We start from the raw sequence: 288,358 nt of genomic DNA, 5'->3' as shown, positions 1-288,358 counted from the left end.
ACTATTCATGTCGAAATTATAATAAAGAGATCTTAATTGTCATTTTGCTGGATGCCCCTCTTAAGATGCTGGAAGTTGATTAAAAACTGTTGATAAGCCCCTCCAAGAAATGTTTATGTGGCACATGCAGTTCATCAGTTAGACTTAGATGATGTTAACATTTCAATATTTACTTTTTTGTGTGTGGCCAGTAATTTGAATAACATAGTTAAGTGGTTGTCAAGCCTTAGCAAACCCCTATTTTGATTAAAATTGTTCTGCAGCCCCCCTAGGTTTACCATCACTGGAACATGTTACATGACAATGAAACTCTCATCCAGCTACATTTTAAATGGAAGTTTAAGAAAAATGGTTTTAATTACCTTTTACATGGTCTACAAGGTCAGATCTCAGGGGTAGTTATATGGCCTCAGTTTATTAAAAGGCTCTGACCCCAGTTCTAGTCAGTCTTATCCTTTGGATGGGTCTTTGCCTTGGAGATAGCAATAAACTTCCATGTTAATTTCTAGGTAAGAGGTTAGCTGAACAGGTGAGAAGGGGATTGGAAAAACTTTCAGAGCTGCTCTCAGAAATAAAAAGACAGCATTGTGCTAAGCTTTATCTTTCAGTATTCATTTGAAAAGCACCATTGGCTGTTACTGTCTATGGATACAGAATGGAGTCTGTGGTGACAGCCTTTGCATTTAGGGATGCCAGATTCCAGGTAGGGTCTGGAGATCTCCTGGAATTACAAATTATTTCCAGAATACAGAGATCAGTTCCCCTGGAGAACACTGATGCTGTGGAAAGTGAACCCTATGGCATTTCACCTCACTGAGGTCCCTTCCAACCGCACCCTCCACAGGCTGTGTCCCCAAATCAACAGGAATTTCCCAACCTGGAGTTGGCATCCCTTTTTGCTTTGGGTTATAGAGTGGAAACTAGTTCAGTTTCATATGAGATGTAATTATGACAACTGCATTAGGACGGACCACCTTTGTGTCATTAAACTAGGGCTGAACTCTTTCTTCCCAGCAACCAATCAACATGTTTTCTGGCAAGTGTTAGAAACTAAATGGCTCTGAGATCTTCCTCCCTGAAAGAAGGAGAAACAGATTTGGCTACATTTCCATGAATTGAAGTGTTCTTGCCCGTTCCTAGATTAGAGAGCTCCAGATATATGAAGTCAGAGTCATGTACATCTCTAAACTTTGATGTAACAGGCGTGTTCCTAATACCAGAATAGTTAAATATGTTTTCCCAGTGTAGAAGTGTAAATAAATTGCATACTTAAACTTTTCCACTGAAATTGAGCATTTAAGAAGCACAATCAATTCTGTCGAAGGCTTTCACGGTCAGAGTTCATTGGTTCTTGTAGGTTATCCGGGCTGTGTAACCGTGGTCTTGGAATTTTTTTTCCTGACGTTTCGCCAGCAACTGTGGCAGGCATCTTCAGAGGATTAACACTGAAGGACAGTGTCTCTGTCACTGTCCTTCAGTGTTAATCCTCTGAAGATGCCTGCCACAGTTGCTGGCGAAACGTCAGGAAAGAAAATTCCAAGACCACGGTTACACAGCCCGGATAACCTACAAGAACCAACAATCAATTCTGTTGCATCATTTGTACCTAACCCAACTCTCCTTGGGCAGATGCTAGAGATACCAATGAAAGCTTGATATATCTGTGAATTGATTCCTTATAAATTGATTTTTTTCTTGGGAATAAATAATTGGCCATTACAAGGCTTGTTGCATTATTAGCCTTATTAGATAAAAGAATCCATTTCAAAGTTGTATTAGTGGGAGCTGAGAGCAGACTGGATCTGGAATCTGTACCTTAATTATATATATATTTGCAAATATATATGTGATTTTATTTTGCCTTATACAACAGCTAGTAAAACAATAAACTCCCTATCTTGGGCTTTAGGACCAAAACCAGTTCTGTTCTCTGTTCAGCATGTTGAGAAGGATTTTCCAATAAGCTGATGCTGCACAAGGCAAATTGCTATTCCACAAAAATAGCACTTTCTGGGAAAGCTAGGGTATTTTTTTGCATATTCACTTTGTTTGGCAGTTCAGTATGGTCAGCCTAGTGTTCATATTAGTTCTAAAAGATTGATATTACTGTTTCTTTAATCCTATAACTTTGTGTGTATCATATTGCAGTGTATGTTCATAATGAAATGTTGCCACTTGGTTGAAAGAAAAACACAAACCTCATTTGTACTCTGTTTCTCTACTTCATTTCTAATAGCCACATACTGATTGCTAGCCTGTTACGTAATCTTCATGTAAAATATTTCCAAAGGTTATGTTGATAAATGTTGACTATGTTGCCAAGTTCCATCAGTGCAGTCTTTTCAGTGTGTCCAAGGTACCTAGAAACATCTGATTAGACTGTTGAACATTTCTTAGGGTTGGACCGATAGCTAAACAAAAAATACCAAAAGCCGTTAAATGCACCAAATTTCAACATGTGCCTTGTTTACAGTATATAAATATAGATGCGGTTAGTAAGTGTTGGCTGTGAAATTTCACTTTGTTTGAACAGCATTTTGTAGAAAAAAATTCATGTTTGTGGTTACTTTGGTTACATTCTAGATTAAGTTAGTGTTCTGCCCATACTTCATAACTAAATGTATTCAGCTTGTTGTAGCAAGCATTTGTCATATGATACTTCTGGTGAGCATTAAGCTTTTCTGGAATAAATGCAAAAAAGTAGTTTGACTTGCTGATTACATTTATGAGAAACTGTAGAGTATTCAGTTACAGATGATCGTTCCATTCATAGAGAAACTGAGATACGGTGGGGCTGGGGGGCAACAGTACTTTAGATACAATTTCCATATTCCAAAGCGATGAAATTATATTGCATGTAATTAAATGTATCTTTTTTCCTTCTTTTCAGAGGGTCCTTATGGAATATTTGCTGGCAGAGATGCCTCAAGGGGTCTAGCAACTTTCCGTCTAGATAAAGATGCACTCAGAGACGAATATGACGACCTATCTGATCTAAATGCTGTACAGATGGAGAGTGTGAGAGAGTGGGAAATGCAGTTTAAAGGTAATATTTTAATTGGCAGATTCACTGGGAATCCTAAAGGTATTTGGCAGTGGCTGTTGAGAAATTTATTTAAGTGGTTATGTCTTTACTGCATGTTAGTGACTTTTGTTTTAAAAAGTTTCAAGTTATGTAAACAGTAGCTTAATGCCCGCAAGTATGATAAGGAAAGGTGAGCAAAAGAGTACGTTTACCAGCCTTCCATGACTTGACATGACAAGCCCTGCTCCCTTCTAGTGGCAAACTGACACAACCATGAAGATGTAGAGGCAAGTTGGTTATAGGCCGAATTCTACAATCACCTCTTCTGGTCAGGTCTACTGTTACTGGAGAGGTAGAGCCTGTACCAGAATTCCCAAGCTTGCTTGGTGAGCTCCTGAGCTGCTCACAGACCTTTCAGAGGCTATGCATGCATAGCTTGACTCACGAGGGTGAGAGAGAACTACAGACACAATCCTCTTTAAACTCAGGAAGAAGTTACTTCAGTCTGAGCCAGCAGTGGATGAAATAGCCTTCTTCATCTCCTGAAGCCTTGCTGTAAGTGTGCACACAAGCCATTGTGCCTGTACCACTTTGAATATTCTAAATTTTATCTGGTTGAGGACGTTACTCCACAGTGTACTATTCCAATTGAATTAACAATTGAGTTGTGTATGTGTGTGTGGGGTGTTCCTGGCAAAGCTACTTTGTGGCTTAAAGTATCACCACACCTCTCAAATCTTCTTTGTCCCTTGTAGTGCTTGTTCTGTTAGCTCTAAGTGGTTGAGCATACTAATATGCAGTTACTGGGGCTGAGCAGCTGGACAGATCAAAAAATTATTCTATTCACTTAATAGGTCTGGAAAGCAGACTGGCATTTATGATATTGTGAGGAAAACACAGCTCATCCCAGTTAATCACTAATAATGCCAGGAGTTTATAGTGCATGGTGTGGCATTTGTACCAGGTACCACTTAGCCATTAAGTTCATGAGATGCACATGGGCCAGTTACTATCATCTAGTTCAGGGTAGTCAAACTCAATTGTTATGAGGGCCAGATATGACATGTTACTTGGTTGGGCTAGGCCATGCCTTGCCAGCCCAGATTGAGAGTGGGGTGGGGTGGCTGGCTCACAGGCCAGATAAGAGCTCTCAAGGGGCCTGATCCAGCCCTTGGGCCTTATGTTTGACACCTGTGATCTAGTTTGTACATGTGCTGAGAGCTAGGATGAAATTGTGGAAAACACTCCCTTCCTTAGTTTATGGAAGAAAAACACCCCATTGTAATCACTCCCTATTGAGGAAAGATTCCTTCTAGAGAAAAAAAAGTGGGATGTTACTCCAGTATTTAAAAGCAGCTGGTAATTTCCATATTAGAGGTTCATAACATGGAACTGATTTATTTATTAATTTATTAAAACCTCTTTTCCAGAAAAGTATGACTATGTTGGTAGACTCCTAAAACCAGGAGAGGAACCATCAGAATATACAGATGAAGAAGATACCAAGGATCACACTAAACTGGATTAAGCTTTGTAAATCACCAAAGTCATGGGCCTTCAGAACTGCAATCTTATTTCCCATCACAGAATGCCCCGTCTCCACAGTTCTTCTGCTGCACAAAACAACTCAACAGGTTTTGTACAAGAACATCATCACCCTCTCTCAATGAAGATTTGATTAGGCATTCTTTGTGCTGCCCAACTTTTTTTGTTGCAGTTTAACTAATGTCTGGAAAGGCTTCGTTAATGAAGAGGGGCCAGGGATTTAAAAAGGAAACTCTGTTCCTTTTAGCCTGTTGAAGCCTTAGAACAGTTCATTATTTACAAACGTCAGTGTTTCATGTCATTTCTACTCCTTCGGCGCTAGAACGGAAAGCCTCAAGGAATACTAGTAAATTTGGCATCTGAAACATTACAAAAAATGGGAATATTCAAACTAGTCTGTGGGGTGTTGGTTTCCATGCCTGAGAACTATTTAAGACCTCTACAGATTATGGGGTTTCAATATATTCCCCTGAAGGATAGAGAAAAGCTTAACTTCTCTGCAGAAGCTATCATTTGAAACCTGCCTTCTATGCTTTTCCTTTCCCCTCAATCAAATCGGAATAATTGTGCCTTATTTCACTTAAGACTTGAATTGTTTTAAGGGAAAGCCCCAGATGTGACATAAGTCACTAAAAGCAGCATTGAGGGCTGAATGGAAAACATTGTCATTCTGTATATAAAATGTAAAGGAATACTCAGTGTTACTGCCATATATATATATATCTATATATATGTTAATATAATTAGCATTGTAATAGCCAAATGCATTTCCCCATTTGCTTTTTAAATAAGCCCACCCTTTTCTTTCCCCAGGGAGCTCCTTAAATTTGGAGCCTAGACCTATATCTTAGAAGTGAGAAGTGTGCATGGGTTTTGGGTATGTCTATGGATGCTTGAGTGCAAGAATTGGAAAGGATGGTTCCTGCAGATATTGTAAATATGAATACCATTTTAATAAAGCATGTAAAATACCAAATGTGCTGTCAGACTTTATGTAAAAGCTGTTAAGCTCTCGTAGGGGTAGCCAGGTCAGGTCTCTTACATGTATGGAGTAAAAGGAAGACGTCTTGAATATAAAATATTTTTGCACTGTTATTAAATAAAGCTTTATCCATTTTTTTTCCTTCAGTGACCACATTTAATCCTTATTTGTAATGTATCTGAATAAGTTTGAATTTTGAGAGCAAAAGCAACTGCAAATAGGGAATGAGGCAAAAGGGTTAAGCGTATAACAGTAGAACACATCTTCAAATGCTTTGGTGTCAATTTTCACTGAAGACTATCATTGTTTTCTTAGCTGTTTAGTGATTATGACAAGTACACAGTCTAACTCTCAAATGCTCCTCCCATAAACTAGTTGTCAGAACAGCGGTATAGCATCAATAGTGAAAGCTATTCACTAAGGTAGTGTCCTAAGCATGAATAAAACCTAAACAGCAGAGATCTTTAACCTATTAAAGGTAATATTTAAATGACCAAACACATCTGGCCCGTGCTCAGGTTGACTTGTGACTAGAGACTGCTTGTATGGTGTGTGTAGAAAGATTTTCTGTATCTGTTTCCCCCACCGTTAATGTGTGCATACTTGTCCTTTATAGTAATTTGAAAGTATCCACTTCCCATTCATGAGCCAGTTAGAATTTTTCTCCAAAAATTCATAATTAAAATTATGCAGTCTGTTTTGAGAAATGAACAACTTGTGTTCTGACTTTTGAAATAAAGTGTTATGTAGATATTAAATTTGTGCTGCATGTGTCATGTTAACTTCTGAGGGAAAATCAGCATGGTTTCTGCAAAAGGAAGTTTCACCTCACCAAACCCTTTTGCAGTTCTTTGAGAAAGTGAACAAGCATGTAGACAGTGGTGACTCAGCAGACATATACTTGGACTTTCAAAAGGATTTTGGCATGGTCCCTCTCTAAAGACTCCTGAGTAAACTTAGCAGTAATAGGATAAAAGAATGTGTTCTTTTATGCATTAACAATTTGTTAAATGACAGGAAGCAGAGTAGGAATACGTGGATAGTTCTCCCAATGGAGGGAAGTGAGCAGTGGGGCTCCATTAGGCTCAGTATTGGGGCCTGTACTGTTTAATTTGCTTATAAATGGTCTGGAACTAGGATGAGTAGCACAGTGGTCATGTTTGCAGATGACAAAATTATTCAGGATGGTGAAAACCAAGGATGACTGCTAAGAGCCTCAGGATCTCCACAAATTGGATGAGTGGGCAACAATGTGGCAAATGAAGTTCAATGTTGGTAAGTGTAAGGTGATGCACACTGGAATAAAAAAAAATCCCAGTTTCAAGTTTAGGCTGATGGGTTCAGAACTTGCTGAGACAGAGTGGAAAATATCTTGGGGCTGTAGTAGTTAGCTAGCTCAATGAAAGTGTCAACCCCGTGTGCTGCAAAGGGCAAACTGAGTTGGGGATTATTAGGAAAGGGATTGAAAATAAAATGGCTGATATTATGACGCCCATGTATAATCTCTGTGGTGCAGCCTCATTTGGAATACTGTGTACAATTCTGGTTACCATATCTTAAAAAGGACATCGGAGAGCTGAAAAAAAGAACAGAAGAGGGCAACAGAAGATTTGGGGGGAATTGGAGCATATTCCCTATGAGGAAAGGCTGATGAGTCTGGAACTCAGTTTAGAAAAGAAACTACTAAAGGGAGGACATGATAGAGGTTTATAAAATTATGCATATGTGCAGAGTTGACAAAACTTTCTCACTCCCAAAATACCAGAACTTGAGGGCATCCAATGAAGCTGATGGGCAGTAGATTCAGGATAAACAAATAGCGAGTGATTAAAATGTGGAATTCGCTGCCAGAGGATGTAGTGATGGCCACAGGCATAGACAGCTTTAAAAGTGGATTAGACAGATTCCTGAAGAATCAATTGGTCTATCAATGGCTACTAGCTGTGGGGACTACAGGGAACCTTCACATTCAGAGGCAATAAACCTTTAAATACCAGTACCAAGAGGCAACATCAGGGGAAAGCCTTGGCCGCTATGCTCTGTTGTTGACCCTCCAGAGGAACTGGTTGGCCACAGTGTGAGACAGGAATGTGGACTAGATGGCCCACTGGTCTGATCCAGTAAGGCTCTTCCTATGTTCTTAAGTAGAGTTTCAGTTCCACAGCTCCTATTAGAGCTATTAAAAGTTTATAGAGTGGGCACATTCCCATTTTAAGATATGTAATCAGTTTGGGGGGATTTAAAGTTCTTCTCTAGTGGTGTATTTTGTGGGGATTTGGTCTGTTTTTGAAGCTACTTCCTACTTTTTTATGGCATTAAAAGGAGGGAGGATAAAACTTGTGAACTAAAAAAGCCAAAGATGCTTCTAAGAACTTTTGAGAGCAACTTCATACAAAAAAACTATTTAATACTAGATACCAGTGATGCCAGAAAGGCAAGAAGAGCAGTTTTTGTCTCTCAACCAGCCTGGCTGTAAAGTTTCCCAGGGTGGGAAAGAGCTGCAGGAAAGCATAGTTAGAGTTGGGAGGGGAAGAAAGGAAAGGCAGGAGGAATGGGATGCCCCCTCCTTACAAGTTGCTTGTAGGTCCTCACTTGTTATAAACCTGGTCACCCTGTGTACAGCACATGCAAAACAGCATCTCTAGAAATGAGCTCATCAGCAGGGAAAATGGAAAGGACCCAGTTAGCCTGTTCACTTAATCTTGCCCTATTTCATAACTTTCATCTTAAAGAGCCATTTAGGGTTATCAGTGGTTGCAAACATGGAAAAGGAAAGAACAAGGGCAGACTAACATTACGTGTGGGAATTTGCACTGTGTACAAAAGTTACATACAAACTTGTCATAGGAAGAGCCTTGCTGGTCCATACTAGTGGTTCATCCAGTTTCATGGAGCAGCTAACAAGTGGGGCAGAGAAGTCGTCAAGGCATTTCCCTGCTGCTGGCTTCTAGCACTGCTATTCAGAAGTTTGCAGCATCTGTACATCCCTTTACACATGATGGCTGGTGGCAGTTGATGGGCCTATCCTCCATGAATCTGAATTCCTTTTTAAAGTTGTCTATGCTCATGGTCATCCCGAAATCCACTGGCAGTGAAACCCACAATTTAATCACTTGAGTAAAGTGGTTTCTTTTCCCCCCATCCTGAATCTATTGCCCTGTCCATCAGATTCATTAGATGCCTCTAAATCCTACTATTATGGGAAAGGGAGAAAAAAGGAAAAGTTTATTACAGGATAGTATGCTCATGGTGTGTGGGAGTAGCTTTTTTGCTAGTCTATAGTCCAGTACTGAACACATACAGCCTAGAGACAGAAGCACTCAGGGGGAAAAGTGTAGATAGTTTGACTTGGTCAAACTCAATCGTATGCGTGCTTTGAACGAGATATCCTTTTGGTGTGGCCGGAGAAACCATTGCAAAGGCCTCGAATGGAATCTGGCCCACCGCACAGCAGGAATGATGGAAACCATAAGCCCTTGAAGTTTCGCCAGGGTCATAAGATGAGGTGACACTGAAAGAAAAATGGACTTGGCCATGGATGAGATCTTGGACACTTTGTCTTCTGGAAGCCGGAGGGTATATGAGACTGTATTGATGTACACCCCGAGGTGGAGTAGATGTTGGGCAGAAAGAAGGTGGCTCTTCTCCCTGTTTATCAGGAAACCATGAGTCTCCAGTAACTCCAGGACCATCTTTGTGTGACTGCAACAGAGATCTCTTGTTGGCGCGCATATCAAGCTGTCATCCAGATAGGGGTGCAATCTTATTCCTTCCCTTCTTGCCAGGGCTATCAAGGTCACCAGGACCTTGGTGAAGACCCGGGGGGCTGAAGATAACCCGAAGGGAAGAGCCCGGAACTGGAAGTGGAACCGGAAGCGCAGGAATCTCCGATGGGGCTGGTGTATCAGGATGTGAAGGTAGGCTTCCTTTAAATCTATGGATGTCAGAAAGTCCCATGGCCGCAGAGCCTCGGAGACGGAGCGAAGGGTCTCCATCCTGAACTGCCGCTTGTGGATGTACCTGTTGAGGAGCTTTAAGTTGAGAATTGCCCTCCAATTGCCATTTTTCTTGGGCCCTGTAAAGAGAAAGGAGTAAACTCCTGATGATAGTTCCACTGGACTGACCGGTTCGATGGCCTGTATGTCGATCAAGTGTTGAATGGCTTCTGTTGTCCTGAGTAGTTTTTTTTTGTAAGAGCTGGGCACATCACGAGCCGATCTGGAGGGATGGTGAGAAGTTCCAATTGATAACCTTGAGAGATGACTTGATAAACCCAGGCATCTGGGTGGGAGGCTTTCCATTGTAGATGGAACTGACATAGCCTGCCCCCCACAGGCTGAAGTATAGCGTCACTGTTTTGAAGATCTGAAGGACTTGTCTCCCTTGTCACCCTGGGCGTTGGGGAACCGAGGGGGCTTGGAGTAGCGACCCCCCCTTCGAAAGGAGCCTTTGTATGAGCTCCATTGATTTCTCCTGTGGTCTGGTCTAAAACGTGACAGGGTGTGGAAGGAACGAAAGGAACCCTGCTGGGAAAAACCTTTTTGGTCCTTGCAAGAGGTTTTGGGCAAGGCCTTCTTCTTGTCTTTAGTTTCCACTAAAATTTCATCAAGTTTGTCCCCAAACAGCTTCTTACCCTGGAAGGGATACCCCATTAGGACCATTTTTGACCTGTGCTCCACCTGCCAGGGGCGGACCCGCAGAGCCCTCCTAGCTGCCGCTGTAGTTGACATGGCTTTAGCAGCGAAAACCATAGTGTCCAAGGTGGAGTCAGCCAAAAAGGACACAGCCTTGTGGATTCTGGATACCCCTTCTAGGGCGTTTTTGTTATCCTCTGGAATAAGCTGACCCAATTTTCTTGTCCACACAATTGCCGCCCTGGATACGAGCGCAGAGGTAATGGAAGCTTGTATGGCCCATGCAGCGGCATCATGGGATTTTTTGCATGCCAAATTGGCCTTGCGATCTAGGGGATCCTTGATAAGACCCAAACCCTCCTCTGTGACTAAGTCTGAGGGATGTAATGCTGAAACACCTGAATCCACTAGGGGGACCTTGAGGATTTCAGCTGAAGTGCTAGAGATATTATAAAGTTTCTTTATCGCTGCAGGGGCTTGGCGAGAAGCTAAGTGCTTTTCCCATTCTGCCTTTATAAGTGATAAAAAATAATCAGGGACGGGTACCACCCGAGGGGGGATGTTATGCATGTGGAAAAACTCTTTGTAGCCTATTTGCTTCCCCTGAGGTTGAGTGTCAGAAGCTTCATTTAAATCAAGTGCAGCTAAGGTTTTATTCAAGAAAGGCCGATAGTCCTCAGAGTTGAAGACCCAAAGCTGCTTTTCCTCTGTGCCCCTCTCCTCTCCGTCGGAGAACTCTCCTTCTTCCCTTTCGTCTTCTGAAGAAGCTGGGGAAAAGGTGATTGTGGCTGTGGCCATTTTAGAGGGGGGTGCCTTAAGGGCTGCCTTAGTAAGCCACTCGTTTCCCTCTTGCCTTTGGATCCTATGGGGCGGTTGGGAACTAGTCCCTTCCCCTGGATCGCTTAGGGAAGGCTCCAACTGTATCATGGGGGTAAGGAGCCGGGTGGGGGGCAAGCTGCACCATCCTAATGCCTTCTACAAAGGCGTCTTTAATGAGGGTGGAGAGTTCGGCTTTCAGGGAGATTAGTCCCGCCGCTTCTAAGGAGGACAGAGAAGTGCGTTACCCTCCAAAGAGGGAGTCTGCGCCTTACCGGCAAGTTGCGGTCTCCGTGTTTGTTGGCGGAGGCTGGGAAGCCACAGAAGTTACTGCCGGCTCCGATTCCCCGTCTGGGAAAGAGAAAGGAATGGGCACGGCTGTGGCAACAGAGCGGGGAGCGGCAGGCACGGCTTTTTTGGCGCCTTTTGAGGGAGCCGCGTCGACTATTTTTCTCTTAGAGGAACCGTCTCCCTTCTTCTTGCCCTTCCCCTTAGAACCACAGAGGTGGCTGCCAGGGGGCTTGTCTTGGACCTACGATGCTGGGACAAGCAGGCTCGGGCCTAAGTCTTCCTGAGCTATATAGGCATCGGGTCGACTAGTCGCCATTTTGTTTTGGCGGGAAAAATCGACTAAAAGAGCCAAAGACAGTACAGAACAGTGAAGACGAAGAAAGAGACTAGCAGGAAGACAGGGAAAAGAATTTAGTTAAGGTAAGGTATATTAAAAGGTAAAGGGACAGAACAAAGAAGTTCTTTGTATAAAGGAATGCAGAGAGCTGCAAAACTAACTGCTCTCCCGTCGTGAGGCAGGAAAGAACTGGAAAAGGAGGGGGCGTTTCCCCCCAGGAGACAGGAAGTTAGTTTGTTCCTGCCTCCCAGAGCAAGGGGAAACGGAAACACCCATCTTGCAGATGACCTCCTCCTCCAGAGCGAGAATGATTAAGCTTGTGTTATGCAGCAGACTAATGAAAGGAAGAACCCAAATAGGAGATGCAAGTAAACTGCAACTCAAATGGCACCTAGGCACATAACTTTCACCTTCACCTCTGCTCACAAACCACTAAACCATTATTTGCTTAGGAATTTCAAATTATAGAAAGCACTTAATTCTGAAAGTTAATGATAATGGTTTCGGATCATATAAACTTTTCCACTGGCAAAAGAGGACAAGGAGACACCTTTTGATCACACAGAAGGTTGTGCTGGGGCTTAAGGATCCTAGGTGGATGAAAAGCCACAGGGGACAGGGCTGCAATGAGAAGACTTGGTTGAGATCACAGCTCCTTCCTCTTGTAGCACCAATGTTGGCAGGATTCATCCCCACGTTTACTCTGGATAAACTTGACAGCACAATTTCTTTGAAATATAGAATTGAAGTTGTCTTCACACAATATTTGAACAAAGTGTGTGAATAGCCTTGCCTATTCCTGTATTCCTACACGGAACAAGAATAGGTTCAGCAAGCCTCTAGCAGTAACCATTTGCTATGCGAAGTGATTATATACTAAAGGCAGGATAATTTTCTTTCACCAACTTTTTTGACAAGCATTTTGCTTTGGAAATATATCAAATCCAACAGCTGCCACAAGAGGGGGTGAGATCAGAAATCTCTAAAACATGGATCCCTAACATGGTGCCTTACCAACACCTTTCCTGATGCCTTTCAAGTGTTTTTAGAAAATTAGTGGGGCCAGGTGGGGCTCTTGCGCATCAGGGATTCTGATTGGCTGCAGATTAAAATAATTTTGTTTTGGTGGCAGCTGTAATACACTGTTGGTTTTATTCTCTCATCTTTCCCACTGTATATTTTTAATTACCCCTCTTCTTCCACTACAGTACCAAACGCCAGACATTCAGATTTACTACAATAAAATTACCACACACTAAGAAAATTTATTTTAAAAACCATACACTTTTTTTGCTTTTTTATAAAATCAAAGAGTTTGAAGACACCTCCAGGGTCATCTAGTCCAGCTCCCTGCACAATGAAAGGAAATTCACAACTACCTCCCCCCCACACCACACCCCCAGTAACCTTCGCTTCACGTCCAGAAGATGGCAAAAAAAAAAAAAAAAAAAAAAAACCTCCAAGATCCCTGGCCAAACTGGCCAGGAGGAAAATTGCTTCCTGATCCTAAAGTGATGATCGGCATTTCCCTGGGTATGTACAAAAGGGCCATGAGAGCCAAGCACTGACACAACCCTTCCTGCCCTCCCTCTCACGATCTGCCTAAGTTCACAGAATCAGCATTGCTGTCAGATGGCCATCTAGCCTCTGCTTAAAAATCTCCAAAGATTTTTTTAGTAATGCCTATTGGGTCACAGTCCCCTTCCTGTATTAGGACTTCAAGATCCTTCTGCTTGTTTCCCATACTCTGAGCATTAGTGTAGACATCGGAATCCATGGTTTATGTGCCCTGAGGTTTAAATTTCTGTACTTACCTGCGAGTTAATGTTTCCTTGCATATGTGCCACTCGCCATAAATCTTTAGTGTTCTTATCTCCAGTTACTGGCATCATACTAGGCTTTGAATTTTTGTCTCGCTCCCCCATAGGATTTAGCTTAAAGCCCTCCTTATCAGGTTTGCAAGTCTCTCACCAAACACATTTTTCCTACCCTCATGAGGTGCAAAAAACAAAACAAAAACCCAACAGAAGAGCTTCATCTCAAAAGTGTAAGCCGTGGTCCAAAAAACCAAACCTTTCCTGATGACACCATCTACATAGCCAGTAATTTATTTGCAGAATTCTTCTTTACCTTCCTAAGCCACGGCCTTCGATAGGAAGAACTGTGAAAACACAACCTGTGCTCCCAGGACCTTCACCTTTTTACCCAGAGCCGCATAGTCTCTTTTAATACGTTCTGGGTTGTGCCAGGCAATATCATTTGTTCCCACATGGATGAGCAAGAAAGGATAATTTGTAAGCTTGATGAGTCTTTCTACTCTTTCTGTCACATCCTGGATGTGTGCACTTGGTAGACAGCATACCTCTTGAGATGACAAATCTGGTCGGCACACTTTAGCCTCTACCCCTCTCAGTAGGGAATCCCTAATTACCAGCACATGCCTCCTCCTATACTGGGAAAGCTCAAGTCCTCTCATCCACAGGGGCCTGAGAAATTTCCTTCAAGCTTCAGGGAGGCTGGTGGAGTAGCCCTCGTTCAAGTGGTCCAGAAACAATATCTATAGGGAGATCCTGGAACGGATTGTTTAGCAACAGAGGGTCAGAATGTCTCCTAGTTTTCCTGCTTCTATGGGTTACATTCTTCCATGCGCTCTCCTCCTGTGTTGGAAGCTCCTCCATTTGCTGAGATATCTTTCCCTCCTCCTCCAGTTGCCCTCTCATGAGTGTTTCATGTGTTCTGTCCATGAACTCTTCACCTTCTCTTATCAAATGGAACATGGACAAGCATGCCTCAAGTCCCTGTATCTTCTCCAGTAGGGCTATCAACTTAAACTTGCTGCAAGTGTAATTGCTCTTATCCTCAGGTAAGAATACGAACATGCCACAGACTTTGCATGTCACTGCCTCAGGTCCCTCACCAGCCACACTGAAATCCATTGCAGAAGTGGTTTGGTTTTTCTTGCACTTCCCTGATAATTCCCCTGACAAACTGCCTCACAAGACTCCCTGCTTGCAAAGCAAAAAAACTTAACACATATAGGAGGTACAAACTTCTCAGCTTCTTACAAGGCCCCCAGGCTAAGAGCCACAGGCCAAGAGCCCTTGAGCTCGTGGGAGGAGCCTTACATAGTTCAAGGTTCACTAAATAGAAAGTGTGGTCAGGAGTCAGCCCCAAGCAAAACACACCCTTCCCCAATCGGCCGCAATCATCACTTCAGCAGCTCTCTTTCCTGCTCCTTCTCAGAGCCCAGCTGACTGAGGAGCCTTATGCAGTTCAAGGCTCACCCAGCAGAGAACAGGGCCAGCAGTCAGCCTCAGGCAAAACAGACCCTCCCCAATGAGCTGCAATCACCTTCCGCAATCAGCACCCCAGCAGCTCTCTTTCCTGCTCCTTCTCAGAGCCCAGAGCAAATATACCACAAATTATACATACTAAAGACTAAATATGCACACATTTCATTCAAAGAAATGAAAGTAAATATATTTCTTTTATATACAGTTTAAATCCAAATTTACAATTGCATCATTTTCATGGAGGAGGTGACACAGATTGAACACAGGTTTGAGATATACAATTTTAGAACATTGAAAAGATGCTATATAAAATGTGTGTCATCAATTCCTAGTTTCTTTTCAAAATAGAGCAGTTCTAAAAGGTTAGTTTGAGTGTAGAAATTACTGGGAAATCCAGATACTCAAATGCAAATATTCATAATTGTTCTATTCAGTTCTACAATGCACCATGACATAAAATGTAATGGACTGCTACTCTTTCTGCCATAGAAATCCATTTAAATTAATGTTGGATCATTCAGTATCTCTTCCAGTAATAAGGTATACAGTGTTAGGCTTCTAGAAATTTACCTGAAGGCTGCCAAGTTTCACTGGTTTGCTGTATATAGTAAAAATACACCTATTCTTACTACTCCAACTTTAAGGAGGCCTTCCCTTTCCCTTATTCTAATCATTTTAAAATCACAATAACTGAAACTATTAAGAAATTACAGATGATACATCCAGTTATCTTCCACCTCCTAACATAAGAAATTACTTTTTGAAAGAATCATTTACATTTAAGGAAAGTGATGTCTTGACCAATTTAAAATCAGTTGGTCTGGTACAGCAGAGCATAATATTTAACTTTATTTAAATTCACTCTGACACTGAATTTTTTTGGGGGGAAATGCTATTTTTTTAAATTTCTCTTGAAATTTTGTCAAATATTACAATATAATTAGATGCTCAAAAATAATCTTTCTTGCAGCATGAGTTACTTGTATAGAGAAATTAAATTGAAAGCACAAGTACTTCTACTAACCAGAGGGTGATTCGAGAGTCATCTACCATTTTATTTGCCTGCTTAAACTGTAGCTTATTAAATATATGACAATGCAGTTATACCCCTTTCCCGCTAATCTATTTTGCTCAAGTACGAATGAGAACCAGCATAAAAGAAAACATCTTAAAAACCAAATAGATTAATGCCTAATGCAAAACTCCCCACTGAACCCCAAATTACAAAGATGCTGAATTAAAAGAACTAGACAGCAAAATAACTGAATGGAATTCAGCACCCAAGAGATGTGCACAATCCTATACATCGTGGAGTGTGCATGTTACAAAAAAGATGTAGCTGTATATGAATTTACCAAATTAAATCCTCTCTTTCTGCATTTAAAAAAATATGTCCTCTCTTTTTGGCTTCCATTAGTAGAAATAACAGTGGAAACTTTGAATAAAAAGAAAAGGTTTACGTTGCACAAGTACCCCCATAACTTCTTGACGAAGTATGAGCTGAAATGTAAGGCATCCCAAAATATTTTTGCATATGGAATGGAGTTCCTGTAAACAGCAGGTCAGGGATAACACCACCAAGACCAAAAGATATTTCTCCAGGATCTCTCAGGTGATCCCAGAACCCAATACAACTGATCAGGGGGAAGTACTGGGAACTTAATCTTGTGAGAAAGCAAATGCAAACCTTCGTTTTCCTATACATTTGTTTTTAATCAAGCTTTAAAATAGCTCTCCCTGAAGATCCGTGAGCTAAAATACTGGCGTTAGGAGTTGATCTGAAGGTTCAAGCTTAATGAAAGTCTATTGCTCAGTTAGGTCACTCCTTGATTTTGTGGCAGTATTGTTCTGGGATATGCTGTTACTCAACTCCTGTACAGTATTTGCAGTGGGAAAGTTTATTGGGACTTGAACCTGAGAGGCAGCTGTGGAATTACCAACAAGGGTTTTGGACGAATTGGACTGATGTCGATGATGATCACTCTCCTCACCAGTTAAATGCCTTTTCCTCCCAGATTCCTCACCAATAGGAGGCTGAAAGAACAAACAGCAAATAGTAATGCACTTAGCTGTCTAATAAGCAGCATTCCTAAGTAGTCATGAATCTGGAATCATAAAGCAGCAATGACACACCCACGCGTACAGGAATCAATTCCACCCCACCAGAAGAGTTTTGTGCAGCAATATGGTCTGTTCAAATGCCACTAATAATTTTTTTTAAAAAAAGGTTCAAACACAAACACGGAGGGGGTGATAAATTTTCCATTCTCATTTTAAGCCTCTCCTGATTCTGAACAATAAGGATTATTTGAAATGATGGATGTGTTTATATACTGCCACACATACCACTAGGCTTGTAAAGCAGGTATCAAACATCATACGTCGACATCATCATGTGTTTTGATGTTAGTTTTTGTCCAGCTTAGCTCTAGCAGCCAGTACCTGGCTGATATTTACACAAATTTTATGAACACTTCTTTTGCATACATGAGGAACCACCACGGAGTAGTGCTGTCCACTCCTTTTTTCATTGTACCATTAACATTATTATGCATACTGAATGGGTTGCCCAATCATTAGATAGAACATTTCCAAGTTCTTGGTGAAGCCAGATTGATTAACCAGCTAGTTACATGAGGCTGCTGCATGTCTAAACATGCCAAATTTGAAACAGCATAGAAAACTACAAGCCATGGCCTGGGATTTACCACATTAATGGTATAGTATAAATTTTGAGTTAAATTGGTAAATTATCACCTTGCTTGTAAACTATATGACAAAGCCAGCCTTCACTGCTGAATAAAGCTGACTATCCTTCTTTGTACAGGCACTTAACAGAAAATCTAACAGTTACTCCAATCATAACAGCCTTTTGACTAGTTTGCATTAATTTTGACTTTGTGTAGGTAGTTTAAATTACTCAGCTAACCCAGTATACTATTTGATCAGAAGATCTTTACCACTTACATCAACTCTGAAGTCTTCCAATCTTTTAAAATTGCAGAGGTATTCCTGAAGTTTCACATCAATAGGTGGAGTCTTAGACTGTGAATACTTTAGATAAGCCCAAAATTTTTCAAGTCCATATAGCTGACCTAGTAATAAAAATAACATATTGAGATACCTAAAAAATTAAGTATGAAAGCAAATAATATAATGAAAGATAATTATCAACAAGGTATTACCAGATTCATAGTCTCTTTTTGTTTCTTCTTGGAAATCTCTGAATATCTCTTGCCTGAATTTTTTCTCCAACCCATAGCTATAAAACCGGAACAAACATTCGAGACCATACCTGTTGAATGAATAACATTACAGAAATGTACACAACAACTTTAATCCACAATCGATTGCAGTGTTACAATGCTGTACGAACAAAGGTCAGTGATGAGACATGGGGGAATTTATTCAGGCACCTCAATTTTCACATAACCTAATTTCTTTGGCCAATACTATATTTGGCCAATGCTGTATTTCTATAAACCAACGCTCCTTGGTGAGAATGTCACAGTGCAACAGATCATGTTACAAAAGGCCACTCAAGATATAATGGCTAGGGTTTTAAGCATGAGAAAAACAAGATTTGTGAATGGGATAAATGACTGTGCTTTACAATAGTTGATCATAAACATAAGAGCCCTGCTGATCAGATCAATATTGGATTATTCTCCCTCTAAAAGAAAAGGTGTGTATGGGTCCTCCTTGATTCTTTCCTGTTTATGGACAGCCAAGTGGCAAAAAGGGTCAGGAATTCCTTATTTCGGCTTAGGCTGGTTCCTAGCTGCACTGTTCCTGAAAAAAAGTTGACTGGGCCATTGTTATACATGTCTGATGTCTTAATTCAACTATAACATACACTACATGACACTGTCCTTGAATACAGTTTAGAAAATTCAGCAAGTTCAAAATGTGACTACTAGGGTTCTAACTGGAACTTACTGTAATGCTTTTCCAACCACACTAATCAACCTACATAAGGCCCAAAATAGATGAATGGATCCTCCCTGCAGGAACATGCTTTATCTTTTATGACTGTGGGCATCTGTGAGAGGTCCTTTTCAGCACCTGCCTCCAAGATTATGGGACTCTCTCCCAGAAGGCAAGAACTGCACCCTTCAGGCCTCCCAGAGTTGACAAGAAGATACTGTTATTCTGTGAGGCCTTTGAAGTATGTGTTTTGTTTTGCTGCTCTCCATCTTTAATTGATGAGTGTTAGTACGGCTCTTATTGATACATTTTGCTTCTGTTTTTATTGTTTTATTGTTTTTAATGTGCGTTATAGGGGACTTTCTTAAAGTTGGGATGTAAACTGCCTTCGGTACTCCTAGTGCAGTGATGGCGAACCTTTTAGAGACCGAGTGCCCAAACTGCAACCAAAAACCCACTTATTTATTGCTGAGTGCCAATGCGGCAATTTAACCTGAATACCACCCCCAGAGGGGGCCCAGAGGGAGAGGCTAGGGTTGCCAAGTTCCTCTTCGCCATGAGTGGGAGGTTTTTGGGGTGGCGCCTGAGGAGGGCAGGGTTTGGGGAAGGACTTCAGTGCCATAGAGTCCAATTGCCAAAGTGGCAATTTTTTCCAGGGGAACTGATCTCTATTGGTTGGAGATCACCTGTAATAGCAGATCTCCAGCTAGTACCTGGAGATTGGCAACTAGTTCCTTAGTGTTTTCTCTCTACATATCAAGACAAATGGAAAGGTGTTTGGAGGATAGCGTGTGGGCACTTCAAAGGTGGAATAGGACTGCACGCCCCTCCGCCCGCACAGACCCAGAGGGTGCCGGAGAAGCCGCTGGAGGGAAAGAAGGAAGGAAGGAAGGAGGGAAGGGAGGGGGAAAGGGAAGGAAGGGAGGGAGAGAAAGAAAGAAAAAGAGAGAGAAAGGGAGAAAGAAATGGAGCAAGGGAGAGAAAGAAAAGGACAGAGGGAGACAGAAAAAGAAAGAGGCCATTTATGCATGGGAGGTTTTGCCTTGGATTTGCCACTCGGTGGGGCGCGGCGGCAGGCTTGTGAGAGGCGAGCAGGGTGGGGCAGAGGGCGCCTCCTTCGCACCCACCGACCAGCCATGCCCCTCCGCCCGCACAGGCCCAGAGGGCGCTGGAGAAGCCGCCAGCCATGCCGAGTGTGGGCGCTCGGCTTCTGTTCCCTGCTCTCCCACCCGCCTGGCTGGCCGCGCACGCTCCAGCGGCAGCAATGGCGGCAGCTTCTGTGGGAGAGTCCGGGGGCCACCGCCAATGATGTCGGAGGTTCCCCACCCCTGGGCTACAGCCTCCCCCATCCGGGGTGGGGCAGAGCCCAGCGGCTTGGAGGAACCGTGAGTGCCGGCAGAAAGGGCTACGCGTGCCGGAAGTGGCACCCGTGCCGTAGGTTCGCCAACACGGTCCTAGTGGGTAGAAAAGATGTTATATAAAGCAAAACTAAGCCATGAATCTGTTGCACGAATTTTAACAAAGGAAAAAACAAGAACAAAATGGATTGACCATAAGACAAATGAAAACAGTTTAAGGAGCATGTTACTAATACATCAGAATCAGCAAACTAGCCAAGGAGTCAGTTAAGCTATTGTGCAATGTTGGTAACGAAAAGATCTGTGAAGCATCGTTAAGGAGGCAACATAAATTGAATTATTCTTTCTTGCAGCAGTGTTAATTGAGGAAGATACTGGACAGATACTCAGGCCCTAAATCCCCTTTGGGGGGAAGAACGCCTGCAGAATTAAACCAATAAAAGGAATAAGAGATAGTTCTGGAGCCTATTCAAAATTAGCAAGTCGTCAGATGCAGACAACATATACCCAAGAAGTTCTTAAAGGAATTGTGTGTAAAGGTTTATAGGTTGTCATAAAATATGTAGTTTGTCACTAAATCTGGGCATCAATTTTTTAAAAATTATCCAAAGGAAAATACAGGAAGTTACAGGTATGTTATGCCCTGCTTCCTCAATCTTTTTAGAATTCTTTGAACGTTTGACCAGTAAGCACCTAAGTTTTCGGCAATCCCCTAATATATTTGCCATTGGATCCTGACGGAAGGGATGACAGGCAAGATCTGCTACTGTGAGTAACAACAGCAAAAAAGTCCTTGCCGTAGCTGATCTTTCATGCCATCCTTTCCCTCAGCTGTGAGGGCAGACAAGCAATGCCAGCGGTTGGAAGACCTGTACAGACAAAACCCATGCAACAAAGAGTGCTTCAAGTGAGGCCAGATTACGATATGCTGAGGCCCTAAACCTGGGGTCCCCGATGTGGTGCCCGTGTATACCATGGCACCCACCAACACTTTTACTGATGCCTGCCAAGTGTTTTGAGGAAGTGGGTGGGGCGAAGTAGAACTTGTGCCAAGCAAGTCTTCTGATTGGCTGTACAGACTAATTTAAATGTTGCTTTGGCAGCAGCTGCCACCACAGCACAAGAATCTGCACTGTGTTACTGAAGTTAAGCAGTGGCGATGATTTTGTGGCTGGCTCCACCTCCTGTGGCAGCCATTATGTTGCTGCACCCAACATCCTCGCGTCATGAAAGGACACCAAAATGGTAACGGAGGTTAGTGCAGGGTAATGCACACTGGAGCAAATATGTCCCGCTTCAAATATACACAGAAAGGATCTCAAAAAACAAGAACTACCCAGGAAAGATTTGAGATTAGGGAGGATAGCTCAGTAAAACCATCTACTCAATGAAGCAGCAAACACATAGCCTTCAGTGAAAGGCTATGTGTTTGAGCAATTTCAATTCAGAAAAAGAAATGGGAGGCTCTGTGCAGGCTTAAGGGAATACGAAAACCTTAAAAAAAGAACAACCATGGCTTGAATGAATACTGCCTTGAATGAATGGCTTGAATACTACTCTCCTTTCCCTGCATGCTGCCAGCTGCTTTTTTCTGGTCACCCCCAGTTTCTGCAGGTCATTTTGAGTTACTAAGGCAACCTAAAACATTATCTGAATGCTATGTCAGCGCATGCATTACAGAGAATATTTTGCATCCCCAAATTAGTTGTCCTCAAGAAAGTTAAGACTTCCCTTCAAAGCTGGGGATTCCCTATGTTTCCACAACCCTATATTGCAATCATGACTGGCTTGATTGTGAGGATTTCACTACATGTATGAGGGACAGCCCCCTCGCCATTAGACAGAGTCATGATGGAGATGGCAGTGGCGGATTTCGAGTTAGTTCCAGCTCAGTTTACTGTTCCAGATCCTCTGCAAGTGTTAGCCACCTCCACACACTGGTGGTTACTGGTCAAGGCCATCTACTCAGGCCTATTAATTAGTTCACACAGCTGTGTGTCTGGTATGGGAGGGGGAATTCACTCTCACCCTAGAAAGCTCCATGGATACTGCCCAGTGATTGGTTGAGGAGCTCAGGAGGTTATGACCAGCGTTTTTCTATATCACAACATCCAAAACGGCTCAATATAAGATGTATTATTTGATGGGTTTTAATTTGTCCAAGGTAATGTCACCAAACTTTGAAAGATTATACCTACATGTACTTTTGAGAATGAAATAACTCGATTCTCCAAAAAAACTGTTACTCAATAAGGAAAACAGTGTTCAACTGATCTCCATGTGTTCAGTATCCTCAAATTAGATATTTGATCATCTGAGCTCCATACTCAACAGTTAACAGTGCTATTATTTGCCTGGGTATACCATTGTTCTCTAAGCATCACACAGTGCAATAACCACCACTTACAGATACACAAGTTGGCACTGTTTTTGTACATCTTACTTTACAGATCTAATAATATATTTAATATTACCTGTAGTGTTCTTTTGCATCATCGAGAGCAAGTTGTCTGAATTCCTCATACATTTTTTTATTAAAATGGTCTCTAAGGAAAAAAGACCAGAAGCGAAAAAGTGTGTTCATTTCTTGAGACTGACCAATTCCCAACCGTTTCCTTTCTGGAGAAGGAAAAGTACAAGACAACTTGTTAAGAAATATAATTCTACTAACTGCTGAACATAGTTTCAATATTAAACTATACTATAAAAGAACAAATAGCACACACCTTAGACACCTTAGACAACTACTTCCAAAAAAATTTGGAATTATAAATTTAAATATACTTTAAAACTTGCTTTTGTTGCTGCTAGGACTGCATTAACAAATTTCAAAAATTGTCACTACACTTTACACTCAACTAACTAGCTTAAAAAAAACTAATCCTAATCATGTAACAACTTCAAATGGTAGGAATTTTTCTACTGCTCAGAGGTTGATTATTTTGCTACCTAAAGACTCTAGGTAACTGAGAACAAAAATTCTGTTTACATTCACTTAAGTGAAAAAAACAAAACAGAAAAGCATCGGAATACTTATATATTTGTTGCAATGCTACAACTGTTAAAAACACACATAATGAACAGAGATATAATTCCTGGAACTAAGGTCTAAAAGCTATGTAGGTATAAACAATTTAATCTTTTAAGAACACACAAACAGTAAATAAGGTAATGGAAAAATACAGCTTAGTATTTTGCACTTATTTCCAGCAACAAAAAAATACGATGTCTGTACCATTTAGGCATCTACGGCGATACTTGTGGTATACTTGCTGTGTAAATCCATTTTCCTTTAGAAGTTCATGAGAAGGGTGCTGAAATGTCGGAAGTGAATGAGGGGTGCAGCTGTAGCTTCCAGACAGTGGTGCCCCTTCAGAAGGTGATGCATTTGAACTGCTGTAGGAAATTTTAAAAAAAACCAAGTCTGTCAGATTTCTTCAGGACTTTCGTGATAACAGGAAGCTGGTCATTCTTATTTAGCACAATACGTTAAACAATCTTCAGTTCCCAACACTGCCACCACCAAGAGGTAATTCAAACATTCAGAATGAGCTTATGATACTCCTCCCTCGGGACTCCACCATGTCAAAATGCAGGAGAACTACATATTTAAATGCTTCGCAGCATCAAAAATAGCACAACATAGAAAAAAGATACTTTACAACAGGAAGGTTAAGCACAAATCCTTTTCACTGGCATGTTACCTTTCTGCTTGAAGGGAGTTTTAGCCAAGGAGACATTAGAACATGAAGACTACCACCTGCATTCCGGACTGGTATATGCCTAGGAGTGTATCACATACTTGTTCCTGAAAATTTGAACGTGCTTCCATCAAGTGTAACTACACAGAAAGCATAATCCACTTAAGCATGTGGCAGTGTAGAAAACAAAACAGCCAGTATCATAACACCCTTGTGTTATTTTCATTTTATTTATTTTCATAACACTCTTGTGTTATGATCTATAATGCACCAATATTTGGAATACTGCATACAGTTCTTGTTGCCCCTTCTCAGAAAGGATACTGTAGAGCTGAAAAAGGAGCAGAAAGAAGCAACCAAGATTTATCAAGGGTTGGAACACCTTCCAAACCAGGAATAGCTAAAGAGTTCAGGACTTTCCAGTTTTTTTAAAAAGGTAAACATGACAAATGTTTATAAAATTATGTATGGTGTGAAAAAAGGTGATACAGAGAGGTTACTCCTCTCCCATATTCTAGACCTCAAGAGATATCCAGTGAAGTTGATGAGGAGATTCATGCCACATAAAAGGAAGTATTTCTTCACACAAAACATCATTAATTTTTGGAATTTATTGCCACAAGATGTGGTAATGGCCACTAGCTTATATGGCTTTAAAAAGGGGAGCAGACAAATTCATGGAAGATGGAAATCCCCACTCTAAACTGAACAGATAGCTCATGAGCATCCGGTAGCTTGCAGGCTTCTACAGAGTAACTTGTGTAGCCCCTAGAAGACCCAGAGAGTGAGACAAGATAGGCTCTAAGATTTTTTTAAAAATATTTTATTTCATAGGATTTTTTCTATGCTGCTTAGATGATATAGTTTCATTTCTAATCCATGGTCTGCCTCTATGCCAGAACAAAATTTAGTAATATGCTGAGGTGGCTTGTGTGTGTGTGAGGGGGGGAATCACTCAGGAAATAGGCACAGTCTCTCCAAATACTAAAAGCAAATACTAAAAGATACAATAGGCGGAGGGGCTTTGGCCTCTGTGCCCTGATAGTAGGGCTTGGCATAGACTTCTGAAAGGTCATTGTGGGAAGCAGGATACTAAACCATTGGTCAGACCCAGTAAGGCAGTTCTTATGTTACTTCCTGCTACAAAAACAATCAACTGAGGTTAAGTATTCAAACATCCTGTGATTCGAAAAGTATCAATACTAGAGGCAAAACAGATGCAGGTCAAAATGTGAGGTATTCTAATGATACAGATCAGTTCTATCTGTGTCCATAGTTTTCATGTTGTTCTAGTTTTTCTCTTAGGGGCACTCTGATAAATATATCTTGTACTCTGAAAGGGATTCCCATTCCACCTAGATATATGGAATCCATTCCATAAGAAGCCTGTAAGCTTTCCAAGAATACGTACTGGACAGATAGTCAATATCCAAACACAATATGTACTTAACTTCTAAGGCAACATCATTCATAACTCAAGCAATGAATATATTACAAAGGATGGCCACATAATAAAATCAAAATAGATGTAATCTTTTCATGGCCATTACTCATTCATGTTTCAGGAAAAATCACAATGTATAATTTCAGATCATTTTTGTAAGTTAACACTGAAAATGTGTATTTTGTATACAGAAATCTACTCCCAAATAAAAAATACACAGCCAGTGAAGCAGATTTTCTAGGATAATTTAATCAGAAAAATTTCCCATTCATGTTTAAATAAATAATTTAAATAACGTTACCAAAAAAAGGTAAATGTACCATGTTCAAGCCTGGACCATGTAAAAAGATAGGGTTTGTCCTCACTTGATATCCCACATTTAACCCATCTATCATTATTGTTTTGCAACAGCCCTGATAACTGTTGATACAGCTATATTTAAATATTCAGTGCACAAAGTCTTCCACGGAAAAATATAACACTGGAAAATCTTCTGCTCCACATCACTGACAGCAGCCCTTTTTTTCCTCTTATTTTCTTCCCATTTTATTTATTTCACTCTTGAAAGAAAACTTTATACAAATAGTAACTTTCTCACTGATTTTATGAACACAAAAGTTAGAATTAGCTAGCATATGATGAACTTCTACTACCTTATAGAAGATGTTCTTGGCCTGTGATCCTTGGAATCCATTACCCAGCCAACATGACTTTCTAGTGGAGGGTTTGTACTGTGACGTGTTTTTCTTTTCCTTCGTGTCTATGATAAATAAAATATAACATCGTGTTGTACTGATGTGACTGGAGTCACTTTTCTGAAGAATCACAAGCTAATTAAAGTCAAGTGTTATGAAGTTTCATATGGTATATCACTTGCATTATGAGGTCATAGAGCATCACTACCCAACTGCCTCGCTTTCACAAGGTCATCAGGATGTCTTACAATTTCCTTGTGGATTTAATAGTGTTGACCAAATCTATAAATGTAATTTCTATACTAGAAAAATTTCCGATCCACAAGACCTTCGGAGATTATGCCCTCTGGCAATAAGAAGCAGTGTCATAGTTTTAGGACTGAGAAGTAAATGGCTTTTTGTTACCTTCACATCAATGGATCTTGATTCTTTAACCACAGGATAGAATCTAGGTGTTTTATTAGGATCTTGTAGTCTTGGCGTACGAGGAGTTCTTGGTGTTCTGGAAGAATGGACTCTAGGAGATTCAGGGACAGCTGTTGGCAGTGAGCGAGCCATTGTTGTTGGAGGTACGTCTTGAATACCGAACAATTTACAAGCGAGCTCAGTTAAATCTAAACCAAAAGAACATGAGACTGAACAATAAATATGAAGTACCTGGCTTTCTTAAGGCAGAGACAGATATAGGATATATAGGATTTATACATAGGATTCACAGTTTTATATGAAATGGATCATGTTACTAGCTTGTATATAAAGGCCTCTAACTGGCTGCAATCAGTGAAGTATGTATGCTTGTTCCCAAATATGAATTTCCAGATAGGACAATTTATTTAAATCAGTTATTCATATTAGTGATTTAAACCATAATTTAATCCAATGATTCAATCATATTGATTCTCATTTACCCAGTGATAAAAAGCTCAATTCTGCAACCTTTATGTAAATTATGTAAATTAAGGCAAATTGTTTACTGCTTTATATATGGCATAGTTTGCATTTGTTTACTATATTGAATACTTTATTTTGACATGGGATAGTTTTACTCTGGATATATACCTTGTTGAGATCTTGGAGGACCTGGAGGTATTTCTTGATTTGGATCAGTTATATGTTCGGGGGTAAGATTGTCAAACTCTTCTTTACTGATAAGATTTAACTTCTTAAAGATTTCAATTTCCTGCTGAAATGGAAAACAAATGTTTACCTGTACCAATCTATATAAACAACAAAATGGTAAAAATACTAAATTATTTCAGGAAGAAGAAACTGAAATAATAAAAGTTCGCTTTAATAGCTGGCAAATGGAGAGCAATAAAATTGTTCCTGGCTCATGAAGACGGTAAAATATTTTGACCAGCCTTTCCAGGGTCACATCATGCCTAAAACAGAAGAACACCTTTCACAAAGACTCTGCATAAACATATTGACAAGACTGAGTAACAGCGCTGCCACTTTTTCCTTTTGAAGTAAATGCCATATTTTCCTCCTTTCCTGGGAGAAAAACCAAATTATGCCTAGATTTCTTCCCTAAAAAGCCAATAATAATGGATAGCAATATCACACACTAAATCCAAGTAGCCATACCATATTCCTTTTAAAGGCAATCGACGAACATACTTTCATGTCAAGATTCTGGGCTGTGAATAATATTAATCCTTTCAAATTGGATACATGGCTATACTTGCCCCTTGCTTTCAGGCTTTTATTCCCCCTTTGTCAATAATGGCCCCCTTTCCTTTACTTTCTCAAAAGCATGTAGTACTTTTCACCCATTTACAGCCAAGTCTCAAAACGTGAACAAAACAGGTAAAGTGCTATGCCAACGTAACCATCACAAAGCTGCAGTGAAAATGATTAACACTAAAATACCAAATATCCAGTTTTCTATAATGGAATATTATTTTTGTTGAATTGAAGGAAGAAACACCTGTCATTTATGGATTTTACCCTTAATTTACCAATCTTGATAACCAGAAACTGAAACAAAACACATTCTTCATGAATAAAAACCCAAAGTTCTAAGGCATAACACATTTCTTATAACATGTACAGCAATTGTCGTACCTATTTATTTTCATCTATTAAAGCAGTTCCTTATTAACAAAAACTGGGCCAAGAAACAGATTCATTAAAATAATATGTCAAACAGTTCAAGCATGATTACCTTTGTAGCAAGAGAATCATTCTCACTCTGCTCCGTCCACAAATCCTGTTCATAGTAGTATAAGCCATCATTAATGACTTTGGCAAGTTCGTTTGTAATTTTTGCCCGAGATACATGGTTACCGGTGCGATCTCCTCCAGGATGCTTTCTCATATACGGTGGTGTCTGTGTCACAATCAAAATCTTATTTAGGTCCTGATCATCAATTTCATAATCTGAATCGCTATCTGACCATTCCGTGAAGGTATTTTTGCGGCCTTCTATTTGTGTCATCTCTTCATCAAACAAAAAGTCAAGCTCTTCCTGTTCTTGTTCTTCTGGTGGCAATGGTGGCTGCTGACTTGACATTTCCTCAAGTATAGGCACAGGTTCCTAAAAAAAGACAAAAGTGTGACACTTTCAATTAATAAAAGCCACAAGCTAGTTACTCGATAAGGAAATAAGGATCCAGCTGCAAAGCAAATTAAAACAAAAAAACTGGAACGGTGAAAGGCATACCTTGGGGGAGGGACAAGAGGAGAGGACAAAACCACCAAGGACGGGGAAAGGAAAGATAAATTGAAGCCACCCATATGATTGCATGTGAAGTGAGGAGGACTCTCTCATTGTATTCCTATCATGCATCATTAAGGGAAAAGGACAAGGGGAAGCCACAAGCATTTTATGTGCAGCCTCTTGCAAGCCCCTCTCTCATTTTTCCTTCTCACCAGCCCTACTCCATTTGTCTCAAGATTCACACCAGGGCCAGCAATAGGCAGCCAACCTTTCTGTGTGGAAAATCAATAAAGATTAAGTGGTAACAGGTAAGGCTGCCAACTCTGCCTCTGGTGGAACAGGTAATAGGTAAGGCTGCCCTCACTCTGGTGGAACATGCAGGGTCTTTCCCAGCTCCATCTCTGATGCCCCACCAGCTTTTTTTTTGCCCTTTGTTGCTATCTACTGCTTCCAAATTGCCAGGATAACAACAAACTCACCAGGGGCTGGTAAGTAAGTGGATTTGTAGAATGCTGCATCTGTGGCTTGCAACTCTACTCTTCTAGCAATGGTAGTGCAACAATTCCAGCAGCAGTAGTTTATCTGAGCAAAGCACAGCACACAATGCTTGGGAGTGGATACTAAACCCTTCTGCAAATTCCCTGCAACACTACTCAACATGGAAACCAGTTTTCAGAGGTTGCCTTAACAACCCAAAATGACAGTTGAGATCTTGTGAGGTCTTCTTGCAAGATCTCATCAGAATGGAACCTTTTTTGTTGTTGTTTGTTTTTTTTGTTTTGCTGTTAATTTTTTTTGGGGGGAGTGATTTCCTACCTGCCCCTTTCATGTTTTATTTAATTTCAGCTTTTTCTGCAAATCTGGAGTTCCCTAGGTTTTCAGAAATTTATATTCTAATTATGGATGGCCCTGTTGCAGATTTTTCATAAAGGTCACACCTGGCTATTAGATATAAGGATGTATGAATACACTTTCAAATAAACTAGATTCCTGAAAAGGTGCTAGAAAAAATCACTAAAATCAAATCTACCATTAAATTTTAGTAAGATACATCAGTTACAGTTAAGATAGCAAGAAGAACAGGTTTATCAATGGTTCAACACATCTCTAGTTTACTGCCTGTATCTCAAACACATTTTCAAGACTTCAGAGGAACAATTTTGCTAAGTGACAAGTAGCTAACCTTCCAAGATTAGCTTTCATGCCAGAAAAGTCAATATATAGTGACTTTATTTCATCATCACGTTATTATAGAATTCATCTTACTCCCTTCCAGCCTTCCCAGAACTGACCTAATAATTAAGTACTTTCTGTGTTGTGTCTTTAAAAACATTACTTAAGTCATTCTACAGTACCTTTGGCTTAGTTGGGGATGGACGATGCCTTTTTTTTACTTCTATCCAAGGTTCAGAGTCCAGATCTGGCAAACTAGTAGATAATCCTTTACACATTGTTTGAAGATTACTTGTTTCTGTACTTTTCTTAGTACTTAGGCTTCCCATTCTTGGAGAGCTTGGGGCAGATTCTAAAAACAGACATTATTTCTTTATTTTGAACAGATCAGTTGCACTGTACTGTTGTCTAACTTGGATCTTTTCTTTCACAGAAGTCAAAATTCTATTTTTAATTTGAACTAAACCAGACACTGATAGGAAATAAAGACAAACAAAACCCCAGAATACTTCAAAGCCAATATATATATTTTTAAAGGGAAAATACAAACTGTCTAATCATTGACATGCCAAAGAACAGCATAAATGGGAAACAGAAGTTGGATCTACTGGGAAGTTACTTTCTGTTTAGTTGGTAGGACACCAAGCATAAATGGGTTGGATTTTATGGATATTCTGTTCACAGAAGAGAGAAGCAATCTCACCAAATTCCACTCCTCATTATACCGTACCCCAATATGGTATTTGACTTCAAAGGTCAAATTCCCCTGCCATTCTTTCAATACTTAGAGATCAGAAGCTTCATTCAATCTAAACTAAACCAGGTGAATATTTTTTGCTCTCTAAATAGATCTGAGTGTATAGTAAATCAAACTGAGCTGCACATGATTGGTAGCAACAATCTATGGTCTACTTGCAGACTTGGAGAGTAGGAGTAAAATATACAAAAACAGGTGGCAAAAAGATCTACAGATAACTATTGAAGAAGATTTTTGGCTGAATCTGCATAAGGATATTTTGCAGGTATCAGTTAATACAGGTATGAGAGAAAATATTATAAAAATCATGTATAGATGGTATAGATGTCTGACAGAGTTGCAAAAATATCAGCAGGCGCTTCTACAACATGTTGGTGTTGCAACAAAAGCACTGGCACTCTCTTTCATGTCTGGTGCCATTGTCCACTAGCACACAGATTCTGGACCAACATATTCAAAGAGATTCACAATATCCTCAATTGTCAGTTTGTTTGTGAACCTAAGGTAGCTCTCATAAGCATTGTGCCTGAAGAGATCTCCCAGGGAAAAAAGCATGCACTTAAAAACCTATTGGTTGCAACCAGGCAACTGTTAGCGCAGGTTTGGAAACAGCCAAGCCGGCAGGGTGTAGATGAATGGGCTTGCAAAATATGGCATGTGGTATAGATGGATAAGATAGTAGTATATAAGAAGATCCATGAAGGGGAAAATAAAGTCCAGGAAATGTTTGTGGAAACATGGTTTCCATTTACTGTGTATTGGAATAGAAATAAGCTAAAAGAGCAGGTAAAAGAAAATATTGTAAGATATATCTGAACAAAAGACTATTAGGAAAATAAATTGGACAGCAGTTGGCGCAAATTTATGAGTATATTATTAGGAGCAATAAATGCAACAGATTGTAATAGTATGAGTTCTTGTTTCTCTTTTCTGTGTTTTAAAAACTGAACTGGATGTATGATCATTGATGGATTTAATGTGCTCTCTGTGTTTTTCACTGGTGTATGGGAAAAAAAGCAGAATAATATTTTTAAAGGGACTCAAACCTCAGCAACATTTTACCAGGGAAGGAGGGTCACAGGAACAGATTACTTGGACCTAAGGACCAAAGTGGTCATGACAGAGTCCTCGAGACCACAGTGAAGACAGTGCCATCATTTTAAAGGCATTTAAAAATGCTGCAAGGGCCCAATCATGATTGGATCTGCAGTGCAGTGCTCTTGCCTCCCCCTGCACCTTTTCAAGTACTGAAAAAGATGCAGGGGGAATTTTGGCGCTTGATAAGGCATGGGGGGGGGACAAAAGCCCCTCAACCTGCTGCACTGTGGATCTGACCAGGATCAAAACCTCATGGCATTTTTACATTACTTTAAAATGGAGGTGGCCACAAGTTTGGTTCTATGGCAGCCTCTGCCTCAGAGCATGCTTCCTGTTCTGCTAGAGCTTCTATATGGCAAGGACTCATTGAAAACCTTGGATCTTGAGCAGGCAAAAGTGATGGTGGAACAGGAAGCATCTAGCACATGCAGAACTCAAGAACTCAAGTGCAAGATCCAAGCTGATCTACTTCTGCCAAAAGAACATCTGTAAGATCCACACCAAGGTAAGGGAGCCTATTTCTTTGACTCAGAAGGAGGAATTTAGTAAATGTATACCCTTGACCAGACAGGAGTGTCCCCAATTCTCCAGTTCTTGGAAATTACAGTAATTAACTAAACTGTGCGGTAATGTGTGACTTTTCAACTGGCAGACTCAACTTGAAAAACAGAAAGAAGAAAAAACATGACAGAGAGGAAAATTGAGAAAAAAGCAGCAAAAAACCCAACAAGAAATCCCGGACTTAACATTATAAGGAACCACACAAACGCACTGCCCTTACCCACCACCCATGTGCTTTGCCTGAATTCTGTTCAGATGGGTCTGCCAGCTAGATTATTACCTAAACCAGTGGTTCCCAACCTTTTTTTGACCAGGGACCACTAGGACTTTTTTGTTCGGTGCAGGGACCCCAAGGTTCAAAATAAAAATTCCGACAATTTGAAAATAAACTTTAATCATAACTGTTAGTTAAACATTAAACTTAGAATAATATTTGAATATATATATTTTATAATAGAGAACTTTTAATTGAAAATATTAATTTATTATGGGTTTATAACTTTGTTTCGCAGACCTTAATTTAGTTCTCGCGGACCCCTGGAGGTCCACGGACCCCTGGTTGGGAACCAGTGACCTAAACAGACGCAAACTTTACATCAAATTAAATGACCCTTTTTAGTATAGTGTTTGGATAGCAAAAGAGGAGGGTTAAGGATCACAGTACCTGCACTGCCAACCTACTAACAGCAGAGACTCAGTGAATCTGAGCCCCCTACTTACATGAAACAAATAGAAACATTCATTTGGAACACTTTTGTCCTTTTAACACCAGTCTTTCAGGCCCTGAAATAACTGCTTTGCATCTCCTCACCAGTCAGGGATATACATTTACTTGGTCTTTCCGGCTGCAAGATGAGTTAACGGTTAACGTTTTCTTTTTCTACTTGCTGCCCTTCCAATACAAGAGACAATGGTTTTACACGACACTGTAATTCACTGTCTTCGCCACTATCATAATTCTGAAAAAAGGTTTCAGAATTAGACTAGCCCAATGTTCTGTGACGACACCATGCTACTAAGCTTTTTGTCGGAAGCCTGGTTGATAGGGATGAGACAGTGGCTGCTAGAAAGCTGCAAGGTGAGAGGTTTTCTTCCAATCTGAAGAGCTGAGTGTGTTTCCAAGGCTACTGCTGTCTCTTTGGCGAGGGAAAGGATAAGAATTATGTATTTCAGACATCTCTCCTAGTTCCTGTACTTTCAAAGTGTAGGCTGGGATGGAGCAGCATTTGTTGGGGAGAGGAGAGTAACACCTCCTGTAAATAAAGGCAGTTCTGCATATGGATGTATGTGTGTTCTCAGCCAGAGGTAGTGCAAGCAAGTATTTAACATCACAGGTTGGCAGAAAAAGAAAATCTTACCAGTGAGTGAACCAAAAGTATTGCCTGGTATGAATTCTGGACAGTTAATAAGCTGGGAAAAGTCCGTTTGAGGAAGGCTCCTTGGAGAAGGCCCTGGAATAGGCCACTTTTCTGGTTCTATCCTTTTCCTCATTTTCTGATCTACTATTTCAATTTCAATACTGTCTTTTAAGGCCTAAAAGACACAAACACGTGCACATTAGTAAACAAACATACAAACACAACATAAAATGGGATATTAACAAATCTCAGAGTGTGATCTTGTTACTGCTTTCCCAGGACAGTTTAACATATTAGAAAAACTGTAAGCAGAAAGCAGGGATAACACACAAGATGACTGAAAGCTTTTCATTTCACAACATTCCTGGGAGTCAAAAATACTTTTCCACAGTATCAAGGTACTCATTTGGTAGAAACAGCAGAGGCTTCCTTGCTCCCTAGCCCTACAAATGTCTACAGTTTTTTAGAAACAATGTCTAGAGTTCTTTACAATGTCTAGAATGTTTTACAAATGTCACACAGTTCTTTAGAAACAGTCCCTGCCCTGAACTATAACAATTAGTCACATTTTAAAGTTGGTTTTTGTATTTTATACTTGCTATGTGGAATGATCAAACACTTGTGCAATTCATTAAATCTGTACACAATGGGATTAGATATAGCTTTTCAACATGTTTACATTAAGAATAAATAACAAAATACATATATGTGTAATTGTCACACATGATATAAATGAAAAAGATGATACAAAAAGACGATGATAGAGGGCGGCTCAGGTTTCTTTTACCTAATCTCTTCTAACTCTGGGGAAACAGGAAAAGGCTTTGCCTATATTCTCCATAAGGTGGGAAATACTGCTGGGGGTATAAAAAGAGCCACTGGTAGGACATGCTGTATTTATTTTTCCCTCTCCTCCACAACAAAGGCAGCTTGTTTGCTTTGAAGAGTGGAGGCTGAGACTTCCACCATCCGAGATGTTAAATAATGAGAAAACCACACACAACGTACATGGGGCAGGCTGAGATGAGAGAAGGGTTGCAACTACGCCTCTCTCCTCATCTGAAAGTGAAATTTCTGTGAATATCCCTATTTCTTTAACTTTCTTGCACAAATATCCTCAATAAGTTTAAAAAACAATTGTTGTAGATGCTAGTAATTTGACTTACCTCTAAGATCAGATTAACATTTGTAGTGAGAGCCTGTACGCGGTGGAAGCTTGCAATCAAAGAAATCGGCAAGAATCCTTGCTGATCCATCTTCCTCCTCAAGAAGAAGTCTCTTTCCAAATTTTCTACACTAAAATAATATTCGCTGAAGAAAGGAAATGTTTAAGTTATCTTACTGTTTCTGGGCTAGCTTAACCCAAAGAAAGCTACTTTTGTTGTAGAACTTGTACAGATTTACTTTGGTAGGGTTTTTTTTTTTTTTTACAATTTCCATTGGTTTAGGATAGTGGGTGCCCTGACTTGGATATCCCAGGCTAGCCACATCAGATCTCAGAAGCTAAGCAGGGTCAGCCCCGGTCAGTATTTGGATGGGAGACCACCGACACACACACAGATCTACTTACATTTGGCGCTTAATGTATTCTTTAAGTAGTGTTTCATCCACAGAATACATCTGCACTCCTGTTCCATCGTCATAGTAATACATCATACTAGTGTTAAGATCTGGCTGAAACGGCTGATCTGTCCTTTTACCATATTGTTCTCGGTGACCATATAAGAGTTCATGATTCACTTCAGAAATGGATGGGAAGAAAAAAATTGAAGAAATATAGAGTAAGGGATTTTAAAAAACAAGCCTGTCTTCAATCTTTAGAATCCTTTGAGTTACATTCTTAAACTTTCAAAAAAATGTGTCAAAGCTCCTCACATAAAATTATAATCACAGAATAGATGTTATGGCACAAAACAGTGTGCAAGCTTTCAGGTTTCTGGAGAACTCTAGTAGGCTGAATGTTCAAAAATAAATGCTTTGTTATGTTAAATGTTCCCTTCAAGTTTTAATTTAGTTCTTTCAGAAAGAAAGGGTCACTGTGCTAAATTTTCTGCTACCAAGGAGTTATGTTTAATGGGATAGAATCCCATCACCTCATTTAGCTGAATATGCTGACCCAGAATCATAAAGAGAACCCCTACCTCTCCACTACATTGACATAATTGTCATGGACAAGTGGTGGTGTGTTTTAAAAACAAAATGCTTGGGCTCACAGTAATGATGAAATTATCTCAATTTCTAAATAAGTTGTCCACTTCCCTGGAACATGCGGGAAGTACCACAGACAGGTTTCCTGGAGAAGAGGCATAAAATTTCTCCAAATAAATAAATAAATGGGTAACAGTGTTCAGAAGAGCCACAGGTGGCTCCTGAGCCACTGAATATCACTGTTTTAAGGAGTAATTTTTCTGGGGAAAAAGGCACGAGATGGAATGTGTCATGTGTTTTAAGAGCCACTCCCTTCTGTTTTGGAAAAGATAAGGCTTGTGCCTTGGGAAGAATGAGGAGAACTGCCAGGGAGGAGACAGAAACTGTTGAGGGCAAGCGTCCCAAATGCTTGTACACACTACTGAACATTTTAGAGTAGACAAGGATACTGGCAAAACTTGACCAGTTTCACACTGAATACTGGGATGGCGGAACGTGCACACATACCAGAAATTATATAAATCTATGATGTGAGCACACTCACAGCTCTGCCCACATTTGGTTGATGCATCTTAAATAGGTCAACAAAGAACTAGAGAAGGTACAGAAGAGGGCAACTACAATTATCAGGGAGTTGAAGCATTATGCTACAGAGAAACGCTTTGCTCAGGACAGACCAAATGTCTTTTCGCACTAGAAAAATGACTTACAGAATTCATTCTTTCAACATGGCACATAAACCACTTTGTTGTGCTGTGGACAGTGAGAGAAGTGAAGCAGAAATGCACAGCTGAATGCATAGGTGACGACCACTGGTTAAAATGGCTATATAAGATAATTAGATAAATTCAGGAAAGACAGTCATTGATAGGCCAGATTAGTCATGATAGTTAAAATGGACCAATGCCACAAGCAAAATATACAAGAGTACCAGATTCTAGAGATAAATACCAAGAGATCATCACCTATTGACTTCTGGTGACAAATAACAAGAGATTAATCTATTATGCCTTGTTGGTGGGCTTCACAGGGGTGCACGGATGGGTACTTTTAGAAACAGTAATGAACAAAATGAATTTTTAGTTTGATCCAGCAAGACATTCTTAAATTGCATGACATTCAGTATCTATTCTCAATTTAAACCCAGCTCTATTGGTTAAAGCAATGCTTCACAAACCTTTTGAAGTGGTACACACTTCTAAACTTATTCTCCCTTACTGCAATATCAGATGCTTCCCGTGTTGCAGCACTGGGAGGTAATGGGTGTAAGCAGCACCCATAGCCTCCTACACTGCCAGTAGCTAGAAGCCAGCTGAACCCCTGAAAATGAATGGGGCCATGAAGTGAAGGGCAGTAAGGAGAGAATGCTCTGCCTTCTGTTCTCCTCTCTTCTGCCTGAAGTCAGGGGGCCCAGGGCCTTCCACATGGACTCAAGAGATAGAATCCCACAACCCACCAACTAGAGAGTTTCAACCCACATTTGGGTCACAACACACAGTAACCCAAGTGTTGAATACCATTCAGTAACTATTGTCATACTTCGAGGGTTTCCTCTTCCACGTCCTCTTCCTCTGCCCCTTCCTCTCCCTCTTCCTCTGTAAAATCCTCGAAAACTGCCACTTTCACTTCTCACACTAGAGACTTCATCGTGATCATCTCGTTTTTCCCTGTCCCTTCGCCAGCCTTTTCAAACAAGAAAATAAGCATAGGTTTGAGTAGTCACACAACAGATTTTAACAACATGCAGGTAACAATGATGAGTAAAAGATAATCAGTGTAATTTTAACATACTAGTTCTTGTCTCATTGCGTCTGTTGTTGTGAGGAACAAGCTTGTTGGTTTGCAGCTGAGATCTTGAATTGGTCTGAGATGCTGGTCTGTCTTGGCTAGCTGGTCTATCTTGACTATCTGGTTTCATACCATCTAACTGAAGCGGCACCCATTTGTGCTTGTTACCTTCAAGTGTAAAACAGAGAACTATAATGCTGTTGAGAATATCCACTAACCACATAGAATATACAGCAACTTACTTCTTAAAGATCACTCACCATTAAACACAACAGCTAACATTACAGAAGTGCATTTCTACCCATGAAAAGAACTCCATCTCTTTCAAGAAGTTTCATTCCACCCTCTACAAAATGCAAATCCCAGTCAGACTCTAGGAGAATAACTCTGAACAGGCAATTAGAAACAAAAAGTTACTTTTACCTCTAATTCATTAGCATGAATATTTATGAAGACTTGAATTATCACATCAAGCCCAAATCAGTATTTACTACAAGGCCCTAATGAACAAAACATGTGAATCATTTCCAGTTTAAAATCATTTTACAGCTGCAATGAATAGATCATCTCCTGGTTTAAAAATACCGTATATACTCATGTATAAGCCGACCCGCGTATAAGCCGAGGTGCCTAATTTTACCCCAAAAATGGGGAAAAATTAGGCACCAGTGTATAAGCCGAGGGTCGGCTTACACAATGCCCCTGCCCCAGGTCGCCCTCCCGCCCGCCCTCCCGGGCCCTCCATACCCACCCCGACCCCAGTGCCACCCCCTCCCGGGCCCTCCACACCCACCCTGACCCCAGCGCCACCCTAGGGGGGAGGGAGAAGAGCCCCTGAACCCCTTACTCACCGGGAGGACGAGGCCCGCTGATCAGCTGGAGGCGGCGGCAGGGAAGGCACGCAGGACGGAGGCGGCAGCGGGGCCCTGCCTGAGCGCAGGCAGGCCCTGCAGGCCTCTCCCAGGGGCAGCGAAGACGCGGCGGGGGGGGGCTGCGGGGGGGGGGCTGCGGGGGGGGCTGCGGGGCCTGCCTGCACTCAGGCAGGCCCTGCAGGCCTCTCCCAGGGGCAGAGAAGGCGCGAGGGGGGGGGCGGCGGCGGGGGGCAGCGGGGCCTGCCTGCACTCAGGCAGGCCCTGCAGGCCTCTCCCAGGGGCAGAGAAGGCGCGGAGGGGGCGGCGGGGGGGGGGGGGCGGCGGGGCCTGCCTGCACTCAGGCAGGCCCTGCAGGCCTCTCCCAGGGGCAGAGAAGGCGCGGGGGGGGGGGGGGCGGCGGCGGGGGGCGGCGGGGCCTGCCTGCACTCAGGCAGGCCCTGCAGGCCTCTCCCAGGGGCAGAGAAGGCGCGGGGGGGCGGCGGGGGGGACGGCGGGGCCTGCCTGCACTCAGGCAGGCCCTGCAGGCCTCTCCCAGGGGCAGAGAAGGAGCGGGGGGGGGGGCGGCGGCGGGGGGCGGCGGGGCCTGCCTGCACTCAGGCAGGCCCTGCAGGCCTCTCCCAGGGGCAGAGAAGGCGCGGGGGGGGGCGGCGGGGGGGGGGGGGGCGGCGGGGCCTGCCTGCACTCAGGCAGGCCCTGCAGGCCTCTCCCAGGCCGCAGAGAAGGCGTGCGGGATGGCGGCGGCAGCGGCGGTAAGTTCCCCCTCCCTCTATCCCTCCTCCCTCCTCCCCCCGCCTACCGTATTGACCCACGTATAAGCCGAGTTGGCTTTTTTCAGCCCTTTTTTTGGGCTGAAAAACTCGGCTTATACGCGAGTATATACGGTACATGAAAAGTTCCAGTTACACATGAACTTCTCCTATTCTGCAAATCCAAAATACTTCTCCATTTCACCTGAAGAAAGCCAAAAGTGCAGGTGCAGTGCTATATACCTTAAAAGCCAGGAATGGGGGGAGGGCACAAAATACCCCCCATGTTTGCTTGAATGAAGCACATAGCTTAGTGATACATGTAGGCAGGAATAGTAATGGTGGGCAGCAGGTAGCACTGACAAATCACAGAAAGACCTTAAGCTGTTGTTTGGTAGTCTGTGGTTCTTGCTCAGTTTCCTTATTAGAGCCTAGAAAGCTGGAACTGTGGGTCACCTCTGTTATTTATGCTAATATATGGTACATCAGAATCTGGCTGTTGGCAAGCAAATGGTCATTATCAGAGATAATGCTCCTGTGGTCCAAAAATCAGCTGTATTATGCATCATGCTGAAGGACCTTTGAGACATGGAATCCAACAATCCAGTGACAACACCTTCACCTTTTGTTGTATGCAGACTGAGTGACTGTGTAACAGCATACATACATGTTTGTGAATGAGACACTTTCTGGACTAAAGGATAAAACCCTTTTGATTTGAAATACTGTTGTTTATATTTTAACAGCAGAATGCCGAATTTCTTCCCATGTTTTTAAATATTTTATCAACTGAAAGTGGTACCTAAAATAACTTATGCAAAGAGAAACCTAATAAGTACTACAGGTATGCGTACGGATAAGTACCACAGATATATTTTGAATTGAAGTTTGATACACATTTCTTCATACATGTTAGTTTTGCTTATTGAAATTATAAAATTGAAGCAGATTTACTAAATTATAGAATATTTATCAGGAGAGCTTTTTCTGCATGAAAAATAGAACAATCACAAAAGTGTTTGAAACACATACAGAACACATAGCTCCATAACTCCTATACTCAAGAAAAGCACTGGAAACATTAATGCACTCATCCAGACCAACCTTTTTTCCTCTGGTTATTAGTTTGAGCTTCATCTTCGCTAATATTTTCTCCAGGATTATCTGCATTTATTTCCAGGTTTTTCTTGATTTTGTTGTTATTTTCCCTTTCATTCTTCTCTTCCTTCTCCTTCTTGATCGGTGTTTTTTTATTCTGATGATTTATACTTTTACACTGTAATAGAACAGTAAAAATTATGGCATTGGACCAGCGTGTTCAAATACTAGCATTATTTTTTTTACAACCAAGTTTTACAAAAACGAGCTCCTTGATAAACCAAAAAGCTAATTTCCTACCACAGTTACCCCCTTTCAACATTATTACATCTGAAGAACTGTCTTGTACCCTAGGTCAAGAGAAAAAAGTATGCTGTGTTGTTCTACAGAACACTTGCAAATGGCAGGTACTCAAAACCACAGGATGTCAGCCACCATGCATCTTAAGAAAACTACCTTACAAAAGATTACAAATTTAAATTAAGATGATGACTTTCTACTAAGGATGTGAAAAGCAATTCTGACCAAAAGTGTGCTTCTACAAGATGTTCTGCAGTTGGCAGGCCTGATACACTGATCTGTACGTTGAGGGGAACAACAATTGGCCTGAAGAATTTGTCAAGCAAACAAAATATTTCAAGTACTCACACATACATTGTACCATGCTCTACTCCAGAAGGGAAAGCAAGAAACCAAGAGATAAACAGGGTGAAGCAGGAAAATATATTTATATAGTTGAACTGCTCCAGCAAAAAATCTTATTCCCAAAGCAGAGGTTCAAGCAGCAAATAATCCAAGAGGTAAATCCAGAAGAGAAAGCAGCAAAGAAGTATGTGTCATGTGCCACATCAGGTGCACAGCTGCTGGTCTGAAGCCAGGCAAGCCACAAAGCAGAACTGAGCATGGCAGAGCACTGCACTAAGGGCACCTACCAAGGAGCAGTACGCAAGCACAAATTGAGGGATTCTTGCTCCAATCTCACTTGCGAGGAGTGACTTGGTGGCAGAGACATGTGTACCAAGTGATGGTTACTGTGTGTACTGAGGGAAGGAATAGGGGGTTGGCTGTGCCTGAAGTATTTCTCTGCAAGCCTCTACATTGCCTTTGCTGACCCCAAAGAATTGCCTCAGACGCCTGAACCAGAATCAAAGCTGCCATTACCCTATTTTCCTGAAAGGAAGATGATCCTGAATATAAGACCATCCTTCTAAAAAGAGATTATAAGCAAAAGTTTTTCTTTTCCTGTACATAACTGTGACCTATATGCAAACTGAAGACATACCACATATTTTCTTGCTGGCACATGTGTAAAAAACCTAGCCTTCCTTTCAGGTAAATAAGGTAGTAACTACATTTTCAAAGTAAACAGAGCCATATGAGCCAGTTATTTCTTCTCTATTATCATTTATCCTGTACTTTGCTAAGGTCATTATATATTCTGACCTTTAGACAATAAGAAGCTGCCATCTATTCAATAATAATTTATAATTACAATTTAAGCTTCAAGAAAGCAAGTTTGGCTTCATTACAAAGCAGCCTTCCCAATACTTCTGAGTTCACATTTCCTCCACTACTCCTCCTATCGGCTGCTTTTAGTTGTCAGTTCCCCTGCCACCATGACAGACGTAAACCCGTTCCTTTCCCCAGCCCTTTGAACGTGGCAGACATCATTGCAATCCAACTGTGCTACTCTTTTTAGAAGGGGAAGCGACACTGTGATGGTACTGCAGAGGAAAGAGGAAATCAGACGGGTAAGCAGAACATTGGAAAGAACAATGTTCAATTTCTTACTGCCTATTTGTTCAGGACAAGTGACACATCTGCCCCAGGAAAATGACAAATTGTTCCTCTATTGCAAATAATTTATTCTCAAAGTATGCTTACTTCAGAGTTTGCGATTTCACTTGGTGTTGGCCAGTTTGTTGCATCACTGAAATCATTAGCCTGCAATGACAATAAAAGTTTATTATCCAGGATCAGTTTCTGCGAGCAAGCAGAAAAGTATCCAGTTTTGACCCCAGGATTATTAGACTTTTTAAGATAGTTATACAAAAAATTTCTTCCCAATAGAACCTCAAACAACATTGTTATTCCCATCTCCATTTTATTTTAACAACCACCCAGTGAGGTAGATTAGGAGAGAGAGAGAGTCACTTTCCCAGTTCACTCAGCAAGCTTCCATGGGCAGAGTGGGGATCTGAACCTGTTTCTCCCAAGTCCTGGTCTAATACTCTAAGCACTACACTACGCTGGCTCTTGTGGCAGTGGTATTGCAGTTTAAAAAACTAGTTTTCACAAATCCTACAAAACAGCAAGGCAACCAAAACAAGTGTAGTAAGGTGGTCAACAATTCTTAATCCTGTAATTAATTCTATAAATAGGCTTTGTCTTTATCCGGCTATTCTGCATATTCCTTGCAAAAGAGTACAACCAATACATGGTTAAAAAGCTACTTAAAAACACTTCACAGAACTAAAAAAGTTAACTGTACAGATTGAATAAAAAATTAATTAACTACAATTTACATTTCATACGATATCACTATGCAACTATAGGGTATGTAATCAAATTGGTAAATAAGGTAACCAAAAGTCAAATTAATACGTTTTGCACCCAATAAAGTACCTTGGTAGATTTCTGTGTCTTTGGTTTTCCTGCTTTTATGACTTTAGCAGAACTCTGCAACTCTAAAAGGAATAATAAAAAATATTGAATCTCAAAACAGGAATAGTGCACAATATAATTCCACAATAAATTTGTTCGTCTGTAATGTGCCACAAGACTCTTTGTTGTTTTGACTATAACAAACTAACACAGTTACTCCTCTGGAATTGGTCAGAAAACGGAAATTTTTAAGTACCCTATGTTAATTTTATGTTCCAAGAGCTACAACTGAAACCTCTGTTGGTGGGGGGGAACAGAATCAAATGTGGTTTAAATGTAACATTCAAACAAATTCAGAGCTTTATGTGGTAAGTAACTGTATTGGAATATTACAAAAATTTCAGGACAGTATAGAATATACTTCCCTGATATAGTATAAATTTAAAAAAAACAGAATGTGCTCAAAACTGCTGGTTCACTAATTTTAACACACCTGAAGAACTGTGCATGAAATGCCATGGTTGTCTACTCTGTTATTTCAACAGAATTTAATTATCTCCCATGGAGGTCACTGGGGAACCTTAGTTTCACTGTCACACTCGGTAGCATCACTTACTAGTTGTTATCAGACTGGTAACGTACAATACCCCTTCCACAATGTGAGATGAGGCATATGAATTAAGAATTTTAGCTTTTGTTTTGATATGATCTGCAATCGAATCAAATCAGCTACATCCGCAACTTGATTTTCAGTTGGCTTAATACATGTATGTGTGGTTCTATTCCCCCTCCCTCTGTATATAAAACAGTAAAAGATATGTACTGTCAAAATTCCTGGGAATAATGACAACTTACAGAATACAGAACCTTTATTGGCATTTACAGTAACAAAACAAACAGGTAAACCAGCTAGATATGGATCTAAAAAAAGGAATGAATACACAGTTCATCAGTAAATTTTATAATAAACAATTAAATGAGGGTTCCCCTCCTTCTTTCTCCCTCCTTTAGGACCTTGGCCAGGAACTCGGCTACTTGAGTGGTAACTTCGAAGCTTTTGTAATGACAACCTTCTTAACTGTGAAGCTTTCCTATGGAAATGGCAATGGTACATATTCATTGTAAATTTCATGTAATAATGAAACTTTATAAATAGAATTTTCCCCAACTTTTCTCTGTTCATATGCACCAGCAGCAAGTCATTCCCACGCATAGTGCAGATGACTTTTTAAAAATTCAGCTTTCCCAGCAGTAATCTAAAGTTCCCCTTGAAGTGATTATTACACAATATACTCCCTAGGGGTGTGCATTTGGATAGACCAGAGCAGAAAATATACTAGAAAAACACTTTATTGGTATTTTGGGGGTATATCTGGTATTTCAAATTTAAACGGGATTTTTTAGGGAAACAAATAAAAAATGGTCCCGAAAAATCCTGGAACTATTTGGGATTTACCAGCCTCCAGGGTACTGTTTTTCCCCTTCTTCTTTTTTTTGCTTTTGTATTGGGGGGGGGGCGTTCTATAGGCTTGCCAGGCTGCTTGTTTCAGTTTAAAGCGTTTCTCCATTTCAAGAGGATTTTTTTTCCTTTGGCAGAGTTGCTTTGTGTCCCTTTTGCGGTTTTTAGAGCATTACTCAGTACTTGGATTTGTTCTGCTGTGGATTCCCCTTAGTTCTGTTGATCTTGCTTTGTCAGTGTCACTGGGTTCTGCTGGGCATTGTGTACACTGCCATTTGTTCCATTGGGCTTGCAAAAGTGCCCCCACCCTCAGTTTCTTCTGCAGATATTCTCTGGTTTGACATTTGTCCTTTGGACTTGCATTGCCACATTTGCCTTGGGTTCTGCTGGGCTTCTCTGTTACACATTGATTTTGTTGGGCTTGCAAAAATGCCCCCCTGCTTGATTTTGTTCTATGGGATTCTATGGTTTGAGATTGGTTCTGTTGGGCTTGCCACACTGGCTTGTGGTTCTGCTGGGATTCCTGGGTTCTGCTTTAGTTCTGTTGGGCTTGTCTTGGTTTTTGGCATGGGAGGCATTGACCAGTGGATGCATTCCCACTTTTATTTGTTTGCACAAGATCCTGTGCAACCAATTTCCGGACTCTATAAAATATAGGGAGGAAAGTGCAAGTTGCAAGATCTTGCACAAGCAGAACCATGCTACATCCATTTATGTTTCCACTTGTGTATCACTGGATCCAAGCCAGAGAATATGCATGCAATATCTAAATACCTAGCCACTCACTTTAAAAACAGTGCACTTCATTACACTGTGTTCCAACCAAAACATATCCTAGAGCTAATAAATGAAGTGTAACAACACACATTCCTGACCTGGGTGGCCCCTGTGGCACTTCTAAATTGAGCTGCCCATGGGAACTCCCTTCTGCTTTATGGCTACAAGTCCCTTGTCAGATAGAAGCCCTATCTGACATCCCTGTGGCAATCAAAGGTACAATGTAATGTGTAGTTTGGGCCTCATTCAGTCGTTCATGGCTAAACTGGGATTTGAACCTGGGTAACCCTGGCCTAATTTCCCCCCCACAATAGGTCTCATTAGTTTAATTATGATAATTGGGAGTAATACTATTCCCAACAGAAGGTGCATTCAGGCATCATGGATAAGCCTCAGGGTTTTTTTTAGATGTGAATGAACCTGATTAATAATCAGTGATACAGGTAACTAATTTCATACTTTAAATTTAATGGTCTTATCTCCGCCCCTTTAGGTAGTAATGCACACTTCTTACTGGAGATGCGGGGCAGAATTTTTTCCAGGGCTTTATTTTTCTATGGGACAATTGCTATTTCTGGTTTCATAAAATTAGTAAGACCGATGTCATCGCCAAAATAGTACTAGTTAAGTTTGGCAGTTTCAAAGTGTTGATATTTTCCAGGTGATTGTCCCTAGGAATAGTGTGTGAGAGTACACACAAGCAAATTTTATATATGTTTTGTTTAACAATACCAACAGCACTATGTGAGCATATGAAGATGCTTCATACCAAGTTAGAGCACTAGTCCATCTAGCTCCAGACATGTCTCTCAACAACTGTTACCTGAAGTACTTTAACTGGAGATGCAGGGATTGAACATGGCATGCAAAAATATGTGCTACATCATTGAGCCAAGTCCCCTCTTTTTCTTGATAGGAATTCAACAGGACACTATAGTCTCCCTCAAATATTTTAGATCACCATATTTTGATCATGCAGATGATACACAAATATCACACACACAAATATTAAGGGGTATCACATTGTTTATTGCTCTCCCACTTGCTCCCACCCACTCACCACCCAGCCCACTTTCAGTACTGCAACCTCCAACTGCATGGCTCACACAGTGACAGGGTGGCGGCAGCCGCAGTGCCACCAATGCTTGCTTGGCTCCCATGGTGGCAGCTCTCCCCTCTGTACCGTCTCCTCATCCCCTGCATGCCTAGCTCAAGTGCGGACAAGCAGCTGCTCTTCCCTTCTCACTTTTCCTCCTACCAGCTGCAACAGCACCTTCTGGTCACTTTTTATAGGGATGCTAAGGAACCCTCCAAATGGCCGATAAGCTCCCACAACGCCCCCATAAGTTTTTTTTTTTTTGCCTTTTTTGGAATTTTGCATAAATTTCAAGGCTCATAGAGATTTCTACAAACATCCTCCCAGTCTGTACATGCCTTCCAGCATGTGGTTTTACTGAGCCACACACCAAGGTCCAGGTTCAGCATTAGATAAATGATAGTATCATAAACTTTACTGCTATGCCATAGTACATTTGTCAGCCTGTAAGGTGCCATAAGAATTGTATATTTGTCTGCAATCAACTAACAGAAGAAGAAGAGTTGGCTTTTATATGCCGACTTTCTCTACCACTTAAGGGAGACAAAAACTGGCTTACAATCACCTTCCCCTCCCCACAACAGACACCCTGTGAGGTAGGTGGGGCTGAGAGAGCTCTAACAGAGCAGTAACTTGCCCAAGGTCACCCAGCTGGCTTTGTGTGTAAGAGTGGGGAAACAAAGCCAGTTCACCAGATTAGCCTCCGCCGCTCATGTGGAGGAGTGGGGAATCAAACCCAGTTCTCCAGATCAGAGTTCATCGCTCTTAACCACTACATCTACCCCTCTGGAACTGGTCACACTTGTGAATGTTGAATAGAGTTTATCTGGATTGCTGTGTGCTTTCAACACAGGGGGAGACACATTTATTTCAGCATGGTCAATCAGATCCTTTAGTTGGAAGTAACAGTGATTTGGTTTCTACTTAAATTATTTCCCCAAAACCATGCTTAGCATTAGTTTCACTCCAGTCCTTTCCAGCTTTACTTGGAAGTTTCACTACACATGGGCAAACATAGTTAGGATCACATTATGAGAGCATAAAAAGGTAAAGTATATGCACAAAATATGTTTGAAATGCAACAGGAGCCACATGAACCCTAGAGAATTATACACAATCCCAAATACATTTTCAAGGTTTTGGTTTCCTAAAATAAAGGAGAATTGGGAGAGCTTGCCATTGCATCTAAATTATTTAGCACTTTTCTGAATCCAAACTCCAAATTATTTTATGTAACTATTTATATGAAGCTTCCCAAAATGAATAGTTCTCCGTCATAGTCTGCACTTTTCAGACTACACAATTATATGACAATTAAATTCCAATATTGTCATACAAAAGAATTCAACAGTTATTACTGCAGATGAGCTTTCACTATGGAGAAAGAATAAAATCCACCCATAATTTAGGAAAATCTCCCTCTGACTCAAGTCAGACAATTAGTTATTTTACAGCCATGTGCTTTTCAAACAACGCCTAAAGGCTAGCCTGAAGGTGATTTATGCAATTCTGTCTGTGAAACCAAGTCTGGTCCTGGATGGGAATTGTTTGAGAAACTAACACACACCATGCTGAACATTTTGGGTGAGAGTATTTGCCTGGACATAGTTATACTTGTTTTAGTAACATCCAGATTGGACTGTAGGCAGCTTCTGAAGAATCCCCAGAAACTACAATTGGGAAAGGATGTAGTGATGAACATCCCTACAAGGACTCTCCATGGACAGTATACAACTACAGCATTATATCAAGTTCACCAGTTTCCAGGAGAATTCAAATGCCCAATTCAAAGCCTTAAATGGCTTGGGAACATGGTATCAAAACACCTCTACACATATGAACCTATCCAGGGTTTGTGATGATCACTCATGGCACACAGGGCCGTAGCTGAGTGGTAGAGCATCTGATTGGCATGCAGAAAGTCCCAGGTTCAATCCCCTGCATCTCCCGTTAAAGGGACTAGGCGGATAAGGTAATATGAAAGACCTCTGCCTGAGACCCTGAAGAGCTGCTGCAGGTCAGAGTAGACAATACTGACTTCGATGGACCAAGGGTCTGATTCAGTATAAGGCAGCTTCATGTGTTCACAGGACAAGGTTTTTCAGTCACTGCACCCAGGCTGTGAAATTCTCTATTCCAGAAGGCTTGCCTGGCCCACTTGCTTTTCACCTTCAGATACTGCATTAGAACAGATTTCAGAGGCCATTTGGAGGTAGGTAAGGCTGTGAATTTGCTGTTCACATGCTGGTTATTTTTACTGAATACTGTTATTTGTCCGAATTTGTTATTTTTTTCTGCTGCTTTTAGTTGTTTTAGACATTCTGATTTTAGGTGGGGGTTACATATTATAAATATTACATATTGTGTGCCATTTATAATTTTTTTCTAATTTGGTACAGAAGAAAAATAGGGCTACACCAAGCCATGTGTCAGCAAACCAAAAAAGGAAAAAAAAGATACAAGGTGACCAGTGACATCTTTATTGTTGTGTATAGCCCCTACACATTTCACGATTGAAGTTTCATCAGGGGGATCTATAAAAACATAATTTTACAATAAATATAACTAGTAGAAGAACCACATGACAATAAAGCTGTCACCAGTCACTTTCCATGTTTTTCCCCCTAATTTGTTAGTCATGTTGGGCTGGCAGGGGTGCTCTCTCTAGATATAAAGCAGAAAGACTGGAATATAAATACTTCAATAAATAAATCAATAGTTACCTCAATTTATTTATTTATTGAAGTATTTATATTCCTGTCTTTACTCAGAAAGGAAACATGCAAAAACCACACATGAATATCCTACATTTCTCCTTGGGACCAAGTAATTCTGGTGGTTCCTTTTTGACATAATTGCTTTAATATTTAAAATCTCCTAAAACTAGAGTATGTGATGCACATGACTTCAGAGAACAAATCCTGCCCAAGGTTTATGACCTAATACAACAAGACTCAAAAGGAACAGAGAATGCTCTTTTAAAAAAATGCAAGAAATGAGGCATGAGACATTTGAAGACTGTTCCACAGATGGAGATATTTTTCTCAAAACATGAGAAATTAAAATATTTGCTGTTTGGTATATGTTTCAAAAGTACTTAAGCAATGCTGCCTTCTGCCTGGAAACAGTTAGAAAACAGCTAGGAAACAGTTCACTATATGTAGAAATTGTATTTGGAATTTTATTTTAAAGGCAATTCTATGAACATTTTACCTGGGAATAAATCCCACTTAACAAATTAATATATACATCTTCCTTTGATGTTATTATCTGAACCTATTTCAATATAGGCTTAGAACTGAAATGGACTCCCTGATGATCTTTTCTGGAAAGACAAGGAGAATGCAAACCTATTGATTGTCCTGGATTGCTTCATAGATTTTGATACAATTATCCATGATATCCTTCTGGACTGATTCGCTCAAGTGCATACTAGGGGCAACAGGCTCAGAACTACCAGCACATTGGGGAACACCAACGCCAATTCATTTGGGGAACAGCTGCTTAACTGCATAGTACTGTACTACAGAATCACACAGGGTTCTATCCCATCCCTGATTGTTAACATCTATATGAAATCAGTATGATTCTTAACGTCTATAGGAAATCAGTAGGACAAATTATCCAGCCATAGCAGATGAGCTATTACAGGTACATCTGATTCTATTTCTTCTCTTATACAACTTCAGGTAAGACAGTCAACGTTCTACACAGGTGCCAGGAGGTGGTAATGGGCGGAATGAGGGCCAAATACAGCAGCATGACTGCTGATTGGGGCAAATTGCAGAAATAAAATCTCAATTTTAAGAGATTCACTGGATACTGATTCCTTTCTTGGTCCACAACCAAAAGTTGGTTATAACCTTTAAAGTCCAGAGTGGTCTAGGCCAATGTCTGAAATAATTTTTAAACTAAAAAAAATTCAGCAAGCTTCCAAGCTAAACAAGCATAGGACTGGATCAGGGTAGCTAAAAATTATATATTTTAAACTTTAGCTGTACCAAGTTTCATTTAAAAATAACCTGTTTTTGCAAATAAAATCTGAACAATGCAAACATATCTTCAAACAAAAGATACTCCTATTATAACTTATAAAGAACTGTTTTCTCTGTAAATTTAAAAAAAACTGAGGTGGAGGCTATCTATGTTGATCATAATAAAGCACAATTGATACTGGGGCCAGGGCAAATTACCACTGGTGTTGGCCCCTGATCCACATAATATCCATACTCCTGCTCTAGTTGATGACTGCTACCCACCTCCCAATTCTTACTGAGATTATTTACTTTTGTAGGGGTGAAAATGTATGACAAATAAGAAGGGGGCAAACTAAAGCAGCAAGGAACACAGAGAAGAAGCATCCTCTAGTGTTAACTGTAACTAGTACCGCACTACAAAAATTTAACATGACCCCAAGTGCAGTTTGGTAAGAGAGATCCTATATGGGTTAACGAATATGATGTCAAAAAATGAACACTGTATGATAAAAAAGCAAAATATTAAATGAAGCAATAGTGTACCCTCTTGAGGGTGTGTGTTATGTGTTGTCAAACTGCTTCTGACTTATGGTGACCCTGTGAATTAATGACCTGCAAAACATCCTATCATTAAAAGACTCTGCTCAGCTTTAAATGAATACATTTATGGCCAGAGCAACAAATCGGTATGCACTTTCATTTAGGACAAGTGTAGTCTTGTCTTACTGTTTATTTTTGTTAACGACTAGCAGTTCTATCCTAAACACAGTTAGGCCCTCTAAAGTCCTCTGAAGTCAGAAGAGTGCAGTTCTGCTTTGGGTGGCACTATAACAAGGCTAGCAAAACAAATTACCATCATGGAACACATTTTATTCAGTATTTGAATAATGATGGAAATGTTCAATTTAAATAATGATTTAAATCAGCCTTTTTTGTGAAGATTTAAATCATCTTGATTTAACCCACTGAACTGGGCAATACAGCATTTATTAGTTCCAATTTTCAGTTACTAACTATAGCAAATTTACAGATAGGCAGACCAAATTATTTATTTAACAGAAATGTCTTATTTATCTTTATTGTGTGCTAATTTTTCTTTAATTAGTTCTGGTCCTCATTTTAAATGCAAAAGCTTTTCTAATTTTGTCAATCAGATCAAATCCTAGAGATTAATGCAATGCGTCATTATTTGTAAGAGCATCTTATGACTACTGTTGTAGAACATGTACATCACATACCATGGTCTCTCCTTCTATATAATGGAATACATTTGATCCACATACTACAGTGCTTATTAAAGTTAATTAGAAGACACAGACTTAAAATAAAAACATGGATAATGGAGTAATTATTATAATGGTCACTTTTATAGTCTAAACTTTGTAAAAGCAACACTTATCAGATAAAAAAAGGGATCACCAGAGTCATCTAGTCCAACCCCCTGCACAACACAGGAAATTCACAACTACCTCCCCCGCCCCCAGTGACCTCTACTCCATGTCCAGAAGATGGCCAAGATGCCTGGAAACTGTATATGGTGTATACGTGTATGCCTGGAAACTGTATGGTGTACACAGAGCATAAATACAATATAGTATGAAGGTGCCTTGTCAGAATGCTGTTTTTATTTTCTAATTTGGTAGAAAGGTGCAATTTAATGATAATGATCCATAGCTGGTGGGCAGCAGTGGCTTAAAAAAAAAAAAAGGAGCACAATCAGTAGGATGAAGCCAATTAGACACTTTCCTTCTGTAAGATTTTCAATTGTTTCCTAACCTCTTTGAACTCCCAAATAAAAACCGGCCGCGTTCGCTTCTAGTCACACCGCAGTCCAATAAGAGCCGACCGTTCTCAGCCGCCTGGCTCTCATCTCGCTTCCCATAAAAGAGCTCCGGGACGAGGCCACGCCCCTTCCACGCTCGTTTTCCTAATCTGAGCATGTTTGCAACAAGGGAGAGCTCAGGCGGCCCTCTGGGAAACCAACTCCCAGGCACAGCCCGGCCGGACAAGCATGCACACGCCTCGCTCCACAAGTCAAGTCATTCGGGGTCGCCGCTGCAGCTGCGGGACGGGGGAGAAAGTTTCGCGACGGCCTGAGCAGCACATGGACCCTCCCTCCTCCTCCTCCCCCCCCCACGCGGATCAAAGCGCCGCCGCTGCAATTGAAAATTCTCTGCCCCACACGCAAACACAGGCCGCTTGCGCACGGGAGGTTCGGCCTTGGATTGGCCGCTCTCTAGATGCACATTTTCCCCCCTCTGAATACTCAAAACCCTGTTTTTGAGTCGCGCGAATTGGGGAGGGGGAAACGCGCATCTAGCGAGCGGCCAATGCAAGGCCGACCCCCCCCCGTGCGCAAGCGGCCACACGCACCCTTCCTCACCCGGGTCCTGCAAGGCCAACTCGCTGCCGGCGGAGGCGCTGGAGGGGGACAGGCTGCCGGCGGGGGGAGGTTTCCAGCGGGTCCACGGGTTGTCCCTGGGCGGGGGGGCCTCGGCGCGGTGGAGCGGCGGCTGGGGGGCCCGCCCCCGCGGCCCCTGCCCGCGGCCCTCCTCGTCGCCGTCCTCTGGCTGCTGCTGCTGCCCCTCGCCGGAGCCGCTCTGGCGGGGCGCTTCTCCGCCCGCTCGGCCCGGAGGGAAGCGGGGCTGCTCCGGGCGGCTCTCTTCGGGCGGCCGGGCCCCCCCGCTCTTCTCCGCGGCGGACATGCCGAGAGGGGGCCTGGCCGCCGTCCTCCGCGCCCCTGCGGGCCCGCCGTGGGGAGGAGGCGGGGCAGCGAGCGAGCCGCTCTACGCGGAAGGCGCAGGGCGGCCGGGCCGCCCCGCGGGGGCTGCTGCGGCTGGCGGGGAAGCGGCCCCCCCGCCCCAACAGCGGCCTCCGGGGGCGGCGTCACTCATTCACCTCAGCGGGTGGTTCAACTGCCGCCGCGGCCGGGGGGGGAGGGGGAGGAGGGGGGAGAGAGAGGAGGGAAGCGAAGCGAGCGAGGCTTTCACGCGCCGGGGCCAGTGAGGGGTTCCGGGCGAGGAGGGCGAGGGACAGTTGAACAGGCCGCCTTTCGGGGCCTGGCTCAGGCCGCCCCAGCTGTCGCTCGCGCGCGTGCACCCTCGCGCCGGGGGTGGGTGGGAAGAGGGAGGAGGCAGAGCCGGGGAGGGGGGAAGAAGCATGGGAGGAGGAGGGAGAGGAGGAGGGCCGGGCGGCGGCGGCCGCGGCGAACGGGAGGCGGAGCTTCGGAACGCTTCAGGGCGTTATGGCGTCACAGCGGACAGGGGAGCGAGCGAGCTCGAGGGGGCGCGTCTCCCTCCCCTCTTGGGTGGGTGGGCGGGGCCTGGGAAAGCAGGCAGCTCAATTGGGGAGGGAAGTGGTTCGGGGACGGTGTTTCTTGACTCTGCCTTGAACTTGTTAGCGGCTCCGCTTTCTAAATTATGTTTTAGTAGAAAAGGGCGAGAGTCCAGGAGCACCTTCAAGACTCACAAAAAACATTTTCTGGCAGGGGATGAGCTTTCGTGAGCCACAGCGTGAGCTCATCCCCTGCCAGAAAATATTTTTGGTAGTCTTCAAGGTGCTACTGGACTCTCGCCCTTTTCTACTACTTCAGACAGACTAGCACGGCTACCCACTGGGAATTATGTTTCGTTTTTCGCAGTATATTTAGGGTTCCCTCTTCGCCACCAGCGGGAGGTCTTTGGGGCGGAGCCTGAGATCAGTTGTAATAGCAGGTCTCCAGCTAGTACCTGGAAGTTGGCAACCCTCGACATTTCATGCTGGTTTTTTTTTGTTTTTTGTTTTACCTGATTGCAAAAAACAACCGATTTTGTGGTCCTGTTTTTGGGAGCGGGGTTTGTTTCGCTCTAAGCCGTTTCGAATGTAGAGAAGAAGCGGCTAATAACTGATTTAAATGAATTTTGGGGTGGATGTGTGTGTGCGTGGGGGGGAACATACTAGCAGGTTTGAGGAACGATATTGGGATCAGTGCCCTGACCTGGCTGGCCCAGGCTAGCCTGATCTTGTCAGATCTCAGAAGCTAAGCAGGGTCAGCCCTGGTTAGTATTTGGATGGGAGACCACCAAGGAATACCAGGGTTGCTGTGCAGAGGAAGGCACTGGCAAAACACCTCTGTTAGTCTCTTGCCATGAAAACCCCAAAAGGGGTCGCCATAAGTCGGCTGCGACTTGACGGCACTTTACACACACATTGCTATCAGTATGCGTTTCTGGTACAGAAGCTACGTCCTTATACACTTGGATGATGGCCCTGCTCGTCAGCCTTCCAGCTAGCATGACATTTCACCAGTTCACCAGTGGAGGGGTTGTACTAAGAGGAATTACAAGATTGGGAACAATGGGAGATTCTGGTATGTTCAATGGGAGCCAGGAATGCCAGTTCACTCTCATGGGCTCCTGTGAAATATATGACAGCGCACAAAAGTTGCAATGAAAATATGGACTGGATTTTGAAGGAAGGTCTCTGGTCCCAATGTTGGAGGAGAGCTTTTCTGATACCGTGGACTGCCAAAAAGACAAATCAGTGAGTTCTCGATCAAATCAAGCCTGAACTCTCCCTAGAAGCTAAAATGTCTAAACTGAGGCTATGGTACTTTGGTCACATTATGAGAAGACAGGAGTCACTAGAAGAGACAGATCACGATGAGTAGACGTGTTAGTCTGTCACTAGCAGTAGAAAAGAGCAAGAGTCCAGTAGCACCTTAGAGACTAAAAAATTTTCTGGCAGGGTACCCTGCCAGAAATTTTGTTAGAAGAGACAATAATGCTAGGGAAAGTTGAAGGCAGCAAGGAAAAAAAGACATGGCCCTGTTTGCAAGACCTGGTCAAGGCTGTTAACAATAGGACATTTTCGAGGTCATTCATTCTAGCAACTTGACAGCATTTAACACACACGCACACTGGTCCCAGATAGACTGGAGTGACAGTCCCCTGTATGGAATGATGGTCCCTGGGTGTAGCATGAGTGCACTGGTATTAGAATGGCAGATCCCAGAGTGGAATGTTGGAGAATAGTAGCAGTTGTATTCCCCTCTCCCCAAGGTTGTGTCCCAGTTTGCTCATTCCTAGCTATTCTCTCGGCTCTTGTTTTCTCTTTTAATCTAAATCCATGGTGGCTTCCCCCCCCCCCCTCACAACTTGCAGAGCAATGGCCTCAGACTCGGCCCCTTTAGATACAGTGCCCATGTTGGAATAGTCCCTTAAAAAAATTAAGCTCTTGTCAAAGGCAACTTATCAGGCAATGTGAGCTGTGGCTCACGAAAGCTCATACCCTACCAGAAAATATTTTTGTTAGTCTTTAAGGTGCTACTGGACTCTTGCCCTTTTCTACTTTATCAGGCATTGATTTGAGTGAAACCAGTAACAGGCCATAACTTCACTCCCTGGCATTCTGTGGTTTGGCTCTGCCTCTTGTGGCAGCCATTTTGTGATTACGCCCTTCACCCCGTCTCAGAATACCAAAGGTGCCCAGTCTCAGAAAGGTTGGGGATCACTAGGTTAAAGCTTTGGACTAAGATTTGGGAGAACCACATTCAGAATTTTTGTGAGGATAAAATGGGAGAGGTGAATGATAAAAGCCAGTTTGGATCCTTACTGAGGAGAAAGGTAGGGTATACATAAAGTAAATAAATTTTGCTCAGTTATGCCTTTACTAAATCTAATTTATTGACAGAGGACATCATGGTAAACTGGCGGACATATAAAACACAGAATAAAAATTTGATCATTCTTTCCAACTGTACAGTTGGGTTTGTTTTTTAAATGATCAGCTTCAGCTAGATTTCAGTCTAGTTTTTGTGCATGCTCAATGGCACATATACGCAAGAAATGGTAGGGAGACCTGATCACCCAAGAGCAGACAAAAATGGAACTTTGGAAGATGAGGTTCGAAAGAGGTTCTTTCATCTGTTTACTTCAACTGTATTTACAGTATAATCCTAAGAGTTAAAAGGGTGTAACTCTGTTTAGGATTGTACTGCTAAACTGCCAGAAATGGCTTCTCATACAGCAAGATTACAAAAGCATTTGATACAGACTAAAAATGTGCCAGTCTTTCAAAGACAAGCAACTTTCTACTGCCGTATTCTAAATAGGGCATATCTTAATTAACATTAACACTGAAGACACATCATGCAAAAGTGTTAAGTATTTAATGGTAGCTCTGATGGTGCTGGCAAGGCTGGGTGGTAGTGAACAGATTAATCTGGTATAGAGCATTTTTTACAATATTTTATAACTAAATAGGCAGCTGGCTTTTACATATATGCCCTTGAGGTTTTGGTAATATGTTAAGCTCAAAATAGAAGTCAACGAATTTCCATAAAAACGTGGTGTTTCCCACATCCTTAAACGCTACTAAAATTGTCTCATACATTGATTTCACTTGGGTTGGGGTTTTATGTCCCAATGTTGGTTACTTTCATTAGAACCCAATGAGTAGGCAAATGTAGACAGGGAAGCACTTCAAAATACAGACCAGCGTATTTTTCTTCACGCTTTTTATTGAAAATATAAAATGCAGTTAAAACGCAACAAATCAGAATCATACAGAATTGTAGAACTCCTTTCTACTTTCCCTCATTTAAATAATTAAAATGACGTTAACATTAGAACACATTAGTACCTCTTTGTTTCACTTAAGAAACGTGATAGGTTAGAACATTAGACATTCAAACTTAGTAAGGCCCACAAAACTGGTGTTATCAAAAGAAGGATCTCTTACAATGCAATTTTATGCAGCGCTGCCTAGTCTTATCTAATTGAAACCAATGGGCATAGACTGCATTGTCTGCCAGTCCTTCAGAGAAAAAGAAATAGAATACAAATCTCTTCACACACATTTACATGTAATGTTTAGAAATTTTCTGCAAAGGTTCAAGTATTTGTTCTCTTGACTCAGCATTTGATAGTACATACAGTAGCCTTTTCTCCATATAAATAGTTATGTTGAACTATTTAGTAGATACTAATGTTTATAGTTTGTTATTGTGCCTCTAGAGAAACAGGGTTTTGGCAGCATATTGTTTTTGGCAGATACATTTTCAGTCATTTTTCAAGCACTTGTGAACATCAAACTCTTTTAAACTAATCTGTTTTGGAAGCCAGGTCTAAGCAGCAGGAACATTCCAAAAGCAGCTCTGGGTTCTGAATATTTAACTTGGAATGATAACAGTATTTTGCAAGATACTGATCAGTATAATGAATCTGTTGAAGTTTATTAAAATGTAAGATCTTAGTCAATTCCAGTTTCTCCAGAAATGTAGTGTTTTCCCCCAAAGAGTATTTGATACTTGTAAATTTGGAATTCTAGTTTGATGTGGCTGTTTAAGAGTAGTTTAATGAGGAGCTAGTAAGTTCTGTTGTTGTAAGAGTTTTGAGCCTTAATACATTGGACCCATTATGTACAATTATAGAACATCACACACCCATAGCAATTTACTATGTGACAATGCAAATCAAAAATGCTAACTAGAATGCACATCTTTTCAGGTACTGGTTTTTCAGTGTGAGAATCTACATGTTGTAATACATAAAACTTTTGTAGTAATTTATATATTATGGCATAGAACCTTAGATTCTGTGCCATATTTTCCATCAGACTTTTCAAAGTTAACTTGTGATTGGAGTTATAAGAAGACACTGAGCTAACATTTTAGATGTACTGAATTCCCAATTTTCAGGTGAGCCAGTTATTGCAGAAATACAATACAATTGCATAATGTTGCACGTAATATAACATCTTTTTACGTGCAACATTATGCAAAATAGGTTCCTTGAAAAATGTTTTTAAGGAAATTATCATTTGTTAAAACGTTTACTGTATTTCCAGAAGGCTCCTTTTTCCATTTTAGGTGTAGTAGTTCGTCACTGAACAATGCAATTTTTTCCTTCTCCCGCCCCACATCAAAAAAGGGCATGAACAGCACTCCTATTCTGAATGAGGAAAGCTGAACCTAAACAAATATTTCCTTTAAATGAGGTGGCACAAGAACGCAGTGTGCTAACCCTGCTCTTCAAGCCAAAAGAAACATAAATGCAGCACTGGATCTTTGAGAACTTTCCATTCCCCAAATTTGAGTCAATGTTTAAATATCTTTACAATATTCCTAATGAAAAACTTGCAAATATTGAACCAGCATGGGAAAATCTAATAACCTTTATTCTGTGGGAGCTACGTTCATCTTGAATCTATGAATCAATGATAACCTATGACCAGAAATTAGATTCTGAAAGTTACACAAACCCAAGTTTAACCATCATCTGTCATTATTGCATTGGTCTCTTTTCAATCTACATGTGCAAAGTAAATTAGCTATTTTAAAATCATATTTTGTACACTTCAGACACACTTGGTATTAACAAATTGTGCTAAGATGTTCATAGTTTTGACTAATGAAAGTTTAAGGTTGACCTTGGCTGATAATGTTATTTTTGCATTGCTAATATTTATAACAGCTGCACAGGACATTCAATTGGTGACCTCACATCTCCAATCAACTTGTTCTCCAAACGTGAGAATCCACAAGGAAAACCAGGACAAAATTGCGCAGAGTAGTTCAGAGTAAAATTATATGGCATATTTCTGAAGAAAGCGTTCAAATGCATCATATATGGCTTGTCTAGAACAGAAGATGAATATGAAGACACAATGATCACATACAGCACTTTGATCCAATTCTACTCAGGCTTCTAACAAAAAATTGAAGACTTGCTTTAAGAACCACAGTCAAATCTCTGTCAAGAATGCATAAATGATTTTGGATCAACATTTATGAAATCACTTTAGTGCGTTCTGAAATTGACTAAACAGATGCCAAGTTAGGAATTCAAGGCTGTGCAGAGGAATTATGTTGGCTATCTTCATTGCAGGACACCCAGGATGCTAAGGTCAATTCTGAGCCTCCAGAAATAAGGAAATGTGATATGAGGGGTGAGGTTTATTGGTCAGGATTTATCCATTTCATTTTTTTTTAAGTTGGCAAGAACACAATGCCTTGAATTCTATGAATGAGTTCTGTGCATACTAGATGGTCTTTACTGTGAAGAGGCTTCCTCTTCTGCCAGTACTACTGTTTGTGCAAGATCAGTGGTTTTCAATGGCCTGTTGTGCAAACAGAAGTTTTAGCAGACAAGGAAACATACTCTGCAGCAGACTGATCTAATGCACACAGAAATTGTTCATAAGATCCCAGTGTGTCTTTGGTAGATATATCCACATTGATATGCACATTTAACCATTATGCAGACAAACAGTAAGCAGAATTTTATCGAGGGAGGAAGGGAAAGGTGGTACAGTAATGGGGTACAGTTGTGTGATGTACAGTTCCGGCTCACTGGCTTGCAAACCAAGATCCATTCTTGGGATCATGCACACCTTCCTTTCTTCCGCAGCAAATTCCCTCCTGTCTTCCCCTGTTATGTGCTGGTTATGGCATACAGTTACCATCCAGGCACAAGTGAACACGTTTATCAGGTCCCCTCCAAACAATGGTTTGCAAATTTGCTACATATCATAGTTTTAAAACTTTGATTTACAAGACAACTTATGATTAGCATCATCTATTAAGTTACATTTTTATTGAGCCCTTCTTCCAAGGAACTCAGAATGGGATACAAGGTTTGCCTTTTCTGTCTCATGACCACCCCGTGAGGCACGTTGGGCTGAGAGAACTGGAAAAAGGGCAACCAAAATGATCAAAGGATTGGAATACTTTCCCCAAAAGACTAAAGAGATTGGTAGCATTTTTTTGTGAACTGAAAAGCCCCAACTGGGGATGAGGACAGGACACAGATGTTTATGCATTGTGTGGAGAAAGTGGTTATCAGCCATAATGGCTAAACGTAGCCTCCAGGTTCAGTGGCCCTAACCTTCCAATGTCAGTGCTGGAGGGCAGCAGCAGGGAGGTTGTTTGACCTTTGTGCCCCTGTTGTGGGGCACTTGTGTGAAACTGGATGCTGGACTAGCTGGACCATTGGTCAGATCTGGCAGGACTTTAATATTCTTATGAAATGAGTGAGTCTTTGAAAAAAAGATTTCTGCTTCTGTGAAATCCTGATATTTACCACCCACAAACAGAGTATTAAAGAACATCTTCATTGCTTATTCTGAATTCTTACCTGAACAATCCTTGTTTGAAGAGGTATGCACTAACATGACCTCCTTCCAAATATCTGATTTCACATCCTGGCCATATTTCTTGAAGGCTTCGCACTCCAGTTCTTGGAATATAAGCATCCTCCTTGGCTTGAACAACTATGATCAGTGTTGGATCAACTGGAACTGAGAATAAAGGTCAAGTACTCTTAAATGTCTTTTCAATACAGTTAAATAAATGGTTAAGTGTGTAAGGATTTAAAATTAGTTCTTCAGCAAATGACAGCTACTTAATGTAGACTTTGGGTTTTTTACTGCCAAAATAGCACCATAGGTGGGTTACATTAGATTGCATTAGAACTGAAATGAGTAGCAAAGAAAGTAATCAAGCAAGAGATTTTGAACATGAAAAAAGATTTCTGGTTCCCATTGACAACCTCCTCACAGTCCAGTTATACTGGGACAGCTTAAAGATGCTGTTGCACTGCCTCCAATATAAGTTAGCATGTAATGGCCCATGTTTGCTATGGGTTTAGTATATCTCCCTCTGTGCTCTCCATGCATAGTTCAAACATTTCGGGTAATATTAATGGTCGCATTTAATCATTAACACATTGCATGTCTGTAGCACAGTATTGCCCTTTTTGAATCCACAATTTTGTGGAAGCCATTTATGTACCTCAACCCTCAGTCATGTTCTATTCATGTTCTGTGGCTGCAAAGAGGGCCTGATGCTACTGGCATGTATGTGTACAAGTGTGATGTCTTCCACTCTGCCTTTACATCATCCAGGCTGCTGCTGCTCTGACTCTCAACAATCAGGTTGTTTGAATAATGAAACAAATACATTTATGTAATCCTATTCCTGACCTGGATGGCCCAGGCTAGCTGGTCAGATGTCAGAAGCTAAGCAGGGTCAGCCCTGGTTAGTATTGGGAGACCACCAAGGAATACCAGGGTTGCTGTGCAGAGGAAGGCACTGGCAAACCACTTCTGTGTTAGTCTGTTGCCATGAGTCAGCTGCGACTTGACGACACTTCACACACACACACACATATTCCAGTATAATGTCAGGTGGGCTGTGTTAGCCTATATCACTAGAACAAAATTTTCTAGGCTATAAGCGATTGTGAGTCAAAGCTCAATTTGTCATTTGCAACTTATACCATGGAAAATATTGTTCTTTAAGGTGCTGCTGGACTTGAATTTCATTCCAGCAGCAGCATTTGTGGACTAGATACAATATGGGTACTCAGTAAGCAGAAATTGGTATATTGGGTTATGAAAAATAAATGTAGCCCATTGAACACAACTAGTTTATACATAAAAAGACAAATCCATTTTGAAAAATGTGATCATTAGCAAGAGGGGTTACTTTGAAAGGCAGACAAAAAAGACTGCTCAAAGGAAGATGCAGTAGTATCACATATGAATGAATTAAAGCAGGAGCAACAACAGAGAAAGAAATATAAAGATCTGTATTAAAATTAATGTACCTGAAAAGTTAGCTACATGGGTACATTCATCCATCACCCCTTTCATGAATCTTAGAGATTCTCTTTGTAAAGTGTCACTTTTCCCACTTATCAGATGCTTCTGCTCACAGATAAAGTCCTTATTGCTATTGCTGCTGGTTGAAAAAGTCTGGTTTATGCACTGCATTTTTGGTGCCTCTTGCATTAACAATCCTTCTGCTGAGGCACTTAGAGTACTTTTGCTAGTGCTAAGCCAGCGGCCACCTTCTGAAGACGGAACTTTGCTTCTGGTATCCAAGTTCAGCACACTAGAATTCAGATCCAGGCTGTTTAAGCTGTCCACACTGCTGGGAGAATTTTTAACAAAGTCTTGTCCCATCTTGAATGAATCTGTCTAAACAGAAATACATGCCTATTCAATTAAGGCACTTTGGAATACTTTTCATTGTTCTCATAAGATAACCGGTCACTTGCTGTCCCTAAAAAAAGGTTGCTTTCTTAAGACAGGTGCAAGAAGCTAAGAGTTTTCCCACCTTAGCTAGACAAGCTCTCATTCTAATACAATAAGGCTGTTTTTCTGGAGTGCATGCCAGTTTCGTAGGTATGGTGGTCTCTTGAAACACCTCCCGTTAAAATCTCTGTATCTTGGTTTCTTCAAGAATCATTTGCAAGCATTGTTAATAGCAAAAATCATCAAAATGATATCTCCCAGTCAATGCTCAGTAGTGAAACTTCCTCATGAATGAACACCACACTGTCAGTTTTACATTTAACCACCTCTGGAAAAAGGCTAGTTTAGGTACTGGTAATTGTGATTTGACTTCCATGAGCACATTCATAAGTTTCACTACAGAAAATGTGAGGGAGCTCACCTTGCGGTATCTTCTCCCTGTCATAAATGATCATACTAAACCTAGATTAAGTAGCAGAATATTTACAATATTTAAACATGTGTACTATATATAGTACTATACTAACTCCATCTGAAAAGTAAAAGCAGACACCTTGGAAAGAGAAACATTAATAGTTGAGGTCTGTTGAATAGCTATATTTATTGTGTAACTAGTCCATTATTTCTGCCCCCATTTCCTACTTCAGTTAACTTTTTAAAGCTCATAATAGATGTAGCAGAGCCAAGAACACAGAATTATTTGACCTTTAACAACATCAAGACACAAAATGTCTAGTTCTACTTAAAATACAATTCATGTTTCCAGATAAATCCAAAGGTTACCAGGCTTTTCTGTTAGATATTTGCATGTTAGGATCAAGACACTCTTCTATTCTAATATTTGAAGTGCTAAATTATGCACATGGTTGGAACGATCTACACACGGGACGTCCTATAGCAAGTGAAACAGTTTTGGAGATGAGTAAATCAGGCTGCACAAGGAGGAATCTCCTCCATTTTCATTGTTTCCCAACACTTTGTGCAATTGTTTTCCAGCTGGATAGGATGGGGACAAAAATGCATTCTGCGTGCCCTCTGAGTCTCTCCCTCTTGTCCACCCAAGGTGTTTCCCTTCTTGAAGAGACAAGAGGAGGGCAAAAGGCAGATGTATCCACATCAGGACACTCTTCTTTCCATTCTCCTGTGCTTCTTGAATGAATTTCCCCCCTCATACAGTCCACCCTTTTTCCCCTTCAGATATCTCACTCTGAAGGGAACGAAGCTGAGAGGACTGACAACCAAAACAAGCCAAACACCAACAGAGCAATAACAAAGATATGAATGCTAACAAGACATACCAATCAGGCAGGTTTGTAAAAAAGACACATGACACAAAGATGAATTTTATTTTCAACAGAAGTGAATTCCATTGACCAGTAGGGAAAAACAATACTGGGTTGGCTCCAACCAACTTTACTGCTGATGAAAAAAGCAGGAGGCTGTGCTGGTGATCACAGGACCTGAATACACAAAAATTCACATGGGATGGGGGCTGTAGCAAGGAACAGAACTTGAGCGAGAGTGAATGAAAAAGCTGACCGCATCTAACAGGCTAACATTTGAAAGGACAGCACTGTTTCAGTTCTTATGCAGAGAGTTCTAGCTTGGGTTAAATAGAACAGCCTCACACCAACATTTCACTTTTTAAAAAGCCTGGCAATAAATATGTTTACCGCTCACATCAAGATGCAACTTATTTGCTCTACTTCCTACAGCCTACCTTGAATTAAATGTAATATGGCTTAATGTATTATGTTAAATGCTAAATGCAAACCACAAAAAGCCACCTAGAAGTCGCCTTATACAGACCACTGGTCTATATAGCACAGTGTTTGCTACTCTTACTGGCAGCAGCTTTTTATTTATGGAGGCAAGGCACTGTCTTTGCACGGATGAAGCTCCTGGATACAATATCACATTATAAAAGACTAAAGGCAGCCCTAAGGCACACATCAATTACATAGGGTTGCCTGGATTTATAGCCCCATTTAGTTAACAACCTGGATTTTGGATTAGTAAACCCCATTTAGTTAATAACCTGGATTTTAGGTGTTTAGTAGCTTCATAGCTCAGTACTAGGGTATGTACATGAGATGCAGTTGGCCCCGGGTTCCATCCCTGTCAGCTCCAGTTTAAGGACCAAGACCTCACTGACAGCGCATTCCTAAGAGGAATCCCTGTGCCAGGCTTAGGAGGCATTACAGCGGTGCTGCCTCCTAAGGAGGTTTTGGCTCAGCCGAAACCTCCGCCCAGCGCCAAATATCCATGCAACCCTCATTCATAGAGTTGCACGAGAGATACGCCACCTAAAAGGTGGTGTATCTAGGCTGGAAAAAAGGGGGCATTGCTGAACTGTAACGGCACAGGAGACCGCCTAATGGCGGCCCCACCCCCCCGGCCAGCGCTGTGACACCCCAGGAATGCCTCCTGGGGCCACAAACTCTGGCGTACGCTGCCCGGATGCCGGCACTGTGGGCCCTTGCGCCGGCACAGGCCTTCGCCGGCCTCCAAAGGCCTTTTGTCCTGGCTGCCAGTGTGGCTCAGGAATGCACTGTGAGTCACCCCCTGCCAGACTAGACAATTTGAGATAGCTTAACTAATGATCTATCTGAGTTGGTCAACTTCATATGATTTCAGACAGCAATCTTTCCAGTGTTGCTCTAGACATATTTTAACGGGAGATACCAGGAACTGGACTCTGGCTTTCTGTACTCTGCGGCTGAGCTAAAGTCATTCCTACCACTCTACGAGGTAGCCTAAAGTAACAACATCTGACAGTGAGAACAAACAGTTCAAACTGATGACCTACCGGTCTTGTCTACTGAAAAGGCAGTAGTTTACAATCCTACCCATGGATTGGTAAATTAATATTTTTTATTAATCTGTGAAAAATTCTACATAGTATTTTTCTTTACAGTTTTCATTTTTAAACATCTTTGTTGATTTGACTGCATTAAGAGTTCATGAATGTGTAGCAAATGTTACTTAGCCCATCTCAGCAAGCCACGTACAGAGAAGTTTAAATATTTTCTACAACAGGAATCCACCAATTCAGATTCCTGGTTAGAGTCTCTAATAGGTTCAAGTCCTAATATACAGATGCCATAAAAGTACCTTTGTGATGAACTGTGTAACACACCATTGTCAACCTGGCAACTCTGACAGTGAGAAGCTGCCTAATATACATGTTCAAATATAACTCCACGTAGCAGAAGGGTGATGCATTTTGCTACAGATATGAGTAATATCATTTTGTTTATCTGCAAATACCTATGTCAAAGAAAATAAATATAACTATATTATTACGGTCTAAGAATAGGCTAGTAACAAGTTTCTTTTATGAACCGAACATGGTTAATACATAATAAAAAATATACTTACCCCACAATATTCAAGCATCTGAATGATTTCTTCTTCATAAACACTCTGACTATAATACTGTTTCTCTAGCTCCCTCCAGTTCACTGCTTTGCTCAGTACACCCTGAAATTAAAGGGCAGTTACTTCTTGCACAACAGCAATATGAAGCTATGACAGAGAACACCTATCAGTTTTCCTTATGCTGAATTCCATTTTGCAGTGCTTTCACCAGTTGTCAAAAAAGGCTTTCCTCAGAATATCTACAAATGAAGGGCAGGGTCAAAGACTCATATGCCTACTTCCACATCTCCATGGGGGCTTTGGTCTTGTGTTTCTTAAGCAGGTTGCATAGCACATAATTTTTGAAAACGGCCATTATCCCAAACTGAGAGGTAGAGTAAGTTTAGAAATATACCACTTTCCAGAATCCAGAGTCTGAGGGGGGGAAAGGTAAAGGTAGTTCCCTGTGCAAGCACTGGGTCATATCACGATGTTTATAGGCAGACTATGTTTACAGGGTGGTTTGCCATTGCCTTCCCCAGTCATCTGTGCTTTACCCAGCAAACTGAGTACTCATTTTACCGACCTTGGAAGGCTGGAAGGCTGAGTCAACCTTGAGCTGGCTACCTGAAACCAACTTCCATTGGGACTGAACTCAGATTGTGAGCAGAGCTTTGACTGCAGTACTGCAGTTTACCACTCTGCGCCACGGAGCTCTTTAGAGTCTGAGAAACTCTGACCTAATCCCCAAAATACACATCTCTATTACACATTACCATAACCTTAAAAGTGAAATCTGACTTTGAACTTGTACATCTAATATACAGCTGCATTACCGTAGTAAAAACACCAGAAGCTGTAGACCAGGACAGACAAGGAACTAGGGGCAATGGTTTTGGCCAATTTGATACTGCTAATGATGCCATCTGTTAAAGGAAATGACACACATTTTATTAGGACCTTTAAAAAGTAATGGATTCTCACACATTTTTGGAAAGCTTGTAATTTCTGACCTATGACAGAAAGCGCTGAAATACTTCAACATACTGTAGTACCCTGTACACAGAAACAGAAAAAAAAACAGAACACCCTTCCCCATGTACCATTCATAACATGACTTCTATACAAGTTACTTGCAATCTGAACATTTTAAACAGATTTTTGTTAATAATGATCATGCATGTTTGTATCCTTGCCTTCTTCAAAACAGTTGAGGGTAACACAGGATTGTCGCATTTACAACAGCCATGTTTAAGTAGGCTAGGTTGGGTGAAAATGTGATCCAAGGATAGTTACTGAACTTAGTGACCAAGTGAGACTCTCCACTTGGGTTTTTCTGCTCAAAGTCCATCCTCTTAGCTTTTTACACTATTTTGTCTATCTCAAACAAAGTTGAAGTGTAAGTGATTACTTCTGCCCACCTCATCAATCAACCCCTTTTTATTACTAGTAACCATGTGGTGAAACAATTACACAGAACATAAAAGGGGTTTGAGCAATACAACTGCAGGCATAACTATTGCAATGGGCAGTCAAGCAAAGGCATGTTACCTCCTAAACTTTGTTCAAGACCGACAGCAGTGGGCCTAGCAAGCCTAGTGCTGGGTTACAGCTTATGGAAGACTGCTGCTGCCCCAGTTTCCTGAAGTACCAGGTGCAGACTGCCAACTGGAAAAGAGGGATACAGTGAGAGCTGAGATACAAAGCAGGAGCTGATCCCATCTGCATTGACAAAGCACATTGTGCAGTACAGTGATTTGCTTACATCTAGTAAATGAGGATATAGTCCTTTGCACCCTCATTCTCTTCAGAAACATGAAACCCAAGGAACAACATCTGGATACTTTCTAGAGCTAACATCCTGTTCAGCTCTATATAAATGGTTTTGCCCACAGGACTGAAACCTGTGGAAGAGGAGAGCAGCAGGATAAACAGGAATGAAGAAAAATGTTCAGGGGGAAAGCACATTAGGTCTGTGTTTTGCGTTTTTTCAGCCTTGCTAGAGGAAATGCATTTTTGAGAATAAGGACATAGTGTTTTATATCCATAAGGCTCATATCCACAGTATCCATGGATGTGTTAATTATCAGAAATTGCCCAGGGAAAAAAGGTGGTTCAAAATGAAATATTGGAGACAGGATAAATCACAATACTGAGTGCACACACACTTCAGTGAGATTCCCTAAAAACAGCTTTAAAGCTACTATTGACAGTCATTTGCTATTTAAGAGCGAATTTGAGAGACTGTCTTTTCAGCCTTTAACAGAATTCTTAAAATTCACACTAGGTTAGATCTGAAGAACAGTGAGCAGAGTTACACTCATGGAACTTCTCACCTGCTGCTACCAGTGCCCTCAAAGCGACATAAAAAGTGGCTCCCAAGGTCCTGGGGACTCTTAAAAACACTATAGAATGCAGCATAGGGGACCTCAGTCCAACTGGCAAAAGTCACAGCCCCACTGCTATGCAAGTAGAATGGTCAGAAATCTCATTTTTCTTACTGTGCTACATGGCTGGATCCAAACTAAATTGGCAATTTCCACTGGATTCCTCCTTCTTGCTGCAGACATGCCATTCTTCAGAGGCCCCTGTCTCCCAGTAGCAGCATTTCATGGAGATCAGTAGGCTGCAGTGGGAGGCAGGAAAGTTCCATTCCATGAATGGAACATTTACCCTGATCAAACCTTTCATTTACGCTATTGCTTCTTTAAAACAGAACCTATGGTATAAAGCCAATTCCGATTTTTGTTACCATATACATACAATACTGAAAGGTACAATAATCAGAAATGGAAAAAAAAGAACAGCTCTTACATGTCCTCCCATTGATATTCCCGTCATTCCTAGGGGTCCATAGCCTTCTCTCTCAAGCCAGTGCAAAAGGGCTGCTGATTCTAGCACAAGAGCACCTCCCATCACAAACAGATCAGACACATTTTTTAGACTTGACCTTCTTTTCTCCCAAAAAAAAAAAGAAAGGCAAATTTATTATCCGAACAATGAAACAAACAATACCCATTTAACTACATATAGTATAAATCATTAACCAACCCAGATCATAATCTGGGGGAAGGCAATGTCTTAATCCTCAACCATTTCATTTGAGACAAATTTTTAGAGGATGAAATACATTGATGAAGCAAAACTGTCAAGTTTACCCAGATTAGTAATTTCTTGTATAAACTGGGCCCATTTATTAATTTTAAGCATTTGCATATTGCTTTTCAACCAGAAAACTAGTTCTGACACTAAAAACAATTTAAAATTGTAATAATATCAGCCAATATAAAAACAGTAGAAAAAAAATAAACATATAAAGCCCCAGTGTTAACAAACATTAAGTCTAGCATAATATCATAAATAAGAACAGCAGAGTTAAAACTTAGTCACTACAGTGATATGGAAGTGATTCAAAGAAAACATAAGGACAGTTCACAGAATTGCTAACAATAGTATTTTTTAAACTACCGGTACCTCTTCGTTTTTTAATATGTTCCCCATCAGATACTATGTGACAAGAGGCTACAGTACACTGACAGTGCAGGAATACATTCTGAAGTAGAATAGCTGTAGACCTTGGCCATGAATTACTGGATAAATTGTGAAATCTATGATTACTGTGTGGACAGGATTTCAAACATGCTGTTTCAACTTTCAGCAAGTTGTCTGCAATTCAAGTAGCACTGACAACAGGATTTATTTTCCAAGTAGGACAATAGCTAGCAAAAGCTACTGTGTTGACACCAGAAATATTGCTCAGCAACCTCTGAGATGTGATTGATAAACCTGAAATGTGCTCAGAAGGAAACAAAGTCCAGTATGCGATAGCTTTGTTTTTTGAGCAGTGCTTTGCTGGGAGTGGATGCAGATGTAGGTTCATACATAAGGATGGCAGCTTCTATATTATCCTCTATCCCTCCTGGGTTGGGCAAAACTGCCCCTCCTCTTTCAAAGGGCTGGGCAGGGGAGATGCTTTAACTATGTTCTTCCCTTGACTGTAGCACTGTGAAGCGAGAGGAAGTTTCACTTTACAGTCCCATATCAAGCAACAGGCTAGAAACTGGACAAAGAAGACCTGCTTGCCCGCCATAGCACTTAAGGCTCAATGTATGCCAACTGGCTTGTAGGTTTTCTCTCAATCGCCTACCAGAGATATATTTGCTGCGAATCTGTGTGAACAGTACACAGTCGATTGGAACAATGAAGAAGCCACTCCAACACCACTAGCTGCCTGTCTTACATTAACAACATTCTGCAAATGGTCCTTCAAGTACATGGGCTCCAGATTATGAATGGCTTTAAATGTGAGCACGAACACCTTGAATTGGACCTGGAAACTAATCAACAGCAAGTGAAGGGACAGGAGTAACATGGTCCTGACTGCTAGTACCTGCTAACCCAAAAGTTTTCCTCACTTTGTGCCAGCTGCAGTTTTCATGTACCTCAATATTATAGAAGCATGGATCAGGGTGGCCAGATTGGGTTTCAGCTTCTAAGCTGAATGCAGCTAGAAAAAAAAGCTCTTTACTGTTGTGGACACTTGTTTCTGCAGTAGGCAACAAGGATCAGCAAAATTCCTAAGGCTCTTAACAGAGACGTTCAGCAAAAGCCACACACCATTTAAGGTACGAAGCACAATCCCACTGATAGCAGTGGCCTTTACATCTGGCATCACTTCTGTCTTACCATGAGCTTCTCACAAAGCTGGGTACCATTCAGAAGTGGCAAGAATTTAGACCATTTTAAGTAACTTTTTACTATAGCCCAGCACATAGCCCCATGTTTTGAAAAGAGATATTCTTAATGCTAGCCTAGTGTTGAAAGGATAAACACTCTCTCCGAAATTGACTGGAAGGGCAAAAAATTCACCTCATGGCAAGCCGGATCATATTCTGAAGTGGTGAGAACTGTCACTATTTTTAAGGGCCTCCAAACATGATATGAAGTGAGCCCCCCATTCCAGTGGACTATGGAAATGACCAGTTTCACTGGGATGACCAAGATACTGTGAATTAGTGAGAATCGTTTGCCATTTGGGTTATGCAATTTTAAGTTTTGAGCAATTTTAAATTATCATTGTAGCCAGACTTAATTTGTACAATTTTAAGCAGGCCATCTGTTCTCTGAAATTTGCGTTGTGTAAAAGAGAAAGGAGAGAGGGCAATGAACAAAACATGATCCATGCATAATACTTACAACTGATCTTTAGGTTTTCTGCATCCATGTATAGATAAGAGTCAAAGAAATTAACATGAAATGCATGTATGTCTCAGGCTTAAAGGTTAAGTGATTTAAAAAAATGATTTAAAGGGTGGAATCCAACCAACATGTACAAGCCCCCCAAAAAGTGCTCAATTCACAGAAATCTAAAACTCTAAAAGGAGTAAATCTAATTCCCTTCACATTAAATCACATTGATCCACAGTGTACAAACATTGTTGCAAAGGAACTAGCACCTACCATATCTTAAATATGTTTGTACGCATAAACTGATTTCAAAACATAATTAAAAATGGTTGATCAAAAACTAATGGCTAACATAGTAATATGCTCGTAAAATTACTTTCAGAAATTCACTAAGTCCAGTGAAGGAACACTATTGATCTAATAAAAACTTCTGAAGCAATCAAGTAACAGAACACATAACATGGATTAGATTAATTTTGTCTGGATTTTAAGATTAGCCATCTGTGAGTTAAGTAAGAAACACAGCTGTTATTTTAATATATACCTAACTTAAGAAAATGTGTGAGCACTATTTCAAAGTTTCCAGTTTCTCCCAAAGAAAGTAGTATACTATAGAAGCAATTATTTCTGAAATAAATTAAAGGGAACTAGTATGGGATGTAGGACACTCAAGTTCACATATAAGCCTTCACAGAATCATTTTTTCAACTAGCAAGTCATTACACAGACAAACATCAATTGTATCTAAAATGGATGATATAAGAATTGCCTTTCAGTTTTGTAATTAATCTAAAGAACAATAGTTAAACTCAAGTGCCAAGTTACAGAGGAACGTGGGCACTTAAAGGTTTAAAAGATTCCATCTCAGAATTTGCTACAGCCAAACTACAAATCTGCTTTCAAAAACTGCAGATTTAAAAGACACTTTTGGGGGGGTTTGACATAAAAGCTGTTTAATGCAATACATAGTATTCCCTCTTAGTTTAAAGGGGAACCCCATTTTGCTTTTATAACACATGTCAGATTTTGGTAGCAGATTTGGGGAGGAGGGGGCAACTGCTGAAAAGGAATCTGAGCAAAATAGCTCTGCTCACATTTCCATGTGTACTGAGGCATAGCAGTAGCAGGTGTGTAGCTGTTCCAGCTGGCCATAGGGCTTCTTTAGGGTTACAAATACCTCAAGGGCTGTCAGACATAAGGCCCATGGTCCGGATCCAACCCCTTGAGAGCTCTTATCCGGCCCACGAACCACCACCACCCACTCTCAATCTGGGCTGGTGAATATTTAGGTATCTTAAGGCCATGTTTCACCAGGATAATGCAGTCAATTTCTAGTCCATATACTAGTAAAGGAAGCACTGAATACCATGTTTCATACACTTCTTGGCATCATTGTCATGTAGCCAAGTATTTCATCATACTAACACTTGAAGTAAAGGTTGACTAGACATCATTATCTTTTTCCTATGGATTTGCAATTTATAAACTGTCAATTTCTTGTTTGAACAAAAGGATATAATAAGGGTTTTCTAGTAGCAATGAAGCCATACAAGCCTCTTTGATCATTGGACGGGCCATTAATGTGCGTCGTCTCCAAAAGTACTAAAAAGGCAGAGGTTTAACAAGGATAAATGAAATTGCATGCACATTACACATTTAAAAAAGTAATATTAAACACTGCTCTTACATGGTCTCCAGTGCCTGCTAAATGAACACATACAGGTCTGTGTTTGCTGTTCCACCTCTTGGGAACTATAAACTGAAACCTGTCAATGAGAAGGAAGCCATTTAAAAACTCTACCTACATAAGATACAACTGATAGACTAGTGTGCAGAAAAGAAGTGCTTTCCTTAGTGTATTGCGCAGTCTGCCAGTGCTCCAATAATGCATTCCCCCCCCAAAAAAAGATTTCAGTTATTAATGAGGTGAGTTACAAAGTCAAGGGCCATGCACACTACTTTTCTAGAATACCAAACCATTGAAGATGGAGGAAAATGCCCTTGTATGAACATTCTGTATCTCAGCAGTAAGTGTATCCAATAACAAAACCTACTATACCACTATACGTAATGCGTATGTTGTATGCTATATGTATTTTCCTGCTGATAAAAAGGAAACCTTTTACCTAAACTTCTCTGTATCACCTTTTCAACAGTGTTTAGAAAACACTCACTTTGTCATTACCTTAGAATCATAGTGTTGGAAAGGATCGCCAGGGTAATCTAGTCCAACTCCCTGCACAATGCCAGAAATTCACAAATTTAATAACTGAGTGTATATGTTCATATTTACCTTGCTGTGATAGTTTCCACTGGCATGATATCTGGAACATAGTGAGCCAAGGGCGAAATAAAGTGTCCATCTAGGACCTTACAATCTGACTGCTCTTCAACCTACAGAGAAAACATTGCATTTTTACCATTTGTCAAACACTACTAAAAATAACAATGGATGCGCCTATTTATAGCAATTATACTCCACCTTCCTCAAGAAAATTCAAGGTAGATCACAAGGTTAAATATCATCATATACTTTTGCATGAAATTTTTGGCTGGGTTTGTTAAATTATTTGATTCCTGAAGATATTTACATAAATAATGCAAGAAGAAAATGCAGTCTTACAAGAGGTTCTTCAGTTCCTCTTATGATGCTTTACTTCAAATAGGAACACCAAAAATAATCACAAAACTATTATAGAATTCCCTTAAGCATACTTCTACTAATTAAGTTTCCATTCCTTACATTTGGTTTAAACCACAGAGTTACAGAACAGTATCTATTTTCAATAAGTACGAATTCGTCTACTGAAGTATCACACCAAAAGGAGACTCTCATCAAAATGTTCAAGATATCAGCATAACCTCCCATTGTGATTAGTAAAGGTAGATGTATGAGAAATAAGCCACAGCAAGCTGTAGACCCCTATGTTTATGATGTGTCTGATGTTGGGCAATGTACTACACTGCCAAACACTTTCTTCCGACACGTATCTTCAACACAAGAAATAGCCATTGTTTGAGCCATTAATTTTCAGATTTTTTGAGTGGGACCCACTTCTATATTCACTCTGAGACCCGCTGCTGCTGCAGAAACAAGCAGCAACTGGCATAAGCAATGCTCATCACTTCTCACACGACCAGTGGCTGGGAGCAAGCTAAGTCCACATGAATGAATGGGGTCACTGGGGCAAAGGAGATAATGCAGCTGCTCTGGCTTTTCTTCTACTTTACTTGACGGTGGGGGGGGAGAGGAGAATCACACACATGAAGCTGCCTTATACTGAATTAGACCAGCAGTCTATCAAGGTCAGTACAGTGCACTCTGACTGGCAGCTGCTCTCCAGGGTCTCAGGCAGAGTTCTTTCATATCACCTACTGCCTGGTCCTTTTAAATGGAGATGCTAAGGATTGAACCTGGGACCTTCTGCATGCAAAGCAGAGGCTCTTCCATTCAGCCACAGCCTCCTCAAATTTGCTTTCCCAGCTCAGGGGGCTGAGCCTTACAACCCACTTGCAAGAGAGTTGCAACCCATTTTGATGGTCAAAACACAATTTGAGAAGCTTTGTTTTAAACTAATGGTTCCTGGGAGCTGGACAGAAACTCAGAATGGAAACTCAAGCTGCAATTATTTTCATTAATTTTTAAATACCTTGGTAACATGCACTGGATAGTCCCTTGATACCAGATTCTGGCATTTTCCCCTGTTTCCAATAATCTTTCTGAATTCAAATATTCTGTTAAGAAAAAAAAACACACACCGGGAATTCTTTACTTTTTCAGCATATGTTTGTTATTTACTCATATTTTTAAAAAGTGTTATCACGTGCTTCTCAAGAGCTGAAATTATAATTAACTTTCACTACCTTTTCAGGTCTTCTGGTCTTCCCCATCCCTGAATGAAAAGTTTAGTGAGAAGAAGGCGTCTGTATAAAACATCTAGTTTGCTCACACCCATTAGCAAAACACATCTAGAAAAAGAACAGATACAATCATATTTGCAGATGAAAAATAATCTTTCCAGACCTAGAACCCATCTTTAATCCCCAGGTAGCAGAATGTGCTCACTGAGCAACAAGCATGATATGACTGTCACATAACATAGAAGAGGAATGTCTAACTTTATTGTGTTTGTATGCCAGTCACAGTAGGCAGTGCCAGAGTTCAAGACTAAAATACATGTTTAGGTTTTATAAAATGTTGAATGTAAGTTCTGAGCAAACTATGAGATGTACAATGTAAATACTGCATAGCATATAAAGAAAGTGAACACAAAAACTAGTTTAGAAGCAGTATCTCTTAGACTCAATTGTCCTTCTATCCTAAAGACACTTTAAAGCTACACATTGTATTAGTCTACTAGAATTACTTCACAAGCACAAATATATATATATACTGCCTTAGAGGGTGTTCAAAACACTCCACGTACACTTACTCACTAAGGGCATTTTCACACATCCTGAATAATGCAGTTTCAAACCACTTTAAATGCTCTTTAATGATAATTTGCAGGTGGATGTTGCCGTTTCATACAGTCCAGCTGCAAAGTGCATTGAAATTGTATTGAAAATGCATTATTTAGGTTGTGTGAAACCACCCTAAAATGGAGCATTGTTTACTCACCGTGAATGCTCCTTCTCTCCTGAGGCGAAGGCGTCTTGATTTGTGGGTTATTTCCTTCCATCATCGGGTAGGCAGGACCAATTATTTTGACTTCCTGTCTCCCCCTGGTGGGAAATAGCCTGCAAAACCTCAGTTACAGTCTTGCCTAGCTATCAACAGGAATGAAGCTCCTTGATAAAAAACATGTAAACATAATTGACGACAACAACCACAGTAATAAGACCAAGGAGGACTGAACTGGTTGAAAAACGGTCATCTCAGGAACCTAACTCGAAAAATTTTCCAGAACCTTGACCTTAACGTTTCCGCCTTAACTAAGAATTCTAACCTGTGCCGGGTGGGCAAGACGCCTTCGCCTCAGGAGAGAAGGAGCATTCACGGTGAGTAAACAATGCTCCATTCTCCTACTGAGGCTCCAGCGTCTTGATTTGTGGGACCTCCAAGAGCTCCCAACTGGGTGGGTAGAGCACCCTATTCCACCACGTGCTGAAGAACTCTACGGCCAAAGGCCGCTTGAGCCGATGCCCACGTGTTAACCCTATAATGTTTAACGAAGGTAGAAATAGATGCCCCGGTAGCGGCTTTGCAAATTTCTTCAACCGGGGCCTGTCTATCGAAGGCCGCTGATGAGGCCGCGCTACGCAGGGAGTGAGCAGTTATTCCCTGTGGCGCTATAACTCCCTAGGCCTTATATGCCTGTATGATGCAGAGTCTAAGGGTATGACTAATAGATGCTGCCGACATCCTTTTGCCCTTACTGGGATTGCTGATACCAATAAACATATAATCAGTCTGACAGATGTCAGCGGTTCTGTCTATGTATATATGTAGAGCCCTATGTAAATCTAAGGTAAGCCAGGCCTGTTCCTTTGATCCTGATTGCTTAGGACAAAAGGAAGGTAGGTTGATTTCCTGCGACCTGTGAAAGGGAGAACTTATCTTTCGAGTAAAGGTAGGGTCTGGTATCAGAACCACTTTGTCCTTATAGAAGGTACATAAACCTTCACGAATGGACAGAGCTCTGATTTCGAAAACCAGTCGCGCAGACATGATTGCAATCTGGAAAAGGACAGTCATCTGAAGGAACTTCATGTCTATGGTACATATTGGCTCGAAGGAAGCCTTTGTGAGGGCTCTAAGGACCAAATTGAGGTTCCATGAGAGAAAACGGTGTATAACCGGTGGTTGAGTCTGAGAGACACCCTTTAAAAAAGGAGATGACGTGCTGGTGCCTGGAAATAGGTACCCTATCCAGTTCTGGAATAACTGTGGCCATCGCTGCTATCTGTCTCCCTAAGGTTGAGGCTAAGAGATTAAGCTGTAGACCTTCCTGTAAAGAAAAAATCAGTACCCTCTGAATGCCCGGACGGAGTGGGTCCACCTTCTTCAATCTGGCCCATCGGACAAATGCTTTCCACGACGCATTGTATATGAGTCAAGTGGAGGGTCTGCAAGCCACTAAGATGGTGATCACTACCTCCTTTGAGTAGCCCCTAACTAGGCAAGATTGCCGTTCAAGCGCCAAGCGGTCAAGGAGAACCAGTGAGGATCTGAATGCACCAGTGGCCCTGGCGCAATGTTCCCCAAAGGGTTGGAATAGCCCAAGGTTCCTGGCATGACATCTGACGAAGAGCCGCGAACCAAGGCCAGTGTGGCCAGCAGGGGGCCACCAAGATGACTTCGGCCCAGTCTTCCTTAGAACCTTGGGAAGAATGGACAGCGGGGGGGAAAGCGTACAGAAGTCCCCGGGGCCAAGGACTCAGAAGGGCGTCTATGCCCTCTGCTGCCGGGTGGTAAAACCCTTCGAGAAAACCCTTTCTACTCTGCAATTTTCTGCGGAGGCGAACAAGTCTACTAAGGGAGCTCCGAAGACGGTTGTAATCTGAGAGAAGGCCGCATGGTCTAAGTACCATTCTCCTTCATCTGCCAACTGGCGGCTTAGATGGTCCGCCTGCACATTCAGAGCTCCCTTGATATGTTCTGGCCGAATAAACTGAAGGTTTGACTGGGCCCAGGTAAAAATCTGCACCGCTTCCCGATGCAGAGCAGAGGATCAGGACCCCCCCCCCTTTATGTAAGCCTTGGTTACTATATTGTCCGTTCTTATCAGGACATGCAACCCCCTGAGGAGTGGGGCGAAGGCTCGGAGGGCAAGCCGTACCGGCCTCAGTTCCAGGACGTTGATATGTAACGATGTCTCCTCTGTGGACCATCGTCCCTGGGTAGAGTTGGTGGCCAAGGTGGCTCCCCAACCCTCCAGACTGGTGTCTGTGATCACTTGTGTGGGCTCCCTGTGTATATAGAAGGTGTGCCTGACCAGGTTCCTTCGATCAGTCCATCATCGAAGACTCCTCCGAGTCTCTGAGGATAGGGAAATGGATCTGTTCCTCTTCTTTGCGATGTCCCTCTGGTACGGTCAAATCAGCCACTGCAGAGGCCTGGAGTGGAATCTGGCCCAGGGAACGACCGCTATACAGGCCATCATTAATCCCAGCAACTTCGCTAGGGACATGACCCCGGCTTTCCTTGTTCTGGCTAAGGATGAAAAGACATTGATTAGTTTCTGAACGCGTTCCTGGGGCAGTGATAGGGCATTGAGAGAGGAATCTATTCTGACCCCCAGGTGTAACATTGACTGAGAGGGTATGAGAGAGCTCTTTTGAAAATTGAATAAGAATAAGAATCCATGTTCCTGAAGAACGTGAAGCACCCTTGCTGTGTGATGTATGGACTGGTGTTCTGATTGAACACAGATCAGGATATCGCCCAGGTACGGGTGTACCTGGACGCCCTCCTGTCTGAGAGTGGCAATGATTGTCACTAGGGTCTTGGATGTCAACCCAAAGGGGAGGGCCCGAAATTGAAAATGGTCTTGTCCATAGGTGAACCTGAGGAAACGTCTGTGTGAAGGGTGTATAGGTATGTGTAGGTACGCCTCTGTCAGGTCCACTGCCATCATAAAGGTGCCTGGGAGCAGTGAATCCACTACTGACTTCACCGTTTCCATACAAAGTGCCTTCGAGCCATCCGCCTGTTTAAATATTGTAAGTTAAGGATGGCTCGCCAGTTCCCGTTCTTTTTGGGGACTGTAAAAAATATGGAGGCCCCTTTCGAGGGCAGGGACCTGTTCTATGGCCCTAATAGACAATAGATGTTGAATGGCCTTTAATGTTCTGGAATGTTTCTCTGCCCTGTGTGGCATGGGAGATCTTAAGAAGTGATCCCTTTTTAGAGATGTGAATTCCAGGAGGTAACCCCTGGATATGATCTGATAGACCCAGTGGTCTGGTTGTGAGGTGGTCCACCTGGCACTGAAGAAAAGAAATTCTGCCCCCACTGGAGACAGATGGGAGTCACTGGGGATTATTCTTTGGGAATTTGTCACCTCTGTCCGACCGGGGCGGTTGGTTCTGAGGTCTGGTGAACTTGCCCCCCCTACGGAAGGGTCGTGAAGCGTTCCACAATCCCCTTCTGAAGTCAGAACGATACCTGTTTGTTGCTCGTGGGGCACGAAAGGATTGGAAACCAGGGACTCATGGTTCCTTTTTAAATTGTTTAGGCAAGGCCTGCTTTTTATCCTTCGTCTCCACTAATATTTTATCTAATTTCTCTCTAAACAGGCGCCCTTCCTGAATGGGGTAGGCCATTAAGTTTGTTTTTGCCTTAAATTCTGCTGGCCAGGCTCTGAGCTACAGTGCCCTTCTTATGGAGGTTACCGATGCCATGGATCGTGCTGTAAAGGACATGGAGTCCAGAGAGGCATCAGCTATTAGGGTGATGGCGTCCTGGACCCTTTCTAATCCTCCCACTATTCTATGATGTTCTGAAGGAATCAACTGGATGAGCTTCTTTACCCAAAGGAAGGAGGCTCTAGCAAATATTGATGTAGTAGCATTGGCCTGTATAGCTAATGCTGCGTTCTCGTGGGCCCTTCTGCTTAAAGACTCAGCCTTTCGATCCAATTGATCCCTCAGGGATCCCATGCCGTCCTCAGGCGCAAGGCCAGGGGACTGCAAATCCACCACTGGTGCATCCACAAGAGGTACTTTCAAAAGGAGCGAGGGTGTATAGTGTTTTGATGGACTGAGGCGTCTGCTTATTGGATGCAGGACTGGTCCACTCCTCTTGAATGGCTCTGAGAAAAAACTCTGGGAATGGTACTGAATTATGACATGGCTGCTTTCTAGGAAAGCATTCAGGCACTTCCTGTTTCAGTTTAGAATTAGAGTCTTCTGTAGAGGAGGCCTCTTCATTCAGGTCCAAAGCTAATATAGCCTTTGCCAGGAGGGCCTGATAATCCTCCCCACTGAATAGGCGGCTCTGTGACTCCTCCACAGGGGCTGACTTGTCCAGGGAGTCAAACACATCAGCATTGAGGGAGGAAGTGTGGGAGCTAGTGCCAGCAATATTAAGATCAGTAGATTATTTTAGTGCTGCCTTGGTAGGCCATTGTGAACTGGTAGAAGGACCTCCCCCAGGGCCTGTAACCTGCCCACTCTCAAAGGAATGGGATCTGGTAGACGAGGAAGTTGCTGACTCAACCGGTCCCTGAGGGGAATTCTCATTAAGTATGCATGAAAAGCCTGCCACTGTCTTTGCAAGGCTATATTAATCCACTCATCTGCCTCCTCCCTGGTAAGCACCGGGGCAGCTGCCCTAGGAGCAGAGGGAGAGCATTGCCCCCCCGTCATTGAAGGAGATGGTGGGGGTTGTGCTGGCACTGGCAAATAAGTGGCGGGAAAATGGGCGCCCCCCTTTGGAAAGGCAGTAGAAGCCTGTACTCCTGTCATCAGGAAGGAGGAGGGAAAATGGCCGCCCGCCGGGAAGGAGGAGGTAAAATGGCCACCTGCCCCCGGGACCAGTGGCTGAACATTACCAATTCCAGATGGAAGTCCAGAGTCGCCGCCAGGAAAACCGTGGGGGTTGCGCCTTCTGTGCCGTCGGCATGCAGCGAGTAGGCGGGATCCTTTTTCCCGGCTCTCGACATGCCCCCCGCTCTGTGACAGCGCTTTCTCTTTTTTTTACGCCATGTAAGCTCGTTGCGACTTTTTAAGAGCCGCCGCGGCTTTTCGCGCCTTTTTTTTTTCTCCTTTCTTTTTTTCTTTTAGGCGCATCATCCGCACTCTGCGCTGAGCCTTCCAAATCCCTACCCCCTAAGGCACCAACATTGTGGGCATTGGGAGTGGGCGTCTCGGACTTCTTCGGAGTAGGCTGGACCAGCAGGTAGTCCGAGACTGAGAGGAGGCCATCCTCCCTCTCCTCTGAGGTGTTTGCCATAGGAATCTCCGGGATTAACACCGGGGCTCCTATTCACTCAATCTCACAAGGGAAACGAGGGACGGCAATGAGGGAGGGAGGGAACACCCAAACAGTAGGATATTACAAACAAACAGACAAAAAACACAAATCGATAAGGAGCTACGGTAGAAAACCTGAAAGGCTAACTTAAGCTGAGCAAGCACAGAGCTGTGCTTACGACCTGCGTACCCTTCTGAGGCAGGACGGAACTGGGGTTTGGCAGGCTATTTCCCACCAGGGGGAGACAGGAAGTCAAAAGAATTGGTCCTGCCTACCCGATGATGGAAGGAAATAACCCACAAATCAAGACGCTGGAGCCTCAGTAGGAGAATACAACATTGTAACAGAGGTCAGCAGTATTAACCCCATAATGCAGATTAAAGACAGAGTTTGAGATGATGAGTGACTTGAACTGGAGACTTCCTGGTTTACACACACACACACCTAAAAAGAAATGCTTCTTCCTTGCCTTTTAAAAAATTCTACTGATGTATGTATTTAGGATGGACAAAGAAATGGTTAAACAGAGTAATGCATGCTGTTGTATGTCACATACCACACCATTACAGAGCTACCTAATTTTAGTACATGAATCCTTCCACTGGAAAAATTCCAAGCATTTAAAGTACTACAGAAGGGGGGGGGGAGAATTTGCACGATGTAACGATGGGAGAATCTACAAAGGCAGTTTTTGTTATTGTTAAAAATAAAAGGACAGTTTGTCTTAGTCTGACTGACTAAAAGGTATCTGTAATAGGGAGGGTTTTAAAAAAACAACCCTCAATTCCAGCTTTTGTTCCTAGAACTACTTTTTGCTACCAGCCCAACTTTTTGTCCCGTCAGATGAGTCACAGCTATGGCTAGCTAAGACCCTTCTACTTTCAAGGACTGCTTCTTGCTGTTTGTGATCTTCTTTCCTATATGTTATTGGTTGCACCCTCTACAAGGTAGGCACTTCTTGCCAGAACAGAATGCCCTTTCCTACTGGAAAGAGTGCCTGGGACAGACTGGTCAAATTCTACCATAACAGGCCTTCAAACGAACAATCAAAATTTTATGAGTTGTGTTGTTAAACAGTTCCAGTATACTGGCTGTACTGCTGTATTTATATTGGAGAGTCTGAAGAACTGCTTTTATATTTTTGACCATGTAAGGGTCTGTTGGCTGCCTTGGCCTCTTACATATTTTCAAAATATCTATAGCTTTCCTTTTCTCTTTATTTACTCCATCTTTCTCCCCAATGGGGACCCAAAACAGCTCATACCGTTCTCCTCCATTTATCCTCATAACAACCCTGTGTGAGACAGCATGTGTATGAGAAACAGAGGACTGCGTCTTAACAGGAAGGTTATGTTGGAAACTGTATTGGACTTCGTACACTTTGAAATTTACTTCTTTAACATGATGTTGAAGGAAGAAACTGGCTTTTAAAAATATATTCTTAGTTTAGTTTATGGTTAGTTTAGTTCTTCAATGAAAACTAAAAACAATATAGGCATGATGTCCAAAGACCAAGAGGCTCATTTTTTAATGAAACATTCACTCAAGCTCTACAGCACTGCACATAGACCTCTGATTGTTTGAGCTATTTTTTTAAAGTATAATCTGATACATGTTAATATTGAATTGCTCACCTCTTGACACTAATCTACAAGCTTGCTATTGTGAGTAAACACATGCACTTCGTCATAGGCAACACGGATTTCTCACTATCATAATTTTAGAAAGTATCAGTATGCTACAAGACTTGATTTTCTGTTTTAAGGTGTAGTATTGAAGAATTCATTTTAAAAGGATTTAAAATATCCAAGGTATAGGATGATGTACATAAACAGCAATTCAGGAATCTGAACAAGTATTAGAATTCATTCGTGTAACAAAACACGAAATAAAGGGTTTGTTAAAAAAAATCTTGCCTAACCAATTAACATTTCTGACTCCCAGTCTTTCAATATGTTCCTATGGACACTAGGCAAAGTAATCTCATCCACTAACTTCTATGTTCATCCCTGTATGATGTAGTCACACAATCTATATACAAACACAGTACACAATATACAATCTTTGTATGTGTATGTATAATACACATATGCATACACTGACCCTTCGTTTGCCAGATAAGGTTGTTGATAGAGTAACATACATTTAACACATAGATGAATTGGCATGAAGATCAAGCAAACAACTCCACTACCCCATCATATGTGAAACAAATGTACTTTGTCCAACTTATGAATAGAGCTTAATACTTGCTGGTTAAGACACAGGAAGTCTTGTAGCAGCTTAAAGATTACTTCAGGCATCTAAAAATCACAGGTCACATTTGAGCACATGACATAAACCAACAGTGCAATCCTGTGCAGAGTTAGACCAGTCTAAACTCACTGACTAACTCCGCATATGATTGCACTACAAATTGTATTCTTCAACCTAGTGTGGGGTTCATAAGCCTGTCACCTCTACAATGTCTATTTCGAAGGTGGTAACCTTAATATCTCACATAAAACTTTAGGCAAGCCATAATTTCGTCAACCACATGCATTCACAAGAACACTAACAAATCAGGTTTTGTTTCCAAAAATCAAATGTAGGAGGCTGGGGGTAAGTACTGTGCATAACTGGAAATCTCCTATATAAACAGTATGAAGCAATCAAAATGTGGTCTTAATTTTTGTATAATTTTTCCATGTCTCTCTACCCAAATTGAAGTTAAACTAGAACAGGAAATTTAACGTACAAGAAAACAAGTCTTCATTAATTTTCCCTTCTTACTCTAGTAAAACTATTGTTTCAGTGATACAGAAGTGTTCAACTGTGGCTTATCAAGCAAAGTAAACAATGTCAAACTTCACTCTCCTTTACCATAATGCAATTGGTTGGTTAGTATTTCATCTGCGCTATTTGTTGTTGTTTTTTGCTTCAGCTTGCCCGTTGTTCCTTATACCTTTTTTCCTTTATGGAAGATTTCAGAAATTTGGTCGCTATACAATGCTTATACTACCATATGAGAAATTAACAAGAAAATAAAGTGGTGAAAGGATATGGTAAAAGGTTTTAAGTTACAACACAGTAACTAACATACAAGTTAATTCTGCTCTAGCTCCCCTGTAACCATGACCCAAGAGTACATACACCCTTAGTTAAAAGCCACAGCAACACAAAATGCCTTGAATCAGTGGTTCCCAGCTTGGAGGCAGGTAACCCTGGGGGCTACAGAGTTATTGAAAAGGGGCCTATGAATCCACACATGCACTAAGCATTGTCATTTTTTTTTTTTGGCATTATGTATTTTCTCAATTTACGGAAGCTAACAGTGCTAACAGTAGTACAACTACTATCATGTGGGAGATCTGCAGAATTTGTTGATGTTAAAAAGGAGTACCTCATACTCAAAAAGGTTTGGAACCACTGCCTTAAATGACTGGCCAGTTACATCCCTCTCATCCTCTGCAACATCTTTGCTCAGGATACAGTTACAGGATCAGAATACAATTACAAAACCCCTCAATTTCTAAAGCACATGGACATGCTGTACATCTCTGTAACAGTGCACTTCTAAACATAGCTACACTTATTTATTTCTGTTTAGGATTGCACTCTGTGAGAACACTCCTAAGCAGGTCTACTCAGAATCCTACTCAAGTCTATTCAATAGGCCTTATTCCCAGAAAAGTGTTTATAGGATTGCACCAATAACCAAGGACAACTTGTGTGTGTGTGCTGTCCAGTCACAGCTGACTTATGGCAACCCCCGGAAGTCAAGGCAAGAGACGTTCAGAGGTGGTTTGCCTGCCTCTGGGCGGGCTGAGAGAGTTCAGAGACAACTATGACTGGCCCAAGGTCACCCAGCAGGCTTCATGTGGAGGAGTTGGGAATCGAACCCAGTTCTCCAGATTAGTCTGTCACTCTTAACCACTATACCATGCTGACTCTCTAACTTGTTACATACAGCCACATAATCAGTGATAAAGAACAGGTTTATTAAAAGACAGCAACATTTCCTTGACAACAAGAGGGAGGGAGGGAGAAAGACAGACGATATTAAGAAACTTTATTGCATGTATTTTGAAGGCAGGAAGACACATCATATATGAACCGAATGAACACTACTATCCTCATTAAATAATTGGGATACTAAAACCACACTTCTTAGCACAGGTTCTCATTACATGTTTAACAATTCTTAGTGATCCCTGTGGAGAGCCAGCGTGTAGTGGTTAAGGTGTCGGACTAGGACCTGGGAAACCCAGGTTTGAATCCCTACTTGTGCCATGGAAGCTTGCTGTGCGACCTAGGGCCAGTCACATATTCTCAGCCCTGACCCTGGCTATTAATTGGATGGGAGACCTCCAAGCAATACCAGGGTTGTAATGCGGAGGCAGGCAATGGCAAACCACCTCCTCACATTTCTTGCCTAGAAAACCCTACGGGGTTGCCATAACAGCTGAGACTTGACATAACTTTCCACCACCACCACAGTGATCCCTGTAGAGCTAGCCTGTTTATAACCATTTCTCTTTTTTGGTCCGGATTTGTTTCTTGAGCACAGGTATCAAGATCAGACGAATTAACTAATTCAAAGTGTAAAGATGGACACAAACTCCAGATTTCCAAACATTAACACAATACACTTCCAACAGTAATTTATCTACTATGAAACACAATATGCTATCCAGCCAATATCAACAATATGCATGCTTAAAAAAAAGTATTGCAAGTTGGCCCATTAGCACCCTGTAGACACCCTCCCCAAAAACACATTAGTAGAAAATCTTACTTAAATGGCATAACAAGACCTGCATAGATAAACTGACCTCTAAACCTGAAATGTTCTTCCTGAATGACATTGTTATCCAGTCAGTATTCTAACATTTCCCCTTTACAATAGTGAAGAAAGAATCATATGGCTGGGGTACTCATACTACACACACAACTTGCAAATCAACATTTCAAAATAACAGTCTCAGCATGTTTCAGGGTTCCATGGAGCACTGTACTCTGAAATATGAGATGCCCATAGGATTTCATGAAACAGCAACACTTTACAAAGTAATCCTTTAACCCACAAGTATGAAAAGGTTTCTGTGATAGTCCTTGTCACACCGTTCCTTTACTTCCCACAGTGCCTACTAGACCAGACATCATAATGTGTGAATATGTCTTTGAGGCTCACAAGTTTTTTATTACACTCTTCCACCTACAATAGATTTCACAAGTCAGCACAGCTGCCGAGCTAAGCAGATGGGTGTTGCTGGCTCACAAACTGATTACCACGAACAACACACGTAAGCCACCTGAGTCTACAACAAGTAAATTGCAACAGGTGCGAAGGTGTGTTCATAGGCAGGGAAGGCAAAGCATGTAGAAGCGAGCTTTGAAAAGACAAGGAGAAGGCTACCGACACAGAACAGGACTTCCAAGAAAGAATAAGACCACAATTTTCTTTAAATCAGATTTTCAGACTCCATGCAGCCCAGAACTACACATAGCCAGTCCAAGGTGGGTAGGAGTGTTTTAACTAGGTGCCATAAACAACAATCAGGAGACCTGTGGCACTTTAAAGATAAAAGTATTATTGCAAGGTTTTCTTTCATGGCCTAGAGCCGACTAGGCCAGATGTAGGGGGGCTCTAGACCAGGGCTTCTTAAACTTCTTCCACTCACAACCCCTTTTCGCCTGAGAAATTTTTACAAGACCCCGAGTTCAGGTATACAACTCAAACGTTTACTGATAATAAATCATAAAGAAATTTATTTAAAACAATCATTTGGTATAGGTATAATTTTACCATTTACTGTTACCAAATTTTTCGCGACACCCCACATTCAGTCACGGGACCCCATACGGGATCGCGACCCACAGTTTAAGAAGCTTTGCTCCAGACCACAAAAGTTTATGCTAGAATAAAGTTGAGTCGTTAAACTGCCATAAAAAATCCTAGAGATGCAGCCGTGTCAGCCCCAAATCAAGCAGGATTCTTGTGGCTCCTTACAGACTAACTTTTTAAAGGGCAAGAGTCCAGTAGCACCTTAAAGACTAACAAAAATATTTTCTGGTAGGGCATGAGCTGTGGCTCACGAAAGCTCATACCCTACCAGAAAATATTTTTGTTAGTCTTTAAGGTGCTACTGGACTCTTGCCCTTTTCTATTACTGCAGACAGACTAACACGACTACCCACTGTGAATTAACTTTTTAAAGACTAGCATGAATTTTCCCCGTGGGCTACAGCCCACTTCACGGAAGTCTGACAGAGCTCTAAAAAGGCGGTCTTCAAAGCAGCACAGGAACCCTCACGTTTACTCAAGAGTAAGCGGCCGGTTCCACGGGACTGACTCCCCAGCAAGTATCCACCGGAGGGGGAGGACTAGGCCGGCTCTTTTGTGTGTGTGTGTGTGTGTGTGTGTGTGTGTGTATATATATATATAATTTTTAAATTAATTTTTATAACAAAACAAGTACAATGAAATTAACATAAAAATACAAAAAGAAAAATACAGAAGGGTATCTATATAATCTTAATTATTGCATTCATGATTGCTTGATTGTAAAATTCAAAAAAGATACCCCTTCCCCCTCCTCCCACCTAAAAAAGTGACCCTTCACCCGACTTCCGAAGAAGTGTCTAAACAGTATTTATTATACTTAATAACACAAAAATACAATATTACTAAATAGTAATAATACTAATTTACTAAATTATTTACTAATTTTTTTACTAAATTATTTACTAAATTTACTAAATAATTTACTATATTACTAAATAATAATAATACTAAATAGTTTCTATAACTCGTTATAGGCCGGCTCTTCTTGACGCCCCGAGCCCGACACCCGCTAGCGGGAGACGCCTCAGGCGGCACGTTTCGCCGAACCCCCCCCCCCCGACGCGCCACGCGAAGCGACGGAACCTACGAGGCGAATGACAGAAAGAGGCGGGCGGCAGGTCTGGGCGCGTCTCTCTGGCGGGCCCGGCCCTTCTTTTCAACCGCGGCGTGTCTTTCACTGTCCCGCCACAGACCACGAAGGAGGAGGGACCGAGGAGTCCGCCGAAGGTCGCCGCTGCTTTCCGTTCTCTCGCCTCTGTTCTAGGCAGTAGGAGGTCAGTGACTTTTTTTTTTCTTTCAAAACAAGGAACGCTCGTCCACCAATCAGCTGCTCCGACGCCGCCTCTCTGTGGATCACGTGACCGGTACGCGCGCGCGCCCCCCTGTGTTTTTCTGCTAGCCGTCCTAGACGTGACGCGCCAGAGAATAAAGGGTGTGTGTGTGTGTGTGTGTGTGGGGGGGGTGATCGGCTGCGCGCGTGCGCCCAACTGTCAGTCGGGGGGTGGGGGGGAGTGAACGCTGCAGCGCGCGCGGATTGGCTCTTGCCTGAACGCGAGGCGTTTGCGCAGCGAATCGGCTTCCCCAGCGGCTGCGCGGCTATTCAGAAGGGTAGTACCATGGCGGCCGCGTACGTGGATCCTGCCGTTGAGGATCTAGACGAGCCTCTGTTGACCCCCAATGGTGAAAGCGGCAGGTGAGGAATGCGCATGCGCAAGGGAATGGCTTTGATGCGCTTTGGCTAGAATCGGGTCGTGGTGCATTTCCGAGGTTTATAAAGGAAGGGTATTGTGAAACTGTTGATAAGGCCCCTCAGCGCAGGGCCAAACTTTAAAGCTGAGGATGGTGGGGGAAAAAAATTTAGAAGGTGGCAACGACGACGACAGGAGTGCATTTAACATTCTTCCCGGGTAGAATAAATGCTAACAGTATTTAGGAGTTCTGGGTGGCGTGCATGGTAATTACCTTAATAAAAATGCAATAAGTAAATATGAAGTGCTGCGTTATGTGCAAGCAAGCTATTGTGGGATCAGGTTTTTAAAAATCTGTAAACGCTTGCTGTTCTTAACAATAAAGTTTTTTCTTATTGTAGATCATGTGATGATACTATGGAAACCTTACAACATTATAATAGCCGGTGGAGGTCCATTCAGATAATGTACCTTACAATGTTCTTCAGCAGTGTTGGTTTGTAAAAACAGATATTCAACCAACGTAACGTCATTTTTATGTTTATGTTGGATGTACATTCAAAAATGTTTTGTGTAAGCTTTTCATGTGGCCAGTTGTTCTGTGTGATGGCCATGGCATATAACAGATGCCACAGAGAAACTATTGTAACTTGCAGACCAGATCTTGTGCGGTACTTAAACTGGGGAAGTGGAAGCTCTTTCCTTTGCATCTGCTTTTGAAATACATTTTTTCCCTCCCACCAATCTTTTTGCAAAATTTTACTTACATCTGCAGCTCTGTTTTTTCTTACTGGTCTGGGTTGTGTTCTTACTGGTGATGGTGTAAGAAGGCCATAATGTAAAATTGTGGTTATTTTTCAGATACTTACAGTTCAATCCTCAACAGGGTTACATCCTTCTAAACCCATTCACTTTGATAGATGGTTTAGGATGGTACTGTAAACCACAGTAAGGTGAAACGGCAGAATCATGCCCTAGGTAAGGATCACCTTGAGATAATTAAAAGGTCATAGATATTAGGCTATGGCTTGCAAACTTCCAGTGAGATTACACCAATGTGAGTAATCTCACTTGGCTCCTTTCTCACAGCAGTACTCTGTCCCTGATTTTATGTATGCCATCTTTGTTCAAGAAACAAGACTTTAGGTTCATTTACAACTACTTAGGGTTGACATAGTTATAGTTATTCTATTACACATAGCACTAAGTCTTGTTTGTTATATAGTTAGCTCTATGTAACTTGTTTAGGATTGCTGCTACTGCCATTGTTAGTAATGAACCCGAACAGATAGTGCCTGCTATCTTAAGTGATTTCAGGACTGTAAACGTTTTTCTTTAATCCAAGAGGACCTGTGGCAAGTTTGCAGTGTAGTCCTAAACATCCTTTTATTCTTATTTATTTCACTGAGGTTCGAAGGGTATAACTGTTGACTGCACTGCCAACAGTGGAACACATTTGTATCCAACCATATGCACATGGACCTTTATATAATGATTTAGCAATACCCATGCAAAGTAACCCCTGTTCTTTATACTGCAGGTTTTTCAATAGTCATTATGTCAATATGGCCCTATCTTCAACAGGTTTGTAACCACCTGAATTTCAATGAGTAAATTCTTTATTGAGTTTTGTTTGGCAAATTGAGAACTGTATTGTCTTAGGCTCTGATAAATGTGTGTGTTTTACAAATCAGGCTTGAATTGAATTAAAAGAGTATTCATTTAAAAAAGACCAAACTTTGTCACCCTTATTAAAATAAAAATGTTACTACAGTTAACTTTTATTCAGAATTTATGGTGTTTTAACCTCTGAGTTCTTCTGTAAATGCCTGTGTGTGTGGAAGAACTGCCATTATGTATAACTAAATTATGTTCCTTCTCAATGTGAATCTGCACAGGCATATTACCAGATCAGTATAAGTAATGGAAGTTGCATGTAGATTTCATTTTCCCTATAGTAGTCTGGTGTGATGCTTTTGTGCATGCCAAAGACAGTTATATCCCAAAGTGATCCTATTCCTGCAATGGACAGGAACATCCCCAGCCTTTTGCCACATAAATCATTTTTTCTGCAAAATGTGACTTCTTGTAAATGCAAAAATATACAATGTATACTTCTGTGAAACGTGATATAGAAATCAAGCATTATTACCTTATTTTATTCTTGAATAGTGTACAGTAATTTGTTCTGGCCTGAATTCCACAGAGCTCTTAATGACCAGTTGGGGATTTTAACCCTGGTCTCTGAGATCCTAGGCCAACAGTCTGAGAACTACACCATTCTTTCTCTCACTTGAATAATCCAGCTGAAATTGTAGTTTCGAACAAGTGGCAACACTCTATGCAAAGCTACTTTAAGGGCAAGGGAACGGTTATAATAGGGCCACTTGGGAAAGCAGAATGCCAGATTGCACCCAAAATCAGCATTGCAAAATCCGTTTTGGAAATGTTAAAGAACAAGCTTAAAATGTTTTTCATTTGCAAATTCAATCTTAGATTTTCCAAGTTTGCTAACAGCATAATAACATCCAAAGGTGAAGAGATTCCCCAAACCTCTTATATAAAACTGATAACCCCCCCACCCCATTCTTTTCTACTTATATCTACTAAATAAGTCTACTAGATACAGCCACCTGATTAAGTCATCTTTAGCAGTCATACACCTTCCACAATTTCTGTGCCTGAAATCTATGTTCATTTCACCAGAGTGTGCAGTACTTACTGTTTTAAGATTATAACATAAAACTATATTTTCCAACTACTTTCAAGAATATAGGAACCAGGGGGGGATTTCAGAGACATTCTTGTAACATACTGCCATAACCCAGACAAGATCTTGGAAACTAAGCAGGGTCGCCTCTGATCATGGGAGACCACCAAGGAAGTCAACAGTTGCTACACAGAGGCAGGCAATGGCAAACCACCTCTGAACTTGAAAATCTTATGGGAGTCACCATAGGTCAGCTGCAACTTGACAGGGGGAATTGCCGTACTTCTGCAGTGGGTTTACTTAAGATTCTTCTACAGCTTAGTAGATCTTCACTAAATAATTTTTATAGGAATGAGGCCTTGGCGGTAACTTGTTCTCATTTTAAAATGCTGTTGCTGTTCAAACTGACAGGTATCTTAACCTCACCACATATTAGCAGTAGAATATCTGATATTTATTCTTCTTGTGTGGTGTGTTTCTGAAAGTGTTGCTGAGATGTGATGAGTAACATGTCATAGTACTTCAGACTGCTTTTGTTCTTTCCATAGGTAGATAAAACTGCAGATGCAAGTTTCCTGGGCTGGATTATTGCTTCCTATAGCATTGGTCAAATGATAGCTTCCCCCTTCTTTGGAGCATGGTCCAATTATAGGCCAAGGAAAGAACCTCTTGTAGTTTCAACTAGTATTTCCGTGGCTGCTAACTGTCTCTATGCCTATGTCCATTTACCTGCTTCACACAACAAATACTACATGGTGGTTGCTCGAGCTCTGGTGGGGTTTGGCGCAGGTAATGTTAAAAGCATATAAACTGAAGGCAAGTGATTTCTATGTACCATTTAAGGCATTAGGATAGTCAAAATTTTATAAACATTTGTGGAAGTTAGTCCCTTTGTGACAAAAAAAAGCTCTGATCAGTGCACATGTACCAGCAAGATGGCATTCAGAATCCCTTGGTGGTGATATATTATTTTGCTAATGCTGACCTTAGAATCAAAGGTTTCCCCATTATCTCAGTGCTAACAGTTGGCTTTCTTATGGTATCAGAGGAGGTGAGCCATCAGCAAGCTGAAATGTGCAATATTGAAATAGCACACAAGAATAATCAAGGTACACTGTCGAGGAACTTTACAGCCAAGGTCTTGTTTAGGGGCAGGTCAGGCAAGGCAGAACCAAAAGGGCTGAAGTGTGAGTCCTCTACTCCAAGATATCACTACCACCAACCCCTTTACTGTACAGCCAGTGACTAAGGGACAAAGTCTCTAGTCCTGAGACAAAGATTTAAAAAATTCACCCTTGCAAAGTAGGATGCTTACATGGTGAGTTCCAGAAAAGAATCAGGTACCTGTAGCCAATAAGGGCTAAAGTACTGGATTCAGATTGAAGCCTCCTGAACTCAAAAACACCACAACATATAAGTAAACTGTTGTTATGCAGAAATATTCAATAAAAAAGCAGTGGATAGTAAGGATAAAAAATAATAAAGCTAGAAGTCTTAGCACATTTACAAGCACTGGTTTAAGATATAGATGTTACCCAACAAGACTTGAGTCCAATAGGATTTCAAAGGCCAAGGCAAGGCTTCTGGTTAGGTTGACCCACACAAAATCAAGTACTATTCCAAAGTCAGATGTAATCCAGACACAGGACAAAACTAGAAGATCTTTCCTATATGCCTGATTCTAGTTAACTAATCAAATGTATAGCAAATTACTTGACCAATCAGGTATATTGCTAATCAGGTGATTCAACCAATCAGAGGATTTTGCCAATTAGACAAAACTCCCTGCAGCTCCATCAGGTCCAGTTATGCAAAACACCATCTCTCACCCTTGAGTGTAAGCACTAATAAGATGGAATGTATTTTCCTAGACTCTTGTGGCCTTATGAGGCCTTGAAACTTCCAGGCCTAATGGTAGGACCGGCACCTGGGTTACCTCCCATCTCCCTTATCTGAATCTTTGAAGCCGCAAGCAGCTTGACTGAAGTTTTCAGAGAGAGAAACTTCCATATTTTCTAGGCCTCAGCCTGAAGTGTTATTTCAATTTAACAAGAAACTGCTTAAAGGGACCAGTTTCTTGACATCCACTATGTCATTAAAGGGCCTAAAATAGCCGATTGAGTTATATTGGCTTTATGGATTCTCTTGGCAAGAAGAAACAAGTGGGGAAGGCAGATGCAGTTGCTTTAGAAGCTATTTCTACTTTAACCAGGTTTCAGACCTAAAAAAACTGTGACAGGTGTGGTTAGTTCAACTCTCCAGCAGAAGGGGTAACAGATGTTGAAAAGTTTTGAAAATCACAATGTGTTGAATGCATTAATGAATGAGCAGTGCAGGACCAAGCTTCCCTGTGCAGTTCTGTGGCTTTTAGCAGTTTTATGAGATCTTTTGAAGTTTTGTGTGGCATGCAGGCAAAACAAACAAATGAACAATAGTGCAAGAGGTTTAAATCTTGACAGTCTGCAATGTTATGTTATGTAGGTAAATGAGATTCAGAGTGTGTAGAGAGCATTAAGTAAACATTCTTTTTTCTTTTTTTAAAGGAAATGTAGCAGTAGTTCGATCCTATGTCTCTGGTGCTACTTCTCTTACAGAAAGAACTGGTGCCATGGCAAACACTAGCGCTTGCCAAGCAGTGGGATTCATACTGGGACCAGGTGCAACTTGCTTCATTCTTTTAAAATGAATCCTGATTAAATGGGTTGGACTAGATGACCCTGGAGGTCCCTTCCAACTCTATGTCTCTATGAGAGAATCTGGCATTCTGATTCAGAAATACTTTGTTACTTTAGTTATTTACACATTCATGTTTGTCTGATGTCTAAGGACAAATAAATTGTACAGACGCAGTATTGACACATGTTGTGAATATGGGTTTTTTAAGCATGGTTCGAGTAGCACTTTTTTGCAAATCTAAATCTCGCTGGATTTTTGAGGGTAGTTTAAGTATTGAAGCAGCTGATTGAGATGATATTCTGTACTGTTATGCTGGAAAGAGCAGGAGCAGAATTTGCTCATCAAGAACACACTCCCAAGTTCCTCCCACTACCAAGATATTTAAAGTGTTGTGTATTTATAAAGTTACTCTACAAGACCATTCTCCTCATCTAATGCATGATTATATGTCAGGCAGGAAAAATAGCCAGAGGCTGGCACTCTCTGCATCCAGATGGACCACTAAAAAAATAGTGACCACTTCTGGGTGTGCAGCCAAGTGGTTCTTACTTATTTGTAAGCTTGGGCTCAGTTATTTCTGCTCTGCTTTTATTTGTTGGTGTGTGTGCATGCACACTCATGTACCCTTGAAAAAAATTTCTAAGCACCTAGGCACATCTCAGAAATGTGGCTGGTAGTGAAAAAGAGCAAAAGCTTTGCTGATTTTATCGCTGAGTATGCACATTAAGTCCTGTTCTAATTAATTCTGTTATTTTATATTAGTTTTTCAGACCCTTTTTACTCTCATTGGAGAAAAAGGAATCACATGGAAAGTCATTCATCTTCAGGTGAACATGTATACAGCACCAGTTTTATTTGGAGCTCTCCTAGGAATTATTAACATTATTCTGATATTTGCTGTGTTTAGGTAATTGGAAACTATGGTGCTTTTTTGTGGGGGGGGGACGACTGTGGTTGTTATCAGCGTTTGCTTTTAATCTGTGTTTACTTATGTGTTTGCTTCTCAGAATCATGTATACATAGTTATTTTCCTATGCTGCTCCTGTGTCCTATTTGTTTTGGCTCTGACGAGAGAGGCAAGGAAACGGAGTATAAACGTTTTTGTATGGATTTTTGAGAGAGGAGCTTGTTTTTGTTGAACAGCTGTCTGTTAGGCTGCCTCGGTAGATCTGAGGGCTGCTTTTTGACACCATTATAAGGATAAGTTCTGATTAAACAATCTGGATCGCCATTGATTGTTAATAAGAACTCTTGAACTTGGCACTTGTTGAAGGTCAGATCCTTTTCTAGAAGGGGAGTAGGGAAAGCTGAAGAGCCAGCATAGTGTACTGGTTGGAACACTAGGATCTGGGAGTCCCAAGTTTGAGTCACCATTCTGCCATGGAAGCTTGCTGGGTGACCTTGGTTGGGCCAGTCACACAAATTCAGCCTAAACTCACGGGTTTCGTGAGAATAAAATGGAAAAGGGAGACTGTTGTAAGCGTGTCCCCATTGAGGACAAAAGTGTTGTATAAATGAAGTACATAAATAAAGAGGGGTGGAAAGGCAGATAAAAGTAGGTTGGTTGTTGGGCTTGTAGAGAAGGAAGCAGGGAAAGGAGAGACTGTGGGGTGAGGAAAAGAGGAAATAATGTTGGAAGAGGGATGCTGGGGCAAAATGAAATGTTCAGCATGAGTCCTTGTGGGCCCACTGCTATAGTTTTTATTTCTGCATCACCACCTGTTTGCATGCTAAAACTTCATTTGTTATGCAAAAATGCTTAATGAAAGAGTGTTTAATTTTTAGAGAACATCAAATGAATGATACAGGAAGACAATACAGAAGCATTAATTTTGAAGCAGAAGGTAATATTTTTGTGGAGAGTGAAATAAAATATTGTGTAACCTTAGAATGTTAATAGAACCAAATGGGTGGGTGATTTATAAAAGTTACCTTTGGTTACATTTTTTGGAATATTAACATTAAGCACATATTTTCCAGGCAATATGTCTAGGTGTGCGTGTTTCTGTGATTTACAGATGTACTTGCAACTGGTTGGTAGGCACCGAATAAACATTTAACACAACAAGTTTAAATAGAGTAGACAGAGCTTCGACTTCAATGCTGCAGCTTATCACTCTGCATCACAGGGTTCCTTCCCCAACGAACCTTACTTCATTTATACCCCACTTTTCCCCCAATGGGACCCAAAGTGGCTTATAACAATCCCCCCCTCCATTTTATCCCCCCAACAATCCTGTGAAGTGGGTTAGGCTGAGAGTGTGTGTCTGTCCCAAGGTCACTAGCAAGCTTCCATGGCAGAATGGGGTTTTGAACTTGCGTCTCCCAGAGCCTGATCTGACACTCATAACCATGCTGGCTTATAAATACATTTGTAGTGATATTTTTATCGCAGTATGCTTATAATATCACTAAAGATGCTCAGGAAATATTATGGTAAAAAGGATTAAGGGTGCTGTGAGGCTTTGCAGTACAAACCAGGTACACATTAATGATCTGTTCTATAATGGCGCAGAGTGATAAGCTGCAGTACTGCAGTCCAAAGCTCTGCTCACGACCTCAGTTCGATCCCAACAGAAGTTGGTTTCAGGTAGCCGGCTCAAGTGTTCACTCAGCCTTCCATCCTTCCGAGGTTGGTAAAATGAGTACCCAGCTTGCTGGGGGTAAAGGGAAGATGACTGGGGAAGGCACTGGCAAACCACCCCGTAAACAAAGTCTGCCTAGAAAATGTCGGGATGTGACATCACCCCATGGGTCAAGAATGACCCGGTGCTTGCACAGGGGACCTTTACCTTTTACCTTTTCTATAATGTGTAGAGTAAATGTGTGGGTGTTTTTTTTTCTTCATTGTGTGCCCAACTACAGAAATATATTTCAGGGATCCCCATTTGGCCTTGGTTTAATGAAGTTTGTTCCCACAACGTATCCATTGTGAAATAATCACTTGGCAGCACAAATTACAGGCTGGCATATGCAACCTTTAAACATATGCATGCTTTTATTGCGAAACTGTGCAGTGTCGTTTAATGATTTCCAGGGGAGATGTAAACACATATTTTGATAAGAAGAAAAACACAGCAGCATAAGTGTGCAGTTAAGAAACAAGGTAAAAAACCAATTCAACATCTGAGCCCTTATGTTATTCTGTTCCAGAAAATGTTGAGGCCGGGGATGATAGTCAAGGAAGCATTGACCTTGTGGCTGTTGTATCAACAAACATTCTTTTCTTTGTCATATTATTTATCTTTGCAGTCTTTGAAACGTAAGTGTATTTGACATCTCTAGTAAGTGGTGCTTGGTTTTTGTTGTACTTTAGTAACCTATATGAGTACAAAAGTGCTGTTGGTTGCCTGTCTTTTTGTCCTACATGGGTTAATAAATCCCTTGCACAACCAGTGTACTTTGCTAATCAAGTGTGGAGATCAGATAGGCCCCAAGTGAATCATAGAAGTAGAATTCTTGGGTGCTCCAATTTGTGCTTGACACCAGCTGTCAAGAATAAAAAAAACAAGCCTTTATGAAGTTTTTTCCCCACTGTCAGTACAGGAAATAGCAGCAGTAACTGAGGAGAAAAAGTAAGAATACTGACAAAACACTAAATTTTTTAATCTCACCCTGTATTTTATCTATTCCACCATATATGTGCAATTGGAGTAAAATGTTCCCAGTGCCATCAGTGTATACATGGCAATTTGCAAAGATTACAATGTGTGGAAGCATGAAACAGTATAGGACAATTGATGTCATTAAGCATAGTGTGGAGATGCAGAAGATTGGGGGGGGGACGGGATTCTCATTTAGCGCACTCTTTGCTGGATCAGTTTTATCCCAGTTTTTGATTAAGGATTGTCGTAACTTGGTAGGGTGTGAGCAATTCCTAACCTGCACAAGCCAAGGGGAAAAGGATTAACCTGTCCTAAAGTTCTGGCCATGATCCTCCTGGCTGCTTTTAATTAAAATTAGATACATGTGTGTGATGGATCTCCTGTGTCTTGTCTAGTTGTGCTCTGGAGTAATATCCAATACAGATTTCCATACTTTTGACATTTAATGAGCAATTTTTTAATCCTTGGTTCCATTTCTCCCTCTGTGTACATTTTGATTAACCCTGTTATGTTCTCTTTGTTTTGTTTTCCATGCCATGTTCAGGATAAATGTTTGAGTAGTTTTCCCAATTTAGTTCCAGTGCAGTTAGCTGTAACTGGGGAGTCAAGGTATCCTTTTAAATCCCTCAAACCATTTAACCCCAGTCAACAAATTGAGGATATTTTTTTTTCCAGCATAGCTACACCATTGACAATGGATATGTATTCCTGGACCAGAAAAAAAGCAGTGTTTATCAATGGACTTATCCTTGGAGCTATTGGCATTGAATCAGTCTTTGCATTTTTAGGAGTTAAAATACTTTCCAAAAAGTAAGTCACTAAAGAGATACTGTTATTGTGCATTTTTTTTTCTAATCTCAAAAAGGTTTTGTGCATTCTAGCTCATAAATTATGAGAGCCAGCGTAGCATAGTGGTTAAAGTGTCAGGCTAGGATCTGCGTAACCCAGTGCCATGGAAACTTGCTGGGTGACCTTGGGCCAGTCACACACTCTAAGCCTCTACCCAGGCAAGTATTTGGATGGGAGACCTCCAAGGAATACCAGGGGTGTGATGTGGAGGCAAGCAATAGCAAACCACCTCTGAACCTGCCTTCAAAACCTTACACAGTCACCATAAGTCAGCTGTGACTTGGGGGGTGGAGCTCATAAATTGTCTGTAGATGAATCTTTTAAGCCTGATTTGAGGATCATATCCTCACAGTGCTCCACCTATAGACCTTCCATATATCATGAAGAAGAAAAAACTGTTGCTTTAAATGTGTGCATTATGTATAGATTTACTTTTTGATGTATGGGTATGAGCATTGTAACTAGCGTTGTTTATCCAACAGGACTGGTGAACGTGCTATACTGTATGGAGGCCTAGTTATTATACTGGTTGGATTCTTTATCTTATTACCGTGGGGAAATAAGCTGCCTAATATCCAGTGGGAAGGTACAAGTATGCATGTTTAAATTATAGTTTAAGGTTTCTATTGACTATCTGTACATGGCATTTTTGTCTTCATTTTCACAGAGATAAAGAATAGTTCTATTACAACAGCCTTCAGTGGAAGCCTCGCATCTTTCTGGACAGTGCAAATGCAGCTTCCGTCAAATAATAGTATTGAAGCAACAGGATGCCCCATTGTACAGTCCTGGTGTCTGTATACTCCAGTGATCCACTTGGGCCAGTACATTACTGCGGACATTCTAATAGGACTGGGTTATCCAGTCTGTAATGTTATGTCCTATACTTTATATTCAAAAATCTTAGGATCAAGGCCTCAGGTAAGTTTGAAACTTGGAATTATCTTGTTGAATGAACAATATAGCCTTTTTGTTAAGACCAACCAAAATATCATAAAATAGTGAGTGTTTCAGTTTTCCGGGACTCTTCTTTAAGCTGAGAGGGAACAAGAAAGACAACAGGGCGTGTTAGAAGAACCCGAAGTTCTGCATATTGTACCTTTCTTAAAACGGAGAATAGGTGGCATTGTGTACTGATCAGATTATGTACTTGAGCAGTGATTCTCAACCAGTGGTAAGAGTACCACTGGTGGAAGAAATGTAGGTAGGATGCAGGATTTTCATAACATACTAAGGAGTTACTCCCTCAGTCCTCATGTCCACCTGCAAATGTGACATGCCATCTCCTCTGATGCTGCTATGTGTCACGGATTATCTGTCTGTGACCTTTTAACATGCTAATAGTAATAACAGAATGCCTGTGTCCTGGGAGGGGGGGATGGGCTTTTGTTTTTATTGTGGTGGGACCCAAGCTCTTTGATAGGGATAGGTAGGATGTAATATACGAGAGGTTGAGAATCACTGGGCTAGATGTTCTTGGGATGAAAGAATAAAAAAATAGTCTACTTCTTTGAAAATATAAAACCCCGCAGTTCATTGACCTTCACAGGTGTTAATCCAGAACATGCAGATCATGAAAGCAGAAGAATGTGGTAACTTACTTGCCCAAAGTTGGAGAGTAATGTAAAACTAATTGTATTGCATTTGGATTTTTTGAAGACTTAACGTGACCCTGTACAATTTTTGTAACAGGTGTATATACAAAGGTTGCATCCAAAGGTTGTTTCCACTATATAAGGAAGTAGGATGGACATATTTGCCAATTACCTGCTCCTATAGCACATCCCACTTCCTTCCACTTGCTGTTCCTGAGGGTCTTTCATGGAACTCAGTGACCTGCAGTGGGAGGGGTGAATCTGGAAAAGTTTGGTTTCATTAGCAGAGCTCCACTTTTGGAGCCAATCCACTATCTACCTTTGTTCTGTGCCAGTTGCTGAGAAATGGTTGTGAAAGTGCTGCTAAGAGGCATATTTTACTCAGCTTGGAATAGCATGTCATTTTCCGGATAAGATTTTTTTTACTTTAGTTGCTTGTGACTGAAAAAGAGAGGATTGTACGGCTGTAGTTTTAGAAACAGTCATTGCTAGGTGGCAAATGAGAGGTGGATTTTTCCCCCCAAAGTCATTTTGTTAAAAATGAGCAGTGAGGGATGAGGTTTCCAATATTTATCATGTTAGATTTTCCAATAGAATTTATTGCGTTTTTATCCAGCTCTTCCTCCAGAGAGCTCAGGATGGTATACATGGTTCTCCCACCCTCCATTTTCTGGGGATAGTTTAGGTTGAGAGATTGTAACTAGCCCAAAGTTATCAGTGATTTTCATGGCAAGTGGAGATTTGAACCATTTTCCTATTCCAGCACTATAACCACCAGTTTCCACTTGTCTATCGGCTGAATGAGGCCATTTTTCTGTTTCCTTTTTTACTATGCCTCATGTATACCATTGAATCAATACCATATACATTAACTCATTTGTACCCCAATTTTCTCCCCATTGGGGACCCAAAGTGGCTTACAATATTCTCCCCTTCTCCGTTTTATCTTCACAATGACCCTGAGGTAGGTTAGGCTGACTGTATGTGGCTGGCCCAAGGCTACCCAGCAAGTTTCAATGACGGAGTGCAGATTTGAACCGGAGACTCCCAGATCCTAGTCTGACACTCTGACCACTACATCACACTGGCTGTCAAGATACAGTGGCTAGGACAGTGGTGGTGGTGGAAAGTGCTGTCAAGTCACAGCTTACAGCAACCCCATAGGGTTCTCAAGGCAAGAGGCGTTCAGAGGTGCCTAGGACAGTACTCTGTTGATTCATGAACAGTATGATGGTGTAATATGTATGATGTAATATTGATCATACACAAAACTAATGTAGTTAAATGTCTACTTCCCCTAGAAGTTAGTTACTCGTAATAGTGAAAAGCCAAGGAGCCTGTTGATAAACTCAATGCATGCTAAACACAGCCCTGTGATCTGTTCTAGGGAATCTATATGGGCTGGCTGACTGCCTGTGGAAGTGGTGCACGTATACTTGGGCCAGTATTTGTCAGCCAGCTCTACACACACCTGGGACCTCGCTGGGCTTTCAGCCTGATCTGTGGAATTGTTGTTCTCTCTCTCTTACTCTTGGAAATGGTGTACAAGAGACTTGTTGCATTTTCTGCCCGATATGGGAGGCTCCAAGAGCAGAGCTTTGACTGCTGACCGGTCTTTTATTGCTGTATTGTTGCCCTTATCCAAGGAGCTCCAGTACTGCACCTTTGACTGACTAGTGTTTTAAATGTACAACTACTAATCAAGTGATCAGTAGGATATAACAATGGACATGATCAGCTGTGATAATAGCAGGTAAAGCAATTATTGGTGTTTGGAGAGATGATGCTGTTGACCTGTAGTTACTCTGATTACCTGAAAGGAAGACTGTTCTTTGACTATTTTAAGTTTGCACACAAAGGTCATACAGTAATTAAAAACCTTGTTGTTGTCTAACCTTGTTGTGTATAACCTTGGGGTTGTCTAACATTCAGGGTCAGCTTCCTTTTGGGTAAACATGGTACTGTGGGGTACTTTCAAAGTGTCCTGATTCTGTGAATCAAATTGTACTTGAAGTGCTTTTCATTTTGAACTTGAAAGAGCTCTTATGCACTGTTGTGATCACCTACCTCTTCTCCATGTCATGAATGTTTTCTACCTTATAGTTTAGCAGGCTCTGCTACCGTAAATAAAATCTAACACATACAAAAAAACTGAAGTTGGATTTATTTTTCATCTTGCTCTCACAGAATTATGTAGTACGACTTCCAAGGTGTACTTATCAACTCCCCTTGTCTTGTTTTTCATTCAACCCTAATGGCTGCTACTCTGTTCTCTAACCACTGTGAGGCAGACTAAGACTGCTGAAGCACTGCACTTTGCCAGATTATTATTGCTAATGAAGGTGAGATCAAGTCTGTTTATGGAAATAACTAGTTAGACTACATAGTTAGCTTAAGGAACACTAACAATGCATAATGAGCTGTTTGAGATCTTCCAGATGTATTACTGTAAAGCAGTTTTTTATATCACAATCTAGGATGTTCACAGAGAAGGACATACTTAACAATTATAGAACATAAGGCTGGTTAGTATACGTACTGGACAACTGGAGCATGGATGGATGAGCCACTGTAGAAAACCACAAGCATTTTAATTCAGTATTTTCCTGTTCCGATTTGACTTGAAGTATACATGCACTCATTTAATTTTTTTTAGAGTGATAATCAAATGTTTAAAGTAAGTGTTTAATGTATGTTTTAAAACAGTCCCATAACACTGAGGAGGTTACAGGACACAATGACCTGCTGTTTAAGTAGAAATTGTAGAAATTTTATATTTGCACGAACAGCTGGTGTTTTCCCAAAAAGTCATGAGCCTATTAAGACTGTGTCAGTGTTTATACAGAAATGCTACAAATTATGGATACTTCATTTTTAATTGCAAATATATGCTTATGGGGAACTCTGCCAAGAAATTTCCTATTAAACCTGAAAGTAAAAGACAAGTCGCTCTTTCCTTCCAGTTTGCCTAAATCCAGAGCAGTAGTTTTGTTTGGACAGCTACACTGCCTTAGAAAATCAAAACCACTGCTTCACAGTTTAATTTGCCTCAAGTAACAAACCTTAGTACATGAGGGACTTGAGAAAATACTTCTTGTCTTTGACAAACCTTTGACAAAGACAGACAATTCAGATAGATAAATACTAAATAGTTACACTTTAGAGGAACAGTTTTGTACAATTATCTGTATTCTGCAAGAGTATGCCATAGAAACTTGTGCTATATGAAACAAAGCATCTGAACAGATATCACTGCATTTATTTTTTTTAGGCTTTTGCAGGAATATTTCATTAGAAACCGTTACAAAAATAAAATATAAAACAATTATAAGACAGTACACTTTACATATTACTTGAAAACCACATAAAATACAAGGTATTTACAGACACAAAAGGTGCAACAGCAGAGATGTATTTTCTTGATATTAGAATTGTCAGAACAATGGAGAACACAAATGTACAGTTCAGTTTCCTTTTATGGAAAAACTTGGAAAACTGATGATCAGTGATTTCTCATAATCCATTATATAGAAAGGCAAACAATTTTGTCTTAATTGATCACACTTATGAAAAGTTTTACAAGTGCTTAGCTAAGCAGGACACAGCAACTTTTCATCACCCTCTGTTTGCTCCAGGTAAGAAAGTAGGTCTGACTATGTAGGAAGCACTGCTTCATCAAGTTATTAAGCTTTCATATCCAGATCGCTTCAGTGGGGTCCAACTGGATTGGTAAACATCACCAGAATGGAAGATAAACAATGCAACTTCTCTCTGATGTACTCAGGCAATTTCTCATTTTCTCCGTACCTATCAGACAGTAATAATTCATTTCAGCACATTTAAGAAGATACTTGGGACAGACATTGATAAAATGAGCTAGTTTTTTGTGGTGGCATGGCAAAGAAATTTAATGCGGTTCTATCCTCCTGCTCTTTTGTTTTATTCATAGTTAATGTTACTGAAGGTTCCGAATTAATCACAATGAGAAGCCAACAGGGGTAGTGGTTAATGTTAATGCTGGTGCTTCTTAATGTAGAGGCTTAACCACAGTCATACGGACTCCCCTTTTAAAAAGTCAGTGGTTAACTCTTGCTAGTGCTATGCCTCACTATTGAGAATGCTAATCCTTGCAGAGGAACAACCCCCATTTTCTTGTCTACTGTCTTGGAGCAAGCATGAAAGATCTGCTCCTTTCGTTTATAACAATAAGTTCAATTTTGGGTTCAACCAACCTAGCTCTGCCACCCCACCACTTCAAAGTCTCTCCAGGATTCTCAGGTTTGACCAGGCTGATTTCTCCCCTCACCCCAACTTTTAGTGTTAGAAACTACATTCTGTCCCTTCTAAAGCCAGTTTTGCGCACATCAGGCTAATTTTTAAAGATATTTGGGCAAAACCAGGTTGTTGCCATGCTCTTGCCTCATTCTCTCCTCCCTTCAGAGAATTCCAGTTAGAAAACAGCTCTAGTTACTAGTGATGTACACAAGCAGCTGCATGGGTGAACCAGTGTTAATTTCCTCCTACCCCACCAACTGGAATTCTAATGAAGGGGCCTCAATCTGGATACTGTGTTTATAAGGTAGGAATGGAGTAAGACAAGTGCAAGAGCGCAGCAATAAACTAGGTTCATGTGCATGCTGGTTTAAGGAGACATCTGAAGGCAGCTTTGATTAATCTACCAAGTCATTTTTTCCGACTGCCCAGGGGAATCTCAAGTATGTAGAGACCCCTATTTTGTCTGTGAGCAGCCTAGTTTTGCTACTTGTTATCATAATGGAAGCCAGCCACTTTATACATACGCACAGAGAGTAATTTTGCAACTGTACAAGTAATGCTGCAAATGATAGAGGAAATCCCCTAGTTACAGTTACTTTCACTTGGCATATGAACTCTGTATCAAGCCAGGTATTGAAGGCTGCTGTGGCTATGCTCCTGATGAAGGCTTTTGGAAACTGACCAGGGTGGAAGCTTTCCTTTGTTAATTGCACAGTCTGGATAACCTACTTAAACACAATATAGCCAATGTTTTATTGTAAACATCTGTTATTTCCCCCCATTCTTTGCTTTGGCTAGAGTGGACCTCCCTACTATATGCTATAGCACTGGTACACAGACATTTCAGAATAATTCTCTGTAGAAAGTTAAGAGGCAAAATTGAAAGTGTGCAAGTAATTGAAAAAAACAGTTACATGTTTACTGTAACACACTCACCGAACAGTGTGGCCATCTGGAGATGTATATGTGATGGCAGAAACGCCAGCCTGAGCTACCAACTGGGATCCATCATTAAACTGAACCCACACAGCTCCACTTGTTAGCTGACCAAAAAAAAAGAAGAAAAGGGAAGGGGGTTTATAACTATAAAATGGTTCAAACTGGGAAACTTTAGGAAGTTTTGCATTTTTTTAGAAATGTTAGCAGCATAGATTGACAAGGGTGTTTTAATGTGCAGGATCTAGTTACAGACCTGTGCATTGTAAACATCAGTGTTCGCTCCTCTTTAATGTAGGAACTGCTGCATTACTTTTCCAACGGCTTTATTTTTTTATCCAAAAAGCTGTGACTTTTCTGCTGAATAACTGATTACCAACTCACCTGAGAGGCCCAGCCAACATTTTTTACAAAGACAGACTTCAGGAGTTGAGCTGAATTTACAACACACTCGTTTTGGAGAGCGGGTGGGCAGTTTGACTCTGTCATAGCTGCTGTGAATCCTTCATATGACGCCATCTAGAAGATGAACAATTAAACAACACAACCTTGAGTTTTACCTCCGTAAGGTATTTCCAATATTTAAAAATACGTTTTCCCTCTCTTCTACAAAGCTGATTTGTTTTACTCCTAGTTAAAATATGCCCCTTCCTTTGACTCTACATCTCTCTCGTTGACTCTTTAAAAACACAGACATACAATTTATCTTTGCAGGGGACTCCTTGTATGACCCAAATAATAGCGTGATCTACAAGGTTATTTACTTACAGATGGGTGAGGTGCTTGACTGGAACATTTGGATCTGGAAGCAGTATTTCCCTTCAGTGAAGCAGCATCATTCAAAAAAGGGCACGTACCGGACGTAGCAGGAGGTGGTAGCAAAGACTTTGGAGACTCCGGGTTTCCTGGTTTCCTAGTGTTGGACAGCACCACAGAGGAGTTAACTTCATGCATTCAACTTTTCTGCCTCAATTAAGAACATAGGGAAACTGAAAGTTCCCTTGGAAGTAAAATGCACCTTAACAGAAATATTCCAAACACTTTGCTCACCTCCCAACAATAATGGGGAAAAATGGAACACTTTCACTTCTTTCTTCCGCCAAAATAGCAGACTCCAGTGCCAGGCAAATTCGATGACCCTGTGTTTTAAAAAGTTAAAGACATTACATTAAAATGTGCTAACCTCTTACAAGAGAAGCAGGTAAGAGGAATGAGGCATTTCCTCCAGAGAGGAAATGGGAAATAACTAAAAAAATAGACACATTCTAAATTGAAAAAGATATTTCTTTAGTTTCCTACTGTCAACACGGCCTGAGCAGTGTAAAGATCAATCAGTACTCCATTTCTTCTTGGATAAACCAAATTGCCTTGATCTTTTTAAAAATCAGCTCACGAATAAGTTCATAAGAATATTGTTGCAGGCAGCCTTGCTGGTCCAAAACAAAAACCAGGTAATACATTTTAGTAGAACCAACCACAACAACACAAAACAGCAGGGAAGCTTTTGAGCTCTCCAGAACACTGTCGTACAATACAGAGATAGGAGGCAATTAGCAATTTAAAAAATGAGGTAGAAGTAAAATTTACCTCATTTGCATGGTCCACATATATTTGCATATCCTTCTCTAAATCACTTTCTTCTTTTAGGGTGTAGGCTTTCCCAGATTTTTCTATTACTCTAATTACACCGGCTGACTTATGTATTTTTGCCCCTATTAAAAAAAATGTTACTGTAAATACACAAGTAGTTGTCAGACAATTTTATAAGATTCCAGAAGACCAAAAGCAGTACTCAATGAGAACTACCTTTGGTACAAATTAAATCCTCTTGAAATCATGGATATGAGTGTAACTGAACATACAGTCCAGAAGCATTTGTATTAACTAGCAGCCCTCAGTTTAAACAAGTATTTAATGCAAAACAGTTTGAATACATACCATCATAAAAACAAATTTCCACATCTGCAGGAGGAGAGTTTTCCATCAACATGCACTTTGCATATCTGGTATAGAAGGTAACTTTGGGTGTTTTGGATCTTACCAACTGCACAAATTTGGCTGCATACTGATATTTTTTCCAGTATTTCTCTAAAACAAGAAATAAACATAACTAAATGTTTCTGTGGTTCAGTTGGAATCCTGTCTTTCCAGAAAATCTCAAGAGTTTCTACCTGCCACAAGCGTCCTACCTACTATCATCCCAAAGCGAAAAAGTTACATATAGCTTTACAGAATCAGATTTCAAAGTCCATCAACAGGCTAATGACAATTCTTTTTTACACCCAAAATACCATCCAGTCCTTTTATAAGGTCTTCCTTAGACATATAAACCATTATCCCAAGGCTTGTCCATGCAAAGGATCAGCACGCATACTCTGAACTTTCTTCATACGAAGGGGAGAAGAGAAATGTGCAGTCCCATGCAATATACTAATAGATTGAACAAAACATTTATTTCAGTAGATATTTCTTCCTTAAAGCAGTAATAGGGCAACAGAATGGTCCCATGAAATCCACATGAGAAAGCCTTGACATGGCTGTTGGCCTACACAGTGGCAAACGTGTGTACAGCTGCTTGCCATGTGACTCTTCCATTATACAGTCTACACCAGGTATTCCCAGAGATGTCTGGTAGTAAATGACATGGAAACTCTGTGCCATGGCAGTGATGCATAAGGCGAGCCACTCCACAAATTGAAATTACTATGCAAAGTAAACACCGGGGGGAGGCTGTTCGAGCAGCTCCTCTGTGGGAGCTGCACCACATGAAGCCATTTTCAGCAAAGTCTTATTTTAAACACCATCCTCAGCTACTGGAAAGTATTCGCTCATGTTCTTCAATTAAGGAAGAGTGTTGGGGCACCTTAAAGACTAACAAATTTACTGTGGCAAAAACTTCCATGAGCCTGAGCCCACTTTTAACAGAGACAGGCTAACAAAAGTTTGACACAATAAATTATTTAGTTCTAAGGTGTCACAACAGACTTCTAATATCCTGATGCATTAGTTATTGAATGTCCCATTTTGCTAATCGTACTGACTCACTATATGTAATCCACCTTGAGTCCCTGTGAGAAAGGCAGACTACAAATAACATTAAGTAAATAAACAATTTGTCTTGGACAGACTAATACAACTGTCTCCCTGACATTTGTTGTTTAAGGATGGTAGACTATAAGTTTAACATCCAGAGCTATTAATGTAGTGCTTTTAAACACAGTATATTTAGGGGAAAGGGTAACTTTAAAGGTAGCTTTAAATAATAAGCTTTAAATAATTTCTTCTAAATCTTCCACATGTACTGTAAATGTATTTAACACTTGAAATTGAATGCAAGTACACTTACTGTATTTAGGCATTTCAATGTCAGCTTTCTGAAAATCTTTACAATTAGATCCCATAGGATTTGCCTTTGAATAACGGACTCATCTGCCATATCACAAACTGCTTTTTAAGTTCCCCTCCTTTTTAGCAATGGTTTACTATGTTACACGGAAACCCAGCTGAGAAACAAAGCTTACTTAGGGGTATGGATCTAACTGCACAGTTCTTTTCAAAGTCTACAATGATTTCTAAATGGTCATAGAAATGTACCATACCTAGCAAGTTGTCAAAACTATAAGTATTTACGTCTTCAGGAGGAGGTGGAGGTCTGTCTTTAAGTGGGAAGCCTTTTCCTTCATTTGGGTGATAAACTGTGACCTTAAGACACAGAAAAAACAATTTCACAGCCAAGAATTATGTACTAATATTTCTTACCTGAAAGTTAATGAGTGGTTAACTATGCAGGATAAGATACTATAACTGATCTCTCAGGGTGTGCTTCTGTCATAAGCCACTCATTTCTGAGACAGATCTGCTATTTTCGTTTATCAAGAATTCCTGCATTTTTTAAGAGTTTTTAACTTTGAGGCAGGATTTTAAAGAAGACTGAACTAATTTGTTAAATCACATAACTTCCCCAAACAGTCTGACAGAAAATAGACAGCCATGACTGAACAATAATTAACCTGTTGCTTATATCATATATATATATATATATATATATATATATATATATATATATATATATATATATATATATATATATATATATATATATATATAAACCAATTTAATAAATGCACTTAAAAAAGGAGTGCTGGCCATAGTTATAATGTTCTGAGAAGCTATTGATTGGGGAGGCATCCTGAGGCTAAACGTTTACAGATTTATTGTGGCAAGAGTTTTAATAGATTACTCCCATTTCAATGGACAATAAACCCTACTCTATACATTTCAATACTGGCATAAATCAGTTTACTTAATATAATCACAACTCAAACATTGTTTTAAAAAATGTATTGCTACTCACCCCACTTCCATCACAAGATATCCTCATAACTTCTTTTACAAATTCGTAGGAACCATATTCTTTCAGAAATTCCATATACACTTCTCCTGTATCTAAAATACTAACCTAGGACATACATTCAAAACAGAACAGTCTGAATAGGATTTCTTACAAAAAGCAGTTGATGTAAAGAGCCCCATTCCACTTAAAAATAATGTAAGTATCAAACAATCAAAATACTAGAGTGTATTCAAGAACCAGACTTTATGCTCCTAGCACCAAGCCTGACCAAATGAGACACTCTTTTCAGTGTAACTGACTAGCTTTTATAATGTTATGATTTTTGTGAGACAACCAATCAGGAAGTTCCAACCTCACAGCATTTACCAAATTAGTATTTGTAAAGGGAGATTAAGAGAACCTAGGAGGGTTGAAAGCAACACAAGGAAAAGGGAATTAAGGGGTGGGTGGGTCGGGGGGGTTGGGGGAGGGGGAGAGGAAAAACAGCAGCACTGAAAGACAGACCTAGGAGGGACAACACTTAAGGGTTAACTAGAAACCCTTTAATTATTGGACTTAACAAAAATTATGCTATTTAATATTGCAATGACACAAATACATGCACAAGAAACAAAGCAGGATGGATTATTTTAATTACTTTATATTGGTTAAAGAATATGTTCTGTTTATGCCAATAAAGGTTTTGATATGATATGAATATGTTCTGGTCCAAAGTTCATACTTTCCAACAGAAAACAAAGTGGTCCAATATAAGGTATCACATTATTTATCTTCCCCCCACCTGCCTGAACAACAAAAAAAGACAGTAGCCTGCATGAACTAGGAAAAGTATTTTAAATGTTATCACTGAAGCTTAATGCATATGAACAAGGCTGGGGGATGGGCTGAACCTAGGAGATAGTCATTAAGTATAGTGGGGACAGGATTGGCCACTTGAGCCCATAAAGCTCTGTAACGCAACTGCGGTAGCTGTCAGAACTCTTTCCCAGTGATGCAGTACAAGAGTAACTACATCCTCTGCTGGCTCAGAAACCCCACCGGCAATCAGGTGAGAAGTGGCTGGCTCTGCCACACCTTCAATGAACAGGCATGGACTTCAGCTGCAACAGTACAAGGCACTACTTCTGCCAGTACATCTAAAATCAACAGAAAAGGCTGGGCTGTAAGTGAAGGTATGAGTTTTTAAAGTTGGCACTACAATTCTCATTCATCCAATTACAGAGCTTTCAAAATGATGAACAATAATTCCTTAACAGTTCTGAAATGCAACACGTAAATACATACCACTGCATTTTTTGTTTTTTGTCTGATTGGTTTTAATCTGTGAGCGTTCAGAGGAGGTACAATACTTCGCAGCATAGGTTTTGAATGGCCGTATTGTCGTTCTTCGCCCCATTTTTTTCTGGTTTCAGAAACTGGATGAAGGTCTAGTGCAGTTGTCGGCAGGGACTTTTCAGCTTTACAGAAAAGTCCGGTGGTGAATTTCCTTCCATCCAGTGATCCCCCAGCTGGCATTGTTGTTTGTGCACTGTCCTGTGACTTTTTGCCTTTTAAGCCATTCCATGCATCTTTCAGCATTTCTTGAGGTGCACCAAGATGAAATGGGAAATCCCCATTTGCATTCCTAACACTGTTGTGATATGAAAGTTCCTGCACTGGAGCTGAAAGCAACAGAAGAATATGTTAATGATCGAGAACAAATCTTCTTAAACTGTGGGTTGCAATCCCAAATGGGGTTGCGTAATTGAATGTGGGGTCGTGAAAAATTTGTCAACAATGATAAAATTATATGTATACCAAATAATTGTTTTAAAATAAATTTATTTATGATTTACTATCAGTAAATATTTGATTTGTATACCTATTTTATTTATCTATATACCCGGGGTTGCCCAAACATTTCTTGGGCGAAAAGGGGTCACAAGTAGAAAAAGTTTAAGAAACCCTGATCTAGAAGACAAAAGATTCCTCTCAGACCTAGGAAGGTGGAAAAAGTTCCCCAGCAGTACGTCATTTTCATCTGCTTCTCACGCACCAATTGAAAATGTTTTCAAAGATTCATCTCCAATTCAGATAAGACATCTGACCAAGACAATATTATTATATGTTGGACAGGACTGCAGATAACATATTTCCTGAACTTATTCATTTCAAAACTATTTTGATTTCAACAGCATCCTTACATTTAATGGGAATATGATTTTTCCTTGTTTTAAAATCAGTCAGCTTCATAAGCCATGTGCAATCACCACTTGCCCTTGCAGAGCAGAAGTATTATATTATAGATTCTCGCCTTTGGATCAAACAGATGGGGTGGGTGTGGTGAAGTAAATCATTTGGGAAGGCATCAAGACAGCAATACTTCTGTCCAGATAAAGTGCATGAATGATTAGCGCATGAATTATTATATCAACCTCCTGCCAAAGTTAGGGCAATTAAATAAAAAGGAAAGGGAAATTATCTGAGAATTCAGATAATCCTAACTGTATGTCCTGCGGTTATAACTCCCTGAGGTATTCCAGGTAATTCAAAACAAAAGGAAACGTCTGGGAAGATTTAATAGTCTTTGGTTAAGTTACAGCTCTATTCTGTGCTTTTTCACCCTGCCATGTAATATGATGCAGGGGAAAGAAAACTCCTCCTTGCCTTCTGTCCCTGTTGTTCTTATTTCCACCCTCCCTTCTGCAGCAACGCTAATCATCATCTGCTGTTTTCATCCTTTCTGTCTATCCAGATAGTTAAGCTGTTTCAAGATTGGCATCTGACAACTTCTTGAGGGGATTTAATTTCTAAATTGTGATAAAAGTTGTGTCTCTTATATTACTTATGAATCAGAATCCGTAATAAGTATCAAAATACCAGTAAGAATGTTGCCTCAGCAAGTAGTTTACTCAATGGCTTTGTTTTATATTTCACCATGGATACCTTTGGGGCTTTATTTCAAAATATAGCAAAGTATATCTAAACAAGCCAGTTCCTAGCATTCTGTTACACTGTAGTATGACCAAGAAATGCAATTCAGTGCTCAGTTGAGAAAACCAAGCCTGCCTCAAGTTACTAGAAACCCACTTCATAGAAGAACCCATCCCAAACCAACAAGCATAGGTCTGCTTCACAGGTATGAGCCTCATTCAGTTGGACTTTCTAAAGAGAACAATTTCTAAATGGTAAAAAAAGTCTCTTTTATATTACTTGTGAACCAGAACCTCCAAAATAGCATAACAGCAGCAAGACAGCCACATCACAATCCATAACACTGCTGTCATTTAAGAGCAACCATCTTTCCACACACAGTATCCATTTAATCTCTCTGTCCACATAGTTACCCTTGAATGAGAGCACACAGAACTCCATAGGCTCTGCTCATGAGAATGGTCTGTTTACAAGAGAGCCAATGTGTCTAATGCCCTGCAGACCACAAAAGTAGCACCTTAGAGACCAACAAGATTTTCAGGATATAAATTTCAAGAGTCAAAGCTCCTTTCATCAGCTTTCCATACCATTTGGTTGCATGTTTCCAAGCCACTGCTGCATTGTTTCAGCTTGAGACTTTGGTTCTAATAAGCCAGCGCTGGGTTTCATTGGACAAAGATAATTTGAACTAAAAAAACCAAAAATGAATAAGAAGAAACATTTGTAGTATTCCCTATAACAGGCACAAACAACTTACTAATACATATGTATTCTCTATAGCGGCCCCAACCCTATGGAATGGCCTGCCTGTCAAGAAGGCCACCACCCTTTTGGCTTTCCATAAAGTACAAAAAACAACTGTTCAAGAGGGCATTTTTATGAAGGAAATAAGGCTGCATTAAAACAAAGCTCCAGGGAGACATTTCAATGGAGGGCTGATGTGGTGTAATTGATAGAGCGTAGGACTAGGACCTGGGACTAGGACCTCACTCAACAGTGGAAGCCTGCCAGGTGACCTTGGGCCCGTCACAATCTCTCAGCCTAACCTACCCTCACAGGGTAGTTGTTGGGATTAAGTGGAGGAGGAACTATATGAAAAGCCACTTTGAGTTCCTGACCAAGGAGAAAAGCGGGATATAAATAAGAACAAAATAGAGGGAACAGTACTGTGGGCCATACTACTAATATGTATTATCCATAGCTGTATTGTTTTAAATTTTGCTGTCACTGCATTATCTTTCTAATTATGTAATACTATTCCTTGCATTGTTTCAAATGGCATGTTTAATACTTATGCCTTGTTTCAGATTTTTGCAATTCAAGTCCTATTCGTTTATTAGTTATCTCCACATTCTATTGTATGACCTGACTTACTGTGCAAGAAAAACAGACTATAAATAATAAAAAATAGAAACATGTACATTTGCTTCAAGGAGCAAATGATACCACCACCATTTTAAAAAGGGTTAATTGCAGCAAGAAAGAATGTCCTAACACTATAGGTAAATGAGGCTTAATTGGGACAACATGGGAGTTGTTAATTTCTGTTAAGTTCTAAAGCATCCAATAAAATACTTAAGGCATTATTTTTAATTTTCAACCTACCTGTAATAATTTATCTGGGAAAAATTGCCAGCAATAGTGATCCACAGCTTACATATGAAAAATAATGGACCAAATAAACATATTAAAGATGCTGTGCTTATTTTTCTTTCTGAAAAATTGCTACTTGGTTAGTGTCTAAGCACTTGCTTAATAGCTAAGCCACTCTTAGCTACAATCATCCAAATGCCTTCTCTTGACAGAATGTACATGGTCTAACATCCCTTATCTTGATATTCCCTCAGTCCTCTCCTCTAATGTTCTGGTACTTTTTCATTATCAAATTGTATAATCACCTCATCCTTAAAACACAGCAGCTCTTGATTAGGCCCGACGATTCAAGAGCCATTTCGAAGACCACATTTGCACTATAGTTTTGGAGAGTATCATTCTGATATTTAGGCAAATTTAAAACTAAAGCGATAACCTTGGTTCACCCTTCTCAAAATAGTTGACAGTAATGCTTTTAAAACAAAACTAGATCTTTCCCCTGTCTACATGTCACCTACAGGATGACAACAGAAAAAAGAAGGCACTGGGGTTTACAGTGTCATTTTTAAGCCCTTGGAGTGCACAAGTGGCTAGGAGCAGCTGAAAGAATTTCAGTTAGCTTCTCTAAAAGCTAGACTCTAAAAGTCAGTCATGAAGTCTAAAAGTCAGTCATGAAGGGACTTCTACCCCGTTCTGCATTTTGTTTTGGCCTCATTGAGGCTCTGGTCTCCAGTCCAGTGCCAACCTCATAAATTTTGCAATATTGTGAATACAGAACCTAATTTCATTAAGCATTGCATAAAAGAAAAAGAAGCCATGATAGACTATTACCAAACTTGATCTTTAACAGGTGGAGAGAGATGCTTTTCCATTGAGCCAGAACCAGATGGAAGTTTTTCTTTAAACACTGCAGGAATATCACCATGGCTATTTGTAGGAGAGAAATCCTTCATGTTTTCTATTAGTCCTGCTCTGGGTTTTGAGAGGGTTTCCATAGAATGACATCTCTCCACATGATTTGGTATTCCCTGATTCTGGCTGAGGGATGTACCAGATCTTTCCGAGGAATGTGCCCTCCTGAGGTAGCGTGAATGTGGTCGCTCTTCCATCAACGGCATTGCTCTTCCTCTACCAGTATTAGGTATTTCTTGTGGTGGAAGTCCCCAGTTGTTACAAGAACTGCCTCCATCCCCAGAAGAGACCTCACTGGTGTTCTTATTTCTAGGAAGAACAGTCATTTTATTGGGGAGTGGCTGGCCCATTAAAAGTCTTTTCTTTTCCTTTAAGCAGCCACTATTATTTACACTGGAGGATGTGGTAAAAGCTGTAGAAATGGTTGCATTTCCACTATCCATTGAATCCTCTGCAGTTCCCAGATCCTTACTTCTTGCTGAGTTATACTTAGACATAAAAGGATGATCCAAAACAGATGAAAGACTTAAACGATCTGCTGGATTTTTGCGAAGTAACTTATGAATAAGGTCTTGAGCCTCTACTGATAAAAATGCTGGCATTTCATAATCCGCCAATACCACTTTGTTCAGGGTGTTCTTTACTGTGTCAGTATCAAAAGGTGGCTTTCCAACCAGAAGAGTATAGTACATACATCCCAAAGACCAAACATCGGATTCAAGTCCATGTGCACTTCTTGTGGCTATTTCTGGAGAAATGTAATTGGGAGTCCCACACATCGTGTAATGCTTTTCATGAGGCATTCTCAGTTGGGTCGCTAGCCCAAAATCAGCAATCTTGATGCTCATATTGTTGGTGAGTAAGAGATTAGAGAGGGTGAGGTCTCGGTGCAGTATTCCATGGGAATGAAGGTACAGCATCCCTGTAATGATCTGATGCATGAAGAGCCGAACTGCATGGAATTAAAAAATATGTTAAAGAGTACCCTGAAGATCATGCATATTTGCTCTTGTCTTTGAACCTTTTCACCAAACCTGTTTTAACAATTATTCAATAAGATATAAATATTGCAACTCAGAAACTGACCTGTTACTCAAGCTGAAAATGCTGACAAATGACTCAAAGTATAAATAAAGTGAGAAGAACTTCTGGGCATACCTCAAATATATGTTACTTTTCTTATACATTCCCCAGTAACCCATTACAGCATTTGTAAATGTCATGATTTCTGAAGACATGCAAATCCCAACCAGTTTCCAATTTAAGTTACAATTTTACACATTTCACAGAAGAATCCTAATAATAGCACAACTTTTTTTCAAAGTTATGTCAACAGCAGGTCAAGCTATATAGGCAGAATCTAAAGAAATACACAGCTAGTTCCACACACTTAAGTAGGCTTTGGAATTGTCTCTCAAAAAGCAGGCTCCTATGCTGCATCATATAGTATTCTTGAAACAGAGGATGAAACAGTGTCAAGGAGTCTGCTGTTCACAAAAAGTTAAGGATTTCACCTGCCCACCTATTTAATATTTAATACTTAAATCATTGGAAAGGCTCATCGGAAGTATGACAATGAACACAATGCACAGCTACCTTCTTCCTCAGAGAAAGGCTTCTTCCTGTTCTTTAAATATCTGCTCATTTCTCCATTATGACACATCTCTAATATCAGGTACACATAGTTGCTGTCTTCAAAGTAATTATACAACTAGAATGTAAAAAAGAATTAGCATTAAGCATACTGCAACTTAACTATGAATGTTTTCACATCTTTTAATGTAAGTACTTACCTCAAGTATAGAGGGATGTTTTAGCTGACAATGAATCTTCACTTCATTTTGAACTCTCTGCACCATTCCAACTTTGTGCATGGCCTTTTTGTCAATCTGAAAATATACCAGACTGTTTTTCTTCAGCTGTAAAGTTTAAGCTTGTACATACAAATAAAGATCATTTTACTTTATCTCTTCTAATTTAACTAAGATGAATAAGGGTTAAAAGTACTGGCACACTCATGTTTACCTCTGCGTTGTATATTTATGCTCATGGTCTTAAACCCAGACTAAATCTTAAATATGGTTAGGATTAGGCTGGAATCCTAAACATCATTAATAGGAAGTAAATCCCTGTAAACAAAATTCTAAGTACATTTATGGCTAGAATCTAAATAGTTTTATATTCTAGATCCTATGAAAATATATTTGAGAATATGCAACAAAAGCTAAGATTATGGTGGTAGAATTAAGTCACAGTCCAATCCTATGCACAGTTAATCCTGTCTAAACCCAATAATTTCAGGGGGTTAGACTAGAGTAATTTTGCATAGGATTCCATCATAAAGGTACTTTGTGTCAATCCTATTAGTCTCTCAAATTATTGTTTTCTGTTAATGTTGACAGATTAATTCATTTAAAGACAAATGTGCTGTGCTCTAACTAACCCATTGCTAAAATAGAATACCATTTTAAAGACACACAAACCCAGAATCACTCAAATCTTCCACCCTCGATATAGGGCTTATCTGCCAAGGCCACATATATAGGATGGTAGAACTGAATGGTTCTAAGCTAACATCAGTCTGCTTGTGGGGGGGGGGGGCACACACACTTGCTGTATCTTTATATCCCAATTATCTCAGTCATATTCTCAGAACAACTAGATCAAACAGTTCTGATCCAGAAAGCTTCCTGAATAGACAATTTATGACCAAAAAAGTCTTCATATTCATCTATGCAGAGCACTTTGAGAGCCCAGTCTCTTCAGAAGTAAAGTCTTAAAGCAATAGTGACTGTGTATATGCTGAAGCATACAGTAAGAGGTTGAACACCTGAAGAGTGTGGGATACAAACTACCACGAAAACACATGAACCTGCCTCATACTAAATCAGACCCTGGGTCCATCAAGTCAGTATTGTCGACTCAGACTGGCAACGGCTCTCCAGGGTCTCAAGCAGAGAGGTCTTTCCCTTTTAACTGGAGATTCTGGGGATTGAACCTGGGACCTTCTGCATGCTCTACCACTGAGCCACAGCCCTTCCACTTCACAAATGCCAGGAACTGGAGAAGTTGCAGCAACAAAAGGGATGTGTCTGGAAGTTAAAGCCAGCATCCATTGGCTTATCTCCCGCCTGCCACCCCCCACCCCTCCGGGTTTAACATCCTTTATTCTGGAATTCCTATCTCTTCCTAAATTGTGGAGGTAACTGATACAAAGGCCACTTACCATTTTTATGGCCACTTCTAGGCCTGTTTTCAGGGACACTGCTCTGTAGACTCCTGCAAAGGAGCCCTTACCCAGCAGGTTCCCCACCTTGAAATCCTGAGGGACAGAAAAAGTTACCACTGTTATTATCTTCTCGCCTTTCATCCACATAGGCAGGAGCCAGTCTCTGCAATAATGTAAAGGCATGTCCTCCATTTAAAAATATTATGTGTACATTTTTCACAATGTATGGAAGACTTGTCTAGTAGAGACACAAGAAAATCCTGTTCTATGTTTTCTTGTTATTTATACCACTGATTGATGTCACACCTATTGCAAGGTATGTCTGAAGTCTAAAATAAAATAAACTCACCTTGATTAAAACTAATCTACCCTGTTCCAAGGCAGCAAAGTGACACGGAATGTTTTGACAGATGCCACCCAGAAGTAGTTAGATTAAAAGAGGAACTCTGGATTCCCATTGCAATGGGGTGTATAAATCAATATACAATGGTGCTGGAGGAAAGACTGGCAAAAGTATCTATATTTTTAAAAGTCTTTTGCCAGTCTTTCCTCACTCAGTCCTCCCTCCCTCCTTTCCACTCCCTTCACAGCCTCCCCCACCCCGATTTCTGCCTCCATAAGACTCCCAGACAGTAACTCCTCAGTCCCGAGTTCATCCGTAAGAGAACCATTTGACAGTCAGTCAGCCAGGGACAGGAACACGTTACTAGAAGAGAGGTCAGGGCAAAGACTGAAGATACTGGGGAAGAAGCAAGTGAAGGGGTGCTCAGCTTTTGCCAGTTTACAATTCCTTCCTGAAGACGGATCTACTGTGAAACTAATGAAGCTTAAGCTTCAGGGCCCCTAATCCCGGAGGGGCCCCCTGAAGCAACTTTTTTTAATGAGTTAATTTCTCAGCAAAATTGATGGGGGTTTTTAGTGACAGAATCATAAGCCAATGGGTTGAAGTACTTAATACTGACTTTAGAATATGCTCTAATGCCCATTTCATATGGCCTGAAAATGTCCCTGTAATTGGTGAAATTTCAAAATTTTCTAGGGGGCTTGCAGCACTTGAACCCCCAGCTGTAAGGGCCCACTGAGCTCCCCAGAATCTATTCACAGCCTACATTTTGGCAGCTGGAGCCTCAAATCCGTCGTTGTCGGACGGCTTAATAGTTCTGTAGTTTTATGTCATCACTGTGCGGCCTCTTTTCAAGGACTGCACCCCACCCCCCTGTTCTCCACCATTTTGGCCTCAAGGTCCTTGCAAGGGCAGCAGGGCCCTTTGGACCTGGTTGGACGTAGCCCTATTGTTGCTGGTTGCAAAGGGGCCCCCATAACAGTTCGAGCGTCAGGGCCCCCAAAAATGTAGGTCCGCCACTGCCTTCCCGACTTCCCACGGGACAAATCTACTCTTTGTGCCACGTGTTTCGTGTTGCTGTTTTTAATGTTGTCAACAAACTGAGACAGCAAGGTAGACTTCCCCTGACTATGGAAGATCCACTGATTTAGCAATTTGTAATAATCTCTTTTCCTTTCTGTAAATGTATTGAAGGGAATAGCTTGTTGCTGGGCAGGGTATCTCTGTGTGTCTGTGTGCTAGTAATTGGGGCAAGAGTCACGGAGGGTTACAGTAAACCAGGGGTGGGGAACGTCAGGCCCGGGGGCCGTATAAGGCCCGCAAAAGCGTTTGGTCTGGCCCTTCGTGGGTCCTGGCAGATCTCTAGCTCAGAAGGATCTAAGACTGGTGATCCGATCCCTCCCGCAGACAGGAATAGTCTCTATTCAAGGCGGATGTGTTTGTTTTGCTGAGAAAAGGAACCTTTTTTCTGCCTTGAAGAAGAGTCATTAGCTATGGAGCTGCTAGGACTGCCCAAGAGTATAGCAGGCTAATTTTAAGCTGATAATTTTGTATGGCCTGCGAATGATATTATAAATATCTAAATGGCCCTTGGCAGAAAAAAAGGTTCCCCACCCCTGCAGTAAACCATAACAAGAACTGGGTGAAACTGTTACCTTACTGCCGCCTCTATGTCTGTAGTGCTATCAGCTTTACCCTGAGTGTCGATGGGTTGTCATATCTTGAATTTGGATAAATCTCTCTCCCTCAGTACAATCGGGACTCTGCCCATTAGGGCCTCTGGGTCACAGCTGCTCCTAATAAATAACTATTTCTCGAAACAATGGTCTTTGGGTCTCTCTCCCCCTTCCCCGAACCCCTGGTTTGTCACAACAAAACCCACCAGTCCTCTGGCTTTCCCTCACAAGCCCTCCCCTCTTCCTGCTAACCCTCTCCTGGAGATAATTCCCAGTGGGGAGCCGTGTTAGTCTGTCTGCAGTAGTAGAAAAGGGCAAGAGTCCAGGAGCACTTTAAAGACTAACACAAATATTTTCTGGTAGGGTATGAGCTTTCGTGAGCCACAAAAATATTTTCTGGTAGGGTAGGAGCTTTCGTGAGCCACAGCTCATGCTGTGGCTCACGAAAGCTCATACCCTACCAGAAAATATTTTTGTTAGTCTTTCAGGTGCTACTGGACTCTTGCCTTTTTCTACTACTGGTATCTGAAGAAGTGAGCTGTGGCTCACGAAAGCTCCTACCCTACCAGAAATATTCTTGTTAGTCTTTCAGGTGCTCCTGGACTCTTGCTCTTTTCTGTGGCTCACGGAAGCTCCTACCCTACCAGCAAATATTCTTGTTAGTCTTTCAGGTGCTCCTGGACTCTCGCCCTTTCCCACCCCTCCTGGAGGAAGCTCTTTCCGCAGCTGAGGGCAAGCGACGCCTCCCGGGCGCGCTCTCTCCTCCGCGGGACCGTGGGAAGCGAAGAGCGCCCCAGGGCGCGAGGCGGGCGAGCGGGCGGCTTTACCTGAATGGAGCTCTCCCAAGGCAGGCCCGGGGCCACGGCGGCGGAGGGAGCGGCGGCGGCGCCGCTCGGCGCGGGCGAGAGCAGGAGACTGAGAAGCCACTGCGGCATCCTGGCCGGGGGACTCGCGCCCACTGAGCAGGAGCAGCCGCGGCAGCCGCCTTTGCCGCCCTCGGTCCCGCTCTCGGGGGAGACGCGGCTGCCATAGCAGCAGCCGAGGAGGCGCTCCCGGAGGGACGCCAAGCCCGGGCCGCCTCTAGGACTCCCGCGGGGCAGTCGCGGTCTTGCGGCCGCCCGGGGAAGCCGCTGACTTCAGCCGGGAAACGGTTTGGCAGGCCTGTTTGCAAGGCATGGAAGGAAAAAAGGAGGGGAATAAAACCCAACCTGAAAACAAAAGCTGGGTACCCAAGGTTGGGTGGGAAAATATATAGATATAGATATAGATATAGATATAGATATATAGATGGATTGACTCAAGAGATGGATTGACTCAATAAAGGAAGCCACAGCCTTCAGTTTGCAAGATCTGAGCAAGGCTGTCAAAGATAGGACATTTTGGAGGACTTTCATTCATAGGGTCGCCATGAGTCGGAAGCGACTTGACGGCATTTAACACACACATAGATATATAGATATAGATATATATAGATATAGATATATGTCTGTGTATAAATACTGAAAGTATAATTTATTAGAAGCGCTATATAAAAGTTAAAATTATTCAAAAGCGTTAAAATAGCACAATGGCATTTCCTGAGGTTGAATTAGCCTGATCTCCTCAGATCTCAGAAGCTAAGCGGGGTCAGCCCTGGTTAGTCTTTGGATGGGAGACCACCAAGGAAGTCCAGGGTTGCTGTGCAGAGGGAGGCGCTGGCAAAACCACCTCTGTTAGTCTCTTGCCTTGAAAACCCCCCAAAAAGGAGTCGCCATAAGTCAGCTGCGACTTGACGGCACTTTACACACACACACACACACACACACACACACACACACACAATGCTTTTAAATAATTTTAACTTTTATATAGCGCTTCTAATAAATTATACTTTCAGTTTTTATACATACTTATATATATTTTCTTTTCACCCAACCTTGGGTACCCAGCTGTTGCAAGGCATGCCAAACTGTGGAGGTGTACCTGTTTGGGCGGGGGTGGGGGGTGGGGAGAGGGTTGAGCAACAACCTTCAACAGTCTTGCTCTTGAACATCTTTGGAACAGGCATTTCCCAGGATTTGCCAGAACCTTAAGCATTTATCACTACAAACCTTAACACTCTTTTCCAATATCGATTAATACGAATTACTTGATCTTTCAAAATGCTTTGATTTGTTTTTGTCCTCAGCACATACTTAGGAGAGCACACTCATAACATCATGTCAGTTTGGGAAATACGACAGATGGTTGAGGCCTTCAATGTAAACAAAACTTTTCCACAGAACGGGCCCCAAGAAAATGTTAAAGTGAAGTATAGCTGTATGCCTCCACAATAGTCAGTTTTCCCCCCAAACCTTCTTTGTGGGTTTAGGCACCCACATTTAATTGTACATTGTACCTATTATTTACTAGACAAAATGAGAATCTGTCGGGGGAGACACCAAACTCCCTCTAGAATTTCAAATTGCACAGATGAACGCTGCTGAGCAGACTATTAATACCATAAGAACAAGTGTTCTATAATGCAAGCCAAAGGCCCATTCTCACATATGAACATCAGTATGGCCAGTGTTTTAAAGTTAAAGCACAGCCTTATAAAACAACTTAGTAGCTGTCTTTGACCCAGGCTTATAAAAAGCCACTAATATAGTCACCTCTAACAAGAATTACCTCTAAGCAACCGACAAAGAAAAACTATTGCAGACTAGAAAACAATTCCTTTCACACCATCAGTGTGTCGCAAAGAAACTGGCAAGCAGACTAGTAAAAATGTGTGGACTTGTAATTTTACAGAATTACTTGACTTGGCCAACATTTTTCCTTTGTGTTGGGGAGAGGGCATCATACAAGAACAAAATAGGACATAAAGAACAGAGTTGACAATAAATAAACCGAATGTTTGATAGCAAGTGTTACTAGGCACACAACGTCATCAAGGTTTCCATTGTCATCTAACCCATAGCATCACTTGCTGGACTCTTGATTCCTAATATGGGCTAAAATGGGCAAACATCCTCTTTTGCGTGAGTTTACAATCCTAAATAGGCTGGAGTTAAAGTGCAGAATTACCTCTCTTTTCTCACACAGCTCCCATGGCTCTAAAAAGCTGTGACAAGTAGAAATTCAATAGGTAAAGTTTTCCCTGACATGAAAATGCAAGAATATACGAAGCTTTTTCAGTGGAATCTCTACCTATTGAGAAGCCATTTTTAAAGACACTGAAATGATGGCAGGCAAGGTATTGAGGTGGCAATCTTATCAAGGTTAACAGCTATCGTTTTAGAATTTTGAATACAGAGTTGCAACTTCATAAATGCCGAGGATAGGGCAACAAGGAGAATCTTCTTCCCTGCCATGCTGTGCTTGTCAAGAGAAATGCATGGGAAACTACCTCATCCTGCACAGGGAATATGGGAGGACTTTGGCCTGGTTCACACATATAGAGTGATCTAGCAATGAGACAGCGGAACCCTAAAGTGGTAACATAGACTACACTACATGAAACTGCAGGTGCTGGATTCCAACTTGGTAGCTCTCTTCACATAAAAATCTCCATGCAAATAGAAAACACCTATTACTGTGTTTTTCTGTTTTCAGAGAGATCCTAACTTAGAGGACTATACCAAAACGTGCTGCAGTCTGAACCAATAGGCTTTATTACACCAATTTAGGCTTCTCCCCCTTCCTTCCCTCTAAATAAACCCAGTCAAAAGAATGATGAGCCAAAATGGACTAAATCACTTCAGACTCAGGGTGGAGTCCTATTTTCTAGTTTCCCTTAAACATTTTTAAAAGGGGCGGGGAGTGAGATCACTGCAAATGGAAAACAAACACAACAAGGAACAGACTGGGCTAGAACCTCATCCCTGACAAAACTAATTCTCACTTTAAAATTCCAGAGGGACAGCCGTGTTACTGTGTTCCAGAAACAACAAAAAGTGGTTTGTGACATTTTAAAGACTAACAAGTTTATTGTAGCATCAGCTTTTACAGGCTGGAAGCCAATTAATCAGACACATGACTTCAGTTGGCAGAGGAGATATATACGCTGGCATTTAAGAATGTTAAATAGCACAAAACTCTTAACAATCTTATTAGGATTCAATCAAGTGAAGGGTTGCTAGCACATTAGGTATTAAATTCAAGTTTGGCAAGCATAAGAAGATTGGGTTTTCACTTATGATTACTATTTTGAACGGTCATTGACCACAAATAAACTTTGCATAGCCATCTATTTTGCTACTATCTTTGCTACTAGCCATGGTGAATCCATGCACAGAGGCAGCAAGCCTCTGAATACGTGCTAGGAGGCAGCATCAGGGGAAAGCCTTGGCCTCTACGCACTGTTTGGTTGGCTTTCCAGGAGAACTGGTTGGCTCTGTGTGAAACTGGATCCTGGACTAGACGGACCACTGGTCTGATCCAGCATGGTTCATCTTATATTCTTAAGTGTCTCAGACTGCATTTTAACATTTGCTAAACCCCCCACCCCCCGTGCCAATGTATATGCCAAGCGAGATCGCGCATCAGTGGAACTCTTTTGAAGCCTACGGAAGTTTACGGCTTAATAGATCTAAACCTTTTAAAGTGCCACAAAATATAATTTTAATTGTTTTTCTCCTTCCTTGCAGGGGGTTTGCGGGAAAAGCAAACAGCACACATCCCACATCTAAGGCGCTAACGTCCTATTGGCCACCTCTGCCCTGTTGCACGTCTGCACCAGGCTAATTGCGAGAAGTACGAGTGCATAGCCCCGCCCCACACCCTTTCTCCGTCTCATCTGTCAGTCCGCCAAGAGGGGACCAATCGGAGGAACGGCAAGGCCGGCCTCCGCGGAGACATGGCCGGGCCCAGCCGGCTCCCCCCGCCGCCGCGAAAGGCCCCCTCCCATCCTTCCAGGCGATCCCAAAGCCCGTGTCCGCACCTCAATTTTGTCGCCGATGCAAGTCGCCATGGCGGCGTTCAGGTCTCCCGGGTCCGCTCTACAGACAGTCTACCCCTCCCCCACCCCGCTATGGGGGTCGGGGAGAAACCCCCTCCGTCCTCCCAGGTTCCATTTTGAAAAATCCCGCCGTTGGTCCTTCGACGGGGAAAGGCTGCGCCTGACGTCATCGCGTAACCGTCGCATCCTCTTTGAGGACAGCGCGTGCGCCCGTTTATGCTCTTCGGCGAAAGGCAGTAGCAGTGCGCATGCGCGTGAGGCTTTGGGGGGGGGGGTCTGTTTGTTTGGTCCTGCTACTCTGCTTCTGGCAGGAAGATTGCAATCTGTATTCTTTTTTCGTGGCATTTGCTCATTGTTGCCTCCCCCCCCCCCTTATTCATCCGAATTCGTAAAGTTTTTCTGACGGTCCGTCTCGCTAAGAAGCACACTGAACCCTCATAAGTAAATCTAAGTAATTGCTAGTTATTTGCATTGTGCACCTGTGTGTGTGTGTGTGTGTTAAGTGCCGTCAAGTCGCTTCCGACTCATGGCGACCCTGTGAATCAATGTCCTCCAAAATGTCCTATCCTTGGCTCAGATCTTGCAAATGGAAGGCTGTGGCTTCCTTGATGGAGTCCACCCGTCTCTTGTTGGGTCTTCCTCTTTTCCTGCTGCCCTCAACTTTTCCTAGCATGACTGCCTTTTCCAGTGACTCTTGTCGTCTCATGACGTGACCAAAATACAACAGCCTCAGTTTAGTCATGTTAGCTTCTAGGGTCCGTTCAAGCAAAATGGAACCTCCTTATTCAGAAGTATTATACTTTAGATAACAAATTGCTGAGGGGGACCACAAGAAAGTCGGCTTCCTTTATTGAGTCAATCCATCTCTTGTTGGGTCTTCCTCTTTTCCTGCTGCCCTAAACGTTTCCTATCATGATTGTCTTCTCCAGAGACTCTTGTCTTCTCATAATGTGACCAAAATACGATAGCCTCAGTTTAGTCTTTTTGGCTTCTAGGGTCAGTTCAGGCTTGATTTGATCTAGAACCCACTGATTTGTTTTTTTGGCCGTCCACGGTATCCGTAACACTCTCCTCCAACACCACATTTCAAAGGAATCTATTTTCTTCCTATCAGCTTTCTTCAATGTCCAGCTTTCACACCCATACATAGTAATAGGGAATACAATGGCATGAATTAACTTGATCTTGATGACAATGTGACCTAGCACAGTCTAAACTAATTGAGTCTGCAACACATTTCCTTGTTGCATTTTAAAATCACTGCAAACTGTGATCTAGGACTTTCCTTTCATGCGCAGCAATATCTTCTCTGCTGTCCACCCCTTTTTAGCTTAGTGATCCAACCTCATTCTAGTAAATTTGAACTTCAAACTGTACTCTTTATGACATGTAGTATACTTCACAGGAGCGGGGAAAAGCGTAGGACCACAGGTGTGTGCAAAGGGAGTTGTAGAACTACTTACCTTTTTTTTTTTTTAAAGAAAAGCAAGTCACTAGGTCTAAAGAATACATGCCCATGCTTTCTTAAAGAACTCAAATGTGGAATTGCTGGCCTAACAAATATATGTAATTGGTCATTAACCTAAGCATATGCTAGAAGACTGGAAAATAGCAAACACCATTCTGTTTAAAATATTGTCGAAGGCTTTCACGGTCAGAGTTCATTGGTTCTCGTAGGTTATCCGGGCTGTGTAACCGTGGTCTTGGTATTTTCTTTCCTGACGTTTCGCCAGCAGCTGTGGCCAGCATCTTCAGAGGAGTAACGCTGAAGGACAGTGTCTCTGACTGTCCTTCAGTGTTACACTGTCCTTCAGTGTTAATCCTCTGAAGATGCCGGCCACAGCTGCTGGCGAAACGTCAGGAAAGAAAATACCAAGACCACAGTTACACAGCCCGGATAACCTACGAGAACCAACCATTCTGTTTGTTTGTTTGTTTGTTTGTTTGTTTGTTTTAAGGATCCAGGAGGACTCAGGAAACTACAGACCAGTTAGCTTAAGAACTGCCTTGTATATTGGAGAGTGTGTGTAAAGTGCCGTCAAGTTGCAGCTGACTTATGGCAACCCCTTTTGGGGTTTTCATGGCAAGAGACTAACAGAGGTGGTTTGCCAGTGCCTTCCTCTGCACAGCAACCCTAGTATTCCTTGGTGGTCTCCCATCCAAATACTTACCAGGGCTGACCCTGCTTAGCTTCTGAGATCTGACGAGATCAGGCTAGCCTGGGCCATCCAGGTCAGGGCTGTGTATTGGTAGAAAGCATCATTTAAGACTTAAGACATAATTACTAAATGCATAGAATGAGCCTTGCTGAAGAGGAATCAGTATGGTTTCTCTAAACCCTGCGGCAACAACCACTCAGCATTCTTGAGAGTGTCAGCAAGCATGTAGAAAGGATGATCTGGTAGACACTATACCTAAACTTCCAAAAAGTGTTTGACCAGGTGTTTCACCAAAGGCTTCTGAGTAAACAAACATAATTCATGGGATACGAGAATGTACCCTTTCATGGGCTTTTAGCTGGTTATAAATGAAGCAGAGGTTGAGGACAAATGAACTGTTTTTGCAGGGGAGGGAGGTGAGCAACACAGTCTTCCAGGGATCTGTGTGGAAACTGGTGCTATGTAATTTATTCATAAATGATGCAGAACTAAAGGTAATTAAGTGTGGTGGTGACATCATATTGTGCAGAATGGGGAGGGACTGTGGCTCAGAGATAAGAGTGTCTGCTTGGCATGCAGAAGGTCCCAGGTTCAATCCTTGGCATCTCCAGTTAAAGGGACTAGGCAAGTAGGTGATGTGAAAGATCTCTACCTGAGACCCTGGAGAGCCGCTGCTGGTCTGAGTAGACAATACGGACTTTGATGGACCAAGGGTCTGATTCAGTATAAGGCAGCTTCATGTGTTCACGTGTGAAACACAAGAGCTCCAAATAGATCTCTTTCCAACAGAATGGACAGATGACATTTGATGTAAGTGCAAAGTAATGCATGACAGGAAAATATATTTTCATGAATATGGGTTTGAGCTCATGGAAAATTTTGACACAATGTGCAGCAGCAATTTAAAAAGGCACATTCCATGCCAGAGATAATTAGGAAAGGGATTGAGAATAAAACTGCCAGTGTAGTAAGGGATATGAGTCCCTAGTGTGGCTATATTTGGAATATTGAGTTCAGTTCTTGTTAGCATGTTTTTCTTATTTGCTGCAAATTCAAGACACCAAAACCACCAAGACAAAAGGAAGTACTTCCTCACTTAGGGCTATCACCATGATGGTTGAATAGGGCCTCCAAGTTTCAAGGCAGATTTTCTCTGATTGTTATATGCTGGGGAGCAGTCAACAACTGAGGGCTGTAGTCTGTAGACCTTGCTTGTGGGCCCCTATTAGGAATCAAGAGTATAGTCCAGCAAGTGATACTATGGGTTAGATGACAATGGAAACCTGGATGACTTTGTGTGCATAGTAACACTTGCTCTCAAACATTTAGTTTGTTTATTCTCAACCCTGTTCTTTATGCCCTATTTTGTTCTTGTATGATGCCCTCTCCCCAATACAAAGGACAAAAGTTGGCCAAATCAAGTAATTCTGTAAAATTACAAGTCCACACATTTTTACTAGTCTGCTTGCCAGTCTCTTGTGACACACTGATGGTGTGAAAGGAATTTTTCCCCCTAGTTTGCAATAGCTTCTCTTTATTGGTTGTTTGGGGCACCACAATAGAAAAGAGTGCTGCTGACATGCTGCTGGGGCTCAGCTTGCTCCCAGCTAGTGCAGTATGAGAGTAGGTGAAGTGCTGACCCTGGACTGGCGCTTCCAGCTGCTAGCACCGCTGGGACTTGACTTGCTCCCATGCCCAGTAGCATACCAGTTTGAGGGAGCGCAATGCCCTGAGTGCAGTCACATACCCATGGCTGAGGTTAACAGAGCATGGGTTTTTAAATGAGTTAAAATAGTAACAAAATCCGTTCATGAGCATCCAGCCTTAACAGAAGGGACAGGGAGATTAAACCAGTTCAACGTCTGATTTAGGCCCCCTTCAGATTACCATTCTAAAATGGATGTCATCCATTGTTGGCCCAAATCCGAGTAAAGTGATACAGGGATGGGCATTTCATACAGCTTATTTCAATCTGCCTGCGAGCCATCTCTAAAGTGCTCTGGCCATTTCAAACAATGTTGCTATTTTTCCCCACATGGCATTCTCTTTCAGCTACATGCATGTCAATGGTGCTGCTATAGCACTATAGCGCAAATCTTAGAACATTCAAAAAAAGCTGTAAAAGAACACCACGTGGAAAAAGGATGGGAGGAATAGCGGTCCTATCAGAGGCGCTCCAGACAGTTCAAACAGCACACTGGAGCAATTGAGAAGTGCAAAGAACTGAAAATAGGAGAAAGCAGTTTGCATTTAAAAAGTTGAGCCCCAGGATACCAAAGGGATGCAAGCGGTTTTGACTGAAAAGGTTTTAAAAAATCCATTAACAGCCGAGAGCCAAAATAGTTGTGTTTGAACAAAAACCCAGCTGCTCAAATGGATTGTAAGGGCAACTTGAAAGGGGCCTTATACTACTCCATTAGTAGTGAGCAACCCACTCACACAGCTTTTAGTTAGTGAATGTTTTGGCCAACCTCTGCACATTCAGAAGGGGGAAAGTGCAAGTACTACAATGGGTATAAAATAGAGATATTAAGAAATTTTGTCAGGATGTCAAACGTTTGGCTGGAGGGGGGCTAATGTAAGCCTTGTAAGAATACTTATTATTATAAAGTTTGTGACTTGTTTTCACCTGCCTAGTGGGTTCTGGAAACACTGTTCTTTGGAGGGAGATGGCCCTGACTTGGATGGTCCAGGCTAGCCTGATCTTGTCAAATCTTGGAAGCTAAGCAGGGTTGGCTCTGGTTAGTATTTGGAAGGGAGACCACCAAGGAAGTCCAACTTTGTGATGCAGATGCAGGCAATAGCAAACAACCTCTGAACGTCTGTCTTGAAAACACTACAGGGTAGCCATAAGTCAGCTGTGACTTGACAGCCCTTTACGCACACAGAGGTGATTTCTACAGAAAGAATGAGTCCAGCTACAGGACAAGAGAAGGAAGGGTGTAAACTCCAAGATGGAGAAGCAGAGAGAAGAAGCTGAGGAGGGGAGGAAACTCCAAGATGGAGAAGCAGAGAGAAGAAGCTGAGGTGTTTTTCTCCTGAGGGAGTGGAGAATTTCAGAAGAAGTTCCAGAGGAGAAAAGCCTGTGGAGATGGAGAAAGGCAGTCAGAAGAGCCATCTTCTGGTACAATCATTTGATCCTGAGTGTTTGCGGTATGTCTCCTACTGTAACTATGAGAAAAAGTGGCTTCCCAGAGCTTGTGAAGAAGAGAGAGACCTCACCAAGTGTGCAACATAGGGTTGCCAACCTCCAGGTAGTACCTTATCACCTGGTAATAAAACTGATCTTCAGACAACAGAGATCAGTTTCCCTGGAGAAAATGGCCACTTTGGAGGATGGAATCTATGGCATTATGCACCCTGAGCTCCCTCCCCAAACCCTGCCCGCCTTAAGCTCCAACCCCAAAATCTCCAGGAAATTCCCATCCTGGGGTTGGCAACCATATAACATGACCTGTCTGCAATTTGTCAGGACACAGGGATGAAAGAGACTACCTTCCGTGTTCACCCTGAGTTTGGGACTGCTCAATATAATATTTATTCCCACTGTTTTATCAGAGTTTCCAGTTCTGAACGCATTAATTCCCCACCTTTAAATAAAAGCTAGTTGTTTAAGTACTGTTCAGGTTTTGCATGGGGCATCCACAGTTCCATGACCACATACCCAACCCTTTTAAGGCTAAAAGGGTTGCACTATTATTAAAGTAACAGAGCAGCCATGCTGATTTAATAAAGATATATAAGTGGCTCTCAGAATAACTCAGATTATACTTCTCTGATCTATGCCCATATTCCTGCTCTGCATTTTGTAGGCATCAGACATACTGAAGTCAGTAGGATTGTGCTTAAACTTGGTCCCTTTTCAGGATCGTCAAGGAAGCCTGAAACTGTAACTAGGATTAGCAGCTCCTTGTTCTGCTGTTGTTGAATTATGTCACCATAACAACTTTCAGCACTACCAAATAAGCCTGTTGAATAGTTTTGCTGGCAAAGCATCCTAGGGAACCCATAAATAAACTCTGATCCTTTACAAAAGAGGAAGGGTCAGTGCTACAGCAGGTGGGAGAACATTCCGAAAGTGAGTGCCTTGTCTATAATATTGCTTGTGATAAATTTGTGACATTTTGTCCTTGTTTCTTTGAATGTAGTGATGTAGCATTTTCAAGAAAGCAGACCAAATGTGCTAAATGGAGATTTATAGCTCATATCGTTTGCTTGATGTCCACCCAGGCAGTAGTACTTCTGCTTCAATTGGTAGGCAGTGTTGATTTTTTTTGTAAAAGAAAATGGGTTAGGAACAGCTGCTTGTTTGAAAGTATAATTTGAACTAGTTTTGTAAACATTTCTTTCAAAAGTTGCTTTTAAAGAAATGATTTGAATTAATTCTCAAGAAACCCAATGTCTGTTGACTAAAAATGTGTTGTTTTTTTAAGTCAATATGGATTCCTATTTGGTATGTTTTTAATTACTGTATTCTGAAGTGGGACATAAGATTGTAAAGCTTTACAGAATTGAAAAATAGAAGCAACTGTTGACTCAGAACTGATTTCCCTGACTTCAGTGGGATTTACTCCTGAGCACATGTGCATAACATTGCAGCTTTATGTCTTGTGCAAGGTTCTATGAAAAAAATGCACATGAAAAAAGCCCACAAGAAAATTGCCTGCAGAAAAAACCCCACGGTCATAAATGCACACATGAAAAAAAGCCCACATGAAAAAAAGCCCACACGGAAGAAAGCCCAAAGCCCACACGAAAAAAAGCCCACACAGAAAGAAGCCCACACGGAAAAATACTCAAAGTAGAAAAATTTCCGTATTCACAATATGTTTGGAAGCAAACATCTTATTTGTTTAAAATGATGAGTTACCTTGACAACAAATGGCTTCCTGAGTACCTATTTATTGGCTTCTATGGGCCCCTGGAGGCCAGGTCTACCACCAAGAAAGCCAATGGGTAGACCTGGCCTCTCGATGGGACTTAGCCGGAGGCCAGGTCTACCAAGAAGCTTTTATGGCGGTAGACCAGGCTTCCAGATGAGGACTCCGGATGGGGGAAAGGGGGATGGCAGGGAGGTGTGCCAGAGGCCTACTTCAGCATTTGCCTCAAGTCTGAGTTGCACAGGCACACTACTGACTTGCACAATCTCCAGGTATTTCCCAACCCGGAGGTGGCAACCCTAGTAATTTGTTGAATGAAACCCCTCAGCTGATCATTTTTTGAAGACACATCAAGCTTCAGTATATATCCTCTTGCTGTTTAATTTGCTGGCTATTAGATTATGCCTATTCAATATGTTGCTTGCTGTCCCCATTTGGTATACAGAGTAAGAATGAGGATTCTTTTTATCCATAATAACCCTTTCTTTTCTGTTGCATTAAGATGCAACTTTGCCTAGGATGAACATAGAAATCCTGCTGGACCAATAATCCCTTAACTGCTTCCATTTCTGATTACTTTGTCAAAGGTGTCACTTACCTTACATCACTGATATATGTGAAGTACTTTGAATGCTGAAAATTACAGCTAGGAACTCTTTACTCCTGAGTGTGTCTTGAGTAAACAGTAATTCTAACAATAATTTTGGTGATTACTCTGGATATTCAACTAGGATGTTGATGGAGTGGGTTGTAGGGACCATGTCACTCTAGTCTTGGCTCATCTACACTGACTCCCAATTTTTTTCTGGGCCCAAGTCAAGGTGCTGGTGTTGACCTTTAAAGTTTGGTATGGTTTCGCACCAACACACCTAATCCCTTAGGAACCCACCTGACCACCTGTTATTGTTTTTTTTTTTAAAGCAACAGAAACAACTAGATGACGATACATCAGAATTGTATATGGGGAAACAGAGCAATTTAAGTGGTGAGCATGTCTGTTTTCTCAGATTCCAACATTATCAAAGTGTGATCCTAAATGGAATTACAACTTTCTAAGCCCATTGATTTCAATGAAAAGAGAGTGTAATACTTCTTAGGATTGCTCTGACCAGATCCTAAGGATGCCAGAATTTCAGGCAGTCTGCACTGTTGAGTGATCCTGTATGTAAACAATACATGAGAAATATTAACCCATAATCTTTGCTTCCTTTCAGGTGGCTCTACCAAAGCTTAAAATCTACTTTAACTGGAGCACTCTACCATGGAAGAGTGCTTTCTAAAATCTAAAGGAACATCACTTCTCTATCCGTCCAGAGTGACAGAAACACCACACAGAGAGCCACTTCAATATATATCCTCCACAGTGGATGGTAACATCATATGTGTGGGCCAAGATGGACTGGTTTCCACTTGGACCAGAAACTTAAAATTGAAGAAAAGTTCTCTTATACTTGTGAGTTTCACAAATAAAATATTACTTAACGAAAGTGCTATTTATTGATGATAGGTGTTAAAATCCTAAAAGAAAAGGCTATTAGCCCTGTCAGTGATTGAGGACTCAACAAAACGTTATGCATAACCTGAGTCAGGCCAGAGGTCCCCCAACCTGACTCACAGCACACATAACATCCAGGGACATATCGTTCCCAAGCATCGCAGGGCCAGTTTCTGCTCATAAGTGCTAGGCAGGGGGCTGGTACTTCAGCCTTCCCTTCCATGCTGTTTCCCAAGCTGAAATAGCTATGTGGGGAGGGGCTTTTGCCCTGCTCTTGGGCTTAACATGACACATGGAGCCCCAGAATAGGACAAACAAGCCCTCTGTGGCCATTTTGGCTCAGCAAAACAGTGGGGGAGGGAAGCCTAATGCCCCTCTACCCCCTTCTACAATGCTTGCGAGCAGAAACCATCCCTGCAGTGTTTGGGAAGATTGTTCCTGGAAGTAACATGTACTGTGAGTCTGGTCAAGGAGCAGAGGACTCCTCCTGACCCAACTTGGATCACGCATTTTATCCAGAGGAATTGATCTCTGTAGTCTAGAGATAAACTAATTCTGGGGGATCCCCAAGTCCTACCTGGAGGCTGGCATCCCTAAACCTACTCACTTTAAAAATAAAGCTGGGAACTAGTACCTGAATAATTGTGAGGTTTAAATTGTGCATTCGTCTGTATTTGTGTTGAATATAACATAAAAATTATTCAATACGTGTGCAAAGAAAATTCTTATGTACACGGTACAGAGAATACCTTTTCAGTGGTAATGTTTTGTCAGGAATATGTGGAGAATCCACGACACACAATCCTCACAATAAGCGGGATTGCTGTTTTGACTGAAAGGGGCAACATGTGTATTTTCAGTGTGTACTGAAGCTCAACAACGAAAGGAGGAGAGGAGGAGTAAGGAATGGAGAGAGGAGGGGAAAGAAAAACTGTGGGGGGAAGGTGTGCTGTTATAGGGAGAAGAATGAGTGGAGCAAGTAGCGGGGGAAGTTTGAGCTGGCAGCTGGGCAAGGCGATGGGAGAAAAATATTGCGAGGGTTGGTGGTGGGGAGGAAGAAGAAGGAGGGTGGTTAAACAAAGACAGAATAGGAAGAAAGGAAGTGGGAACTGGCCTTTGTGGGTCCCTCTTGTGTATGTATTTTTTTTTCATTGGAGGCCTGGTATTTTGCACTGTTCTCTTTGGAATCTAGGATGAAAATGAAAACAAACTGCAAAACAGGAAGATGAAGTGGGTTTCTGACTCCATTTTAATGCCTCATTACAACAAGCTAATTGTTGGGACCTGGTACGTAGTACAATGGCAATCATATTATAATTGTCAAAGTGTTTCATGATAAAGACCTATCAGTTTACAAACATGTATTTAGGGTGCTTACAAGATGCACAGCAAACAAGAATGAAGAAATGGTAATCAACACTGCAGACCTAACATTAGTTTAATAGTTGTCCTCCCTTTACAGGGAATTCTGGAACTGTAACTTGAGAAGGGAGCTTGGATTCTTTAACAGAGAATTCACAGCAGACACCCATCTATGTTGCCCAGAAATGACAATTAAATTGATATAACCCTAATATAAGTTTACAGCTTGCATGTACTCCAAGTCCCACTTGCCTCTGAAGTGTGGAGAAACATTGATTGCTTTCCACTCTCTTTCTTATGATGCAGCCTCAAAAACAGTGTCAGAGAAACTTGTTTGGAATGAAATGGGCATGGAAATTCTGTACACATGGAGCAGGTATATTACCTCTATTCACACCACATAACCATATGTACTGGGAGGAGTGTAGGTAATACATGCTCCCATTACACACAGTTGGTAGGCTCTAAATATGGTTTCGTATAACCATCCGCAAGAGGAATACTTACAGGTAAAAATAACACAGGTGAAGGATGTGACAGAAACTGTCTAAATGTAAAAACCGCTTGCTAGATTTCTAAAAATTATTTTAACTTTGTGTTTAAGTGATAGAGAGATACGTCTGTATGAGCTCTCCACCTTGGAACCGTATTGCCAAATTATTGGCCTTGAAACAATGCCTCTGTGTTTGGACTATAGGTAAGAACTGAAACAGCTGGCCATAACCAAAGCAGATTCTTTTTTCTGGTACAGAAATGTAACTTCCTGCTGATACAAACTCATATAAGGACTGAAAGGTGCCATAAAATTACAGTTTCAAGAAGGAGCAGGAATCCCAGGTGAACCATCACTCACACTGTTCCTTACTGTTTCCCTCCCTTAGAGGTAGCCATTGTGGTGTAATGGTTAAAGTGTCAGACTAGGACCTAGGAAACCCAGGTTCAAATCCCCACTCACGCCATGGAAGCTTGCTGGGTGACCTTGGGGCAGTCTCCCACTCTCAGCCTTCACCCTGGCTAGTATTTGGATGGGAGACCTCCGAGGAATACCAGAGTGATGCGGAGGCAGGCAATGGCAAAACACCTCTGAACATCTCTTGCCTTGAAAACCCTGCGGGGTTGCCATAAGTCAACTGTGACTTGACAGCAAGGTGGGGGGGAAGCTAAGGCCTAATCACAGATATTTTGCTATTGTGTATTCTTGAACACCTATGCAGCATCATGACTGACTTCTATTCAGAATGGAACACTGGGATAGACTAATGGTTTTTCTGACTAGGGAAGGTCTCACACAGGAAGCTGAAATGCTACAAGTTGGATTGTACTGCTATCTAAAAAGTTCACTTCTCCAACTGAAGTATAACTGAACTATGAGCATTCTCAGGCTTTCCACTTTTTGTTGTTGTTGTTGTTCCTCACAAGTGATCTCAGGGTTGAATCCTCAAATCCTCAACCCCATTTCTACGACTAGGAGAAAGTTCCACTTTCATACATTCCTATAATAGTTCTGGATTGCAGCCCTAGGGCCGGATGCAGCCTCTGCTGGCACAAGTGAAAACAAAACTCATGCAACCATGGAGGGGGGACGCTACATTATTTCCATAAATGTCCACCCGCAGCCACAGTCCCCATGCCATGTCCCACACCATCTCTGAGGGGTCCCTGACCCTGAAGCGCTGCTATCCAGCAACACAGGACTGCTAGAAAAAGAAGGGAGTAAAGCCTAATAGGTGGGGAAGGCACTGGCAAACCACCCCGTAAACAAAGTCTGCCTAGTAAACGTCGGGATGTGACGTCACCCCATGGATCAGGAATGACCCGGTGCTTGCACAGGGGACCTTTACCTTTACAGCCTAATAGGAGCCTCGTGTCACAGAGTGGTAAGCTGCAGTACTGCAGTCCAAGCTCTGCTCACGACCTGAGTTCGATCCCAATGGAAGTCGGCTTCAGGTAGCTGGCTTAAGGTTGACTCAGCCTTCCATCCTTCTGAGGTCAGTAAAATGAGTACCCAGCTTGCTGGGGGTAAAGGGAAGATGACTGGGGAAGGCACTGGCAAACCACCCCATAAACATAGGCTGCCTAGAAAACGTCGGGATGTGATGTCACCCCATGGGTCAGGAATGACCTGGTGCTTGCACAGGGGACCTTTACCTTTTTTAAAGCCTAATGCTGTGAGCAGAATTCCATTGAAAGATCTCTGTATCTCACCCATAGGATATTATTTGTACTTAGCATTTTCTTAATGTGTAGGATCTTTGGTTATCATCAGATTGGCTATTTTGTCAAATGCCTGGTTTATATAATGATTTTTGTCCTTATTTAAAGTGTTCGGGGAGAAGGTGAATGTGTGATATCGTATGGTGATGAACAGGTATGTTAATGATTTGTCCAGTGTACTTTACTTCACATATATTTAAAAAAGTGACACATCTATTGAACATAAAATGTAATGATAAGGTTGCATGATTTGCAACAGGGAAGATTCATATTGTTAAATAATACTGTCCTGTAATAAACTTGCGCTTCTCCTTTGCATTAATGGTAAAAGTAGAACTCAAGATATTTACTAGGTTGACTTGAAGTACATTATGTAGCTATAGATAATGCCACAGATATCTTGCTGTTCTTTCAGTGCTTGAACTAAACTTTTAAAATTTAATTATTAGGTACATTTGAGTAGGCACTTGAAAAATATATTGTAGCAGCGGAAATATAGGGAATGTTTATTTTATCCCTTAACTGTGGATACTGATATATTGGCATTCTGTTTATTAGGGCTGTGTTAACATCCTATTGATCAATTCAGTGGCAGAATCACTGAGGTATGTGATGGCTTGTAGTAAATGATAAAACAAAATGCTACTCCTTCTTCAGGTGATCTTAGTGCAACCTATTTCGACTTGCTTTAAAGGTCCTTGCAGTCCAGTTCTAATGAAGTTTAAGAAGACCCTGAAATGATTCTTAGGTATTCTGGTGCATGGATTTCTCACAGGAGAATGTTCTGTTTTATATACTGTGATGCCTCAGTTAACCATTTTTCATGAGCTTATTTCAGTCAGCAAAAGGCAAGCTGTTGTGAAGCACTGCATATTGTATCTCATTTTTTGGGGTTCCTTTGAGTGAATTTAGTGACAGACGTTGTTAAATGTGTTTTAAAACGAACAAGACAACCACAAATTCTGCTGTTGTTACAATCTAACAATTTTCCTGAATAATATCTGAGAGGAATCTGATGCTGTCTGGTCTATTTCTATTTACCGGTCCAGACTTCCACCGTAACAATCTCTCATATTTGTAGGAACTGGACGAAATGTCCAGCTGTGGAAGAAATCCCTTCAGTTTCCATAGATGCTTTTAATGACTATGAAAATATTACCTTCATTTGCTGGAAGGTTCATAATGACTGGGTGTCAAAGGTAAGAGGATTTCAGACCCTGTTGTTTTCTACAGTTTGAATGTAATGGCGCTTCTGCTCATGTGAAGGATTCAGAACAATCATTTTCCATAAGCAGGGTCATAACACAATCTGCACATGCACTGGGGCTATTTGAACCAGTCTTTAAAAAAGCTTCCTAGGGAATATTTTCATATCAGAAACCTGCCTTATTACATGTTATGCCATTTCTGTGCTGCAGCTTACTTTCCTGCCTGTGGGTGCACTTCTGACTCTCATTGCTTGCCATAGATTTTCCTTAGCTGTTCTGTTCCTGCATCAGTTCCTTCTTCCACGATGTTTACATTCTTAGCTGTTATGCTGGCTAATAGGGATAGCCTGAGGACACTTTGGTCAGATTTTCTGTTGTCTTCTTGTAATCGCAGATCAAATATATCCATTCTGTGGAAACCATCATATCTAGTTCAAATGATGAGAGTACTGCACTGGTGATAGGTAAGAATTCTCCTGCAGAACATATTTGTTAGAATTTTAAGCAGGAATAAAATCAATAAAAAGCATAGGCATTGCCTTCACTTGTAACAGAAGAAATTTATTTATTCCATTTCTATCCTGTCCTTCCTCCAAGGAGCTCAGGCTGGAAGACATGGTTCCCGCCCCCACATTTTATTCTCATAACAACCTTAAGAGGTAGGTTAGGCAGAGAGGTTAGCATTAAAGCTACACAAGGATTTGAAGCTGGGTCTCTTCACTCTGGCTCTCTTCACTAATTCAACACTCAGTCAATTACACCATGTTATCCAAATATCCAAAGACATCTGTTCATTGGTTGATGAGAGATTCCTCAACTATGAACAAGGAACTAATCTGTTGCAACTGCTTAACTGTTATATTGAACAAATGATTGGAGGGGCTGTGGCTCAGTTTGTAGAGCATTAGCTTGGCATGCAGAAGGTCCCAGGTTCAATCCCCGGCATCTCCAGTTAAAGGGACTAGGCAAGTAGGTGATGTGAAAGACGTCTGCCTGAGACCCAGGAGAGCCGCTGCCAGTCTGAGTAGACGATACTGACTTTGATTGTCCAATGGTCTGATTCAGTATAAGGCAGCTTCATGTGTTCATCTGATAGGAAAATGAATGTAGTATACAGCCTACACAGAAGGCTTTCGAGCTGTCATCTCCCCCTCCCTTCTTTATGCCTCATGCACCTTTTAATTTTCCTCTGACACAGGTTGTGTGAGTAGAACCAAAAATGTGAAGCATCGCTTGAAAACTCTGATGGGTTCCAGGAGTGGCTGTCGGAACAAATTCCCCACACCAGCTGGTGCTTCTCCACCTAAGCGCTTTCAGTGTGATGAGTCTGTTTTTAAAGTGTACAAAGGAGTCAAGACTTTTGACTATTGCAGAGAAAATAATATTCTTGTGACTGGTGGTTTGGACCGGAATATTCGTCTATGGAACCCTTATATCCCTGGGTAAAAAGTTAAAATGGCCTAGGCTATCTCCATCTCCCAGACTTCATGGGTAGATGAATTAAGGCTCTGCTAAGAAGACATTTTTTTGAAAGAAAGTTCTGTTGATTCAGTATGGCTTACTTAGAGCCAAGACCTTGTATAGATCTTCTATTTGTAAACCATTAATTCTCGAGTAGTTTCCCTCTGTTTCCCCTTCGTCCTAGATGTTGGCCAATGTTTAAATACCCACCCAGGTTCTTACACAAGTATTTTGTTAATAATAATAATAAAATAATAATAAAAATAAAATATGTAATAATCTTTTGGTGGCCTTCAGCAGTTGTTATGACTAAGGCGTTTTTTCAGCAGCTCCAAGACAAGTCTAGTCCTGTCTCCTTATCCATGGCTTTCTCAGATCTCTGCTTTTATCATACAGCAATAACACTTAATATATCTCTCTGATACAAACTGCAAGCAGAGTTGCCTTTCTGCTCTGTGTAACAGAATGGATAGTTTCATGATATAGAACAGGAATGAGACATCAGAGTATCTGCTCCCAGCTGGTTCACTTTCCCTTTGTGACCTCAAGCACTTTTCTGTGCCTCAGCTTGGTCGTGGGGGAAAGTGCCATCAAGTCACAGCCAATTTATGGCAACCCCATAGGGTTTTCAAGGCAAGAGACATTCAAAGGTGGTTTGCCCTTCCTGCCTCTGCATAGCAACCCTGGCTTTCCTTGAATTGTCTCTCATCCAAATACTAATCAGGGCCGATTCTGCTTAGCTTCCAGGATCTGACAAGACTGAGCTAGCCTGATCTTACCATGTAAAATTGGTAGTATTGTTGACTCTCTTTGCAGGGAGTAAAAGAGCCAGCCTAGAAGATTGTCAGTACTATCATATGCAGAGTTCCACCCTTCCATTGAAGCCAATGTGCTTAGAAGGGCATATCTCTGCTTAGGATAGCAGTGCAAATATTTCTTGTTAAACTTCCCTAAGTAGCAGCTACCTCCAGTTTGGATTGGGATCACAGTGGTAGGTGAGGTTTTTTTTTAACCTCCTCATGTACACTTTTTCTGATACAAAGTGGCCCCCTGGTGGTGCAGTATGGTAAATATACATTTACTAGGTTGAAACTTGAATAGCCCCGGCTAGCCCAATCTTATCAGATGTCGGAAGCTAAGCAGGTTTAGTCCTGGTTAGTATTTGAATGGGAGACCACTAAGGAATACCAAGGTCACTATGCAGAGGCAGGCAAGGGCAAAACCACCTCTGAACATCTCTTGCTTTATCCCACTGATTTCAACTTACAGTAGCTTATGGGTGTCTGGCAGTGCAATGCCAAGCAGAGTTACATTTCCATTGAAGTCAATGGGTTTAGAAGGGTCTAAGTCTGCTTAGAATGGTGCTGTAATTTTCTCTGGAATGGGGCCTCCGCATAAGCCTATTATGGAAAGGTGCTTCTTTGTCACAGATCGCATTAAACAGAGCTCCTGCTTGCAGCATCCACCTCTTACATGAAATAAATTAATTTTGCACCTGTGTGTCCTTCATCAGAATAATGATCTGTCTTAGAAGCTGATGCAGATGAAACCTATAGGTGACACAATGCTGAGAAAATTATTTCTCTCTCTCTCTTTTTGCCCACGGTACTAGATGGGCTGTTGGCATTCTGCGAGGGCACACATCCCCGATTGGTTTCCTAGTCATTGTTCATGGCAGCGCAAAGATTTTCTCAGTGTCTCTGGACAGCACCATCAAGGTGAGATCATTTAACTTCTGATCTGCATAGTGAAACTTTAGGGGTATCTTTCTGTACATTTGTTCCCACTGCATGTCCCAGTTATATAGCCAGGATTATATATATATTTACAATCCCATGTGAGTAAGGAAATTGGGTATTAAGTATAAAAATTTCCAATGATTAGAATATTTAGCATGTGGCACTTTCAATGTTCAAACAGCTTCACAAGTATTATCTTGCAATCTTTACAGAAGGCCTGCAAATTAGGGTAATATTGTTATCCCCATATAGTAATTGGAAAGCAGGGCTAGTGAACTAAGGTCACCTAGTGAGGTTGTGGGAGAGGCAAGATCCTCAACTGGTAGGGTTGCCAGGTCCCCCCTCGCCAACAGCGGGAGTTTCATTGTGGTGGGGCTGGGAGGTGATTGGTGCAATAATGTCACTTCCTGGAAACCATAGAATTTTTGGAGGAATGTGCTGGAGCGGCTCCGTCACTTCTGGGTTAAACCCGGATGTGTCGTTAATCGCGCCCCCCCTTCAGCTGGCCTGCTTCCACCTGCTGGCCAGCAGAAGAACAGCAGGCAGCTCCCTTAATTGGCACACAATTGCCTGCTATCACCTGGTGTCTGGCAACCCTATCAACCAATGACCTTCCAGATCACCACTTATTCTCTTAGCTACCATGCTGAAAGCTGATCTTCCCATGACAGGATAGCATGGTGGCTAAGAGAATAAGTGGTGATCTAGGATGTCATTGGTTCAGGATTCAAGAAAAAGCAAAGTCAAATTTCTGGCCTCAAGGCTATGTTGGAGAGTGAATGGGCAATTCCTGCTAAAATCTCAACACTGTAGAGTGAAGGGCCTAAACAGGAAATCCAGTGACTGAGTGGTGGTATGTCAGAGTCCTGCAAAAATGTTTGCAGTCACTACCAGAAAAAAGAATAAACAATAAGTAAATTTTGTCGAAGGCTTTCACGGTCAGAGTTCATTGGTTCTTGTAGGTTATCCGGGCTGTGTAACCGTGGTCTTGGAATTTTCTTTCCTGACGTTTCGCCAGCAACTGTGGCAGGCATCTTCAAAGTAGTAACACTGTTACTACTTTGAAGATGCCTGCCACAGTTGCTGGCGAAACGTCAGGAAAGAAAATTCCAAGACCACGGTTACACAGCCCGGATAACCTACAAGAACCAATAAGTAAATTTGCTTAAGTATACACATTGCAGAGGTTTTGTGGATTACTGTGCCCCAGATTTTTTATTTAATAGCCAGGATCTAAGGAGTTGCTTAGAGTCATGCTTATGCTAGCTCAGTGGATTTCCCCCCTGTACTTTGTATGGCAGAACTTCAGGCCATATCACAAGACGCTCTTGAAACTTCCCTTGGTTTGCTAATGCTGCATTGACAGAAGCTGTGTGGACAAAAAAACAACAACCCACAAACACAGGTCAGTGTGGTAGTTGAAGAGAGACTGAGAACCAGGAGTCAGGGCCAAGAGCCAGATACCACATAGACTGGATGCTGCAGGTCTATATCTCCCAGTTCTGACTCAGGCAGCTTCTGACACTGATCTCACAGGACTAGTTTCAGAGGCCTCTGGGTCCTGCCTGCTGCAAGAAATTCTGTACACGGACTGTGCTGGCCATTTGCTCAGTCAAGAGAAGAAACCGCAGGCTGAGCACAGATGGCAAAGGCCACCTAGCAGAGGACAGAATGCATGCCACTACATCAATCCTCCCTTTCCTCAGTACTTCTAATTGCATGAAAACACCAAAGTGCACTTCAGCAATATGAGGAGCTCCCATACAGGTGTTTCCATAACAAACTGTATAATTACTAGGCATAAACATATTGCCTCTGGCAAAATAAGCACCAGTTCAGCCAGTAAATGGGATAAGGGTAAAGACAAATATTTAAGGGTAGCTTTTAGGCTGTGAAAATAAACATATCCCGTAATGGGTGATGAAATACACGCCAGCTGCTTTTTGCCTGTAGTTCTGATTGTTCTGTGCTCAAGATAAACAAAAAAACAGGAGTGCCATGTCCTGACACACATCATCAATGTGTCTTTCATGATAGAATGCACCATAAGCTCCGTCTGTGTCAAGTGAGTCCATAAAAAGAGACCGTCCGTGAGCTCAAGAAAAAATAGGGGGGCATCACAGGAAGACAGCCGCATGCACTGATCTATGGGGCACTTCCTAAGATGGGTTTTTGTGACTATTTTGAGGCACAGATTTCCAGACATCTGATCACACAATTAAATCAGCACATCATCTATATCCTTGAGCCTCCCAAGGTGATCTGCGTGTTGACTTCTGCTTGTTCAAATTTTAGTAGGACATGGGTAAGCAGGGCTCAGCGGCAGGGTGGGGTGAAGAGAAATTGTCATATCATCAAACCCCTGCACTAGTGGCTACTTCCTGGAGGTACAGTTTCCCACTTACGATGCAGTAATATCAGCCCTGTTCCGTGTGCTAGAAGGGAAGTAACATCTGGAAGCACCCTGTTGGGTGAAACCAAGCTTACTTTATTCTCCCGCAAAATATTTCCACATGTGGTATTGAACAGCCACTAGGTGCTGATAGCAGCTCTTCCACCATGACGGACTTTCCATATTTGCTTTAATATGTTACATTTCACTGTTCTTGAAGTCCCGTCCCATCATAGAGCTCAAGATCTTATTCTCTCAGTACTTCAACAAGAGGCAGGAGAGAGACTATGATGATCTCATGAGATACAGAGGCGATTTTAAAAAATCATTTGTTACGGGACAGCTCTGTGTTCACACTGGCATGCCAGATACCTGAATGTTAACTTTTCTCAATCCATATATCTGTCAAAGGTATGGGATATTGAAGCCCACTCCTGCCTCCTCACCATCACCCCCAAAGTCACTCAAATCAGAGGAGAGATGGAAGTTTGCTATTTTTCTCCTGATCTGCAAGCTCTCTATGTGGCAGCTGACAATTTTGCTCTTCTGCGATTCCAGCATAAGTATGCAAACAATCTACTGTTGATACTGAGTGATGGATATGCTGTGCGTGTGTTAAGTGCCGTTAAGTCGCTTCCGACTCATGGCAACCCTATGAATAAAAGTCCTCCAAAATGTCCTATCTTTGACAGCCTTGCTCAGATCTTGCAAATTGAAGTCTATGGCTTCCTTTATTGATTCAATCCATCTCTTGTTGGGTCTTCCTCTTTTCCTGCTGCCCTCAACTTTTCCTAGCATGACTGTCTTTTCTAGTGACTCTAGTGATGGATATGCTATGTAGTGCCTTTTAGATAAACCACGTGTAGTTTGATTTAACACAGCAAGTAATAGTGGTGTGTGCAAAAATTGTTTTCATCTCAAAAAGTGCTTCATTTTTATATTAGTTGATAACCATATTTTAGATATTATATTCATTTCATTCTTTGCTCCCCCCTCTCCCTTTTGGGCCACTGCTGATAGTGTGACCATTACTCCTGCCTACCTAACCCAGTCCAGACAGGAGGCAGATGAGGAGAGAATCTTCCCATTCCCATCCTTCTGAGTGTTTCTGATGCTCTTTTTGATATGCCTGAGGACCAAAGTAGACGTGACGGTGTCCTCGTGGCCGCCATGGGGGTACTGCTGCCATTTTAAAGTGATTTAAAAATTCTGCAAGGGCCTGATCCTGATTTGGCCTGCAGTGTGGCAGGCTGAGACACTTGTGTCCCCTTTCCCATGATCCTTATCAAGTGCTGACCACCACCACCCCCAGGCTGTTTTGGCATTTGAAAAGGCATATGGGGAAGCAAAAGCACTCACTGTGAGCCCGATTAGGATTGGGAACACAGCATTTTGATATCACTTTAAAATGGTGCCCTCACGGAGGCCACAAGGACACCATCAAGTCTAGTTTGGCCCTTAGGTACCATTGTTCAGTGCACTCTGGGAAGTATATTCCTAGCATACACTGAGGTGCCAGGGGAGATGGGAGAGATTTTCTGTCCACTCACCTACACCGGTGGCTGGCTAGGGGGACAGTAGCTTTCCAGGCCCCATCCCTCACAGTCAATGGGAAGAGAGAGGAAAGTTTCCACATCTCTTCCTTTCTTCTCTCTCATCCTTGTACGGTTGAGAGTGAAGATATCTGAATATTTACTAATATTACCAAATGTCATTAATTTTAAAAAATCATAAAATAGCATTACCAGAAATGGCTTTTGATTAGTTAATATTCAAACACACATCTCTGCTACACAAACTCAACTGGGTGACCATTGCATTGGTCTATGCAAAAATGCCAAGAGAGGCATATAATGTATTACAATTAACAGCTCAGTCTTTTAAATAAACTTTTACTGTGGAACAAATATAAAGAAAATATGTATGCTGCTCTTAGTTTGTTATTCTGCATACCAGTTAACACTATTAATCAGAAGAAAAAAGAAGAGCATTTAACATTTGGTTAAAAAAGGAGAAATCCCTGTAGTGTTTCCTCAGTATTTGATTATTTGAGCCATAGAGTCAAAATACCAATAACTGCAAATAACTATACATGCAAAAATACTGAGATTAAGAAATAGCCGCACATAGATACCTCCTTTTTTCCTTTTCTAGGGGAAATCAGATCCGTGATTCAGGCATGTCCCACAATGAACCAGTCCTTTGCTGTCAATATAACAAGCAGTTCCAGCAGGTGGTTAGTTGCTCGGAAGGTTCTGTAAGTAATTCTGAAAGAGTGTCACTGTGACACATTAAAAAAATGGCACAGAGAGATAGCAATTTACCATGCTAGAGCAAGACATGGAAGGCTAGAGGTTTCATTGGTGTGATACACACCAGCTCCTACCATGTGAATTCAACATATTAGCCAAATGAAATGGAGGTGATAAAATCACTTTATGGGGAATCTTACTGCACCCAAATATAGTACAAGTATGTGAATCAGACTTTCAGATGTGTGTGTGTGTAAAGTGCCGTCAAGTCACAGCCGACTTATGGCGACCCTGTAGGGTTTTCGATGCAAGAGACTAACCAAGGTGGTTTTTCCATTGCCTGCCTCTGCATAGTGAACCTGGAATTCCTTGGTGGTTTCCCATCCAAATACTAACCAGGGCCAACCCTGTTTAGCTTCCAAGGTCTGACAAGATCAGGCTAGCCTGAGCTATCTAGGTCAGGGCAGATGTTCAGGACACAACAATCCTGATGCAATAACAGTTGTTCCTATTACATGGCATTCCACTTAAAGTAGATATCTGTAACATTTAAACTGATTTATTTTGAATGTTTTAGGGATACTGTACATTGTTTCTTGTCTTTGTGATTCTTTCCCCACCCTTTTATATGGTTAAAAAGGGGAAATGGATCTCACTTTGTTCTTTATCCATCTCCTAGGTTATAAAAGTATGGAATCTGAAAAATGGGCAGCTAGTGATGAAAGTGTGTGACGCCCATGGAGAAACAGCTGTAACTTGCATGGCTTTAGATGCAAGTGGGAAGAGGTACTCAGACACCGAAACATCACATTTTTAAATTCCAGAGCTGTCCCTTTGAGGACCCTCTCTAAGAAGGAAACTTGGATTTTCATGTGAATGTAGTTTTCTGCCCCACACTGTTGTATGGACCAACATTGCCTGGTCTGTGTATCTGTGGTAGAGAAAAAAACAGATTCCATTCACCTTCACTTATCATGTATTATGATCTATAAATGCATATTTTTATTTCCTTATGGGTCTAATGCATGAAGTAGCCCTAAGATAGTAGAACACATTTTCTGGTAATTATTGCTTCTATGGTCTTTTATGAATGGCTGTTTCACTCGCCATCACCCCTCCAACGACTTTGGGTCTTTGTGTTGATTATGCATGCCGTTTCCGACCGTCAGAGGTCGCCTTGCTCTCCCACTGTGTTTCCCCGTGTTTTGCCCGCGTTTTTAAATTCAAGATAAAACAGGTCTCTGAAAACACGGGCAAAACCTGGGGAAACACAGGGGGAGAGCGAGGCAACCTCTGACGGTCAGAAACAGCATGCATAATTAACAAAAGGAACCAAAGTCGTTGGAGGGGTGATGGCGAGTGAAACAGCCATGCATGAAAGACCTATAACTTCAGTAAAACTATTACAACACAGAGAAGACTAGATCTACAAGTAATTAGCCACTTTTGGATAATCAACAAAGATTATCAGTCTGATCTAATTCAGGAACATACAAGTATGGATGTCGTTCCTAGCCCAGCCTAGCTGCTGTTATTGCTTGGATGTAGCCCTGATCTGAAAATCAATGGTCATCACATTTTGAAGTTGCATAATTACAGTCCTGCAGTCGTACACATCAGTACTTTACATACAAAGTACCAAAAATGGGAAGATCACCATATTTATTTGTTACATTTTGTATAGTTCTTGTTCTTCAAGGACCTCAGAGTGATGTTTTGGCCAAACAACAAAGAAGAAAAAACTAACAATCCATGTTTAATGTCACCCAGTCAGCTTCATAGATGAAAAGAGATTTGTGTGAAACGTAGAGAGCTTCTGGCCAGACCAAATGTTGGAAGATTTCACATGAAAAAGGGGGAGGGGAGGGAAGGAAGGTGAACAATGGGTGAAAGAATAGAGGATGCTGTGGAGATTACATCCTTTCAATGCATAGTTATTAATAGTAGATGGCATAATTACCAGTTGGGACATTCCCTTGATGTAAACGCAATGGAGAACAGAGCTACAATAAAAGCTTTGTAGCACATGATTATCCAGAACACTCAGTTAACCAGCATCACCAAGGGCAAACTCCTCACCCTTAGCCATCATACCTCTGCATCTTTGAGTGTGTGAGTGTCCCACTCTACCTCTTCATCTGACCAGCTTAATTCTTCCTGTTATTGCTGGGCTTCTGACAGCCACCACTGCCAGCTGACTCCATCTTTGGGTGCCTCTGTCCTGCTCCAAGCCTTTGGGAACCAAGTCTACTGGAGGATGTCAGCAAGGCCTGCTTGTCATGTGTAGGATGGCTCTGGGGGAAAGGGAAGGCATGGGGGCTATTGCCATGGTGTTCACATTAGAGTGTGTTTTGATTGCTGTGGATTACTCTGGGTAGAGGGCAGGGCAGAACAATAAGCTTGAGTGTTTGACAACACCCATTCCCCATAAGTGCTGGTTAACAGAGCTTTTATTGTAGTAACAGCTATTAGACATGATCATTTAATGGACCCTCCATGTTCAGAAGCAGTGAGTAGCAGATGCTGGGGACAAATAATAAGAAATGGTCCTCATCTTTCTGCCCTGCTTGTGAGCTCTCAAAAGCATCTAAGTGGTCACTCCTGAAACTATAATGTTAGCTAGAACTTGATGCCTTCTGGAATACTTATCCTAGCACCAGTGCTGTGGAAAGGTCTCTGCTGTAGGGTATACCAGCCAGGAGATCAAGGCAGGGTGTATGTGTGCACGCATGTGTGCAGTGTACATCATGTTGTGGTTGGGAGTAAGGGTTTGATGCAGGTTGCCCAAGAGAATATCCAATATCTTTGGTAATGATTTCATCCTCCTCCAGGTTGATCACTGGTGGAAGAGATGGCAGTCTGAAAAAATGGGATAGCTTCACTCTCAGTTGCCTGTACACCATTAAGCAAGGTAGAATTATTGGCCATCCTGTTTGTTTCTTTGATATTATGCCAAGACTAGGACGCAGCTGATCATGTGCTCTGTGTTTCAGCTACCAGTGCAGATGACGAAGTCCTTGCTTGCACATATGCTGATATTTACAGCAACAGGTACAAAGGATCCTCAGAACATTCTAAGTAAACAGTTGTGAAAATACATGCAAACTGTGAAGAAAGATGTACAGAATCCTTTTATAAAAGCATAAGTGAGCCCATCTGGCTAGGGATGAGGCTTAAAAACATAAGAGCCCTGCTGGATCAAACCAATGGTCCATCTACTCCAGCATCCTGTCTCACACAGTGGCCAACCAGTTCCTCGGGAGGGCATATAACAGGGCATAGAGGCCAAGGCCTTCCCCTGATGTTGACTCCAGGAACTGGTATTCAGAGGTTTACTGCCTCTGAATGTAGAGTTTCTCTTTAACCACCATGGCTAGTAGACACCAAGAGACCTATCTTCTATGAATCTGCCTAATCCCCCCTTAAAGCTATTTTATGCCTGTCTTCTGAGTACAAATTCCACATTTTAATCACTTGTTGGGTAAGGAAGTATTTCCATTTGTCTGATCTGAATCTACTGCCCATCATCTTCTAGTAGTTTGGGAGAGAGAGAGAGAGAGAGAGAGAGAAAGTTCTCTCTGTCCACTCTTTCTGTGTGTGTGTGTAAAGTGCTGTCAAGTTGCAGCCGACTTATGGTGACCCCTTTTCTGGGGGGGGGGGGTTCATGGCAAGAGACTAATGGAGGTGGTTTGCCAGTGCCTTCCTCTGCACAGCAACCCTGGTATTCCTTGGTGGTCTCCCATCCAAATACTAACCAGGGCTGACCCTGCTTAGCTTCTGAGATCTGACGACATCAGGCTAGCCTGGGCCATCCAGGTCAGGGCTCCACTCTTTCTACCTATGCATAATTTCATGAACCTATCGTGTCCCCCATTAGTCGTCCTTTTCTAAACTGAAAACAGTAAATATATTTAAGATTGCAGACTTGAAGTTATAACTTGCTGAGTCATATGATACATGCATGTTTACCCATGGATTTCCTGCTGTGTTTAATGGAGCCTGCGGTGTTTAATGGAGTCTTCCAAGTAATCATGCACAGTAGTTTAGACATAACACTTTTTAAAGAGAATGATTGGAGCCCATATGGTTGCTGAAAATAAATTTTAAACTGATAATGTGTGCAAGCACAATTATAGATGATAATAATCCCAGTCAGTGAAGATTAAGAGCTGAGAATGGCTGCTGCATCCTTGTATACATTTGGAAAGCAGTGATGTCATATATATTCTTTCAAGATGACAACAAGGTTAGATTTGGTCTACCGCTTCCTCCTATAGTAAAAAAAGTGTTTCTATTTTTAAAAGGTACATCGTATCTGTTGGAGGGGGCAGGAAGATCAATATTTTTCCAGTAAGTATAACTGGTAATTTGCTTAACTTTTATTTTGAAATTCCATTATATAATCACTAAAACAAATTTGAGGAATATGGTGATACAGCCAGAATAACTTCACATTGTATTACCTTCGTGCACCCTGAAAGACAGAACTCTGATTTTACATAAACTGATAGACCCTTCCTTTGTTGCCCAGGACTTTTGTGATGCAGAGATCCTGTTCACTTATAATACAGTCACCAGTGGCTGTTGAGAAGTCACTGCATTTTGGTTATGGTTTTCCACCATATGAAAGCTACTAACTTCATTTCTACAGCTGAGCTTACGTGGCCTACAATTTGGAGGCAAGGAAGTGGCTAACTGTACAATCCTAAACAGAGTTGCACTCTGCTAAGCCCATAGGTTTAGAGGATGCTGTTTAGGATTGCATTATGACAGGCAAAGCTTCCCCTCATGATTTCCTTTGGTCTTCTACTTTGAAATTTTACATGGCATTAACAGTGCCCTTCTCCAGAAATGTAAGTGGTACCTGTGGCATCGCTTTGTCATATATTAATGCTTGCTTAATGCTGCTGTTTAGCTTTGATGACATTTTATGTCATGATTCCCTGGAGCCGGAGATGTAATGGATATTTTTTTGACTCTCAGGAGCTTAATGACGAATTGCCTGAAGGATCAAATTTACAACCAGACTGGACTGAAAGTGTGGTAAGAAGATCGTCAGATGATAAACCATAGCCAAACATGAATAAAATGTCAATAAGTCATCTCCTTGCTTAATCTCTGTATTGTTTTTGCTTCATAACATCTTAATCCGTGTGAGGTTTATAGTACAAGGTGACATGTTTATGACCATTTTGTGTCACATAATCTAGGGAAAAGGTCACAAGGATGATATTTCATGTGTAGCTTCCTGCCCTCCACATTTCTTGGCCACTTGTAGTTTTGATGGTGAAGTTCTCATGTGGAATCTGGTCTCAGGACATCTCTGTAGCCACCTGAGTGCTATAAGCAGGGCAGTGATGGAAGGAGGAACAGGTGAGTAAGAGTCTTTCTTTTACTAGGATTAAATGAAATCTTAAGTGTGTTCGAACGAGTGAAGAACCAAAAGGTGGTTGTGCTAATCATTAATGGTTAAGAAATTGGGTGTGTTTTTTCTGGGCTGCCACAAATGAACTCTGGCACCAAATGAGCTTATCATGGAGTAACCACCACCACCACAGTCAGTTCAACCTTTATTCTATGAGGCAGCAAGAACATGTGCATGGGCCCCACTGGCACATGGCAATGTGGCCTTTTTCTAGTACTGTGGTAAAGATAATTATAAAGACATGCTCCCTTCATAATTAGCAGGGTACATTTTGTACTTGAGTAACCTGAGTGCAAAATGTCAAGTATGAAGCTGCCCTGAAATTAGGCAACATGGTCTGGTGAGCTCAGAAGCACAGATGAACCCACCATAGGGAGGAAGCTATGAGAAAATATTACAGTCTGCGAGGTGAGCTGCTCCATGTGAACTTGGCATATGGCAAGAGTGGCCACAGAGAACCATTTGGCAGTCATAATAACAAGTAGCCCTTTCTTTGCCTGCGACACTGATACAACTGTGCTCTTACTCTCATAGTTGGTACAGTGATTAATGTACACCAATATTATAGATTTGTCACATACAAGACACAGTGATTGGAATGAAAAAGGTGAACTTTTAGTATTGGCATGTATCCAACCATACAATTCCTCTGAAGGAACGATATTTTTGTTTACAGAAGAGGGGGGATGATTTCGTTTCAATTCATTGCTCCTACTGCAAGCCCCTGCATTGCCCCTTATGTTGGTCCGGAGGGCTTGCTGACTCCCAGGAACAAAATTTCAGGGAGCTCAGGGGACTACAGCAGGAAGGAGAAAGTCTTGCTCCACAAAGACAACTGATACTTGAATATGTGTCATCATGTGTGTTTGCAGAATGCATGCTGAATTTATTTAGTTTAATAAGATTTTAAGCAGAAAAAAACCCTGTTGTTCTAAATTACGTTCATAGCTATTGTTGGAAAATGGAAGAAGGGTCTGAACATTTGCAGTATTATTACCACCTTTCCACAGTGCAGGAAAATGTGACTGCATAAACAAATCCAGCACAATGAACATGTTGAATGGAAATGTGCCAGAGAAACTGCCTTCTGCAGTATCTCTCTGTATGAGAGTGAGCAAGATGGGTTTGGTTTTGACTGTCACCACAGAAAAAAAGGAATTGACAATTTGCTCAGCCGCCTTGTGAAGGTGCAGTGGGTTGAAAATACTGACCTATCATTTCCCCCCACAGAGGATTTAACCATCAATAAAATTATTTTCCTCTTACCAAGGATGGAAAGAAAGAAAACGGCAGCGACACTAGTTGCCAGTGGACCCAGAGGTAAACAGAGAGAGAGAGGGGGGTGGAGGTGGGGGTAGTGAAATGAAACCAAAGCTTCTTGGATGTTAATGATCAATTCAAGCTATTATCCAGCTCAGTCAAATAAATTGACATGGATTTAAGTCAGTGCAACTAGAGCAACATTGCCAGACCGATTTGTCTTCCCCAAGAAGGGGCTTTATTTGTTTATTAAAAATTATATCCCATGCTTAGCTTGTCCAGGCTTTTAAAAAATTATTTATTTGTTTACATCATTTATAGCCTGCCTTTCTCACTGAGACTCAAGGTGAATAGCACAGCAGAGCAATAGGCCCAGGATTACAAAAATTAGGAAACAACGCAAACAAAAAACTGTCTAAGGCATGATATACCTTAAACATTGCCAGGAGTGGATTACAAAGGTAGAAGACAATGCAGTAAAAGCAAGGCGATACATACAGGAAACAATTGCAATAGACTACAGTCTTATTCCTTTACAGAAGCACCCTCCTCGACTGTTCCATTATGCTGCCATTTTGATCCCTTTATAAAAATGCCCTCCTGAACATGTCTGTTTTGCATGTTATGTGTCATGATAGAAGTCTGGGAGTCTCCTCAAGGTGGGAGCCACAAGGTGGGAGCCACGACAGATAAGGAGAAAATGAGACAGCTCACTGTGTTATAAAAGAGAAAAATACAATTATGGTCTAAAATATGTAAATTAAACAGTACGACAGTTAACACCCCTATTTTTTATTTTTTTTTTAAAACAACAACTCTCAATTAAACACTTGGGTGAAGAGGAACTATTTAGCCTGGCGCCTAATAGTAGCAAGGCTAGGCGCCAGGTGAACTGCTAATGAAAGGGAACTCCACTACAGTTCAAAGATACGCTCCTCAACCTGCAAATCAGGATCTAAACTTGTTCCTTGGCGGAAGTGTGACCCCCCCCCAAATCTGGAATAAGATGTATCCATAGTACTCCATCAGTTTTATTACCAGTGAAAAGTCCCTAAAGTCTTGTATGGATTGAGCTTTACTTTTTTTTAGTCTTCGTCCAGCCCGTTACCTCCTACAAGTGCCAGTCCAGGACATCTCCTGTCCCCAGTTAAAAGGCAAAATAGTGCTGAATGTATTGATAACAGTGGGCTGGATCCAAACAGCTTCTCCCTCTTGTGAAAAAGGGACAAGGGGATCCCCTTTGATCACTGAAAAGACTGTGCTAAGGAACATTGGATCTGCGTGGATAAAAGCCATGTGGGATGGGGACTATAATTAGGGTTGCTAACCTCCAGGTTCTAGCTGGAGATCTCTTGCTATTACAACTGATCTCCAGCTGATAGAGATCAGATCACCTGGAGAAAAATGGCCATTTTGGCAATTGAACTTTATGGCGTTCAAGTCCCTCCCCTCCTCAAACCCCGCCCTCCTCAGGCTCTGCCCCCAAAACCTCCCGCCAGTGGCAAAGAGGGACATGGCAACCCTAGCTATAATATGGAAGGGAACTGGACGAGACCAAGTGAAAAAGCAGCTTCATGAACATTTTAAACAGCATGAGTTGCAAGATGCACACCTGTGGAGTACCACAGCACACATTTCATGGCGTTGTGTGGTTGTCCCACAACACCACTTTCTGTATTAAAGCTTATTTCCTGGGCTTATTTCCTATAGAAGAACATTCTTAGACCTCCTACTACTGGAGGGAGGGTCAGAAGAGGTGAGTGGGGAGGACCACACCCCTCCTTTCAAGACAAGCGTCCCCCTCCAGGCGATTTGAGCACCAATTCTTGTGCTAGAGCTGTAGACTGGTATGGCATTTCTTCTTAGCAGGCCCAGATCTTACCTGTGTGACTCCACAGAAACTAAGAAAAAAAATTAAATGGATACCTTTTGTGTCGAGCATAAGGAACGGGAATCAAGTTTTTTTTAAAATAAGAAAAAACTACCAACACCCAAATTCTGTACACATCCCTAACCCAGCCTTGAGTTAAAAGCCAACAGATGTGTGATAATGCAGAATATTTAATTAACACACGTTCTTAAAACAAACAAACCAAACCAAATATTTACTCACTAGAAATCTTCATTGTTGTTGGTTTTTTAAATGGAGGGAGTTATATGTGTTTCCCCGCCTCTGCCTAGGGTTGCCAACTGCCAGGTAGTAGCAGGAGATCTCCTGCTAATTCAACTCATCTCCAGCCGATAGACATCAGATCACCTGGAGAAAAATGGCTGCTTTGGCAATTGGACTCTATGGCATTGAAGTCCCTCCCCTCCCCAAACCCCGCCCTCCTCAGGCTTCGCCCCAAAAACCTCCCACCGGTGGCGAAGAGGGACCTGGCAATCCTACCTCTGCCTTCTGTGAAACTCACCTTCTGAAATTAAAATCATGCCTTGATCCAGAGAGGATCAAAATGGGAGGTGCTAAGTACTGGTAAAATCCCATCTTCATCACTCGCTTTAGGATATGTCTAAATTATCTGGGAGTTGCAGCACTATAGATCAGAAATTATCAGGCCCTGCGTTGTTCTTGAATAGCATCTGCATAGCTGGAGGCCTAAGGAGAATAAGCTTTTTTTAGTTTGGTAATCAAAGCTGGAGCCAGACAATAGTCTCTCATAGTATGGAAAATAAAATAATAAAATGAATAAGGCTTGTGGTGCACACACCCTTCATCTTTTACCCCACTATTAGCACTAGCCAGACAGGTTTTGAAGTACAAGGGGGGGGGGACCCAAAACCTGTTTGACCAGAGAACATAATGTGTGTGAGAAAAAAGTATTGAGTACATGTACACACCACACATCCATATATATCACATTAGCGTCCATTTTCTGAAGAAAAATGGTCTTTCACGAAATGTCTGCATCTTGGTACTGTGAGTCTATCTAGGTGCACGCCGGCCTAGCAAACAAACATCTATTTTGCATTCAGGACTTTCAGCCTGAAGAAATAGCCCTGTAAGGCAGCGAGAGAGCAACCTTGAGCAGGTCCACTCAGAACCCTACTCGAGCCCATTAAATGGGGCTTGGTGTGGTGGTGGCAAGTGCCATCAAGCTGGCTTATGGCGACCCTGTAGGGTTTTCAAGGCAAGAGACGTTCAGAGGTGGTTGGCCATTGCCTGCCTCCGTGCGGGCTGAGAGAGTTCTGAGAGGACTGCAGCTGGTTCCGGGTCACCCAGCAGGCTTCGTGTGGAGGCGTGGGGAATCGAACCCAGTTCTCCAGATTAGAGTCTGCCGCTCTTGACCACTACACCATGCTGGCTCAAATGGGGCTTACTCCCAGGCAGATGGTTTTCAAATTGCTCTGAGAATCACCAGCTACTGAACAACAGAGCCGTTCATATACATCTGGAGCTTCATTTCCAGATGCTGGGGATCGTTCAGTATTATCAAAATGAGCACAGGAAAGGATTAATATAACACAGAGTATTACTAATAACACTGGCCCTGCCTTCAAAAACTTTTTGTGAGCTTTTATCAGTTCTGTCATATTGCTGCCTGCTGGCAAATCTGGCCTTACTCTTTAAAAAGGCTTGTGATGAATTTGCAGATTATGGCATGGTTTCTGGTTCTCCCCAAAACTCCAGGAGGGTTTTTTTTATGTATATGTGAAGCTTTGCCCTGACCTGGATGGCCCACGCTTGCCTGATCTTGTTGATCGTAGAAGCAAAGCAAGGTCAGCTCTGGTTAGTGGTTGGATGGGAGACCACCAAGTAAGTCCAAAGTCATTACTCAGAGGCAAGCAATGGCAAACTACCTCTGAATGTTTCTTGCCTTGAAAACCGTACCGGTTCACCATAAGTTGGCTGCAACTTGCTGGCATTTTGCACGCACACACACACGTGAGGCTTTAAATCCATGCTAAGTTATGTATTTGGCTTCAATTTAAAATTAATTTAGATTAAGAAGACTTTTCTCACATATTTTAATTAATTAAATTGAAATAAGTGAGATGCCCTATACTTATAATGTGTACACAAGTCCTTAGAGAACAGGGGTTTTTTTTGGGGGGGGGGGGGTAAGCCAGTATGGTTCTTTTCTTCTTAATTTGCATAATGGGCAGTAGCTGTACATGTAAGGTACATAGCCAAATTTTGCCTTTGCCTTAGCGGAGCTGTTCTGATCTATTTCATACCATAATTATTATTATGATTTTGGTGGCACAGTGGGTTGGATCCAAAGGACTGTATGACTGCTCGTGGAATTGATCTTTCCCACAACCCACTTCTCACTGCCCCCCCTCCACTGTACACACTGAAATGCTGGTTGGGGCGGGGGTCAACGGGTTCTAGGGAACAGCATGGCATGAGATGTGCATGTCTTCAGTGGGTGGTGGAACTGGCAGAAATTACTGCCCTTTTGACCACATGGAAACACCTTTCTGCTTGCAGAAGAAACCTCTGTATCCAAACCATTGCAGTAGGGGAAGATAATATGTTAAATGTTGACTGTTGTGTTAACCAAAGAGGACATTGTCTTTTAAGTAAATATTGTACATGGTGAAAAAAATTTCACAATGGAGTTTTCTTATCTCTTTTCCTAATTCTTACTGAGGAACTGAAGCACCAGCTCCAAAACCCTTTCCTTGAGCCTGTTGCCTGCTGAGGAGGGGCCTTAAAATGCATACATATCACGTGTATATTAGCTTTGACGGACAATGTTGCCTTAGTTCTCTTCAGCTCTCTTCTGGTAAGGCAAAAGCAGCAGCATACAAACATGCTTTTTGAAATCATCCATGGGTGCCAGTATAAGGACAGATTCTGTGAACATTGTAGACTGGGAAACAACTTTTGCTATGTAGACAATTTTTTTAGTTTCACAGTGTGTGGCATTCCGCCCATCCTGAACCACAAAATGCATTTTTTCTATTTAATTTTTTTAAGCTAGGAAAAACCTGTTTATACCTATAATCTATGTCTAATACCTTTGCACTGTTGATGTTTCCTAGGGTATGTTACACTCTGGAATATATTTGGACAAGGGAAACTACTTGCTTATTTCTCTGGTGTAAGTATTGATCTTTTTCTGTGGAAAACACATTGAATGCTTCTAATTTCTACTAGTTGGGCACCCACAGTTCTTATTAATGCTTTGTGGTTGCTGAAACTAAGAGTTGATCAAGGAAAACAGAATTAAAAAGTAGATTTTTAAATAGGTCACTTGTGGAACTGGAATGCACTCACATGAAGCTGCCTTGTACTGAATCAGACCCTTGGTCCATTGAAGTCAGTATTTACTCGTTTACTTAGAGCTTTCCTCATTTGTTTTGCCTCTCAAAAGTCAAGGTGCAGTGGTCTAAATACCCAGGAACCCCAGTCTCCAGGAAATTACAGAAACATTTAGACTTGCTTCACTAAACATATTGAACTGGATCCAGTGAACAACAACAGAACAACTTCTTTTCCCTTTCCCCTGTAGCTCTCCGAAAAGCTGCTCTTGGATAAGCTTGGGAAACCGAATGGGCTGTGGCCAGTCACAGTTCGCTCAGAACTATCTTAGCCCACGCAGAGGCAGGCAAAGGCAAACCACCTCTGAAGCTCTCTTGCTTTGAAAACCCTAGGGTCGCCAGAAGTCAGCTGTGACTTAAGGGCATGCACACAAACACAAAAAAGGCTGAACAGGGAATTGGCAGACCCCTCCCCCCCTCCCATTCTTATGCAAACTCCTGTTCTGTTTGTGGAAGAACTTGTGGAAGAGGGGTGGAGGATCTGATGTCCCCTTCAAAACTGCATATTCTCAGCAACTTGCCAGGGGAGGGGTTTGAAGGGAAAGCGATCAGGTTTGAGAACTTGTCACATTCCTGGTTTATTGGATCCAAACCTGACAAGTATCTGAATGCCTTTTAAGATACATTGGGCTGGGTTCGACCAGGTTTTCTGTTGGAGTAAAAGGGAGGAGGGAGTCTCACTTGGCCACCAGAAAGGCTCTGCTGGGGTTCATGGGATTGCTTGAACAAAAGCCAAGTAGAATGGGGTGGTGTAGTAAGGAAAGGTGGAATTGAGTGAAAAAGCTAGCTAGATCCAACCCATTGTATCTTTGTTATTCAGATTACCCACATTAAAATATTGGGCACAGAACCTGATTGCCCAGTGTGTGTTTCTACATCTCATTGAATTGTTAAAATATTTTATATAGACTTTATTTTGAATTCTGTTTTAATGTCTTGATGTTTTAATGTTGAAATGTTTTTATGTTAACCACCGAGGGACCCTATGTGGGTGGAAAGTCAGCATAGATAATAAATAAATTCACACACACCAATCTCTAAAATGTAGAGGAAGCATTCCCTAAAGACTTTCCCACAAATTGTGATAGAAGCAGAAAACAATTTAACAGCACAAAGGCAAGTTTACCAGAGATCTATACACAATTCAATTATTTCATTCTTCTTTAGGGCTTTACATTTCATAGTATTGGCCACAGTCCAGAACAGACTTGGTGCAAATTGGCCCCATTGGTTTCAGTGCCATTTCAAAGAATTCATGCATGTGCTGGAGAGCAGCTACTGCGACTCAGTGTTTTAGAGGAAGGTTAATACAAATAAAGAGTAAAAAACGAAGCCTCCTATTGAGGAATGTACATCATACCAAGTCATGCTGGCTTCATGCATTTCCCAAGTTGGCTTGGCTGAGTGCTGGAACAACCTTAACATACAGGCACTCTTCACCGTTGTATTCTCAGCCTTCACTGCTACACTTAACTGACTCAGCATAAATAGCAACCGCACAACAAGCTCATCCTCATTCACCACAAATCATGCAGGCAACAACCCGAAGTGCCACTGGCAGTGTGTTCAGTCTGTTAAAGGTGTAAAAAGGAATATGATGTTCTGATTAAAGTAAATTTTCTACCACATTGTTACTGAAATCCTTGAAGCTGTTGCAAGTTGGTTATCTTCCAGTTGTCTTTTTCTTGCCTCACTTGCAGTCAAAGGAGAAAACTACCATCGGTGACATGGCTGTCAGTAACAATTACTCCCTCTTGTGTGCAGGAGACCAGCTGGGGTCTCTCTATATTTGGAACATTGCTGAATATGCTGCTCATGGGTCAGAGGACAAACCACCACCTCGTGAGAGACATATAATTTTGTCTTGAAAATAAGAATGTTCATATTCCTTCAGTCTTCCAAAGGTTAAGTTCTCTTCCCCACCCTACCCCTCTCCCCCTGTCTTAACATTTTTATAGTGCTACAGAACTGGAGAGCTCACAACTGCAGTGTTACAAGGTAAGACAGTGATGAACGCAAGGTCCACTCTGTTGCTTCCAATTTATAGATTATTATTTCAGGATATCCCTGTAATGTCAGAGCCCTGTTGAAAGAAACTAGTGTGCTTTGCAGGGGAGGCTGAAGTGTCCTTTCACCAACAAGATCCTCAAAGCTGATTTTAGATTTGGTTTTTAAAGCTGGCATCTCCTCGAAACAAAACCTATGCATGGAAAAAGAGCAGTGACTGAATAGGCCATTAGAGCTTGGCTCCTTGGAGTTACAATTTGAAGTTCCTTCTCCTGTAAATCTGGTGGCAGGTGATCTGCTGCAGTCTGTCTCCTTCTTGAGGTAACTTGAGGAAACTTTGGGTCATGCCATTGAGGTAAATGTGACAAGCCTGAAGTCATGACAAAGGAGACCATGCTGCTGTCTCTCCCCCCACCAGCACTGCTCCTCTTGAAACTGGAAGTGTTCTGCCACGCAGAGGAGCCTCAATATGGGCATCTCCCAGGTCTCCAGCAGCTAACTCCATAGTGTGGGAAGGAGTCATGCTACAGCAGCTCCTATAATGTCAGTGTAATATATGAATTGAAGTCTACAGCCATAAAGTCTGCTGTTTATTGATTCCCTTCCTGCATGGGAATTGCTTCCATCTACAAAACAGCACGCACCTAATATGCAGATCACCGTTCAGAGTCAATCTACATGCCTATGCACTGAGATATACCTGAGGGATTATCAAATCAGATAGTCAAATATATTTCTTACACCTAAGCACTTGAGGAATTCGATGGTGTGAGATGGCCCTCTGTGGTCCTATCATCTTTCCTAGTGACTGTCCGACACTATGTATGTATCCTCATGATTTAAAACCCTACTTCTAAACATGGTATGAGGAAGCAAATCCAAGCAAGTTGAGGGAGGTTAATTCCAGGCAACATGTTATTCCATTGTCAGAAGCAGTTCAAAATCCAGATATTTCCAATGGGTCTATTGACAGTTGTCAAGAAAACGAAGAGAACCAAGCCCATTTTCTTTTTTCAATGTAGCGTGGCTCTTGTGAGTGACTACCACCTTCTCCTCACCTCATCATTGGACTGTAGTGTGAAACTGTGGAGTCTAGAAGGGGAATACATCGGTAAGGAAAGTTTAACAAATCTCCTTGGAACTGCCTGGTCTGTCTGATCCCAGATCATGATTTTGCTGCATGAAGCATTCACTGGTTGTATTGGGAACAGAAGCGCTATCATCATCATCTGGGGATTCGTTGTAACTGGGGTGTTGTTTAAAAAGGCTAGAAGACTCTTTTGTCACAAAGCAAAGTCATGAGAGGAAGTAAAATGGGAAGATATTCCTTGGTCCATTTGGGAGGAACCTGGGCAGAGAGTGCCCAGGGACCCCCCTGCTCACCACCAGCCCCCTCCTCTACCTGCTCACAAGCACTCCCACTGCCCACATTCACAGCTGCCCACACTGCATGCACACCCTTTTCTTGACAATGCTGGTTGGTGTGAGATTAGGAGCTCTGTCACTGTGCAGCACCTGTACACCCTTCGCCAGTGGCAGTGGGTTGCACATGAAGCCAAGAGTAAGGGTGATGGAGCACTTGCAAGCAAGTAGGAAGGGAAGGAGCAGGCTGGCAGCAGGAGAAGCACACAGCTAGTAGGGAAAGTGGCAATGGGCACCATAAGAACATCATAAGAGCCATGCTGGGTGAGACCAAGGCCCATCAAGTCCAGCAGTTTGTTCACACAGGGGCCAACAAGGTGACTCTAGGAAGCCCCCAAACAAGAAAACTGCAGCAGCACCATCCTGCCTGTGTTCCACAGCACCTAAGATAATAGGCATGCTCCTCTGATCCTAGAGAGAATAGGTATGCATCATGACTAGTATTCATTTTGACTAGTAGCCATGGATAGCTTTCCAAGTTAAAGCCTTCCAAGTTGGCAGCCATCACCACATCCTGGGGCAGGGAGTTCCACAATTTAACTATGTGTTGTGTGAAGAAATTCTTCCTTTCATCAGTTTTGAATCTCTCACCCTCCAGCTTCAGCAGATGACCCTGCGTTCTTGTATTATGAGGGGGAAAAGCTTCTCCCGGTCTTCTTTCTCCATACCATACATAATTTTATAGGCCTCTATCATGTCTTCCCTTAATCGCCTTCTTTCTAAGCTTAACAGCCCTAAGCGTTTTAATTGCTTCTCATTGGGCAGTTGCTCTAGCCCCCTGATCATTTTGGTTGCTCTTTCCTGGCCACTGCTCTACCTCAGGGTATGCTAAAGCCAGCCCTGCATATTCACAACACAGGGAAGAGAAATTGAAGCACAGTCAGGTGCAAGACTTTCAAGTAGCTTTTTTTTTTTTTAAAGGAATGTTTGGTCAAAAAGAACCATGGAACATCGAAGAGAAGTCATCCTGGAAACAGTTTGACCCTAACATAAGCTCAGCACATGACACCAATGACTTTGGACAGGAATCTCTACACGAAAATAGTTTTGCCTTAGATGGGGAGTTCAAGGTGAGTGCTAAGATGAGAAGATTGTTTCTTGCCATGTTTGCTTGTGAAGGAGTGTCCTTCAGATAATATTAACTGGGAACAAGATTTGGGTGTTGTGTTAGGCTCCCCCCCCCCAAAGGACAGAGCTTTGCTTGCTTAATTGAATAATATCAAATCATTTGGTTGTGACACTTTTTGGTGTCGATGGGCAGGTTACACAGCACAGGACTATTTTGTGGATGGTGTTTTTATTGGAATGTGTCAGATTTGATTTTCCTTAAGACCTCCTATTATGGACCTTCTTGCTCTCCAAATTTCTAATCTTGCTTGGTATTACCAAATCTAATGACATATCAGGCATGCAAAGAATGGTTTCTAGAATCCTAATGGACAAACAAACATAAAAATCTTTCCCAGAATTCTGCTAGATGTATACTTTACTGCAGAAACTGTAGTTGATCTAAGACTCTAACATCAGTAAAATTGGACAAATGGTCCTTTCCCATGTCATAATCACATGCCTATATTATAGTCTGGGTAATAAGGTTTATGGTGACCACTCCTTTGTTGGTTTTGTCTGCTTTCTCAGTGCCAGAGCGGGGAAAACTGACCAATACTAAGTTATCCGGGCTGTGTAAGCGTGGTCTTGGAATTTTCTTTCCTGACGTTTCGCCAGCAACTGTGGCAGGCATCTTCAGAGTAGTAACACTGAAGGACAGTGTCTCTCAGTGTCAAGGGTGTAGGAAGAGTAATATATAGTTAGAAAGGGGTTGGGTTTGAGCTGAGTATTGTCCTGCAAAAGTATTGTCCTGTAAGTATCAAGATAATGTGCTAATGAGGGTATGGTATGTTAATATGGAACCATTGTATCCTGAAGTGATCTGTTAATGTGTGTAATCCAAAACTAATCTGTATGGCTATTGTTGAATGTTGTCTTTGTCTGGAGGTTTTTCAGGGCAGGAAGCCAAGCCTGCAGACAAACCTCCAGACAAAGACAACATTCAACAATAGCCATACAGATTAGTTTTGGATTACACACATTAACAGATCACTTCAGGATACAATGGTTCCATACTAACATACCATACCCTCATTAGCACATTATCTTGATACTTACAGGACAATACTTTTGCAGGACAATACTCAGCTCAAACCCAACCCCTTTCTAACTATATATTACTCTTCCTACACCCTTGACACTGAGAGACACTGTCCTTCAGTGTTACTACTCTGAAGATGCCTGCCACAGTTGCTGGCGAAACGTCAGGAAAGAAAATTCCAAGACCACGCTTACACAGCCCGGATAACCTACAAAAACCAATGAACTCTGACCGTGAAAGCCTTCGACAATATTTTGACCAATACTAACTTTATCATTGTGAAACACCCCTTCACTGTGGATGGCTCCAGATGAGCTACACTCCTCCAGTTTCCAACTGCCATCGAGAAGACATTCCTTCTTTATGCCCGCATCCAACTCTGACAGAGTCCATTCTATCTAGTTCCTTGCATTCAACTCCAGATGAGAGCTCTCTCCCTCTAATGTCCAAATGCCATCAACAGGATCAACAGAGGCGACTGAAAATCCAATTGCCAAGGAACATGTTTTATGAAATGGTCATAAGTAACGTGATCCAATTCCTGTAAGGCACTTTGGAAGCCAGTGTTTAACTAGAAATCAGGATAAAATATCCATGTGTTAAGTGCCATCAAGTTGGTTCCAACTTATGGCGACCCTATGAATTAATGACCTCCAAAACAACCTATTGTTCACAGCCTTGCTCAGGCCTTGCAAACAGAGAGCCGTGGATTCCTTGATTGAGTCAATCCATCTCATGCTGGGTCTTCCTCTTTTCCCGCTGCCTTCAACTTTTCCTTGTATTATTGTCTTTAAATAAATACCAGCGTGCAAATAGAGCTATCTAAAATCCACTTCAACATGACCTGTACTATAACTAGGCAACATTAACTAAAGTCAGTGAACGCAATATCAGAATTGGCAGAAGTACACTGATTCCCTCTATAGTTCATACTTGCTTTAGCATTACAAAGTTCAGTTCTTATAGGAAACATATGAACGTGTGATACATTTCTGCAAGTATAGACCTGGCCCAAACTACAAAACGTTTCGTATAAGCATCTTCGAGAAAGGTTCTAGGGGATTACTTCACTGCTTTGACTGTAGTAAGTTTTAGAACAATGTATCACTGTTCATTGTATGTATTGCCCTTACTGCATTGTTTTCTACTTTTATAATTGTTTACATTGCTTATGGCATACCATGTCTGGTGTTTTTTTTTTTTTGCCTTATTTCTACATTTTGTAATCCTATTGCATTGTTTGTTGGTTGTCTCATTTGATTGCACTGTTTTACACTGTAATCCTCATATTGCAGCAAAAAAGTGGCTATATTTATATATTCAACACAAGCAGCTATCTTTTAAATAATATAAATGCATATTTGTTTTGGGTATTTCTAGAAAATGATGCAGGATACCAGTACTTTGAAGCTAGTAAGAAATGATGAAATTTCTGAAGACATGAAGCAAAGGCAAAAAGCAAGACTTCAACACAGGTCTGTTAAACCTACATTTAATTCTTCAGCGATGGTTTGCCATTGCCTGCCTCTTCATTGCAACCCTAGACTTCCTTGGTGGTTTCCCATTCAAGTACTAACCAGGGCTGACCCTGCTTAGCTTCTGAGATCTGGCTAGCCTGGGCTATTCAGATCAGGGTGTTCTCTCCTTACTTCCTCAGAAACTTGATATGTACAATTCTTAAAACCTCTGGCCTGCTTCAGGTTCCTTCTTCTCCATCATATGAAAGACATTAGTTCGGTTTGGAAATATGCACACCAAATAAGAAACCAAGCCAACATGGTAAAAGTAGACGCTTCTTTCGGTTCACACAAATCTTCAGCTCTCTGAAAAATGCATGAAAAATCCGATGGCAAACCCCCTGTTTTCACTTGCCTTGAAGAAAGCCCTTGCTCAGGTTGCTGTAAGTCGGCTGTGACTTGACAGCACTTTACACACAAGCACAGTTCCGTATATTCTTCAGTCCTAATGAACTGTTTCCTTGTGTCTGAACCATCCACTTGTGCATGCTGTGATGGTGCTGAGGGTCATTTTTACTCATTGCATTCAGTGAGAAACAGAAAGCATACAGAGCAAGATTGACAAAATGCTATGTTTTCTCCCTGTTACCTTTTCTACAGTTCCATTCCTGTACTGTCAAAGGGAAATACTTCATAACTGTTCTCTTGACAGTTTGTGTCATGTTTAACATGATCCATAAAAGACTTTCTTTGGGGGCTATTTGATCTCCAGATTAGTAAAATAGACTTTACAGTTGTTCACCTTTTGACTTTCAGACAAAAGGAGCGCCACTCTAAGCCTATTCAACAATATGCCAGCAGAACCATGAGTACCTATCATACTCTCCCACTGTGTGAACTAGCCAACGTGTCAACTGTTTTCCACAAACCAAATCTAGCTGCGGAACTTGAAGACCCATTTCATATAGAAATTTAGCGGTTTCTTGATCAGTGAGCTGAGTGCCCCTTTTCAAGGCTCCAAGCTGCTTTCTCAAATATAAGATGGGTGAAGTAAACAGACCTTTAAAAGGCGCTGCCAGCCTGTATTGTCGGAAGCACTTTGAGGACTCCTGAAGACCAGCCAAATCGCCATCTACGTTAATCCCAGCAGCAGCTAATCTCATCAAGAATTAAGTGGGATTATTAAGTCACACTTGCAGGCCAACCCGTAGCCATTGGTAATAAAGAACTCTCGTGTGGCCATGACTTGTGATTCAAGAAGTAGATTTAAATATTTATTATAAATATGTATACACAGCCTCTGGCAATCTGTTGCCACTTAAAAATCAATTGACACACTTGTCAATCTGTGCATGATGTCACTGGGAAGGTACACATACAGTAAACATTTTGCATACTTTTAACACTGCTATAAGTTGAACACACACTCTTCTGTCCCATTTACATAAAAGAATACACTTGCTAAATATGAAACATCTGTTGACCTGACCACCTTGGCAACAGCAGCTTTCATTGTTCTGAAATAGGTAGCTGATTAACTTTAGCTAAAAATGTCCTATTAAAGCTGAAATATTTCCCCCAGTTCAGATACATGCTGATTCCTCCTGTATCTACGGAGCTGGTGTGTCCATCACAATCATGAGGGAGAGAACAGTAGTTAGGTACATCCAGCTGTTCTTACTACAGCAAAGGGTGTCATCAGGCACCTGGAGATTAGTATCCTTGGCATGTAGTTAAATCATTCAACTTTGCTGTTTTATGTCTCCTACATCCAACATCTCTTCTACAGCCAATACAGATCTAAAAATTAAACCTGCATTTTTTCCAGATAACTTTGCAATTTAGCAAACTTCTGTTCTCTAAATGCACACCAAACTATATTTGCACTAACTTCTACCTTACTGCAAGCCAAGGAAATGGTTCTACAAAGAATGACACTGAAGGTTTCAGATTCTACCTACAATAACTCTCCATAACATGGTTTTACACTTATGAACAGCCATTTCACACCTTAAACTGGCAACAGTTTGCCAACTATATCCTGGCTGCAGTATAAAGAGGCTCTTGCTTAACAAGCCCAGAGATTTTTAATCGTGCACATACCTCAATTAAGAGAAAAAGAAAATATGCAACATAGGGAAAGGTAACATAGAGAATGTTCTCTCTGGACTGAGGCAGATGAGGCACTCAGGATCTTCAGGGAAATGTGTACTGTCAGATTTTAGACTACAGCCCACTGATTCAGTGTTTTTGTTATGAAGCAAACTGCATTAAGAAAATAAAGATGTTCAAAAGCCCACAAAGAAAGAGCTGAAGAGCTGAAAAAATAGTGGTCAAGTAAATGTTACTGTTTATGGGTGATGTCAGTTAACTTCAAACTGTCCCAGATTCAATATTAGACAAAGCTTTCATAGGGGGGAGGTGGGAAGAAAGATTAAAAAACAGAAGGACCAACATTTGAGATAATAGCCATGGAAGACAACACAGTGATAAGCTAAAACAAGCATGTATTAATGAAGAAAAAACATGACAAAATCCTTAGAGCAAAGAACCGCTGGGAAACAATATAGTAATAGATGTCAAGGAATGCTGACTGTTGAGAATGAAATTAAAACAATTCCAGATTCTAGCGTGCACACTGATGCATGCTCCTAAATTATGGCCATCATTTGATAAATTAAATATAAATGGGTGACAGAACTCTGTGAATACGATCTGTAAAGGAGCAAAATTCTTGGTGCTATATATAATTTTTTTAAGTCAATGAGTTCTTTGTTTTAAAAACGAACTGATAAAAAACAAATAATAGTTAATATGACATATTTAAACAGATTGTTTTGGAATAGGGACTGGACAAAGCCAGATAACATCAGTTAGAGGCTTATCTTCTTCAGTTTTAAAGTGGGGTGGACATAAAGTGAACCACAGCTAATTTCTACATGGTGCCATCCTATTACCAAGCTTTATTGTAAGGAATGCTGGATTTGGTGCCTCAGTACTGCCAAATACTTAACTGTTCTTCACTATATATAGTTAGGATCATGTTGCACAGATTAATTATGCCTTGATTGTTAGAAGACCCTGAACATGTACTCTTCATAAATGTAACACACTGGTGTTCCAGGCCTGGAATCCCAGACAAATCTAGCTATGTTATCACACTGATACTCTGCTGAAGGAAAAGTGAGCCACAGCAGCAGCATGATTGAAAATGGTTTTTCTTAGACACACGACACCTGTTCTGGAAGAGCCTGGTAAATTTACGCTGGACTGAAAAGTCAAAATTATTCAAAAGGATTACCGTGCATTCCTGAGGGGAATGCCTGCACCAGGCTTAGGAGGCAACGCAGAGGCGCTGCCTCCTAAGGAGGTTTCGGCCCCGCCGAAATCTCCGCCTGGCGCCAAAACCCCACATAGGGTTGCAGGGGAGATACGCCACATCTCAACAAAAAAAAAAGGGGGGGTTCCCAAGCCGTAACAGCTTAGGAGGCCACAAACTGACCCCAAGAAGTGTTAGGCTTTCTTTGCCATATTCATCTTGCAACCTGGAAATTATTCACTTAAAAGGGTTATGGTTAGAGGGAAAGAAAGGCAATGTGATCTTAAAAACAAACTGAATCATTGAAAAATTAGTCTCACTATCCAAAAGCCAAAACAGCAGCCCAGATTCGCCACCAGGAATCATGAAGCTATTTTTAATTCAGCAACTTTCTTTTTTGTGAGAAAGATGAATTTTTTGAAAATTGAGTATAAAAATACCCTGGGGAAATACTGAAGAAAAAGTATTCTGAAAACTCCAGTGTGCTCATCTTTCTGATTGCCATCAACATAAAAAAATATTTGAACTTTATCAGTGAGGGAATATTTTCCAGTCCAGTCACCAATGGAACAAATACTGTCACATAAAATGCATTCCATGTCCTCTTGCAACATTTTTCTTAAATTTGAGCGACTCTTCCTGAAATAATTTTTGGGCACCATACTTGTTAACAGATGTATGATTTGGGATTTACTACTTTTCTTGACTGATTTTATTTACTGTGTACCTTAACTTTCTAGTTTAGACATCACACACACACAAAGTGTAACAAATTCTCACCTTTAAAGTTTAGGTGGATTTTTTTTTTATTCCATCACTGTAAAGTCACACTGGCATCCCAGAAGCCAAATTCTGCCATAGAAGCAGAAATGGTCTGTCATTCTTCCAGCTCCTTTAGTTTAAGTCTGAACAGACTGACCTTTGCCCACAACTGCCTGTCTGAAATTGGTTGAGAGAGAAGATCATGTGTTCCACATAATAGAGAGATGTATAATTCAACAACTGGTAAATATATTGCATAATGCTTTGTCCTGAGTTGGTGTGGGTCACACAGACAGTCAACTGAATGCTTACATGTGAATTGTTCTCTTTTAGATTACCTGCAATGCTGCTCCAAAGCAGCTGTCTTATACTCATTCAACCATGCAGTGTTGTAAAAAAAGTCTCTTGAAGATCTACTCTCTTCTGCGGTCTCCCTGCTGAAAATTTGCATACCGCAATCTCCTCCCAAATAATAATTTTTAAAAATGTTTTAGATGGTGGGAACTGCAATAATAATAATAATAATAATAATACAGTAGGGAAAAATGATCCCTAATCCTAATAAACAAGGTTTCCAAGTGATCCACTGCATAACAAGCTAACAATACTACTGGCCACTCTTTCATCTTTTGTTTTCCTTTGCAAATACATAAAGCTTTATTTGTTCTGGATGAATAGCTTATAGTGGCAGGACAACTCACAGGTAAGCATTCCACTTACTGTTCTCTGATACCATGCCAGTAAACAACAACTGGAATTTACCAAAGCAGATTTGGTAAGAAATTTATGGAAGGCCTATCTACATCTACCACAGCAAATTTCCTTCCAGGCAGTATAAACAGCACCTCCCAGATAGAATGAGGAATTGTTTCGAAGTAGCTTGAAGGAACTTGCTTCTGCTGCAGAAAAGATATTGAGCTTATATTTCAAAAGTAAACATGCAGAAACCCAGGTAACTGCTCTGCATGTTAATCCCAGGATGTTCTGAACTGAGGAGTTCGAGAAGCGACTGTTCTCCTGTAGTATAAACGGTCACTTCACTTGGAGAAGGAACTCCTGCCGTTTTAGAAGCATATGGATGTGAAGACAGTAGTAATTTTTTGCTTGGCATAATTAATGAATAAAGTACCATCTACCTTAAAAAATTCTATCATAGAAATATTTTTAAGCCATCCTTGGCCAACATGTGTAAATGGTAAAAAAAAAAAAATCACTCCAGACATAAAGCCAAAATCCAACAAAGGAATCCACATTCTGCTGAAGGAATAAAGGAATAAATTACCCTTTATAACCTTACTCTTTGAGCATGAGTAAAAATTCTCTGAGGCTGGTTACAAGAGATGTATTTGGTAATTTCGGAGAAAAGCTAAGATGGACCTTGACTTGAGTGGATTGAATATCACAAGGCTTGCATGACAGATAAATGCTCTATGTACTGCCACATAACCTATTAGTCGATTGTCTATATATGCTGCCTTTACATATGTCTGACTCTTTCGAATAACCCCTGGCTTTATATGCAGCCTGTTCCTAGGATGTCAGGATCAGGGTGTGGGATGAAGTCCTAGATTGGGATAAAGTCCTAGATGCAGCAACAGCATATTTGCTACAATTCAGTATTAGAGCCACTACATTCATTTCTGGGATCTGAGGACACTACTTCCACTATAGTTAGTATAGGGCAATTAGAATGCCTCTTTCAACTCTACTTTGAGAAGAACCTTGCTCAGGATGAAAAGTGAGGAGAAAACATGATATCTTAGGCAGTTCTAGGACAGAGCATCTGCTGCAAAGGCTAGTGGATCTTTATGCCTTTTGAAAAACAGATACTCCTCATTGTCTCTGAAGCAAAAAGATCTACCCGAGAGTTTCCTACTGTTCATACTGCCTCTTTTGGATATAAATCTTGAAGGTTTAGACAGTCTGTGAGTTGAACTGACCCTGGACAAGAATTATGAAGAACAGCATCCCCTGTACTTCCACCCAGGACAAAAACACAACTTCCTACAGATGTCTGTACAACCAGGTGCCCCCCTCCCAATATGCTAGTGCACCTGTACCCAATCAAACAAGGATGTTTTGGCTCCATAATAAGTAACGATTCAGAACTAGGCACATTGCTCAGAACTCCAATACATCAATATGAAGGACTTCCCCACAGCAAACCACTTACTTTGAATTAGGCTCATTAATCGCTATTCTTCTAGACTGGCAACTATGGTAATGCTGTGCTTGTCTGGGTCTGCAAGTCTATATTCACCCTGTCTTGAATTACTTCCTCTCATCACATTATGTGCAATTGAAAATACATCTTTCTATTAAAATTATCTCCAATCATTGCTTGGAGATGATGCTAGAAAATACATTAGAGACCTCAGCCCAAGTCCAAAGAAGAATCTTCCTGCATGAAACCCTCTTGATTCCAGTTTTCCTATCTAGCCTGACCCGGATGGTTGATATCCTGTACTATTAGTGGACAATAACGTCTTGTGAGAGATAAAATCCAGATCCTCTCCTCCATACTGGATAATCGGAAGTAGAATCAACCTTTTCCCCTCTGGGCCAGGAACTGCACCTGTGTGAGCATATTTACTTTTGTTAATATGTCTCAATGCAGAGGCAGAATCCTATAGAATAGGTCATCTAGACAAGGGTGGTTGCAAATACCTTGCTCTGAGCCAGATGACTACAATGCAAGCACAGCTTGAAATGTTTGGATGCAGTAGAAAGCTTGGGAAGTAGTAGAAAGGGCAAGGCACAATAGTGATAATGATGAAGTAAACACATGTCACTCTGAGCTTTAGATACAGGTAGGGATGTTTTGGGATCTAATGAGACCACGTAGTTGCTGAGTGAATGCTCAAAGTTATACATGATAAGAGTCTATATATGAAACGCCCGGAGACTTGCAAATCTATTCAAATGCTTCAAGTCTGAAATGTGTCCACTGAATGTATTCACATAAAAGTTCCCAAACTCATCCCTACCTAGATTAGAATAGGACGACCCAGTAAATCCCACAAAATTCTGATTCCTTTGTTTCTGCACTATTATTTTGATTCCCAAGGGATGAACTTTCACAAGGCAGCTAGGTAGAAATCTGTGGTATTCATTAATCTTCTAAACTGCTCCCAGATCTAGCAATTTTTAGGATGCAGCAGAAACATGCCTGAGGAAGTACACAATGGCAACCTTGAGGGAGACCATGTGACTCTACCACATACCGGCCAAGGCCTTGTAAGGATTGGACAATGACTTTTCCCTTCCTTTTCTTAACAAAATCCAGTCCAAGAAACACAGATAGCCACCAGCCAAAGTAAAAGTACCTGCTTCAGAAAAGCATGCCCTGCTGCAGAAGCAGAAAATGACTCAGAAATTTTAGGAAGGGGGTACACAGTGCACCAAGGGTGTACAGAAGGTGGCGTTCTGTACAAGTCTTCCTGAGAAGTGGGGCAAAACACGATTGCTTTGGAGAGGCACCACAAGTAACTTAAGAGAACATTTAAAGGCCCCACAATACCATACAATGAAGAGGAGTCCTAATATATCTGGCAAAGCTTGAGATTCAGAGATTATACAAATCAATCTGGAAAATCCTTCTGCATGTATCTTGGTCTAGAAGTGCTGACTATACACCCACACACATGACACATTATGCCAAGTGACTGAGCAATCCGAAAGTCAAACTTACATAGTAGAAGTGGGGGGACAGGACAGACAAGGGGAATCAATTAAGATTTTACAAAAGGGCAGACTTCTGATACAAAAATAAAAATAGGTTTAAGCCAAGAACTATGGCATCCCAATAAAGGATACAGTATTTCTTCATGATGTTTGTTTTAATCAAGAACCTGTATTTTCTTGTCTTTTCAAGACAGTTTTGTTAGCACCTCCTCAGACTGGCTTTACACTTAGAAATTTACCAGTGTCAAAATCTTACATCAATAATGTTGGAACACCAGTAGCTTGTGCTTAGTCTCTCACAGATTTGTTTTTTTACAGGTGCCAAATATTGCAAGCAACGGATGTCTGCTATTCAAATAGCACTCCCACCCCAGGCACCAAATGTCATCATGTTGCCAAGTAAAATGAGAGAACTTTTTTCACTAAGTACTGATATAGATATACCCATTTATGACAATTTTATATATGTATTGTCTGATTTTAATTAAGAAGAGGACAATATTTAAGAAACATGCATAGGCAGCATTCAGGATGAAGCCAAACCAGCAAGGTTTAGAGGTAATAAGAGAAAAGAAAACAAGTTCCCACCCCATGGCTTTTAAAATTTCACTAACGTTTCGTACTTTTACAACTTTAATAGTGTCTCTGTATCAACACAGAATATGATATACAGGGCTGTGTGTATATGGAGACCATGAGCTTTATTTTCAGTCATGTTGCTAGTCTTATGACAAAGAATGCTGCTGGTATGGGCTCCTTCAAGCCTTGGATGTTTTGTCTACAAATTCTTACAGTTTTCATGGTACATCAACAAAATGAACTAGTTTGCCAGCTAATCTCTATTTTAATAGTTAAATAAGAACAGTACAATAACTAGAAAAAGGTCAGTGCTTCAAGTGGCAATGGTGAAGCCACACCAAAACCAACAGCTTCCGAGATCGAGATGCAAAGATCTACACTCCAGCATCAGTAGTGCAATACAGTGGCCTTTCCTGAATAAAGGAGCAGAGGCTTACCCACAATAAAAGCTTTAAATAAGGTAGATTGTTGTCATTTATATAGCAATGCTGCCTATCTGATATAAAATATATCGGGAAAGCTTCGACTGACTTTTACAATCTACATTCAACTAAAGCTCCACATAAAGCGGCATCAATGGAATGAACAATGGGAATGCACTCAATAGAAAAACACTTTCAAACAGAAAGTCGATGAAGTAACTGAACATCTGTAATGTGTATCAGACATAAAAAGAAAGATGGACCCTCTGATTACTTGCACTATTTTTAATGGACTGAAAGGAACATAAATTAGTCCATATCCATTTCTTCGGATGATTTAGACTCCTCCGATTTTGTGTCAGTGCCGCTTTGTCCATTCATTGGTCCATTGTGTTCGTTACTAGATTTTGCTTGGCCTTCAGATTGTGGCTCCGGCTTGGGCTTGGGCTTGTAAATAATAGGGTTACATAAACTGTCCAGTTCCTAATGTTATTAAAATTAAGAAAAAAATATAAGTTAATACAGCAACTTAATGAAGGAACAAGAACCTAATGACATATAAAGTTGATATTGGGTAGCATTTAGAAGAAGGCCGGTCAGATGTCTGCCTATGATTGGTAGACTCTGGTTCTGATATTAAGCAACTCAGTTTGAGCAGCTTTTAAATTATGGAAATCTTATTTATTCAACAACTGGAACACACCTAAACTTAAGTCATCAATGAAGATGGAGGAGGTTGCTTTTAAGGATGCACAGACAACTGTTTAAACAGAGACAGGATCTATAATTTGGATGATGGGAATCCATGTACAATTTTGAACATTTTCATCTATAGCTACCACTTCTAAACGCCAGAATACTGAGTTTTCACTACTAAGATAAAGTAAAGCCAACACATGTATTTTTCTGATTGTTTACTGCAAGGGGGAAAAATGAACTCTCATTACTACAGTACTAAAATATTCTGCTTACACTTCTGGTTGATAGTCAACCTCTCTGCAGTTTAAGTGATTAGAGTCTGGCGCTATATATAAACCAAAAAACCATGATCAAGAGTCTTGCATAAACACAGGGCCTACATTAACAAGTTGAGCATACTAAACAAAGTGTGGATACTAAACAAAGTATCTGCTTACTGAAGACCTATTAATTTTTGCAGAAATATATACCTGTGCAATTAATTCGTTGTTGTAGTATTTCTGGTAATACCTTACTGACTCAAAAGCATTATAGCATATTTTTAACATTTTGAGCTCTCAAATGGGGGTGGGTGGTCTTCAAGTTGAGTATATGACAGGCACCATAGAGTCGAGGAGACCGCCACACCAAGGACCCAGCTGATTGCTGGAAGCCTCACCCCATACCTCTGTAGCTAGCCCATCAGCTGGGTCACCGATCAGCTGATCAGAGGCCACTGGGCTTCTCTGCAGCAGTGTTCGCAGAGAGTGATGATTGCACCTCCCACCTGGGTCCCAGGGGCCGGAACAGGCCCTAGGACCTGGCATGCAGGCAGCGAGACCAGGGCCTCACACCTGCCAGCTGGGTTACAGGATATGCAGCAGTCCCTTGGACCAGGCAGGCAGGATCTCTGCATCCAGGCCTTCGGGATTACAGGCAGCAGTCTTAAATTCAGGATCATCTGTTTTTGTATTCAGACTTGTAGGAGTTGGGTGTGTGTGTCTTATACTCAGGGCTGCATCCTTTTCAGGTAAATATGGTATTAATTTTTCCTTCATACAAATATTTCATATATTTACCTTAGATTTGGCTATTATTTCTGCCACTTTCACAACAGGATCCTGTGTTAGACTCAGCCTGTTTTGTGCATTCATTTTTGAGTTCAGCCAATTCATGGCCTCGCTGGTATATTTTTCTACTTTTTCCATATCAGCAGGATCAATGTGGTCATATTTTTCATCCTGGGAAGGGGAAAAAGATGTTATACACAACATGCAACAATAAAACACAATTAAACTGGGGATGCTCTGATCCCCTACGGGGAACAGTCCATCAAAATCCCAGTCTTTGTTGGGTCCTTGTGTTTGTTCCACGGCCTGGTTCATGTATAGCAGCTGGATGCCCAAGCTGTTTCCAAATACCAGCTCCCCTTTTTCCAGATGTTTTGTTGCTAGAATTGAAAGTAAATTACCTATATAAAGTTATACAGAAGTTTAAAGCAGTACAATTAAAACCGTCCTGTAAAATTCTAATCACACTTTACTTCGGAACGTGCAAATTTTTGTCCTACCTTATTTTTGTACCCTTCTACAGTTTTCATAAGCAGCTGAAGTTTTTTCCCCAATTCATTTAAAGCTTTTGGCCTCTCTTCGTGTTCCATGTGTCTTTCATGAATAGGATCGCCAAATTTCTGTAATATAACAATGTTTATACATTTTTAACAGTGCAGAAATAATAAAGAAAACCGGCACAATGAGATAAAGGTCCAGCACCAAAGTGTCAGCAGCGCTTGACATGCTGCATGCGGCTTTTCCACCTTCCCTTCCTGTTCCAGCTGCGGTAAAATACGCCCTAATGGGTGGGTGTCTGTTGGGAGCAGCACTGAATGTGGCACGGATATGCAGAGGGAAGGGAGAACTGTGGCTTCCTCTGACCAGCCTCCACGCACAAACAGATATACCCTTTCATTTGCACAAGAACAGTTTAAGTAGAAGTTGGGAACAGTTTAGTAGAAAACAGTTATGTGGACCGGTGAGAAAGAAAAGCTGCCTGAGGACCACATGCTGAGTGACAAAGTCTTTTTCAGGCAGTCTCTTGGGAAAGAATACAAGGTATACGTGATATACAGGAGATGTTCTCTAGGGAGGGTTGCTAAATTTACGACATAAGGCTTTAGGCTGGACTTTTATTTTTGTTTGCTTTTAGTGCAAATGTATTAAGTTTGGATATGATTTTTGTTCATGAGTACATTTTGTGGGATTTGTGGCATACTGTAGAGTGTCCAAGTCTAAAAAAGGAAGCCTGAAACCACTATACATGTACTAATTAAACTTAATACGATGTGAATATACTTGTTACCATCTGACAGTGATTTTTCTAAGAGACCAATTACTCTATACAGACTTGGACAGGATACAAATAAGAACCCTGCAGACAGTCCATTCAGGAGTTACGTTTATACGTATGCACATCTTACTTTCATTTCCTGAAGTTTTTCCACATATACATGTTTTGGCTGGTCTTCCCCATCTTCATACAGCCAGTTCTCTGTATCTTCTAACATCAACGTTATCTTCCTTGAATCCTAGTAAGATACGGGGAGTTCAAAAATAGCTAACTAGTACATTTAAGCATCGCCCTTCTGAATTATCAAAACATCTAAATGGACTTAGGTTAGACATGCTCCAACTACTGCCTCATAATCATGAACAACAATCTAAGATGATAAAGGTGTACCAAGACACTGATTATCTTCATCACTCTGGAAAGGCCTAATGTACATCTGAGCAACAGATCTTGCTAACAAGGTTCAGGAGCTCTGCACAACCAGTGTCAGATGAATACAACATCTTTCCAATGTGACAAATACTCATGCCTTTGCAAGTTTTTCACTTGGTTCTGTAATGTTATTTAATACAGAAAGGTTAATGATAGCTCCTAACCATTACACATGCAATGCTACAGTACTATCATAGCAGTTTTATAAAGCAGTAAGTTGACATAAAATGCATTTGTCCTATTCCAACACAGTCTCTTAAGCAATCACTATTTAGCTGGACTAACAGATTTCGTATGTTAAATATATGATGGCTCTTACGTCTTCAGTAATGAATTTTTCATAGACGCCACACAGCTTGTCCCTAAGATCATATACATATTCTTCAACAGCATTTTTGGCATCGTTCTTCTCTTTCTCCAGCTTGTCTTGCATCACCATCTTTCCCTGTAAAAACATCACAATCTTGGGATCAATATGGTATGTGGAAAGATGTTCACTTGTGAGTTTTATAAACTTCCCAAACAAACCATTCCAACCTAGATTCTGTTAACTTGAACTGGCTATTCCATGGGTTTTAAGTTGCCATTATACAGAGGCAAGAATAAACTACACACCAGTCCATTTATTCATAAGATAATTTGTGATTAAACTGGGAAAATATTCTTACCTCATTTTCAATGTAGCAGTTAATAAGGTCCTGTCCCAACTGCCTGTACAGGTTCGCCTGAATAGGGAGATCAATGCTTTTGATCTTTGTCTTTGTTTTTCCAGACTGAGCTGAATTTTCAAGCTTGTCTCCTGAAGCAGTCTACAAAACGACAGACACTTGAATGTTCCAACACTGTTGTTCCAGTGGTCCACTTCAGCTCAATATACAGCAATGTAATGAAAAGTGATCTAAGACAACATTTTCTGTGTCACTACAATTTCTGCAGATCACACCACTGTCTTTGCCAGTAATTGTCTCTGCAATTTTAAACACCCAATCAATTCTCCTCAATTCTGATGATTTCAATTTCTTGCGACTTTTGAAATCAAAGATTGTAAGAAACCTGCTAATAGATGCTATGGGCTTTCCGAATGATGCACGAAGTCAAGCAAAGATGCTGGCTCAAGCACATCTGAAAAGGAAATCTGCTCAGAAGAGCTTTAGATTATTAGTCAAAGAGCCAGCAAATCAATTTCTATAGGTGCTGATTAAGGACACCCTACTTCCCTGTGCACCGCATGCTCAGCACAAAGCTTATTCATTCTCTAATGATCATTTATGGAAAATGCCAAGTCCTCAAAACTTGTGAGGTAACTCAGAGGCAGTCTTCTTGAAGAACTACAGATTTCCCCAAGAATACGTGCACGCAATTCTTAACAATATCAAAAGACTGCCCACCCTATCCTAAGAGTTGATGAGATTAAGCCACCTCATTGTATACTGACCTTTCCTTCAACCCCAAGCTGATCTGTTTCCTCATCAGCTTGACTGTGTTGCTCAGTTTGGTTTCTGTGATTGCATTCATCTTGATCAACCTGTATTTTATCCTATAAAAAAGAAGCTTTCAATTCCATGCTGAACTTGACAGCCAGGTTTCTAGTCAATTAGACAAGTGGGTGTTTTTTTTTCCAGAATCGGAAAAGAACTGAAAAAATGAAAACACTGCGAAACAGTTCTTCTGTATTTAAAAGTTGCATCAAAATGTTTACTTTTTAAGATACTTAAACAGTATTGAATCCATTAAGATTTTCTTAAGCCACTTTTTCTTCAATGTGGTTAAGGCAAGGCAAGGAAACTGTAGACCAGCAGTTCCCAAATGGTAGCCAAATCATGGTACTCCTGAAATATTAAAAAACACCATCCAAAAGGACAAAGCAGATAGAATCAACTAACCCCACATGAAGGCAAAGTTTCTAAAAACTATGGGTTTAGTATATTTTTGTATTTCTCTAGTTTTAATTTTTATGTAATACAATGCCCATGGCGCAGAGTGGTAAGCTGCAGTACTGCAGTCCAAGTTCTGCTCACGACCAGAGTTCGATCTCGATGGAAGTCAGTTTCAGGGAGCCGGCTCAAGGTTGACTCAGCCTTCAATCCTTCTGACTCAGCTTCTGGGGGCAAAGTGTAGATGACTGGGGAAGGCAATGGCAAACCACCCCGTAAACATGGGTCAGTAATGACCCAGTACATTCACAGGGGACTACCTTTACCTTTTTACATCCTTCCTGTCCTATGTTTACATTGCTAGATCTGCTTTTATAATACGTTTCAACGTTGTTTATGATAGTTTTGTAAAGTTCTGCTTGTAATTGTTAGCCACACTGGCAGCCCTGACTGAGCAGAAAGATAGAATATAAATTTGGTAAATTAGAAACAATTTATCTTCTTCAACGTATATGTTGCATCAGAGGAACCTTAAATACAATGAAATCCAGCAAGACACTTTGCTACAAGGTCAGGCTTTTTCTATTGTATGGCAAGGAAGAGCTGGGTACAACAATATCACAAATTAAGCTCAACAAATTACGCCTGATCTCGTCAGATCTCAGAAGTTAAGCAGGGTTAGCCCTGGTAAGTATTTGGATGGGAGACCACCATGGAATACCAGGGTTGCTGTGCAGAGGAAGGCACTGGCAAACCACCTCTGTTAGTCTCTTGCCATGAAAACCCCAAAAGGGGTCACCGTGAGTCGACTGCGACTTGACGGCACTTTACACACACACACACACACACACAGAGAGAGTAATAAGCAGAACAGCAGAAGCACAGGAAGCCGAAAAGAACCTACAACACAGCAGAGAGTGAGTCTCAAACTGCCAGCTTAACAACACAAGTGGTATAACAACGACATACTATCAGGAGAGCACAAAGAATGCGCAGCATTCATTCTGGTTACATAAAACGTCATTGCTTCGTTGGAAATTTAACTAGACAGTTCTACACGCCTTTATTAGTTCTGAGTGGCCACACTGGCATCAATGGCCTGCTCGTATAATGTAAGCAGTCAGTCAAGCACTAGACTAGAGGCAATTTTTGCTAAAGATGCTTCTATCAATTTATCTCATAGAATACTCACTTAAATGTCACCTTAAATAAAATATTAAGGTGTACAAAGACTAACTTAGCATTTGATTTCAGAGGTTCACAGCTACAGAATCCTCAGACTCTCTCAGGACAGGTTATTTTCATTCATCTCTTACTGTTTCAACCTGTCCATCAATGACCTGGAGTTGGGGGTGAACAGTGAGGTGGCCAAGTCTGCAGATGGCACCAAATTATTTAGGGTGGTTAAAACAAAACCGGACTGTAAAGAGCTCCAAAAGGATCTCTACTGGAAGAATGGGAATTACAATGGCAAATAAGATTCAATGTGAGCAAATGTAAAGTGAAGCATGCTGGGGCAAAAAAATCCCAACTTCACATATATACTGATGGGATCTGTGCTGGCAGCGACAGACCAAGAAAGGGATCTTGGGGTGGTAGTGGATCGCTCAATGAAGATGTCAACCCAGTGTGTGGCTGCTGTGAAAAAGGCAAATTGCATGCTGGCCATAATTAGATGAGGAATAGAGAATAAAACTGCTGCTGTCATACTGCCCTTGTACAAATCTATGGTGAGACCACACTCAGAATACTGTGTACAGTTCTGGTCACCACACCTAAAAAAGGATATTGCAGAGTTGAGAAGGTGCAGAAAAGAGAAATCAAAATGATTAGGGGACTACAGCAACTGCCCCATGAGGAACAGTTAAAATGCTTAGGGCTGTTTCGCTAGGAAAGAAGGCGGTTAAGGGAAGACATGATAGAGGTCTATAAAAATATACATGGTATGGAGTGGATAGGAAGAATCTTTTCTCCCTCTCTCATAATACTAGAACGTGGGGTCACTTGCTGAAGCTGGAGGGTGAGAAATTCCAAACTGTAAAAGGAAGTATTTCTTCACACAACGCATAGTTAAATTGTGGAACTCCCTGCCCCAGGATGTGGTGATGGCTGCCAACTTGGAAGGCTTTAAAGGGGGACTGGACATGTTCATGGAGGAGAGGGATATTCATGGCTACTAGTGAAAATGGATACTAGGCATGATGCATACCTATTCTCTCCAGGATCAGAGGAGCATGTATTAGGTTATTTGGAACACAGGCAGTATAATGCTGCTGCAGTTGTCTTGATTGTGGGCTTGCTAGAGGCACCTGGTTGGCTACTGTGTGAACAGACTGCTGGACTTGATGGACCTTGGTCTGATCCAGCATGGCCTTGCTTATGTTCTTATGAACAAGTGGACGGGAAAATACCTTTGCTATATATGTTCTTAAAACCTACTGAATGCTACATGTATTACAAACCTCATCCTCAGAGTCGAGGGGTTCATCCTCACATATGAAAGGAAATTGCTGACAAGCATCATAGTAAAAACAGAAAATAATTAGTAGGTGCTCCATGTGAAACAAAGCATATGCATTAAAAGGGTTACTTTTACATTGAGCAAAGTGTTATTTTTTCCTGTAATATTTCACTCACTAGTGTAACATGCTCAGCTTCTGTAATAATGTACTTTAATAAATTGTTTAATATTTCTAAAGTAGGTTTTTTAAGCTTCAATCATCTTAAGGAGATACCGTAGAAATTTATTTTGGGAAACTACAATTCCATCCATATGGAGAGAAAAATATACAGAGTTTTTGTTTAGGTTATTCCTACTTCAATAAGCAACAATTCTTTGGACATGGTGGTCAAAGAAACTTGGGGAAAAAATGAAACCACTAGAAACTGTGCCAGTGTACATGAACAGTCAGAAGTTAAAAGGTTTGAGGTATGGAGGATAAGAAGGGGGAATCAATAAAAAGCAGGAAGAGAAATTTAGTTCAGAGAAAAAAGTGAACAAGGCAACATTATACACATTGAAACAATAAAACTGAAGAGGACTTTCACAGCTCTGCTGCAGGGTACTAAAGCAAAAGGCTCAGATAATTAAAAAGGTAGGAATTATGTCTGATGATTTGGCGGGGAGGAGGAAGACCAGAAAACTCCCTCTGACTCAAGGCTGCCCCCTCAAGAACACCCTCCTTGGGGCTTGGACAACCTCCCTACAGAGTGGACACCTAACTAGTCCCAGAGGATGCAAAATCTTCACCTTGTGTGTATTTATGAGAGGGTCCAGCTGCAATGACAGGTGATCAAATGCTAGCCCCAATATTAGTTATTAAAATGTTCAGATCACATGTATCATTAATTCAGCATCACAGCACTTACTGTAAATCTTTTCCCACAGTTTCAAGAAAACTTTATAGATCCACATACCAGTTCATCTTTGCTTTGATTCTTGCAAGGCAATTCTGTGTCCATAGTTACATCACTGGCATCACCCTCTATATTTTGCTTCTCTATTATGGATGCATTAGCCACACTGAAGATACCATGAATGTTAACACGCACTTTGACCTTAACTTTGGAATTGTCGCCATCATGTTGGGGTCCAACATTCTGAATAACAAAGTGCCCTAAATAATAATAATCATCATAAAGAAAACTGAGCAGGTGTTGGTTTGCAGTCTTATTACCAGTATAAAACACACAGAGAAAAGGATCAATTCAGTTACCTAGTGACGTTGATGCTTAAAAATGAATTTATAGTAATTTAGGGATCAACAACTGGGTAATCCAGACAAAGCATGGAAACCTGAGTGGCAGATGAATGGGGAAATGCAGATATGTTTCTGTCTGATACCAGAAGTCTGGTTGATGACTTCAACTGTGAGTCATAGACCTTCCATGAAGAATCTTTTCCTCTTCATCCTTTGATCATATGCATGTCCCCATTTTTCTTCGGAACTATCCAAAATTAAGACCCTGATGCCCTCTGAAATGTGAACAACAGCTACAGGGCACATACCAGGCAACTTGAACTGATCTGCAGACTAAAGTTAAATTTGGAGATCAGCTGGTGGTTAGATTTCATCCTAGCTGGGGTATCCCATTCTGCCTTACCTGGTCTTAACTGAGGCAAGAAAGCTACACATTAAATATTCCTAAGGACAGGGCAGAAAGGAGGACTATACATAAAAAGCAAGGACTCAAAGAATAATTCTGGAATGAACTACACTGTGTACTGTTCTTATGCATTCACACGTTCAGAACAATGGCCTCCTTTTCACCATTAGTAAACTCAGTTCAACGTTGTGCTCTAAAATTAAGGCAACTTTTTACCTATTCTTGTATCAGGATAAGGTACATCATGTGGATGGGTGTAAAATGCTTCCAGCTCAAAAGGTTCCTTCTTGTGGAAAGTAATAACTTTTGAGAATGGAGCAGCATGGTTTTTGCTGAAGACTTCACATTCACTACAGGAAGTAAAAAAGCTGACAATTAAATACCTGAAGACATAGACAATTAAAATCACAAATTGTGAACAATCATACTATGATAAATGCAAAATCTGAGAAATTGCCCAACTAAACCATGTGAATACCCAAGAGAGGTCTGAAAATTACAGGCTGAAACTTAGCTTTGATTATAATGGATGCATCCAGAGTTAAAGACCTATCTTTGTGGTGCTTTTATAACAATTCATTTCAAAGCTCTTACCCAGTTCCTTCCTCGTAAGATGACTGCCACCTCAGCGTAACTGAGTATGGAACAATATCTGTGATGGAAAATTCTCGTACTTTAAATGCCGGTGAAAGAATTGCACACTATAAAAGAGATCAATATTATTACATGATTAATACATTTCCCCCTTATGCCTGCTTGCCTGTGTGAAAAATTAAGCCAGTGATAATTTAATTCCTAATATTTTAGTTATATAAAACCTTGATTTATTAACCACACTTTGCTGTAGTGGCCCAAGAAAGCCACGTATACAAATACACATATACAAAGCCACATATACAAATACACATCTACCTCCCCAGCAAATGAGAGAAATATAGCACTACTTCCAAAAAGAACCCACCAATATCAAATTTGCTTTCTGGAATTTTTGGTCAAAGAACTGTTTTACAAATGTGAACTACAATTAATGGGTTACATAATACTCTTTAGAGTAAACATACCTGTAATGCACATCCCCTTGCCACAGCTTCATCTGCATTTAATGTGGTACTTATATCTTTGCCGAAGAATTTACAAATCTGCTCCTTTACTGCTGGGATCCGAGTTGCTCCGCCTACTATTTCGATACTGTATATATCGTCACGCTGCAGTTCTAGAAGAGAAGGACAATTTAATAGGATAGGGAAAGAAGCCAGCACAGCACCAGAAACCAGAACCTGATCAAGAATTGCTGGTTTTGAAAAATTAGAAGAAAAAAATGGGAGGCAACACCAGAAAGCCGGGGAGAGGGAGCGGAGTCCGAGGGAGGTCAGCTACAGGTACATGGATTTTCTTCCAAAATTGTTGTGGTGAGGAGCAGCAGCTGCTAGTTATCCAGTTTCCCTGTCCTCTTGATTGGTAGAGAGAACAGGTAAGTGGGCAAGTAGCCAGCTGGAGCTGCTACTGTTCTGTTACCAGAACACTTGCCCGCTCTCTTCTTCTAGCAGCAAGGAAGACGAACAGCAGCCACCACCTCTGCTAAGTCATCTAAAGTAGGAACAACTGAAGGCTCCTTGTTATGTTATATATCCTTGAAAGAGGAACAGTACGCTCTTTCTATCTGGGATGGTCGTCCTCTTCCACCAATTGCGCAGCTTCAGGAGGGACGCACATGGAGCAGTAAGGGAGGTAGGGGACACCTGCCTAGCCAGCCAGATCAGCCGAATCAACCCTGGCGATCAATGGGGTGACAGATGTCGCAGCCAGATCATCCTGAATGGTTTCTGAAGATCAGCCATAATAAAACCCTTTATTTGATGGGCTGCTACTATGGGCTTCTCTCTCAGTGCACAGCTGGGGCAAAATGTAGCAAAAAAAAAAGCTAGTCATGCATGTTAGGGACTACAATGAGACTCTAGCATTTCCCAGATCACTCACAGTCATGAAGACCCCCTTTAACCTTGTGGCTTTTGCAAACACAGAACACAGCAATTTCAAACTGTTTCAAAATACTTCTATTCAAGCGAGTGCTAACACAATACTTCTTACTCAGTTTCCACATCTCACAGCCAAAGATACCGTGCTACCATCTCAGATAAAGTTTCTAGAGAGTGCAGTTTAGCATGAAGGATATATAATACATCTTGGAAGACACACAAGGCCACAGACTGGCTCATACAGATCTCATTTAATGTACTGTTGGCTTCTGTATTCTACCAACAGGAACTTTTATAAAGTCTCTTCATAATATGTTGCTTATGTACATTTTAGCCACTGAATTCTTTCCTTGGAAAATAAGCACCTTCCCAGTGTCTCCCATATTTTTGGAATCCTTTCCTGCACAAATTTCTGCAACATGCTCTTTACAACTTTTTGTACGTTTCATCTGCTACAGAGCACTATAAGAACATACTAGCATTGCTCTAAGAGTTATCATCCCGGATGCTTAGTTTGCTAGCCAAATTCAACATCTGATTTTATTAAACTCCTTCTGATATGACCAACTCCCAGTTTCATCTTGGGGAGGGCTTGCTCCACTCTGAATCTCCTTGTCTTTTATTATAATCACTTTTAATCAGAGTTCTAGCCTCTGGCTGGGAAATAAAAGGCAAATTTTACTCATGGCAAATGTTTCTCATTTTAGCGACTGTGCTATAGTCCATTGGTAATAACTAAAAAAGTCAATGCAAGGAAAAAACCTGAAAAGTCTGGGGATAAAATGCTTCCCCTGCCCCCCAGAATTTTTTTGGGGGGGAAATTCATACGAAACGCTGTCTTTTTAGTATGAGTGAAATGCTAACCCTAACCCAAACAAAACTCTTATACAACATTTTTCTTTTTGAGAAAATCCTCATCTCAAAAAGTATTCCACTCATTCCAATTGTATTGTGTGGAAAAAGTCCCCAGACTTTTTCAATTTTATTAATGGAAAAATTGGGAAATTTGGGGAACACTGGCAAAAATTCCTATGCCTTTTCCCTTTTGGAACCAGCTAAATGAAAGACAAGGTTTTACTTAAAATGTATAGTTATGAGAGATTAGGGGATGACGGGAAGAGGGGGAAAAGGAAAAATGAAGACAGTGTGGTGGAGGAGGGATACAGGGGAAATGAGATTCCCCCTCACAAGTCCCTACCCCCTCAACATTCAATTAGAATTATGAAACTGAAAACAATAGAAAAGGATAATATTGATGCAGGAATTCTTAATGCAGTGGCTTGGGCTATCCAGTAGAAACATCACAGTTAGTTCCAAGACATCAACAAACAGCTGCCCCAAATAAACAGCAGCAGTATTTACTTACTAGCTTGTTCCATCACTGCTCTCAAAGGAGGTTCTACTCTGGCCAGAAGAGATGAACAGATTTGTTCAAACTGAGCTCTATTTAAAGAGAAGAAAAACCAATAACATTGTATCAATATTATAACTGGGTAATATTTTTATTTCAGACTTATATGATCACATTGTATAGTAGCTAGAGGGTCAGGCTAGGATCTGAGAAACTCAGGTCAAATCCCCTCTCTGCCATGAAAGCTTTGCTGCATGACCTTGGGCCAGTCACACACACACTGCCTAACTCCCTTCACAGGATTGTTGTTGTGAAGGTAAAATGCGGGAGGGCAGAACAAAGTTGTAAACCACTTGGGGTACCCATTAAGAAGAAAAGCAGGATATAAATATCTAAATAAATAAATTGCATACAATACCTATTCATTTTACTAGAAACATCAAGATCGTTCATGAAACACTCGATGTTCATGGGCAGATCGGAAGCATTGGCACTCATAAGCTTCTTCAGTTTCTCACACTCTTGATACAGCCTCAGCAGTGCCCGAGCATTGTCCTTCACGTTTAATCTGTACTTTCCTCGGAATTCTTCGCAGAAGTAATCTACCAAAGCCTCATCAAAGTTTCTGCCACCCAAAAATGGGTCAAACGTAGTGGCTAGTACCTGTGAAGATGTAATGTTGATGGTGAAAAATATAACTTTATGATAAACATTCTTGTATGCAGACACATATAGTTCAGCACATTCAACACAAGGTTAGTCTCATTACAAGTATCTGTTCACACCAGCCCCAATACCAATGACCTCAGTAACCTGACAGACGGTTGAGAGAACAATCCTGAGCCATGGCTCAACAAATCCCAGACACCAGGGCACTATGGTACCTAGAAATGTTATTTTCATCAATCATTTATTACAAGTGACTCTTAGTGCTTCTCAGTAGAAGAACAAAGTTCATTTAGGTGATGGATAGCAGCTTTTGTTGCGACGATTATTCAGGTTACCCTGTATATATTTATATAAAATGCTTTTGTTATTGCTTTAAAAAAGTGACAAGAACTGAAGAGTTTAGGATTAGGTGTTGTGGTAGCAATAATGAGAAAGTATGATCATTAAAATATAAAACGGTGAAGGCTGAAAATAAATCTAGTCCCTAAAGCTGAAGACAATTTTTCAAGGCTTGTCCTAAGCATATCTACTCAGAATCCTTCTCACGTCCATTCAACGGGGCTTATTCCCAGGAAAGTGTTCTCAGGATTATACTGTGTGTTGTTCTCTTGCTGCTCTTTAGAGTACAAAATTTTTGTAAGAGAAGCACACAGCATTAAACTGACTTTTCCAACTAAAATTATCTTCATGCAAGGTTGAATGATCATTCATGAAACCCTTAGAGGAGTTCATGAGCCACAGGCTTTTCTCTATTCTTTGTTTAAAGAAAGCTGTCATAATATCAGGACGGTTTTCACAAACAATGAGAAGAAGGAGCTTGTCTTTCTCGCCCACCAGGCAGACCACTGTGACCCCTCAAAAGGTGGCACTAGGGATCAGAGAGAGCCTTGTGGAAAAAATCCCATGGGGCATAAAGAGGCTGGAGAAAGGTGGTGGAATCACATGAAACAGTCCACACCTCTGTCTTCCATCAGGTGGAAGATGAACATGAGGCCAGTTTCACTCAATTCACACCTATCACCACAGCCCCTCATGACATTTTGTTTCTAGACTGACTTGAGCCCCAACACTAGATTTTCAGGGATCAGAGGAAAAAGCTTAGGGATGGAAGCTATTAGAAAGAAATATGCACTCACTGTTCATATGATCCAACATAATACATGCAAATTTTAAAAGGTTCTTTGATCACCAGGAGGCACCTATTTTCTATAAGATCACTCATCAATGTGATACTAAAAATACATTCTAGCAGTCAGATGCATCTTTATTTAAAGCTACCACTGAAATCTTGCTGATCTAAGAAAGCACATAAAATATGCTATATGCTTAAAACGACTGATAATTCCCACTGAATTCAGAAGTTAGCCGCTGAAAGAGATTAAAGGCATGCAACTTAGCCCTGATCTCTAAAATCTTCCCAGAGAGTTGTTGGCAAGACTAAAGTCTAAGGTTTCTCCTGAGGCAATGAGTGTAGTTATTTCTGATTGCCAAAATCAACTTAAGAATGGCAGAGAATTCATGTGCTTTGATACCATATGTAATAAGGATATAGATTTTTTTAAAAAAACCTTAACCTCTGTTACAAAATGAGATTTATACCATGTAACAACTACCCCAAACCGAGTGAGCATGAAGTATTAGGCAGAAACATTTTAATTTAAATACAAGGAAGACCTGAAGAAATCAGAGGGAACTATCACAATTAGCAAGTACTGTGGTTCAGTTGCTAATCTCAGGTTTCATTTAATTTGCCAATGCACAAACTCTTAGTAACTGTGACAAGTCTCTATATTTCCATATCTTGGTCTTCCTTGCTGAATTAAAACCCAATTCAACTATTTACCTTCAATTTTCCTTTGTTAAAAGCACAAATGGAAATTTGGTAAGCAGAGTGTCCCATATCTACAAACACCACATTCCTTGGTCTTTCCTCCAAAGATGGCAAATCTTGTTTATAAATTCCATAGGCGAGTGCAACTGCAAGAGTGTAAAGAATACATACTTAAATATAGTACGTGAAGATAAAAAATAAGCTACAGTATTATGAAAAATTAAGGGGAAACTATAGAAGCACACCATTTCATCACATTTCCCCAAGTAACAGGTTGGTTTCAGTGGATCCATTCTGCTAACATGGGCACATTTCGCCAGTACAAGAAGCCTTCTGCTAAAGAATCCCGTTCTAGCAGAAAGCACCATGAGCTGACTACATTTGAGGGATCCAGCTCAGTCTCTTTTACTTTCATTAGAATAATCAATTATTTAGGAACTCATTGCTAAGCTAATTTGGCCTGGAGGGCCCTCTTAAGAATGCTAACAATTGGGCCCTATTCGCAACCAAGGCCACAATCCTTTTTTGTAAAAAAAAAACAGCAAAGGTGGTCACTTTGTCCCTGCCACTATCTCAGTTTTTAATGCAAAAGTGGTCAGCTTCTCTATGGAGCTCCAATATGGATTGAGGTCTGTAGAGAAACACTAGCTTCCCATTTGTCATTATTTCTGCAGGAGGTCACAGGGATGCTAATGTCTCTTTAAGGGCAGAATTAGGCTTATGATCTCTGGAAGCATGGGCACGGCCTTTGGATTTTGGCTGAAAAGCTTATCTGCCACAGAAGCTAATGAATGTCTATATTTACTAAAATCCTATCTTCAAGGAAGAAATTAATGGAGGCTAGACTCCAATTACTGGGTTTTAGCAGTACTGAGCTGGAGATATTGGGAAGATCAGCAGTGCATTCTACAGTGGATAATCATCTGTATAGCTTTGACTTTATCAGCATCACAATGAGAGCCTGTAGGGTAATGCTCCCCATTATACTTGGGATTGAGTATGATAAGTTTATTGTTGTAACCACATGGATACACCTTGGGACTGTCTTACCCAAAGGTGCCCTTACCATATTTAGATTTTTTTAATTGTTTCTCGATACAGGAGAGAATTTATGCTTGCAAGATTAAACTCTTCTCAATTAATGCAAGGTCGAATGAAAAAGACCTCATACTTTGATCAACTTTGTGACTGTGCTTCCAGACAGACGTATACTTTGGAGCATTGCTTATTGGAATGCAGTACCTTTCCCTGTATTAGAGATTTGTGGATCACTCTGTGATGAGTTGCTGCTCACGTCAGATAAGGTCAAGAAATATCGATGAACATTCTTGCCTCAAATACACAGATGACTGCATCTGACGTTCATCCCCTTTTTTGTTTAAACGATTCCAAAACTCTTGTTTAGGCTAGGATCTAAGCTACTCTTTCCCACAAGCAAACTGACTGCCCCAGTTTTAGAAGCCATTTCCCATGTAGGGAGAAAACCAAATCTAAAGCCCATCTGGATTCATGGAATAAATCCATGTGGATCCTATGGATCCTGGCCTGATTGTTATGACACACAGGATGTTCTGCAAATACCACCTCCCATTGTAAGGCAGTTTATACAGAAGTAAACTGCCCTAGAATTGAGTCAGAGGGCGGTGGTAATTACCTTGGCTGCTGTGGCTATATGCGCTGTCTTTTTTGAGGTTGCAAAGTCAAATTTATACATGATGTAAACTATATAGCAAGAATTAAAGTATCCAGTTTACCTGCAGTGGTTTCATTCATTAGCCGGAGGCAGTTTAATCCTGCTACTTGTGCAGCTGCCATTACCGATCTTCTTTCAGCATCAGTAAAAAAACATGGGATCTGTTTTAAAACAGTGTTCTGTTATGTAAGCCTCATTTGCATTCCTTCTTTTCTGACATATTTCATACTAGAAAGCAATATTCTTTACATACAAGGAGTTCATCATTTGGCAGCTCACTACTATGCAAAGTCAAAATACTCTATTTAAGCAGACTTACAGCTATTAAACCGTAATATTCAATTTAATAGTTGAATTCACAACTTGATTAGTCCTTTTAAATTAATACTTTTAAATCCGCTACACTGATTTAATTTACGTGAGCCCTCCAATTACTTTGATGTCTGGAGGATCCACCTTTATATACAGAGTTATGTTTAAGCCAAATTCAATTTTGACACAGAAATTAACAATAACAGTAACCAGTGTGGTGGAGCGCTAAGGGTGCCTGATGAGACACAGGCTCAATTCCGACAGCAACAAAGCTCACTGGGCAACCTGCAGCCAATCACCATCGTTTTGCCAAGGGTCAGTGAAAGGATAAAGTTGATGGTGGAAGTTGCAGAGAGCCACATTTGCAATTGCCATCAACCAAAAGAGCCACATTTACTTCCATCCCTGGCATGAGGCCTACACTTCTGGGTGCCTTTGCAGCTTTTCTGTTCCTCTGGGAGCGGCTGTTTCAAGGTGGGAACCAACAGCCAAACACAGTCTCCACCAGACAAAGGCCTTACTTTCCTGAAATACAGGGTCAGTACCACACTGAAGAATGGTGCTCTGAAGAGCCACATGCATCTCCCAAGCCACTATTACTGCTCTAGAGGAAGAATAAAACTTTCTACTCAAGAATCTAATTTTTAAAACAAAACAAAACATACCATACAGTTAAAAAGAGAATGCAAAACTGATATAGCAAGCAGTTTAGAAAGTACATATATATACACACAAGAAAATAAACTGTTACCGAACTATTTGGTCCTGACTGCCCTCTGAGGTCTTAAATTTGGACCAAGGATTTATAGAATATTTTGTTCTAGATATTATTACTTTACAGACTAAGCAAAGTATAGCTTTCCCTAATTTGCTATCAGTCTAAAGAACAGGCTGCTTCACTACCATGAACTTATATACCTTATATCTTGCCTTAAGCTATGAGAAAAGCTTGAATAAACATTCCCATACAATAAAGGCTGGTTAAGTTGAATCCATCCACCATTTCTGCAGAGCAGAACACAGAAAGTAGAAATTGATCACGGAGAATTATGACCATTAAAGTCATCATGCAGAATAAATAGTAAAGGGATTTTTATAAACACAACTACAAGCCCCAAGATTTCCAGGCTGCCCATCAAATCAGAATATGATTAACATATAACGTACACAATTTAATATATTGTACGTTGACTGTAGCTTGTGAAATGAAACGTTGCTTCTCCCCCTTCAAATTGCAGTGCCCTACGCTGCAATCCATGCTGTTCCCAAAGAACTCCGATTGCAGCACAAAAGAGGGCTGAAGAGTCTGTCAACATCTTTCCTGCACAAGTGGGGGCATGTAGCCAAGGACATGCAGCTGGAGTTCAAGATCACCCATATAGGCTTCCAATGCATGAAATGACTCGCGAGTGTCTGGACCCAGTGGAAAGCTCATGATAATGGCAAGGTATGACTTGTGTGTGTTAAGTGCCATCAAGTCGCTTCCGACTCATGCTGACCGTATGAATCAAAGTCCTCCAAAATGTCCTAACTTTGACAGATTTGCTCAGATCTTGCAAATTGAGGGCTGTGGCTTCCTTTATTGAGTCAATCCATCTCTTGCTGGGTCTTCCTCTTTTCCTGCTGCCTTCAACTTTTCCTAGCATGACTGTCTTTTCCAGTGACACTTGTCTTCTCATAATGTGACCAAAATACGATACTCAGCTTAGTCATTTTATCTTCTAGGGTCAGTTCAGGCTTGATTTGATCTATAATCCACTGATTTGTTTTTTTGGCAGTCCATGGTATCTGAAACACTGTCCTCCAACACCATATTTCAAAGGAAAGATATGACTTACTACGTCTAAAATGTTTAAACCTCAGAAACCATGCTCTTCCCCATTTTCCTCCTTACATACAAAAGCCACTTTTAAACTCAAAGATTCATTTTTTAAAAGGCCTCTGTGTAACATTTGTATTAAATGCAGCTCTTTAAAGTCTTTTGAAAAATAAATTACTATAACAGAAATGTTAAGTTTCTTTCATCTGATTTAATTTAATTAATTTTTATCCAACCTTTCCTATAAACTAAAAGAACTCAAGCAGCAATTCTCATTTTTATCTTCTCCTTTAATAATGCAGTTATATTACAAGTAACAACAATATCAACTTACTGAAATTACGCAGTCAGCTACAGGTTTTTTAAGAGCACTTTCTGATGTCTCTTTAAGCTTAAACAATAACATTCCTGTAACCTGTTCAATTGCAAATGGTCTCTCTTCATCCAAGTATCGAACCTACAACACAAGGACAAAGTATTAATGTAAGCACCCACATCCCCAGAAGAAAAACCACAACATAGCATTTTATCATAGCATGTACTTAGGTTTAAGGCAACCTTCTAAAATATTTAGATTTAACAGCCCACTATATCATGTTGTGAAAAGCTGTAACTTGAAATTTCCTTAAGGACCCTTCATACACTATGTTTGCAGGTGTACTTGTAAAACCTAAACATATAAACATTTAGAAACAAATCAAGAATGCATGAAGAGGCCTTTACTTCTTTCTTCTTTTCAAACATTACTACTTATTATTAACTTAATTTATAGCCTGCCTTTCTCACTAAGACTCAAGATGGATTACAAAATATGAAAAGCAATTCAAACAAACAGCAAGGGCCTCCAATAAACAATATGGTACAACTAGGATTACAGAACTGGAACACAATGCAAATGAAAAACTATTTAAGGCAAGAAAACTGTGTGGGGCATGACATAGCAAAATAAAGAAATGGGGTTACAAAGGTAGAGACCATTACAGAAAAACTTGGTGGAGATATGTACAATAAACATTGCAACAGACTACAGTGGGGTAGTGGTGGAAAGTGCTGTCAGGTCACAGCTGACTTATGGCGACCATGTGCAATACTATCCCTTATAGAAACAACCTCTTGTGCTGTTCCAGTATACCGCGGTTCTTATGAAAAATGCCTGCCTGAACATTTGTGTTTGGCTCATTCTATGAAATAACTGCAGGGTTTTTGACCACCTCAGTCAGGCTGTTTCACAAGGTGGGAGCCACCACAGAGAATGTGCATGAATGAGCTGTTGCTGATTTTACACATTTGTGGGGTTACACCTTCAGAAGACCTTGCTCAGATAAGCAAAGCTGTTGCAGTCAGACCCTTCCCAAAAATGGGAAGCACAATGTCCTTCAGGACTAAAGGTAAGGTAAAGGTCCCCTGTGCAAGCACCGGGTCATTCCTGACCCGTGGGGTGACGTCACATCCCGACGTTTCCAAGGCAGACTTTGTTTGCGGGGTGGTTTGCAAGTGCCTTCCCCAGTCATCTTCCCTTTACCCCCAGCAAGATGGGTACTCATTTCACCGACCTTGGAAGGATGGAAGGCTGAGTCAACCTTGAGCCGGCTACCTGAAACCGACTTCCATCGGGATCGAACTCAGGTTGTGAGCAGAGCTTTTGACTGCAGTACTGCAGCTTAACACTCTGCGCCACGGGGCTCCCTTCAGGACTACAGCCTTCCAAATCAACATTACCTTCATCTTGTCACACATCCTATACAACATATAACACATTCTATACAAAACCTCATTATTTGTTGGACAGCACACATATTACCATCTCTTGTATCCAAAACTTGTTTTGGAAAACTGAAGACTTAGATTTCCAGGAAAACAAACCTAGTGTGGCAGCTTCTAAGGATATTGTACAGGAACACTGAATGAAACAGAACCAATTCTTAATGTGCAACTTTTATTCACATATCTTCCTATAGGGGATGCATTCAGCAGAGATTCCCACTAACAGAAGCGGAAGGATGGATTTATGCTGAATCCCCCCTTCAACTACAGATTCACCCATCATGTTGTTCCCGCCCCACAGAAGAGGCTTTGGGAAGCCCTTTGTGCTGAGCAAGATAATCCCATTCTGTTGAAGGAAATCTCTTCCACTGGAGTCAACTCATAACTCTTCCCTGTTTTATTCCTCTGCATTTAGATGAGCTTTTCGCCACACTTACTGGGAATGGAAAATGGACTTTTAAAATGAAAGTCAAGATATGTGTACTAATTATTATGTAGCATGTTCATCTGTTACTAAAATGAGAATAAATACTAAAGGACCAGAAAAGAACTTATTTGGAAAAATGTTTGTTAATTCTATTTAATATCTGCATTAGCTCTTCTGGAAGCAGCTGGGTCAACCTTATCAAGCCTTGATTCTAGCCTTGCTTAGGAATTCAGCACCTGTTAATGACAAATATTACGCATGACACCATTCATGATACACTAGCATTGGCTCTGTTGACAATCTGGGGGGAACAAAATGGAAAAGCGGTATCCAAGGGATTAATAGGGTTTATGTTGATGGCAGCTTGTAGGGTAATAGCAAAATGTTGGCAAACCGCAGAACATTTAACACTACATTCTTGGTATTCTGAACTGTGGCAAATAGCTATGTCAGAAAAATTGACACATCAACTTAGAGTAGTCAAAGGTAAAGCTAAAATATCAGATTTCTATGAAACGTGGCATGATTTTATTTTATACACAAATCAGAAAGGTACAGATTTAGTCCCTTATCCGGACTGCTTGGGATCAGAAGGGGTTCGTATTTTGGATCTTTCCAAATTTTGGAATATATATATATAATGAGATATCTTGGGGATGGGATCCAAGTCTAAACACAAAATTCATTTATGTTTTATATATATTCTATACATATAGCCTGAATGTAATTTTAAACAATATTTTAAATAATTATGTGTACACTGAACCATTAATGGCACTGCTTAGGTCCTGTGACTAATGCCTGCCAGCTCAAAAGGTCCGGTTTTTGGATCAGTCTGGATATCGGATGTCCAGATAAGGGATACTCAACCTATACTCAGCATCTACCTAAGTTCTTCCTCAGATTATGGAAAAGGAATTAAGTCCTAAATATATAATGAATTATTTTTTGAAAACCCTAAAGCCATCAATTAATTGGAAAATGTGGTAAATACTAAGCCCTCTGTCAGTAATCTGACTAAACTTTATGTATTTTTCTGGTTTTTATTATTATATTATGTCTATGTTTATTTTTAAAAAGGTTTGTTGTTATTGTTTGGTTGGGTGGTGGTTTTGTTTGTAAAATTAATTTTTAAAAATTCAGCACCTGCCATAAAGGCCTGGAGAGATCATGTATATTTGATTTAGTTATTATTCTCCTTTGCACATCTCAACAGATACTACAGATACTGTATTAGAGGCTGCAGCACTCACCTTTACTCCAACACTCCCATTAGGCATTTTCTGAAGCTCATAGGGCAGTTTGATTCTTTCAGCTTTAATGTAAGGATCATCAAGTGTTCTCCCATGAAGTTTTTTGAACCCATGTAACGAATTCTTAATATTTGTGATAATCTGTTGAAGCATAAATTTTGCCATTGCATTTTATTAATTTACATAAGCAAGTTCAAATTTGTTCTCAACTTCAACTGTAGTAATAATATTAACTGAATTTGCAGTCCTTCATCAACCTCTCAAACCAGGGATCCCCAACATTTTCCAGCCTGCGGGGAGCTTTGGGAATTTTAACACAGGGTGGCGAACGCAACCACACAATGTCAGGGAGTGAGGTTATGCATAATTATGATAGCAGGTCTTCAACCTTTCAGGCAAAAGCTCTGTTTAACAGGATGCCTTTTAAAATTAACATATTGTTTAAAAATACTTTCTTGCATACATACAAATAAGTATTATGCTACCTAAGAAACTCATCGGACATTCTCTGTCTTCAATATGCAACATCTAACATACTTATGCAAGAGGAAAAGGAACAAAATGCTTCTTCTCCTGGCTATCCCCTTTACATCAGCTCTTCTCTCAAGAGCCCAGCCACTTTTAACCAGCACTATTACTTGTAACAATGACAGTTGGTGCTGAAGGACTGGTAAGAGCTCCTTGCAAATGTATACAGCAGCAGAGAGATTCTGGTCAAATTTTGACAGGCACATAAACGATTTCTGAAAAGTGAACACAATTTGATATAGTGATGTTATTTTCAACTTTCACCTGAATTATAAAACTACAGTAAAAATGGGAAAACCTTATGACTTCAATACAAGTTCCATTTTGGGTGCATTAAGCATTTAACTGTACAGCCCAATTATGTTTAGTCAGAACTGAGTGCCACTGTATTTTTAGAATATCACTCCGCTATTTGCACTTTACAAAAAGCCACTGTCTGCATTATACCATAAACATCAAAAACTCAACAAGCCCCACCTGGCCACTCCCTCTTTCTAAAAACTCTTGGTAGATTCCAGGAAAGGTGCCATACTGTGGACCCCTGCCTTAAACAGTAGTTTTTCATTTAGGCGCTGAAACATGGGATATAAATTTTGATACAATCCTTAAGGTAAACACTGTATTCAACTATCAAGTAAGTTATTTCATAAAACAGAATTATTTTCCAAATCATTTAAGACTTCTTTTTGTAAAATACCTTCCTCATCCCAATCTTATCTAATCAACACAACCAAGTATATGCTTGAAATATGTACATGCTTAAAAGAGATTTGCTTTGGTTTGAATGAGCTTTGCTGAGGTACTGGTGCTTACACTGACCTTGGCTCAAAGCTTAGTGGTATTTAAATGACTAAGTAACAATCTATTTTTTCTGAAGCCTGGGTCAGGGAAAATATTTTTGGAATTAGAAAAATCTTGATGAAGATTTCAGAACTGTTGCTAGGAAGCAGTTTTCCCCACTCAAGTAACAAAAAAATAATCTTTACCTGACTCTTTGCTGCATTTCCGATCGTTCGGGCTTTGGATCCTAGTGATATACAAGCTCTGAAATAAAAGAGAAAGTTGCTCAGCTTGCAAACTAGTATGACTGAATAGTTAACTGTAAATGAAGAGTCCGATTTGGAATATACATGTTGACATTACTTTACCCAAAGTTAAAGCTGCACTCCTTGCTCTCAAAGCAATACCATGTAGAAACCACAATGATGCTTTAACAAACAATGATCACGTAACAAACTAAAGGCTTGACTTGCATCTTTGTTTTAAAATCACAAAGGCAATCTTTGTCCATTCTGACATCTGCCCACAGGTGTACTTATCTACCCTTAAAAACTAGATGCAACTAAGTTTCAGGAATGTCTCTGAGAAGTTGATGAAGTTGCATATTGAGACTTCCTTTACAAACAACAGATATTCAGGCATCTCACTACCGAAAAGCCAGTGATGTGCCAGTGTTAAATTGTATAGTCACCAGACTATCATTGTTGATTGCCTCTAATCACTAGGTATCCCCTCACTGCTGTTGTATATCAACTTTCTTCTGCCAAAGACAGCATGTGCCCAGTGCTGGTAGCAACCACTATGGCCTTCAGAGTTTCCCAAGTTAGGACACCGAGACCATTATGGAGCATTGGCAGCTAAACCACACTGACATGATTCTGATGTAATTGCAAATCCAGTAAACAAACCTGGGGGATCTGAGAGTCAGTTGTGCACTGCCAAGTAAAGAAGGTACCAAACAGTACCCTGAACTCAAACTATTTTTGCCAGTACCCTGAACTCAAACTATTTTGCCAGTTCAGATACAACATCAAACTACGGTTTACCACAAAGTATCTTATTAGCTTGCTGTGGAAGTGGAGAAAGGACAGAAAAATATACAAGTCCAGAGATCCTTAAGGATCATTCAAACAACAGCAAAAAATAATTTGCCACTATATCTGAACCTTGCCTCTAAGTTAACCACTGGAACAAAAAAACCAACATAAAACCATAGGAGGCATTTAAACAATCCCTTGAAAACACAGAAATAGTGAGATTTTTCACTGTGGTGCTAGTTATTAGGAAAGGATGAATATGGTTTTCAAATAACATCAGCTTATCTCTTAGAATGGGACAATCCAATCCCAAGTTACATTCCAGGAAGGGAGCATCAGGTATACGGTGATCAATGAATTGAGAACGGAAAATGGATCCTAGACTCATTTTCATCATTTGTCTAAACTGTCAGGTGGCCCTGATGGATTATTACTGGCCTTCCTCATGGTTTCTTAAACTCCTTTTTAACCCAGACTTCTGAAATGAACGGGCAAGAGTTGGCTTGGAGGGAAACTGAACTGTTACCCTAAATTCTGACGGGATCAAAAAAGGAACTCCCAGGCTAGAGAAAAGTGCATAAGCACATTTGTCTGGATTGTAGTTCCTTGTCAAGACTTTGAGGAATAGTGCACAGACCCTGTCAGTCTATGTCAAGATAGTGTGACCGGGGAGATAGGCTCTGACAGACTGTATTAAGACTCTCTTCAGCCTAGGTCTCATTTCCATGCAAGGGAATGTAAATGCACTGTACATGTATAGGAAATTACTAGCAAATTACGTCTTTAGTCATTTTCTGCCTCAAGTCTGCATGTTTATAGATCATGCCCAAGTATCTGTGCTTTCAAGGATTTACATGCAATTATTTAAAGTACTTCTTACAGTTACAAAAGACAGCCGGGGAGAATCCCGTTCACTTTTTGCCAAATGTCCCTCAGTTACAGTAACCAAAGGGGGGACCTGTGCTGACTCAGCCGTCCATTCTTCCGAGGTCGGTAAAATGAGTACCCAGCTTGCTGGGTGTAAAGGGGAGATGACTGGGGAAGGCACTGGCAAACCACCCCGCAAACAAAGTCTGCCTAGTAAACATCGGGATGTGACGTCACCCCACGGGTCAGGAATGACCCGGTGCTTGCACAGGGGACCTTTACGTTTTAATGAGGTCTGGGGACAACTTGAATCTTTAAGTTAAAGGAACTGCTTCAGATACCCATAAAACTGCACAATATGTCAACATATATTCAAGGCTGAGTTAGAGGAACAGCTCCTCAGCTCCTGTCCCCTAACCACTTTACTCTGAGAGTCACTGAACATTTTATCTGAACTCACAGGAAGGTGACACTTGAGAAGTTTTATTAGGATCTCATAACTTCCACCCCGCCACCAACATGGACCAGACTCTAGATATCATTGTGCAACTATGTGGGGGACATAAAAGAACTACCTTATGCCAGAAGTCTATTTTCTGCTATACATATGCCCATGCTTCTAGCTACTATTAAAATACACCACACAATCCATGGTTTATACCCAAGCCCGATCACATTTGCTCCAGTTCTTTGGGCACTGACCTAAAGGACATTCTTATTTAGATATTTATAACCTGCTTTTCTCCCCAATGGGGACTCAAAGTGGCTTATAATATTATTCTCCCATCCTCCATTTAGGCTGAGAGTCACTGATCCAAGGATTCTCAGCAAACTTCTACTGAAGAGTAGGTCTCCTATAACCTAAGACAAAATTCTATATACTACACCACACTGGCTCTGGACAATGATAATTCACTCTGACAGGACATACGTGGCAGACTTACATACAGCCCCCTCAGCAACAATCTACCACCTAACAAAGACACAGGAACCAGACCCTGTAACAACCCCAGAAGCCAACTCTGCCCCTATATGTTGTCAGACAGTCCTGTTACAGAACCTATAAGGCCATCCCACAAACAACTTATTCAACTGCTTATTATCCACCCTGTCTATATACTATAATCTATCAACAATGCCCTTCTACATTTTTTTCTTTTGTATAATGTTTGTAAATGGGAATAAATTTGATATAAACAGTGGCAACATTAAAACAATCAGTGGGATAACATCAGTTTTTCAGAACACACTGGTTCAGCATTCTTCACCAAGGGAAATTCAAGGAGAAGCACCAACAGAAAACTGTTGAACTAAGAATTCATCAATAGGTTTTATAGTATTAGCCAGGAGCACAACAGGTCTGACAATTTTCTTAATCTCTATAGGTGTCAAATTGCTTAACATAACTAAGGGGGCTGTGCAGTTAGATTTGAGTCTGGTAGCTCCTTAGAGACCAACAACTGTGATTATCTGTATACTTGAGTTTTGTGCAAAAATATTACAATCCTGTTACAAGTCAAGCCTGTTAACCCATTGCTCAGATTTTTTCCTGCACATTAAACTATGAGTTCAAGTTGCTGAGAGTTCATTTCATGCACCTGATTAAACAGCCTCAAGCCCATGAAAGTTTATGCAACATTAAATTTGGTAGTCTTTTAGGTGCCACAAGACTTTTCTTTAATTAAGCTGTGAAAGATATCTGCCATAATACAGCATGTTTGTCTGAAGCCTACCCAAGGCTGCTGAGTTCACAGCTAATACTTTGATCTTGAAAAACACTTAGAAGCAACATGTCTCAAACTGCTAGTTCAGATTTTTGAAAAGAACGTTTACTGAAGATTCATGAGAAATCAAGACAAAGTATTTCCAACAACAACATGGTTATCTCCGTAGAGGGAAAAAGAGAGACCAGCATGTGTTATATCTTGCTACCTTCATAAAAATCATAACACTTCACAATACAACCTTCCTTGTGTCCATTTCATCAGTTTTTTACAGTTATATCACTAATTTGGTGAGGTTATTGCTTCATATGCAGTCTTCATTTATTTATATCTCCCTAATGAAGACACAAAGTGGCTTCCACCATTCTCGCCTCCTCCATTTTAGCCTTACAACCCTTTGAGGTAGGTTAGGCTAAGGCTGGCCCAAGGTCCCCCAGCAAGCTTCCATGGCAGAGTGGGGATTTGAACCCAGGTCTCTCAGATCCTAATCCAACACTCTAATCCAACACCACCCTGTCCCTCTCCAACTGCAATCCAGTGAAATCTAAAAAGATGTACCTGCAGTTGCTCACATTTGCCTGTTGCTATCCTGGACCTTGCCTGCTGCACCACTCCTAACGCCCCCAATCACACTTTAAAGTTTTATAGAATAATGACACTCCATATGGAGTAATCATTTTGGCTGTTTTTTTTTTTTTTACAAAACTAAACTCACAGTGGATGGCAGAAGAAAGAGGTAGAATTCGACCGGAATTATTTAACAGAACAACAAGCCCAGCAAGAAGTCAGTATAGCTTCTACAATGGAAAGTCTTACCTCACCAATTCATAAGTATTTTGTCAACAGAATCCAAAGGATAGATAGGGACAATATAGCAGATGCTATATATTCAAGGTTTTCAGAAAGCATTTTACAACATAGGGAAGAAAATGCTGGGATAGCCCAGGCTATGTATTACTTCCAGTGTTACTTAATATAGTCATAAATGACCTGGAATTGGGGTAACAGCACAACTGCCCAGTACGCAGATTGTGATAAAAGTCAGAGCAGCACACTATAAGCTGAGAGACTCTGATTCAAATCCCTGCTCTGACACAAAGCTTTCTGGGAGACTCAAGGCCACCCACCCTCTCTCAGCCTTGTCTACCTTGGGTTATTGGGTGGATAAAATGAGAAGCAAGTATACGTACCACCCTGAGCTCCTTGGAGGAATGGCAGAATTAAAACGTACTTGATAAGATAGACCGTTCTTGATAATGTTAGTAGCAATGATACCTAGATACACTCTCCTTGTTTACAAGCAGCATCTTTCCAAGCATAGGATGCTAGACAGTTGAACATAAGAAAAGCCATGCTGGATCAGACCAAGGCCCATCAAGTCCAGCAGTCTGTTCACACAGTGGCCAAACCAGGTGTCTCTAGGAAGCCCACAATCAAGACGACTGCAGCAGCACCATCCTGCCTGTGTTCCACAGCACCTAATATATTAGACATGCTCCTCTGATCCTGGAGAGAATAGGTATGCATCATGACTAGTATCCATTTTAACTAGTAGCCATGAATACCCCTCTCCTCCATGAACATGTCCACTCCCCTCTTAAAGCCCTTCCAAGTTGTCAGCCATCACAACATGGGGCAGGGAGTTCCACAATTTAACTATGCATTGTGTAAGGGGAAAGGGAAAGCAGTCATCTTCATACCCCCTTATGTCCTTCCAAAGGCCAGACTAAATGATCCAGTTAATAAGTTCTTATGGTCACAGGGCGATCTTTCCAAAACAATGCACGCTTTTATTTGCATTTAACTATCATTTGACTCCCCCACCAAGTGAGTAATGGGATAGCACAACTTCCACTGGCTACTAAAGCCTGCAAATGGTCATCCCAAGAGAACCCGAGCCAACCATTAGCGTCACCGTGCTTTTGATAATTGCTGGAACCGTCACACAGAAATATAGTGCTCATTTACAACTCCTGGCTGTTACCCATGGAAACAAGGGAGAGTGAGCAATCTCCACCTACTGCTGCCTCCTCTGTTATTACCAGTGCAACACACACCCTCCGTCTCTTCCAGCCTGTCATTCCCCTCCATGCCTCACAGCCAGGTGAGGTAACAGGACAAGTAAAAGCAGGTCAGGCAGAAGGAGCGGAGGCGCAGGCAGAAAGCCGCATCGAGGAGCAAACGGCACCACCGCCTTCCGTCCCTCCCATCCAGCCTTCCCCCACCCCCAGCGTGGTGATTTCACAGGGTGGCCTCGGAAAGGACGGCGCCCCCTGAAACGCCCCCCCCCCTGGAATGTTTACATGGGAAGCTCCAGTTTCCACTACACTGGCTGCCAATGTATGGGTGGGGTGGCGAGAGACCCATTGCTCTCCCTTCCCATGTGCTCAGTATTACCTGTGAGGGGGGGGGAGTGGCGGAAAGAAGGTGTGGATCGCTTCAAGATTAGGTGCCACTACCTGAGGGGCCATGGCTCAGTGGCACAGCATCTGCTTGGCAATGCAAAAGGTCCCAGGTTCAATCCCCGGCATCTCGTTAAAGGCACTAGGCAGGTAGGTGATGTGAAAGACCCCCGCCTGAGACCCTGGAGAGCCACTGCCGGCCTGAGTAGACAATACTGACTTTGACGGCCCAAAGGTCTGATTTGGTATAAGGCAGCTTCACGTGTTAATGTGTTCAATTTTGGGGAGGGGCCGTGGCTCAGTGGTAGAGCCTCTGCTTGGCAACGCAGAGGGTCCCAGGTTCAATCCCCAGCGTCTCCAGTTAAAGGGACTAGGCAGGTGGGGGATGGAAAAGGCCCCTAGCTGAGACCCAGGAGAGCCGCTGCTGGTCTGAGTAGACAATACTGACTTCGATGGCTCAAGGGTCTGATTCGGCATAAGGCAGCTTCACGTGTTAATGTGTTCAATTTTGGGGAGGGGCCGTGGCTCAGTGGTAGAGCCTCTGCTTGGCAATGCAGAAGGTCCCAGGTTCAATCCCCGGCACCTCCAGTTAAAGGGACCAGGCAAGTAGGTGATGTGAAAGACCCCCGCCCGAGACCCTGGAGAGCCGCTGCCGGCCTGAATAGACAATACTGACTTCGACGGCCCAAGGGTCCGATTCGGTATAAGGCAGCTCCATGAGTGACCAGTCAGTGCGAGGAAGGGAGAGAGGCAGCGAAGCGAGCTTCTCCTCACCTTTCTGGAAAAGGGGGGGGGGGAGGTCGCTTCCCTGGGTTGTCAAAAAGGGGCCAAAATTGGAGGGCGGTTATGGGGGGGGGTCGAAAAGCGCGGTTTGGGGGAGGGGGCGCCTCCAGTGAACCCGCGTTGGGGGGGGGAGAGAGAAGAGAGGCCGGGTGGAAGCGAGCGGGGCCCCCGCCAGGCCGCGGCGAGGAGAGGCGCCGAGGTGTGGGCGAGGGATGCTCCGGCCGAGCCTGGAAGGCGAGGGAGGCGGCCATCTGCGGCTTTATGATGCGGGGCTGCGGGCGGGAGGCGGCCGCCATGGCGGTGAGGGCCCCCCCTCCCCGTTCGGCTACTCACGGGGTGCAGCGGTCGCTGTACTCGTTGGCGACGGTCTCGATGCCGCCGCTCCGCGCCACGGCGATGTAGCAGTTCTGGAAGCCCAGGTCGATGCCCACCACGGACATGGCTGCGCCGGGTGCGGTCCGCGGCCTCCCTCCCCGTCCTCCTCCTCCTCTCCTTCCTCCCCCACCGGGCCTCCCGGGCGAGCGCTCCCCTCAGCGACGCGGCTCCTCGCGCGTCTCGCTCGCTCACTGCGGAGCAACAGCCACCAACCGGCACCCGCGCCCTTCTGCGCAGGCGCGCCGCGCCGCCAAACGGGGGACTCCGCGAGACTCCGGATGCGGCATCGGCAGTTTCCGCGCAAAGTCGGCCTGGCCTCCGAGTTCGAGAAAGATCTGGAAAAGGGGGGGGGGAGAGAGAACGGGCCTGGCCTCGGCCGCCATCGTGTGGCCACAGGCCGGTATTGCTGCCATAAACGCTTACTGCGTTGGGGCGTTTCATAGGCCTGGAAACGTACGGCGTTGGGGTCAACGCTGAGAATGGGGCAGCGAATTAAATGGAGTTATTTGAGATTTTAAAAAAAAGTTGCATTGACTATATTAATACATTTATATATATATAGATATAGATATAGATATAGATAGATAGATAGATAGATAGATAGATAAAGAGTATATGTCAAAAAGGGCAAGAGTCCAGTAGCACCTCTTGCCCTTTTTGACTGCTGCAGGCAGACTAACACGGCTACCCACTGTGAAAGAGTATATGTGTATATCTTTTATGTAGGTATGAGCAGGATGGGGCATACAAATATAAGACCAGAACCAACGGGTTAAAATTCAATCAGAAGAGTTTCAATCTAGGCATTAGGAAGAATTTTCTAACAGTTAGAGCGGTTCCCCAGTGGAGCAGGTTTCCTCGGGAGGTGGTGAGCTCTCCTTCCCTGGGGGCTTTTAAGAAGAGGCTAGATGGCCATCTGTCAGCAATGCTGATTCTATGACCTTAGGCAGATGATGAGAGGGAGGGCATCTTGGCCATCTTCTGGTCACTGGGGGTGTGTGGGGGAAGGTAGTTGTGAAATCCCTGCATTGTGCAGGGGGTTGGACTAGATGACCCTGGTGGTCCCTTCCAACGCTATGATTCTAGGTAAACCAACGCTTCCTTTGTGTGTTGAAAACTGCTTACGCTTCTAGGATACTAAAATATTCAAATATTTTCCACTGTGGGGAAAATACAGGAGCACGACTAAATGTGTATAGCGTATTATAAGGAATGCGGATTGTACAGATGCGGGTGACGCAGAGCACACGGTTGGCAGAACTGGACTGAACTCTAGCTTACGGTTGCTTCCCACCGAACTTAAATTATTTTTTTTTGGTAAACAGATTATAGGTTTTTGTCAATGGGAAAATTGCACACCGTCAATGTTTACTTGTTGCAATTGCATAATCTTAGTTTCTTTACCATTTTTTAAATAACCTATTTATGCTGGAATCCAGCTTTTTAGTTTTGTTTTGGGTTCTCTCACATTTGAACAACGGAGGCTGATTGCCTGTCCTTCCAATAATTGTGCATACTGCTATTCTGATTATTGTGCTTCGTAATATGTTTCCTCCAGTTTGTGGGGATATTCAGATATCTGAATAAATGGAATCAAGGTTTAATCATAATGGACCTGATCAAAGAAATGTTGGTGAGGTTTATAAACCCATCTAAAATTAAAAGATAGCTGTAATTAATTTGTCCCTTTAAATTCATTGGACACACAGGTAAAATACCTTTATTTGGGGCACTTCATTTGGCATTCCTAGGTAGAGTTACACCCTTCTAAATGCATTGACTTCAATTGATTCAGAAGGGTGTAATTCCTTTAATGATTGCACTATAACTTTCGCTGCGTCAGTGGCTGGAACTGACTTCATCCAGGAGGATTCATGAAGGAAGAGACAGTTCCCTGTGAAACCACTAAACTACCTCAGGATATAAGCATCTGCTTTCTATATAAGGTTATGGCCCCATTTCTAAAAATACCTGTATACAATCTCTTGTTATCCTTACTTCAGTCATTTTCTGGACTGGAAATAATAGATACTGTACATCATATTACAATTATTTATTTTGGATAACTTTTATCCTATTTTCTTCATCAAAGGCATGACTGGCAATTTACGACTGACAATAATCATATATTAATTTTTTTAAAAAGAAAACATTATAATCATCAGAAGTACAGTTGTAAACAGCTGGTGTTAGCTAGCATCAGAGTGCACTAAGCGTCTTCCAAGTATCTGGAGTGCGTGTTCCATAACCGAGGTGCTACCACAGGAAAAGCCCTGTCTTGTGGGACCAGCTGCCTTATTTGAGATAAAGTGGCACACAGAATAAGGCTATAGATGATGACCAGAGTAATCAGACAGGTTCATAGAGGAATAGGTGCCCTACCATATTATGGCTATGCATCCTCTCCCAAGAGTAGTCTCAGTGATTTCAATAGGACACTTCTGTCATAAGCAGCTCAAAGATTTCAAGCCCGATGCATCAATCACTGGGAGGTTAAACAGTGATTGCTTATTAATGTAACCGTTTGCATAATTACACAGATTAATATTGCTCATCAAAAGTTATTTCATGACGTTTATAATATTATAGTTGTATTACATCACTTCTCATTAGGAGGCTTTAAGTGGCTGTTCCACTGCTCACAGAGCTTAAATATTTTGCAAGGTATAGCAAGCATGGGTTGGACCCAGTGAGCTCTTCCACTCAATCTTGCCCCAATCTCCTCCTTACTAGAGCCTTCATCCCATGTGGCTTTTGGCCATGCAGGTCCCATGAGCCCCCCGCATATCCCTTCTGAGTGGCCAAAGTGGAAGTGGACACCTCCCCTTTTCACCCACAACAAAACTGGTTAGATCCAACCATATTTGTTTTACCATTTTAACTTAAAGAGATAATGGACAGAAACCAGTGAAGTGTTAAAAGTGCTTACTTCAAAAGTCCTAAACTAGAGCCAGTGCTGTTTTATTTTGGTAGGGCGCCTGTGCCTTTGGCAGAAGCATGAGAAGTAGAAGTGCAAAAATATAACTTTTCTTGGGCATGGATAAGGAAAGCTGCATCTGTTGGATTTCTGCATGTTACTGTTCTGCTGATATCACAAGCACCCTGCCAAAAAGCTACAGTAATAAACAGTTTTCCTATCAATGTCTGATCATGCAAATTTTAATACATTACTGTAGATGATAAAATCGTAAATTTGGGGGAAGATGTCACACCATTGTGACATACAACACAGTAATATCCTGACATATCAATTTTCTCATTATGATGTTTTAACTGTAATCCACAGGGAGGGGGCATAAGGAAAACCAGCACTTAATTTCAACACTTCTTCCCCTCCCCCCTCCATCTTGACATGGGACTAGCTTCTCTCCTGGTCCTTGCGTGTGCCATTAAATGCATTTGGGCCCATTACAACTACGAAGACAGGAGAGCCAGCAGAGTAAGCAGGACCACACCTAATCTCATTATGCTTATTGAGGAAAAAAGAAATTTCACACGGTGCAAGCCTCCCTTGATGTCTGGCTATCAGATCGTGAATCAGGGACTTCAAGGATTAATCTGTGTGATTGTAGCCACAAAAGAGCCTGCCGTGTTAGCCTTCTGCTGAAGACAGAACTGTGCCTGCTTTGACATTCCACATGAATAGGTCAGAATGTAATGGAGACCATCTGGAAGGGCCCACCAAAGCAACATGTCAATGATTAGACCAAGACTACCCCAAGCACAGCCTCTGCAGTGCCTGAAGACCTCCCCTCGGTTTCCATATTTGGAAATATTCCTGGGTCCCTGAACTGCCCTCACTTCTGTTTCTTTCGCCGACTGCTTCGGGGCTTTAGTTTCATTATGCACGTCTTCCCTGACCTTTAGATATCAGTTTGCTCTCTCCCCATGTTTTCTGGATGCCACTAGAAACAGCATAAAAGGCCATACTTGGCTCATTCCTTGCCACCTTTCCTTTCTCTGAAAAGAAAACCATGCTAGCATACCACACCCTCATTAGCACATTATCTTGATACTTACAGGACAATGATTAGCACATTACCTTTGATACTTTTTGCAGGACAATGATTCAGCTCAACCCAACCCCTTTCTGACTATATATTACTCTTCCTACACACTTGACACTGAGAGACACTGTCCTTCAGTGTTACTCCTCTGAAGATGCCTGCCACAGCTGCTGGCGAAACGTCAGGAAAGAAAATACCAAGACCACGGTTGCACAGCCCGGATAACCCACAAGAACCAAGGGCAGAACTTGTTTCCCCTTCTGGCCTGCTCCAAGCCAGCCCACTTCGTATAGATGTGTAGACACCTGCCTTGGAAACTAGATATTGTGTTTGGATCTGCCCAGTTCGGTAGTAGCAACCCCTGCATTACCCCCTCACTCTACATTTTTGGCTTCTTACTTCGCCTCTAGAGTAGAGCATGTTGTACAGTGTGTGGATGAATCCATATGATGGATTGTAGACATATGTTTCTAATAATACTTGATGTTATTTTGACAGCTTGAGTTTGCTAATTCTCTAGCCCAGATAACTGTATTATTTCCCTCTACGAACTTTGTTTCTGTATTCACTCTGTCCAGATTCCTACTGATCTTGTAAAGGTGCCTCATGCCTTTGTCAAAAAGCCTTACGAGTTTTTGCATTGGTCTGTGCCCAGATTGGACTTACGTTTCCTTGAACTGGGCTCAGGCTGAATTTGTGTTGAGACTGGAAACAGGTCAAGCATACAAATGTCTTCTGACTGCACATAGCAACACTGTAATTGTATTTCCCACTTTTATGAAAAGTGACGTCAAGTCACAGCTGACTTATGGCAACCCTATTGGTTTTTCAAGGTAAGAGACGAACAGAGGTAGTTTTCCATTGCCTACCTCTGCACAGCAACCTTGACTTCCTTGGTGGTCTCCCATCCGATTATTAACCTGGATTGGCCAGGCTAGCCTGATCTTGTCAGATCTCAGAAGCTAAGCAAGGTCGACCCTGGCTAGTATTTGGATGGGAGACCACTAAGGAATACCAGGGTCATTATGCAGAGGAAGGCACTGGCAAACCATCTCTGATGGTCTCTTGCCTCGAAAACCCTATGACATCACCATAAGTCAACAACAACCCTGCTTAGTTTACGAGATGTGTCAAAATCGGGCTAGCCTGGACCATCCAGGTACTTTTGTTTATATGCTATTACCTCAGGATTTTCCTCAGCACCACACTATATAGCAATTTTGGGCAGTGTTGCTGTATTGATTCCACCCCTCCTCTTCATTCTTTAGAATCTTCTAACATTATTACGTAAGTAAGCAGTAGTGACATTAAAAGTAATCTTGTGTCACAAATGAGTAGCTGCTTATGAGAGTCTTAAGTAATCAATATGGTCTCTTTCTGCCAGGAGAACCAGTCAAGCTCCAGCCTGCTCACGCTACTCTAACAAAAAGCCCAAACAGCTGTGTGAGTCCCCATCGATGTGCAAGGTCAAAAGCAGATTGCTTATTTCTGCCTCTCCTCTGAGTAGTCCCACCTGTCAAAGATAGACTAGAAAGTTCGAGGGACAGCAATCCAGCAGTTCAATTTTACTGAACACTTGAGAGGTATGGGCATTTGCCTTCAGAAAAGAATCCACTGTTTCCAAATCCTGTTTGGATCTTTTTAATGGCAGCAGCTGCACTGCTTAAACTTCCATGCATCACCTGGAATATGTCATAAGTCTGGATGCTTTGGCGATCTCCACCCCCAAATGATGATGTGATGATCACTTGTCAGACCAACTAGATTTGAGGACAGTAGTGCCTTAGAGAATCTAGCTGTTCTACTGCAGATCAACACAGCTACCCTCTGAAACTGTCATCAAACCGTTTCGGTTAGATAGCTCGTCCGTGCAAAGGAATAGCTTGTTCTTCCTATAGCATCTTGTACCAGTTGCCTGCACTGCATTGCAGGCAAAATACAAAATGATTCAGGCCTGAAATCAATGGGAGTTGCAGGTAGTCAGCACCCAGGCTGGGCTGTTTGGTTACAAATTACTATTTCCCATTTTTCTCCCCCAAAGAGATGTCCATGAGCTTATATGGCTTTAGCACCTGCTTCTCAATGTTGTCATACTGAAGGGAAATACAAATGTGGTGTTTTGCAGACACATGGATTTGTATGTGGAGCACCAGGGGAGAAACAGTGAGGCAAAGCTGAGCCGGAAGTATCTTGTTGGAAGCAGCAGCTATATGCGACTGACTGTGTTCCCAAAGGAGCTGCCGCAGTGACCATCATCAGTGGTCGCATTTATAATTGGCCTTTTGCGAATGCAATATTTTTGTAATACTTGTAATGCCCAGTTTTTAACAGTGGTATCGTTTCTAACTGGTAATTGTGCTCAGCATGTGTACATTCTCTTCTTGCCTTTACAGCACTTCGTTTCCAGGCAATACCCGCAAATGTTTTCAGAACAAAGATACAAAAAAGCCAGCGTCTCGGTATTTAAAAGGCAGCTGAAGACACTGCGCATTACATCTTGCGTTTAGGCATTGTGTGCAGCTCCCAGGGAGACCTTTCTGTTGGGGCTGCGCAACGAGGCTTTTTGTCACAAATGATTGTGAGAAACTGTGTTTATTGGCAGGCCAGGATAAGTGTATAACAGGCTGCATTATTTCTGCTGGTTGCATCCTGTGATAGACAGTCTTTTTCTTTAAGGAACTGTTTATGTTATGTAACGTAGAGCCACACCGAAAAGGTTATTTTTGCTCTCCTTTGTGGTTATTTTAAACAAATAACCTCCCCTCTCCTATTTCTTCACGAGCCATCTCGTATGGATCTATGGGTCAAAATGGTCCTAAGATACACACACAGACGGCTCTAAACATAAGGGTTGTGCCATTAAACGCAGAACTCAAGTCATGTCCTACGTCTCGGCAGAGTGCTTATGCAGCAGTCGGGACACAAAGCTTTATTTAGGAACTAACAAACTAGATAGGAAAGAGAAGAGATAAACCTAGTTTCCTTCTACCTGAGAGAGACTTCTAGAAGAAGAGGCTAAGGATAACATTCAGCAGACAGATGAGGAAAAACCCTTTTAGAAAGAAGGTACTCCCCCTACAGTCCTGTCTAGCTAGAGCTTGCTACCTCCTGCAGGATCTTCTTTCTTCCTCTTTGTACATAAGGCATTGTATATTCCAGCACTAAGTGAGGATGAATTCCCTTTTGCTGTAAGCTGGAAAGTGACTGAGGAAAGGCCTTTTAGTCTGTCCTGGAACTGCATAGAAATTCCTTCAGCAAAGGCTGTATTACAAATGCCTTTATCTCCCTCAACAGTCCCTTACAGTTCACAGCCCGCTTTGCGAGAGGAACTCCTTATCTGAGGGCTCCACTGTGTAGGACAAGAGGGACCTCCTGCATTTCAACCTCTTTTTCTGAGGAACAGTATCTGCTGCAGACACATCTATGAAGCAGGCTGTAAATCAGTTTGCCTGCATCTTCAGTTTCAAACGCTATGCCTCCTTGAAGAGCCGAAAGCGGGTAGCGCTGCTTATGAAAAACCAAATGCTAAACATCACACCTTGGACACTCACAGAAAGTTTGTCCATGGTCACCCCTGCCAATTGCTTCGGGACTTCCTTTTGATTATGCATGCGTTTTACGACTATCAGAGGTCGCTTGGCTCTCCCTGTGGGTTTTGCCCATGTTTTCTGGGTGCTGTTTTAGCCAGAATCTGGAAAATGTGGGCAAAACCCACGGGGAGAGCGAGGCGATCTCTGACAGTTGGAAATAATCAAAAGGAAGTCTCAAAGCAGTCGGCGGGGGTGACTGCAGGGAAGTGTCCCTGCATAAAAGTCTAGTTACTAGGGCAACTATACTTCCTAGATCTTTGGCTCTTAATGCTGGTTATACTATTGCATCACCAAATCACATTGCCTTTTTTCATATTTAGCTGTTGTTTCTTGCCTTTAAGGTTCCTTAGTGATTGTCAGTGAACTGTGCGAACAGTGTGGCCCATATGAGATGAAAAGTATTTGGAGCTTCATAGAGTTTGGATCTGGTGGAGGGGTCAGCAGATCCTTCCACCAGCCCCTCCCCCCCTGCAGTTTTCACCACCTGTTCTATGAAGCAACCGTATGAATTTCTGTGGTAGGAAACAAAATATTGATAGCACTGCAAGCCTGAGGAATGGCTTCGATTTCCACATAGGAAGCGCCATCACCTTATCCCTCTCCCCATCTTCTGAGACCACTTTTTCTCTTTCTTAAAAGAAGGCATATGGAAAAAATGTCAGACTGAAATTACTGTACTTCTGTTCTCCTGTTCAGGGCACAGTCAGTTGAGCATCTGTTATTACCGCAGGTGTTTGCTCTGAGAAAAAAAGGCACGCATGTGGGGGATGCTTATCAGCCAACACTAAGACTTTTCACACGTCCCACGGTCTGTTAAATGAGAAGCAGATATGTTTTCCCTTTAATTTTCTGATTTGAGGCGGTGGTGACAATTTTCAAAACCAGCTATGAATCTTGCAACCTTAAATGCTTTTTCACCTTTAATCTGGTGGGTGGGTGTGGGTGTGTGGAGGAGGGAACACTTGGCTTTACTGAGCCTATCATGGCCTTAGATGACCATTGTTCCTTCTCTTTGTCAGATGTTGGAGTTTATCCAGACTGTTGAATTTGTGAAATGTTATGTGAAAATCTCTGGAGCAGAGACTTCTGTTAATATTTGGCTCTTATCACCAATCACACAATCATTGTTCTCTAGAGTGTATTTAAGGAACAGTAACTGTTCTCTCTCTAAAGTTTGTCAAGGGATATTCTAAGCTGTTTAGAAAATGCACTATACATCAGATTCACTGTCCTTTGATTTCTAACATTTTACACCACAGCAGTTTGTTAACTTTAATGAGGTTACCGTAAATGGTCTGAAGATCATAGCTTTTGCCAGCTATGCTACCCAGGATGTGGCCTCTCTCAAGGCCAAGCTGTACATGGGAAAACATTTCAGTCTCCGAGGTGTTGTGTTGTTGCCTGTGAAGGTTGGATTGTATTTATCTAGGTCTAAATCAAGGCATAGGTATTCTCTCTCCCAACAAGTGTTACATTAGCTTTCCAAAGCAAGGAACATTATTGCCAGTCACTGATTTTACCAACGATTGTGGTTTGAGCCGTGGACAGATATGTCACAAGCTGTACCTCTTGCATTTCATGCCTCTCTGACCCCACGGCTTACCGTTTTCCCTGTACAATCTACAGTTCTTTTTATCCATGTTATGCATACACACACACACAAGAAACCTGTTAAGACCTTACGGAACCACAAGACTCCTTTTTGGTTTTGCTGTAACATACTAACATAAGAAGAACCCTTCTGGATCAGAGGACTGAGTAGGGTTGCCAGCTCCGGGTTGGGAAATACCTGGAGATTTTTTTTTGGGGGGGGGGTTTGGAGAGGGACTTCAATGCCATAGAGTCCAGTTGCCAAAGCAGCCATTTTCTTCAGGTGAACTGATCTCTATTGGCTGGAGATCAGTTGTAACAGCGGGAGATCTCCAGCTACTACCTGGAGGTTGGTAGCCCGGGGGCTGAGCCATCTAGACCAGCATCTGGTTACACACAGTGGGCAACCAATGGCCCTTGAGGGCCAACAAACATAACATACAGGCCATGGCCTTTACCGGACATTGCCTTCCAGCACTGGTATTCATAGGTTTACTGCTTCTGGGTGTGGATGTGGAAGATCTCTTTAGTCATCATGGCTAGTAGTAGTAGCCACTGACAAACCTATCCTCTGTGAATCTGCCTAAGGCCCATAGCCATCATTACAACCACTGGCAATGAATTCCACAACTTAATTACTCACTGAGTAAAGAAAGGCTTCCTGTTGTCCATTCTGAATCTGCTGCCCATCACAGACAAAAGGAAGTACTTCTTCATTGAATGAGTATTTAAGTTAATTAAACATGACTACTCCTCAGGAACAAATAGAATTTCTGTTAGGAATATATGCTATTAGAATCCCTTAAAGTGCTGTTCTGTAATCAAACACTCTAAATTGCCTGTATTTCACAAAGATATATGCTTTTTTCTACCCGCTTCTCTTCCTCAGTTCTTGAGGGCACTCAACGTTGCATAAACAAAACTATAGCTGTAAAGAAGCAACCCCACCATTACTATAAAACTACCTTCCCTCCCTTATTTATTTTTGGGAGCAAAATAGGGAACAGCTATAGTGAAGAAATAAAGGTGGGGGGAGCCTAGATTTTGCCTTGCCTGGGAAATAGGGTTGCCAACCTCCAGGTAGTAGCTGGAGATCTCCTGCTATTACAACTGATCTGTAGCCGATAGATACCAGTTCACCTGGAGAAAATGGCCACTTTGGCAATTGGACTCTATGGCATCGAAGTCCCTCCCCTCCCCAAACCCTGCCCTCCTCAGGCTCCACCCCTAAAACTTCCCGCTGGTGGTGAAGAGGGACCTGGCAACCCTACTGGGAAAGTACCAACAGAAGTCTAGCAGCTAGTTTTGGGCTTGGTTCTGGAAATTGGAGCCTTTAATGCATGGCTGTTTCCCTCGTGGTCACCCCCCCCCCACCGACAACTTTGGGGCTTTGTTTTGAATATGCATGCATTTTCCGACTGTTGGAGGTCACCTTGCTCTCCCCGTGCATTTCCGTGCGTTTTGCCCGCGTCTTCTGGTTGCTGTTTAGCCAGCATCCAGCAAACGTGGGCAAAACTCACGGGGAGAGCTAGGCGACCTCTGAGGGTCGGAAAATGCATGCATAATCAAAACAAAGCCCCGAAGTAGTTGAAGGGGTGTGTGACTGGGAGGGAAATAGGCCTAGGTCACAGCTCATTCATGAGCTCACTAGTATAGAAGCTCTCAACGACAACCACCCGGATTGTGACTTGGTACTGAAAAATGAATAATGTAAGAAACAGTGAAACATGAAAACCAGGTTTTTGAAAACTGGTAAATATAACTTCTTTATCTGAGAAAACAAATGGCTGCTTTTAAATCATGAGCATAAATGCAGGTTTAGCAGCTCCACAATGAACTACTGACTGTTAGGACAGCACTCATGGCAGAATACTAAGTAGGAACATTTTCAGAACAATTAAGTAATCTCTGGGCTTAGCAAGTAAAGCAACTTCTCAGCAGTGGCCTTTATTCAGATGATGAGCCTGATGAAACATCAATATTAAGAAACTCCTTAAATTTGTCATATAAAACCAGCACCAGAGCACCGCCTGTCCCACGAAGAACATTTGAGAAGGCTCCCCGAAAGAAGGCTTGAATCCCTTCCTGTTGGTTTATCTTGACAAAGCAGTCGATGGTTCCTTTGTACTGACGCTCTGTCTCACCACTCTGTGTTCAAAAAGATTTAGGCACCATGGCATTAATATACTCATGCAATTCACAGCAAGGATTTTATAGTACTGAGCATTTTTAGACGTCTAAGAACAAACACTTCTCTCTTCATTTTTCCTGTTTCAAAATAACCTTACTGATTAAATACTAACCTGGTGCCCATCTTTGCAGCTAAATTTAGCAAGTCTATGATCTTCCTGTGATGTTTCATTTAAGCTTTCAGAGTTAAATGAGGACACTTCAGTCCTCGGGGTGTTTTGAAGCTTGCTGATACTTGGATAAAGTCAGCAGCATGTTTTTGGAACATTGTTCTGCAGTGAATCTTCATCAAACTACGATGGAGGTTTTCAGAGTCAGTTGAAACCTGGGAGATTTTTTTTTTAGATTTCCCAAAAGTCAGGGCTATGGCATTCTTAATATTTGTGGATTTTTTAAAAAGGGGGTTGCACCAAAGATCACATGGGGAGAGCTTACAATTTCAGTAAACACAACCTTGACAGGATATTTTGGATTTTCTAAAAACTAGTGACAGTAGGTTGGATCCATTAGTAGATTTCTACTAACAGGAGCAGGGCTGGGGGTTTTTTTTGGCTGAATGCCTCTGCCCACTGCAGGTTCACCCTTCATGCTGTTCCTGGGGATATCCTATCCCTCATGAGCCACAGTTCTGGAAGCTCTTTGGACTGCAGCAAGATGGGGGAAGTCCTATTCTGCTGATGGAAATCACTTCCACTGGATCCAATTTGTTGTTTTTAATGTATTTTCATCCCCAAAAAGAAAAGGATAAATTCTATTGAACACAAATCTGGAGGAAGATTTTGTTTTTTCTCCGTTCCAGTAGATGGAACTTTTTTAAAATGTTCAAAAAGAAGGAAGCTTACGAATATAATGGAAATATATGCTGTAGTGGTTCATGAGCTGGCCATCTTTCACTTTGGAACTGGTACTTGTCGACCTATTAAACTATCTGGAAGTTAATGCCAACCTTATCAATATCAATATGACAGCCCGTGTGTTGTAGTGGTTAGAGCATCAGATTAAAACTGATGAGACCCAGGTTCAAATTCCAATCCTGCCCTGAAGCTCACTTGGTGCCTCGGACTGCCAACCTCCAGGTGGGGCCTGGAGTTCTCCCAGAATTACAATTGATCTTCAGATGATAGAGATCAGCTCTGTTATGTATGTAAATAGTTAGGCCGATAAGCAGGGGGAAAACCTAAGAGCTTGAGTCCCCGACGAAGGCTCCTAAACCCTGCCTGCGCCATTGGCCCTAGCCAGCACGCCCCATTGGCCCTAAGCCGGGACATGCCATTGGCGACCCGGGGGTTGTTCCCCCCTATCACGGATCAGGGGGGGAGTGGCTGCAGGCGGCCAGAGGGGCATATAAGCGGGGCCGGTTTACACAGTTCTCTTGTTCTGTACTTCAATAAAAGTGTTGTGTTGGAACTCCGTCTCGACCTCGTTCTGGAAGATGCCCGGGGTCGTGCTGACCCCGAACTGCAGATGCGTCACCCGGAAAGTGCCCCAGTGGGTGACAATCATCTGCGCCTCGGCTGACTCAGAGTCCACAGGCAGTTGCTGGTATGCCTGGGCGAGGTCCAGCTTGGCGAACACCCAGCCCCTGGTGAGGGAGGCCAGGAGGTGGCTGACGACTGGCACCGGGTATGCGTGGTTCTGGAGCGCCTTGTTGATCGTGCACTTGTAGTCAGCGCAGATCCAGACGTCCCCGTTGGCCTTTAGCGGGGTTACTATCAGCGTCTCCCACGTCGCATTAGGGACGGGCACTAAGACGCCCTGAGCGACGAGACAGTCGAGCTCAGCATCGATCCGGTCCTTGAGTGCACAGGGGACCCGGCGTGGCCTGAGGCAGATGGGGGAGGCGGTGGGGTCGGTGTGCAGGCGAACAGGTGGCCTCTTGTAGCAGCCCAGCGGGCCCTTTCAGACATCCTCGAACTCGGACCAGATGGAGTCGAGGAGGGGCTGGCTGATGCGGTGGATTCCCGCAAGGTGGATCCCAAGGGCCGGGAACCACTGGAGGCCCAGGAGGCTGGCATGAGGCCCATCGACCATGACGAGGCGGAGGCGGCTGGAGCATTGTTGGAACTGGACATAGGCGACACCCCGGACCGGCACCCGACGATGCTGGTAGTCGGAGATGATGATGCCAGTTGGCTGCAGCTTGGGCAGGGTGGCACGGCGCCCCAGGTCGCGGAACGTGTCCATGGAGATGATGGAGAGGGCCAAGCCCGACTCGACCTCCATCTCGCATGGGGCACCCTCAATCCGGACGGAGACCTTCTCCACACCGTGGACTTTGTGGAGCTGGATGCTCTTGATGTTGTGGCGGCAGCGGCAAGGCGAAGCATGATCACCGTCTGCCAATTCGGGCGGCGCCACCTTTCCTGTCGGGGCCGGGCGGATGCCCCTTCTTCATGGAGCGGCAGGCCTTGGGAATGTGGCCCACCCTGCCGCAACCCCAGCACTCTGTGTCGCGGAATCAGCAAGTGCGACAGTCGTGAGGTTCACTGCAGCTGGCGCACGGGTGAGCCATTGGGCCCCGTGACCGGTGCCCCCGGGCGGCCATCTTGTGGGCCTCGTTCTTGTCGCTGGCGCTCTCGTAGTGGACGGGAGTCGGAGCCGACGGAGGAGGTGCGGTGCCCCAGTCACCCAGACGGTCAGCCCGCGTAGAGGCCTCTGCTGCTGTGGCTTCCTCAACGGCCGCAGTCAGGGAGACGTCCTTTTTGGCGACGAGTCTGTGGCGCACCTTCTCGTTCTGCAGGCCGAAGACAAACCAGTCTCGGAGCATGCCGTCGAGGTCCAGGAAGGCGCAGAAACGGGCAGTCTGGCGGAGGGCCACGAGGTATGTGGCGACGGACTCGCCGGGTTCCTGATCCCACAGGTGGAAGGCCAGGCGGCAAGCGAGCTGCGTGGGCTGGGGCGTGAAATGGTTCCCCAGCGCGGCCATGATGTCAGCGAATGGCGTATCAGCTTAGCGGGGGCCAGCAAGGACTGGGCTAGCTGGAAGGTCCGAGGGCCACACACGCTGAAGAACAGCGAGCGCTTCTTGCTGGCGTCCGTGACGTCGTTGGCGACCAGGAAGAACGCGTCACGGTCGGCGAGCTTTCCCACTTGCTGGGGTTAGCAGTGTCGAATGCTTCCATCGAGCCTTTGGTGGCCATCATGCGAGGTGTTGCGTCTCTTAGTGTATTGGGAGATTTCAGCAAGGCGAGCTGGTCTGCCTACCGGGCTCTGTGAGGTTGCGGAAGATTGAAGGTGATTTCAGCGAGAGTGATCTCAGCAGGAGAGCCGGACTGCCTACCAGCCTTCATCGCCACTGTTAAGTCCGCGTGGAGAGGCTTGCCGGGCGTCCTTCCCTACTTTGACGACGTCCTGGTCGCCGCTGGCTCTGAGGGGGAGCTCCTGGAGCGCGTCCGCCGGGTGCTCAGCCGTTTCCGGGATGCTGGCCTCACGGTGAAGCGGGAAAAATGCCAGCTGGGACTGCCACGAGTGGAGTTCCTCGGCTATTTGATCGACGCCGACGGCATCCACCCCACACCCGACAAGATCAAGGCCATCCACAGCTCCCTTTGCCTAACCAACCACACAGGATTGTTGTGGAGATTAAAATGGGAGGATAGCATGTACACTGAGCTCCTTAGAAGAGGGGTGGGATAAAAATGTAATAAACTGTTACACATTGAAACAACTAGTTTAAAAATCGCATTTTTTCCTCTGAGAAGTAACCATATGCAGCGCCTTCTTCTCCGAACCATCCTCAATCTCATGTTCCCCATTAATATCTTATATTTATTATAACTGTGTGTTTAAAGCTGTAATAGTGAGGACATTTCTCTGGGAAATTTCTAAAGACTTACCCTATAGAGGTCAAGGGGAAATTAATAATATGTGGTCTGAAACTCCACTTCTGAGTCTTCTGAAATGTCTGCATTTGGAAAAACTGCTAAAAACTTTTCTGAGACTATGGGGCTGAATCCAGCTAGCTTCTCAACTGGTGAAAAAGGAGTAAAGAAGAAGAAGAGTTGGTTTTTATATGCCGACTTTCTCTGCCACTTAAGGGGGAATCAAACCGGCTTACAATCCCCTTCAAAGGGTCCCTTTGGCCAAAAAATGCTATGCTGGGGATCATGGGTCCTGTATGGACAAAAGTCATGTGACCTTGGGGCTGTAGTGAGGAAGGTAACTGGGCAAGATTGAACGAAAAAGCTGGCTGGATCCAATCCAGGCGACAGCAAGAGATATGATCAAGTAAATAAACAAGAGATATGATCAAGTAAATAAACAAGAAGTCATCAAAAGGAGGAGATCAAAGGAAATGTCTCTACTGAATGCAAGAATTTTCAGCTAGGGACTTCCCCATCATTAGTAAATTGCATAAATTTCTTTGTGTGTTTGTAAAGTGCCATCAAATTGAAGCCAACGTATGGCAACCCCAGCAAGGGCCTTTCAAGGAAAGTGAGAAGCAGAGGTGGTTTTCCATTGCCTTCCTCTGCAGAGTCTTCTTTGGTGATCTCCCTTCCAAGCACTAACGCCGCTTAGCTTCCAAGATCTGACATGATCAGGCAAGACCATGCCGCCTTCTTCTCCCATAAATCTCTCTCTCTGTGTGTATGCCGTCAAATCACAGCTGACTAATGGCAACCCCGTGAATTTTCAAGGCAAAAGACGTTTGGAGATGGTTTGCCATTGCCTGCCTCCACATCACAACCCTGGTAGTCCTTGGAGGTTGTCCATCCAAATTCTAAACTTGATCTGATCACAAGGTCAAGTTCTTTATTATTACAGTCCATGACCAGTATATAAATAAAGGAAACATTCTTGATCTGATCTGAAAATTCCACTCATGGCCAACCTTGCTTAGCTTCTGATATCTGACAAGATCAAGCTAGCCTAGGGCTGTACAGGTCAGGGCATAAATCTCTTTACCAGAGTTTATGTCAGTAAACCACATTATTTGATAGGAATGGCCTTCTCTGAGTTGAAATAATATAAGCAAAACACTGATGGCAATTGTTATCTTATGGACAAAATGCAGTGAAAGTTACAAACTGTTGTGGCCTTGTGTTAGATGATCACTCCTGCTGAACATCAAGAGCAACTTTCAAAACACCATTAAATACCTGGTTGGATCCCACAGAAGCTTTATGCTGATGGAAGAGGAAGACGATTTTCCATGATTCTGCCCTCCCACAGCAAAACTCAACCCACCCCCTCATACTGTTCCTGTGGAGTTAGGGTTGCCAACCTCCAGGTACTAGCTGGAGATCTCCTGCTATTACAACTGATCTCCAGCTGATAGAGATCAGTTCACCTGGAGAAAACGGCCGCTTTGGCAATTGGACTCTATGGCATTGAAGTCCGTCCCCTCCCCATACCCCACCCTCCTCAGGCTCTGCCCCAAAAACCTCCCGCCGATGGCAAAAAGGGACCTGGCAACCCTTTGTGGAGTCCCATGTCCCTCTGGAGGCATTGGGGGGGGGGGCATTTTGGGCTGCATCTGCGGATGGAAATACTTCAGTCAGCAGAAATTTCAGCTGGGATTCAAGCCAAAATGTATTTATTTGGGGGGAAAGAATTTGAGACAGAGAGATAAATGATGGGCCAAGAAGACTCAAAACACAAATAGTGTATTAGCCCTGACAATCATATAAAGGAAGTCTCACTAAGTATGTTGCATACCTGCATCATCATGCGTCTTCTGACAGTGTCAAAGGGGTATGACAGTATCCCGGAAAATACAGTCACGGTTTGAGCAATTGCAAAAGACACAATGAATGGAGTTTCCTTTGGATTTGGCAGTAATCCCTAATTGAAAGAGGGAGAAATAAGAAATAATCTGAGAAAATAAACATAAAAACTAGTGGTTTCAAACTGTCATATTGCCACTGGACAGATTCTTTTGGATTCTTTTGTACTTCATATAAACAATGTAATTAAAAAAATTGTTTCCCTTTTTTAATTTATGCACTGTAAGTGGCAGGCAAACCAAAAGAAAACAATATTTTAAGCAATTAACATTACCAGTCAGAGCCAATGTGGTCTAGTGTTGGGATGGTTGACAAGCAGCTTATAGGGTTGCCCACTATTAAAGTGATTGCTCTAGCTGTCAAAGTGTGATCTGTGGCAATTGTCAGGTGAAATTATTTAGCTAGATGCCATGAAAAGAGGATGCCACTTTAAGACGCCACAAGTAGGGTTGCCTACATCTGCAGAAAAAAATGTCCTGCCCCTTTAACAGAGGCTTAAAGTGTGGAAATGGGCAGCTAAAGTTTATGGCACTGAGGTAAATAACATTGCCTGATCAATAGTGCCCCACCAAGCCTCTATTATAGGGTTTGGGAAAACAGTGTGAGAGGAGAGCAGGAACCCCCTCCTTCACCCACATCATAGTCCTGATCAGAACGAGGCCCCTGCAGTGTTTCTAAATGGAGGTGCCACTGGGAACTTGCTGCTGCAGTAATTGGTAGGCTGGCAACCAGCTAGGGATTGTGATGCAGGAATGGGAGGATATGGCATTGTGGTGGTGGCTGTGGCTCAGTGGTAGAGCATCTGCTTGGCATGCAGAAGGTCCCAGGTTCAATCCACGGCATCTCCAGTTAAAGGAACTAGGCAAGTAGGTGATGTGAAAGACCCCTGCCTGAGACCCTGGAGCGCCCGCTGCCAGTCTGAGTAGACAATACTGACTTTGATGGACCAAGGGTCTGATTCAGTATAAGGCAGCTTCATGTGTTCACTTCTGGTTCACGTCATCAGTATGACAGTCTAAGATCTAGGTAAAACCATAGAGTTTTGCCCACATACTAAAGAGTCACCTCTTTGTTACTCCGGTGACGTGGTGCCTCTTCTGGGTATTCACTGGAAGGGACTTTACACTACTTCATGCGCTGCCAATTTTTAAAAAAATCTTGCTGCCAGCCCATAAATGGGAAGTGGGAGGTCTCCCTATATGGCTGTTACACCCTGTGGTGAATTTATGTAACTTGGAATGTGTAGTTTGGCCCTCTGTTTCTGCCTTGCCCCTTTCTTGCAGGTAAGTCCAAGCTGACCAGAGGTATGAGCAGCAGGACAAGAGGCAAAGAGCTCTTGACCTGAAGCTGGGAGAAAGATCTGCTGGGAGAGGAAGAGACAGCCTTTCCCTGCACTTGGAAGCCTTTCCCCCTTCTCTTATTTGTTTACTTTTCATTTTTATGTTAAAAGTTGCTCTGGGTCCCCTTTGGGAAGAAAAGCATCATATAAATGTTATAATAAATAAATGAATATTATGGAACCTCATCATCTGTGACTGGGTTGATTGTTCTTGTCCCTGGAGAACCTGGTAGTCCCTCAGTGACATAAACTGGCCAACCCTGGTCTAGTGATGGAATATTATATATTGGATTCTGTAAGAACTGTTCTGCCATGAACTCACTGGCTTTGAATCAGTTATTTGTTCTGTCTCTCAGCCTCAGTTCCCTTACTCAATAGTGAGAATAATGGTTGCCTGCTGTCACAAGGCCTCAGTAAGAATAAATGGGCTAGTGCTCTATAAACAAAAATGCCAAACCAGAGCCTGCATGCACCCCAGATAACCCAACACAGGTCTTGACAGGCAGGGCTGCTCCACTTAATTCAGTAGGGGAAATAAACGTCTACTTGCAACATAACGTACATGTCGATCTGCTCCCCCATTAGAGTCAACAGAACAGCCGTGAGCAAGGAATCTTCACACATGCAGCAGAATTCAGCCTCAGAAATTATTGAATTGGCATGTATAAATTTATAGCAGCAGCTATTAGTAACATCTGCATTATCCTAAACCAGTGGTTCCCAAACTTTTCCGGCCACCACCCCCTTGGTTCCACAAACTCAGCCCCAGCGCCCCCCTACCCTATCCAACAACACAGTTGAAGGGGCCCACCTCTAGCACCTCCCTGCTGCCCCCTTGCCTCTTAGTGCCCCCTGAGGTAATCCCACCGCCCCCCAGGGGATGGTACTGCCACTTTGGGAACCACTGCCCTAAACTACTGAGTAGCTTTGGGAAAATCTGCCTTACAACACAGTTTGTGAAAAAGGATAAACAATGCCAGGAATACTTCACTGCACAATAAATATGGCATATAAATGGTCCACGAAAGTATATTGCAAGAGTGTGGTTTTTGACAGGGAAACTTACTTTTATGGTGTCATAACACCCAAAATAGGATGCCCGGTACACGATTATTCCTTGTACGGAAACACCAAATCCTTGGTATAGGCCACGCGGCCCATCTGTTTTTGCAATTGAGACAAGACAGTCGCCGAGGCCTTTGAACTGTCGTTCTTCAAGACCTAACAATGCAGAAGAAAAGATCAGGTTGATTCAGGGCAATAGGGCACACTGCGATTTCTGACAAGCTGCAAAACAACAAACAGAGCTTAAACAAGGGGAATCCCCCCGTCCTGGACAAATATCAGAAAGATCTATAAAAAGTGACCTTTGTACAGCTGCATCATTGTTCAGCAGTGGGTTCAGCAAAGCTGAAGAACATGTTGCTTTATATCCATACCAGATTATAAAAATCCAATTTAAAAACATTTGTGGAAAGCTAAACTGTAGAGACATTCCTAACATGTTTATTATGGGATTCACAAACTGAGATATGCCTTTGTCTATCTTGGTCTTGGAACAATATTCCCCCACTCAGAACCCCTTTTTGCCTTTCTAGAATGTTACAAAATTGCTGTGACCCACTGGTATTTGCCAGAACAGAACTACTGTTCTGGAACCACTTGGTGTAACTGAACTCAAGTTTAGCACTCTTAAGTCCCACTGACTTCAATGGTTTTCCCACAGAAATCCACAGGCCCGCTACTAAACTAGGGCCCATAATATCTGAATGGTGCAATGCTGCAAGTTCAGTGCATACAGAAGAAAGAAACGGGCTCCAGTTTAGAAGATCAGACAATGGCTATAAAAGAGCATGTGGTTTTTTTGTCTACTCCAGATTGCACAAAGTGTACCTCTTTAAAGAGGTAGAGGCTTGGATCCTAAGTTGCCGTTCTGTTGGCATATCAGCAACTCTGCCTCTATTGGTAATGGCTGCTGACTCTACCCTCCCTAGGGTTGCCAGGTCCCTCTTTGCCACGGGCGGGAGGTTTTTGGGGTGGAGCCTGAGAAGGGCAGGGTTTGGAGGGGAGGGACTTCAATGACATAGAGTCCAATTGCCAAAGCAGCCATTTTCTCCAGGTGAACTAATCTCTATCAACTGGAGATGAGTTGTAATAGCAGGAGATCTCCAGCTAGTACCTGGAGGTTGGCAACCCTAACTCTCCCACTGCCAACTCCCATTCCCTGCCACTGTTCCTCAGGGGACTGCTGACCTACAGGAGCACAATTTTGCAGGCAGAGAAGGCCCTGGTTGGGGAGGGTGCCTTTCTGCAGTGCAACTCTGCTCACGCTGCTTCGGATCCAAGCTGGAGTGTTTGGCAGGAGCGCTTCTCCCACCAAAAAGGATGCAACATAGACTCTGTCCCTTTCCCAGCATACAGAGAACCTATCTTCCCATGCGCTCCCTTAAATACATTATGAAGACAGGGTCCCTACCTTTCCCAATATCCGCAGCTAATCGAGTCCGTGCAAAATCTAATGGATAAACGACGCACAACGAAGTTGCTCCAGCTGCCCCGCCGGAAGCCAAGTTTAAAAGAAACCACTTCCCAAACTGAAACGGAAAAACGGGCCTTCATTCAGAATCAAAGTTAAGCAAACTAAGAGTGCATGAAATGTAGGATCTGATGGTAACATTCCGATTTGGGGCTGAAGCCCCATAACAATATGCTTAACCCCCTGCCACACTATTTATTTGTTGCTCTTCCATTTAAAGAATAGGCGCTTCTGTTTTAGAACAGAAAAAAAATCTGGTTAAAGAAATCAGTGGTAGCTTGCGCCCCCCCCCCCAAGTGCTCCTAAGTCCATCCCTGTTTTTCAAGTGTCTTGAAAGTTTTTCGCTTAAGCTACTAGCACTGTATGGCAGGGACCTTTAAAGCCATAAGGGTAACTTAAACATTATTACTTAATTGAGAAAGGTGTACAATCCTCTGAACTCAAAAGCAAGTGTTCTTCCTGCTGCACTGGCACATTGTTGGATATTGCATTGTGCTATAGCAAGAATTCAGAACTGGATTTTTCTGTGTGAGACAAGGCAATTTGGAAATGATGGGTACAGCATAATATCCCATGATATGTGGATGCAACTTATATTATGTTTCATGAATAACTGGGAGATGCTAAAGCACGGGTAGACACCTGAGCTTGGTGACAGGGTTCTCCAAGCTTTTTGGTCATGACAAAAGTGCTGCCGTGAAACCTCCACCTTGAGAGGAAGGGTGCTTACTGTCGGCGTCGCACCTAATGAGTCCTTGTTAGAGGAAAAGGGTGCCATAGTGGTTAGGGTTCCCAACCTCCAGGTAGGGCCTGGAGATACCCCTGCCCTAGACTCAAACAAAGCCATTGGAAAAGATGTTGGCTTTAAATATTTACAGATGGAGAAGAAATTAATTGGTGATGCAGCTGTCAGAGCCTTTGGTTCTGTTATCAGAAAATAGCTTCTCAACTATCTACAGCTCTAGGAAACCTTGTGCATCCCCCCACCTGTGTAGAGAGCTACCTGCATCAGTGAAATGCTGAAGCTGGATTGCTCAAATTAATAAGGAGGATCCATGTTTTATTTATTCAGTTTGGTTCAACAGACCCAACCAGGAAAATTAACTCGGACATTTTAAAAAATCCAGCTAGTTTAGAAATTTGTTTCGTGTATCGGTAAAAACTCCAGAGGCATTACATATAATAGATCTTAACACCACATGGTTAAAATTAAATTGCTCTTTCAGATGCTGTCTATCTTTATGCAAAAATGCCGCTTCTAATAAAATGTACCAATAAGATGCACCAGTAACTCCGTTTTGGTCACTCTGCATGATCACAGCAAGTGAAAGATAGGGGAGGGCTATGTATGAATTTTTTTTTCTTAATAACACCTCAGAATATATTTACCTGTTTATCTTTATCCACACCGGCCATGAAAATCTGCTTGTATTTGTCCTTAAAAGCAAAGTTTAGGGCCTGTGTAGGGAAATATCGGATAACATTGGCAAGATTGCCGCGCCAGAAGCTGATAAATCCTACAGGCAGATTAAAAAAATGTACAGTTCAAGTTATCTTAAATGCTATATATTACAAGGCAACATGATTATTATTTCAGTTGGCTGAAGAACTAGACTGCTCTCTGATTCTTTTCCTGATAGCTGATTTCAGAAATTTATTATGTATTTTATTTCAGGGAGCCAGCGTGGTGTAGTGGTTAAGAGCAGTGGTTTGGAGTTGTGGAGTCTGATCTGGAGAACCGGGTTTGATTCCCCACTCCTTCACATGAGTGCAGTCTGGTGAACTGGACTTGTTTCCCCACTCCTACACATTAAGCCAGCTGGGTGACCTTGGACTACTCACACTCTTCTCAGCCCCACCTACCTCACAGGGTGTCTGTTGTGGGGAGGGGAAGGGGACTGTAAGCGGGTTTGAATCTTCCTTGAGTGGTACAGAAAGTCAGCATATAAAAACCAACTCTTCTTCTTCTATTAACCATCAGACAACTACATTAGGAAACCTCAGATCCTAAAGATCCTAAGTGCAATGGTCAACTTTCCTTTTTAGGAGAAAATATACATTGGGTTGTTTGTGATAACATTTTTCTTTTGTAATTATAGGACAGGCAATTGTGCTCTTTACTTCAGGACCTTTCCAGATGCCCCCCAAATGCTTTTTGTAAGCAATAATAATGCAGCACTAGTTGCTTGAGGGGGGGGGGAGTATGAAGTGATTACTCCTAACTAGTGGTGCAGTTTTTAGCATTCTCCATACAAATTGTCAAACATCTGGGAAAACGTCCTTACAAAGTATTTCAGAAATAATAGTCTAAAATAGGTTTTTGTTAAGGATCTCATAGCAGTAAAAGAGAAAGGAATAAAATGGTGGGCTAAAATTGTGTGCCTGTAAGCTCTAGTCCTGCGGCCCCCTTAAACAGACTTCAGCAGACAACCAATCCACAAAAGCAGTTATACTGCTCCTGACAGTACCCAAATTAAAAATTAAATTGTAGCAATGGTTGGATGTTGGATTAGAATCAATTCCGTTGGGGGCTGAATTGCAGTTTGTGGTTAGTAAAGCAAATCTATAATTACATCAGTAAAGGCCAATCTTTGTACACAGCCACTTCTTTATTTTATTTACTGTACTTAATTTACTGTACTGTACTTTCTCCCCAATGGAGACCCAAAGTGACTTACATGGTTCTCCTCTCCTCCGTTTTATCCTCGCAACAACCCTGTGAGCTAGTTAGGTTAGGCTGAGAGTGAGTGACTGGCCCAAGGTCACCCAGCAAGCTTCCATGCCAGAGTAGAGATCTGAACCTGGGTCTCCCAGATCCTAGTCTGACCCTCTTAACTACTACACCACACTGACTCACTTGATGTATACTCAGCATGGATGCTTTGTGAATGGATCCTTAAGTATTATTACCACGGATAAAGGATCATAATGGCTAGCTCTGTGGAGACACTGACCTGTGATAAACCCCAAGACATTCCTTGGGAAAGGGACAGTGAATACAGAACAACACAATAGATCAGATCCAAATATTCTGCTCTTTCCACCTTTCTGTTTCAGTCCTCTGTGCTCTTGAAAAACTCTCCTGAAGATTCTGGGCCTGCAGGAACTGCTGTGTGATATAGGATGGGGGCGGGGGCTGCACCTGGAGGGATAAATCCACTGAAAGTGGATACCTTTTTCTGTGAGCAAAAGTATCATCCATGAGAAGACCTTTGGGACCAAGCAAATGTTCCTATAAAATTTGACCTTGAACACTAGGATGTAGAATGCCTTTAATATGACAGATGCTAGAATTTTATGACTCCATAGTTTAGGAAAGATATGGCTTAATTAAAGTATTTGATAGATATACCGTAGATAATCCCCCCCTCCGTACATCACAGAATTGTCTGTATAACGTTTCCAAAATTGGTAATGGCTGGTATAAAACAAATTCCTGGAGTGATTCATGGGCCGTAAAGAAGCAACTATTTGCAGGAAACCCATTCTGGTGTACTGGGTGCTAGTAATACCAGAGGCTCAGAATAAATAGTAAAAAGAGATTACTGTGGTCTTACTGGGACAGAAAAACATCAACTATTTGCACTTGATGGCTGTCTAAGATAGACCAGCAGAGGGGGTACTAAGACCCTTTGAATAAGTACTGGTGGCATAGGATATAGTAGAGATTGAAAGCATACGTGCAGCTAGTTTTTTATCATCATAATCCTTACATTAGATCAATGTTAAGGAGAAGGCAGTGTGGCATGTTAGCACCTTACTAAGTGAAAACTTAAGGGGGGGCTGATTTGAGGAATGGGAGACTATTTTGAGGAAAATATTGCAGAGAGGTTATAAAAGCGTAGGCTGTGTGAACGAAAAGCAGGCTTTAAGGAAAGATTTGAAAGGGGAGAAGGGAAGAGTCAAGGAGGCAAGCATATATATATATATATTCAAGAAAGAATGACTGGAACAATGAGAGGAACTTGATGTAGTAGTCAAAGAGGTCAACATTATTATTTTATAAGACAGGCTGAATTTAGAATTAATAGAGAAGAGATCAAAGTGGGAGAGTATGTGACAATATCCAGTGCAAAAATATGTTAAAGCATGAACCCACATTTTCCTGGAGGAACAGAGAAGAAGGAAAAATTAACATTTCTACTTCAGCATACAATATAAATGAAAGGCATCCTTCTTCCAACATCTGATGGAAGTATATATATTTGTACTGAGATTTTATTAAAAGTATACAGAGAGCAAGCGTGGTGTCGTGGTTAAGAGCGGTGGTTTGGAGTGGTTGACTCTAATCTGGAGAACCGGGTTTGATTCCTCCCTCCTCCACATGAGCGGGAGATGCTAATCTAATGAACTGGGTTGGTTTCCCCACTCCTACACATGAAGCCAGCTGGGTGTCATTGGGCTAGTCACAGCTCTCTTAGAGCTCCCTCAGCCCCACCAACCTCACAGGGTGTCTGTTGTGGGGAGGGAAAGGGAAGGTGATGGTAAGCCGGTTTGATTCTTCCTTAAGTGGTAGAGAAAGTCGGCATATAAAAACCAACTCTTCTTCTTCTTCAGTATAATGATATAGAACATAACATTTGGGCAGTCTGTAATTTATCATGTCATTCAAGTTAAAAAAAGACAAAGAATCTTGTGGCACCTTCAAGTCTAAGCATATTTACTGTGGCATTAGTTTGCATGAACTATTGTCTACTTTGTCAGATGTCACAATAAAGTTGTTAGCTTTTAAGATACCACAAGTAGGGTTGCCAGCAGCCTAGAGGGGGGAAAAAATCCTGTTCCTTTAAAAGAGGCTTAATGTCTGGGAAGTGGCAGCCAAATCTTTCTGTACCATGCAGGTAAACAATATCACCTGGTAAATAACATCCCATTAAGCCTTTATGGAAGGGACAGGATATTTTTTTTTCTCCAGGCAGTTGCCAACCCGAGCCACAAGACTTTATTGTTTTGACAGAAATAGCTACTCAGTCTACATTTTTAAATAAATCACCCAAACTATAGCTGTTGCCCAATATACCAAATGTAGTCGCCTTCAGGCAATATTATTCTATACAAAAATTCCATTCAGAAAAAAATATTCTGTCATGTAACATACTCCAGAAGGGGGCCATATGTTTCAGGTTATGTGCACAAGGGGTTCATATATCACAATGGCCAAATCGGGTAATTCCTGTAGTACCATGAAGTGTTCCTGCTGGTCAGAGACGTAGGTAGGTCAAAATTATTATTGCATTCACATTTTATCTATAGCTGCGGCTTTCTGATCTGCACACATGCAGCATGAGCCCATGCATGCTCACTCAGAGGCTTTCTGATCTGCACACATGCAGCATGAGCCCATGCATGCTCACTCAGAGGCTTTCTGATCTGCACATATGCAGCATGAGCCCATGCATGCTTACTCAGAGGCTTTCTGATCTGCACACATGCAGCATGAGCCCATGCATGCTCACTCAGAGGCTTTCTGATCTGCACACATGCAGCATGAGCCCATGCATGCTCACTCAGAGGCTTTCTGATCTGCACATATGCAGCATGAGCCCATGCATGCTTACTCAGAGGCTTTCTGATCTGCACACATGCAGCATGAGCCCATGCATGCTCACTCAGAGGCTTTCTGATCTGCTCACATGCAGCATGAGCCCATGCAGGCTTACCCAATGAGTTCTGTGGTACTTACTCCCAAGTACATGCACACAAGAAGGTAGCTTTATTCCCTGAAGGGCAGGAAGGGGAAGCAGAGACAGGCAAGGAGAGAGGTCCACTAAGTAACTACACTTCCCTTTAGAGGGAGACACGCAGGGAGAATTTCTGCTTACTGCAGGACTGACATTTAAGTTGAAACAAGAGAGAGGAATAAAGATGCATTCGATCTGACAAAGTTGCATGAGTAGATTGGAAAAAGTGGTGTGGGAAGAGTTTATTGCTAGGAAGGGCCATAGAAAGGAGGATATAGTCTACATACTCTGGACCCTTTGACTGGCAGTTAAAAAGTGGGAGAAATGGGAATTAAGTGGGAAATCATGGCAACCTACTTGTTGAGGATAGCATTAGAGAGCATTTTTAAAAGAAGAAATGGCTGGAAAAGTGCGAGATATTGTTTGGGAATATGCATAACTTTGGGAGTGGAAATAACAAAGGTGTGCAATTCTGAGTGTTCGAAGTGCATTCTTCAATAGATTTCTTAGTAACCCTCACAACATCCCTGCCTAGCAGGCCAGAATTACACATGAATTTACACATGAAGCTGCCTTATCCTGAATCAGACCCTTGGTCCATCAAAGTCAGTATTGTCTACTCTGACTGGCAGCGGCTCTCCAAGATTCCAGGTGTAGGCCTTTCACATCACCTACTTGCCTAGTCCCTTTAACTGGAGATGCCGGGGACTGAACCTGGGGCCTTCTGCATGCCAAGCAGATGCTCTACCACTGAGCCACGGCCCCTCCCCAAATTATTATTCCCATATTGCAGACGTGGGGCTGAGACAAAAGAGGCCAGCCTAAATCTCCTAAAGAGGCCAGCCTAAATCTCCCTGGAAGTGATGGGGTTTAAGATTTCAGGTGTAGGCCTTTCACATCACCTACTTGCCTAGTCCCTTTAACTGGAGATGCCAGGGACTTCTGCATGCCAAGCAGATGCTCTACCACTGAGCCACGGCCCCTCCCCCAATTATTATTCCCATATTGCAGATGTGGGGCTGAGACAAAAGAGGCCAGCCTAAATCTCCCTACTAGTTCCTGGAAGTGATGGGGTTTAAATTAGGGAGCCTCCAGATTTGCAGTTTACAACCGGAGTCTCTACACCACCACGTCTCAAAGGAAGTCTTGCTTTCAGCGGAGACATACCTTGCTCCTTAGGGATTCGCACGAAGCAGTCTATCATGCCTTTGTATTGTTGGTCAGCCCGGATCTGTTTGGACGAGGCCTGGACCTGCAGCAGCAGCTTCACGCGCTCGATGGGCGCGACGGCCGTCTTGGACACCGCCGCTGCCACCCCCCCTGCCATGAGGTCCTTTCCGAAAGAGACAGGGTCAAAAAACTGCGACCCCTCTGCAGCGGCCTGCATGTTGTCGATGGGGTGACCACACAGCCTTGGGTGGAACTAGAACCTCCTAGCAGCATCACCCGGCACCTGGCAACACTCCTAACTGCCACTGCTCAGAAGGAACTAGTGCATCCCCCCTCCCCTCTCAAAGAAGCCGCATGTCTTCTCGGGCCACATGACCTTTAAGTGCCCAATCACAGAAGTTTCCCTGGGCGGAAAGAAAAAAACTACTAGACCACGCCAGTATGGCTAAAATGACTTTTATGCCGAACCCCAATCATACACTTACAGAACAATTTGATGAAAAGTGGGAATCATTTTACACGACTTTATATGACTTCCAGTTAGTCCAATGATTGAAGTGCACTGAACAGTATTAGAATAAGTAATAGGCAATGTGTGATCCAGTATGTTCTAACCATTTGTCATGGAACCCCTGGGCTTTCAAATGGTATAATACACTTTTATCATGCAATAGGTAGATAATCTGATTGACTTCCATACTTTAACAATTACATATTTAGATATATTTTACTTTACTTGATTAACATTCATGCTTGCATTATGGTATTGTATTCAACTAAGTTCCATACTTTAACAATTACATATTTAGATATATTTTACTTTACTTGATTAACATTCATGCTTGCATTATGGCATTGTATTCGACTAAGTTCCATACTTTAACAATTACATATTTAGATATATTTTACTTTACTTGATTAACATTCATGCTTGCATTATGGTATAGTATTCGACTAAGTTCCATACTTTAACAATTACATATTTAGGTATATTTTACTTTACTTGATTAACATTCATGCTTGCATTATGGTATTGTATTCGACTAAGTTTATTTTTTTACTGAATCTGCTTTATTGTGTTTGTATATTAAACGGTTTTTACCCTTCCCCTTTTTTCCCTTCTGTATCCTCCTAATTACAAAAATAAACCTTAAAAAAAAAGAAGAAGAAGAAGTTTCCCTGGGCATTGCTTGCCAAAGAAAATTCTGGGACCTCTAGAGGTGGAGGGAAAAGTGGTGATAAAGCCATAGCTAGGTTTAGGCCCAGAAATGAGCCGCTACAAAATGGAGTGTGATCTCCCTGGACGCAGAACGCTGATGGATGCGACAGAGCATAGTTGCTCTAATTTAAAAAAAAAACAGCAACACAGGTGCTCGACTTTTATCTGAGTGCCACATCTCACGGAAAAATGGACCATTGCTGGGGTCTTATAGAAGAGATTATAGGAGGCTGAAGTTGGTTCCCAATTCCCAGTACCTTATTCACATTTCCTAGTTCCTGAATGATATGGAGGAAAATTTTAAAGCTCTGCACCCCAAAATAAGTGTGGTCTGAAGATTGTTTTGGGGTGCGGCTGGGCCCCTGCGTCTGTATGTGCATTTGTCCTGGGGGCACCCCACTTGGGAGCAGCTGGCACAAGCCCCGGGCTTTGGACCAGGACCCAGCATGCGCCCTCTCGGAGGACACAGTCCCCTGAATGTGGGGGTGTATGATAAGTGGTGGTCCAATCATTTTGGGGTGCAGAGCTTTTAAATTGCCCTCAATATCGTTCAGGAACTAGGAAATGTGAATAAGGAACGGAATAGGGAAAGAACTGGGAACCAACTTAAGTCTATAATCTCTAGGAGGCTGAAGTTTTAGGAAGAAAGCATTTCAGGGCTGTCTTTAAGGGAGCTTGATTACCTGGGCCTGGCTTAATTACCATGGTTGCTCTTTCTTCTTTCGTGGAAGAAACATTTAGCAATGGCATGGGTTCTGCAATATTACTGATGGTGTACAAAAGCTAAGAGCAGGGAGCTGTGCTGGTCTGTAAGGGGAAAAGCCAAAAGTTGCAATCGTTCATGCTTTTATTAGGGCCGGCTGAACAGTTACAAAGCCGTGAGCAAGCTTTCAAGTTTATCAACATTTGCAATCAAGCTGGGTGTTAGGGAAAAAGGGGGAAAGGGAAGAAAAGCAATAAAAGCCCAAGTCTCTAAAGTCTGAAGGAAGATACACATGGCTTAAGCTTTTGATCCAATAGAATAATAGTGAATTGTACAGTTTTAAGCATACAAAGCCATTTTGATTCCCTAAGAACAATGCTCCAGTTGTAAGAGCAGCTGGATTTTCAGAAATCATTTGTGCAATGACTAGGTGCTAAAAATGACTGCAAAATTTAGTAACAATTTCTGCAAATGGGATGGCAAGAGAACTTTGAAAAGCAGCATGTTTCTAGTTTACCTAAAGCAAAAAAGCTTGCAAAACAAATGCAAAGGGCTGCTGCTGAACTGGTTTTCCCTCTCTGACACAGCCAACAAACGATATCCCCTTTACATTGTGTGAAAAGATGTGGGGGGAATATGGTTAGATACCCTTGTTGGTGTGCCAACACAGATGGTTACAGAAGCAGAATTGTTTTTGGCGATCTGATGAACCATAGCCTTCTTTAGGGTTGCCATCCTCCAGGTACTAGCTGGAGATCTCCTAATGATCTCCAGCCGATAGAGATCAGTTCACCTGGAGAAAATGGCCACTTTGGCAATTGGACTTTATGGCATTGAACTCCCTCCCCTTCCCAAACCCCGCCCTCCTCAGGTTCCGCCCCAAAAATCTCCAGGTATTTCCCAACCTGGAGCAGGCAACCCCAGCCTTCTTGCTCCCTGCTAGGTATCAAAATAATAAAATTTCCACAAACGAGATTATTGCTGTTTTCTCGCAAAGTGTTGAGTCTCATATTCAAAGTCCAGCACTAACAGCAGGATAGGAGTTCCTCACAAAGGATACAGTCATAACTGCACTGCCTCAGAGGACTAAAATCTTACTCTGTAATAGTTTCAGCAGTCCATCCTGTACATTGTGCAGAAGATGCACTGAGTGCAGAAATTAAGATGAGTCTCCCTTCCCAATCACATCATAAGTATCTTTTTTCACCACTCCCTTTAACCTCTCACAGCTAGATGTCACACCCAGCTGAAGAAACTGATATAATCATAACTGGGCATGTTACATTTAAGTTTATAAAAGAAACCAAGATGAAATTTGAGGAGCTGGATGGTTAGGCAAAAAACCCAAAACTAAATTGTCAAATAAAGTTAGAAGTGCCTATAAAGTAAATGGGGCCATTTCCTCATTGAAGGATTTCCTCCTAAGCTTTTGCTAATGACTTATCAGAAGGGCCTTTCTTTGGACCCAGAGTCCTCGGAGTGGGATCCAAAAGTGCCCTCCTGCTCATGGAAACTCCTTTCACTTGCTGAAAGGTTACCTTTGAATCCAACCTTGTGGACCTCTGCTGGTCAAATGACTGTAAATTAACTACCGAACGAACCTTGTGGACCTATGTAGCCAACACACGAAATATTTTATCAACATTAGATTCCATGTGCTCTTGGTTATATAAAAGCTTTTGATGCTCTCTTGTCCACCTGTGTATGCATTATGCTTATTTCCAGTTAAGGTTGCCAATTTCCAGGTACTGGCTGGAGATCTCCTGCTATTACAGCTGATCTCCAGCTGATGGAAATCAGTTCACCTGGAGAAAACGGCCACTTTGGCAATTGGACTTTATGACATTGAAGTCCCTCCCCTCCCAAACTCTGCCCTCCTTAGGCTCTGCCCCCAAAACCTCCCACCGGTGGGGAATAGGGACCTGGCAACCCTATTTCCAGTGAATCAAGGGAACTATCCCCACACACGTATGTTTTGTAAATTTGCTTTATAATAAAGCTTTGGTTTCAGTAACTGGCAGCTCTAGCTTATCTTGTTGTATCAGGTAGAAGTCCAGTGCATGAGATTTTGAAAAGCCACTGTCAGCTAAAGTTTGATGACACTGGCCCCATGGATTCTGATGATAAGTAGCAGATCTCCAATGCAAATTTAACATCATTAAGTGACTTATGAATCCACGATATGGGAAGCTTGAACATTTTGCTTAAACTTCTCCAACTACTAGTCTCCCATGATAAAACACAGCTTGACAGATACTTCAAAATGAAAGCATACAAAAACACAAAACATACCCCGCTGTTTTGCAAACATATCTTTCTTTATTGTAAAAATCTTAGAAAAATAGTTGATGCAGTTAACAGAAACAAAATGGGAAACTGATCCCCATGTTTATTCACACATCATTTGCAAAAAGATCAATTTTACTTTATAACATTTTAAAAATTTATTTCATTATACATAAAATCTTTTTTGTTATTACAAATGTTATAACAGCCCTTTAATGTAAGGTACTTTTTTCCCCTTTTCACTCTGTAAAGTCAGGAAAGATAAGGGATTTTCTTTTACTTCCTTCTGAACTGTATTGCGCGAACTTCAAATATGTCAGAGTGCCATTATCTATTCAGTCTTACAATACACTCCCTTGACTGAAGTCCAGACAAGATCACAATTAGGTTTTCCCTGGTGGTTCATTTTCCAAAACACTCCCAGAGTCCACAAACTGCTTTTTGAACTTGGCAGAAAGTTTAAACAATACTTGCATGATTTAGAGGGGCACCTACCAAAAAGAAAATCTGAAGACATATATGGGTACTAGCATATGGATAATATATGCTATTCTTTAATTCAGCCCTCATCTGTAAAATCTGTCACTACATGGTTAAGATACAATCAAGATAAACAACTCGAACTTTTTAAAAAATCAGTTTGAGAAGTAGATTGCTGATACATCCAGGTCTTAATGTAAACATCTGAAAAGCTTTCCCATCAAGGTAAGTTATTTCAGACAAAAGCTTCAAAAAGCAAGCATCCAGCGCACTACAATAATTTCACTTGTATCTGTGCACCTTCAGTGCCTTGGGAGGTTTCCAATTTTGCTTTTGACAGTTGTATTGCTGAACACTATTACAGAGCTAAGCCAAAGGATAGCTTAAAAGCCAGCTCAACAGCGACCTCTGTGACAGAGTCATGAAAACAGACATAAAACTCCCGAGGCTTTGGATCTAGGAAGAGTCTCCTGCAGAAAAACAAAGATCAGCATTAGAACAAGGTTGTTAGACTATTGTGAAAACAGTCGGTGCTTTTGTCAGGTTTTAATAAAAAAAAAAAAAATGCAATAACTATTCTTCCGGAAACCCGTGGCAGAATTCCAGAGCACTCCTTGAGATCTTTCATAATATCCTTTGCTAGGTAAACATTTACACTCGCCGGAATTCAGCCTTTTCCACTGTTTCGGTACAAGCTGAACATGAGTTACCCTAGAATAGATCTTTGGCTAGGGAAGAGAGACTAACTTGCCCACATGGCCATCATTTATGTTGATTTACAAAGTTTGGACAAGAAAGAAATTTGAGTAGCATTACAAATGGAGAGCCAGTGTGGTGTAGTGGTTAGGAGCGGCGGACTCTAATCTGGAGAACCGGGTTTGATTCCCCACTCCTACACAGGAAGCCAGCAGTGACCTTGGGCTAGTCCCAGTTCTCTCTGAACTCTCTCAGCCTCACCTACCTCACAAGGTGTCTGTTGTGGGGAGAGGAAGGGAAGGAGATTGTAAACTGGTTTGATTCTCCTTAAAAGGTAGAGAAAGTCAGCATATAAAAACCTACTCTTCTTATTCTACAGGAAATCAATTTGGTGTTATTAGAGTTCACTTACCCTACAACCCAGTACATTATAGGTGGTGGTGGTTTCTTTTGGTCAGTCCACTTGTCGGGTGAACATTCAAACAACACTCCATGTTCTCTTACTTGATGTAGTCCAGAATTTGCTTTTTTGGATTGTGAACTTCTCCTGGTACCTGCAGTCTTTTTAGTCTGTAATGAAATTGACAAAACACATGGTTAACGAAACCTGAACTAGTCCTTTGAACAAGAAACAGAAGAATTTCTATTGCTGTGTGACAATCCATAATCAGCCAATATTACATGATGAAATGTAAAGTGAAAGGGTACATTCTAATATGTGACACTCTCTTGACAGTCAACTCTGCTGCACCTGGAATTTTTAAAAAAAGATTTTTACTCTCAGAGGTACATTCTCTCTCTAGTTATTTCCCATTCTCACTTGAATGTTTGCTTCTAGACTAACGTTGCTACAGCCAAAAGCACAATGCTAGGCACAATGCCAAAACTAAATGGAGATAAATGATGAAAAACTTTCAGAATATCTTTCTCAGATAGAGTTTCTCACCTAAATCAGCCGCTGATGAACTTTACTTGAACCATGTTTTGACTACTTTATTCAGCTTTTAGCATATACCAAAAGGTGGCATCTGTGTTACTTCAAAATGTTGCATAAGGACAGGGCCATTTTTATATCTCTATGTGAATCATATTTGAAGGAGATAGAAGCACATATAAACTGATTTCTCTTCTCATACACTGTACTGGCTGTTGTGCTACAATGCTTCTAATTAAAGATAGGGGGATATGGTATGCATTAAGTCAACACAGAATGTAAACGCTCTGCAAAGACGGACACTACTGTCATGGAAACCAAGAGATAATCAGTAAGCATTTTGCCAATGTAATACAAATATTATTTAAATATTGTTATACAAAAAGTCCAAGCCTCCCTGTGCTGTCAGGTTTCTTTTAAAAAGACGTAACCATCTCCAGACCCAGAAATTCTTCCAGATTTCAGCTACGCAAGGAGTCTGCAGTACACATTCTACCTTAAGCTTATGAATTAAACTCATCAGTGCAGGCATTTACTCCTGCCTCAAAAGAGAAAAGATTTAGTAACAGACAAATATCCCTCCCAAGTCATTAAAGATGATGGGTTATACTTCTCTCGTCATGGTTTGCTGAAAAAGGGAACGGATGGAAAGGCAACAGCGATGGAAGTTCTGGATTAGCCGGGGGTGGATAATTCCACCGAGCTGTGCTACTTCCGTATGTGTCGGAGTGATAAAAATTCCATGCATTGTTTCTAGAGAAATATAGTGGAACAGGGTGTTCTCAGGGCCAGATGTCAACCTTCAGGAGCAAAAGAAAGATGTTATTTGACCATTGGCTCTAAACCCATATAAAATTCATCCCTACTTAGCAAATCAAACCACCAAGGGTACTGAAAAAGAAATTACATTGGAATTGTCACTGAGTACCCAGCTTGCTGGGTAAAGTGTAGACAACTGAAGAAGGCAATGGCAAACCACCCCGTAAGCATAATCTGACTAATAAACATGATGTGACCCAGTGCTTGCTCAGGGGACTACCCTTAGCTTTACCTTTTAATACAGACCACAGAGAGTTCTTTACTGAAGAAGTCATTGGCCATAGCAAGTCTATAAAATAGACATATACAAGCAGAAAAGCCTAACAACACTTTCTAGATAATCTAGTCCACCAAGTCCAAACATCTGCATATTTCTATGAAATAAATACAGTGATTCATAGCCAATGCTATCTATACTGAGCTGCTCCCTTATTTGGAAGGCTAGTTCAGGCAGGTATGGGCTTGATGACATGCTGGCTTAAGTTAGTAACACGTGGATTAGCCTTAAGAACACTCATTTGGAGCCGGGCTCCACTGGAATAATTAAGGCTTTCTTCCCAAATACTAGTTAGGAAGAATGAGACATACACACATGAAGCTGCCTTATACTGAATCAGACCCTTGGTCCATCAAAGTCAGTATTGTCTACTCAGACCAGCAGCGGCTCTCTGGGGTCTCAGGCAGAGGTCTTTCACATCGCCTACTCGCCTAGTCCCTTTAACTGGAGATGCCAGTTGAACCTGGGACCCTCTGAATCCAAGCAGATGCTCTACCACTGAGCCACTGCCCCTCCCCAACATACATTTGCTGTGGGAAAAAAAGAATGTAATAAATCAGAAATAGATTTCTTTAAAAAACCGCACACACGAACAGGCGATTCAAAATACAATAATGAACAGAGGGGAATAGTCAGTACTAGGCATACTGGAATCCATGACAGTATGTCGGAACAAGGAAATGTTACAGAATTCTATCACATTTGTTTTCTGATGTACTATAAAGGCTGGCAGTGCATTTCTAACAGCTGACGTTAAGTCATTTTTAGTAGGATTTGGCAACTGAGAACTCTGGCAACTGAGGACTCTGGAGTGGGGTTGCAGTGGGAAACACAGGAACTGGCTGAAACAGGCCACAGCTTTATTGCTCTCAACTTCCACGCATTTGGCGAGCACAGGCGGGAGCCATCTGATGGAAATGAACACGATGGAAACATCCAGCCCACACGCTGGATGACCTGGGGAGAAAGAATGCCTCAGGGCACAAGCCATTTATCCCGCCCAACCACCACTGACATGGAATGAGCCCAAACCTTCTTTGAAGGATCTTAAGGAGACTTCCAAAGGTATTTCTGACCCCCATTTATCTTTCACTAAGGTTGTGTCCTGTTCCGAAGCTCTAATTGTGGCAATGAGAACAAAACGAACAAACTGATGACACGTGAAGCTGCCTTATCCTGAATCAGACCCTTGGTCCATCAAAGTTAGTATTGTCTACTCAGACTGGCAGCAGCTCTCCAGGATCTCAGGTAGAGGTCTTAGAATCATAGAGTTGGAAGGGACCACCAGGGCCATCAAGTCCAACCCCCTGCATAATGCAGGAAATTCACAACTATCTCTCCCCTCCACACCCCTAGTGACCAGAAGATGGCCAAGATGCCCTCCCTCTCATCATCTGCCTAAGGTCACAGAATCAGCATTGCTGACAGATGGCCATCTAACCTCTTCTTAAAAACCTCCAGGGAAGGAGAGCTTACCACCTCCCGAGGAAGCCTGTTCCACTGAGGAACCACTCTAACTGTTAGAAAATTCTTCCTAATGTCTAGACGGAAACGCTTTTGATTTAATTTCAACCCGTTGGTTCTGGTCCGACCTTCTTGAGCAACAGAAAACAACTCGGCACCCTCCTCTATATGACAGCCCTTCAAGTACTGGAACATAGTTATTATATCCCCTCTCAGTCTTCTCCTCTTCAGGCTAAACATACCCAGCTCCTTCAACCTTTCCTCATAGGACTTGGTCTCCAGATCCCTCACCATCTTTGTTGCCCTTCTCTGGACACGTTCCAACTTGCCTACATCTTTCTTAATTTGTGGTGCCCAAAACTGAACACAGTACTCTAGTTGAGGTCTAACCAGAGCAGAGTAAAGCGATACCATCACTTCGCGTGATCTAGACACTATACTTCTGTTGATGCAGCCCAAGACTGCGTTTGCCTTTTTAGTTACAGCATCACACTGCTGACTCATGTTCAGTGTTTGGTCTACTAAGACCCAAAGATCCTTTTCACACACACTACTGCTCAAACAACTCTCCCCCATCCTATAATTATGCATTTGATTTTTCCTACCTAAATGAGGAACTTTACATTTGTCTTTGTTGAAGTGCATTTTATTAGTTCTAGCCAATTTCTCCAGCCTGTCAAGATCATCCTGCATCTTGGCTCTGTCTTCTACTGTATTTGCTACCCCTCACAATTTAGTATCATCTGCAAATTTAATAAGCATTCCCTCTATTCCTTCATCCAAATCATTTATAAAGATGTTGAACAACACAGGGCCCAGCACAGATCCCTGAGGAACTCCACTAGTCACTTCTCTGCAAGTGGACGAGGAACCATTAACTAGCACTCTTTGGGTACGATCTGTCAACCAGTTGCAGATCCATCTAACAATTATAGGATCTAACCCACATTTCCCCAATTTGTCAACTAGAACACTATGTGGAACCTTATCAAAAGCCTTACTGAAATCTAGATAAACTATGTCTACAGCATTCCCCTGATCCAGCAAGGTATTAACTTTCTCAAAAAAGGAGATAAGATTAGTCTGACATGACTTCTTCTTGAGAAACCCATGCTGGCTCTTATTGATCATATCCATCCTTTCTAAATGCTCAAGGACGGACTGTTTGATGATTTGTTCGAACACTTTTCCTGGTATAGAAGTCAAGCTGATGGGTCGGTAGTTACCCGGATCCTCCTTTTTCCCCTTCTTGAAGATGGGGACAACATTTGCCCGCCTCCAATCTTCTGGCACCTCACCTGTTTGCCAAGACTTTTCAAAAATAATGGACAGAGGTTCCGAAATTACATCTGCAAGTTCTTTGAGTACCCTTGGGTGCAATTCATCTGGCCCAAAGGATTTTGTTTCATTCTTTCACATCACCTACCTGCCTGGTCCTTTTAACTGGAGATGCCGGGGACTGAACCTGAGACCTTCTATATGCCAAGCAGATGCTCTACCACTGAGTCACAGCCCTTCCCTCAAACAACATTTGTATACAGATTAGAAAAAAGAAAGTGAACATCCAAGCTTCCATATGACTTTTACTAAACCTGGTGTGGTCAACCAGCAGCCAACAAAAAGTGATCCCTCCCTCCTTACCAACGTTTTAATTGTATGTATTTTAACTCTGTTTTGTTCAATTGTTTTAATACAGTGTGCTTGGAGGAATTGATTTTGATGGTTTTAAAATGTGGTTTTATTATGTATGTTTGAAATTGTTGCCTTGGTGGCCCGTGCAAAGGCAGAAAGGTGGCATACACATATTGCAAATAAATAAATAAAAGTGAGCAGAAGAGATTCACAGACCAAAGTTAATTGGTAGTAAGGAAAACATACGCTGGCCCTTCACTCAGACTGAGTTCTTACTTGAATTTTACTGGAGCACAAAGAGAAGTCTCCACTCTGATCTGCCCCACTCCCAGGCCAATCAGTACGGGGCTGGCCATAAAAAAAGATGGGGTTTCTTTAGCTTGCAGGAAGGTCAGCCACAAGGGGTGGCAGTGTGGAGGGGAATCAGGCGAGATCACTCCTTCTCCCTCCTGCAGCCATGTAACAGTTGGTAGGATCTATCCCAAAGCACCACCACCCCTACCCACAACAACAAAATAATAACTCCTTACTTCATAGCATTGTACAGTTCAGTCTCCTTATCTGAAAGGTTCTTTTTCAGGCTTCCTAAATTAAATGGACCTGGAAGAATATTTTTCTTTTTAGTGATCTGGGGAAAAATGCAGAACTTCAGTTAAAGTGCAAGCAATCAAAGATTCACATTTAATTAACAGCTACTGAGTGACTGCTTGAGCAATTTGCATGCTTTGTGAATACCCACTGAGCTGTAATAGTTCAATGAAATGCCACATCGTTTTTGAAAGCTTCTCAGTTTCCTTATTTAAATTCGTTTTTAAAAAACCAACTTAGGCAGTTTTTATTACAAATCAGTTTGCACTCTTTATGGGAACAGGATATCGATTTCAGCATAAAACCACACATAGTAGTTTTCGTACATTTTGTGAGTTGCACGTTTTACAGTGAAACCCTAAACTGAGTTACACGCACTTCACTGACTTATACGGTTTTTACTTAGGACTGCACCATTAGTCTAGCTGCTCAGCATAGTAACGGAGGTACTGCCAAGTTTGGATTTCTCAACTTTTTTTTTGGTCTGAATAGCACAGAAAAATCTTTGCAGGGGATGTTATGAGGGGGGTGGAAGCCATGTGGAGGGAATAGCAGCTCAGCTGAATATTCTTTTAACTACTGGAGGAGACAGGAGTAATTTAGTGGCCTCATCCTGTGAGAAGGGCTCTCAATACCCTCTAGCAACAGATTATACAACTATCACAAAAAACTTACAATCAGAATGTATCCCATTTCCATCCTGCATAGCCACTATAGGCTGGCTATGCTAGTCATATAAGATGGAAATATAGGCAGTAATCTTAGACAGGTCTGCTTAGAATAAGTCCCACCTTTCAAGAAAGTGCCATTAGAACTGCAGCCGTAGATGCTTACTGCAAGGGAATAATACTAAGAAGATGCATTGTGGGCACGAACAGCTTCCTTTCCTAGTCCTCCTCAGGAACTGCTGCTGCATCTGTACTTAAACATTTTTGCCAACCTCCCAGGATGAGGGACAGTGGGTTATTTAAAATCAACAGTACCTTAAAAAGACTACCGCTTCTGTCAAATCCAGCAGGACTTTTTGATTGTGCAGCGTACGGATTAATGTTCCCTCTTCCTCCTTCAGGACCATCACCGTCATTGCTGGACCCTCCACTACCACGTAAGGGACTCGTTTTACGTGTTCTTAAGGTTGAATCACCCAAAAGCATTTTTTTGCTTGCTGGTGAAACCACAGAATGTGAGGTATTTTGCCATTTGCCGAGGAGAGGCAAGGTGGCCAGGCTCTCCAGTTTGTTGCGTGATGAGGGGAGGAACCAGTCCACACAGGACAACAGTGGAGCAGAGGGTGATTCTAGTCTCTCATCTATGCTGAGATCTATTCCCTCCAGCTGAAGGATTGTTGCTTTGACTTGATCCACATAGATGCAGTCTGGCCCCGGATTTCCAAAGGCTTTCGAAGAACAGCCTCCTGCCTCCAGCAAGACACTCAGCATAAAGTGCTTCTACAAGAAAAAAAGATGATGGGAGAATAAAATGTGCGCATTTATAAAATTTAGATGCCACTGCTTCAGAGACCTGCTCGAGGCAGTTCACAAAATAACACAGTACAATAAAAGATCATATAAACAATGGGGAGAAAACAAGAATATTATCTGTTGGCCTCCCTATTCTTCCCCCTCCTGTTATATTATTAATGTCAACTGAGGGGTCACCTGCTGCGAATATCCAGCAACACGAGTAGTGTTTAGGCGCCATCTGTAGTTTTGTAGTTTTATGTTTTAAATTGGGATTTTATTGTTTTAAATTTAGATTTTGTGGCTAATTTTATTATTAATGTATTAATGTTTTTGTATGATGTTACCAGCCTTGAGCCGGCTTTGGCTGGGGAGGGCGGCCTATAAATCACAAAACAGATAAATAAATAAAGTCATAAAAACAGCCAAGATGTAAAAAGCATAAAAACAGCATTTAGCAGCCTGCATAAGACAGCCCTCAGGTTACAAGCAGATCATAAACAGAGCTAAAAGATGGAAACCCTCAATTAAGAGCTTAGGTAAAAAGAAATGTTTTTGCCTGATGCCTAAAAGACAGTAAGGTAGGTACAAGGCAAGCCTCGAGGGGGAGGGCTCTTTAATGAGTACATTTGTTTTGCTCATTTACCTTGGCTCACTGTGTAGGGCTCAATGGTCATACAAGTAACCATTTTGGACCTAACCATGCCCGAAGACCAAAATCGTGCAGTCACTTAATTAAGACAATTATGTCAACTGAAGGATATGCAATAAGTTGATTCTGCGTTTCTCAAGAACATTTTCACACAGTTCCCCATCTGTGCCTTCCTATTTTATGTTTAAGGGGGGGGGGAGTACTGCTCAAGTAAGCAGACCAGCACTATAATTGTGAGATTTTAAACTTATGCTGTGCCCAAATTTGTCAAAACTATTCTTCCAGTTATGTCTCGATACACGTTTTCAGCTTTATATGCACACATTTTAGGTCTTACATGCCTGACCAAATTTAAACTATTCCACAGCTGGAATTACCTCAAGTGAGCATGGCTGTAATGTGCAGTTTGCACCTGTATTTGCATGAAATGCTCGGGCGTGAGCACTTATTTTGCAGACTGCAATCAGGAAAGCAAACATACATTTTTATGTAACACAAGTTAACAGTGTGTCCTTTTAACCCAACATAGAACTACTTAGGCTATCCTCATTACCGCATAAGTGCCATCAGTCTTAGTATATAAAAAAGATATAAACATGCCCATAAAACCTTACCAAGCCAACTATGAGTAAAAAGTATCTTGCTTCAGGTTCTCTGTATCCGTCACATGAACTTTTACATGACTGAAGGTGGTGCTGAGGGAACACTTCTCTCCATATTACTAACTGACCAATTCGTTGCTCTGCTGCCAAGGGTAAGAGGCAATAATGTCTGCTATATAAAGCAATATCAGTCAGGTCCTCCTTCGGCAAGTGGTTACTGATCAAATAGCCCTGAATTAAAAGCAAAAGAGAACATGCAGAGTAAAGATATTGTACACTACTCAGGGCTTTTCTTCTGACAACGTTTTTCCTTGGTTGGCCGTATCTTTGTAGAAGGAAAGATAGCGCCCAAAGACTCTGCACTGTCACTTTGCCAGGAATCAAGCTGTGGATCCATCAGATTCCTGAGAACCTAAACTTTGTTTTCTTGAACAAAGCAAACATCTCGCTCTCCAAGCTGTGTGTGAAAAAGGGGAACCTACTGTTTGGCAAAGTCTCTGCAATTAGAGGGGGGCTGATGAACCAGTGAGTTTTTGCCAGCCCACAGTAAATTCTTTCTCCTCTGGGTGTGGACAATAGTCCTTTGGTCCTACCTATTAGTAAACATACTACATATTCCACTTTTTGCTATTACTGTGATTTGCTATTAAGAGTGTCTAAAACAAGAGATAGATCACACAGCTGTGACTCTTGAAAGCTCATACCCTGCCAGAAATTTTGTTAGTCTTTAAGGTGCTACTGGATTCTTGCTCTTTTTTACTAAAACAAGAGAGTTACCACTTCTACTGAGGACAAATAAGATTCTATTTTTTTTTAAAAGCAGAACGTGTTACAGCCAAACTGGTTGCAATGACAAATATTTCCTGCTTTTTAAAAGCTTTAAATTAGAACTATGCTATAGCATGACTTAAATTGGGGCAGTGACACAGGGAGGGGAATTTACATTTCTGCAGGCGGATGAGTAACCAATGAAGTAGTTCTTCTATCAGTCCAAAAGAAAGCCCGAGGTGGAGGACCTTCTGAGAATTACTTTCACTGCCTATTTTGAACAGTGCTATTCACATTCACTGGTTTAAAAAAAGGGGTGTGTGTGTAAATGAAGGCTATATTTGAAAGAAGCTTGATAAACAGGTGAGCCTAGGAAACTGTAATTATCATTATTATCATTACTAGGGTGATGCAAAGAACTAAAGTCTCAGAAGTCTTGTAGTAGTTCATTTTTTAGAGAGCCAGCAAGGTAAAGTGGTTAAAAGCGATGGACTCTAATCTGGAGAACTGGGTTTGATTCCCCACTCCTCCACATGAAGCCTGTTGGGTGACCTTGGGCCAGTCACAGTTCTCTTAGAACCCTCTCAGCCCATGCAGAGGCAGGCAATGGCAAACCACCTCTGAACATCTCTTGCCTTGACCCTTAAGGGGTCGCCATAAAGCAGTTGTGACTTGACAGCGTGCACACACAGAGAGAGTTTTATTTATTGCGGTAATTCATCAATAACTGTTTACTTCCCCACCACTGCTCCCTTTAGAAAAATAATCTTGATTGTTCTTAGGTTTATTAACACTGTTGTTTTGAGGTTACAATTTTTAGCATCTCATGATGTTTTAAAATTGTTACCTTATAGAAGAGGGACGAGCCCAAAATGGTGTACAGTCGTCTCATGTCATAGAAATCTTCAGACTGTAAACAAAGCACAGTCAAGTCAGAGGTTCTGATTTTAGTTGATCCACACAATGCACTTCAAGTGTAGCCATAGAAAGGACAGTGTTCTCTCTGATGACTCAGGAAGCCTTTTTTATTTGACTAGCAGCTGGCGAAAAACACACTTTGCAGAACAGAAAGTTTGAAACTTCGTGTGAGATGTGAGAAACTGCACTACTGGCTATTTTGTGAAACTATGTACAACTCTTATAAAATGATTGAAAGTTTAGGTTAGTCTGTAAACCCAGATGGTTCTTAAAAACTAAGAACAGTTCTGATTTTAAAGGCTGTTACACATTGCTAGTTTGAGCCTTGATCTCGCTCCCAAACAGCAAATCATAACTTTTCAGGATTTATGATGTTCTAGAAACATGAATCAAGTTTACAATAAAAGCCATAAAGAGATAGCTAGTGAAAGAGTGTGTTGTAAATTCTGGTGTTTTGTTAATAAAACACACCTGAATTATACAGATTTCACTATTTACTAAGCCATTTGTATAGAAAAAGAACTTTACAATGTCTTCCATAAAATGAGCATTACACATAGATTCCATTTACTCAGAACACCTAGAAGTAACTTGAACATAACTTTCAAATGTACTAAAGAGACTGTTATGCTCTGCTATTAGTTTGAAATAACACTTATATATTCTAGACATATTTATGAAAGAAAGCATCAGATGTCCTGCACTATCAAATTGTAACAGTATCTACTACAGTATGCCTGTAACAGTATTTGAGACCAACTGTGCTTCTTGGTGGAAAGGAACCAACAGTACTTGCTTTTCCTCTGTGCCAAGTCCCCCTTGGCTGCCTAGAGCAGGTGTGTCGAACTCATTTGTGAGGAGGGCCAGATATAACATAAATGACTCTTGGTTGGGCCGAAGATGCGTAATAAATAAATAAATAAACAAACAAATAAATAAACAAACAAATAAATAAATAAAAAAAATGTAATGCCAGGTACTGGAGATACAAACTTTATAGAAGACACAGGCAAAACCAATTAATGATTTTATTTACTTAAAACATAAACAAGTGTACAACAATAAAATTCTTACAGCATTTTCTTTTATTTAACAGTCTTATTGTTTTATTTTTAAGAATGTTTGTATTTTAAGTAAAAAATTAAGTAAAAAATAATATCATTAATTGGCTTTGCCTGTGACCTCTATAAAGTTAATATTTCTAGTCCCTCACATTCATTTTAAAACTGGGGTGGGGTGGGGGCGGCTGCCTTGGCTGGCAAGCTCACAGCAGACTCGCCAGCCTAGATCTGGACAAGGTGGTGGTGTCCAGAAAGGCAGGGAGAAAGAGAGACAGAAAGAGTGAAACAGATAAGAGAGAAAGGAAGAGAAAAAGAGGGAAAGAAAGAAAAAGAGGAAAAGAAAGAGAGAGAGAGAGAGAGAGAGAGAGAGAGAGAGAGAGAGAAACAGGGATAAAGAAATAGAATGGGTAGACCTGGGTAGACCTAGCCTCTGGAAGATGTTTCCCCCCTCCCCCCACAGAGGCCAGGTCTACCCATTGGCTTCCATGGCAGTAGACCTGGCCTCCCGATGGGGACATCTTTTTTTCCCTCCATGGAGGCCAGGTCTACCCATTGGTTTCTATGGGCCTCCGGAGGCCTATAGAAACTAATGGGTAGACCTGGCCTCCGTGGGGGGGGGGGGAGGAGGAGGAGGAGGAGGAGGAGGAGGAGGAGGAGGGAGTCCCTGTCAGGAGGCCAGGTCTACTGCCATGGAAGCCAATGGGTAGACCTGGCCTCCGGACAGAGACGCCCCCCCCCCCCCCGCCAAAGAGGCCAGGTCTACCCATTCGCTTGCATGGCAGTAGACCTAGCCTCCCGACGGGGACTTCTCCCAGCCCCCGCGGAGGCCAGGGAAAGGACGAAGGTGGTGGGGAGGACGGCGGAGAGGGCGCGCCTGGCCCCAGCGGGGGCCTGGCTGCGCCTGGGCAAGAACGGGGCGGCGGGGAGGACGGCGGAGAGTCTGCCCCCAGGAAAGGGCGGGGGGTGGGGGGGCACAGGCCCCGTCGGGGAAAGGACAGAGGTAGCAGGGAGGACGGCGGACAGGGCTCGCCTGGCCCCAGCGGGGCCCTGGCTGCGCCCTGGCAAGAACGGGGCGGCGGAGAGGACGGTGGAGAGGCTGCGCCCGGGAAAGGGTGGGGGGTGGGGGGGAACAGGCCTCGGCTCGCGGGCCGGAGAACAGCCCTTTGGGGGCCGGATCCGGCCCGCGGGCTGCCTGTTTGACACCCCTGGCTTAGAGGGAAAGGTGAGCAAATATTGGCTGTTACTCATCCTCACCCCTGTTCTCTCCCAAGTGGTGACAATGCCCAGGAAGAGCAGCAACTTCGCCCTCTGGATGGCAGTGGAAACTAGGCCCAGGAAAAGGTGAAGATTCATAGAATCATAGAGTTGGAAGGGACCACCAGGGTCATCAAGTCCAACCCCCTGCACAATGCAGGAAATTCACAACTACTTCCTCCCACACCCCCAGTGACCCCTACTCCATGCCCAGAAGATGACCAAGATGTCCTCTCTCTCATCATCTGCTTAAGATAACAGAATCAGCATTGCTGACAGATGGCCATCTAACCTCCTCTTAAAAACCTCCAGGGAAGGAGAGCTTACCACCTCCCGATGAAGCCTGTCCCACTGAGGAACCGCTCTAACTGTAAGAAAATTCTTTCTAATGTCTAGACGGAAACTCTTTTGATTTAATTTCAACCCGTTGGTTCTGGTCCAACCTTCTGGGGCAACAGAAAACAACTCAGCATCCTCCTCTATATGACAGCCCTTCAAGTACTTGAAGATGGTTATCATATCACCTCTCAGTCTTCTCCTCTTCAGGCTAAACATACCCAGCTCCTTCAACCTTTCCTCATAGGACTTGGTCTCCAGACCCTTCACCCTCTTTGTTGCCCTCCTCTGGACACGTTCCAGTTTGTCTACATCTTTCTTAAATTGCGGTGCCCAAAACTGAACACAGTACTCTAGGTAGGCTTCCATTGCCGCTCACTTTTTCATTGCCACTTCTTGCTCTGTCTCTCTAAGCCAAAGGAAGAGGGCAGGGAGCAGTGGCAAGAAGAAGGGGCAATGGGGCTCCAGCAGTTGGCAGCGAGGCATGGGCATCAAGCAAGAGCCCAATGACTCCCAACTCCAACCCTGGCGTGAACGACAGTTACACCCCTTTGAAATCATCAACCAAGAATGTAAGTTTAATTATACCAGTAGACGTGTACTGAGTAAGGCCAGTACAAACGCACAGTGGAGCCTGTTAAAAACCAAATGCTCACCAGTTCTGCAAAGTCTGCTGCCTCCAAGTCACTCAGAGCTGTATCAATTTCCACCTGAAACATACCAGGAATAAATGGACACACATTAATGGGAGTAAATTTGGTAGTAACCAAAGAGAGCCTCGTGCATTTCTGTATCACCTTCCATGCTAAAAGAGAATGCCCCACAGCATACAGAAAAAAACAGACTGCAAATGCTGATACGGAATCACAGCAACATCAAGTATCAAGCTCTTACAAATTGCTACATCCTAAGGAGAAAAAAAACCCATCCAGCGGTTGCACATTTTACCCATCCACAAATGAAAGACAAATATTTGCAATCTCCCCAAACTCACTGTTTAACATAAAAAAATATGTCAATCTCACTTTTTTATGGATTAAAACATGAAGGCAGCAGGTTCCCTGGAAATCTGGCAAAGCTTTAGCATCCAACTGAGTTATCAGAAAAATCTTTTTCACAGAGGATTTAGCTTTTGTCTCTATGGAAATTTCCAAAACATTCTCACCCATTACCTTTGTCCAACCCAAGAAGGATTAAACTAGCACACTTCAGCAACTATAAGCACTGCTGGTTAGAGTTTTACAGGAAATCACCTTTATTTATATATTCGAGAAATGGTCTCGTAGGTTCAAGCCAAAAATATGTTCTGTGCTAATCTGTAAAGAGCCTTGGGCACTCCCCATGGAGTATGTAGACAAGGTGTCTTAGCAAGAGAACACTCATTTTAACCAATGCTGTAAGAATTGCCAACCACACAGCTGGTGTTCAAACAATTAGGTTTCTCCATTTTTCTTGCTGCAGACTGTGAGATTGACATGCAGACTGAAAATGTAGGTCTGCTCCTCACAGGACAAACCCAATTTCCAGGCATTAACTACAGAAACTAATTAAAGTGACCTATCACAAATAAAACTTTGCACCACTGTATAAGTACTCCGAAAAAGATGGGGAAAGAAACAAGTGTGAGTCACAACAAAATTAGCCACAACAATGCCACCTGCCCATCAAGTTAGGCAGCCCCTGATTGGATCCTTGAGGACTGGGAAGGGAGCTGTGCTAAGAGACCTTGGGTGCTTTCACACATGCCAAATAATGCACTTTCAATCCACTTTCAGTGCACTTTGCAGCTGGATTTTACTATGTGAAACAGCAAAATCCACTTGCAAACGATTGTTAAAGTGGATTGAAAGTGGATTGAAAGTGCATTATTTGGCATGTGCGAAAGCGGCCCTTGATTCCAATAACCAATCATAGTATTCATTTTACACGTGTACATATTCAGAAATGCAACTTCAAATGACCTTCTGAGCTTCAATGTTTGTTAAAGTTGACTTTCTTATGTACCAATAAATGATGCCAGCTGAGCCTTACAGCTACAATCCATACATACTCTAGGCTAGCAGGGCAATGGAACAGCAGTATTGCTAAGTGGTAAGACTCAGCCCTATGAAGATTTCCTCATGAGCTTACACAATTTAGTTAATTCAGTGTGCTCAAAGTGCAAGTGGGATTACCTTGATTTCTTGTGGCAGTGACAGCCAACGTACTCCAGGAAAGTTATATAAAAACAATGCAGTGCACGCATCATAGTGATGGGAACCTGGGCTGACCCTTGAGTGGAGCCTGGCAGGTTGAAGCGCTTGCTGGAAGAACAGGCAGAAAAAGTGATCCATCCGGGAAATGTTTTCCATCTGACAAAAAGCACTGAACGAAAAACAAAAATTAGAACAACAAAAAAATGTGCCATTGCTTTTGCTTAACATTTGCATTAGTGGGAGGCATTTTGTACCAGGAGAGTTAATCTGGGCTTGCCCCTCTAGAAAACAAAGGGTGGGGGGACACAACTATGTGGTGCAGGTCTATGGAACTTGAGGCTCTAGGTGTGCACAAACTGCAAGAAAATGACATACACATTTCAGATCTCCATGCAAGTTGTTTAAAATAAGATCTTTAACATCATGCTTCTGCCAAGGATGCAGAAATTATACTTAAATGGGTGAAGACACAACTTTTGAAGGCAGGCTACATCTATACACTAACACTAGAACAATAAAATCAAATTAATCAAAGGAGCAGTTAAGAGCACTACACTAGGATCTGGAAGAACTCCAGTTAGAGACCCCACTCTGCCATGGAAGCTCGCTGGGTGACCTCGGGCCAATCAGAGACTCTCAACCTAAACTACCTCACAGGGGTGTTGTGGGGATAAAAAGGAGGAGGAGAGAATAATATAAGCTACTTTGGGTCCCTGTTGGGGAGAAAGATGGGGTACAAATGAAGTAAATCAATATTTTTTATTTGTAGAACATGCTTTTTAACACAAATTCTTTGCATTTGCTTGAGCAGCTGTGGGGCTGGTCTCAACAGGGTTCATGTTTGAACAGATAATCCCAGGAGTCTAGAGGTGGATGAGGAAGCCTTTTGTTTGGCCTGAACAAGCACAGGCCTGGTAGTATGTAAGTATAATTAAACCTTAGCTAATTATTTCTTGACGTAGGAGGCACTCAGTTGAAACAAGCAAATTTCAGCTTGTTCATGATGTATGTAAACATAGTCAATTGTTCTTATGTGTTTTCTTCCTCCACACCCTGTACAGAGATTGAAGAGGAAAGTCTTCAACTAACTCAAATTACTCATGACATCCAATATGAGCAATTCTGTTCTTTGTTTCCCTCTCAGTAACTGGAATTTTTGATCATGGTTCAGTCCTGGTTAAGAAATCTGTTACTGGAGATTAAACAAACCTCTATTAGTTTAGATGCACACCTTTGGATTTCAAAGTTGCTGGAGTGAGTTGAAGACTCCTACCTTTGATTTTCATATAAACAGAGGAAGTGCACAAGTTCAAAAACTAGTTAATGACAACAAACTGTGGTTTGTTCCCGATCTCGGAACTGAGCCATAATCAGTTATGCATTTTGGCCTAGAAGTATTTCTGTGAGCCAAAGAGAGCTTTGAGCCTCAGCTTCTCAAAGATCATAAGCATGTTGCATAGTAAACCACTTTTGAAATTAAGGGGACTTTCAAAAACAATTTGTGAACTATTATTTCATAGAACAGAGCAAAATTCCCATTCGACCCAATTATAAGCAATACATCTGATATACAGATCTCAAATCTGCAGAAGGAATAGACACTACGAAGCAGATTATCTTTAAAAGTGCTTACCTGTCCAGAGAACCATACATGAACATTAACGTTCGGACTACATCGGCAGTCATGTTCCTTAGCTGAGAAAGAGGTACACTAGAAAACCAGAATAACCTAAGCTGAAAAAACAGCCTTATTGTATAATACAATGCTGATGAAGCTAGATCAGTTCCAGCAAAATTCAATTGCAGTTAATGGTCATTGAGAGATATGGAACAGAACATGGGGTAAAAAACATAAGATCACTTAGTGAACATTGTGGGGCTTGAAAGAAAGTTTACTTGGAAGAAACAAGTATACTAAAGTTATACAGCCTGGCCAACTTTCAAATCCATATCCACAGCATAAAAACTTCTTTCAAAACAGAAAGAGGGGATTTTTAAATTTTATAGAATTTATAGTCTGCCTTTCTTTAAAAACCCTCAAGGCAGATTACACTTAAAAACCAGTAAATGCAATAAAACTTCTGTGCAATAAGATAAGCTATCTAACAGCGAGGCAAATTCTGCACATTCTTTCTGTAAGATTTTACTTGCTGTTAATTTAAAGTTTTCACTCACCAATGATTTTGTTATAGAATGTAAGAGACTACTCATATTGTTGCTCAAAATGTAAGAATACCTTAATTTTAGATAATGGGTTAGATCCTAGGGTTGTATGAATATTAGGAAGATATGGTGATAGCTCTTTTATTTTTGATCGCAATCCCCAAAAGGCAATACTGCAGGATATGGGACCCCAGTGGACAAAAAGCCATCAGGCTTACAGCTAGAAACTTCATGCTGAGGAGATATAAAAGTACCTGGGGGAGGGGGGTGGTTAGGGCAGCCAAGTCCCCTCCATCCTGAACCCTTTTCTGTTTCTGTAGTGAGAAGTTCTGAGGTTTAGGCCTGCCTGAACATTATACCTCTTTTAGCCCTAATACCACGTGTGGGGGGAGATGAAGACAGAAGTTTGATAATGGTGAATAAAAGGTGTACTGCACACACTCAGAGGAACACATTTTTCCACACAGGCAAGTTGCTGCAAGTTAGCTTGCAATAAATGATCAAAAATCATGCCGAATGAAAATGGGCATTCATTTTTCTGTGCCTCCCCTCCACCCAATTTCTCACAAGGGCTGTTGTGAGAAATTGAGATTTTAAAAAATCTACTTTGCGAATGTCTTCTACTCGCTTAACTTTACTAATAACTCTAGTTATTTACAAATACTGGGTTAACTAAACAGGATATAAAGTATTTCAAAAAAGGTTTATGAAATGTAATCTAAATGCATTGCAATCATATTCATGTTATTTGGAATTAAGCTCCACTAAGTTAAATATCGGTAGTGCATGGAATTGTAGCTGAAATCAAGGGCCAAACAAAATGTAATGGAGAACTCATACCCCCCCACAAGCTCACCATCACCATTTTGATTTTAAAATGCTGTGAGGGCCTGTTGCTGATTGGGCCCATGGAGCCCCCCCCACCCGCCCGCCCCTTTTCAAGTGCCCAAACAACCACATGTGTGTATGTGCCCCTGGCGGCCTTTTTGGCATTTGAAAAGGAATGGGAGGGAAATAGCTCTGCAACCGTGGGCCAAATCAGCATCAGGTCCTCGTGGCATTTTAAAACCACAAGTTCTTTATCACATTTAATTTGGAAACAATCCAAAATATCTTGTAAACTTACCTTTCAGCTGGGAGGCCAATTACTAGGAGCTTGTCAGATTCCTTCCAGTAAGCCACGTGAATTAATTTCCCACATAGAAACATAGATGAACTATAAAAGCCAATGAGAAGAAGTGAATAATCATGAAAGAGGTCTGGCACAGAAACATATAGGATAGGGTACCCTCCCCAGAGCAAAAGTAGTAACTGCATAGCCAGTTGATTTTTTCCCTTTGGTTTTATAGTTAAAATTAGGGAAGCAACTGCCACTACTGCTAATTTTAAAAAAATACCTTACTTACAACTTTGGCTTTTTTAAAAACTATAAAAGGTACAGTATCTGTCTTTTTCCCAATTAGTTTTTATTATTCCTTTACAAGCAGCTTCTCTCTGGGAGGCTAACGGTACGTCCTTCAAAGCAACACATTTGTAAAACTTTCCCCTACTAAGCAGTCAGCAAGAAAGAATATCTGAAGTAAATATACCCCCAAAACAACTGTTACCTGATGATATGCGCTCCTGTCACATTTTCCAGTATGTCACACAATGTTAGAAATATCCCTCTTACACTCTTCATTTTTTGGGATGCTTCTGACATCGGGTATTGATAAAGGATTTCTTGCTGCCAAAAATGACAATGTGTGTATTATTTCAGAAAGGAGTGCTGAAGAATTAGATTTAGATGAAGCTAAACAAGGCATGGTGAGCAGTTTTCTCAGAAAGGTTTGATCTCTTATCTGAAAACTTGCAGCAAAGAATGTTTGTATTGTTCCTGCTAGAAATGCACAGCAGCCTTAAAGACAGTATTTAGAATAGAAAGCGTATAAATCAGTAAGTAGTTCTAGATATAATATTCTCTTTTTTTCATCAATCCCTCTGAAGGTTCTCGTAGGTTATCTGGGCTGTGTAACCGTGGTCTTGGTATTTTCTTTCCTGACGTTTCGCCAGCAGCTGTGGCCGGCATCTTCAGAGGAGTAACACTGAAGGACATATGGTAATATCTCTTTGAGACTGATCATTAATTAACAAATAGGAGAAAATATGTAGAATCCTAATTCTAATAGTGATAATAAAAACTGGAAAATGCTTTACATACTGTTCTATTCAAGTTTAAAATTGTTATGTTCTTTAAGGTAGAAAATTTTACTTTTTAGCAATAGAAAATTCATTTCTTTTCCAACGGATGTAACATATTTTAAAAAGTCCTATCACTCAAGGGAGACAATGCCATTTATGAACCTTATAATTTATTTCTTGCAAGAAAAAAAATCTACATGGAATTGTGTTGCAACCCAAGCATTTTTTTTAAATACATTTTTCGAAGAGAAAGAGAGATGCAATTTCAGACTTAATTGTCATTCTTAACTAACTATCATAGCTATGTCCCAAAACTCCCCTTCATCTTTCTATCCAGGCATGGCCAAAACTCTGTTGGGAAATTTCTCTTTTCAATACTTTAACAAGAACTTTGAATCTCACTATTCAGAGAACTGGCAGGTCTGTGCCCCTTTCATTCAGTTTAATTATCCATTTTTAAATGCCCTGTTAACAACTAGAATTCTATGCATCAGTCTGTCTCATCAAGGAAGAAAAAAGTCTTTTCTAATTGCAACACTGCATGAAATGGAAGAAAATACCCTCTCGTTCCCTCTTATGAACAAAGGAACTTTCCAATGTTCGTTTGTGAAATATCTATACTCTTTCCCAGGGAAAGAAAAGAAAAACACAACAAAAGATCCTAAAAGCAGCCTGTAAACATTACCGTGCTGGTAAGATCTAATGCGTATCCCTGCATAAGATTAGTCACCTTCAACGCAAGTTCAAAGGTGTGGGGTCTCACGGGTCTAAAGGCCAGGGATAATGGTCTTAATAAGTGAAGAGACATGGATGTTGCGAAAGCAGAGCTTTCTGAAAAAAGCATTCTTCTGCTAAATAGTTTGACGGTAAATAAATTACATTTTGATTTCAGTTATCTTCATTTCTAACACAGTGAACTTTTAAGAAGTCCTTTCCTTCAATAGACACAGCCTTGGCAGTAAGTGAGGGAACTGAAAAGAATCGTATGCATAGAACTGGGCAGCCGAAAGACTCCTAAAACTGTCAAGTACTGGACTTTGACAATGGTTGCTTTCTAAAAGAGAGTGTCTTTTCACTGTGAAAGGAAAGAACTGTGTGCAGTTCTGCTCTGTAACAAACAAGACAACTGCAACCTCCATGAAATTTACTCAAACCCAAATTATTAAAATACGGGCTAATACCGTGCTTCAGAATGTATGAAGCCAACAAGGTCTCCTGAATTTCTTGTTTTAGACTAACATGGCATTTTGACTACTCATATAAAGGACACACAATGGGTTGGATCCTACCATTTTATTCTATGCAGTCCTCTGGTGCAAAGTCACTGCTTGTGCTACAGCAGAATGGATTGTAAGGGGGGGTGGATGCGAGGTGGCCGGGAGCAGCGCAGCCACGGCACCTCCACAGAGGCTTCCCAGCCACTGTGGAGAAAATAAAACAATTTAAAATGTAAAATGGGGGATATGCCCCCATAGAAAAGAGCGAGGCTACACCACCAATAAAGGTGGCATAGCAACGCCACTGCCCAAGGAGGCGTTCCTGAGGCGAAAGGGGTTAGAAAGCCAACTAACGTCAGCTCTGCCCCTTAGAATGCCCCTCACACGCTGGCGTGGGTTCCCACTTCCGGGATTTTGCTCCCAGTGTGGCTGTGATGGCGGCAGAGCCCCGCACAGCAGTGTGACGTACTGGCACTGGTGTGAATGCCCCCCGTGCCAGTGTAAGTGCCCCTTATCCTGGGATAAATGGGCACTTTTGTCGGTGTGGGGTCACGCCGGCCCCTATGCCAATTCGGCCACTTTAGGGTTGTGCTCTTAGTCCTTGATATTATAGATAGATATCTTTTTTCCCTAATAGTTTGTACTTGGGATAAGTAAAGCCGTGACTTCTTTCTACTTATTTTAGAAGTACATACCTACCTCATCCTTAGAGGTATCAGAGTCCAATTTGAGTGAGAGATACATAATAATATGAGGTATACTTTGGATAGAGAACTGTGGGTCATTGTTATGGTCTTTCCATAGCAATTTGAGCAAGTTATTCATAGAGGATTGTGGTGGCTTACACCTCTGGGGGGATGCTCCTTCCAGCTCAAAGACTGATGTTTCAAATGTAAGCTTCACCTATTGAAAGAGTAAAAATATTTTAATACTGCAAAATTACAGGCCTAATTTTTTTCAAGTCAGATCTTTAACATGTTTATGTAAGTTATCTATAATGGAAAATCTATTCAATGTGAAGTTGAGCAAAGGAAATTCATTTGAAGCTGCTTTATCTCTCAATCCATTGGTCCATCTGACTCAGTACTGTTAACTCTGACTGGCAGTGGCTCTTCCACAACACATTCCAGGGATTGAACCTGGGACCTTCTGCATGAGAAGTATGTACTCTACCTCTGAGCCATGACCCGTCCCACATTATGGTCTGTTCAGATATCCTATTCCCAGTTCTCCAAATCACTATTTGGACTGTCATGAACGTAATGACTGAACTGAAACTTTATATTTGTAGCTAGCTTAAATACTCTAGACTGGCGGCCTTCAATTTTTCCAGGCGCAGAGCCCATTATATATCTAAAGCTGTATTCTCATTTTCCTCTCCCCAAAAGGTGGTCATGACAACACTGCACAACTCAGCTTAGCTGGGCTGTGACCCATTTGTTGAAGACAAGTGTTTTAAACAACTTGTCCATTTAATCCTAAAACGTTAGAATATTTCCTAACACAGACGGGAGTAGGTAGTGTGTCCCCCCCCCACTCCACCCTCCTTTATACAGAGCCTTTATATGCATGCGTTTACAGCTACTAGATCGACACATACAACTTTAAAACAATATTCTGTGTTTTTTAAGAACTTTTTGGGAATTATTTGAAAAATTCAGCAACAAGTCAACTTCTACTGCAGCCTGAGAAATGTTTTCAGTTGCAAATCACCCCAGTTAAAATTCTTCAGGGGTCTGCTTTTAGTGATTCTGCTTCTGGTTTGGCTCAGGTTGTTGTGCACATGAAGAATAAGTCAATTTCAATAAAACATTTTGGAATATGTACATGAGAAACAATTAAATCTTTCAGCTGATTAACTGATGCTGAAATTATTTTCACATGAATAGTAAACATTATAAAGGCTTTAATTAGGAATATTTAATTAGGAATATTTAAGCATCAGATAGGTGTTTTAATTTTAATCAGAAAAGATGATTAACTAAGCAAGACAGTGTCTTCCTGCTCAACTGTCAGCATACTGCACTAATCTTAGCAACTCTGTGGTTGGCCAAAAGCGGGCAGTGAACAAGATTCTCACTGGATCCCTTCCAATGTCCAGCCTCATAGTGCCAGTGCAGGCATAATACTGGTAGGGTTGCCAGGTCACTCTTCGCCACCGGCGAGAGGTTTTTGGGGCAGAGCCTGAGGAGGGTAGGGTTTGGGGAGGGGAGGGACTTCAATTCCAATTGCCAAAGTGGCCATTTTCTCCAGGTGAACTGATCTCTATCAGCTGGAGATCAGTTGTAACAGCAGGAGATCTCCAGCTAGTTCCTGGAGTTTGGCAATGCAAAATATTGGGCAACCTCTTATCTACAGAGTAGACTGGAAGTGGGGCTGCAGCACTATGTGTTTAATCCTTCCTTCCCTCCATCTCTCCTCCATCTTTCTCCTCTTCAGAAACAACCCCCCAACCTTTGTCATGGTTAAACATATTCAAGGTCAACACAAGTGTTGATATAACTCTTACCTGGGAACATTCTTAACCAGAAATGAAACAAGGGCTTCAAAGCTGGTTAGGAAGTTAAGAAGAAACCTGATGAGCATTAACCACGGTTAAACTCAATACAGATGCACACTCACATGTGGTTTAAGTCTGGCAGCCTTCCTTAGGCAGGATTTATTATGGCACACCACACTGTTACAATATTAATAATCCAACATATGACCCCAAACTGTGCAAGGAAGAAAAAATCAGGGAGGAAAATTAAATTAATGTAAGGACATATGCATTTATTGTAAAAGCCCAGATACTACGTTTGTAGGCTCGTCATAACACTTTTAGAAAGAAAGAAATAAGGAAAGAAATAAGGAAATAAGGAAAGAAAGAGCTCACAATGTGTTACTATACCTGCATAGCACCTGGAATGCAAGATAAAACCCTTTCTATATTTTCAGAGTTGACATCAACATCGTTTACCGCAACAAGAGCATCTCCTGAGATCAGAAGCAAAAGCAAGATTGAAAAAAAAAAAACCACAGGAACGACATGAGAGACAGCAGCTCTTAAAACAAAACAATACCCCAAACAGAAAGTTGATTTCTGCTGAACACTAGTTAAATTAATAGTTAAGTTTCCTCACTAGCTATGTCTTGCTATTTCATTATATGACAACTGAACAATGACTATTGATATCTATCTATCTATTATTATATATTATGTATTTTTTATATAAATAAAAATGTAAATGTTCGTTTGTTCAAAATCTTAAATCTCCAAAAGTTCTTCACCGATTGCTTTGAAATTTTAACACAACATTGCATTCGAATACGCGCGTGCTTTTACATACCTATATTATAAAGATGTCACACCTGTGACAGGTAAAAACATGTTTTTGAAAAACAGCGCCATCTGTTGGACGTCAAAGCAACACACGCTATCTTCTTAGATGCACCAGGAGGAACTGGTAAAATGTTCCTAATTAGACTGATTCTGGCACCAATTCGATCCCAAAATGACATAGCCTTAGCTCTTGCGTCGTCCGGAATACCTGTGACATTGCTACCAGGTGGAAGAACTGCTCATTCCGCTTTGAAATTGCCATTGAACATGCAATTCATTGAAACTCCCACGTACAACATTTCCAAAGCATCCGGCATGGGAAAAGTATTGCAGAAATGCACACTTATTGTTTGGGATGAATGCACAATGGCGCACAAGAAATCGCTCGAGGCTCTTGATCGATCATTGCAAGATTTGCGTGGAAACATCAGACCATTTGGGAACGCATTAATATTGCTTGCAGGAGATTCACATTCAGATTCACACAGTACCTTCACATTCAGAGGCAGTCTACCAGTTGTGGGAGGGCTGTATTCTCCATTCTTGAGGAAGTCCTGGAGAGACCTAGCAGGCATTTGCTGGAATCAGGAAAGTTTTCAGGGAGGGACGGAGGGAGGGAAAGGAAGGAAGAGCTTTCTGGCCAGGGAAGGAAGGGGGCTTCTGGGCTGGTGAGCGAGGCGGCAGCCACCTTGCACGCCCAGGAAAGGGGTTTTTGCCCACGGAAGGCACGGAGGGAGAAAGGGAAGGGGGCTGGAGGGCCAGCACGCAAGGCGGTAGCCGCCTCATGCGCCCCGCAAAGGGGTTTTTGGCTGGGGAGGGGAGGGAGGGAGCAGGGAAGCGGGCTGCTGGGCCGGGAAGGGCAGGAGGGAGGCTTCCCGCTGGCGCACGTGGCCAGGAAGCCCATAAAAGATTGGGGAAAGGGGGAAAGGGGGGACTGGCTGCCTCGGGTCCCCGGGACGGACAAAAGCCCTCCGGGGGCCGGATCTGGTCCCCGGGCCGTATGTTTGACACCCCTGGCATAGACCAAAGTTTACCAATAGCTCTGTTTAAACAATTTAAAAGCCTCTACCAAATAATTTCAGTAAAGTTCTGAGCCTATGCCATCCTGCCACTATTGCATTTGTAAAATGCCATCCTGTGAAGCTGTTTTAAGTGCTGTGGGACAGCTCTCTATGATGATGATAAGCTGTTGGTGGATCTCACTAAATGTTTTGTGGATAAAATCATTTATATTCATTCTACTATACCTGCCACTTAAGAAGCAGCACAATTACCACATTTTACCAGAGAGCTGCCTAGCTGTATTTAGTTGGATAAATGTCCATTGTTTACAACCTAAGGATGTAGACAAAGTGCTAGGAACTGTGAATCCTACCACCTGTTTGCCCAATTGGCTTATAATATTTTACCAAGTGGATGGACTGAGCGAGTCCAGGAAGTTATAAGTACCTTCCTACGACAGGGTGAGGTTCCAAGTACTCTGTCGGTACCAGTCACTAGACCACTTCTAAAGAAACCCTGCATGGGTTTCACTGAGCTATCAGCTGGTTCCAAATTTTCCCTTTTTAAGTTAGTGCGGCGCTGGGAATTGAACCTGCTTGGCTCTGAAAAACCAAGTTATTTTGATTGATGGTCCTTGTCAAAAGATAGGGGAACTTTACTCTCTCAGACCTTTCAATGGAGTTTCATACAATTCCTGCTGTTTATTATATGAGAGTAAACCGCACAAGAGGTCATAGTGACAGTAGTAGTAGTAGTAGTAGTAAAGGATGCCAGTTTCCAGTGGTGATTTCTTACATCACCTGTCTTGGTTGGGAGTTTTCAAAGACAGTATTTAGGTTCTCCGGATTTTATTTTGTTCCCCAAGCTAGTTGTCTGAGTATATGGTGAGATAATTATATAGACCTATTGCAGCCAGGCTTAATTGTAACTTGGTTCATTTATTTGTGTTATTCATAGTCCACCTTTCTCGCAGGGACTCAAGGCAGATTACACACAATCAACAAATGGCACATTCAGTAAACAATGTATTAGGATTGTAGAAGTCTGGAACCAACCATAAATCTAAGACATAAATGAAGCATAGCATAAGAATTAATATGACACATTAAGCAGTGCAAAAATTGGAAGCCTAGTGGGATACAGGCACATGCCACTTTAGGCTCTGAGAATATACTGTAAACTGCCCTTAAAATAAGGCAGGAAATAGACGAATGATAGTTTATTTAGGTTAGAAATGCTACAAACATTTCACTTGAAGAATCCTATGGAAGCAAAACATAATAGATACATGTAACAAAGTTTTGGCATCTGCTTCAGCAATCATACTAACAATGCCCATTAGTATCCGATTGGCAATTTAATCTGTGTCTACATTATATTCCCCTCAGAAGTTCAATCGGAACATTTATCAACAGTAGACAACACAATCTACACGGCAGTTTGGAGGATACAGGGAAGATCGGAGGCACTCTCTAACCTGCTGAACAGTTTAGGCAAGAACAGGACCGGTACTGCTCCAAGAGCTCAAGCATACACATCATCACATCTGCCTTAACAGGTATGTTTCTTCCTGGCGCTTCTCAGCTTAAGAAACAGCTCGTTTATTTGACAGTGCTTCTCTTCCACTAATTATATGCTCCCCACCCCTATCTGGATCCCATTCAAACCCTTGAGACTTACAGCCCATTCTTGAGCCCTGCAGCGGCCAGGGACAGTGTGGCCGAGGAATCGCCACGGTGCCTCCAAAGAGGATTCGCGGCCGCTGCAGAGGGAAAAAAACCCTTTAAAAAATAAAAATACCAAAATGGGGGAAATAGCCCCATTGTAAACAGCGATGCTGTGCCAACAAAAAGCTGGCGCAGCACCGCTGTTTCTCAAGGGGGTGTTCCCGGGCTGAAAGGGGTTAGTAGGCTGCCTAGTGGCATCCTTGTCCCCCGGAATGCCCCGGGAACGCCTCCCAGGACCCCGGTGCAAGCAATTGCGGCAGCAGGACACCAGCGGGAGGCCAAGCGGGTGTCCAAGGGCTGCGCTGCTGTGGCAGTCCTGGGGGGCTAGCGCAAGTGGCAGTCCTGGGGGGCCAGCGCAAATGGCATTACGCTGGTGTCCATGCCCGTTTGCATGGAACAAGTAGCATGGATGCTGTGGTAGGGGGCTGGTCACCTCCTAAGCCCATTTGGCCCTCTGGCTCAGGAACGGGCTGTAGATCCTGGAAGTAAAATGGGGTAGAGAAGCTTCTTGAATCTCGCTGTAAGTTTTCTGTGGATCTTTACAATTTCAGACTGTTGAAAGGTTAACTTAGAAGCTGTGTTTCATTTTAAGTAGCAATGCACAGTTTCTTAATACTTTTCTTCCAGTTCTAAATACACAAAGCTAACATATATTTTATTTTTAGCAAAATGCAAAATCTGGCAAAGGTATTTTACTTTTTAAAAAAGACTGATGTGCTTCAGCTTAATTATAAGTTACTTCTGCCAACTGCAGTGAAATCTGACTTTTACACAACACAGAGAGTTTGCTATATGCCACATTTAAATCTCAAAGTACCCTGAGTTCCTTACAGATCTATAATTTTGAAGTATTTTATATGGAAATTATATATTTGTATAAGACTTGGAAGGGGATGTAGCTGATTTGCTACCTCAAAACCAAAAGGCTGAAGAAGGATAGAAGCAAATCCACACTGGAATATAAAATAGTGGTTGATAACTTTGTTATGCTTCCATGTTGCTACTTGGCTTTTTAACAAAAAAATAATTTTAATTTTTCCATTGCCTATTTCTCAAACTTTCTTATGCCTAAATAACATAGGGCTCCATCAAATCAAAGCAACACATTTTTAAGGCTCAGTGGCTTTCAGAATACATTTCATTCTTAGCAATATAGTGAAGAGCAGCAGAATAAGGCCTCTGTTTACGACTGGCCTGAGCAGCATTGTCCTGTATGAGCTTTACTTAGGACTACCATAACCCTCAAAAGAAGTACCACAATTCAAAGCACTGGTTCTGCCCTTTAAGGTCCTAAAAGGCTTGGGGCCAAGGTACTTGAAGAACCGTCTCCTCCCATACTGTCCAGCCCAGATATATCTCTCAAGGCTAATGTCTGTGACCCTGCCTCTAGAGGGGAGGTGGATGGTGACTAGAGACAGGGTATTTTCTTGCCTGGCTCCTGCTTTACTTTCACTTGGCTTTAGGCTAAAACACAGCTTTTTCCTAAGCTTTAAATTGGGGGTTTCATCTTATCAGCTTTTTAATGGCCTGTTTCTGTTTTGTGGATAGCTTTTCTACTGCTTGTATCCAATGGCTTGTATTTTAACTGCTTGTGTTTTCCAGTTGTAAGCTGCCTCAAACAGGACTCTGAAGAGAAGACACAGAAATACTCTAAATAAATAAATAAAGTAGCACTCCAAAAATAAGGCCATTTTAAGAAAACAAAGTCAAGAAAGGCTGACATTATAGATAAAGGTGATTATTTTAAGGGAACGGTGTTTGCTATTCAAGCACATTGTGCAAAAACATATTAAATGCTTATTTATTTTAAATGCTTGTGTCCTGCTTTTCTCCTATAAAAGGACTCAAAGCAGTACATTACATGAAGCCTAGCCCTCCAACTCCCCTTGTAAATACAACAGTAAAGACTAATAAAATATTTATACATAACATTCCTTGTGAATGCAGTCAGATTTGCTATAACCATATTTGTTCTCACAAAGCACATTCAGAACACTGACAACTGTATATGCGCTTTCATTTTTAGCAGCTTTCCTCCCTAATCTTAAGGACTGGACATACTAAATATTGTCGAAGGCTTTCACGGTCAGTGTTTATTGGTTCTTGTAGGTTATCCGGGCTGTGTAACCGTGATCTTGGAATTTTCTTTCCTGACGTTTCGCCAGCAACTGTGGCAGGCATCTTCAGAGTAGTAACACTGAAGGACAGTGTCTCTCAGTGTCAAGTGTGTAGGAAGAGTAATATATAGTCAAAAAGGGGTTGGGTTTGAGCTGAGTACTGTCCTGCAAAAGTAATGTGCTAATCATTGTCCTGTAAGTATCAAGATACCGTATATACTCATGTATAAGCCAACCCGCATATAAGCCGAGGTGCCTAATTTCACCCCAAAAATGGGGAAAAATTAGGCACCCGCGTATAAGCCGAGGGTCGGCTTATACAACGGGCCGCCCTCCCCCCCGGCCTCCCGGGCACTCCAGACTGACCCCAGTGCCACCCCCTCCCGGGCCCTCCAGACCCACCACGACCCCAGCGCCACCCTGGGGGGGGGAGGGGGAAGAGCCCCTGACCCCCAACTTACCGGGAGAGGTGGGAGGAGGAGGCCCGCTGATCAGCTGGAGGTGGCAGCGGAGCCCTTCCAGCGCTGGAGCCGGTGGCGGCGGGGCCCTGCCTGCGTGCAGGCAGGCCCCGCCGGCCGCTTCCAGGCCGCCCTGAGGGCGCGCGGGCCGGCAGCGGGGGCAGCCGGCGGGGCCTTGCCTGCGCGCAGGCAGGCCCTGCCGGCCGCTTCCAGGCCGTCCAGAGCGCGCGCGGGCCAGCGGCGGCGGTGGCAGCGGTAAGTTCCTCTTCCCTCCTTCCCTCCCTCCCCCCTCCTACCATATTGACCCGCGTATAAGCCGAGTTTAGTTTTTTCAGCTCTTTTTTTGGGCTGAAAAACTCGGCTTATACACGAGTATATACGGTAATGTGCTAATGAGGGTATGGTATGGTTCCATATTAACATACCATACCCTCATTAGCACATTATCTTGATACTTACAGGACAATGATTAGCACATTACTTTTGCAGGACAGTACTCAACTCAAACCCAACCCCTTTTTGACTATATATTACTCTTCCTAAACACTTGACACTGAGAGACACTGTCCTTCAGTGTTACTACTCTGAAGATGCCTGCCACAGTTGCTGGCGAAACGTCAGGAAAGAAAATTCCAAGACAAGAACCATTGGATATACTCATTTTCACTTATTTGCTTCTATATGTTACATTTAGTTTAGAAAAGTGAATTGTGCACATCTTTATAGCTAATTCTGAATAGGGCCCTAGAGTCTGGATTTTTAAAATTCTGCACAATGTGGCCATTTGCAGATGGAGGAATTGTCCTACAAATCTGGGGGGAAAGTAAAAAACAATGATGGTGAAGGGGATTTAACCCCCACCCCCATGCAAGTTAAAGAAAAAATGACATCCCACAAGATCCCAACTACCACAGCAAAAGGGTTTGCATAGCCAAGCACGGTGTAGTGGTTAAGAGCAGCAGACTCTAATCTGGTGAACTGGATTTGTTTCCCCACGCCTCCACATAAAGCCTGCTGGGTGACCTTGGACTAGTCACAGTTCTCTCAGAACTCTTTCATCCCCATCTACATAATAACATAAGAAAAACCATGCTGGATCAGACCAAGGTCCACCAAGTCCTGCAGTCTGTTCACACAGTGGCCAACCTGATGCCTCTAGGAAGCCCACAAACAAGATGACCACAGCTGCATTATCCTGCCTGTATTCCTAAAATAATAGGCGTTTGTTGTGAGGAGGAGAAGGGAAGGTGATTGTAAGCCGCTTTGAGACTCCTTAAATGTAGATAAAAGTGGGGTATAAAAACCACCTCTTCTTCCCTGTAAACAGTGCCGAAGTCAGTAATCAGTGTTGCTGGGGTAAAATGAGAAGGTGGTGGCATCAAGATGAAAGAGAAAGAGGTGGGAGTGGTGGGGCAGCAGAGAAGAAGAGGAAGGGAGGAAGGAGGTAGAGCAAAGGGCAGAAAAGTGTGGTAAAGTTAAAAAGTGAAACCAATAGCAACAGGTGCAAGAAAAAAGCAGCAGGAAAAAGTAGGGATAGTGTATGTGTGAGAAACAGCAGCTGTGGGGGCTACAGTAAGGAAAATGGTACCAAAGTGGTCAGGGCATGCAAAAATGCACACCTTCCCATCAATATGACATTACTGACACGATCTTTCCAAAAAGATTGTACCAATCCGTACCAATCACACCAAAGGGGGGGCACAGAAGCAGAAGAAATAGAGGATGTCACATGGATGCTCTTGAAAACAGCACTGCTGAAAGTATGCCAAGGAGGAACAAAACATCCATATGGAAGCATCCTTGGTTTGATTGTCATTTAACTTCCAGAACTGCATAAATTGTGGCACTTACCAATCAAGATTTCACCAGACCTTATTGCTGAGCTGCCTGGAATCAAGCCATGCACAACAAGTTTCTCTTCTTCAGCACTTCTGGACTCAATACCATGTCTGTGTTTTTCAGCTTTCCCCCATGGAGGCTGATGGGCAATCCCTATTAATGACTCCAGAAGCTTGAGCTGCTCTCCCGTCTCAGCATTTGATTGCCTCTTTGGATTTATGTACACATAGACATCTTTGTACCGTTGTTGGACTACAACTCCCATCTTCTGAGTAGAATGGTGTTTCAATATGGATGCTGGACCAGAGGCATGTACATCACATTTACCAGTTGCTTTCTTCTTTATAGAGTGTTTTGCTAAAAGATTTTTATTTTTTAATATTTTAGTGAGTTTTTCCAATCTGTGCTCATTCTGACTATGTTTTCGAGATCTCTCGTGCATAACCTCAGGTTCATTTTCACAAAACCTGACACGGTTCACTACAGGCACATCCACAGAATTGTCTTGAAGGACAGCTTCTTCTTCATCTTCGCTTAGTTCTAAATAGAACAATTCTCCGTTTTTCTGCACACTGTCCAGCCATTCAGGTTCAAAGTCACTGTGGAAAAGAAGACATAATGACCATCAGAATGACAGGAAGGGTGAAAACTGAAAGACTTGCAGTCATCTTAGTTTTGCAGACCTCTGGAGGTAGTTCATATTGAATATAAAATCACTATAAAAGGAGTGGTATAAAAGACCACTGGGTTTTCCCACCAAGTCTATCAACAGCATTCAGCTGAGACTTTTCTGGTATTTAGACCCTGCAAAAAAAATTATCATAGAAATGTCTGCTATGACAGGATTCTTTTTACACCCATGACCAAATAAACAACCATATCAGTAAGAAGCTTTCTTTTGAGTAAAGGAAGAAAGGCAGCTCACTCACTCCATATTTGATCTATGCTCTTGGAAGAAAAGCATTTGCTGTGACCTTATGAACGGCATGTGAATGAAAACTATAGAACTGGCCCGCACTAAAGATTATTCCCTGCATCACAACACAGGACCTTCCTGCTTCTGCTCTTCTGTGGACTGGTCCGTTTCTCCCTTTTAAGTTGCTTCAATTTTCACTTCATTCTTGCACTACAGCAGAACTGTTTCTCTTCCTACATGCCCTGTTACAGAATAATGGGAATGCCAAGCAATCAGCTCAGATAGTCTGTAAGTGCAGCTATGTGCATGATGCACAGTGATGCTGAACGGTTATAAATCCAAAGTATACCTATTTACCAAGGCCATAACAAAAAGTATTAAGAACATAATTTTAGTGGTATCCAACATTTTCATTAGCAATTTGTACTAACCATTTGTATATAACTATATTATGTGCAGACAATGAACCAGCAACAAAAGCTAATATTAGAGACAACAAGATTAGAAATGAAAATGGGAACAATGGGCCTAAAAAGACCTCAACTAGAACAAGCAATATTCAGTCAAGAATGATTTTTCACAGGCTAGCTCTGCCATGAAAAACTGCCATAAAATGCTTAAAAGGAAAGAGAGATACTCATCTAATCTGTTCTTAAAAGCCACCAAAGAATATACTCCCCCACTTTCCTAGACAACGTGGTTCATTGCCTCATTGTTCCTATATGCTGAGAAGTTTTCGTAAATTTATTTTGCTATAATGTGCACTGGCTTTTTGCCCTACAACGGGCCTGGTAAGCTGTTTTCCCATTTCTGTAAGGTAGTCTATGGTCAAAAATGAATTTTTCAAAAGATTTCCTAGTGCACACTGGGCCAAGGTTCTCTTTTCCAATGGGATTGGAAAACCAGATCCATGCATATTTTTGAGACGTTAAGCCAAAAATGTTTATCCCCTCAGCTCTCTTACATGCCTATACTGAAGGCGACTGCAATATGACCATAAAACCAGCAAGGATTCTGTCAGAACTGTGTCTTCCTGACAACAGCATATTGTGATCAGTAAGGTCTTACATCTTGGAATGTTGAAATAGTTAATGGGAAACAATATTGAACAGAGCACAAGATCAAATTTCATAGCTGCTTGAAACATACAGCTTATTTTTATTCTGCTACCATTGGTGCACTTTTGTTCAAAGTCAGCAATAAAAACATCTGTAGATATTATGCGGCAAAAGCCTTGCCAGTACAGAAATTTAAGAGTATATAATCAGTGTTCTGTTCTTAGATTCAAACAGAAAGCCTCAGAAACATTAGAATGTTTCATTCTGTTTTTAAGGAGAATGGTATGATAAATGACTAGGGATGGGTGGGGCTGGACAGCAATTAAAAGCCTTCTGTGCAAATGTACATGGCAATGATGATCCTAATAGGGAAAGCATGGGACGTTCCAGTTTGAGAGAAAGAGGAGAGGACAGGGATATTATCCAAGGTGATTGCCCCAGCCATTTAAAACATCAACGTTGCTTCTGAGGAAGCCAGACATACCCATCTGTGCACCTGCAATCCAGGGGTATCACTGTTCTATTAGCATATATGCATTAGAAATCGACAGAGAAAAGGCAGACAAAGGAATATGGAGCATATACATATGTAAACAATATTGGGAAAGGGAAGTGAAAGAACACATACTGTCTGTGTGTGTGTGTGCGTGCAGCAGTCGGGCAGGGGCAGCCCCTCCCTGCAAAGTCTGCAGCCCAGATCGGGAGTGGGGCATATGTATGGCTGCCTCATGGGCCAGACACCAGCCCCCAAGGGGCCGGATCCGGCCTGGGGCCATATGTTTGACACCCCTATCCTAAAGTATCATCCTCCTGGAAAGGAGAAGAATAATCATGAACACCCCAATATTGCAGACTGTGCTAGAGATGCAGAGGTACTAAACAAGAGAGTGTATAGGAGGATAGAACCGGAGCAGAGCAGAGGGAGCCGGGACGGGACAACATGCAGAAGCTGGACTCGTTGATAAAAGGAGGGGCTACTAGAAGGGGCTGCTCCCTTCCTCAGCTTCCCAGGCTTTTGAATACTTTCCAAACAATTTTCACATTTACATTCTGACCTCTTTTAAGCTAGAATGCAAGACAAGCAATTGGTGAAAAGGTGATGTACTGAACTCCAGTGGCTGGTTGGGAGCAGAAGGGATTTTTTAAAAACTGCTATGATGTTCAGGACTCTGGAGGAACAAATCTTCAGTTCCTAGCCTTACATTCCTAGCCTGCCCATCCTTATCCAACAGATCTGGGAGCAACCTCTCCACACCATTCCAATACAATGGACTAGAGGGAATACAACTGACAGAAAAGGTGATGAAGATAGCCTATGGGGCTAGGAATGCAGGACCCTAACCAGTTTATCAGCGAGGTCCCTAGACCATTACTTATATAAAAGAATTATAACCCCCTCTTTAGCCTAAAAGGTTTCCGTGGCATGTAGGCTTGAAGATGAGAGAGAGAGATCCACTAAGCCTGGGAAGAACTGAATCATAGAGTTGGAAGGGACCACCAGGGTCATCTAGTCCATCCCCCTGAACGATGCAGAAAACTCACAGCTACCTCCCCCACACCATCCCAGTGACCCCTACTTAAGAACATATAAGAACATAAGAAAGGCCCTGCTGGATCAGACAAAGGCCCATCAAGTCCAGCAGTCTGTTCACACAGTGGCCAACCAGGTGTCTCTAGGAAGCCACAAACAAGACGACTTAGGGTTGCCAGGTCCCTCTTCACAACTGGCGGGAGGTTTTTGGGGCAGAGCCTGAGAAGGGCAGGGTTTGTGGACGGGAGGGACGTCAATGCTATAGAGTCCAATTGCCAAAGCGGCCATTTTCTCCAGGCGAACTGATCTCTATCGGCGGGAGATCAGTTGTAACAGCAGGAGATCTCCAGCTAGTCCCTGGAGGTTAAAGCAACCCAAATAAACACCTCTGCACTGATACCTAAGGTAAGGAAGATAGTGCAGGAATCTCTGGCAATAACAGCTAACAACACTGACAATGCTAGTGAAATGACAAGGTGTATTTGTGCATAAAGGATAGCAAGAAGACTAACAAAATATTTACAATATATATACAATTTTTTTTAATAGTCCACATAGGTACAAAGTTCCAAAAACTGCTGCAATAGCAATGTTGCAAAGGAGGTTGGCAACCCTGCCCCTACTCCATGCCTAGAAGATGGCCAAGATGCCCTCCCCACAAAATGAGCTGCCCATGAATGACACCGCTTTAAGACGCCCCTTTTATCGCTGGCAAGGCGCCCCGCGGACCACCCATGCAAGGCAAAGCCCAGACCTGCGGGCAGGAATGTAACAGCGCTTCATTGTGCGCCTGGCAGACGAGGAGACCAATTCCTTTCCCGCCCCTGCTTACTCAGAGCTCTAATAGTAGAAAAGGGCAAGAGTCCAGGAGCACCTTAAAGACTCACAAAAATATTTTCTGGCAGGGGATGAGCTTTCGTGAGCCACAGCTCACTTCTTCAGATACAGCTAGAATGTGAATCCATCTGTCTTCAAGTAGAGGAGAGTGAATTCAGACAAGCATTAGTATGTAAATGTTAACAGTATGTAAATGTGAATAGCAGGCATGATGGGATTAGGTGTGGTATGCAGAAGAGTCTGTGATGTCCAGGGGAGAGATGGGTGTGGAGAAATCAGCATTGGTAATGGGCCATGAATGCAAGGTCTTTATTCAGCCCAGGTAAATGCATTGACTTTAGTTTGAATATCAACTGTAATTCAGCAGTTTCTCTGATCATCAACATATAAAAATACAACACAGTCAGAGCCCTTTACACATTTGGTAAACATACAAGGATCAGCAACACCTTGCTTAAACCCAAGATTTGCCAATGCTTCACTAATGCATTGGGACCATGCACGTGCACTCTGCTTTAATCCATACAGAGCCTTATGCAATTTTAGTACTCCTTGTTTACCCTTGCATTCAAACCCAGGGATCTGCTCCATATATATTTCCTCACTTATTGTTGCATTCAGATATGCAGTGGTGAAGTCAAAATGGTGCACTAACATGCTATCTCTGACAGCTTTACACAATGCAGCTCTTATGGTATCAGCCTTCACAGTAGGAGCAAATAATTCATCAAAGTCTTGCCCTTCAACTTGGGAATAACCCTTAGCCACAAGCCTGGCCTTACGGAGTATCTTCCCTTCTGGACACTGTTTGACTTTGTAAAGCCATCTGCACCCTATGGCTTTTCTCTGAGCTGGCAGTTTTGTTACAGAGAATACCTTATTCTCTTTCAGGGAATCAAACTCAGTTTGCATGGCTTCTAGCCAGGCCTCCTTTTCCCTGCTTTCCAAAGCCATTACCTCCTGAAAACTCTTTGGTTCTTTGACCTGTACATGATTAACATCAGTAGTTTCAAAACCATACCTCTCCGGGGGAATTCCTTTAGTGCTCCTACTTGACACCCTAGGAATCTGCCTCCCCTCTTCAGCCCTTGGTGATGAAGCCCTCTGAGGAGATCCCTCCTGCTTCACCCCATCTGCATCCTGTGAGAGATCTGTCAATGGTAGCCCAATTTCCTTTGGCTCCTCCTGTCCATGAATTCTGGCCCAGTTATTTCCCTCACAAAAATTCGCAGCTCTGCTGTAGCTGAGAGAATTATGCTCATCAGCAAACCTGTATGATTTCATGCCAGACTGATACCCAAGGAAGGTTAGTTTTTTAGCTCTCGCTCCTCCTTTCCTTCTCTTGGATATTGGCACATCAACCCAGGCTTTTGTACCAAACACTCTGAGGTAACCTAAGCTAGGATCCCTCTGAAGAAGTGAGCTGTGGCTCACGAAAGCTCATACCCTGCCAGAAAATATTCTTGTTCGTCTTTAAGGTGCTCCTGGACTCTTGCCCTTTTCTACTATTGCAGACAGACTAACACGACTACCCACTGGGAATTATCCTCAGAGCTCCAAGAAAGAGATGCAGAGCAGGAGCCGCCGCCGCTCCCTGTCGAGTTGCTGTCTCCACACGCGTCACGGCCTTCGGCTGGAGACTCCCGGGGAGCCTCAAAAGAGGGAGCCGGGGCCGCTTCCTCCATAGCGTGGCCAACGCAGCTCCGCCGCGCGGTCCAGCGGTCAGCCGCCGCCATGACAGCAACGGCAGGAAGCGCCCGGGGAAGCACGTGACCCTCCCGCGGCTCCTCCATAGGCTGCAGCGGAGGAAGCCATGGCAACAAGAGAAGCTCTAGGAGGACCTTTTCCCAGGAGCCAAATGCGACGAGGCTGGTTCCTCCGCCGCCGCCGCGCGGCCCTCAGTCGAGCGGTTCTTCCTGACCTGGGAAAAGGGATGTCCTGAAACGCGTGACAGGCGAGCCCCCTCGAAACCACGGGAATGGGAGCCTGGATTATCAACGGACTCGCACGGGCTCCGTTGAAATACGTTACAGCACAGAGTTGCAAAGGAAAGATGGAATGGATTTTTCCCAGTAAGAACTCGAGCGCCTTCCTTATTAGGGCGGCGTCTGCTCCGTAGCTCTGAGAGGCAGGTAGGGACAGTTCCCTACTATCCAGCATAATATCCCTTGGTCAGGTTTAGACATAAAATATAATGATAAGGAGGGTGGGGTCTGAGATGACAGGATGGATTGTACCACTTTCCATCCTGTCATCTCAGACCCCAACCTCCTTATCATTATATATATATATATATATATATATATATATATATATATATGGTGTACATTAAAGAGGATGCCCAGCTGAACAGATTTAATATTTAACAAAGCAAAGTTATACCCTGCTTAAGTACAATTATATATATATGTGTGTGTATATGTGTGTGTGTGTGTATACACACACACACACATATATAATCTATACACACACACTCATATATTCCTATGTCAAGGGGGAAATTTGACATGGCAAACATCGTTGCGGAATGGTTAGAAAATTGGATCCGAATCTGGGAGAATGGAAATGAAATGAATGTATTTGATGCCAAAACACATATATTCTCCTCAGTTTAAAAGTTGCTCAGTAGCCCATACATTTTATACATGACTTCCATCTTTTTTGAATTTCTGGGGGATGTACTAAACGAATGACAGGCCAGCCCATTAGAAACAATGAGGGAGGCTGCACAGCCTACTGAAGATAATGGGAGCCTGGATTGTCAATTGACTTGCATGGGCTCCGTTGAAATACATTACAGCACAGAGAGGGTATCAAGGAAAATGTGGAATGGATTTGGATTTTCCAGTAAGGTCTCTACACTCTACTACTCTGGGACTGGAATGAAATCCCCCAGGTTGAATGACAGCCCCTGGGGCTAGCAGAAGAGTTCTGTGGCTGGATTGACAGCCCCCTGGAGTGGAATGACAGCCCCTGGGACTAGCTAAAGTCTGGAATGACAGCCCCAAGGTTGAATGACTGCCCCTGGGGCTAGCAAAGGTGTTCTGGGACTGGAATGACAGCCCCCCAATTATCCCTGTCAGATCAGAACTGCACCTTTAACAATCGAAAGCTGCAGTCCTAAAGACCCTTTCCTGAGATTAAGCCCCATTGACCAATATAGGATTTGTTGCAAGCAGATTTGTTTAGGATTGCGCCTTAAGGGTGTACATTAAAGAGGATGCCCAGCTGAACAGATTTAATATTTAACAAAGCAAAGTTATACCCTGCTTAAGTACAATGAAGGCAATGGGCTTAGAAGGATGCCCATTGCTGAGGATGGCACTGTGCATTAGTTAAATAATACACAGCCCATTCTTGGGGGTGGGGGGTGAACCACACAGGCCAAGACAGCGCAGCTGAGAAGCCTCCTCAGAGGCCACTGTGGAGGGGAAAAAACCATTTTTCCTGATATAAAAATGGGGGGGAAAGGCTTTTTCCCCCATAGGGAAAAGCGGGCCTGCACCACCAAAAAAGATGTTGCAGGATCACCGCCATCCTTGGAGGTATTTCTGGGGTGGAAGGGTTTTGGAAGCTGCCGAAAGGCCGCTCCACCCCTCAGAACGCCTCAGGAACGCTTCCCGGGATGCTGGCAAGGAGACATGTACCAGGAGAACGCTGCTGGGCTGCACTGGCGTCTGAGGCCGCGCTGCCGCTCTAGTCCAGAGGAGCCAGTGTAGGTTGCCCCACACTGGTGTCCGTGCTAATTTGCATGGTGCAAGTAGCATGGACACCAATGTAAGGGTTACAGCGCCTCCTAAGGCGATTTGGACCCCAGCCTCAGGAATGGGCTGATAGTGTTCTTGTTGTAAAGCTTTAGTAGACATTTCTTTCTCCTGCAGTTATTTTAACAGCAGAGCCTCATTGGCCTCCATTTCAATTCTTTCATAGCATCAGCATATCTATTAGAGTGCCTTAAAAGGTCCTAGTCTGCATTCCCTGAGATAAAAAGGGAAAGCTCCAAGTAAGCTTTTATTCTGCTTTAAACAACAAAATTATCACTCTCCTAGTTTGGCTAAATCTCAGTCTAGTCATGGAGTCTGTGACATCATCTGAGCAAATGGAGACACAACGTGTAATTTTAACAACTGCCATTCTTGGCTTTAATTTCTTGTGGTCGTTTTAAGCCATAGCAATAGCTATGCTGAACTGCTGCTTATGTAAGCAGTATTATGAGTCTCCTATTATTCTGTCTTCCCCTGAATAGTAAGTCCAGCACCAGGGTTATACATTAAAGAGTAGGAGAACAGCAAGAGAGGATTCCTTTACTGCACAATCTGTAAGAAAAGCTCATCTGAGATTTCCTGCAGCGTTTCTGAGCCTTTCTGTGCTGTTGTTATCAATTCTGACTAGACCAGGAATTAAAGGGGAGATACTACAATGTGGATGCAAATTATCAGTTAGGTGAGGCAAAGTAGTGTGCATATTTAATCAATATTAATCCTACTTGTCCTTTTTGGGATAAGTTGACATATGGAAGAACTAGTTTATCGAAGTAATCACACTTTACACGTTAACCATATTGTACTGATAGCAGTGTTACACCCAGGGCCGGTGCCAGTCATTTTTGCGCCCTAGGCAAGGCTACTTGTGCCCCCCCCATTGCTAACCAATTTTGAAAAATATGTCTTGTAGAAAAAAATAAAGCACAAAAATGTTTTATAAGATGTTATCATTAATTCTGTTCCATAGCACTGTTGTGGTACTTATCTTAAAATAAAATATATATTTAAATTGTCAGTTGCATTTTTTTCAAGACACTAATTTGTTTAAAAACTGTGCCCCTCAGGCCAGTTCTGCACCCCTCTGAGGTCTGCACCCTAGGCGACTGCCTAGTTCGCCTAATGGTAGTACCTGCCCTATTTACACCAGCATCTCCCACAGTAAACATGTAAAGTGTGAAGGGCAGATGCTTGTCCCACAGTGGATATATATGCTAGGGAGCTGTAGGTAGTCAGGACTTTCTAGAGTGCCCCTACCATTCATATTGTATACATTTACTTCAGGAAACACCATTGCAAACACTGGTGTAGCCACAGTAAATACAATCATTACACAAAGGATGAAGCCACACTTGTAAGTCTACCTCTAGATAGATGCTTGTTTAGCGGATACCCCCAAGCCTTGCGTGCTTTGTGACAATTCCTGTGCTGATCCTTGGTAGTCCTTGCAGGGTTGCTGTGAGGGGGGGGGGCAGAGTCAGAAAGGACTTGCTGATTTGGACCACTTTTTCAGAATAGTTCTCCAGCAAAACCAGAGTAATCCTTCAGGAGCTGGCCAGGGCTCATGTTCACATAATTTCACTTTGGAAGTTTAGTGGTAGAGTTAAAATGGGGGGAGGGTTGTCTCTTTATAAAGGAGCCAACTATGTTTGTCTTCAGAAAATGGGGGGAGGGTTGTCTCTTTATAAAGGAGCCAACTATGTTTGTCTTCAGAATGTAAAAAAGAGGTCTTATGTTAAAAGATTAACAGGGCAAACCTATGCCAAGTTACTCCAGTCTAAGCCCCTTGATGTCATTGGATTTAGCTTGGAGTAACTCTGTATAGGTTACACTGTAAATCTTTCAGGAAATAAGAGTTAAATATTCTTCATCATCTGATCAACCAGTATTTTAACTACTCAGAAATATGTATGGATTCAGAATTATAATATAAGTATTTAAAAAAGAAACCCTTGACATTTTTTAAAAAATCATACCTTTTTACTTTGGATTAGCCTCCAGTAGCAGCCACCCCATGGTTCTTGATTTACAATAATTAAAGCAAAGTATAATCCCCATTACAAAACCACAAACTAAAAGAGGTGGGGAAAATTCCTATCTTTTAAACTCTTTGAAGTCCATATGCAAGATTACTGCCATACCTACAAATAAAATAGGGGAGCAAAGCTTGCTATCCTTTCAGTGTGTGCTTTCCCCCAGTCAGGACTAATAACTGGTGTGTATGGGGGGGAGTTATTTTGGGGAACAGTATTGCGGGGTGGGGGAGAGTTAACCTCTTTAATGCCCTCCTTATGGTTTAATGCTTCCTTTCCCCATGGTGGTTTACAAAGAAAATTAAAAATGTTTCTGACAACTTTAGGATTTCTCAGGATTTTGTCAGGGATTCTCCAAAAAGAAGTTCACTAAAGGTGGACAATTTACCTGCTAGTGCATACTACTGCCAGTCTCACGAGGGAGTACTGAATATGTTTTAAGAGAATGTGCTGTCCGATCCCATGGGGTAAACGTAAGGTCCAATAAGGCCTGACCAGTGTCCTGTGTTCATGGAGTGTGCATCTTAGAATATACCCCTCTGCAATAGGCAGAGGTTCTACGGCAGATGAGCAGGGGTTCCTCAGCAGACAAGTCCACATGCAGTCGATGGTCAAAAGTTTGAGAACTATTCATTTAAAGATTTCGCTCTGAGCAGACATTAGTTTTAGGTGGAGTGAATGCAGTAATGTGTTCCCACTAAGCAGGGCAAGGTAGGCTCTGTGCGGAGACATCATGCTGAACATTTGTGTGAAGGCAGACTGGCAAGTTTAAATGGCCAACAAGTCTGGCTAAGTCACTCCTGTGGTGCTGCAAGCCAGTGCTGAAGGGGCCGCTCAGCTCAGACTTGGCCAGCAGTGCCAATGGGACACACCGGGTGAGTCAACACCCATGGTTGGCACCGTTGACCAGGACTGAGCTGACTGCCGCTGCAGTGTCAGCAGCACTACTGGCGTTTGGCTTGGCTTGTGCCTGGCTGCCAGCGGCCCACCAGGAACTTCCCCTGTAAGTTAAAGAGCCATTCCACCCCTGGGGGCAGCGAGTCTGCCCCCCTTCACTCTACAGAGAAGTAACCTGCACAAGGCTATTGTGATACCCACAGCAGGGCCATCTTAATGCATGGGCCCGATGGCCACGAGCATAGGGGCCCTATGCTAATCTGTGTATGTTAAGTGACTTGCCATAAATTGTTGATTAGTTGCTGCTGTACAGCATGTTTTTAATGTTTTAACACCAGTTTTGTTGAAGTGCCAATAAAATAAATATATGTTTAATATTATCGACCATTTACTTTTTATTCCTGTGAGTGGTTGTCGTAGGGGCCCCAGCCCACTGGTCTGCCCAGGGGCCCATAATGCTGTTAAGATGGCCCTGACCCACAGGTGTGTGTAGGGAGCTTCGTGCAGAGAGGAACATTCTTCTGGATTGAGTTATGAGTCTGATGAGGGCATGTTGGATGTGTGTATGTGCAAGGCGGACTGGCCATGGCAAGTGGGCCCTGTGGGCCCCGATGAAGTGCCCCCCTTAAACATTAGACAATATATTAAAAATAAACATTAATAAAAAAATAAATGATAGCCTTATAGTTGTGGGTGGGCCCCCTTTGTCTCCTGGCAACCAACATTTTTAGACCCAGTCCGGTGCACATCACCCTAGGAAAGGGCAAGTGCGAAAACCCTGCAAACAGATCCCCAGAGAAGAAATCAGAAATGTCTCTGGGGAGGGGCTGTGGCTCAGTGGTAGAGCTTCTGCTTGGCATACAGAAGGTCCCAGGTTCAATCCCCGGCATCTCCAGTTAGAGGGACCAGGAGAGTAGGTGATGCGAAAGACCTCCGCCTGAGACCCTGGAGAGCCGCTGCCGGCCTGAGTAGGCAATACTGACTTTGATGGACCAAGGGTCTGATCCAGTAGAAGGCGGCTTCATGTGTTCATGTGTCCCAGGGGAGACCTGGCATCTTGCCTTCAGCTGGGGAGGGGAGGAGGAGCCCCCCCCCCCGCGCGCCCTGCTCCAAAGGTTCGCACTGACCTGTGCAGCAGGATGCTCTCAACAGAGTCCAGATCCTCCAGGTTTCTGGTGACAGGTCCGGGGATGCTCTGCCTGCTGGCGCGGAACATGCTGCGGAAAGAGAGGCGGCCACCTCCGCCGCCTCCTCATGGTCCGGCACCCATCGGGCTGCATGCACGATCCGGTCGGGGTCGTCCAGGCAGAGGCGGCCGCGGAGGAAGGGGCGAAGAGGCAGGAAGGCGACAGCTGCAGGTCCGAGCAGCCCGTGCCTGGAGACAGTGGGAATCGGTCGCCTGCAGGACCCGGCGGTCTCGCCTGCAGCCGAAGCTCAGGGTTCCCCGGCTTCTTTCGAAGACCCGAGAGCGGGATCCCTGGCCATCTGCAGCCCCGAGAGTGCCCCCAACCCGCCGCCGCAGCCGCGAAGCTCTTTTGGCCAAGGAAACTTTGCAGGCTGCTCGACCCAGGCAGGTGGGAGCCGCTCAACCCTCCCGCTCCCTCGCCGATTCTCCAGGGTCTTAAAGTCCCCCGGTCCCTTTCTGGGCAAGGGGGTCAAGACTTGGTTTCTGGAGACCCCCTTCGGGGGTTACCGCATTATGTATTCCCAGCGATGTATTAAGATGTTATAAAAAAAACATCGCTTTAAAAGGGTTTTTGGATACCACGGCGAAAGAAAGGCTGGAAGACGTCTTCACAGCTAAAGGGGCCAAACAAAGTGCGAACAGTATTTTTTATAATATTTTCAAACTCTTAATACATCGCTGGGAATACATAGAAAGTGGAACAGTATTTTTCATAATGTTTTCAAACTCTTAATACATCCCTGGGAATACCTAATGCTGTAACCCGAAGGCTGCCTGCTTGGCCATTGATACACGGGAGGTTTTGCCTTGGATTTGCTGCTCTCTAGATGCACATTTTTTCCCATCCGAATTCTCAAAACTCTGCTTGGGGGCTTATTTTGGAGTTTTGAGAATTCGGGTGGGAAAAATGTGCACCTAGAGAGTGGCAGACCCAAGGCAAAAACCTCCCGTGCATAAATGGCCAAGAGCGGGGGTTTGGAGCGGCGGACTCTGATCTGGAGAACCGGGTTTGATTTCCCGCTCCTCCACATGAGCGGCCTACGCTAATCTGGTGAACTGGATTTGTTTCCCCACTCCTATACACAGGGCCAGTGCTACCATTAGGCAAACTAGGTGGTTGCCTAGGGTGCAGACCTCATAGGGGTGCAGAAGTGGCCTGAGGGGCACAGTTTTAAACTTGGAAAAAATACAACTGACAATTTATATTTTTTTTTAATTTTAAGGTAAGTACCACAACAATGCTATGGAATGTAATTAATTATAACACCCTCTAAAAAAGTTTTGTGCTTTTATTTTTTCTACAAGACATCTGTTTTTAAATATTGGTTAGCAATGGGGGGCACAAGTAGTTAGCCTTGCCTAGGGCACAAAAATGACTGGCACCAGCCCTGCCTATACATGAAGCCAGCTGGGTGACCTTGGGCTAGTCACAGCTCTCTTAGAGTTCTCCCTGCCTCACCTACCTCACAGGTTGTCTGTTGTGGGGAGCGGAAGGGAAGGTGATTGTAAGCTGGTTTGATTCCTCCTTAAAGTTGTAGAGAAAGTCTTCTTCTTCTATCTTATGTAACTGTCATCTGGGTATCAGTCCCATAGAACACAGTGACACTTACATCTGGGGTTGGATTAACCTTTAAGCAAAATAAGCAGGTGCTTAGCACATCAAGGGAAGGGGGGCACCAGAGAAATTTTCCATTGCTGGATTTGCCATGGACAGAATGGTTCAAAACTGCCAAGGGTGCAGCTGAACCAGGGTCCACAAAAAGCCCCCCCCTCAATAAATGAAAAAGTGGCATACATACAGTGACCGCCCCCCAAAACCAAACATCACAATTTTTACTCTTATCCTTTAAAAAAAACATAAGGATGAAGAAAAAGTGGGAACTGAGGAATAATAATCACACTAATGACACTAGGATCAATATTTTTTAAATTATTAAATAATGTAACATTAATTGTTGTTGTTTTTACATATATATGGGGGCACCAAAGTCTTTTAAGTGCTTAGGCCCTCTAAAGGTCTTAATCTGGCCCTGCTTACATCTTAGTGTTTACGAGTGGAATGGCAAAACATTTATGGGCCTGTGGGTCCGGTGATACTCGTGCCTATCACAAGTAGTAAGCAGAAGGGAATAATTGTAAAATCGAACCTATGCTCTGGCTAATTTAAGTTCTACCAGTGCCCTCAGTATAAACTGATTTCAGCTTCACAACCCTATCCTAGGCAGAGTCACACACCTTTCTAATTCCATTGATTTCTATGGATATAGAAGGATATAACTCTATTTAGGAGTGTGCTGAGTAATCCTGTTCATGCACAGTCTCTCATCATAACCTACCTCAGAGGATTGTTGTTAGGATAAAATAGGAAGGGAGAACCATGTGTCCCTAAGATCCCTGCAGGAATACTAGGGGAAAAGTTATAGATCCCATCTTAAAAATAATAATGTATTCACTAGCCTTTAAACTTGTGTTCTGTCTGTCACAATTTATCCTACCCTTGTTTCAAGGATCTTAGGGCAGCATACACATTTCTGCCCTCCCCATTTTTGTACCCTTATAACAACCCTGTAAAGTACATTAGATCTAAAGGTTTAAAGTCACCAATTGAACTTCTGGCACAATGTGGGTGATGAGCCCAGATCTTCCCAGTCTGGCTCGGATATCCTGTACACTATGCCAGTGGTTCTGATACTGTGGGCTGGGATTCCAAAGTGGTTCATGGCTCTTACAGGTGGCTTGCAAGGCCAGGAGAGGGGGGGAAGGGGGTGAGCTGGGATGGAAAGCTCTCTGAGGAATGGAAGATTTGGTTTTGCCTCTCCTGAAGCTGTGAAATGCCTGTGAAATATGGCCTGTTGCTTAACAGTTCTATATATTTAGAAATCAAAAACAAGGAACATAAAATATAAACTTAACTGATGTGAAATCCCTACATTTTATGTCTGGAAGGGGAAAAGATTGTGGAGTTGCTTTGCATGTGGGTCCTGAAAAGTACAGTAAATTTAGGAGAGGTTGCTACTTCAAAATGTTTGAGCACCACTGCACTACTCCATACTGGTTCATTTGTGCTAGAGTGGAAAGTTCTTAATATGAGACAGACTACAATACAGAAATGTGCAGTCTTGCTGATGTGGATTTATGTTTGCATTAGACATCAGTCTGAAAAGAAGCTGGTTTAAGCCTCACAAGTGGGAAAAAAAACCCTGGCAGGATTCTATCAGGTGAAGAGCCTATACAGTAGAATTTCTTATTGCTCGAAAAGAGGCTTCATTTTCAGTGTTTGAACCAATTTCTCCTGTCTACGTTCATTGCATCCTGGTAATATGATGGAAGAGGCCACTTTCTGTATGCTTGTGCTTTTCAAGATGCAAATGCCATTTAAGAAACCAAAGCATGCAATAAGAGAAGTAATGGCTGAAAAAGAAAATAGTTTTTCTGATCATTTTGGACATGCATGGGGTTCTTTTACACTACAAAACCAGTTTAAGCTGAACAAATAAGCAAATCCTCACACACAACCATGACTTTGAACAGCAAACCTGAAATGTCTATTATATGTTTATTAGATTTTTTTAATCCCACCAAGGAACTCAAAGTGGCATACATGATCTTCTCACTTCCCATGCCTTCCTCACAATAACCCTGTGAGGTAGATTAGACAGACAGAGAGAGACAGAGACAGACAGACACACACACACACACACACACACAGAGAGAGAGAGAGACTGGTCCATGGTCACCCAGTGAGCTGCAAGGCAGAGTGAGTGTTTGAATCCAACTCTCGCCAGTTGTTGACCAACAACATCACACTACAGACTGTGCTGAAAAAGACCACTCCATGAAAAAGACCACTCCAAGACCACTGGAGAACCAGAGCCATTCTCTGAGCCACCTGTGGTCTGATCCAGTATATAAAAAAGCTTCATGTAGTCATAACTGGGAATAGGGATCACAGTGGAAGTGTGTGATTTCCTTTTCACTCCAGATTTCCACATGTATAATCCCTTCATTGGAACAATATATATTTAAAAAACCCTACTGAGGTAGATGATTAAAAAGTAGTAAGAGATTCCAATGACAACCCCCCCCCCCCCACACACTCATAGAGAAAAAACAACTTGGACTGAATTGCGCTATTTTGCCTTTTTTGGGGTACTCCTTTTTATGAGGAAGCACAAATTGATGGGCATTCAGAGTAATCACCGCTGTAATTGTTAAGAAAATTAGTCCAAAAAGTTAGTTCCCTGCAGAGAGGAAGATGGTATCTGGACAGGTACTCTATTGTATTCATATAGTGCAGAAGTTATGCTTGCTGTGATGGAGATTTGGTTTCTGAAAGGGAAAGGGACAGGAATATCGTATGATGCTAACATTTTCCAGTCCCTTGCAACAGATTGTAAAACAGCTGGCTATTGGCTTATAGGTTCTGGAAAAAAAAGTAGTGCCTGTTGAGGATTAAGCATTTGTTTGAATGAAAATAAATACTTTGGTAGAGGTTAGGGAGCATGTGCATATTTACTGTGCACAGTGCTTCAAGAACAGACTACATAGTGCAGCCTTCCCCACTATGAAGACTCTGTTCAGATTCCACTGCTTTGGCTAGGCTGAAGTTATATCTAAATAAAGGCAATGTTATCTATAAATTCTCAGACTCTTCTTAGGTTACCACCAGATTCAGGAAACAGCTTCAAAAACCACTGGGCAAAGCATAAAAGGATAACTCGTGATATTTCAGAAAGCGACATGGAAGTACATCTGGTCTAAAAATCCCAGAAATAAAATCACTATAAAAATATGTACAGCTGGTATTTAGCCCATATGGGTTGGACACAAAGAAAGGGAGTTAGCTCAATTGGCAGAGTGTTTATCTTACATGGTAGAGGTAGTAAGATCAATGCCTGTATTCTCTAGCAGAAACCACAAGTTAAGATCTTCCCCTTAGAGCTCTGGGAGCAGACACAGGATCCTGCATGTGCATGGGCACATGCCTTTCTAGCCACAAACAACTGGTGTCATGGGAATTAGGTGAAGCAGCTAAGTGTTTGCTTTCCATCAAGAAGCAGGGCATTCCAAGTCTGCATCCTTTGGCTGAGTTTTGCTCACTGCAGCGGCCTCTTCCTATCTTCACAGAACTGGGGGCAGGGGCAACTGTCACTCATCTTTGATCAACTGGGCTAGCCAGCCTTTTTGGAGAGGTTTCACCACTTCACATTTTACAAATGAGAGAGGGTTGTTGTATCTGTGTGATCACGTGTTCGCTGGACAGCAGGGACTTCATCAGCGGTGTTTCAGCAGAAGTGAATTTGGCTCAATTTATAAGCAGAGCATTGAGGTAGGATTTAAGAGTCACTGGGACTGATGCCTTCAGTCTCCCGCAGAGTGTGTAGCCCAGACTTTTCCTTTGAGGAAACCATTTGTACAAGCAGTCACATGATAACTGCAGTTTAACAGGTGACATGCTTTGAGCAAAGATGGACTTGCTCTGAGTAAAGATACATCAGATTGGAGTACATGTCTGATTGTGCAAACTGTACATCCATTAACATTGATTTAAGAGCCAAATGTAAAAGGATACTTTCTCAATATTAATTATTGCATTAATTACTGAATTAACTTCCTTTGGAAAAAAAGCTGTAAAATTTCTTGCTGATGGAACATCTGTGTGATTTTTACCATCTTTCATTGTGGATTACCTTATATAAAACCACTTTCTTATTTTCTGACTTCAAAAACATCCATCTCCCCACATTTGAGAAGATTTGCTCACAAGATTTTCATTTAGTCATGAACGATCTCATTTACTTTTCTAGAACTTGTCTGTTGACATAGAATCCCTAAACAGGCTTTGTTGCATCTCAGTGGGTGAACACCATGGTAGCTGGGACAGAGAGAAGCAGAAATAAAATTTGCCTCTCTCTGAAAGTATAATCAGATAACTCCCCAGCATTAACTGGAATACTCAGACCCCTTGTAAGGCAGGGAGTAATAGAAAAGATTTACCAGGCCTTACATTAACAAAGCATGCTTTGTTCATATGATACAATATTGGGAAATGTATGACAGTATTGGGTATTGTATGATAGTGGACCCCTGCATTCTTTCTCCAGTTGTGAAATCTCCCTGTTGGCAAAACAAAGGTAAGTTGAAAATAAGGTGAATAAAAAGAGAATTTGAAGAACAGATGGTCAAAATATTGAGACAAACGATAAGCATTTCTTCAATATAACAGGAAAAGGAAACCAGCTAGGGAGTTGGCTGGCCCTTTGGATGACAAAGGAATAAGAGGATTCTTAATCAATTCTTTGTATCTATTTTCATTGTGGAAAATGCCACTGTCATTGGGAAGGGAGTCTGAAGAACGGAGATGGCAAGAGATGAAGTACAGAACTATTAGGCAAACTAAAAACTAATAAGTCTTCAGGTCCTTATGGTATATACCCAAGGGTTCTTAAAGCATTCGAATGTGTAACTGTTGATCAACTAATTCTAATTCTAATGTGTAACTGTTGATCTACTAATAAGTATATGTAACTTGTTGCTAAAATTGCCCTTTGTGGCAGATGACTGGAAAACAGTACGTCACCCCAGTTTTTAAATAGGGGTCCAGAGGGGATCCAGGAAATCACAGAATATTTAGCCTAACATCTGCTCCAGGTAAATTAGTAGAAGCTGTTATTGAGGAGTGACTTATTAAGCACATCAAAAGAAAATCAGCATGGTACCTCATCAAAGATTCCTGAGTAAGTTTAGCAATGATGGGATAAAAGGATGGATCCTCTTATGGATTAAAAGTTGGTTAAATGGCAAAAATTAGTGGAATAAAAAGTGGAGCAAAATTAGTAGAACACAAATTCCTAATTTTAAATATATGCTGATGGGGTTTGAACTGGTTGGGACTGAGAATGAAAAAAATCTTGGGGTGGTTATGGAAAGCTCAGTTAAAATATTGACCCAGTGTGCAGCAGCCATGAAAAAGGCAGAGTCCACGCTAGGAACGATTAGGAAAGGGATTGCAAATAAAGGGGCCAATATTGTAAAGCCCTTGAATAAAGCTATGGTGTGGCTTCATTTGGAAAACTGCAAAGAAAGTGCAAAGTAGGGAAACCAAGAAAATTAGGGGTTGGAGCACCTTTTCTATGAGGAAAGGCTTTGGGACTTTTCAGTCTAGGAAAGAAGACAGCTAAGGGGAGA

The 288,358-nt window shown here is 41.9% G+C and overlaps 9 protein-coding genes and 1 long non-coding RNA gene across 13 annotated transcripts in view; 4 read left to right on the top strand and 6 right to left on the bottom strand.

The window, feature by feature from the left end:
* Positions 1–5,225, top strand: part of PGRMC2 (progesterone receptor membrane component 2) — an 11,998-nt gene extending 6,773 nt beyond the window's left edge. The window contains exons 2-3 of the mRNA XM_056855290.1: positions 2,891–3,046; positions 4,456–5,225. Of these exons, the coding sequence (XP_056711268.1) occupies positions 2,891–3,046; positions 4,456–4,553 (254 nt within the window). The 3' untranslated portion in view covers positions 4,554–5,225. The remainder of the gene's footprint in view (positions 1–2,890; positions 3,047–4,455) is intronic.
* Positions 5,226–16,675: 11,450 nt separating this feature from the next.
* LARP1B (La ribonucleoprotein 1B) lies at positions 16,676–52,927 on the bottom strand. Its single transcript, XM_056855036.1, is given in 19 exon segments — positions 16,676–16,957; positions 17,891–18,018; positions 18,109–18,218; positions 22,683–22,827; positions 23,444–23,604; positions 26,007–26,113; positions 26,454–26,662; positions 27,108–27,231; positions 28,216–28,587; positions 30,066–30,235; positions 33,658–33,832; positions 34,824–34,968; positions 35,228–35,396; positions 37,345–37,488; positions 37,597–37,761; positions 40,316–40,487; positions 42,194–42,253; positions 42,935–42,996; positions 52,606–52,927. Coding segments are annotated over 19 exon segments (3,222 nt in total).
* A 5,831-nt stretch (positions 52,928–58,758) lies between these two features.
* On the bottom strand, positions 58,759–74,757 carry ABHD18 (abhydrolase domain containing 18). Of its 2 annotated transcripts, XM_056855427.1 has the most exons (12): positions 74,652–74,751; positions 74,438–74,522; positions 73,081–73,181; positions 72,475–72,553; positions 72,305–72,389; positions 70,797–70,824; positions 68,415–68,553; positions 66,437–66,526; positions 65,622–65,723; positions 61,811–62,183; positions 60,338–60,500; positions 58,759–58,839 (listed from the first exon to the last, which is right to left on the bottom strand). In XM_056855427.1, the coding sequence occupies exons 1-12, from the start codon at positions 74,741–74,743 to the stop codon at positions 58,788–58,790; spliced, it is 1,389 nt and encodes a 462-aa protein (XP_056711405.1). In that variant the 5' UTR covers positions 74,744–74,751; the 3' UTR covers positions 58,759–58,787. The 2 variants fall into 2 exon arrangements, with proteins under 2 accessions (XP_056711405.1, XP_056711404.1); XM_056855426.1 differs by lacking the exons at positions 70,797–70,824; positions 72,305–72,389 and having other exon boundaries at positions 74,652–74,757.
* A 13,865-nt stretch (positions 74,758–88,622) lies between these two features.
* Positions 88,623–98,026, top strand: MFSD8 (major facilitator superfamily domain containing 8). The gene is made up of 8 exons (XM_056855346.1): positions 88,623–88,717; positions 89,762–89,805; positions 91,480–91,720; positions 93,475–93,588; positions 94,370–94,514; positions 95,393–95,451; positions 96,761–96,869; positions 97,888–98,026. The coding sequence occupies exons 1-8, from the start codon at positions 88,639–88,641 to the stop codon at positions 98,024–98,026; spliced, it is 930 nt and encodes a 309-aa protein (XP_056711324.1). The 5' UTR covers positions 88,623–88,638.
* A 5,308-nt stretch (positions 98,027–103,334) lies between these two features.
* On the bottom strand, positions 103,335–124,855 carry PLK4 (polo like kinase 4). The gene is made up of 16 exons (XM_056855857.1): positions 124,791–124,855; positions 117,866–117,961; positions 116,433–116,528; positions 116,236–116,350; positions 114,559–115,591; positions 112,722–112,822; positions 110,506–110,882; positions 109,222–109,326; positions 108,467–108,569; positions 106,806–106,955; positions 106,455–106,579; positions 105,918–106,006; positions 105,636–105,780; positions 105,252–105,386; positions 104,868–104,974; positions 103,335–103,463 (listed from the first exon to the last, which is right to left on the bottom strand). The coding sequence occupies exons 1-16, from the start codon at positions 124,818–124,820 to the stop codon at positions 103,364–103,366; spliced, it is 2,907 nt and encodes a 968-aa protein (XP_056711835.1). The 5' UTR covers positions 124,821–124,855; the 3' UTR covers positions 103,335–103,363.
* Positions 124,856–133,164: 8,309 nt separating this feature from the next.
* On the top strand, positions 133,165–135,399 carry LOC130482980 (uncharacterized). The gene is made up of 3 exons (XR_008933512.1): positions 133,165–133,300; positions 134,535–134,629; positions 135,309–135,399. It is a non-coding gene; the product is annotated as an uncharacterized LOC130482980 (long non-coding RNA).
* A 1,659-nt stretch (positions 135,400–137,058) lies between these two features.
* On the top strand, positions 137,059–151,351 carry LOC130482325 (WD repeat-containing protein 49-like). Its single transcript, XM_056855035.1, has 13 exons — positions 137,059–137,072; positions 138,000–138,117; positions 138,521–138,590; positions 139,325–139,568; positions 141,200–141,305; positions 144,130–144,281; positions 145,873–145,975; positions 146,650–146,756; positions 148,802–148,881; positions 148,964–149,021; positions 150,275–150,320; positions 150,954–151,013; positions 151,181–151,351. The coding sequence occupies exons 1-13, from the start codon at positions 137,059–137,061 to the stop codon at positions 151,349–151,351; spliced, it is 1,329 nt and encodes a 442-aa protein (XP_056711013.1).
* Positions 151,352–173,401: 22,050 nt separating this feature from the next.
* HSPA4L (heat shock protein family A (Hsp70) member 4 like) lies at positions 173,402–281,498 on the bottom strand. 3 transcript variants are annotated; one of them, XM_056855855.1, is made up of 21 exons: positions 281,494–281,498; positions 204,711–204,834; positions 197,771–197,828; positions 196,257–196,397; positions 193,147–193,269; positions 190,743–190,842; positions 189,001–189,134; positions 186,907–187,151; positions 186,504–186,580; positions 184,223–184,374; positions 183,756–183,862; positions 183,378–183,511; positions 182,472–182,671; positions 181,517–181,564; positions 178,616–178,717; positions 177,849–177,989; positions 177,500–177,625; positions 176,879–176,986; positions 175,973–176,092; positions 175,482–175,643; positions 173,402–174,207 (listed from the first exon to the last, which is right to left on the bottom strand). In XM_056855855.1, exons 2-21 carry the CDS (start codon positions 204,815–204,817, stop codon positions 174,034–174,036), a joined length of 2,559 nt encoding a protein of 852 aa, XP_056711833.1. In that variant the 5' UTR covers positions 204,818–204,834; positions 281,494–281,498; the 3' UTR covers positions 173,402–174,033. The 3 variants fall into 3 exon arrangements, with proteins under 3 accessions (XP_056711833.1, XP_056711832.1, XP_056711834.1); XM_056855854.1 differs by lacking the exon at positions 281,494–281,498 and having other exon boundaries at positions 204,711–204,837; XM_056855856.1 differs by lacking the exons at positions 181,517–181,564; positions 281,494–281,498 and having other exon boundaries at positions 204,711–204,837.
* SLC25A31 (solute carrier family 25 member 31) lies at positions 215,887–232,798 on the bottom strand. The gene is made up of 6 exons (XM_056855034.1): positions 232,579–232,798; positions 227,120–227,247; positions 225,671–225,788; positions 224,261–224,415; positions 221,788–221,913; positions 215,887–216,087 (listed from the first exon to the last, which is right to left on the bottom strand). Exons 1-6 carry the CDS (start codon positions 232,796–232,798, stop codon positions 215,887–215,889), a joined length of 948 nt encoding a protein of 315 aa, XP_056711012.1.
* INTU (inturned planar cell polarity protein) lies at positions 237,583–281,208 on the bottom strand. Its single transcript, XM_056855853.1, has 16 exons — positions 281,112–281,208; positions 268,964–269,550; positions 261,377–261,462; positions 259,186–259,389; positions 256,696–256,814; positions 256,215–256,304; positions 254,559–254,636; positions 252,905–253,094; positions 251,387–251,440; positions 248,009–248,071; positions 246,406–246,624; positions 244,663–245,127; positions 243,622–243,719; positions 239,510–239,699; positions 238,378–238,535; positions 237,583–237,739 (listed from the first exon to the last, which is right to left on the bottom strand). Exons 1-16 carry the CDS (start codon positions 281,198–281,200, stop codon positions 237,628–237,630), a joined length of 2,802 nt encoding a protein of 933 aa, XP_056711831.1. The 5' UTR covers positions 281,201–281,208; the 3' UTR covers positions 237,583–237,627.
* Positions 281,499–288,358: the final 6,860 nt, after the last annotated feature.

The sequence above is a fragment of the Euleptes europaea genome, chromosome 9, assembly GCF_029931775.1.
Source record: "Euleptes europaea isolate rEulEur1 chromosome 9, rEulEur1.hap1, whole genome shotgun sequence".
In the NCBI taxonomy this organism is placed as follows: Eukaryota; Metazoa; Chordata; class Lepidosauria; order Squamata; family Sphaerodactylidae; genus Euleptes; species Euleptes europaea.
This window is presented reverse-complemented; position numbering and strand designations above follow the sequence as displayed.

Bases quoted from the DNA above. Each gene is read 5' to 3' on its own strand.
- MFSD8 (XM_056855346.1), top strand. From the start codon at position 88,639: ATGGAAACCTTACAACATTATAATAGCCGGTGGAGGTCCATTCAGATA. The intron at 88,718-89,761 runs GTTTGTAAAAAC...TTTATACTGCAG, and splicing joins AATGTTCTTCAGCAGTGTTG to GTTTTTCAATAGTCATTATG. The intron at 94,515-95,392 runs GTAATTGGAAAC...TTTAATTTTTAG, and splicing joins CTGATATTTGCTGTGTTTAG to AGAACATCAAATGAATGATA.
- ABHD18 (XM_056855427.1), bottom strand. From the start codon at position 74,743: ATGGGTGTGAGCAAACTAGATGTTTTATACAGACGCCTTCTTCTCACT. The intron at 72,554-73,080 runs GTAAATATGAAC...TCTCATTGACAG, and splicing joins GTGGAAACTATCACAGCAAG to GTTTCAGTTTATAGTTCCCA. The intron at 70,825-72,304 runs ATATCCTTTTGT...TCTTATCTATAC, and splicing joins GCTACTAGAAAACCCTTATT to ATGGATGCAGAAAACCTAAA.
- PLK4 (XM_056855857.1), bottom strand. From the start codon at position 124,820: ATGGCGACTTGCATCGGCGACAAAATTGAG. The intron at 109,327-110,505 runs GTATGTATTTAC...TGTATGTCCTAG, and splicing joins AAAAAACAAAAAATGCAGTG to GTTAGTATTTTAGATACAGG. The intron at 105,387-105,635 runs GTAAGTAAATAA...TTCATCTTCTAG, and splicing joins GTCAAGCACCTCACCCATCT to ATGGCGTCATATGAAGGATT.
- LOC130482325 (XM_056855035.1), top strand. The intron at 141,306-144,129 runs GTGAGATCATTT...TATCTGTCAAAG, and splicing joins CTCTGGACAGCACCATCAAG to GTATGGGATATTGAAGCCCA. The intron at 150,321-150,953 runs GTAAGTATAACT...TTTGACTCTCAG, and splicing joins GGAAGATCAATATTTTTCCA to GAGCTTAATGACGAATTGCC.
- SLC25A31 (XM_056855034.1), bottom strand. From the start codon at position 232,798: ATGCAGGCCGCTGCAGAGGGGTCGCAGTTTTTTGACCCTGTCTCTTTC. The intron at 225,789-227,119 runs GTAAATATATTC...TTTCCGTTTCAG, and splicing joins GTGTGGATAAAGATAAACAG to TTTGGGAAGTGGTTTCTTTT. The intron at 224,416-225,670 runs GTAGGGACCCTG...CTGCATTGTTAG, and splicing joins AGCTGCGGATATTGGGAAAG to GTCTTGAAGAACGACAGTTC.
- HSPA4L (XM_056855855.1), bottom strand. From the start codon at position 204,817: ATGTCCGTGGTGGGCATCGACCTGGGCTTCCAGAACTGCTACATCGCC. The intron at 190,843-193,146 runs GTAAGTTGATAT...GTTTTAAAACAG, and splicing joins TAGCTGACTGCGTAATTTCA to ATCCCATGTTTTTTTACTGA. The intron at 184,375-186,503 runs GTAAGTAAATAC...CTTCTCTTCTAG, and splicing joins AGCAGTGATGGAACAAGCTA to AACTGCAGCGTGACGATATA.
- INTU (XM_056855853.1), bottom strand. From the start codon at position 281,200: ATGTTCCGCGCCAGCAGGCAGAGCATCCCCGGACCTGTCACCAGAAAC. The intron at 259,390-261,376 runs GTATAGTAACAC...CTCTTTCAATAG, and splicing joins GCATTCCAGGTGCTATGCAG to GTGAAGCTTACATTTGAAAC. The intron at 256,305-256,695 runs GTAACAGTTGTT...TGGCTTTTATAG, and splicing joins ACAGGAGCGCATATCATCAG to TTCATCTATGTTTCTATGTG.